Source organism: Salvelinus fontinalis, unplaced genomic scaffold (genome assembly GCF_029448725.1).
Source record: "Salvelinus fontinalis isolate EN_2023a unplaced genomic scaffold, ASM2944872v1 scaffold_0044, whole genome shotgun sequence".
Classification (NCBI taxonomy): Eukaryota; Metazoa; Chordata; class Actinopteri; order Salmoniformes; family Salmonidae; genus Salvelinus; species Salvelinus fontinalis.
The window spans coordinates 126,672-415,029 of NW_026600253.1; the positions used below are offsets into that span (position 1 = coordinate 126,672).

The following is a 288,358-nucleotide window of genomic DNA, read 5'->3' on the forward strand; positions in this document are numbered from 1 at the left end:
TGTCTGACTGGCTGGCTGCTGGAGGAGAGGAGATTGCCTGTCTGTCTGACTGGCTGGCTGCTGGAGGAGAGGAGATGTCCTGTCTGATTGGCTGGCTGCTGGAGGAGAGGAGATTGCCTGTCTGTCTGATTGGCTGGCTGCTGGAGGAGAGGAGATTGCCTGTCTGTCTGACTGTCTGGCTGCTGGAGGAGAGGAGATTGCCTGTCTGTCTGACTGGCTGGCTGCTGGAGGAGATGTCCTGTCTGTCTGACTGGCTGGCTGCTGGAGGAGAGGAGATTGCCTGTCTGTCTGACTGGCTGGCTGCTGGAGGAGAGGAGATTGCCTGTCTGTCTGACTGGCTGACTGACTGGCTGACTGACTGGTTGACTGGCTGGCTGCTGGAGGAGAGGAGATTGCCTGCCTGTCTGACTGTCTGGCTGCTGGAGGAGAGGAGATTGCCTGTCTGTCTGACTGGCTGGCTGCTGGAGGAGATGTCCTGTCTGTCTGACTGGCTGGCTGCTGGAGGAGAGGAGATTGCCTGTCTGTCTGACTGGCTGGCTGCTGGAGGAGAGGAGATTGCCTGTCTGTCTGACTGGCTGACTGACTGGCTGACTGACTGGTTGACTGGCTGGCTGCTGGAGGAGAGGAGATTGCCTGACCCTATTGTTTGCCTCCGTCTCCTCTCTGTTCTTCAGAGACGAAGGTGTTTTAATGAACTGAAAGGACCCACAGAGAGATGAAAGGGGGAGCAGTGAGGTGTGCTACAACGTGGCAGGAAAAGCAGCAGCTCATCAGGAAATAACAAAGGTGCTGCTTGAAGATAAGGACCGCTGCCGGAGATTAATCCAGCTGCTCTGATTGTTTTCTTTAATAACAGGTCTTGCTACGGCAAGCGATAAGTTTGCTGAGTAATTTGGTTTTCTGGGGAGGGAAGGGGTGCTCAAAACACATTCAGGTGTGATCCGATAATTTATTTCCTTTCCCGCAAAAAAAGAAAAGGAAAAACAGAAAAACAGAAACTCTTTGTGTTTTGACTTGCTGCTCTTCTTACGGCCTTTACTTCCCTCCTGGGTTCATGAACTAGCTTTGTTCCAGACAATAAGGAGAGGAGAGTGCAGCGCTTGAGAAAGCAATTTTGTCCTCTCTGCTCACAGGCTCATTGTAGAGGACTCTAGAGACAGGCAGACAGACATGTGCCAGGCAAACAGACAGTCAGGTATCAGGCAGACAGACATGTGCCAGGCAGACAGACAGACAGGCAGGTATCAGGCAGACAGACATGTGCCAGGAAGACAGTCAGACAGGCAGGTATCAGGCAGACAGACATGTGCCAGGCAGACAGACAGACAGACAGGCAGGTATCAGGCAGACAGACATGTGCCAGGCAGATAGGCAGACAGGCAGCAGACAGACAGGCAGCAGACAAACCACTGTGTGACATTTTGATGAGCTTGCAAATTATTGTAAAGAACAATAGATTAAAATCTATTAGTTGACTAATGAAAAGAGGGCATGCAGTCAGACAATGTTAATTTGGTTGAATAAATGAAATATGTAAATAAGGTATAGAAAGGGTGAAATGTTGCTTGCGGTCTATCCCAGAAGCCTTTACAGTTTCTTCCAACATAATCGTTCTGTCTCTCCTCTTGGGGAGCTCACTAGTATACAGGTCAGTTTCTCTAACTACTAAACATATCGGATAACGTGAAGGAAAGCCTTGGTTTACCATTCAGAACAGAAGGAAAGCCTTGGTCGACCATTCAGAACAGAAGGAAAGCCTTGGTCGACCATTCAGAACAGAAGGAAAGCCTTGGTCGACCATTCAGAACAGAAGGAAAGCCTTGGTCGGCCATTCAGAACAGATGGAAAGCCTTGGTCTACCATTCAGAACAGAAGGAAAGCCTTGGTCGACCATTCAGAACAGAAGGAAAGCCTTGGTCGACCATTCAGAACAGAAGGAAAGCCTTGGTCGGTCATTCAGAACAGAAGGAAAGCCTTGGTCGGCCATTCAGAACAGAAGGAAAGCCTTGGTCGGCCATTCAGAACAGAAGGAAAGCCTTGGTCGGCCATTCAGAACAGAAGGAAAGCCTTGGTCGGCCATTCAGAACAGAAGGAAAGCCTTGGTCTACCATTTAGAACAGAAGGAAAGCCTTGGTCGACCATTCAGAACAGAAGGAAAGCCTTGGTCGGCCATTCAGAACAGATGGAAAGCCTTGGTCTACCATTCAGAACAGAAGGAAAGCCTTGGTCGACCATTCAGAACAGAAGGAAAGCCTTGGTCGACCATTCAGAACAGAAGGAAAGCCTTGGTTTACCATTCAGAACAGAAGGAAAGCCTTGGTCGACCATTCAGAACAGAAGGAAAGCCTTGGTTTACCATTCAGAACAGAAGGAAAGCCTTGGTCAACCATTCAGAACAGAAGGAAATTATTCCTGTAAAACAACGACGGTCGCAATAATGTTTATCTCCTCCATATCTAGTGGAGAGTACTATGTTTTTCTCCTCCATATCTAGTGGAGAGTACTATGTTTATCTCCTCCATATCCAGTGGAGAGTACTATGTTTATCTCCTCCATATCTAGTGGAGAGTACTATGTTTATCTCCTCCATATCTAGTGGAGAGTACTGTTTATCTCCTCCATATCTAGTGGAGAGTACTATGTTTATCTCCTCCATATCTAGTGGAGAGTACTATGTTTATCTCCTCCATATCTAGTGGAGAGTACTATGTTTATCTCCTCCATATCTAGTGGAGAGTACTGTTTATCTCCTCCATATCTAGTGGAGAGTACTGTTTATCTCCTCCATATCCAGTGGAGAGTACTGTTTATCTCCTCCATATCTAGTGGAGAGTACTGTTTATCTCCTCCATATCTAGTGGAGAGTACTGTTTATCTCCTCCATATCTAGTGGAGAGTACTATGTTTATCTCCTCCATATCTAGTGGAGAGTACTATGTTTATCTCCTCCCTATCTAGTGGAGAGTACTATGTTTATCTCCTCCATATCTAGTGGAGAGTACTATGTTTATCTCCTCCATATCTAGTGAAGAGTACTATGTTTATCTCCTCCATATCTAGTGGAGAGTACTATGTTTATCTCCTCCATATCTAGTGGAGAGTACTATGTTTATCTCCTCCATATCTAGTGGAGAGTACTATGTTTATCTCCTCCATATCTAGTGGAGAGTACTGTTTATCTCCTCCATATCTAGTGGAGAGTACTATGTTTATCTCCTCCATATTTAGTGGAGAGTACTATGTTTATCTCCTCCATATCTAGTGGAGAGTACTGTTTATCTCCTCCATATCTAGTGGAGAGTACTGTTTATCTCCTCCATATCTAGTGGAGAGTACTATGTTTATCTCCTCCATATCTAGTGGAGAGTACTATGTTTATCTCCTCCATATCTAGTGGAGAGTACTATGTTTATCTCCTCCATATCTAGTGGAGAGTACTGTTTATCTCCTCCATATCTAGTGGAGAGTACTGTTTATCTCCTCCATATCTAGTGGAGAGTACTGTTTATCTCCTCCATATCTAGTGGAGAGTACTGTTTATCTCCTCCATATCTAGTGGAGAGTACTGTTTATCTCCTCCATATCTAGTGGAGAGTACTATGTTTATCTCCTCCATATCTAGTGGAGAGTACTGTTTATCTCCTCCATATCTAGTGGAGAGTACTATGTTTATCTCCTCCATATCTAGTGGAGAGCACTGTTTATCTCCTCCATATCTAGTGGAGAGTACTATGTTTATCTCCTCCATATCTAGTGGAGAGTACTATGTTTATCTCCTCCATATCTAGTGGAGAGTACTATGTTTATCTCCTCCATATCTAGTGGAGAGTACTATGTGTATCTCCTCCATATCTAGTGGAGAGTACTGTTTATCTCCTCCATATCTAGTGGAGAGTACTATGTTTATCTCCTCCATATCTAGTGGAGAGTACTATGTTTATCTCCTCCATATCTAGTGGAGAGTACTGTTTATCTCCTCCATATCTAGTGGAGAGTACTATATTGATCTCCTCCATATCTAGTGGAGAGTACTGTTTATCTCCTCCATATCTAGTGGAGAGTACTATGTTTATCTCCTCCATATCTAGTGGAGAGTACTATGTTTATCTCCTCCATATCTAGTGGAGAGTACTGTTTATCTCCTCCATATCTAGTGGAGAGTACTATGTTTATCTCCTCCATATCTAGTGGAGAGTACTATGTTTATCTCCTCCATATCTAGTGGAGAGTACTGTTTATCTCCTCCATATCTAGTGGAGAGTACTGTTTATCTCCTCCATATCTAGTGGAGAGTACTGTTTATCTCCTCCATATCTAGTGGAGAGTACTATGTTTATCTCCTCCATATCTAGTGGAGAGTACTATGTTTATCTCCTCCATATCTAGTGGAGAGTACTGTTTATCTCCTCCATATCTAGTGGAGAGTACTGTTTATCTCCTCCATATCTAGTGGAGAGTACTATGTTTATCTCCTCCATATCTAGTGGAGAGTACTGTTTATCTCCTCTATATCTAGTGGAGAGTACTGTTTATCTCCTCCATATCTAGTGGAGAGTACTGTTTATCTCCTCCATATCTAGTGGAGAGTACTGTTTATCTCCTCCATATCTAGTGGAGAGTACTGTTTATCTCCTCCATATCTAGTGGAGAGTACTATGTTTATCTCCTCCATATCTAGTGGAGAGTACTGTTTATCTCCTCCATATCTAGTGGAGAGTACTATGTTTATCTCCTCCATATCTAGTGGAGAGTACTGTTTATCTCCTCCATATCTAGTGGAGAGTACTATATTGATCTCCTCCATATCTAGTGGAGAGTACTATGTTTATCTCCTCCATATTTAGTGGAGAGTACTGTTTATCTCCTCCATATCCAGTGGAGAGTACTGTTTATCTCCTCCATATCTAGTGGAGAGTACTATGTTTATCTCCTCCATATCTAGTGGAGAGTACTATGTTTATCTCCTCCATATCTAGTGGAGAGTACTACGTTTATCTCCTCCATATTTAGTGGAGAGTACTATGTTTATCTCCTCCATATCTAGTGGAGAGTACTACGTTTATCTCCTCCATACCTTTGGCAACATAACAAACAGCCTACTGAACAGACACACAAACTCAGTCACACTCCCAAAAGAGGAATCATGAACAGCACCACAGGACAGCACCACAGGACAGCACCACAGAACAGCACCACAGGACAGCACCATAGAACAGCACCACAGAACAGCACCACAGGACAGCACCACAGGACAGCACCACAGAACAGCACCACAGGACAGCACCACAGGACAGCAGAACAGCACCACAGGACAGCACCACAGGACAGCAGAACAGCACCACAGAACAGCACCACAGGACAGCACCACAGGACAGCACCACAGGACAGCACCACAGGACAGCACCACAGGACAGCACCACAGAATAGCACCAGAGAACAGCACCACAGAACAGCATCACAGAACAGCACCACAGGACAGCATCACAGAACAGCAGAACAGCACCACAGGACAGCAGAACAGAACAGCACCACAGGACAGCACCACAGGACAGCAGAACAGAACAGCACCACAGGACAGCACCACAGGACAGCAGAACAGAACAGCACCACAGGACAGCACCACAGAACAACACCACAGGACAACACCACAGGACAGCACCACAGGACAGCACCACAGAACAGCACCACAGGACAGAACCACAGGACAGCACCACAGGACAGCACCACAGAACAGCACCACAGGACAGCACCACAGGACAGCACCACAGGACAGCATCACAGGACAGCATCACAGGACAGCACCACAGGACAGCACCACAAGACAGCATCACAGGACAGCAGAACAGAACAGCACCACAGGACAGCAGAACAGAACAGCACCACAGAACAGCACCACAGAACAGCACCACAGGACAGCACCACAGGACAGCAGAACAGCACCACAGGACAGCATCACAGAACAGCACCACAGGACAGCACCACAAGACAGCATCACAGGACAGCAGAACAGAACAGCACCACAGAACAGCACCACAGGACAGCACCACAGAACAGCACCATAGGACAGCACCACAGGACAGCAGAACAGAACAGCACCACAGAACAGCACCACAGAACAGCACCACAGGACAGCACCACAGGACAGCAGAACAGCACCACAGGACAGCACCACAGGACAGCACCACAGGACAGCAGAACAGGACAGCAGAACAGCACAGCACCACAGGACAGCACCACAGGATAGCACCACAGGACAGCACCAGAGGACAGCACCACAGGACAGCACCACAGGACAGCACCACAGAACAGCACCACAGGACAGCACCACAGGACAGCACCACAGGACAGCATCACAGAACAGCACCACAGAACAGCACCACAGGACAGCAGAACAGCACCACAGGACAGCAGAACAGAACAGCACCACAGGACAGCAGAACAGGACAGCACCACAGAACAGCACCACAGGACAGCACCACAGGACAGCATCACAGGACAGCACCACAGGACAGCACCACAGGACAGCAGAACAGCACCACAGGACAGCACCGCAGAACAGCACCACAGGACAGCACCACAGAACAGCACCACAGGACAGCACCACAGAACAGCACCACAGGACAGCACCACAGAACAGCACCACAGGACAGCACCACAGGACAGCACCACAGGACAGCACCACAGGACAGCACCACAGGACAGCACCAGATAATGTTTAGTGGCTGTGGTCTGGAACTGCTGTAATGTCAACGTGGCACTAAAGTGTCTCCATTATAGCTGCTCGTCAAATAGCTCCCTATTCCCTACATAGTGCACTACTTTAGAGCCGAGCCCTATGGACCCTGGACAAAAGAAGTGCACTTAGAATAGGGTGCCATTTTGGACACACCCTGTGGCTGTGCCCTGTCTGTATTAATGGGGTTTTAGACTGGGTGGAACATCCTGTGGTCTGTCTGTATTAATGGGGTTTTAGACTGGGTAGAACATCCTGTGGCCTGTCTGTATTAATGGGGTTTTAGACTGGGTAGAACATCCTGTGGTCTGTCTGTATTAATGGGGTTATAGACTGGGTAGAACATCCTGTGCCCTGTCTGTATTAATGGGGTTTTAGACTGGGTAGAACATCCTGTGGCCTGTCTGTATTAATGGGGTATTAGACTGGGTAGAACATCCTGTGGCCTGTCTGTATTAATGGGGTATTAGACTGGGTAGAACATCCTGTGGCCTGTCTGTATTAATGGGGTTTTAGACTGGGTAGAACATCCTGTGGCCTGTCTGTATTAATGGGGTTTTAGACTGGGTAGAACATCCTGTGGCCTGTCTGTATTAATGGGGTTATAGACTGGGTAGAACATCCTGTGGCCTGTCTGTATTAATGGGGTTTTAGACTGGGTAGAACATCCTGTGGCCTGTCTGTATTAATGGGGTTTTAGACTGGGTAGAACCTCCTGTGGTCTGTCTGTATTAATGGGGTTATAGACTGGGTAGAACATCCTGTGCCCTGTCTGTATTAATGGGGTTTTAGACTGGGTAGAACATCCTGTGGCATGTCTGTATTAATGGGGGTTTTAGACTGGGTAGAACATCCTGTGGCCTGTCTGTATTAATGGGGTTTTAGACTGGGTAGAACATCTTGTGGCCTGTCTGTATTAATGGGGTTTTAGACTGGGTAGAACATCCTGTGGCCTGTCTGTATTAATGGGGTTTTAGACTGGGTAGAACATCCTGTGGCCTGTCTGTATTAATGGGGTTTTAGACTGGGTAGAACATCCTGTGGTCTGTCTGTATTAATGGGGTTTTAGACTGGGTAGAACATCCTGTGGTCTGTCTGTATTAATGGGGTTTTAGACTGGGTAGAACATCCTGTGGTCTGTCTGTATTATTGGGGTTTTAGACTGGGCATCTGGAATTAACAACATGATGATAAAAATGAAGATATATATATATAACAACAGGAGCAGGAAGTCCACACGAGACGGTCGATGAGCTGCTCGGCTCACAGCAGACAGTGTAGGGACCAATCAGAACAATTCTAATTCACAGCTCTGCAAAAAACCCTAATTGGTTTGAAGTAAATCGATATGAGCTGGCAGCTACCCACAGTCCGCCAGGCTCCTTCTGCTATTAGCTCATTGATTGGTCCGTACTAATTGAAGGTATGGCTATTACAGGGTGAAGTCCATCTCCACAGGAGCAGAGTTCACTTATCTGTGGTTTGAATCCTAAAGTGCTTTAGCAATACCATCAACTTAGTTCTAAAGTGTTTAACTGGTGTTTAATGAATCCTATTGTTTGTCAGTGCAGTAGATGTGAATGTGAGGAGGATGAGAGATGTTCTCTGGACAGTAATTACACTGAACAGCATTACTGCTGCAGGAATGGAGCCTTCAGTTCAGTCAGGTCAACCGTCTCTGCTGGTCTTCGCTCGCCACCTAGTGGTGGAACCACGCATTACACATCTACTGTTTATTACCTTCATGGTGGACTTCAACTCATTACACCTCACCTGACCTCATTACACCTGACATGACCTCATTACACTTGACTGACTAGATAACAGAAACAAGTTCTGATCAATCAAATTTAGTTAAATTACAATTCAGACTCATTCAATTAAAAAAAAAAAAAGTTATTTATTTATTTAGAAAAAATATATGTAGCTATAAATACATTCTCATATTGTAAACAAAGTCTGTAAATAGACAGTATAAAGATAAAAGATTGTAGTGACGGGGGGGATCAATAGGTACATATCAGGATATGACATGTTTGGACAATGGGGATCAATAGGTACATATCAGGATATGATATGTTTGGACAATGGGGATCAATAGGTACATATCAGGATATGATATGTTTGGACAATGGGGATCAATAGGTACATATCAGGATATGATATGTTTGGACAATGGGGATCAATAGGTACATATCAGGATATGACATGTTATGATATGTTTAGGCGATGGGAATCACAATAAAATCACAGTATCGCAATACATACAGAATGGTGAGAATCGCAATACATATGGTATCAACACCTCAGTATGGTGATAACATGGTATGCTGAGGTCCCTGGTAACTCAATACATATGTATCAACACCTCAGTATGGTGATAACATGGTATGCTGAGGTCCCTGGTAACTCAATATATATGGTATCAACACCTCAGTATGGTGCTAACATGGTATGCTGAGGTCCCTGGTAACTCAATACATATGGTATCAACACCTCAGTATGGTGCTAACATGGTATGCTGAGGTCCCTGGTAACTCAATACATATGGTATCAACACCTCAGTATGGTGATAACATGGTATGCTGAGGTCCCTGGTAACTCAATACATATGGTATCAACACCTCAGTATGGTGATAACATGGTATGCTGAGGTCCCTGGTAACTCAATACATATGGTATCAACACCTCAGTATGGTGATAACATGGTATGCTGAGGTCCCTGGTAACTCAATACATATGGTATCAACACCTCAGTATGGTGATAACATGGTATGCTGAGGTCCCTGGTAACTCAATACATATGGTATCAACACCTCAGTATGGTGATAACATGGTATGCTGAGGTCCCTGGTAACTCAATACATATGGTATCAACACCTCAGTATGGTGATAACATGGTATGCTGAGGTCCCTGGTAACTCAATACATATGGTATCAACACCTCAGTATGGTGCTAACATGGTATGCTGAGGTCCCTGGTAACTCAATACATATGGTATCAACACCTCAGTATGGTGATAACATGGTATGCTGAGGTCCCTGGTAACTCAATACATATGGTATCAACACCTCAGTATGGTGATAACATGGTATGCTGAGGTCCCTGGTAACTCAATACATATGGTATCAACACCTCAGTATGGTGATAACATGGTATGCTGAGGTCCCTGGTAACTCAATACATATGGTATCAACACCTCAGTATGGTGATAACATGGTATGCTGAGGTCCCTGGTAACTCAATACATATGGTATCAACACCTCAGTATGGTGATAACATGGTATGCTGAGGTCCCTGGTAACTCAATACATATGGTATCAACACCTCAGTATGGTGATAACATGGTATGCTGAGGTCCCTGGTAATTCAATACATATGGTATCAACCCCTCAGTATGGTGATAACATGGTATGCTGAGGTCCCTGGTAACTCAATACATATGGCATCAACACCTCAGTATGGTGATAACATGGTATGCTGAGGTCCCTGGTAACTCAATACATATGGTATCAACACCTCAGTATGGTGATAACATGGTATGCTGAGGTCCCTGGTAACTCAATACATATGTATCAACACCTCAGTATGGTGCTAACATGGTATGCTGAGGTCCCTGGTAACTCAATACATATGGTATCAACACCTCAGTATGGTGATAACATGGTATGCTGAGGTCCCTGGTAACTCAATACATATGTATCAACACCTCAGTATGGTGATAACATGGTATGCTGAGGTCCCTGGTAACTCAATACATATGTATCAACACCTCAGTATGGTGATAACATGGTATGCTGAGGTCCCTGGTAACTCAATACATATGGTATCAACACCTCAGTATGGTGATAACATGGTATGCTGAGGTCCCTGGTAACTCAATATATATGGTATCAGCACCTCAGTATGGTGATAACATGGTATGCTGAGGTCCCTGGTAACTCAATACATATGGTATAAACACCTCAGTATGGTGATAACATGGTATGCTGAGGTCCCTGGTAACTCAATACATATGGTATCAACACCTCAGTATGGTGATAACATGGTATGCTGAGGTCCCTGGTAACTCAATACATATGGTATCAACACCTCAGTATGGTGATAACATGGTATGCTGAGGTCCCTGGTAACTCAATACATATGGCATCAACACCTCAGTATGGTGATAACATGGTATGCTGAGGTCCCTGGTAACTCAATACATATGGTATCAACACCTCAGTATGGTGATAACATGGTATGCTGAGGTCCCTGGTAACTCAATACATATGGTATCAACACCTCAGTATGGTGATAACATGGTATGCTGAGGTCCCTGGTAACTCAATACATATGGTATCAACACCTCAGTATGGTGATAACATGGTATGCTGAGGTCCCTGGTAACTCAATACATATGGTATCAACACCTCAGTATGGTGATAACATGGTATGCTGAGGTCCCTGGTAACTCAATACATATGGTATCAACACCTCAGTATGGTGATAACATGGTATGCTGAGGTCCCTGGTAACTCAATACATATGGTATCAACACCTCAGTATGGTGATAACATGGTATGCTGAGGTCCCTGGTAACTCAATACATATGGTATCAACACCTCAGTATGGTGATAACATGGTATGCTGAGGTCCCTGGTAACTCAATACATATGGTATCAACACCTCAGTATGGTGCTAACATGGTATGCTGAGGTCCCTGGTAACTCAATACATATGTATCAACACCTCAGTATGGTGATAACATGGTATGCTGAGGTCCCTGGTAACTCAATACATATGGCATCAACACCTCAGTATGGTGATAACATGGTATGCTGAGGTCCCTGGTAACTCAATACATATGGTATCAACACCTCAGTATGGTGATAACATGGTATGCTGAGGTCCCTGGTAACTCAATACATATGGTATCAACACCTCAGTATGGTGATAACATGGTATGCTGAGGTCCCTGGTAACTCAATACATATGGTATCAACACCTCAGTATGGTGATAACATGGTATGCTGAGGTCCCTGGTAACTCAATACATATGGTATCAACACCTCAGTATGGTGATAACATGGTATGCTGAGGTCCCTGGTAACTCAATACATATGGTATCAACACCTCAGTATGGTGCTAACATGGTATGCTGAGGTCCCTGGTAACTCAATACATATGGTATCAACACCTCAGTATGGTGCTAACATGGTATGCTGAGGTCCCTGGTAACTCAATACATATGGTATCAACACCTCAGTATGGTGATAACATGGTATGCTGAGGTCCCTGGTAACTCAATACATATGGTATCAACACCTCAGTATGGTGCTAACATGGTATGCTGAGGTCCCTGGTAACTCAATACATATGGTATCAACACCTCAGTATGGTGATAACATGGTATGCTGAGGTCCCTGGTAACTCAATACATATGGTATCAACACCTCAGTATGGTGATAACATGGTATGCTGAGGTCCCTGGTAACTCAATACATATGGTATCAACACCTCAGTATGGTGCTAACATGGTATGCTGAGGTCCCTGGTAACTCAATACATATGGTATCAACACCTCAGTATGGTGATAACATGGTATGCTGAGGTCCCTGGTAACTCAATACATATGGTATCAACACCTCAGTATGGTGATAACATGGTATGCTGAGGTCCCTGGTAACTCAATACATATGGTATCAACACCTCAGTATGGTGATAACATGGTATGCTGAGGTCCCTGGTAACTCAATACATATGGTATCAACACCTCAGTATGGTGATAACATGGTATGCTGAGGTCCCTGGTAACTCAATACATATGGTATCAACACCTCAGTATGGTGATAACATGGTATGCTGAGGTCCCTGGTAACTCAATACATATGGTATCAACACCTCAGTATGGTGATAACATGGTATGCTGAGGTCCCTGGTAACTCAATACATATGGTATCAACACCTCAGTATGGTGATAACATGGTATGCTGAGGTCCCTGGTAACTCAATACATATGGTATCAACACCTCAGTATGGTGATAACATGGTATGCTGAGGTCCCTGGTAACTCAATACATATGGTATCAACACCTCAGTATGGTGATAACATGGTATGCTGAGGTCCCTGGTAATTCCCAGCTCGACAACATTGCCCAAAAGAGGAATGTTTAAAGGTATCGGTACTATGACTCCAACTTGATGTTCCTCCAGCGGTGGGGGCGTGTCAAAGGTTAGAGGTCAGGGGTCAGAGTACAGAACGATACTTGCAGGCGAACATCACCCAGACGGCACAGGCAGACTCCGGGTACGCAAACACCCGGACGCGCACCGCCAGCTTCACGTGGTCCCCACGGCAACACACTATCTCATCGCAGAACGGAGACCTGCCCAAACAACGACAGTCACACATCACTTCAGTATCCATGACGACACACACTTCTCCTGTCGTTCAGCTCTTCATTGATCTGATCAACTTATAAAAGTGTGAGGTGTTAATAGGCTGGAAATATTCAGTGTTGCGGTGCGTTGCTATAGTTACCTGAGGCAGGTAGCGAAGGCTCGACATGTGTTGCGCTGCGTTGCTATAGTTACCTGAGGCAGGTAGCGAAGGCTCGACATGTGTTGCGCTGCGTTGCTATAGTTACCTGAGGCAGGTAGCGAAGGCTCGACATGTGTTGCGCTGCGTTGCTATAGTTACCTGAGGCAGGTAGCGAAGGCTCGACATGTGTTGCGCTGCGTTGCTATAGTTACCTGAGGCAGGTAGCGAAGGCTCGACATGTGTTGCGCTGCGTTGCTATAGTTACCTGAGGCAGGTAGCGAAGGCTCGACTTGTGTTGCGGTGCGTTGCTATAGTTACCTGAGGCAGGTAGCGAAGGCTCGACATGTGTTGCGCTGCGTTGCTATAGTTACCTGAGGCAGGTAGCGAAGGCTCGACTTGTGTTGCGGTGCGTTGCTATAGTTACCTGAGGCAGGTAGCGAAGGCTCGACGTGTGTTGCGGTGCGTTGCTATAGTTACCTGAGGCAGGTAGGGAAGGCTCGACATGTGTTGCGGTGCGTTGCTATAGTTACCTGAGGCAGGTAGGGAAGGCTCGACATGTGTTGCGGTGCGTTGCTATAGTTACCTGAGGCAGGTAGGGAAGGCTCGACATGTGTTGCGGTGCGTTGCTATAGTTACCTGAGGCAGTTAGCGAAGGCTCGACGTGTGTTGCGGTGCGTTGCTATAGTTACCTGAGGCAGGTAGCGAAGGCTCGACGTGTGTTGCGGTGCGTTGCTATAGTTACCTGAGGCAGGTAGCGAAGGCTCGGCGTGCGTTGCGATGCAGGAAGTGGATAGGGAAACCTTTGAAGGTGTGTCCGTCCGGCACCGCCCTCCGCACAGCGTCCTGGAACTCCTCGTTCCCGCAGGAAGTCCCCGTGCACCGCTCCAGCTCGTACGCCGCCAGGGCGGAGGACAGGACGTAGGACAAGTGGTCATCCCATACTGTGGCCAGACCCAGGTCCTGGAAGGACACACAGAGATCTACTATAATACAGGTCCTGGAAGGACACAGAGAGATCTACTATAATACAGGTCCTGGAGGAGACACAGAGATCTACTATAATACAGGTCCTGGAGGAGACACAGAGATCTACTATAATACAGGTCCTGGAGGAGGGAGACACAGTGATCTACTATAATACAGGTCCTGGAGAGACACAGAGATCTACTATAATACAGGTCCTGGAGGAGACACAGAGATCTACTATAATACAGGTCCTGGAGGAGACACAGAGATCTACTATAATACAGGTCCTGGAGGAGACACAGACATCTACTATAATACAGGTCCTGGAGAGACACAGAGATCTACTATAATACAGGTCCTGGAGAGACACAGAGATCTACTATAATACAGGTCCTGGAGAGACACAGAGATCTACTATAATACAGGTCCTGGAGGAGAAACAGAGATCTACTATAATACAGGTCCTGGAGAGACACAGAGATCTACTATAATACAGGTCCTGGAGAGAGAAACAGAGATCTACTATAATACAGGTCCTGGAGGAGACACAGAGATCTACTATAATACAGGTCCTGGAGGAGGGAGACACAGAGATCTACTATAATACAGGTCCTGGAGGAGACAGAGATCTACTATAATACAGGTCCTGGAGGAGACAGAGATCTACTATAATACAGGTCCTGGAGAGACACAGAGATCTACTATAATACAGGTCCTGGAGGAGACACAGAGATCTACTATAATACAGGTCCTGGAGGAGACACAGAGATCTACTATAATACAGGTCCTGGAGGAGACACAGACATCTACTATAATACAGGTCCTGGAGAGACACAGAGATCTACTATAATACAGGTCCTGGAGAGACACAGAGATCTACTATAATACAGGTCCTGGAGAGACACAGAGATCTACTATAATACAGGTCCTGGAGGAGAAACAGAGATCTACTATAATACAGGTCCTGGAGAGACACAGAGATCTACTATAATACAGGTCCTGGAGAGAGAAACAGAGATCTACTATAATACAGGTCCTGGAGGAGACACAGAGATCTACTATAATACAGGTCCTGGAGGAGGGAGACACAGAGATCTACTATAATACAGGTCCTGGAGGAGACAGAGATCTACTATAATACAGGTCCTGGAGGAGACAGAGATCTACTATAATACAGGTCCTGGAGAGACACAGAGATCTACTATAATACAGGTCCTGGAGGAGACACAGAGATCTACTATAATACAGGTCCTGGAGGAGACACAGAGATCTACTATAATACAGGTCCTGGAGGAGACACAGAGATCTACTATAATACAGGTCCTGGAGGAGACACAGAGATCTACTATAATACAGGTCCTGGAGGAGACACAGAGATCTACTATAATACAGGTCCTGGAGGAGACACAGAGATCTACTATAATACAGGTCCTGGAGGAGACACAGAGATCTACTATAATACAGGTCCTGGAGGAGACACAGAGATCTACTATAATACAGGTCCTGGAGGGAGACACAGAGATCTACTATAATACAGGTCCTGGAGGAGACACAGAGATCTACTATAATACAGGTCCTGGAAGGACACAGAGATCTACTATAATACAGGTCCTGGAGGAGACACAGAGATCTACTATAATACAGGTCCTGGAGGGAGACACAGAGATCTACTATAATACAGGTCCTGGAGAGACACAGAGATCTACTATAATACAGGTCCTGGAGGGAGACACAGAGATCTACTATAATACAGGTCCTGGAGGAGACACAGAGATCTACTATAATACAGGTCCTGGAGGAGACACAGAGATCTACTATAATACAGGTCCTGGAGGGAGACACAGAGATCTACTATAATACAGGTCCTGGAGGAGACACAGAGATCTACTATAATACAGGTCCTGGAGGAGACACAGAGATCTACTATAATACAGGTCCTGGAGGAGGGAGACACAGAGATCTACAGGGACCATGTTAATATCCTGTACTGTAGATATATAACATGACTAGACACACAGGGACCATGTTAATATCCTGTACTGTAGATATATAACATGACTAGACACACAGGGGACCATGTTAATATCCTGTACTGTAGATATACAACATGACTAGACACACAGAGACCATGTTAATATCCTGTACTCACACAGGGACCATGTTAATATCCTGTACTGTAGATATATAACATGACTAGACACACAGAGACCATGTTAATATCCTGTACTGTAGATATATAACATGACTAGACACACAGGGGACCATGTTAATATCCTGTACTGTAGATATACAACATGACTAGACACACAGGGACCATGTTAATATCCTGTAATCACACAGGGACCATGTTAATATCCTGTACTGTAGATATATAACATGACTAGACACACAGAGACCATGTTAATATCCTGTACTCACACAGAGACCATGTTAATATCCTGTACTGTAGATATATAACATGACTAGACACACAGAGACCATGTTAATATCCTGTACTCACACAGGGACCATGTTAATATCCTGTACTCACACAGGGACCATGTTAATATCCTGTACTCACACAGAGACCATGTTAATATCCTGTACTGTAGATATATAACATGACTAGACACACAGGGACCATGTTAATATCCTGTACTCACACAGGGACCATGTTAATATCCTGTACTGTAGATATATAACATGACTAGACACACAGGGACCATGTTAATATCCTGTACTGTAGATATATAACATGACTAGACACACAGAGACCATGTTAATATCCTGTACTCACACAGAGACCATGTTAATATCCTGTACTCACACAGGGACCATGTTAATATCCTGTACTGTAGAGACACAACATGACTAGACACACAGGGACCATGTTAATATCCTGTACTCACACAGGGACCATGTTAATATCCTGTACTCACACAGAGGCCATGTTAATATCCTGTACTGTAGATATACAACATGACTAGACACACAGGGACCATGTTAATATCCTGTACTGTAGATATACAACATGACTAGACACACAGGGACCATGTTAATATCCTGTACTCACACAGGGACCATGTTAATATCCTGTACTGTAGATATACAACATGACTAGACACACAGGGACCATGTTAATATCCTGTACTCACACAGAGACCATGTTAATATCCTGTACTGTAGATACACAACATGACTAGACACACAGGGACCATGTTAATATCCTGTACTCACACAGGGACCATGTTAATATCCTGTACTGTAGATATACAACATGACTAGACACACAGGGACCATGTTAATATCCTGTACTGTAGATATACAACATGACTAGACATACAGGGACCATGTTAATATCCTGTACTCACACAGGGACCATGTTAATATCCTGTACTCACACAGAGGCCATGTTAATATCCTGTACTCACACAGAGGCCATGTTAATATCCTGTACTCACACAGGGACCATGTTAATATCCTGTACTCACACAGGGACCATGTTAATATCCTGTACTCACACAGAGACCATGTTAATATCCTGTACTCACACAGGGACCATGTTAATATCCTGTACTCACACAGAGGCCATGTTAATATCCTGTACTCACACAGAGGCCATGTTAATATCCTGTACTCACACAGGGACCATGTTAATATCCTGTACTCACACAGGGACCATGTTAATATCCTGTACTCACACAGGGACCATGTTAATATCCTGTACTCACACAGAGGCCATGTTAATATCCTGTACTCACACAGGGACCATGTTAATATCCTGTACTCACACAGGGACCATGTTAATATCCTGTACTGTAGAGACACAACATGGCTGACAGGTGTTACAGGTTAAACTGAGCCAACCCGTACGCTGTTTGTACTCTCACCTTCCTGTGTTCCACCACCAGGTACCTCAGCTCCAGTTCCAGCTGGTTGGAGGCAGCGCCGGGATCCAGGGAGGGGCCACAGAGAGGAGGTAGAGGGGGCAGAGAGGTGGTGCTGCCCGGGGAGCAGACTGAGTCAACAGCCTCCTCACTCATAGCCTTCCACTGGGACTGGTTGTGGAAGTCAAACACACAGAGTTCCACGGCGTCCGACGGCTGGCAGTTGGCCAGGAAGGCCCTGTGGTTGAACACACAGCCGATGGTCCTGTATGGATAGGAGGGGCGGGGCTGGGGGGCCAGGGGAGGGGCGTCTGGGTCAATGGCCTGGTGGAGGTACCTAAAAAAAATTAAAAAGTTGAACAGATAGAAATATATTGTGTAGAACAGACATGCCACTGACGTACAGACTAGAGTAAGGGATCATCACAGCTCTATACACAACATTGCTGCACCCTGGTGTTAGGATTGATGTTTATGCACTATAGCCTGCTACCATATTGTATGAATATTGTTTTGTTACATCTGCATTGTCTGTCTGTGTGTGTGTGTGTGTGTATGTGTGAGCAACATAGAGTGACATGCTATAAAAGCTGTGGTCAATCTGGAGAGGGGAGGGGTGCATATCTCCAGGCCAACCAGGGAGGGTAGAACACTGGACAATACCATATAAGGAACTGTTTGAGTGTAGCATCTGGGGAGCGGAACAAGACAGATCTAATCTACCCAAAGACCAGATGCGGACACCTGCGAGCACCAAGGGACTGGGACCAGTCTGAGTGCCAGCGATAGGCTGAGCAAAGTTTAAACCACGCTCAGCCTCTACTGTGATAGGCCAACGGATGGCTGTCATAGTATATTAACTGTTGTTTGTGCACATTCCAGAGTTCCCTGTTCTACCCTGCGCGGTGATACAGCGAACCCGTATATACGAAAATTGCATTTGCCATTCATTACTTGCGTTAATTAAACATAATTAAAGAGAGTTAGCAGACCTTGCTTTTTATTTATCCTGATAGCGGATTCGATTAACGTACCACTTACCCTGGTGAAGGGGACTCAGTTAACCTATCGGAAACTCTCTGCCAGAGAGACAGAGCACAAACTGTTGCAGGTGTTTCTAAGCCCAGTTCACATCTAAAACACCTGATGTGTTGATGCAGTTGAAGAACAAAGTCTGTTTGATCTGAACACGTCTGGGTTTTAGGAACATCTCATGTTGGCTGATGGAGATTCCAAAACGCAACATGTCAAATCTTAGCGGAAAACTCTCGACTCGCTTTAGCCAATCAGAGAATAGTGCGCTGACTTTCTGTGTTCAGCCAAGCAGACAGCGAGCTAGCTGTTATGCTGCAGTAATAACTAGCTGTTTTGTTGCAGTAATAACTAGCTGTTATGTTGCAGTAATAACTAGCTGTTATGTTGCAGTAATAACTAGCTGTTTTGTTGCAGTAATAACTAGCTGTTATGTTGCAGTAATAACTAGCTGTTATGTTGCAGTAATAACTAGCTGTTTTGTTGCAGTAATAACTAGCTGTTATGTTGCAGTAATAACTAGCTGTTTTGTTGCAGTAATAACTAGCTGTTTTGTTGCAGTAATAACTAGCTGTTTTGTTGCAGTAATAACTAGCTGTTTTGTTGCAGTAATAACTAGCTGTTTTGTTGCAGTAATAACTAGCTGTTTTGTTGCAGTAATAACTAGCTGTTTTGTTGCAGTAATAACTAGCTGTTTTGTTGCAGTAATAACTAGCTGTTTTGTTGCAGTAATAGCTAGCTGTTTTGTTGCAGTAATAACTAGCTGTTTTGTTGCAGTAATAGCTAGCTGTTTTGTTGCAGTAATAACTAGCTGTTATGTTGCAGTAATAACTAGCTGTTTTGTTGCAGTAATAACTAGCTGTTTTGTTGCAGTAATAACTAGCTGTTTTGTTGCAGTAATAACTAGCTGTTTTGTTGCAGTAATAACTAGCTGTTTTGTTGCAGTAATAACTAGCTGTTTTGTTGCAGTAATAACTAGCTGTTTTGTTGCAGTAATAACTAGCTGTTTTGTTGCAGTAATAACTAGCTGTTTTGTTGCAGTAATAACTAGCTGTTTTGTTGCAGTAATAGCTAGCTGTTTTGTTGCAGTAATAACTAGCTGTTATGCTGCAGTAATAACTAGCTGTTTTGTTGCAGTAATAACTAGCTGTTATGTTGCAGTAATAACTAGCTGTTTTGTTGCAGTAATAACTAGCTGTTTTGTTGCAGTAATAACTAGCTGTTTTGTTGCAGTAATAACTAGCTGTTTTGTTGCAGTAATAACTAGCTGTTTTGTTGCAGTAATAACTAGCTGTTTTGTTGCAGTAATAACTAGCTGTTTTGTTGCAGTAATAACTAGCTGTTTTGTTGCAGTAATAGCTAGCTGTTTTGTTGCAGTAATAACTAGCTGTTTTGTTGCAGTAATAACTAGCTGTTTTGTTGCAGTAATAACTAGCTGTTTTGTTGCAGTAATAGCTAGCTGTTTTGTTGCAGTAATAACTAGCTGTTGTGCTGCAGTAATAACTAGCTGTTTTGTTGCAGTAATAACTAGCTGTTTTGTTGCAGTAATAACTAGCTGTTTTGTTGCAGTAATAACTAGCTGTTTTGTTGCAGTAATAACTAGCTGTTTTGTTGCAGTAATAACTAGCTGTTTTGTTGCAGTAATAACTAGCTGTTTTGTTGCAGTAATAACTAGCTGTTTTGTTGCAGTAATAACTAGCTGTTTTGTTGCAGTAATAACTAGCTGTTTTGTTGCAGTAATAACTAGCTGTTTTGTTGCAGTAATAACTAGCTGTTTTGTTGCAGTAATAACTAGCTGTTTTGTTGCAGTAATAACTAGCTGTTTTGTTGCAGTAATAACTAGCTGTTTTGTTGCAGTAATAACTAGCTGTTTTGTTGCAGTAATAACTAGCTGTTTTGTTGCAGTAATAGCTAGCTGTTTTGTTGCAGTAATAGCTAGCTGTTTTGTTGCAGTAATAACTAGCTGTTGTGCTGCAGTAATAACTAGCTGTTTTGTTGCAGTAATAACTAGCTGTTTTGTTGCAGTAATAACTAGCTGTTTTGCTGCAGTAATAACTAGCTGTTTTGTTGCAGTAATAACTAGCTGTTATGCTGCAGTAATAACTAGCTGTTATGCTGCAGTAATAACTAGCTGTTTTGTTGCAGTAATAACTAGCTGTTTTGTTGCAGTAATAACTAGCTGTTTTGTTGCAGTAATAACTAGCTGTTTTGTTGCAGTAATAACTAGCTGTTTTGTTGCAGTAATAACTAGCTGTTTTGTTGCAGTAATAACTAGCTGTTTTGTTGCAGTAATAACTAGCTGTTGTGCTGCAGTAATAACTAGCTGTTTTGTTGCAGTAATAACTAGCTGTTTTGTTGCAGTAATAACTAGCTGTTTTGTTGCAGTAATAACTAGCTGTTTTGTTGCAGTAATAACTAGCTGTTTTGTTGCAGTAATAACTAGCTGTTTTGCTGCAGTAATAACTAGCTGTTTTGTTGCAGTAATAACTAGCTGTTTTGTTGCAGTAATAACTAGCTGTTTTGTTGCAGTAATAACTAGCTGTTTTGTTGCAGTAATAACTAGCTGTTTTGTTGCAGTAATAACTAGCTGTTATGCTGCAGTAATAACTAGCTGTTTTGCTGCAGTAATAGCTAGCTGTTTTGTTGCAGTAATAACTAGCTGTTTTGCTGCAGTAATAACTAGCTGTTTTGCTGCAGTAATAACTAGCTGTTTTGTTGCAGTAATAACTAGCTGTTTTGCTGCAGTAATAACTAGCTGTTTTGCTGCAGTAATAACTAGCTGTTTTGTTGCAGTAATAACTAGCTGTTTTGTTGCAGTAATAACTAGCTGTTTTGTTGCAGTAATAACTAGCTGTTTTGTTGCAGTAATAACTAGCTGTTTTGTTGCAGTAATAACTAGCTGTTTTGTTGCAGTAATAACTAGCTGTTTTGTTGCAGTAATAACTAGCTGTTTTGCTGCAGTAATAACTAGCTGTTTTGCTGCAGTAATAACTAGCTGTTTTGCTGCAGTAATAACTAGCTGTTTTGCTGCAGTAATAACTAGCTGTTTTGCTGCAGTAATAACTAGCTGTTTTGCTGCAGTAATAACTAGCTGTTTTGTTGCAGTAATAACTAGCTGTTTTGTTGCAGTAATAACTAGCTGTTTTGTTGCAGTAATAACTAGCTGTTTTGTTGCAGTAATAACTAGCTGTTTTGCTGCAGTAATAACTAGCTGTTTTGTTGCAGTAATAACTAGCTGTTTTGTTGCAGTAATAACTAGCTGTTTTGTTGCAGTAATAACTAGCTGTTTTGCTGCAGTAATAACTAGCTGTTTTGCTGCAGTAATAACTAGCTGTTTTGTTGCAGTAATAGCTAGCTGTTTTGCTGCAGTAATAACTAGCTGTTTTGTTGCAGTAATAACTAGCTGTTTTGTTGCAGTAATAACTAGCTGTTTTGTTGCAGTAATAACTAGCTGTTTTGCTGCAGTAATAACTAGCTGTTTTGTTGCAGTAATAACTAGCTGTTTTGCTGCAGTAATAACTAGCTGTTTTGTTGCAGTAATAGCTAGCTGTTTTGCTGCAGTAATAACTAGCTGTTTTGTTGCCGTAATAACTAGCTGTTTTGTTGCAGTAATAACTAGCTGTTTTGTTGCAGTAATAGCTAGCTGTTTTGTTGCAGTAATAACTAGCTGTTTTGCTGCAGTAATAGCTAGCTGTTATGCTGCAGTAATAACTAGCTGTTTTGTTGCAGTAATAACTAGCTGTTTTGTTGCAGTAATAACTAGCTGTTTTGTTGCAGTAATAACTAGCTGTTTTGTTGCAGTAATAACTAGCTGTTTTGTTGCAGTAATAACTAGCTGTTTTGTTGCAGTAATAACTAGCTGTTTTGTTGCAGTAATAACTAGCTGTTTTGTTGCAGTAATAACTAGCTGTTTTGTTGCAGTAATAACTAGCTGTTTTGTTGCAGTAATAACTAGCTGTTTTGCTGCAGTAATAACTAGCTGTTTTGCTGCAGTAATAACTAGCTGTTTTGCTGCAGTAATAACTAGCTGTTTTGCTGCAGTAATAACTAGCTGTTTTGTTGCAGTAATAACTAGCTGTTTTGTTGCAGTAATAACTAGCTGTTTTGTTGCAGTAATAACTAGCTGTTTTGCTGCAGTAATAACTAGCTGTTTTGTTGCAGTAATAGCTAGCTGTTTTGTTGCAGTAATAACTAGCTGTTTTGTTGCAGTAATAGCTAGCTGTTTTGTTGCAGTAATAGCTAGCTGTTTTGCTGCAGTAATAACTAGCTGTTTTGCTGCAGTAATAACTAGCTGTTTTGTTGCAGTAATAGCTAGCTGTTTTGCTGCAGTAATAACTAGCTGTTTTGCTGCAGTAATAACTAGCTGTTTTGTTGCAGTAATAACTAGCTGTTTTGCTGCAGTAATAACTAGCTGTTTTGTTGCAGTAATAACTAGCTGTTTTGTTGCAGTAATAACTAGCTGTTTTGTTGCAGTAATAACTAGCTGTTTTGTTGCAGTAATAACTAGCTGTTTTGTTGCAGTAATAACTAGCTGTTTTGTTGCAGTAATAACTAGCTGTTTTGCTGCAGTAATAACTAGCTGTTTTGTTGCAGTAATAACTAGCTGTTTTGTTGCAGTAATAACTAGCTGTTTTGCTGCAGTAATAACTAGCTGTTTTGTTGCAGTAATAACTAGCTGTTTTGTTGCAGTAATAACTAGCTGTTTTGTTGCAGTAATAACTAGCTGTTTTGTTGCAGTAATAACTAGCTGTTTTGCTGCAGTAATAACTAGCTGTTATGTTGCAGTAATAGCTAGCTGTTTTGTTGCAGTAATAACTAGCTGTTTTGCTGCAGTAATAACTAGCTGTTATGTTGCAGTAATAACTAGCTGTTTTGTTGCAGTAATAACTAGCTGTTATGTTGCAGTAATAACTAGCTGTTTTGTTGCAGTAATAACTAGCTGTTTTGTTGCAGTAATAACTAGCTGTTTTGCTGCAGTAATAACTAGCTGTTTTGTTGCAGTAATAACTAGCTGTTTTGCTGCAGTAATAACTAGCTGTTTTGTTGCAGTAATAACTAGCTGTTATGCTGCAGTAATAGCTAGCTGTTTTGTTGCAGTAATAACTAGCTGTTTTGTTGCAGTAATAACTAGCTGTTGTGCTGCAGTAATAACTAGCTGTTTTGTTGCAGTAATAACTAGCTGTTTTGTTGCAGTAATAACTAGCTGTTTTGCTGCAGTAATAACTAGCTGTTTTGCTGCAGTAATAACTAGCTGTTATGCTGCAGTAATAACTAGCTGTTTTGCTGCAGTAATAACTAGCTGTTTTGTTGCAGTAATAACTAGCTGTTTTGCTGCAGTAATAACTAGCTGTTTTGTTGCAGTAATAACTAGCTGTTTTGCTGCAGTAATAACTAGCTGTTTTGTTGCAGTAATAACTAGCTGTTATGCTGCAGTAATAACTAGCTGTTTTGTTGCAGTAATAACTAGCTGTTTTGTTGCAGTAATAACTAGCTGTTTTGTTGCAGTAATAACTAGCTGTTTTGTTGCAGTAATAACTAGCTGTTTTGCTGCAGTAATAACTAGCTGTTTTGTTGCCGTAATAACTAGCTGTTTTGTTGCAGTAATAACTAGCTGTTTTGTTGCAGTAATAACTAGCTGTTTTGTTGCAGTAATAACTAGCTGTTTTGCTGCAGTAATAACTAGCTGTTTTGTTGCCGTAATAACTAGCTGTTTTGTTGCAGTAATAACTAGCTGTTTTGCTGCAGTAATAACTAGCTGTTTTGTTGCAGTAATAGCTAGCTGTTTTGTTGCAGTAATAACTAGCTGTTTTGCTGCAGTAATAACTAGCTGTTTTGTTGCAGTAATAGCTAGCTGTTTTGTTGCAGTAATAACTAGCTGTTTTGCTGCAGTAATAGCTAGCTGTTTTGTTGCAGTAATAACTAGCTGTTTTGCTGCAGTAATAACTAGCTGTTTTGTTGCCGTAATAACTAGCTGTTTTGTTGCAGTAATAACTAGCTGTTTTGTTGCAGTAATAACTAGCTGTTTTGTTGCAGTAATAACTAGCTGTTTTGCTGCAGTAATAACTAGCTGTTTTGTTGCAGTAATAACTAGCTGTTTTGTTGCAGTAATAACTAGCTGTTTTGTTGCAGTAATAACTAGCTGTTTTGTTGCAGTAATAACTAGCTGTTTTGCTGCAGTAATAACTAGCTGTTTTTCTGCAGTAATAACTAGCTGTTTTGTTGCAGTAATAACTAGCTGTTTTGTTGCAGTAATAGCTAGTTGTTTTGCTGCAGTAATAACTAGCTGTTTTGTTGCAGTAATAACTAGCTGTTTTGTTGCAGTAATAACTAGCTGTTTTGCTGCAGTAATAACTAGCTGTTTTGTTGCAGTAATAACTAGCTGTTTTGCTGCAGTAATAACTAGCTGTTTTGTTGCAGTAATAACTAGCTGTTGTGCTGCAGTAATAACTAGCTGTTTTGCTGCAGTAATAACTAGCTGTTTTTCTGCAGTAATAACTAGCTGTTTTGCTGCAGTAATAACTAGCTGTTTTGTTGCAGTAATAGCTAGCTGTTTTGTTGCAGTAATAGCTAGCTGTTTTGTTGCAGTAATAACTAGCTGTTTTGTTGCCGTAATAGCTAGCTGTTTTTCTGCAGTAATAACTAGCTGTTGTGCTGCAGTAATAACTAGCTGTTTTGCTGCAGTATTAGCTAGCTGTTATGCTGCAGTAATAACTAGCTGTTTTGCTGCAGTAATAACTAGCTGTTTTTCTGCAGTAATAGCTAGCTGTTTTTCTGCAGTAATAACTAGCTGTTGTGCTGCAGTAATAACTAGCTGTTGTGCTGCAGTAATAACTAGCTGTTTTGTTGCAGTAATAACTAGCTGTTTTGCTGCAGTAATAACTAGCTGTTTTGTTGCAGTAATAACTAGCTGTTTTGTTGCAGTAATAACTAGCTGTTGTGCTGCAGTAATAACTAGCTGTTTTGCTGCAGTATTAGCTAGCTGTTATGCTGCAGTAATAACTAGCTGTTTTGCTGCAGTAATAACTAGCTGTTTTTCTGCAGTAATAACTAGCTGTTTTGCTGCAGTAATAACTAGCTGTTTTTCTGCAGTAATAACTAGCTGTTGTGCTGCAGTAATAACTAGCTGTTATGCTGCAGTAATAACTAGCTGTTTTGTTGCAGTAATAACTAGCTGTTTTGTTGCAGTAATAACTAGCTGTTTTGTTGCAGTAATAACTAGCTGTTATGCTGCAGTAATAACTAGCTGTTTTGTTGCAGTAATAACTAGCTGTTTTGTTGCAGTAATAACTAGCTGTTTTGTTGCAGTAATAACTAGCTGTTTTGTTGCAGTAATAACTAGCTGTTTTGCTGCAGTAATAACTAGCTGTTTTGTTGCCGTAATAGCTAGCTGTTTTTCTGCAGTAATAACTAGCTGTTTTTCTGCAGTAATAACTAGCTGTTTTTCTGCAGTAATAACTAGCTGTTTTGCTGCAGTAATAACTAGCTGTTTTGTTGCCGTAATAGCTAGCTGTTTTTCTGCAGTAATAACTAGCTGTTTTTCTGCAGTAATAACTAGCTGTTTTTCTGCAGTAATAACTAGCTGTTTTGTTGCAGTAATAACTAGCTGTTTTGCTGCAGTAATAACTAGCTGTTTTGCTGCAGTAATAACTAGCTGTTATGCTGCAGTAATAACTAGCTGTTTTGCTGCAGTAATTGCTAGCTGTTTTGCTGCAGTAATAACTAGCTGTTTTGTTGCAGTAATAACTAGCTGTTTTGCTGCAGTAATAACTAGCTGTTTTGTTGCAGTAATAACTAGCTGTTTTGCTGCAGTAATAACTAGCTGTTTTGTTGCAGTAATAACTAGCTGTTTTGTTGCAGTAATAACTAGCTGTTTTGTTGCAGTAATAACTAGCTGTTTTGTTGCAGTAATAACTAGCTGTTTTGTTGCAGTAATAACTAGCTGTTTTGTTGCAGTAATAACTAGCTGTTATGCTGCAGTAATAACTAGCTGTTTTGTTGCAGTAATAGCTAGCTGTTTTGTTGCAGTAATAGCTAGCTGTTTTGTTGCAGTAATAACTAGCTGTTTTGCTGCAGTAATAACTAGCTGTTTTGTTGCAGTAATAACTAGCTGTTTTGTTGCAGTAATAACTAGCTGTTTTGCTGCAGTAATAACTAGCTGTTTTGTTGCAGTAATAACTAGCTGTTTTGTTGCAGTAATAACTAGCTGTTTTGTTGCAGTAATAACTAGCTGTTTTGTTGCAGTAATAACTAGCTGTTTTGCTGCAGTAATAACTAGCTGTTTTGCTGCAGTAATAACTAGCTGTTTTGCTGCAGTAATAACTAGCTGTTTTGTTGCAGTAATAACTAGCTGTTGTGCTGCAGTAATAACTAGCTGTTGTGCTGCAGTAATAACTAGCTGTTTTGTTGCAGTAATAACTAGCTGTTTTGTTGCAGTAATAACTAGCTGTTTTGCTGCAGTAATAACTAGCTGTTTTGCTGCAGTAATAACTAGCTGTTATGCTGCAGTAATAACTAGCTGTTTTGCTGCAGTAATAACTAGCTGTTTTGTTGCAGTAATAACTAGCTGTTTTGCTGCAGTAATAACTAGCTGTTTTGTTGCAGTAATAACTAGCTGTTTTGCTGCAGTAATAACTAGCTGTTTTGTTGCAGTAATAACTAGCTGTTATGCTGCAGTAATAGCTAGCTGTTTTGTTGCAGTAATAACTAGCTGTTTTGTTGCAGTAATAACTAGCTGTTGTGCTGCAGTAATAACTAGCTGTTTTGTTGCAGTAATAACTAGCTGTTTTGTTGCAGTAATAACTAGCTGTTTTGCTGCAGTAATAACTAGCTGTTTTGCTGCAGTAATAACTAGCTGTTATGCTGCAGTAATAACTAGCTGTTTTGCTGCAGTAATAACTAGCTGTTTTGTTGCAGTAATAACTAGCTGTTTTGCTGCAGTAATAACTAGCTGTTTTGTTGCAGTAATAACTAGCTGTTTTGCTGCAGTAATAACTAGCTGTTTTGTTGCAGTAATAACTAGCTGTTATGCTGCAGTAATAACTAGCTGTTTTGTTGCAGTAATAACTAGCTGTTTTGTTGCAGTAATAACTAGCTGTTTTGTTGCAGTAATAACTAGCTGTTTTGTTGCAGTAATAACTAGCTGTTTTGCTGCAGTAATAACTAGCTGTTTTGTTGCCGTAATAACTAGCTGTTTTGTTGCAGTAATAACTAGCTGTTTTGTTGCAGTAATAACTAGCTGTTTTGTTGCAGTAATAACTAGCTGTTTTGCTGCAGTAATAACTAGCTGTTTTGTTGCCGTAATAACTAGCTGTTTTGTTGCAGTAATAACTAGCTGTTTTGCTGCAGTAATAACTAGCTGTTTTGTTGCAGTAATAGCTAGCTGTTTTGTTGCAGTAATAACTAGCTGTTTTGCTGCAGTAATAACTAGCTGTTTTGTTGCAGTAATAGCTAGCTGTTTTGTTGCAGTAATAACTAGCTGTTTTGCTGCAGTAATAGCTAGCTGTTTTGTTGCAGTAATAACTAGCTGTTTTGCTGCAGTAATAACTAGCTGTTTTGTTGCCGTAATAACTAGCTGTTTTGTTGCAGTAATAACTAGCTGTTTTGTTGCAGTAATAACTAGCTGTTTTGTTGCAGTAATAACTAGCTGTTTTGCTGCAGTAATAACTAGCTGTTTTGTTGCAGTAATAACTAGCTGTTTTGTTGCAGTAATAACTAGCTGTTTTGTTGCAGTAATAACTAGCTGTTTTGTTGCAGTAATAACTAGCTGTTTTGCTGCAGTAATAACTAGCTGTTTTTCTGCAGTAATAACTAGCTGTTTTGTTGCAGTAATAACTAGCTGTTTTGTTGCAGTAATAGCTAGTTGTTTTGCTGCAGTAATAACTAGCTGTTTTGTTGCAGTAATAACTAGCTGTTTTGTTGCAGTAATAACTAGCTGTTTTGCTGCAGTAATAACTAGCTGTTTTGTTGCAGTAATAACTAGCTGTTTTGCTGCAGTAATAACTAGCTGTTTTGTTGCAGTAATAACTAGCTGTTGTGCTGCAGTAATAACTAGCTGTTTTGCTGCAGTAATAACTAGCTGTTTTGCTGCAGTAATAACTAGCTGTTTTGCTGCAGTAATAACTAGCTGTTTTGTTGCAGTAATAGCTAGCTGTTTTGTTGCAGTAATAGCTAGCTGTTTTGTTGCAGTAATAACTAGCTGTTTTGTTGCCGTAATAGCTAGCTGTTTTTCTGCAGTAATAACTAGCTGTTGTGCTGCAGTAATAACTAGCTGTTTTGCTGCAGTATTAGCTAGCTGTTATGCTGCAGTAATAACTAGCTGTTTTGCTGCAGTAATAACTAGCTGTTTTTCTGCAGTAATAGCTAGCTGTTTTTCTGCAGTAATAACTAGCTGTTGTGCTGCAGTAATAACTAGCTGTTGTGCTGCAGTAATAACTAGCTGTTGTGCTGCAGTAATAACTAGCTGTTTTGCTGCAGTAATAACTAGCTGTTTTGTTGCAGTAATAACTAGCTGTTTTGTTGCAGTAATAACTAGCTGTTGTGCTGCAGTAATAACTAGCTGTTTTGCTGCAGTATTAGCTAGCTGTTATGCTGCAGTAATAACTAGCTGTTTTGCTGCAGTAATAACTAGCTGTTTTTCTGCAGTAATAACTAGCTGTTTTGCTGCAGTAATAACTAGCTGTTTTTCTGCAGTAATAACTAGCTGTTGTGCTGCAGTAATAACTAGCTGTTATGCTGCAGTAATAACTAGCTGTTTTGTTGCAGTAATAACTAGCTGTTTTGTTGCAGTAATAACTAGCTGTTTTGTTGCAGTAATAACTAGCTGTTATGCTGCAGTAATAACTAGCTGTTTTGTTGCAGTAATAACTAGCTGTTTTGTTGCAGTAATAACTAGCTGTTTTGTTGCAGTAATAACTAGCTGTTTTGTTGCAGTAATAACTAGCTGTTTTGCTGCAGTAATAACTAGCTGTTTTGTTGCCGTAATAGCTAGCTGTTTTTCTGCAGTAATAACTAGCTGTTTTTCTGCAGTAATAACTAGCTGTTTTTCTGCAGTAATAACTAGCTGTTTTGCTGCAGTAATAACTAGCTGTTTTGTTGCCGTAATAGCTAGCTGTTTTTCTGCAGTAATAACTAGCTGTTTTTCTGCAGTAATAACTAGCTGTTTTTCTGCAGTAATAACTAGCTGTTTTTCTGCAGTAATAACTAGCTGTTTTGTTGCAGTAATAACTAGCTGTTTTGCTGCAGTAATAACTAGCTGTTTTGCTGCAGTAATAACTAGCTGTTATGCTGCAGTAATAACTAGCTGTTTTGCTGCAGTAATTGCTAGCTGTTTTGCTGCAGTAATAACTAGCTGTTTTGTTGCAGTAATAACTAGCTGTTTTGCTGCAGTAATAACTAGCTGTTTTGTTGCAGTAATAACTAGCTGTTTTGCTGCAGTAATAACTAGCTGTTTTGTTGCAGTAATAACTAGCTGTTTTGTTGCAGTAATAACTAGCTGTTTTGTTGCAGTAATAACTAGCTGTTTTGTTGCAGTAATAACTAGCTGTTTTGTTGCAGTAATAACTAGCTGTTTTGTTGCAGTAATAACTAGCTGTTATGCTGCAGTAATAACTAGCTGTTTTGTTGCAGTAATAGCTAGCTGTTTTGTTGCAGTAATAGCTAGCTGTTTTGTTGCAGTAATAACTAGCTGTTTTGTTGCAGTAATAACTAGCTGTTTTGTTGCAGTAATAACTAGCTGTTTTGTTGCAGTAATAACTAGCTGTTTTGTTGCAGTAATAACTAGCTGTTTTGTTGCAGTAATAACTAGCTGTTTTGTTGCAGTAATAACTAGCTGTTTTGCTGCAGTAATAACTAGCTGTTTTGCTGCAGTAATAACTAGCTGTTTTGTTGCAGTAATAACTAGCTGTTTTGTTGCAGTAATAACTAGCTGTTTTGCTGCAGTAATAACTAGCTGTTTTGTTGCAGTAATAACTAGCTGTTTTGTTGCAGTAATAACTAGCTGTTTTGCTGCAGTAATAACTAGCTGTTTTGTTGCAGTAATAACTAGCTGTTTTGTTGCAGTAATAACTAGCTGTTTTGCTGCAGTAATAACTAGCTGTTTTGTTGCAGTAATAACTAGCTGTTTTTCTGCAGTAATAACTAGCTGTTTTGTTGCAGTAATAACTAGCTGTTTTGTTGCAGTAATAACTAGCTGTTTTGTTGCAGTAATAACTAGCTGTTTTGCTGCAGTAATAACTAGCTGTTTTGTTGCAGTAATAACTAGCTGTTTTGCTGCAGTAATAACTAGCTGTTTTGTTGCAGTAATAACTAGCTGTTTTGTTGCAGTAATAACTAGCTGTTTTGTTGCAGTAATAACTAGCTGTTTTGTTGCAGTAATAACTAGCTGTTTTGTTGCAGTAATAACTAGCTGTTTTGTTGCAGTAATAACTAGCTGTTTTGTTGCAGTAATAACTAGCTGTTTTGTTGCAGTAATAACTAGCTGTTTTGTTGCAGTAATAACTAGCTGTTTTGTTGCAGTAATAACTAGCTGTTTTGTTGCAGTAATAACTAGCTGTTTTGTTGCAGTAATAACTAGCTGTTTTGCTGCAGTAATAACTAGCTGTTTTGCTGCAGTAATAACTAGCTGTTTTGTTGCAGTAATAACTAGCTGTTTTGTTGCAGTAATAACTAGCTGTTTTGTTGCAGTAATAACTAGCTGTTTTGCTGCAGTAATAACTAGCTGTTTTGTTGCAGTAATAACTAGCTGTTTTGTTGCAGTAATAACTAGCTGTTTTGTTGCAGTAATAACTAGCTGTTTTGCTGCAGTAATAACTAGCTGTTTTGCTGCAGTAATAACTAGCTGTTTTGTTGCAGTAATAACTAGCTGTTTTGTTGCAGTAATAACTAGCTGTTTTGTTGCAGTAATAACTAGCTGTTTTGTTGCCGTAATAACTAGCTGTTTTGTTGCCGTAATAACTAGCTGTTTTGCTGCAGTAATAACTAGCTGTTTTGTTGCAGTAATAACTAGCTGTTTTGTTGCAGTAATAACTAGCTGTTTTGCTGCAGTAATAACTAGCTGTTTTGCTGCAGTAATAACTAGCTGTTTTGCTGCAGTAATAACTAGCTGTTTTGTTGCAGTAATAACTAGCTGTTTTGTTGCAGTAATAACTAGCTGTTTTGTTGCAGTAATAACTAGCTGTTTTGTTGCCGTAATAACTAGCTGTTTTGCTGCAGTAATAACTAGCTGTTTTGTTGCAGTAATAACTAGCTGTTTTGCTGCAGTAATAACTAGCTGTTTTGTTGCAGTAATAACTAGCTGTTTTGCTGCAGTAATAACTAGCTGTTTTGCTGCAGTAATAACTAGCTGTTTTGTTGCCGTAATAACTAGCTGTTTTGCTGCAGTAATAACTAGCTGTTATGCTGCAGTAATAACTAGCTGTTTTGCTGCAGTAATAACTAGCTGTTTTTCTGCAGTAATAACTAGCTGTTTTTCTGCAGTAATAACTAGCTGTTTTGTTGCAGTAATAACTAGCTGTTTTGCTGCAGTAATAACTAGCTGTTTTGTTGCAGTAATAACTAGCTGTTTTGCTGCAGTAATAACTAGCTGTTTTGTTGCAGTAATAACTAGCTGTTTTGTTGCAGTAATAACTAGCTGTTTTGCTGCAGTAATAACTAGCTGTTTTGCTGCAGTAATAACTAGCTGTTTTTCTGCAGTAATAACTAGCTGTTTTGTTGCAGTAATAACTAGCTGTTTTGCTGCAGTAATAACTAGCTGTTATGCTGCAGTAATAACTAGCTGTTTTGCTGCAGTAATAACTAGCTGTTTTGCTGCAGTAATAACTAGCTGTTTTTCTGCAGTAATAACTAGCTGTTTTGTTGCAGTAATAACTAGCTGTTTTGCTGCAGTAATAACTAGCTGTTTTGCTGCAGTAATAACTAGCTGTTTTGTTGCAGTAATAACTAGCTGTTATGCTGCAGTAATAACTAGCTGTTTTGTTGCAGTAATAACTAGCTGTTTTGCTGCAGTAATAACTAGCTGTTTTGTTGCAGTAATAACTAGCTGTTTTGTTGCAGTAATAACTAGCTGTTTTGTTGCAGTAATAACTAGCTGTTTTGCTGCAGTAATAACTAGCTGTTTTGTTGCAGTAATAACTAGCTGTTTTGCTGCAGTAATAACTAGCTGTTTTGTTGCAGTAATAACTAGCTGTTTTGTTGCAGTAATAACTAGCTGTTTTGTTGCAGTAATAACTAGCTGTTTTGTTGCAGTAATAACTAGCTGTTTTGTTGCCGTAATAACTAGCTGTTTTGTTGCAGTAATAACTAGCTGTTTTGTTGCAGTAATAACTAGCTGTTTTGCTGCAGTAATAACTAGCTGTTTTGTTGCAGTAATAACTAGCTGTTTTGTTGCAGTAATAACTAGCTGTTTTGCTGCAGTAATAACTAGCTGTTTTGTTGCAGTAATAACTAGCTGTTTTGTTGCAGTAATAACTAGCTGTTTTGTTGCAGTAATAACTAGCTGTTTTGTTGCAGTAATAACTAGCTGTTTTGTTGCAGTAATAACTAGCTGTTTTGTTGCAGTAATAACTAGCTGTTTTGTTGCAGTAATAACTAGCTGTTTTGTTGCAGTAATAACTAGCTGTTTTGTTGCAGTAATAACTAGCTGTTTTGCTGCAGTAATAACTAGCTGTTTTGTTGCAGTAATAACTAGCTGTTTTGTTGCAGTAATAACTAGCTGTTTTGTTGCAGTAATAACTAGCTGTTTTGTTGCAGTAATAACTAGCTGTTTTGTTGCAGTAATAACTAGCTGTTTTGTTGCAGTAATAACTAGCTGTTTTGTTGCAGTAATAACTAGCTGTTTTGTTGCAGTAATAACTAGCTGTTTTGTTGCAGTAATAACTAGCTGTTTTGCTGCAGTAATAACTAGCTGTTTTGTTGCAGTAATAACTAGCTGTTTTGTTGCAGTAATAACTAGCTGTTTTGTTGCCGTAATAACTAGCTGTTTTGTTGCCGTAATAACTAGCTGTTTTGTTGCAGTAATAACTAGCTGTTTTGTTGCAGTAATAACTAGCTGTTTTGCTGCAGTAATAACTAGCTGTTTTGCTGCAGTAATAACTAGCTGTTTTGTTGCAGTAATAACTAGCTGTTTTGTTGCAGTAATAACTAGCTGTTTTGTTGCAGTAATAACTAGCTGTTTTGTTGCAGTAATAACTAGCTGTTATGCTGCAGTAATAACTAGCTGTTTTGCTGCAGTAATAACTAGCTGTTTTGCTGCAGTAATAACTAGCTGTTTTGTTGCAGTAATAACTAGCTGTTATGCTGCAGTAATAACTAGCTGTTTTGTTGCAGTAATAACTAGCTGTTTTGTTGCAGTAATAACTAGCTGTTTTGTTGCAGTAATAACTAGCTGTTTTGTTGCAGTAATAACTAGCTGTTTTGTTGCCGTAATAACTAGCTGTTTTGTTGCAGTAATAACTAGCTGTTTTGTTGCAGTAATAACTAGCTGTTTTGCTGCAGTAATAACTAGCTGTTTTGCTGCAGTAATAACTAGCTGTTTTGTTGCAGTAATAACTAGCTGTTTTGTTGCAGTAATAACTAGCTGTTTTGTTGCAGTAATAACTAGCTGTTTTGTTGCAGTAATAACTAGCTGTTATGCTGCAGTAATAACTAGCTGTTTTGCTGCAGTAATAACTAGCTGTTTTGCTGCAGTAATAACTAGCTGTTTTGTTGCAGTAATAACTAGCTGTTATGCTGCAGTAATAACTAGCTGTTTTGTTGCAGTAATAACTAGCTGTTGTGCTGCAGTAATAACTAGCTGTTTTGTTGCAGTAATAACTAGCTGTTTTGCTGCAGTAATAACTAGCTGTTTTGCTGCAGTAATAACTAGCTGTTTTGTTGCAGTAATAACTAGCTGTTATGCTGCAGTAATAGCTAGCTGTTTTGCTGCAGTAATAACTAGCTGTTTTGTTGCAGTAATAACTAGCTGTTTTGCTGCAGTAATAACTAGCTGTTTTGCTGCAGTAATAACTAGCTGTTTTGCTGCAGTAATAGCTAGCTGTTTTGCTGCAGTAATAACTAGCTGTTTTGCTGCAGTAATAACTAGCTGTTTTGCTGCAGTAATAGCTAGCTGTTTTGCTGCAGTAATAGCTAGCCTAGCTTGTTGATATTTCTCTGACCAGTTGCAAAGCGTGTAACTTTTCTGGTGAATGTACTTCATGAAACTTGTTTGCTACAACACAGCAGTAAGCGCCTCAGACCGCTGGCCACTCGGACCGCTGGCCACTAGGGAGGCCCTGGGCTGGTCTTTTTGATCTAAATGTCTCGTCTTCAATCAGCTACAACATTGTGAAACAGTCTGGTTGTGTCTCGTCTCACGTGGGCTGTTGTATCTGAACCAGGCTTCAGTCTCACCTGTGTGCGGTCAGGCTCTCCCAGAAGGTGATGGTGCCGTCAGTGCCCCTGGTCATCACCCAGGTGTGTGCCAGGCCCTTGGGCTTAGTGCCAACACACACGTAGGCATCCAGGCCGAAGCCCAGCAACAGACTGCACAGCAGGGTGGCATGGTCCTCACAGTCGCCCTGGAAACACACAACCAATCAGATCAGAGAGATGTCACAATCGCCCTGGAAACACCAAAAACATCATGTCTCAGTTCCTAACTCTAACAGGGCTGGTCATCATGTCTCAGTTCCTAACTCTAACAGGGCTGGTCATCATGTCTCAGTTCCTAACTCTAACAGGGCTGGTCATCATGTCTCAGTTCCTAACTCTAACAGGGCTGGTCATCATGTCTCAGTTCCTAACTCTAACAGGGCTGGTCATCATGTCTCAGTTCCTAACTCTAACCTACAGGGCTGGTCATCATGTCTCAGTTCCTAACTCTAACAGGGCTGGTCATCATGTCTCAGTTCCTGACTCTAACAGGGCTGGTCATCATGTCTCAGTTCCTAACTCTAACAGGGCTGGTCATCATGTCTCAGTTCCTAACTCTAACAGGGCTGGTCATCATGTCTCAGTTCCTAACTCTAACCTACAGGGCTGGTCATCATGTCTCAGTTCCTAACTCTAACAGGGCTGGTCATCATGTCTCAGTTCCTAACTCTAACAGGGCTGGTCATCATGTCTCAGTTCCTAACTCTAACAGGGCTGGTCATCATGTCTCAGTTCCTAACTCTAACAGGGCTGGTCATCATGTCTCAGTTCCTAACTCTAACAGGGCTGGTCATCATGTCTCAGTTCCTAACTCTAACAGGACTGGTCATCATGTCTCAGTTCCTAACTCTAACAGGGCTGGTCATCATGTCTCAGTTCCTAACTCTAACCTACAGGGCTGGTCATCATGTCTCAGTTCCTAACTCTAACAGGGCTGGTCATCATGTCTCAGTTCCTAACTCTAACCTACAGGGCTGGTCATCATGTCTCAGTTCCTAACTCTAACAGGGCTGGTCATCATGTCTCAGTTCCTAACTCTAACAGGGCTGGTCATCATGTCTCAGTTCCTAACTCTAACAGGACTGGTCATCATGTCTCAGTTCCTAACTCTAACAGGGCTGGTCATCATGTCTCAGTTCCTAACTCTAACAGGGCTGGTCATCATGTCTCAGTTCCTAACTCTAACAGGGCTGGTCATCATGTCTCAGTTCCTAACTCTAACAGGGCTGGTCATCATGTCTCAGTTCCTAACTCTAACAGGGCTGGTCATCATGTCTCAGTTCCTAACTCTAACCTACAGGGCTGGTCATCATGTCTCAGTTCCTAACTCTAATAGGGCTGGTCATCATGTCTCAGTTCCTGACTCTAACAGGGCTGGTCATCATGTCTCAGTTCCTAACTCTAACAGGGCTGGTCATCATGTCTCAGTTCCTAACTCTAACAGGGCTGGTCATCATGTCTCAGTTCCTAACTCTAACAGGGCTGGTCATCATGTCTCAGTTCCTAACTCTAACAGGGCTGGTCATCATGTCTCAGTTCCTAACTCTAACAGGGCTGGTCATCATGTCTCAGTTCCTAACTCTAACAGGGCTGGTCATCATGTCTCAGTTCCTAACTCTAACAGGGCTGGTCATCATGTCTCAGTTCCTAACTCTAACCTACAGGGCTGGTCATCATGTCTCAGTTCCTAACTCTAATAGGGCTGGTCATCATGTCTCAGTTCCTGACTCTAACAGGGCTGGTCATCATGTCTCAGTTCCTAACTCTAACAGGGCTGGTCATCATGTCTCAGTTCCTAACTCTAACAGGGCTGGTCATCATGTCTCAGTTCCTAACTCTAACCTACAGGGCTGGTCATCATGTCTCAGTTCCTAACTCTAACAGGGCTGGTCATCATGTCTCAGTTCCTAACTCTAACAGGGCTGGTCATCATGTCTCAGTTCCTAACTCTAACAGGGCTGGTCATCATGTCTCAGTTCCTAACTCTAACAGGGCTGGTCATCATGTCTCAGTTCCTAACTCTAACAGGGCTGGTCATCATGTCTCAGTTCCTAACTCTAACAGGACTGGTCATCATGTCTCAGTTCCTAACTCTAACAGGGCTGGTCATCATGTCTCAGTTCCTAACTCTAACCTACAGGGCTGGTCATCATGTCTCAGTTCCTAACTCTAACAGGGCTGGTCATCATGTCTCAGTTCCTAACTCCAACCTACAGGGCTGGTCATCATGTCTCAGTTCCTAACTCTAACAGGGCTGGTCATCATGTCTCAGTTCCTAACTCTAACAGGGCTGGTCATCATGTCTCAGTTCCTAACTCTAACAGGACTGGTCATCATGTCTCAGTTCCTAACTCTAACAGGGCTGGTCATCATGTCTCAGTTCCTAACTCTAACCTACAGGGCTGGTCATCATGTCTCAGTTCCTAACTCTAACAGGGCTGGTCATCATGTCTCAGTTCCTAACTCTAACCTACAGGGCTGGTCATCATGTCTCAGTTCCTAACTCTAACAGGGCTGGTCATCATGTCTCAGTTCCTAACTCTAACAGGACTGGTAATCATGTCTCAGTTCCTAACTCTAACAGGGCTGGTCATCATGTCTCAGTTCCTAACTCTAACAGGGCTGGTCATCATGTCTCAGTTCCTAACTCTAACAGGGCTGGTCATCATGTCTCAGTTCCTAACTCTAACCTACAGGACTGGTCATCATGTCTCAGTTCCTAACTCTAACAGGGCTGGTCATCATGTCTCAGTTCCTAACTCTAACAGGACTGGTCATCATGTCTCAGTTCCTAACTCTAACAGGGCTGGTCATCATGTCTCAGTTCCTAACTCTAACAGGACTGGTCATCATGTCTCAGTTCCTAACTCTAACAGGGCTGGTCATCATGTCTCAGTTCCTAACTCTAACAGGGCTGGTCATCATGTCTCAGTTCCTAACTCTAACAGGGCTGGTCATCATGTCTCAGTTCTTAACTCTAACAGGACTGGTCATCATGTCTCAGTTCCTAACTCTAACAGGGCTGGTCATCATGTCTCAGTCCCTAACTCTAACAGGGCTGGTCATCATGTCTCAGTTCCTAACTCTAACAGGGCTGGTCATCATGTCTCAGTTCCTAACTCTAACAGGACTGGTCATCATGTCTCAGTTCCTAACTCTAACAGGACTGGTCATCATGTCTCAGTTCCTAACTCTAACAGGGCTGGTCATCATGTCTCAGTTCCTAACTCTAACAGGGCTGGTCATCATGTCTCAGTTCCTAACTCTAACAGGACTGGTCATCATGTCTCAGTTCCTAACTCTAACAGGGCTGGTCATCATGTCTCAGTTCCTAACTCTAACAGGGCTGGTCATCATGTCTCAGTTCCTAACTCTAACAGGACTGGTCATCATGTCTCAGTTCCTAACTCTAACAGGACTGGTCATCATGTCTCAGTTCCTAACTCTAACAGGGCTGGTCATCATGTCTCAGTTCCTAACTCTAACCTACAGGGCTGGTCATCATGTCTCAGTTCCTAACTCTAACAGGGCTGGTCATCATGTCTCAGTTCCTAACTCTAACAGGGCTGGTCATCATGTCTCAGTTCCTAACTCTAACAGGGCTGGTCATCATGTCTCAGTTCCTAACTCTAACAGGGCTGGTCATCATGTCTCAGTTCCTAACTCTAACAGGACTGGTCATCATGTCTCAGTTCCTAACTCTAACAGGACTGGTCATCATGTCTCAGTTCCTAACTCTAACAGGGCTGGTCATCATGTCTCAGTTCCTAACTCTAACCTACAGGACTGGTCATCATGTCTCAGTTCCTAACTCTAACAGGGCTGGTCATCATGTCTCAGTTCCTAACTCTAACAGGACTGGTCATCATGTCTCAGTTCCTAACTCTAACAGGACTGGTCATCATGTCTCAGTTCCTAACTCTAACAGGACTGGTCATCATGTCTCAGTTCCTAACTCTAACAGGACTGGTCATCATGTCTCAGTTCCTAACTCTAACAGGGCTGGTCATCATGTCTCAGTTCCTAACTCTAACAGGACTGGTCATCATGTCTCAGTTCCTAACTCTAACAGGGCTGGTCATCATGTCTCAGTTCCTAACTCTAACAGGGCTGGTCATCATGTCTCAGTTCCTAACTCTAACAGGACTGGTCATCATGTCTCAGTTCCTAACTCTAACAGGACTGGTCATCATGTCTCAGTTCCTAACTCTAACAGGGCTGGTCATCATGTCTCAGTTCCTAACTCTAACAGGGCTGGTCATCATGTCTCAGTTCCTAACTCTAACAGGACTGGTCATCATGTCTCAGTTCCTAACTCTAACAGGGCTGGTCATCATGTCTCAGTTCCTAACTCTAACAGGACTGGTCATCATGTCTCAGTTCCTAACTCTAACAGGGCTGGTCATCATGTCTCAGTTCCTAACTCTAACAGGGCTGGTCATCATGTCTCAGTTCCTAACTCTAACAGGACTGGTCATCATGTCTCAGTTCCTAACTCTAACAGGGCTGGTCATCATGTCTCAGTTCCTAACTCTAACAGGGCTGGTCATCATGTCTCAGTTCCTAACTCTAACAGGGCTGGTCATCATGTCTCAGTTCCTAACTCTAACAGGGCTGGTCATCATGTCTCAGTTCAGTAATGTGGACTGTACTGTAGAGGGAGGACTGATGTAATGTGGACTGTACTGTAGAGGGAGGACTGATGTAATGTGGACTGTACTGTAGAGGGAGGACTGATGTAATGTGGACTGTACTCTACTGTAGAGGGAGGACTGATGTAATGTGGACTCTACTGTAGAGGGAGGACTGATGTAATGTGTACTCTACTGTAGAGGGAGGACTGATGTAATGTGGACTGTACTGTAGAGGGAGGACTGATAAAATGTGGACTGTACTGTAGAGGGAGGACTGATGTAATGTGGACTCTACTGTAGAGGGAGGACTGATGTAATGTGGACTCTACTGTAGAGGGAGGACTGATCCATGTTTCCTGGAAGGGTAAAGAAGGAGGACAGTCGTGCAGAGCTGGAGACAGAGCAAGCAGGGACTGACCAAGCTAAATTAATTTCCCTGGAATGGAACCATCTGTGACAAAGACGACTTTGTGAGAGCTGTGTCTGCCATCGTAGAGGAGAGGAAGGGAGAGAGGAGAGAGGAGAGGAGGAAGAGAGGGGGAGGGGAGGATAGAAGAGGAGAGGATGGGAGAGAGGAGAGAGGAGGAAGAGAGGAGGAAGAGGGGAGGGGAGGAGGGGGAGAGGAGAGGATAGAAGAGAGGGGAGGGGGAGAGGGGAGAAGATGAGAGGAGGAGAGGGGGGAGAGGAGAGGATATAAGAGAGGGGAGGGGGAGAGGAGAGAAGAGAGGGGAGGAGAGGGGGGAGAGGAGAGGATAGAAGAGAGGGGAGGGGGAGAGGGGAGAAGAGAGGGGAGGAGAGGGGGGAGAGGAGAGGATAGAAGAGAGGGGAGGAGAGGGGGGAGAGGAGAGGATAGAAGAGAGGGGAGGGGGAGAGGGGAGAAGAGAGGGGAGGAGAGGGGGGAGAGGAGAGGATAGAAGAGAGGGGAGGGGGAGAGGGGAGGGGGAGAGGAGAGAAGAGAGGGGAGGAGAGGGGGGAGAGGAGAGGATAGAAGAGAGGGGAGGGGGAGAGGGGAGAAGAGAGGGGAGGAGAGGGGGGAGAGGAGAGGATAGAAGAGAGGGGAGGGGGAGAGGGGAGAAGAGAGGGGAGGAGAGGGGGGAGAGGAGAGGATAGAAGAGAGGGGAGGGGGAGAGGGGAGGGGGAGAGGAGAGAAGAGAGGGGAGGAGAGGGGGGAGAGGAGAGGATAGAAGAGGAGACGAGGCATTTGTTCATTCTGCTGCACTGGGGAAATCCCAGAACCGTCCATCAGGATATAAATACATCTTCTCATAATAGACAGTTTAACCGTTTCATAAATCAATTATTTTACAATTCCCCCACTGAGGATTAGAACACAGAGAGAGATGAGTTCTCAGAGGTTAAACACTTAATAGTATTACAGCTGTCTAAATGATTCAGGCTCTGTGTGTGTGTGTGTGTGGTGTGTGGTGTGTGGTGTGTGGTGTGTGTGGTGTGTGGTGTGTGTGTGTGTGTGGTGTGTGGTGTGTGTGGTGTGTGGTGTGTGGTGTGTGGTGTGTGTGTGTGTGTGGTGTGTGTGTGTGGTGTGTGGTGTGTGTGTGTGTGGTTCAGAACAGAGCCAGTCCTCACCTTGTTTCTACAGAGGAAGGCGAGAAGGGAGCACCACTGCTCCTGTTTGCCCCCTCCTCCCACCACGGGGGCTTTCTCCAGGCCCAGCAGGCTAACGAAGCGGGCCGCCTGACGGGGACTCTCCAGGAGACGACCAGCACGCAGGACACGCACGTAGGAACACACCGGCCTGTTGACGCCGTTCTCATCCTGCAAGCAACACAGCAAAGTTCAAATACAGCCCAGCTAACACACAGCAAAGTTCAAATACAGCCCAGCTAACACACAGCAAAGTTCAAATACAGCCCAGCTAACACACAGCAAAGTTCAAATACAGCCCAGCTAACACACAGCAAAGTTCAAATACAGCCCAGCTAACACACAGCAAAGTTCAAATACAGCCCAGCTAACACACAGCAAAGTTCAAATACAGCCCAGCTAACACACAGCAAAGTTCAAATACAGCCCAGCTAACACACAGCAAAGTTCAAATACAGCCCAGCTAACACACAGCAAAGTTCAAATACAGCCCAGCTAACACACAGCAAAGTTCAAATACAGCCCAGCTAACACACAGCAAAGTTCAAATACAGCCCAGCTAACACACAGCAAAGTTCAAATACAGCCCAGCTAACACACAGCAAAGTTCAAATACAGCCCAGCTAACACACAGCAAAGTTCAAATACAGCCCAGCTAACACACAGCAAAGTTCAAATACAGCCCAGCTAACACACAGCAAAGTTCAAATACAGCCCAGCTAACACACAGCAAAGTTCAAATACAGCCCAGCTAACACACAGCAAAGTTCAAATACAGCCCAGCTAACACACAGCAAAGTTCAAATACAGCCCAGCTAACACACAGCAAAGTTCAAATACAGCCCAGCTAACACACAGCAAAGTTCAAATACAGCCCAGCTAACACACAGCAAAGTTCAAATACAGCCCAGCTAACACACAGCAAAGTTCAAATACAGCCCAGCTAACACACAGCAAAGTTCAAATACAGCCCAGCTAACACACAGCAAAGTTCAAATACAGCCCAGCTAACACACAGCAAAGCTACCGCCCAGCACGGCTAACATGGCTAAAACCCGGCACGGCTAACACACTGGCCGGTTGACACCCAGCACAGCTAACACCCGGCACGGCTAACACCCGGCACGGCTAACCCCCAGCACGGCTAACGCACTGGTCGGTTGACACCATTCTCAACACACACACCAATGTTTTTGAATATTATTAAACACTAATACATCAGCATTATATTAAAACACAAGTATTACAACTAAAACATTGTGAGGAACCTGAGCAAAGATCTTGACCAGTTTGGACTGGTTTGTCTGTCTGATCTCTAGAAACTCTCTCCACCACTGTTTAGCGTAAACCAGAAACAGCCTCTCCTTCTCCGCCGTCTTCTGCCGCTCCAGGGATTGCTGCAGATAACAAACACCAGGAACAACCATTATCGACGGCTGCCTCTTAGGGAGGAACAACATCAGATGTCAGTGAATCGTAGCGTGACAACATGACAGAGCATAGCAGCATTACGACCAGTCTCTGACCTGGGTGGTGATGATGTCAGGTGACAGGATCTCTGACAGAGGAGGGTACAGTTCAAGACTCATGTTGAGTACACCAGCCGTCACCTTACACTCACTACCTGTTAGGATACAGAGGAGACATACTGAACACCTGTTAGGACAGACCAGCTGTTACCTTACATTCACTACCTGTTAGGATACAGAGACATACTGAACACCTGTTAGGACAGACCAGCTGTTACCTTACATTCACTACCTGTTAGGACACAGAGACATACTGAACACCTGTTAGGACACAGAGACACACTGAACACCTGTTAGGACACAGAGACATACTGAACACCTGTTAGGACACAGAGACATACTGAACACCTGTTAGGACACAGAGACATACTGAACACCTGTTAGGACAGACCAGCTGTTACCTTACATTCACTACCTGTTAGGACACAGAGACATACTGAACACCTGTTAGGACAGACCAGCTGTTACCTTACATTCACTACCTGTTAGGATACAGAGACATACTGAACACCTGTTAGGACAGACCAGCTGTTACCTTACATTCACTACCTGTTAGGACACAGAGACATACTGAACACCTGTTAGGACAGACCAGCTGTTACCTTACATTCACTACCTGTTAGAATACAGAGGAGACATACTGAACACCTGTTAGGACAGACCAGCTGTTACCTTACATTCACTACCTGTTAGGATACAGAGACATACTGAACACCTGTTAGGACAGACCAGCTGTTACCTTACACTCACTACCTGTTAGGATACAGAGACATACTGAACACCTGTTAGGACAGACCAGCTGTTACCTTACACTCACTACCTGTTAGGATACAGAGACATACTGAACACCTGTTAGGACAGACCAGCTGTTACCTTACATTCACTACCTGTTAGAATACAGAGGAGACATACTGAACACCTGTTAGGACAGACCAGCTGTTACCTTACATTCACTACCTGTTAGGATACAGAGACATACTGAACACCTGTTAGGACAGACCAGCTGTTACCTTACATTCACTACCTGTTAGGATACAGAGACATACTGAACACCTGTTAGGACAGACCAGCTGTTACCTTACATTCACTACCTGTTAGAATACAGAGGAGACATACTGAACACCTGTTAGGACAGACCAGCTGTTACCTTACATTCACTACCTGTTAGGATACAGAGACATACTGAACACCTGTTAGGACAGACCAGCTGTTACCTTACATTCACTACCTGTTAGGATACAGAGACATACTGAACACCTGTTAGGACAGACCAGCTGTTACCTTACATTCACTACCTGTTAGGATACAGGAGACATCACATACTGAACACCTGTTAGGACAGACCAGAAACACCTTACATTCACTACCGACAGTTGGAACAGAACAGAAACCCAGAACAGCAGACAGACCAGTCACTACCTTACATTCACTACCAGTTGGAACAGAACAGAAACCCAGAACAGCAGACAGACCAGTCACTACCTTACATTCACTACCAGTTGGAACAGAACATAAACCCAGAACAGCAGACAGACCAGTCACTACCTTACATTCACTACCAGTTGGAACAGAACAGAAACCCAGAACAGCAGACAGACCAGTCACTACCTTACATTCACTACCAGTTGGAACAGAACAGAAACCCAGAACAGCAGACAGGATGTTTTCCCTCTCTTTAATCTTTAATTTCTATGTATTTAACTGGGTGTGTAAATCAGGCTAATTAATAGAAAATGCAGGTTAATTATCCTTCAGAAAATTAAACCTCAAATAGTTTAACCCCCCAGTGTCCCTACCGACTCCAAGCAGCTCTACAGCAATGCTGGTCTTCCCAGAGGGAGAGGAGAGGACGGTCCTCCAGTCCAGGAAGTAAGAGGAGACCAGGGTGGTTTCGCTGGACGTGTCTCTCTTTATCAACACCAGGTGGACCGGGTCACAGATAGACAACATCGTGGTGGAATCTGCCATCTTACTGCCATCGCCTGTAAGACACAGAGACAAAGGAAGGTCAGGAACAATAAGCCCCTCTTTCTGGTATTCTGGTATTACCCCCACTTTCTCATCAATTTCAATCTTGTCTCATCGCTGTAACTCCCCAACGGGCTCGGGAGACGAAGGTCGAGTCATGCGTCCTCTGAAACATGACCCGCCCGCCTAACCCAGAAGCCGCACCAATGTGTCGGAGTAAACACTGTTCAACTGACGACCGCAGTCAGCCTGCAGGCACCCGGCCCGCCACAAGGAGTCGCTAGAGTGGGATGAGCCAAGTATAGCCCCCCCCCGGCCAAACCCTCCCTAACCCAGACAACACTGGGCCAATTGTATGCCGCCCTATGGGACTCCCGATCACAGCCGGTTGTGATACAGCCCGGGATCGAACTCGGGTCTGTAGTGACACCTCTAGCACTCCTTGTGGCGACTCGTTGTGGCGATGCAGAGCCTTAGACCGCTGCGCCACTCAGGAGGCCCCGATACTTTTGTTGTTGTAGTGACAGGCTTATTGTTCCTGAGTAAACTCAATGCAGGCCTGTAAAACTAGCACTAAAATATACACCCACTATTGTACAATAAGGATCAATGAGAAGATAAATGAAAGGAGGCAATGTTGTTCCTATCCAAAGTAAACACTTGTGGAACAACAGGCAGGTGAAGTAAACAGGACTACTAGTAAACAGGCCAACTAAAGTAAACAGGACTACTAGTAAACAAAACTACTAGTAAACAGGTCAACTATAGTAAACATAACTACTAGTAAACAGGACTACTAGTAAACAGGACTACTAGTAAACAGGACTACTAGTAAACAGGACTACTAGTAAACAGGTCAACTAGTAAACAGGACTACTAGTAAACAGGCCAACTATAGTAAACAGGACTACTAGTAAACAGGCCAGCTATAGTAAACAGGACTACTAGTAAACAGGTCAACTATAGTAAACAGAACTACTAGTAAACAGGTCAACTATAGTAAACAGGACTACTAGTAAACAGGTCAACTAGTAAACAGGTCAACTAATATCAGGAAGTCAGGAAGTAAACCAGTCTGTACCCAGTCCCTCTCTGTGTATCTCCAGCAGGAAGCCAGTTGTGTAATATCAGGCAGTCAGGAAGTAAACCAGTCTGTACCCAGTCCCTCTCTGTGTATCTCCAGCAGGAAGCCAGTTGTGTAATATCAGGCAGTCAGGAAGTAAACCAGTCTGTACCCAGTCCCTCTCTGTGTATCTCCAGCAGGAAGCCAGTTGTGTAATATCAGGCAGTCAGGAAGTAAACCAGTCTGTACCCAGTCCCTCTCTGTGTATCTCCAGCAGGAAGCCAGTTGTGTAATATCAGGCAGTCAGGAAGTAAACCAGTCTGTACCCAGTCCCTCTATGTGTATCTCCAGCAGGAAGCCAGTTGTGTAATATCAGGCAGTCAGGAAGTAAACCAGTCTGTACCCAGTCCCTCTCTGTGTATCTCCAGCAGGAAGCCCTCCTGCAGGTCTGGCTCACAGGCACAGGGGACAGGCTTGGAGTGGAAGCGTTGGTTCCTGAAGTGCAGGTAGAGGGTGAAGGTGGAGCAGACCTGACCAGGTAGAGGCTCTGGCTCCTGGAGGTGCTCTAGAAAGGCCTTACCCCCCAGGACCTGGAGGTACAGGTACCTCCTCGCTGGGTCCATGTTGGCTGGGAGGACAGAAATACAAATCATTTGACACTGAACAGTAGTAAGGGAACTTTAGGTGCTACAAGAGACTGCTCGTTCAATCTGCCCGGTAACAGTTGTTCTTACTTTTCTTGAGCTTTGTCGGGTCCTTGTCAATAAAGTGAGTTGCAGGCTTTGGAGTGCTCTGGAGTCCTAACTCTGTGTCAGGCACTTCCTATCAAAACAGAGTCAACGTTAAGGTACGGAAGCCCAGAGAGGACATATGAACAAATACATAATACAAACCCCTCATTATGTTGAGATCACATGTTATTTATGTCATGAACAATACAAACCCCTCATTATGTTGAGATCACATGTTATTTATGTCATGAACAATACAAACCCCTCATTATGTTGAGATCACATCTTATTTATGTCATGAACACTACATAACAAAAGTTGTTTTGTTGAGATGACGAGAAAAACTATAAATTGGAGTGGATCAGTGTTGATGATAGACTGACAGTCTGGCTGAGGCAGCAGAGCCCACGGTGGATAAGTATCGATGATAGACTGACAGTCTGGCTGAGGCAGCAGAGCCCACAGTGGATCAGTGTTGATGATAGACTGGCAGTCTGGCTGAGGCAGTAGAGCCCACGGTGGATAAGTATCGATGATAGACTGGCAGTCTGGCTGAGGCAGCAGAGCCCACAGTGGATCAGTGTTGATGATAGACTGACAGTCAGAGCCCACAGTGGATCAGAGCCCACGGTGGATCAGTGTTGATGATAGACTGACAGTCTGGCTGAGGCAGCAGAGCCCACGGTGGATCAGTGTTGATGATAGACTGACAGTCAGAGCCCACAGTGGATCAGAGCCCAAGGTGGATCAGAGCCCACGGATGGATCAGAGCCCATGTTTTTGTTGACTGCCACACTAAGGGATGGTACATTTCATGCTGACATCATGCTTTCATTTGTGTTTGGAGATCATCATCAGTTTCTACTTTAGAATGTTAACAAGATAAATGTCCCTTTAGAGCTAACGGGGCATCTATGCCCTTAACTATGCCTGACAGGCAGCCCTGTCTACCAGGCTGTGTGCCACCTCCGAGACCACACCCAATCGCATGCGAGCAACAACGCAGCTAACTTGGCTCGTCTGGTGAGTGAGTAAGCGAGCTAGCAAGGTAGTCTAGTTAGCTAGCTAGCTTGTTATCCGTGCTGGTTGTTAGCTTGCATAACTGATATGTGTGTAATTGTAAGGGACACTGCATGTTTTATGGATAATATTTACATTTACAGAGTGGGTGAGCTTCATTCCTGACAGGCTGATCAGATTCAATAGCAGCCTCAGGATGCTGCCTTGTAGGCTGTTTCATGTGTAAGGCTCCTTGCAGACAGCATACTGACTTATCAGCCTCTGAGGCTGCTGTTGAATCTGATCTAGCTCTGAGGCTGCTGTTGAATCTGATCTAGCTCAGAGGCTGCTATAAAATCTGATCTAGCTCTGAGACTGCTGTTGAATCTGATCTAGCTCTGAGGCTGCTGTTGAATCTGATCTAGCTCTGAAGCTGCTATAGAATCTGATCTAGCTCTGAGACTGCTGTTGAATCTGATCTAGCTCTGAGGCTGCTGTTGAATCTGATCTAGCTCTGAGGCTGCTGTTGAATCTGATCTAGCTCTGAGGCTGCTATTGAATCTGATCTAGCTCTGAGTCTGCTGTTGAATCTGAACTAGCTCTGAGGCGGCTATAGAATCTGATCTAGCTCTGAGGCTGCTATTGAATCTGATCTAGCTCTGAGGCTGCTGTTGAATCTGATCAGCCTGCCAGGAATAGAGCACAACTACTCTGGATTCTATGCATCAACCTATAAAGCACTGTCAGCTAATCCGCCTGCAAGGAGCTTTACCTATGAAACAGCCTATAAGGCAGCATCCTGATTCATCAGCCTCTGAGGCTGAAATTGAATCTGATCAGCCTGTCAGTAATGGAGTTGATCCAGTGTACATTTTAATATTATCAACAAAACAAATATTGTTCATTATAATTATACACATATCAGTTATGCAAGCTAACAACCAGCATAGACAACGTTCTAGTAAGACTACCTAGCTAACTAGCTTACAAGACTAGCCAAGTTAGCTGCGTTGTTCCTTGCATGCGATTGGCTGTGGTCTTGGGGGCGGCACACAGCTTGTCAGGCATTGTTCAGGGCTTAAATTCCCCAGGAGTGCATTGTGAACTGCTTGTCAGGCATTGTTCAGGGCTTAAATGCCCCAGGAGTGCATTGTGACCAGCTTGTCAGGCATTGTTCAGGGCTTAAATGCCCCAGGAGTGCATTGTGATCAATACAGCCACAGGGCTCCTTGATGAGGTGGTTAATCCTGCATGGTGCATCTGAACAAATGAATGATGTGTGGTACTTTCAATTACCTCGTGGTCTCAATTTAAACAACGTTTGTTATGTGGTGATCATCAGATAAGTCTTGATCTTGTGTATTCATGTCCTCTCTGGACTTCCGTAGAAAGTTCCATTCAACCTCTGATAATAAATGTGTCGTCTGAACGGAAGACTTTCCCATTAACTCACCTTGGAGAAACGAAGATCCTTCATGACATCGTCTACGATTCCCCTGCGTTGCAGAGCCCGGAGGAAGTCCTCCTCAGAGAGAGAGCTCTGTCCAGGGTCCAGATCCTCTCTCACGGTCTCCGCCAACACATCTCTGATCTTCCCATGGATGTTCATCTGACAAAACACACGTTACTACTAGTCACAGAATCTTAGAACAGAATGGTTCAAGCCCCCACTCCTGGCTGTTCTCGCTCAATGGCAACAGTGGGATAATTCAACAGTCTCTCTTTAACTAGAAGTGTGTCCCTGTACATAGCTAGCTACAGTTGAAGTTGGGAAGTTTACATACACCTTAGCCAAATACATTTAAACTCAGTTTTTCACAATTCCTGACATTTAATCCTTGGAAAAATTATCTGTTTTAGGTCAGCTAGGATCACCACTTTATTTTAAGAATGTGAAATGTCAGAATAATAGTAGAATGATTTATTTCAGCTTTTATTTCTTTCATCACATTCCCAGTGGGTCAGAAGTTTACATACACTCAATTATTATTTTGTAGCATTGCCTTTAAATTGTTTAACTTGGGTCAAATGTTTCGGGTAGCCTTCCACAAGCTTCCCTCAATAAGTTGGGTGAATTTTGGTCCATTCCTCCTGACAGAGCTGGTGTAACTGAGTCAGGATTGTAGGCCTCCTTGCTCGCAGATGCTTTTTCAGTTCTGCCCACTAATTTTCTATGAGCTTGAGGTCAGGGCTTTGTAATGGCCACTCAAATACCTTGACTTTGTTGTCCTTAAGCCGTTTTGCCACAACATTGATGTCGGTTAGATGTCCTAACCGACTTGCCTAAACTATAGTTTGTTAACAAGAAATTTGTGGAGTGGTTAAAAAACGAGTTATAATGACTCCAACTGTATGTCTATTCATGTTTTAGCTCGTGTTCTCTATCAGTAAGAGAAACGTCGTGGTACCAATTCCAAGTAGCTAGCGCCATTGTATTGAACACATAAGCTATCAGATTGGTCATGAAAATGGATGTGTTTTGTTTAAATGCTTCGGTAACTAGCTACCTTGATCAGATGGTTGTGTATGATCTGCTTTAGTTCAGATGCTTTCTCCGGTGGCAGAGACATCTCCGCAGACTTCCACCCGCGTTTCGCCTGTTTTACTAAATGAACACTACACTGTAAGTGTGGTAAGAAGTGCTATATGTAAATGGGTTATTAGTTGTCTTATCTTATTTGCCTGAATAACACGAAGGATCGGAAAATCCATCTGCAAAAACTTCAATCCCAGACCTCCACAACAATAACTGTCAGTTTAAACTGTGTGGCGGAAAAGGAAGCGGGGATGTGTCCTCCTCAGTGCCTGAAGTGGTTAGTCTAATTAAAGTCTCAACTAAGGACAAAACCATTCCATTAAATAACAATAATCACACCAAGTATTAGATAAATCCATCACTTTGAAGACTGAGTCTTGTTTAACGTGTATTTGCTATATTTTCATTAAATATTTAACATTTCTATAAATCGTCAGCGATAAAATACTCGGTTATAGAAGGACCCACAAGGACCAGTTTGTAGTTTGAGAACTGATTGTAGTTTTCTCAGAGATACTTTTCAGGAGATGTGAAACGCCCATTGTGTACGTTGTCCATGCGTCGTCGACGTGCCGCGCCGTGCAATGCCCGTAAAGGCGAAAACAACCGACTGAAAACGAGAGTTGAGGGGAGTGAATTCAGCGGAGGTGTTTCTGCAACTGATGAAAGTCGGACACTAATATGGTTTTTCGACAGCAAGGCTCAGGTCGACATGGCGCTGTGGCCATTGTTTAGAAGTTAACATAGCTCCAACCCCCATATCACACACTCACAAGCTGAAATAATGTGGGTACATTATACAATCAATCATTGAGAGAGCCTCAAATATCACATTTATTTGGATTTCTTCACTGTACATGAATCGTGGCAAAGTTGGTCCCTTACAAAAATGTACCATGGTAGTACAATGAAATAAAAAATACCATGGTAACGTTACTATTATGGTTTTTGGGGCACTACCATGGTAGGAAAATACCATAGTACTGGTGCAAATACCATTGTATATTCCTGCCATGGTAGTGACCAAAAAAACATGAACGTGCCATGGTAGTTTTTTCATTGTACTACTATGGCAGGAAAATACCATGTATTTTGCTGCCATGGTAGTGACCATAAAACATTTTTACATGTTATTAGCTACCATGGTAAACATGAACCATGGTACTTCAATGAATAAAACACCATGGTTTTGTACTAGCAGCATGTAGTGAAACATGAAAGCATGGGAGTTGTATACAATGTATTATGATGGTCTGTGTCCCACCGTTTTTGGGGGTAAAGTGACCAAAAACGTAGTAATTTATGGTACTCACATAATGCAACATTGACTACTCGCTCTGCAAAGGCAAAGCGTAGGCCTAGTACCCTATTAAACCCCTTTAACTCAGTGAAAACCCACAGCAGACAGGGTCTAGTAGTGTACCCTATTAACTCATAGTGAAAAACCCCAGCAGACAGGGTCTAGTAGTGTACCCTATTAACTCATAGTGAAAAACAACAGCAGACAGGGTCTAGTAGTGTAGTGTACCCTATTAACTCACAGTGAAAAACCCCAGCAGACAGGGTCTAGTAGTGTACCCTATTAACTCATAGTGAAAACCACAGCAGACAGGGTCTAGTGGTGTACCCTATTAACTCATAGTGAAAACCACAGCAGACAGGGTCTAGTAGTGTACCCTATTAAACCCCTTTAACTCAGTGAAAACCCACAGCAGACAGGGTCTAGTAGTGTACCCTATTAACTCATAGTGAAAAACCCACAGCAGACAGGGTCTAGTGTACCCTATTAACTCACAGTGAAAACCACAGCAGACAGGGTCTAGTAGTGTAGTGTACCCTATTAACTCATAGTGAAAACCCACAGCAGACAGGGTCTAGTGGTGTAGTGTACCCTATTAAACCCCTTTAACTCAGTGAAAAACCCCAGCAGACAGGGTCTAGTGGTGTAGTGTAGCCTATTAAACCCCTTTAACTCAGTGAAAAACCCCAGCAGACAGGGTCTAGTGGTGTAGTGTACCCTATTAAACCCCTTTAACTCAGTGAAAAACCCCAGCAGACAGGGTCTAGTGGTGTAGTGTACCCTATTAAACCCCTTTAACTCAGTGAAAAACCCCAGCAGACAGGGTCTAGTGGTGTAGTGTACCCTATTAAACCCCTTTAACTCAGTGAAAACCCCCAGCAGACAGGGTCTAGTAGTGTACCCTATTAACTCATAGTGAAAAACCCCAGCAGACAGGGTCTAGTAGTGTACCCTATTAAACCTTGGGACCTGGATAGGGTATGGTGAGAGGAATGAAGGGAGTCTGAAACCTTGAAGATTTAAAATAGTTTATCAGGTGGTTCTCTCTTCAATGCAGTTTTCAGTTTTCTCTCTCTTATTCAACTGACTTGGATACTCAATTCTAAATAGCCAACATACTCTAAACAATTTGTAAAAAAGTATACATCCTCATCTTATCTCAGAGACATTTTCATCATATACTTCTCAACATATCCCTAAAAACAGCAAGTTATGTGTTTCTGTGTGAACGACCGTTCGTTGGTCCTGTTGCCATGACACCCCCAGGCTAGCTTGACTGGAGCTAACTTTAGCCGACGTTAGTTTAATTAGTTCATCCGTTAGCATAGAAGCTATCAAAACGTCAAAAAATATACCATTACACTCTGCTTCTTGGTGTTTCATACCATATGCTTTATAACTTGCTCACCCTGAAAACGTTTAAAATATATTAGTTTATCTGGTGTTTGTCTCTCCGGTTGTCAGTTGTCTCTGTCATTCAGCTGACGAGGCAGGCTGGTGAGAGAGCCGCTGTAGAGAGAGAGTACCGGAAGAGACCACTAGAGAGACCGGCTCCCTCTGCCGACCGAAACAAGCGCTACACCCCTGGACGATAAATACTGTAAATGATTAAAACATGACAAAGATTAAGATACCATATCTCTCAGATTTCAGGTTGGCAACACAGGGAACCCAAACATGAGCAAAAAAAACGATATCAATACATAAGTATGATCACTTTTTCTTTGACATTACAGACAAACTAGGATCAACAATAGCAGCCTGCCTCTGACCTTATCAGAAACTTGCTCATACTAGTATTTACATTTGACAACTTTTACTTCACTACATTCCTAAAGAAAATTTTCTTTTTTACTCCATACATTTTCCCTTGTTAGGAAAACGGTCCAATCCACACATGTATCGAGAGAACACGTGGTCATCCCTACTGCCTCTGATCTAACAGACTCACTGAACACAAATGCATCTTCTGTAAATTATGTTGGAGTGTGCCCCTGGCTATCCGCAAATGTTAAAAACAAGAACATTTTGCCGTCTGCTTTGCTTAATATAAGGAATTTGAAATTATTTATATTTTTACCTTTAAGTATATTTAAAACCAAATACTTTTAAATGTTTTCTCAAGTAACATTACTGGGTGACTTTACTTTTTACTTGAGTCATTTTCTATTAAGGTATCTTTACTTTAATCAAGTATTGAGGACTTATTTCACAACTGGTCACTGAAATGCCAACCAACCTCTTTGGACCTTGAGGTGTTTATTAATGTAATGCATTATACTGCCATTGTACTTCAGTAATACACAATTAATAAAGATGGTACCATATAATAATTGGTAGTACCATTTCTAATAATTGTGCATTACTATAGGTAGACTGTATAATGCAGTTTAAAACCACGGTACATTTCCATGATCCACATCTATACCATGGTATAAAGGACGCAATACCATGGTCATATTTAGGTACAATGGCAGCACCATGGTAGTACCATCATAGGCTAATACCATGGTAATATTTAGGTACAATGGCAGCACCATGGTAGTACCATCATAGGCTAATACCATGGTAATATTTAGGTACAATGGCAGCACCATGGTAGTACCATCATAGGCTAATACCATGGTAATATTTAGGTACAATGGCAGCACCATGATAGTACCATCATAGGCTAATACCATGGTAATATTTAGGTACAATGGCAGCACCATGGTAGTACCATCATAGGCTAATACCATGGTAATATTTAGGTACAATGGCAGCACCATGGTAGTACCATCATAGGCTAATACCATGGTAATATTTAGGTACAATGCCAGCACGATGGTAGTACCATCATATTTCAAGGCTAAAACCATGGTACTGTTGGAATTGGCTAAACTTTGATCATTGAGGTAGTAAATTAATGATAGGAAATGAAAGAGAATGGGTGTCATGTTAGAAGTTAATGGTTCTCTGAAGAAAGAAAGAGGGCTTCGGAATGTGATTGGGGGGGGGGGGGGGGGTGAGAGGAGAGCAACGAGTGACACAAGGGAGACAGATGGACATCTGTGGATTAGAGGAAGGAGAGGTTGAGGTCTTGGAGGTGAGGACAGATTCTCTTAAGGCAGTAATAAATGTTTGTTATCCTGTTACCCTCTTTATTGGCTTCATGTGGAGCCATAAACTGTAAGGAGGAGGAGTGTCTTCAGTAGGAGGTATATAAACTGTGAAGATATAAATGTTTTGCTGTCTGATTACAGCTGTACAGAACCTTTGGGAATGATTAAACTTAGTTAAAGCTTCTCTAGTGTCCGTGAGTTATTTACTCTGAAATATAAGAACCTAACAGTACATTTCCATGATTCAGACTATACCATGGTATCAGTGAAAGCACCACGGTACATTTCTGTAAGGGGTTCCTGTTTCAGTCATGTCTTTCGGTCACATTCGCATGGGTCATACAAAAAACACCTTAAATGATTGGTTGATGACAGATCCTCCCACAATGCAGGCGATGGCTGCAGGATGAAGTTGCTAAAGAGCAACTGCAGGAACTCTGCAGTCAAAACTCCATGACCTTTAAAATCACATGCTTTTTTTTAGTCAATTTCATACATTTGACATGTAGTCAGCGAGTCACAACAGTGATCTGCTGGAACGCATCCAGTGGGAGTCCATTGGGCGCTAGCTCAAAAAGCACAACATTAGCATTGAATTTCATGAAGAAGTACAACATTACAAATCTTTAATAATTAACTTATTCTCTGTAATATCGTTTAGCTTTAGAAAAGTCACATTATGTTGGATACTATCGATGAAAACAGGCAGGTTTCTCCACTATTACTGCCAGGTAATAGTACTATCCCCCGTAGTACAAAAGTTCAACGATTCTATTGGTCATCTTGTCCTTCTCTACGAGAAATACATTTTCTAAAAACAGACTCTGGTGCAGTTTTGGAAGTGTCAGATCACAAATGAATACAAGCACTGTACATTAGAAAAAACTTTTAAAAAGCAATGAGGCTGATGCAAAAAGAATCAGAATGTTTAGCTTAAAATGTTGATAAACTATTAGGGTATTTCTTCACATTATAAAAACACAGCAATGCCCACGAGGCAGGAGGCTAGATGCCCACGAGGCAGGAGGCTTGATGCCCACGAGGCAGGAGGCTTGATGCCCACGAGGCAGGAGGCTAGATGCCCACGGGGCAGGAGGCTTGATGCCCACGAGGCAGGAGGCTAGATGCCCACAAGGCAGAAGGCTTGATGCCCACAAGGCAGGATTATAAAAGCACAAGGCAATAGGCTATATGCACAAATGTTCCAAAATAGCAATTAGTGGGAATACACTGTTCTCAAAAGTGCATCAGAAATGCAAGCGGTTTCATATGACAAAAATATCCTTCAGAAATGGTCACTAAATTCCAGGCCTGATTGCTGCGTTCACGTGCTTGTCGGAACTCAGGAAACGTTCGACTTGCTAACTGGTTGAACGTCGAACGTGCATATCTACAACCAGTTATCAAGTTGGACATTTTTAGAACGTGGCATCATACCCCGACTTTGAAAAGGGATTGCGTGGCGATTATCTTAGCATCTCTCATTCCCATCTCCTACTTTCTCTAATATCTCTGGTTGTGATTCCCATCTCTAATATCTCTGGTTGTGTGATTCCCATCTCCTCCTTTCTCTAATATCTCTGGTTGTGTGATTCCCATCACCTCCTTTCTCTAATATCTCTGTTTATGGGATTCCCATCTCCTCTTTTTTCTAATATCTCCTCCTTTCACTAATATATCTGGTTGTGGGAATCCTATCTCCTCCTTTCTCTAATATCTCTGGTTGTGGGATTCCTATCTCCTCCTTTCTCTAATATATCTGGTTGTGGGATTCCCATCTCCTCCTTTATCTAATATCTCTGGTTGTGGGATTCCTATCTCCTCCTTTCTCTAATATCTCTGGTTGTCAGAAAGTATTCACACCCGTTGACTTTTTCCACATTTTGTTGTTACAAAATGGGATTAACATTTATTTCATTGTTGTTGTTTATCAAATATCTACACAAAATACTTGTAAAAAAAAAAGAATATTTGTAAAAAAAAAAATATATATATATATATATGTTGATTGACAAAAAAAACTACATTTTAAATTCAGTCTGTAACAAAACAAAACATGGAAAAAGTCAAAGGGTGTATAGACATGTACTGTCTGAAGGCCCTGTATATAAACATGTACTGTCTGAAGGCCCTGTGTATTAACATGTACTGTCTGAAGGCCCTGTGTATTAACATGTACTGTCTGAAGGCCCTGTGTATTAACACGTACTGTCTGAAGGCCCTGTGTATTAACATGTACTGTCTGGAGGCCCTGTGTATTAACATGTACTGTCTGGAGGCCCTGTGTATTAACATGTACTGTCTGAAGGCCCTGTGTATTAACATGTACTGTCTGAAGGCCCTGTGTATTAACATGTACTGTCTGAAGGCCCTGTGTATTAACATGTACTGTCTGAAGGCCCTGTGTATTAACATGTACTGTCTGAAGGCCCTGTGTATAAACACATACTGTCTGAAGGCCCTGTGTATTAACACGTACTGTCTGAAGGCCCTGTGTATTAACATGTACTGTCTGAAGGCCCTGTGTATTAACACGTACTGTCTGAAGGCCCTGTGTATTAACATGTACTGTCTGAAGGCCCTGTGTATTAACATGTACTGTCTGAAGGCCCTGTGTATTAACATGTACTGTCTGGAGGCCCTGTGTATTAACATGTACTGTCTGGAGGCCCTGTGTATTAACATGTACTGTCTGGAGGCCCTGTGTATTAACATGTACTGTCTGAAGGCCCTGTGTATTAACATGTACTGTCTGGAGGCCCTGTGTATTAACATGTACTGTCTGGAGGCCCTGTGTATTAACATGTACTGTCTGAAGGCCCTGTGTATTAACATGTACTGTCTGAAGGCCCTGTGTATTAACATGTACTGTCTGGAGGCCCTGTGTATTAACATGTACTGTCTGAAGGCCCTGTGTATTAACATGTACTGTCTGGAGGCCCTGTGTATTAACATGTACTGTCTGAAGGCCCTGTGTATTAACACGTACTGTCTGAAGGCCCTGTGTATTAACATGTACTGTCTGGAGGCCCTGTGTATAAACACATACTGTCTGGAGGCCCTGTGTATTAACATGTACTGTCTGAAGGCCCTGTGTATTAACATGTACTGTCTGAAGGCCCTGTGTATTAACATGTACTGTCTGAAGGCCCTGTGTATTAACACGTACTGTCTGAAGGCCCTGTGTATTAACACGTACTGTCTGAAGGCCCTGTGTATTAACACGTACTGTCTGAAGGCCCTGTGTATTAACACGTATTAATTATTCCGCTGGATGGTCGGTGGGGATGGAACAGAATTACAAATCATTTGTAGACTGAAATTATGTTTTAGTCAAATATTATTTGTTTGGGCTTCTTGTGGTCAATTTGCAAACCTCGCTTACATTTGTATACAATCACATCTCTCCCCCTCTCCCTCTCCCTCTAAATAAACATGTGATTTCAGTTCCCTCTAAGACCTGTGTAGAAGCATCACTGATTGAAAACAGATCAACTCATAAACATGCACGGTTAGAAAAAATACATTTTATTGAACAAGTTCAGGATGTTTTTCAGAACATCAGTCGTGTTCTAACTGCAGCTCCACAGTGACACAAACCTCCCCTGAATCTCATAATCTCATGGGAAACAACAAACAAATGGAATGTGATGGTCCACGCTGTTCTGAGGCGCCAGTATTTAACTGAGGCGCCAGTATTTACTGAGGCGCCAGTATTTACTGAGGCGCCAGTATGTACTGAGGCGCCAGTATGTACTGAGGCGCCAGTATGTACTGAGGCGCCAGTATGTACTGAGGCGCCAGTATGTACTGAGGCGCCAGTATGTACTGAGGCGCCAGTATGTACTGAGGCGCCAGTATGTACTGAGGCGCCAGTATTTAACTGAGGCGCCAGTATTTAACTGAGGCGCCAGTATTTAACTGAGGCGCCAGTATTTAACTGAGGCGCCAGTATTTAACTGAGGCCCAGTATTTACTGAGGCCCAGTATTCCCTGCCTAAACCCTAACCAATGGTGGAGGATCGTCCAGTGTATCACAATGTTTGAGTCACAAATGGCACCCTTTTCCCTATACAGTGCACTACTATTGACCAGAGCCCTATGGCACCCTATTCCCTATATAGTGCACTACTTTAGACCAGAGCCCTATGGCACCCTATTCCCTATATAGTGCACTACGTTAGACCAGAGCCCTATGGCACCCTATTCCCTATATAGTGCACTACTTTAGACCAGAGCCCTATGGCACCCTATTCCCTATATAGTGCACTACTTTAGACCAGAGCCCTTTGCAAAAGTAGTGCACTATAAAGAGAATAGGGCACCTTTAAGAACGTAACCAACGAGTCATTCTATCACGAGGACTTCGTACCTAGGAGGACTCTAAGAAGACCACCTCATCCTAGGTTAGTACATGCTAACAACACATTTGGTATGCGACTGTGGGCCACACAACCATACATTCTGATTTGAGTTATTCACACGGTTTATTTTTGATCAACAGTATTACAGGACAATGACCATTCAGGGTATATGAAGTCAACTCTGTCCTGCTGTCCTAAGAGCAAACAGCGTGCTCCATTCCCCTAGCACGTTACTATGGAAACCCTGGGATTATCCTAAAAGGCACATTCAAGTATTGTGGTGGTGGGGGGGGGGGTTTAAAAGCAACAAACTAAAAGATATATCCACCATCATATTGTCACCTAGCTTGCTTGCTTTCAACAACATTCATTTCCTTAACCTTGGGACTGGCACGTGCTTTGACCAAACCTGCTGCAACACACAGAGGAGTTTCTCTGTCCCTGCCGCAACAGAGACCAAGGCAACTGTTACACATCACTTCTCCTTACTGTCTGCTGGGCATCAGTCAGCCAGCCAGTCAGCCAGGTCAGTCAGTATCAGATGAATAATACTACAACTAAATAAAACAAACTCAGGTTACCAAAGCTTGTCATATCAGATATAACCTCAGAAGCAGACTTTGCACAAGCTCGCTAAGTGAGAAGTCCACCAGTAGAGATATCCTGACTATGGATCAGCTGCCAGTAGAACGAACCCAGCCAGTGGGTCGGTAGGTAGAGACCAGACTAACGGACCACGTGGAACCGGCTGTATGGATCAGCTGCCAGTAGAACAGAACCCAGCCAGTGGGTCGGTAGGTAGAGACCAGACTAACGGACCACGTGGAACCCGCTGTATGGATCAGCTGCCAGTAGAACAGAACCCAGCCAGTGGGTCGGTAGGTAGAGACCAGACTAACGGACCACGTGGAACCCGCTGTATGGATCCGGTCCACAACATCTCACCTTTTGTTCGGTTTCATATTTTAAAGAAAAGTGAATGAATTCATTCATGTTGAACCATATAGAGAGCACGTGACCCAAATAGTTCAGACCAAACTCTGCCCGGTCCGGGCCCTGCTGACACAACGGAAGAACCGTTCAGACCAAACTCTGCCCGGTCCGGGCCCTGCTGACACAACGGAAGAACCGTTCAGACCAAACTCTGCCCGGTCCGGGCCCTGCTGACACAACGGAAGAACCGTTCAGACCAAACTCTGCCCGGTCCGGGCCCTGCTGAGACCAAACTCTGCCCGGTCCGGGCCCTGCTGACACAACGGAGGAACCGTGTCTGGTCTGGAACACGTCAAAGCACCATCAGCATTATGAGGAACCGAGTCTGTTGTTGGTTAGAGAACAGCTCTACTGTTGACCTCTGACCTATGTGTTCCTGTTGCACCGTGAGCTCTATGAGAGGACCAACAAAAAAAAAGGTGAAACACAGCCTTTGAATTGCTTCATGTGAAATATGTACATCAATCAAATCAAAGAAACAATCTGACCTTTTAAAATGAAATAAAAAAAGAATGAAAGAAAAGGAAAAAGGTCAAGATGATTTTGTTGTTTTGTACTAAGCCTTTTGGACATGATGTCTGTTGCTGCTGCATGGGGGGGGGGGGGGGGGGGGGGGGGGTCAGACAGTATATTCACCAGGTGCTGCTGCATGGGGGGGGGGGGGGGGGGGGGTTCAGACAGTATATTCACCAGGCGCTGCTGCATGGGGGGGGGGGGGGGGGGGTTCAGACAGTATATTCACCAGGAGCTGCTGCATGGGGGGGGGGGGGTCAGACAGTATATTCACCAGGTGCTGCTGCATTGGGGGGGGGGGGGAGGGGGGGGGGGTTCAGACAGTATATTCACCAGGAGCTGCTGCATGGGGGGGGGGGGGGGGGGGTCAGACAGTATATTCACCAGGAGCTGCTGCATGGGGGGGGGGGGGGGGGGGGTCAGACAGAATATTCACCAGGAGCGGCTGCATAGGGGGGGGGGGTCAGACAGAATATTCACCAGGGGCTGCTAACTGGAGCACCAACAGCCTGAGAGAAGATGCTACCATGAAGATCTTTAACAAGAACCAAAATATAAACACGGGACGGTTTGATCTAGTGCTCTGACCTTTTCCACCAGGGTTGAGCTCAACACCATTTCAATACCATTTCAATTCAGAAAGTAGAACAAAATTTAAAAAAAATTAAATCATTGAAATAAAGCTTGAAGAGAATTGGTGTACTTCCTGAATTGACAGGAATCAAAATGGAATTGACCCCAACCTTGGTTTTGACCTGTAGAAATAAATACCCCTGTTATGCACAAACAGACCATGAGAATGTACCTTACAGAGAGAGAGAGGGGTACCGTGTCCCAGGTACTGGTGCAACAAAGAAGAGAGGGAGGGGGTATCACTGGGAGAAGAGCCAAACCACCACTAGCCCCAAGGCCACGGCAGTTCAGACAGAGGGAGGGGGTATCACTGGGAGAAGAGCCAAAACCACCACTAGCCCCAACGCCACGGCAGTTCAGACAGAGGGAGGGGGTATCACTGGGAGAAGAGCCAAACCACCACTAGCCCCAAGGCCACGGCAGCTCCAGCCCCCATGTTGAGCAGGATAGGCCTCCAGTACAGCCAGCGCTCTCTCTGCCTCTCTGTGTCCGTCAGTCTCTGTTTCATCAGGTGAAGCTTCTGGGTCGTGCTGGCGATACGCTCCTCCCTGCGTCTCTTCCTCAGACTGGAATCAGATAATAACATGAGGGTTTCATTACATGGTTAGAGAAGTCCTAATTGAAAGCCATCTAAACATGTGAGTCTGGAAGGGGTCCTAATTGAATGCCATCTAAACATGTCTGGAAGGGTCCTAATTGAAAGCCATCTAAACATGTGAGTCTGGAAGGGGTCCTAATTGAATGCCATCTAAACATGTCTGGAAGGGTCCTAATTGAAAGCCATCTAAACATGTCTGGAAGGGGTCCTAATTGAAAGCCATCTAAACATGTCTGGAAGGGTCCTAATTGAAAGCCATCTAAACATGTCTGGAAGGGTCCTAATTGAAAGCCATCTAAACATGTCTGGAAGGGTCCTAATTGAAAGCCATCTAAACATGTCTGGAAGGGTCCTAATTGAAAGCCATCTAAACATGTCTGGAAGGGTCCTAATTGAAAGCCATCTAAACATGTCTGGAAGGGTCCTAATTGAAAGCCATCTAAACATGTCTGGAAGGATCCTAATTGAAAGCCATCTAAACATGTCTGGAAGGGTCCTAATTGAAAGCCATCTAAACATGTCTGGAAGGGTCCTAATTGAAAGCCATCTAAACATGTCTGGAAGGGTCCTAATTGAAAGCCATCTAAACATGTCTGGAAGGGTCCTAATTGAAAGCCATCTAAACATGTCTGGAAGGGTCCTAATTGAAAGCCATCTAAACATGTCTGGAAGGGTCCTAATTGAAAGCCATCTAAACATGTCTGGAAGGGTCCTAATTGAAAGCCATCTAAACATGTCTGGAAGGGTCCTAATTGAAAGCCATCTAAACATGTCTGGAAGGATCCTAATTGAAAGCCATCTAAACATGTCTGGAAGGGTCCTAATTGAAAGCCATCTAAACATGTCTGGAAGGGGTCCTAATTGAAAGCCATCTAAACAGTCTGCCCGGCACTAAAGGCCCACAGCTTCAGCAGGAGGAGTTAAGCAGACAGTAGAAAGAAGCAGGAGAGGGGAAGACACCTCGAGGTTTACTGACCATGGCACCTCCGCCAGGTCCTTCTCTGAGCTGTCTGGATCTGTCCTGTCTCCTGACGTCCGGTCCTCTCTGGACAACGCCACAGCCTCAGGCTCCACACAGGGCAGTGGCTGGCCGCGGGGCTTTTCTGAGGGACGACTGGGGGACGGGGGGGGGGGGGTGTCTAAAGGCCGTGGCGGGGGTAGAGTGGGGGCGTCTAAAGGCCGTGGCGGGGGTAGAGTGGGGGTGGGGGTGTCTAAAGGCCGTGGTGGGGGTAGAGTGGGGGCGTCTAAAGGCCGTGGCGGGGGTAGAGTGGGGGTGGGGGCGTCTAAAGGCCGTGGCGGGGGTAGAGTGGGGGTGGGGGCGTCTAAAGGCTGTGGCGGGGGTAGAGGGGGGGTGGGGGCGTCTAAAGGCCGTGGCGGGGGTAGAGTGGGGGTGTCTAAAGGCCGTGGTGGGGGTAGAGTGGGGGTGTCTAACGGCCGTGGTGGGGGTAGAGGGGGGGTGTCTAAAGGCTGTGGTGGGGGTAGAGTGGGGGTGTCTAAAGGCCGTGGTGGGGGTAGAGGGGGGGCGTGGGCGTCTAAAGGCCGTGGCGGGGGTAGAGTGGGGGTGTCTAAAGGCCGTGGTGGGGGTAGAGTGGGGGCGGGCGGTGATTCACACACTGTCGCTCTGTCCTCTCTGGACAGCTCGCTCCACTGGCTCTGTAGACAGACCAGTACTTAATGACCAACAGCTTCTAAGACAGGACAGTAGTTAATGACGAACAGCTCAGACAGACAGATAGAGCAGTCTCCCATGATGCTCTTGGATCCCTCTAGCTAGCTAGGTGTGTGGTTAGTGTTAGCTGTGTTACCTGTACAGAGCAGTCCCCCATGATGCTCTTGGCTCCCTCCAGCTAGCTAGGTGTGTGGTTAGTGTTAGCGGTGTTACCTGTGCAGAGCAGTCCCCCATGATGCTCTTGGCTCCCTCCAGCTAGCTAGGTGTGTGGTTAGGGTTAGCGGTGTTACCTGTGCAGAGCAGTCACCCATGATGCTCTTGGCTCCCTCCAGCTAGCTAGGTGTGTGGCTAGTGTTAGCGGTGTTACCTGTACAGAGCAGTCCCCCATGATGCTCTTGGCTCCCTCCAGGACAGCCCTGTAGGAGAAACGTAGCTGGTCAGGAGTCTGGATCAGACCCATCCGGTACTCCCTCATGTCCAGCAGAACCCTCTGGATGTCCACTGACGACGGGTCCTTCCTCTTGTCCATCTGGACGGGAGAGAGAGAGAGAATGACTTGACCTTCAACATCAGGGACAAGTGAAGACTGGCTGTTCTACATAATGCTGAACAGTGAATTTAGACTGGAGACATAGCCCATCTGTAAATAGCCCACCCAACTACCTCATCCCCATATTGTTATTTATTTTTTGCTCCTTTGCACCAGAGTATCTCTACTTGCACATCATCATCTTCTGCACATCTATCACTCCAGTGTTAATTGCTAAATTGTAATTATTTCACCTTTATGGCCTATTTATTGCCTTACCTCCCTACTCTTACTACATTTGCACACACTGTATATAGACTTTTCTATTGTGTTATTTGACTGTACGTTTGTTTATGTGTAACTCCGTGTTGTTGTTTGTGTCGCACTGCTTTGCTTTATCTTGGCCAGGTCGCAGTTGTAAATGAGAACTTGTTCTCAACTGGCCTACCTGGTTAAATAAAGGTGAAATAAAAATAAAATAAAATAAAATACAGTTTGACCAGGAGCTGATGTGAAACACCAAGTAGTGAAGCCTTGTCTGAGACAGAATCTCCTGTGTCTGTAGCGGGAACAAGCTGAATGTCCAAGTACAGCCCCTGAACAGGAGTAGGGCATTCAATTTCAATGTAAAAACAGGAAGTATTGATGTTACCAGGATGAGACACGTGTCAACCAATGAGAAGGTCCCCGAGCGTCCAATCCCAGCGCTGCAGTGGACCACGGAGGGCCCGTGCTCCGTCCCCAATGAGCCAGACTCCCGCACCTTGACCAGGAAGTTGAGGAAAGAGGCCGGGGATTCTGGGACGCCAAAGTCAGGCCAGGTGGTGTAGTGAAAGTGGTATATCTCTCTGGTTCCTCCTGTCTGGACAAAAGGCATGTGATTTTATTACAGTGACTGTGTTAACTTCCTCATGACACAGAGTCCGTGGAGAAGCAGAGCTCACCTCTGTGTTCCTCAGCTCCAACACTCGTACGATGTAGTAGGACTTGTCCTCTTCCTTCACGAGCGTCACAACGAACCCCGTGTCAGTGTAAGACAGCTGGTGTCCCTCAGCTGTAGGCCAGTACTGAGCACACTTCTCCTGTTGGGGGGGGGACAATACATCAGTCAGTCTGTCCCTCAGCTGTAGTACTGAGCACACTTCTCCTGTTGGGGGGGGACAATACATCAGTCAGTCTGTCCCTCAGCTGTAGTACTGAGCACACTTCTCCTGTTGGGGGGGGACAATACATCAGTCAGTCTGTCCCTCAGCTGTAGTACTGAGCACACTTCTCCTGTTGGGGGGGGACAATACATCAGTCAGTCTGTCCCTCAGCTGTAGTACTGAGCACACTTCTCCTGTTGGGGGGGGACAATACATCAGTCAGTCTGTCTCTCAGGGGGACAATACATCAGTCAGTCTGTCTCTCAGGGGGACAATACATCAGTCAGTCTGTCCCTCAGCTGTAGTACTGAGGACACTTCTCCTGTTGGGGGGGGGACAATACATCAGTCAGTCTGTCCCTCAGGGGGACAATACATCAGTCAGTCTGTCTCTCAGGGGGACAATACATCAGTCAGTCTGTCCCTCAGCTGTAGTACTGAGGACACTTCTCCTGTTGGGGGGGGGGGGGGGACAATACATCAGTCAGTCTGTTCCTCAGCTGTAGTACTGAGGACACTTCTCCTGTTGGGGGGGGACAATATATCAGTCAGTCTGTCCCTCAGCTGTAGTACTGAGGACACTTCTCCTGTTGGGGGGGACAATACATCAGTCAGTCTGTCCCCCAGTGGGACAATACATCAGTCAGTCTGTCCCTCAGCTGTAGTACTGAGGACACTTCTCCTGTTGGGGGGGGACAATACATCAGTCAGTCAGTCTGTCTCTCAGGGGGACAATACATTAGTGATTAGCCCAACCTGAACACCTGATGGGATGGCTAACTAGCTACTGCAGCTCCCTGGTCTATCTGTGCATGATGATCACAGTACCCTGGACAGAGATACAATGAACCGCGGTGTGTTGGTCCACACTTGGTGTAGTGGCCTAGAGTGTGGTGGAAACCTAAAGCACAGGCTTGTCTGTCAGAGAGGGATGCCAACCCCTTCTCTAGGATTCTGTTCAGCATTATAACATGTACGCTACTTACAGATCCCTTCTCTGGGATTCTGTTCAGCATTATAACATGTAGGCTACTTACAGATCCCTTCTCTAGGATTCTGTTCAGCATTATAACATGTAGGCTACTTACAGACCCCTTCTCTACGATTCTGTTCAGCATTATAACATGTATGTAGGCTACTTACAGATCCCTTCTCTAGGATTCTGTTCAGCATTATAACATGTAGGCTACTTACAGATCCCTTCTCTAGGATTCTGTTCAGCATTATAACATGTAGGCTTACAGATCCCTTCTCTAGGATTCTGTTCCGCATTATAACATGTATGTAGGCTACTTACAGATCCCTTCTCTAGGATTCTGTTCAGCATTATAACATGTAGGCTACTTACAGATCCCTTCTCTAGGATTCTGTTCAGCATTATAACATGTAGGCTACTTACAGATCCATTCTCTATGATTCTGCTCAGCATTATAACATGTAGGCTACTTACAGATCCATTCTCTAGGATTCTGTTCAGCATTATAACATGTAGGCTACTTACAGATCCCTTCTCTATGATTCTGTTCAGCATTATAACATTTAGGCTACTTACAGATCCCTTCTCTATGATTCTGTTCAGCATTATAACATGTAGGCTACTTACAGATCCCTTCTCTATGATTCTGTTCAGCATTATAACATGTAGGCTTACAGATCCCTTCTCTATGATTCTGTTCAGCATTATAACATGTAGGCTACTTACAGATCCCTTCTCTGGGATTCTGTTCAGCATTATAACATGTAGGCTACTTACAGATCCCTTCTCTAGGATTCTGTTCCGCATTATAACATGTAGGCTACTTACAGATCCCTTCTCTGGGATTCTGTTCTGCATTATAACATGTAGGCTACTTACAGATCCCTTCTCTAGGATTCTGTTCAGCATTATAACATGTAGGCTACTTACAGATCCCTTCTCTAGGATTCTGTTCAGCATTATAACATGTAGGCTACTTACAGATCCCTTCTCTAGGATTCTGTTCAGCATTATAACATGTAGGCTACTTACAGATCCCTTCTCTAGGATTCTGTTCAGCATTATAACATGTAGGCTACTTACAGATCCCTTCTCTAGGATTCTGTTCTGCATTATAACATGTATGTAGGCTACTTACAGATCCCTTTTCTAGGATTCTGTTCCGCATTATAACATGTATGTAGGCTACTTACAGATCCCTTCTCTAGGATTCTGTTCAGCATTATAACATGTAGGCTACTTACAGATCCCTTCTCTAGGATTCTGTTCAGCATTATAACATGTAGGCTACTTACAGATCCCTTCTCTATGATTCTGCTCAGCATTATAACATGTAGGCTACTTACAGATCCATTCTCTAGGATTCTGTTCAGCATTATAACATGTAGGCTACTTACAGATCCCTTCTCTATGATTCTGTTCAGCATTATAACATTTAGGCTACTTACAGATCCCTTCTCTATGATTCTGTTCAGCATTATAACATGTAGGCTACTTACAGATCCCTTCTCTATGATTCTGTTCAGCATTATAACATGTAGGCTTACAGATCCCTTCTCTATGATTCTGTTCAGCATTATAACATGTAGGCTACTTACAGATCCCTTCTCTGGGATTCTGTTCAGCATTATAACATGTAGGCTACTTACAGATCCCTTCTCTAGGATTCTGTTCCGCATTATAACATGTAGGCTACTTACAGATCCCTTCTCTGGGATTCTGTTCTGCATTATAACATGTAGGCTACTTACAGATCCCTTCTCTAGGATTCTGTTCAGCATTATAACATGTAGGCTACTTACAGATCCCTTCTCTAGGATTCTGTTCAGCATTATAACATGTAGGCTACTTACAGATCCCTTCTCTAGGATTCTGTTCAGCATTATAACATGTAGGCTACTTACAGATCCCTTCTCTAGGATTCTGTTCAGCATTATAACATGTAGGCTACTTACAGATCCCTTCTCTAGGATTCTGTTCTGCATTATAACATGTATGTAGGCTACTTACAGATTCCTTCTCTAGGATTCTGTTCAGCATTATAACATTATGTAGGCTACTTACAATTTCCTTCTCTTGGATTCTGTTCCGCATTATAACATGTAGACTTACAGATGCCTTCTCTAGGATTCTGTTCCGCATTATAACATGTAGGCTACTTACAGATCCCTTCTCTAGGATTCTGTTCAGCATTATAACATGTAGGCTACTTACAGATCCCTTCTCTAGGATTCTGTTCTGCATTATAACATGTATGTAGGCTACTTACAGATCCCTTCTCTAGGATTCTGTTCCGCATTATAACATGTATGTAGGCTACTTACAGATCCCTTCTCTAGGATTCTGTTCAGCATTATAACATGTAGGCTACTTACAGATCCCTTCTCTAGGATTCTGTTCAGCATTATAACATGTAGGCTTACAGATGCCTTCTCTAGGATTCTGTTCCGCACTATAACATGTAGGCTACTTACAGATCCCTTCTCTAGGATTCTGTTCCGCATTATAACATGTATGTAGGCTACTTACAGATCCCTTCTCTATGATTCTGTTCAGCATTATAACATGTAGGCTACTTACAGATCCCTTCTCTGGGATTCTGTTCAGCATTATAACATGTAGGCTACTTACAGATCCCTTCTCTAGGATTCTGTTCCGCATTATAACATGTAGGCTACTTACAGATCCCTTCTCTGGGATTCTGTTCTGCATTATAACATGTAGGCTACTTACAGATCCCTTCTCTAGGATTCTGTTCAGCATTATAACATGTAGGCTACTTACAGATCCCTTCTCTAGGATTCTGTTCAGCATTATAACATGTAGGCTACTTACAGATCCCTTCTCTAGGATTCTGTTCAGCATTATAACATGTAGGCTACTTACAGATCCCTTCTCTAGGATTCTGTTCAGCATTATAACATGTAGGCTACTTACAGATCCCTTCTCTAGGATTCTGTTCTGCATTATAACATGTATGTAGGCTACTTACAGATTCCTTCTCTAGGATTCTGTTCAGCATTATAACATTATGTAGGCTACTTACAATTTCCTTCTCTTGGATTCTGTTCCGCATTATAACATGTAGACTTACAGATGCCTTCTCTAGGATTCTGTTCCGCATTATAACATGTAGGCTACTTACAGATCCCTTCTCTAGGATTCTGTTCAGCATTATAACATGTAGGCTACTTACAGATCCCTTCTCTAGGATTCTGTTCTGCATTATAACATGTATGTAGGCTACTTACAGATCCCTTCTCTAGGATTCTGTTCCGCATTATAACATGTATGTAGGCTACTTACAGATCCCTTCTCTAGGATTCTGTTCAGCATTATAACATGTAGGCTACTTACAGATCCCTTCTCTAGGATTCTGTTCAGCATTATAACATGTAGGCTTACAGATGCCTTCTCTAGGATTCTGTTCCGCACTATAACATGTAGGCTACTTACAGATCCCTTCTCTAGGATTCTGTTCCGCATTATAACATGTATGTAGGCTACTTACAGATCCCTTCTCTAGGATTCTGTTCAGCATTATAACATGTAGGCTACTTACAGATCCCTTCTCTAGGATTCTGTTCAGCATTATAACATGTATGTAGGCTACTTACAGATCCCTTCTCTAGGATTCTGTTCCGCATTATAACATGTATGTAGGCTACTTACAGATCCCTTCTCTAGGATTCTGTTCAGCATTATAACATGTAGGCTACTTACAGACCCCTTCTCTAGGATTCTGTTCAGCATTATAACATGTAGGCTTACAGATCCCTTCTCTAGGATTCTGTTCAGCATTATAACATGTATGTAGGCTACTTACAGATCCCTTCTCTATGATTCTGTTCTGCATTATAACATGTAGGCTACTTACAGATCCCTTCTCTAGGATTCTGTTCCGCATTATAACATGTATGTAGGCTACTTACAGATTCCTTCTCTAGGATTCTGTTCAGCATTATAACATGTAGGCTACTTACAGATCCCTTCTCTACGATTCTGTTCAGCATTATAACAGCTTTGGAGTTCTGCTCCCAGACCATCAACCAGAAGTGGCCGCAGGTGTTCTTCAGGGGGCCCTTTGGGAGAAAACACAACACTGCCTCATCACCAACTGAAACACAGACCAACCCTCAAAATGTAGATCCACAAGTCTTAGTACATGTTTAGTGAAAACCTCATTTCAGTGATCAGTACATCATGAATGGAAACGTCTGAGCTACTTGTATGTACTGACCTGAGACAGAATATAGGATCTTTGGGCTTCCTCCACCATGACTAAACTAATTGTATGTACTGACCTGAGACAGAATATAGGATCTTTGAGCTTCCTCAAGCCATGACTAAACTACTTGTATGTACTGACCTGAGACAGAATATAGGATTTTTGGGCTTCGTCCACCATGACTAAACTACTTGTATGTACTCACCTGAGACAGAATATAGGATCTTTGGGCTTCCTCCGCCATGACTAAACTACTTGTATGTACTGACCTGAGACAGAATATAGGATCTTTGGGCTTCCTCCACCATGACTAAACTACTTGTATGTACTGACCTGAGACAGAATATAGGATCTTTGAGCTTCCTCCACCATGACTAAACTACTTGTATGTACTGACCTGAGACAAAATATAGGATTTTTGGGCTTCGTCCACCATGACTAAACTACTTGTATGTACTCACCTGAGACAGAATATAGGATCTTTGGGCTTCCTCCGCCATGACTAAACTACTTGTATGTACTGACCTGAGACAGAATATAGGATCTTTGGGCTTCCTCCACCATGACTAAACTACTTGTATGTACTGACCTGAGACAGAATATAGGATCTTTGAGCTTCCTCCACCATGACTAAACTACTTGTATGTACTGACCTGAGACAAAATATAGGATCTTTGAGCTTCCTCCACCATGACTAAACTACTTGTATGTACTGACCTGAGACAGAATATAGGATCTTTGAGCTTCCTCCACAATGACTAAACTTGCATTGATGTAGTCATTTTCAGATTTTTCAAGTTTAACGCGACTGTGATCATCTGAAACCAGAGACAAAAGATATTTAAAATGTGTAAATTAAAACTATTGTGAATTGTCAAGGTGTAAACATTCATCACATTGATGACTAGTTTAGGGTACTTCATGAATGATAGTTGCACAGACAAAAATACTTACAGGGGCTGACATCTCTATATCGGTTTCGATTCTGATTCTCTGGAAGTTTTGCCATCTTATATGAATAGTCGCTGGCTTGGTTTCGGATTTCCTGAGAAAGAATGAGAACAAATACCAGCCAGTGACTGAATTTGATTGTCATTGAAATCAGGTCAGCTTGCTTCTGGGTAAACCTCTACTATAACTGTCTATAACATATATCCTGTCCCTAGACACTCTACTATAACCCTGTCTATAACATATATCCTGTCCCTAGACCCTCTACTATAACCCTGTCTATAACATATATCCTGTCCCCAGACCCTCTACTATAACCCTGTCTATAACATATATCCTGTCCCCAGACCATCTACTATAACCCTGTCTATAACATATATCCTGTCCCTAGACCCTCTACTATAACCCTGTCTATAACATATATCCTGTCCCTAGCCTAGACCCTCTACTATAACTGTCTACAACCATATATCCTGTCCCTAGCCCAGACCCTCTACTATAACCCTGTCTATAACCATATATCCTGTCCCTAGCCTAGACACTCTACTATAACCCTGTCAATAACATATATCCTGTCCCTAGCCTAGACCATCTACTATAACATATATCCTGTCCCTAGCCCATCTACTATATCTGTCTATAACCCTGTGTCCTATCCCTAGCCTAGAACCTCTATAACCCTGCTACTATAATACTAAAAGTAATATAATTGGCCTCAACAGACCCAACACTGGATTTGACTACATTGTAATGGAATGCAGCCATTCGGATTATAGTCCTCATAATGAAACCAGCTACTGGGACACCGTTGTAATCAACTCACATCCATGACTCTTCACATGTACATATCCATTTCACATGTTTGAAAATTAAATGTTGCCATTATTGATCAGAACATCAGAAATCAGCGATTCAGAAAGATTTCGGGCTACATTCTAACAATTATGTGAATAATTCAACATATTTATATATATCTGGCTCATGTGGTTGTTAATTCTACATCACTATGAACATTTATGGGCATAGTACAATTATATTTCATGCATGTCCTGTGAAATTGTCCAATAAGACTCCATAGAGTTGTTGAGCGGCCATATTGGGAAAAGGCTTCTGTGGGGTTAATGGTGTGAATTCTGTGACGGCCCTGTAAATACAAATCCCTTTAAACACCTGTTCTAGCTGTGTGTGAATTCTGTGACGGCCCTGTAAATACAAATCCCTTTAAACACCTGTTCTAGCTGTGTGTGAATTCTGTGACGGCCCTGTAAATACAAATCCCTTTAAACACCTGTTCTAGCTGTGTGTGAATTCTGTGACGGCCCTGTAAATACAAATCCCTTTAAACACCTGTTCTAGCTGTGTGTGTGAGCAACTTGGTGATTCTATAACCAAAGTCACATTTCAAAAACATAGCTGCCCCATTACAATGGCACCTTTATGGGCGATTTATAAACAATAGTTGTTGTTGGTGCTTTCAAAGTTGGTTACATTATATATGAAATTGGAAAGGTAATTTCATGACCTTTCAGAACCACTTGTCAGATAGGGTTTCCTTTTTTAAAGCCATTTATACAAGTCATTCTGATATGTACACTAGAGGTCTGTTGACCGGAACATTCTGAAAATATGTCTGATGGATAACTGTGAATCTAAGCTTTCCAATTATATATATGATTAAAAGGTTATAAGTGAGCAATACCTTGTTGTCTACTGACATTGTTTGTCATAGTAAAATCCCTATTGAAAAAATTAACGGGATAAAACAAACTGTGATAACAGACAGAAAGCTACCGTTGCTACACTGCTATCACACATGTTTCAACTCTAGGGATATAAACCTTCAACAGAATCGTTGACCCAAGTGAGCCGACTGCCCCCCTGTCTCATGGACTACTAGCGTGCATATAAATGCATGAAAAATAAATCAAACATGACCTATAACACTCTCATAATAACTAGAATTAGAAAACAGGACTGTGTGTTCCTTGTGGCCGAGAAGCTAGTTATATAGGTTGTTAACTTGTTCTAGACATCCACTTCACTGTAATCTGCCCAGTTTCCTAGACATGACATTGGCAACACATGCGCACATATTATTTCAGGAAGTCTTTGCGACTTCTCAGAAACAGGCTAGCCAGCTAATGTTGATGCACGTTTTCCGGAAGTCTGAGTCTTTTCCTGTAAAGCTTAGTTTATCTTTCAGGATGAACACCAATTTGACTAGTATTATCCATTCAATATACCGTTAAAATTACATAGTTTGGGCTAGCTAGTATGATGGATAATGTGCATAATTGCTAGCTGGTAACCGGCAGATAGCTAGCCTATTTAGTTAGCAACATAGCTAACGTTTGCTAGGTTAGCAACTAAAAATAACACATTGAATGCCCAACTTACATTATAAAGGTTTTGCCACTGCCCAGACGAATCTATTTCCTCAAACTGTTGATCCATTTTGGTATTGCTATTTCTGTCTTGCGAAAATAGTCTGAATGTTATCGTTGTCAAAGGTGAGTTAGCTGGCTAGCCCCAACTGACAGCCATCTACGGCGGAGAGTCAGCCAACTGTGTGTGGGGGGGTATCTACGTCATCTACGCCAGGGGTTCCCAAACTCGGTCCTGGGTGCCGGTTTTGGTTGTTGCTCTAACGCGACACAGCTGATTCAAATAATCAAAGCTTGATTATGAGTTGGTTATTTTAATCAGCCATAACGTACACCCAGGACGGAGGTTGGGAAACCCCAGACCCTTTTTTATTTAGTTTTTATTTCACCTTTATTTAACCAGGTAGGCTGGTTGAGAACATGTTCTCATTTACAACTGCGACCTGGCCAAGATAAAGCAAAGCAGTTCGACACAAACAATAACACAGAGTTACACATGGAATAAACAATAAACAAGCCAATAACATAATCAACAAGTCAATGACAAAGTAGAAACAAAAGAAAGTCTATATACAGTGTGTGCAAAAGACACGAGGTGGTAAGGCAAAAAATAGTCCATAGGAGCGAATAATTACAATTTAGCAGATTAACACTGGAGTGATAAATGAGCAGATGATGATGTGCAAGTAAAGATACTGGTGTGCAAAAGAGCAGAAAAGTAAATAAAAACAGTATGGGGATGAGGTAGGTAGATTGAGTGGGCTATTTATAGATGGACTATGTACAGCTGCAGCGATCGGTTAGCTGCTCAGATAGCTGATGTTTAAAGTTGGTGAGGGAAATAAAAGTCTCCAACTTCAGCGATTTTTGCAATTCGTTCCAGTCACTGGCAGCAGAGAACTGGAAGGAAAGGCGGCAAAATGAGGTGTTGGATTTGGGGATGCTCAGTGAGATATACCTGCTGGAACGTGTGCTACGGGTGGGTGTTGTTATCGTGACCAGTGAACTGAGATAAGGCGGAGCTTTACCTAGCATAAACTTATAGATGACCTGGAGCCAGTGGGTCTGGCGACGAATATGTAGCGAGGGCCAGCCGACTAGAGCATACAGGTCGCAGTGGTGGGTGGTATAAGGTGATTTGGTAACAAAACGGATGGCACTGTGATAGACTGCATCCAGTTTGCTGAGTAGAGTATTGGAAGATATTTTGTAGATGACATCGCCAAAGTCGAGGATCGGTAGGATAGTCAGTTTTACTAGGGTAAGTTTGGCGGCGTGAGATAAGGAGGCTTTGTTGCGAAATAGAAACCCGACTCTAGATTTGATTTTGGTTTGGAGATGTTTAATATGAGTCTGGAAGGAGAGTTTACAGTCTAACCAGACACCTTGGTATTTATAGTTGTCCACATATTCTAGGTCGGAACCGTCCAGGGTGGTGATGCTAGTCGGGCGGGCGGGTGCGGGCAGCGAACGGTTGAAAAGCATGCGTTAAAGAGCAGTAGGAGGCCACGGAAGAAGTGATGAGGAGAGTAGCCACTCATCCCTGATGAGGAGAACTATCCGTCAGGCAAAGAGGTAATGTTGGCATCGGTTCTGTGACACCATTGGAAGGGCGACACCTGTGGGAGAAGTGTGGGGGATTATTAAGAGGATGAGTGGGGTCAGAAGGGAGTGGGATTATCCAGTGTTGACGAGTGGGGAGGATGTGGCAGTAACAGGCGAGGAGAAGGCAGAGATGATGGCCAAAGTGTTTGTCTAAGTGTATAGCTCGGCAAATTTGTCAGAGGAGGGGGAGAGAGAGAACAAGAGAGGAGGAGCATCCTGGAGTGCTGGATAGGAGGGAGTAAATGATGCGTTGAATGCGTCATTGAAGGGCGGGACACAGTAGACAGCCAGACAGAGGTGAAAAGGGCAATAGGTAAGGCTGGGTTAACTTCACCTGGGAAAGATGAGGTGTGCTATGTTATGTTGGCCCATCTTAGTGATGAGGCTCTGGATAAGGTATTGGTGTTGAACAACAGAGTGTGGGAGGAGGGGAAACTACCAGGCAGTTGGAAGGAGGCAGTAGTGGTACCAATTTGGAAGCCAGGGAAGGACCCAACGAGGCCAACAAGCTATCGGCCAATAGCCTTAACATCACATGTATGTAAGATTATGGAGCGTATGATAACGGAAAGGCTAACTTACTTCCTGGAGAGCAGGGGGTTAGTATCGCCACATCAGAGTGGATTCAGGAAGGGGAGGGGAACAATGGACCCAGTGCTCTGCTTAGAAGCAGAGGTCAGGAAGGCTCAGGTGAACAAGAAGACTGTTGTAGCTGTATTTTTTTGATGTGGAAGGAGGGGTTTGTTAATCAAGCTTAGGGGTAGGAGGAAGAACATACAACTGGATAAAGGATTTCCTGTTTGGAAGGTCTATCCAGGTGAGGGTGGGGAAGTCCGGTACACCCCAGGGCAGCGTGATTAGTCCTCTGTTGTTCTCAGTCACGATCAATGATGTTTACTCTCAGGTACAGACGGATATTGGGAGATGGTTATTTGCAGATGACGAGGCCTTATGGAAGAGAGGAATACTATGTAGTGGGGTGTTTCGTACGTCCCCAGTGGCTGCACAGGTGGAGATAGGGGGGGAAATGCCATTGCAGATTAGGAGACAGCAGCTGGCAATTCATTATTGGGTCAGATTACAGGGATATGGGGTATCTCATCCTGCGAAAGGGATTTTACAGGCATGCTTGGGAACATGAGCGAAGACAGAACACGAGCTTTGGGTAGGTGGGTAATACCCAGGCAAAGGAGATGGGACTGTATGGAAGGGAGTTTAGTCCAACGGTAGCCATTCCTGTAAATCCACCATGGCTACTCTGTTGGAGAGACTACGGAAAGATAGGGAGGGTGATGATCCATCTGATTGGAGAGACTACAGAAAGATAGGGAGGGTGATGATCCATCTGATTGGAGAGACTACACAAAGATAGGGAGGGTGATGATCCATCTGATTGGAGAGACTACAGAAAGATAGGGAGGGTGATGATCCATCTGATTGGAGAGACTACGGAAAGATAGGGAGGGTGATGATCCATCTGATTGGAGAGACTACACAAAGATAGGGAGGGTGTTGATCCATCTGATTGGAGAGACTACAGAAAGATAGGGAGGGTGATGATCCATCTGATTGGAGAGACTACAGAAAGATAGGGAGGGTGATGATCCATCTGATTGGAGAGACTACAGAAAGATAGGGAGGGTGATGATCCATCTGATTGGAGAGACTACACAAAGATAGGGAGGGTGATGATCCATCTGATTGGAGAGACTACAGAAAGATAGGGAGGGTGATGATCCATCTGATTGGAGAGACTACACAAAGATAGGGAGGGTGATGATCCATCTGATTGGAGAGACTACAGAAAGATAGGGAGGGTGATGATCCATCTGATTGGAGAGACTACAGAAAGATAGGGAGGGTGATGATCCATCTGATTGGAGAGACTACACAAAGATAGGGAGGGTGATGATCCATCTGATTGGAGAGACTACAGAAAGATAGGGAGGGTGATGATCCATCTGATTGGAGAGACTACAGAAAGATCGGGAGGGTGATGATCCATCTGATTGGAGAGACTACACAAAGATAGGGAGGGTGATGATCCATCTGATTGGAGAGACTACAGAAAGATAGGGAGGGTGATGATCCATCTGATTGGAGAGACTACAGAAAGATAGGGAGGGTGATGATCCATCTGATTGGAGAGACTACACAAAGATAGGGAGGGTGTTGATCCATCTGATTGGAGAGACTACAGAAAGATAGGGAGGGTGTTGATCCATCTGATTGGAGAGACTACACAAAGATAGGGAGGGTGTTGATCCATCTGATTGGAGAGACTACAGAAAGATAGGGAGGGTGATGATCCATCTGATTGGAGAGACTACACAAAGATAAGGAGGGTGTTGATCCATCTGATTGGAGAGACTACAGAAAGATAGGGAGGGTGTTGATCCATCTGATTGGAGAGACTACACAAAGATAGGGAGGGTGTTGATCCATCTGATTGGAGAGACTACACAAAGATAGGGAGGGTGTTGATCCATCTGATTGGAGAGACTACAGAAAGATAGGGAGGGTGTCGATCCATCTGATTGGTTTAAGAGAAGTCTGGATACTGTGTATCAGGATGTTGTGGCCATATACACAGATGGTTCAAAAGATCCAAGGACAGGAAGTACTGGGTCAGCGTTTGTAGAGCAGGAATATGGGGTGAAAGTCAGGAAACGTATTACAGATCATCTGGCTGTATATACGGTGGAGATGATGGCCGTACTGTTGGCCTGGCAGTGGGTGGAGGAAGGTATTTGCTCTGATTCATGTGCAGTGTTAAGGAGTCTCCAGTCCTTTATATCATGTATCAAACAAGACCTGATTCATGTGCAGTGTTAAGGAGTCTCCAGTCCTTTATATCACGTAGCAGACAAGACCTGATTCATGTGCAGTGTTAAGGAGTCTGTTAGGTAGTGTATACACTACCTGTACTGACTGTTACTTCTTGATTTTGACCCCTCCTTTGTTCAGGGACACATTATTCCATTTCTGTTAGTCACATGTCTGTGGAACTTGTTCAGTTTATGTCTCAGTTGTTGAATCTTGTTATGTTGATACAAATATTTAAGTTTGCTGAAAAATAAACGTATTTTTTTGCTGAGTTTAGTTGTATTGATGATAAGGTTTTTATGGTTTTAAATTAGTACTAAAGACTGGCACATTTAACCAGTGAAGTTTCTTTAAGATTGTACATTAGTTTAGCGTAGCTACACTCTCTTGATTGAATCTAGTAAATACAAATGTTTTTACTCCCCTTTGTGGTCACTATGTGAAGTGTGAACACTAGCAAGCTACTGGCGCCAAGACTGGGAGCCGCGGCCACATGACAGCAGCATCCGTTCTGAGAAGCGGAGGCTCAGTGGGGGAAATAACGAAGCTATTAAAATAAACATGTTTGTGGCTCGTAGCATTGCAGCAGATCACAAAGATCTAATCCACGATGTTTCCTACGATTTTCACGGCCGGAGAATGGCAACTTGTTCAAGTGACCAAAGTGTCAAGGTAAAAAAACTAGTGAGCTAGCTAGCTAGTAGCAGGCTAGCTTGCTTGCTAACTCTTTACCTTATTGATATTGAACTAAACAGCTAATTCGGGAAACAAATTAACTGCAGCTAGCTAGTTTACTTGATTACTATTACCCATTTTTAGAGAAGTAATTCACTGACAATATTTGCAGTTTTAAAACAGTTAGCTAGCTAACGTTAACTAAGCTAGCCAGCTAGCTAACGTTAACTAAGCTAGCAAGCTAGATTGCAAGCCATGCAGCTAGCTTGCTATACTAGCTAGGATGTAAACAAAATGCCCAGACTGTAACCAGAGCTTGCTTTAGTGAACCATTGTCAATGTTCTGCATCCTTCAGGTTTGGGACAAGAGTGAAAGTGGGGAGTGGCACTGCACTGCCAGCTGGAAGGCAAGTCTGTTTTATTTCTTACATGCCAAGATTTAAAAGTGTGTTTCAAAGTATTTGCTTTGAATTGTAGCTAGCTACTAGGCCTAGCTGTAGCTAGCTCCTCTCCCTTTTTGAAAGGACTTTCTTTGCTTATTCAATTCCGAAATGGGTCTGGAGAATGAAGGTTTGTTATTGACTGGTCTTTGCAGACACACAGCGGGTCAGTATGGAGGGTGACCTGGGCCCACCCTGAGTTTGGACAGGTGCTGGCCTCCTGCTCCTTTGACCGAACAGCCGCTGTGTGGGAAGAGATAGTTGGGGAATCTAACGACAAACAGAGGGGGCAGAGCCACTGGGTAAGACTCCTTTCAGCTACGAGCCTGGTCCCACATCTATTTTTACTGTCTCAACAATTCCACTTGTCTTTGTCCTGCCGATCTTGTACCAGGCTATTATCCAGCCACTGCTGTGAGGTGATTCTTTACCCAAGTTATCGGGTCAAAGAGACATGTGCCTTGGTGTGCAGTATCGGCAACACATTCTCGTTCTGTTTAGATAAAGAGGACGACTCTGGTGGACAGCAGGACGTCGGTGACGGACGTGAAGTTCGCTCCTAAACACATGGGTCTGATGCTGACGACGTGCTCAGCAGACGGGGTGGCGAGGATCTACGAGGCTCCAGACGTGATGAACCTCAGCCAGTGGTCCCTGCAGCACGAGATCTCCTGTAAACTCAGCTGCTCCTGTATCTCCTGGAACCCCTCCAGGTCAGCTTCACTGAGTCCATAGATTTAGGCCCAATTCACTCCAGGTGAAACCAGTCAGTGATTTTAAGATTAATATCACTTTATTTGTCAATCGTACACAATGTCCAATGAACTGAAATGTGACTTCTGCTTTGATGAACCAATGGCAGTGTTGCTGATTGTACACTGCGCACACACTTTAACACCCCTGTGTCACATTCTCTATAGCAGGGGTATTTAACTCTAACCTGACGAGGTCCTGAGCCTGCTGTTTTTCTGTTCTACCCGATAATGAATTGCACGTACCTGGTGTCCCCGGTCTAAATTAGAACAATGACACAATGCAGTGACACTGGCTTCGAGGTCCAGAGTTGAGTTTGAGGGCTTTAGAGTTTCTCAGGATGTCACTTCTTCTGTCTATTTATCCTTCAGCTGTAGATACTAATGGGCTATTGTATTGATGCCTATTAGCATGTTACCTAGTTTAATAACTGTCTATTTATCCTTCAGCTGTAGATACTAATGGGCTATTGTATTGATGCCTATTAACATGTTACCTAGTTTAATAACTGTCTATTTATCCTTCAGCTGTAGATACTAATGGGCTATTGTATTGATGCCTATTAACATGTTACCTAGTTTAATAACTGTCTATTTATCCTTCAGCTGTAGATACTAATGGGCTATTGTATTGATGCCCTATCAACATGTTACCTAGTTTAATAACTGTCTATTTCTCCTTCAGCTGTAGATACTAATGGGCTATTGTATTGATGCCCTATCAACATGTTACCTAGTTTAATAACTGTCTATTTATCCTTCAGCTGTAGATACTAATGGGCTATTGTATTGATGCCCTATCAACATGTTACCTAGTTTAATAACTGTCTATTTCTCCTTCAGCTGTAGATACTAATGGGCTATTGTATTGATGCCCTATCAACATGTTACCTAGTTTAATAACTGTCTATTTATCCTTCAGCTGTAGATACTAATGGGCTATTGTATTGATGCCCTATCAACATGTTACCTAGTTTAATAACTGTCTATTTATCCTTCAGCTGTAGATACTAATGGGCTATTGTATTGATGCCCTATCAACATGTTACCTAGTTTAATAACTGTCTATTTATCCTTCAGCTGTAGATACTAATGGGCTATTGTATTGATGCCTATTAACATGTTACCTAGTTTAATAACTGTCTATTTATCCTTCAGCTGTAGATACTAATGGGCTATTGTATTGATGCCTATTAACATGTTACCTAGTTTAATAACTGTCTATTTATCCTTCAGCTGTAGATACTAATGGGCTATTGTATTGATGCCTATCAACATGTTACCTAGTTTAATAACGGTCTATTTCTCCTTCAGCTGTAGATACTAATGGGCTATTGTATTGATGCCTATTAACATGTTACCTAGTTTAATAACTGTCTATTTATCCTTCAGCTGTAGATACTAATGGGCTATTGTATTGATGCCTATCAACATGTTACCTAGTTTAATAACTGTCCATTTCTCCTTCAGCTGTAGATACTAATGGGCTATTGTATTGATGCCTATCAACATGTTACCTAGTTTAATAACTGTCTATTTATCCTTCAGCTGTAGATACTAATGGGCTATTGTATTGATGCCTATCAACATGTTACCTAGTTTAATAACTGTCTATTTATCCTTCAGCTGTAGATACTAATGGGCTATTGTATTGATGCCTATTAACATGTTACCTAGTTTAATAACTGTCTATTTATCCTTCAGCTGTAGATACTAATGGGCTATTGTATTGATGCCCTATCAACATGTTACCTAGTTTAATAACTGTCTATTTCTCCTTCAGCTGTAGATACTAATGGGCTATTGTATTGATGCCCTATCAACATGTTACCTAGTTTAATAACTGTCTATTTCTCCTTCAGCTGTAGATACTAATGGGCTATTGTATTGATGCCTATTAGCATGTTACCTAGTTTAATAACTGTCTATTTCTCCTTCAGCTGTAGATACTAATGGGCTATTGTATTGATGCCCTATCAACATGTTACCTAGTTTAATAACTGTCTATTTATCCTTCAGCTGTAGATACTAATGGGCTATTGTATTGATGCCTATTAGCATGTTACCTAGTTTAATAACTGTCTATTTCTCCTTCAGCTGTAGATACTAATGAGCTATTGTACTGATGCCTATTAGCATGTTACCTAGTTTAATAACTGTCTATTTATCCTTCAGCTGTAGATACTAATGGGCTATTGTATTGATGCCTATCAACATGTTACCTAGTTTAATAACTGTCTATTTATCCTTCAGCTGTAGATACTAATGGGCTATTGTATTGATGCCTATTAGCATGTTACCTAGTTTAATAACTGTCTATTTATCCTTCAGCTGTAGATACTAATGGGCTATTGTATTGATGCCTATCAACATGTTACCTAGTTTAATAACTGTCTATTTATCCTTCAGCTGTAGATACTAATGGGCTATTGTATTGATGCCTATTAACATGTTACCTAGTTTAATAACTGTCTATTTCTCCTTCAGCTGTAGATACTAAGGGGCTATTGTATTGATGCCCTATTAGCATGTTACCTAGTTTAATAACTGTCTATTTCTCCTTCAGCTGTAGATACTAATGGGCTATTGTATTGATGCCTATTAGCATGTTACCTAGTTTAATAACTGTCTATTTCTCCTTCAGCTGTAGATACTAATGGGCTATTGTATTGATGCCTATCAACATGTTACCTAGTTTAATAACTGTCTATTTATCCTTCAGCTGTAGATACTAATGGGATATTGTATTGATGCCTATTAGCATGTTACCTAGTTTAATAACTGTCTATTTATCCTTCAGCTGTAGATACTAATGGGCTATTGTATTGATGCCTATCAACATGTTACCTAGTTTAATAACTGTCTATTTATCCTTCAGCTGTAGATACTAATGGGCTATTGTATTGATGCCTATTAGCATGTTACCTAGTTTAATAACTGTCTATTTCTCCTTCAGCTGTAGATACTAATGGGCTATTGTATTGATGCCTATCAACATGTTACCTAGTTTAATAACTGTCTATTTATCCTTCAGCTGTAGATACTAATGGGCTATTGTATTGATGCCTATTAGCATGTTACCTAGTTTAATAACTGTCTATTTATCCTTCAGCTGTAGATACTAATGGGCTATTGTATTGATGCCTATTAACATGTTACCTAGTTTAATAACTGTCTATTTATCCTTCAGCTGTAGATACTAATGGGCTATTGTATTGATGCCTATTAGCATGTTACCTAGTTTAATAACTGTCTATTTATCCTTCAGCTGTAGATACTAATGGGCTATTGTATTGATGCCTATTAGCATGTTACCTAGTTTAATAACTGTCTATTTATCCTTCAGCTGTAGATACTAATGGGCTATTGTATTGATGCCTATTAGCATGTTACCTAGTTTAATAACTGTCTATTTATCCTTCAGCTGTAGATACTAATGGGCTATTGTATTGATGCCTATTAGCATGTTACCTAGTTTAATAACTGTCTATTTATCCTTCAGCTGTAGATAATAATGGGCTATTGTATTGATGCCTATTAGCATGTTACCTAGTTTAATAACTGTCTATTTATCCTTCAGCTGTAGATACTAATGGGCTATTGTATTGATGCCTATTAGCATGTTACCTAGTTTAATAACTGTCTATTTCTCCTTCAGCTGTAGATACTAATGGGCTATTGTATTGATGCCTATTAGCATGTTACCTAGTTTAATAACTGTCTATTTATCCTTCAGCTGTAGATAATAATGGGCTATTGTATTGATGCCTATTAGCATGTTACCTAGTTTAATAACTGTCTATTTATCCTTCAGCTGTAGATACTAATGGGCTATTGTATTGATGCCTATTAGCATGTTACCTAGTTTAATAACTGTCTATTTATCCTTCAGCTGTAGATACTAATGGGCTATTGTATTGATGCCCTATTAACATGTTACCTAGTTTAATAACTGTCTATTTATCCTTCAGCTGTAGATACTAATGGGCTATTGTATTGATGCCCTATTAACATGTTACCTAGTTTAATAACGGTCTATTTATCATTGTCTCCTTAGCTCTCGCGCCCACCCTCCCATGTTAGCAGTGGGAAGTGATGACAGCAACGTGATGTACGGTGGGAAGGTTCAGATCTACGAGTACAATGAAAACACTAGGTCAGTCCTATTACATTATTAGTACAATGAAAACACTAGGTCAGTCCTATTACATTATTAGTACAATGAAAACACTAGGTCAGTCCTATTACATTATCAGTACAATGAAAACACTAGGTCAGTCCTATTACAATATTAGTACAATGAAAACACTAGGTCAGTCCTATTACATTATTAGTAATGAAAACACTAGGTCAGTCCTATTACATTATTAGTAATGAAAACACTAGGTCAGTCCTATTACATTATTAGTATAATGAAAACACTAGGTCAGTCCTATTACATTATCAGTATAATGAAAACACTAGGTCAGTCCTATTACATTATCAGTATAATGAAAACACTAGGTCAGTCCTATTACATTATCAGTATAATGAAAAAACTAGGTCAGTCCTATTACATTATTAGTAATGAAAACACTAGGTCAGTCCTATTACAATATTAGTACAATGAAAACACTAGGTCAGTCCTATTACATTATCAGTACAATGAAAACACTAGGTCAGTCCTATTACATTATCAGTACAATGAAAACACTAGGTCGGTCCTATTACATTATTAGTATAATGACAACACTCGGTCAGTCCTATTACATTATTAGTAATGAAAACACTAGGTCAGTCCTATTACATTATTAGTAATGAAAACACTAGGTCAGTCCTATTACATTATCAGTATAATGAAAACACTAGGTCAGTCCTATTACATTATCAGTATAATGAAAACACTAGGTCAGTCCTATTACATTATTAGTAATGAAAACACTAGGTCCTATTACATTATTAGTACAATGAAAACACTAGGTCAGTCCTATTACATTATTAGTAATGAAAACACTAGGTCCTATTACATTATTAGTAATGAAAACACTAGGTCAGTCCTATTACATTATTAGTATAATGACAACACTAGGTCAGTCCTATTACATTATTAGTAATGAAAACACTAGGTCAGTCCTATTACAATATTAGTACAATGAAAACACTAGGTCAGTCCTATTACATTATTAGTATAATGAAAACACTAGGTCAGTCCTATTACATTATTAGTATAATGACAACACTAGGTCAGTCCTATTACATTATCAGTATAATGAAAACACTAGGTCAGTCCTATTACATTATCAGTATAATGAAAACACTAGGTCAGTCCTATTACATTATCAGTATAATGAAAACACTAGGTCAGTCCTATTACATTATCAGTATAATGAAAAAACTAGGTCAGTCCTATTACATTATCAGTATAATGAAAAAACTAGGTCAGTCCTATTACATTATTAGTACAATGAAAACACTAGGTCAGTCCTATTACATTATCAGTATAATGAAAACACTAGGTCAGTCCTATTACATTATTAGTAATGAAAACACTAGGTCAGTCCTATTACATTATTAGTAATGAAAACACTAGGTCAGTCCTATTACATTATCAGTATAATGAAAACACTAGGTCAGTCCTATTACATTATCAGTATAATGAAAACACTAGGTCAGTCCTATTACATTATTAGTACAATGAAAACACTAGGTCAGTCCTATTACATTATTAGTAATGAAAACACTAGGTCAGTCCTATTACATTATCAGTATAATGAAAACACTAGGTCAGTCCTATTACATTATTAGTAATGAAAACACTAGGTCAGTCCTATTACATTATTAGTAATGAAAACACTAGGTCAGTCCTATTACATTATCAGTATAATGAAAACACTAGGTCAGTCCTATTACATTATACAGGTGGACCAGGTGGTTACATGAACCCCCAGTTCCCTTGGGAGAAATACAGCTGATCTGTTTTCTACCGTATGATGTTGTAATCGTTGTCTGTTCTAGTATTAAATCAATTCTAGACTTTTAGTTCACTTTTACCGACATCACATGCACACATTATCATGTTGTTAGAGATTCCTCTACTTTACGAGGGAAATCCTCTCATCTTTTGATCAGGAAATATGCGAAAGCCGAGACATTGATGACCGTGACTGATGCGGTGCATGACATAGCCTTCTCCCCTAACCTGGGGCGGTCCTTCCACGTGCTCGCCATAGCAACCAAAGATGTTCGGATCTTTAAGTTGGTACCTTTGCGGTGAGTGTATAAATGTAAATGTTTATTTTAAAACAACTTTTTACTAAGGTTTTCTGTCTTTATAGGAGTACATATTGAGTTTTCTAATAGATATTAGCTGTATATATATATTTTTAAAACGTGCTGCATTGTCTAAGTAGTAGATCACAGCCGTTCGGAGCTTGTACAGTGTCCATATATTATTCTGACCTGTTCTGCATCTCTCTTGTCCGACAGTAAGGAGAGCAGCTCAACAGGCCCTACTAAAGGGAGTTATTCTAGGGATTATTCTGAGCTGTTCTGCATCTCTCTCTCTTGTCTGACAGTAAGGAGAGCAGCTCAACAGGCCCTACTAAAGGGAGTTATTCTAGGGATTATTCTGAGCTGTTCTGCATCTCTCTTGTCCGACAGTAAGGAGAGCAGCTCAACAGGCCCTACTAAAGGGAGTTATTCTAGGGATTATTCTGAGCTGTTCTGCATCTCTCTCTCTTGTCTGACAGTAAGGAGAGCAGCTCAACAGGCCCTACTAAAGGGAGTTATTCTAGGGATTATTCTGAGCTGTTCTGCATCTCTCTTGTCCGACAGTAAGGAGAGCAGCTCAACAGGCCCTACTAAAGGGAGTTATTCTAGGGATTATTCTGAGCTGTTCTGCATCTCTCTTGTCCGACAGTAAGGAGAGCAGCTCAACAGGTCCTACTAAAGGGAGTTATTCTAGGGATTATTCTAGGGATTATTCTGACCTGTTCTGCATCTCTCTTGTCCGACAGTAAGGAGAGCAGCTCAACAGGCCCTACTAAAGGGAGTTATTCTAGGGATTATTCTGACCTGTTCTGCATCTCTCTTGTCCGACAGTAAGGAGAGCAGCTCAACAGGCCCTACTAAAGGGAGTTATTCTAGGGATTATTCTGAGCTGTTCTGCATCTCTCTTGTCCGACAGTAAGGAGAGCAGCTCAACAGGCCCTACTAAATTTGAGGTTCAGATCGTGGCCCAGTTCGACAACCACAACTCCCAGGTGTGGAGAGTCTCCTGGAACATCACCAGCACCTTGCTGGCCTCGTCGGGAGACGACGGCTGTGTCCGACTCTGGAAAGGTGATGTATCTAGACTGAAAAGGCTGTGTCCCACTCTGGAAAGGTGATCTATCCTAGTATAGACTGAAAAGGCTGTGTCCCACTCTGGAAAGGTGATCTATCTAGTATAGACTGAAAAGGCTGTGTCCCACTCTGGAAAGGTGATCTATCTAGTATAGACTGAAAACAGAATGGATGACGTAGTGCACAAAAAACAGAATGGATGACGTAGTGCACAAAAAAACAGAATGGATGACGTAGTGCACAAAAAACAGAATGGATGACGTAGTGCACAAAAAAACAGAATGGATGACGTAGTGCACAAAAAAACAGAATGGATGACGTAGTGCACAAAAAACAGAATGGATGACGTAGTGCACAAAAAACAGAATGGATGACGTAGTGCACAAAAAAACAGAATGGATGACGTAGTGCACAAAAAAACAGAATGGATGACGTAGTGCACAAAAAACAGAATGGATGACGTAGTGCACCAAAAACAGAATGGATGACGTAGTGCACAAAAAACAGAATGGATGACGTAGTGCACAAAAAAACAGAATGGATGACGTAGTGCACAAAAAAACAGAATGGATGACGTAGTGCACAAAAAACAGAATGGATGACGTAGTGCACAAAAAACAGAATGGATGACGTAGTGCACAAAAAACAGAATGGATGACGTAGTGCACAAAAAAACAGAATGGATGACGTGGTGCACAAAAAAACAGAATGGATGACGTAGTGCACAAAAAACAGAATGGATGACGTAGTGCACAAAAAAACAGAATGGATGACGTAGTGCACAAAAAACAGAATGGATGACGTAGTGCACAAAAAAACAGAATGGATGACGTAGTGCACAAAAAACAGAATGGATGACGTAGTGCACAAAAAAACAGAATGGATGACGTAGTGCACCAAAAACAGAATGGATGACGTAGTGCACCAAAAACAGAATGGATGACGTAGTGCACAAAAAACAGAATGGATGACGTAGTGCACAAAAAAACAGAATGGATGACGTAGTGCACCAAAAACAGAATGGATGACGTAGTGCACAAAAAACAGAATGGATGACGTAGTGCACAAAAAACAGAATGGATGACGTAGTGCACCAAAAACAGAATGGATGACGTAGTGCACCAAAAACAGAATGGATGACGTAGTGCACCAAAAACAGAATGGATGACGTAGTGCACCAAAAACAGAATGGATGACGTAGTGCACAAAAAAACAGAATGGATGACGTAGTGCACCAAAAACAGAATGGATGACGTAGTGCACCAAAAACAGAATGGATGACGTAGTGCACAAAAAAACAGAATGGATGACGTAGTGCACAAAAAAACAGAATGGATGACATGGTGCACAAAAAACAGAATGGATGACATGGTGCACAAAAAACAGGGACCTGTTTCAGCCTTTCAAAACTTCAGGCTAAAATGTTACAAACGTTTGAGAGTCCATCTTTTAAATGACTTAACTAGTTTATTATGTCCTGCAACTTAACCATGACCACTAGAGTTGGCCAGGCAGCAGGGTTGGGACCAGGCTAAAAGTCTATCCAGTCAGTTTACATTTACATTTAAGTCATTTAGCTGACGCTCTTATCCAGAGCGACTTACAAATTGGAAAGTTCATACATATTCATCCATATTCATCCTGGTCCCCCCGTGGGGAATGAACCCACAACCCTGGCGTTGCAAGCGCCATGCTCTACCAACTGAGCCACACGGGACCGTGTGGCCCGTGTGGCTCAGTTTAAAGCCAATGGTTTAGCTGAAACGAACTAGAAGTGTCCATCTACTGGTGAACTGTGTAAAGTTCCCCACACATTGACACTGTGTCGTTGGTTCCCATCTTCTGGTCCCCAGCCAACTATATGGACAACTGGAAATGTACCGGCATCCTGAAGGGAGACGGGAGTCCAGTCAACGGGTCGTCAGGACAACCCGGTGCCATGAATACCATGGTGGGCTGCACTGTCCAGACCTCCCAGAATGCACTGAACGGCTCTGCTGCAGGAAGGTAGGAGGCCGCGCCCGCTGGTCGGCCCGGCCAGAGCTGGCGACTGACTGCTTTACTCTCTCTGGGCCTGACTGACCCTGCAGCACTGACCCTGACCCCCCCCCCCTCCCTGGGTCAACTGATCACAACTGACCCCCCCCTCCCTGGGTCAACTGATCACAACTGACCCCGTGTGTTGCACTCATGCAAAGAGCTTGGCTTGTGGCAAGGCCCCAGCAGGTCAGGCCCAGCAGGTCAGACCCAGCAGGTCAGACCCAGCACGTAGGCCCTGTGGAAGGCGTGTGTGCTCATTATTAACGGATTGTTTGGGAGGGCTACAGTTTAATGTTCGTACAACAGCGGACTGAGGTTTTGATTGTACAATAATTGTTGGTGATTGTTTGTTGACACAATTTTATGTTGATGGAACATGAATGTTATTTTGAAGAATATCATTTCTTTTTTTTTACATTTTAGATTAGTTACACTTACAGATGTCTGTCATCCTCACATAATGCCCCAGAAACCATCAGCTTTTCAATACATGACATACCAGGGCCAAACATACAGCCTTGCTAAATTTAATAATTTACTATTTTGATGTAATCTTATAATAGCATGTATAGAATGTTTGGAGGGCATATTGATAAATAATAAATTTTCATCTTTTCAATACGTTTTTTTATTATTTTTTAACCAAAACGTTGCCAAAGTCTTTGCATGGTGGAGGAATGTCTGGAATATAATCTGGTAATAATCCCTATTAACCTGCTGGTAATCTGCAATTAATCTGAATGAAATAATGACTGAAGGCCGGTCAACATGCTAGTGCTTTAATAACACACACAGTTAATATTGCTGAGTTTATATTCAATACTCTCCTAGTACTGTATATTAACATTCAGTTTCCAGACATTATACTCTCCTAGTACTGTATATTAACATTCAGTTTCCAGACATTATACTCTCCTAGTACTGTATATCAACATTCAGTTTCCAGACATTATACTCTCCTAGTACTGTATATCAACATTCAGTTTCCAGACATTATACTCTCCTAGTACTGTATATGAACATTCAGTTTCCAGACATTATACTCTCCTAGTACTGTATATTAACATTCAGTTTCCAGACATTATACTCTCCTAGTACTGTATATGAACATTCAGTTTCCAGACATTATACTCTCCTAGTACTGTATATTAACATTCAGTTTCCAGACATTATACTCTCCTAGTACTGTATATTAACATTCAGTTTCCAGACATTATACTCTCCTAGTACTGTATATTAACATTCAGTTTCCAGACATTATACTCTCCTAGTACTGTATATTAACATTCAGTTTCCAGACATTATACTCTCCTAGTACTGTATATTAACATTCAGTTTCCAGACATTATACTCTCTCCTAGTACTGTATATTAACATTCAGTTTCCAGACATTATACTCTCCTAGTACTGTATATTAACATTCAGTTTCCAGACATTATACTCTCCTAGTACTGTATATTAACATTCAGTTTCCAGACATACTCTCCTAGTACTGTATATCAACATTCAGTTTCCAGACATTATACTCTCCTAGTACTGTATATCAACATTCAGTTTCCAGACATTATACTCTCCTAGTACTGTATATCAACATTCAGTTTCCAGACATTATACTCTCCTAGTACTGTATATCAACATTCAGTTTCCAGACATTATACTCTCTCCTAGTACTGTATATCAACATTCAGTTTCCAGACATTATACTCTCCTAGTACTGTATATCAACATTCAGTTTCCAGACATTATACTCTCCTAGTACTGTATATCAACATTCAGTTTCCAGACATTATACTCTCTCCTAGTACTGTATATCAACATTCAGTTTCCAGACATTATACTCTCCTAGTACTGTATATTAACATTCAGTTTCCAGACATTATACTCTCCTAGTACTGTATATCAACATTCAGTTTCCAGACATTATACTCTCTCCTAGTACTGTATATTAACATTCAGTTTCCAGACATTATACTCTCCTAGTACTGTATATCAACATTCAGTTTCCAGACATTATACTCTCCTAGTACTGTATATTAACATTCAGTTTCCAGACATTATACTCTCTCCTAGTACTGTATATTAACATTCAGTTTCCAGACATTATACTCTCCTAGTACTGTATATCAACATTCAGTTTCCAGACATTATACTCTCCTAGTACTGTATATCAACATTCAGTTTCCAGACATTATACTCTCTCCTAGTACTGTATATCAACATTCAGTTTCCAGACATTATACTCTCCTAGTACTGTATATCAACATTCAGTTTCCAGACATTATACTCTCTCCTAGTACTGTATATTAACATTCAGTTTCCAGACATTATACTCTCCTAGTACTGTATATTAACATTCAGTTTCCAGACATTATACTCTCCTAGTACTGTATATTAACATTCAGTTTCCAGACATTATACTCTCCTAGTACTGTATATTAACATTCAGTTTCCAGACATTATACTCTCCTAGTACTGTATATTAACATTCAGTTTCCAGACATTATACTCTCCTAGTACTGTATATCAACATTCAGTTTCCAGACATTATACTCTCCTAGTACTGTATATTAACATTCAGTTTCCAGACATTATACTCTCCTAGTACTGTATATCAACATTCAGTTTCCAGACATTATACTCTCCTAGTACTGTATATTAACATTCAGTTTCCAGACATTATACTCTCCTAGTACTGTATATTAACATTCAGTTTCCAGACATTATACTCTCTCTCCTAGTACTGTATATGAACATTCAGTTTCCAGACATTATACTCTCCTAGTACTGTATATGAACATTCAGTTTCCAGACATTATACTCTCCTAGTACTGTATATCAACATTCAGTTTCCAGACATTATACTCTCCTAGTACTGTATATCAACATTCAGTTTCCAGACATTATACTCTCTCTCCTAGTACTGTATATGAACATTCAGTTTCCAGACATTATACTCTCCTAGTACTGTATATGAACATTCAGTTTCCAGACATTATACTCTCTCTCCTAGTACTGTATATTAACATTCAGTTTCCAGACATTATACTCTCCTAGTACTGTATATTAACATTCAGTTTCCAGACATTATACTCTCTCTCCTAGTACTGTATATGAACATTCAGTTTCCAGACATTATACTCTCCTAGTACTGTATATTAACATTCAGTTTCCAGACATTATACTCTCCTAGTACTGTATATTAACATTCAGTTTCCAGACATTATACTCTCCTAGTACTGTATATTAACATTCAGTTTCCAGACATTATACTCTCCTAGTACTGTATATTAACATTCAGTTTCCAGACATTATACTCTCCTAGTACTGTATATTAACATTCAGTTTCCAGACATTATACTCTCCTAGTACTGTATATCAACATTCAGTTTCCAGACATTATACTCTCCTAGTACTGTATATTAACATTCAGTTTCCAGACATTATACTCTCCTAGTACTGTATATCAACATTCAGTTTCCAGACATTATACTCTCCTAGTACTGTATATTAACATTCAGTTTCCAGACATTATACTCTCCTAGTACTGTATATTAACATTCAGTTTCCAGACATTATACTCTCTCTCCTAGTACTGTATATGAACATTCAGTTTCCAGACATTATACTCTCCTAGTACTGTATATGAACATTCAGTTTCCAGACATTATACTCTCCTAGTACTGTATATCAACATTCAGTTTCCAGACATTATACTCTCCTAGTACTGTATATCAACATTCAGTTTCCAGACATTATACTCTCTCTCCTAGTACTGTATATGAACATTCAGTTTCCAGACATTATACTCTCCTAGTACTGTATATGAACATTCAGTTTCCAGACATTATACTCTCTCTCCTAGTACTGTATATTAACATTCAGTTTCCAGACATTATACTCTCCTAGTACTGTATATGAACATTCAGTTTCCAGACATTATACTCTCTCTCCTAGTACTGTATATGAACATTCAGTTTCCAGACATTATACTCTCCTAGTACTGTATATTAACATTCAGTTTCCAGACATTATACTCTCCTAGTACTGTATATTAACATTTAGTTTCCAGACATTATACTCTCCTAGTACTGTATATTAACATTTAGTTTCCAGACATTATACTCTCCTAGTACTGTATATTAACATTCAGTTTCCAGACATTATACTCTCCTAGTACTGTATATTAACATTCAGTTTCCAGACATTATACTCTCCTAGTACTGTATATTAACATTCAGTTTCCAGACATTATACTCTCTCCTAGTACTGTATATTAACATTCAGTTTCCAGACATTATACTCTCTCCTAGTACTGTATATTAACATTCAGTTTCCAGACATTATACTCTCCTAGTACTGTATATTAACATTCAGTTTCCAGACATTATACTCTCCTAGTACTGTATATTAACATTCAGTTTCCAGACATTATACTCTCCTAGTACTGTATATTAACATTCAGTTTCCAGACATTATACTCTCCTAGTACTGTATATTAACATTCAGTTTCCAGACATTATACTCTCCTAGTACTGTATATTAACATTCAGTTTCCAGACATTATACTCTCCTAGTACTGTATATTAACATTCAGTTTCCAGACATTATACTCTCCTAGTACTGTATATTAACATTCAGTTTCCAGACATTATACTCTCCTAGTACTGTATATTAACATTCAGTTTCCAGACATTATACTCTCTCTCCTAGTACTGTATATCAACATTCAGTTTCCAGACATTATACTCTCCTAGTACTGTATATTAACATTCCGTTTCCAGACATTATACTCTCTCTCCTAGTACTGTATATTAACATTCCGTTTCCAGACATTATACTCTCTCCTAGTACTGTATATTAACATTCCGTTTCCAGACATTATACTCTCTCCTAGTACTGTATATTAACATTCAGTTTCCAGACATTATACTCTCTCCTAGTACTGTATATTAACATTCAGTTTCCAGACATTATACTCTCCTAGTACTGTATATTAACATTCAGTTTCCAGACATTATACTCTCTCCTAGTACTGTATATTAACATTCAGTTTCCAGACATTATACTCTCTCCTAGTACTGTATATTAACATTCAGTTTCCAGACATTATACTCTCCTAGTACTGTATATTAACATTCAGTTTCCAGACATTATACTCTCCTAGTACTGTATATCATCATTCAGTTTCCAGACATTATACTCTCTCTCCTAGTACTGTATATCAACATTCAGTTTCCAGACATTATACTCTCTCTCCTAGTACTGTATATTAACATTCAGTTTCCAGACATTATACTCTCTCTCCTAGTACTGTATATTAACATTCAGTTTCCAGACATTATACTCTCCTAGTACTGTATATTAACATTCCGTTTCCAGACATTATACTCTCCTAGTACTGTATATTAACATTCAGTTTCCAGACATTATACTCTCCTAGTACTGTATATTAACATTCAGTTTCCAGACATTATACTCTCCTAGTACTGTATATTAACATTCAGTTTCCAGACATTATACTCTCTCCTAGTACTGTATATTAACATTCAGTTTCCAGACATTATACTCTCTCCTAGTACTGTATATTAACATTCAGTTTCCAGACATTATACTCTCTCCTAGTACTGTATATTAACATTCAGTTTCCAGACATTATACTCTCTCCTAGTACTGTATATTTACATTCAGTTTCCAGACATTATACTCTCTCCTAGTACTGTATATTAACATTCAGTTTCCAGACATTATACTCTCTCCTAGTACTGTATATTAACATTCAGTTTCCAGACATTATACTCTCTCCTAGTACTGTATATTAACATTCAGTTTCCAGACATTATACTCTCTCCTAGTACTGTATATTAACATTCAGTTTCCAGACATTATACTCTCTCCTAGTACTGTATATTAACATTCAGTTTCCAGACATTATACTCTCTCCTAGTACTGTATATTAACATTCAGTTTCCAGACATTATACTCTCCTAGTACTGTATATTAACATTCAGTTTCCAGACATTATACTCTCTCTCCTAGTACTGTATATTAACATTCAGTTTCCAGACATTATACTCTCTCTCCTAGTACTGTATATTAACATTCCGTTTCCAGACATTATACTCTCTCTCCTAGTACTGTATATTAACATTCCGTTTCCAGACATTATACTCTCCTAGTACTGTATATTAACATTCAGTTTCCAGACATTATACTCTCCTAGTACTGTATATTAACATTCAGTTTCCAGACATTATACTCTCCTAGTACTGTATATTAACATTCAGTTTCCAGACATTATACTCTCTCCTAGTACTGTATATTAACATTCAGTTTCCAGACATTATACTCTCTCCTAGTACTGTATATTAACATTCAGTTTCCAGACATTATACTCTCTCCTAGTACTGTATATTAACATTCAGTTTCCAGACATTATACTCTCTCCTAGTACTGTATATTTACATTCAGTTTCCAGACATTATACTCTCTCCTAGTACTGTATATTTACATTCAGTTTCCAGACATTATACTCTCTCCTAGTACTGTATATTAACATTCAGTTTCCAGACATTATACTCTCTCCTAGTACTGTATATTAACATTCAGTTTCCAGACATTATACTCTCTCCTAGTACTGTATATTAACATTCAGTTTCCAGACATTATACTCTCTCCTAGTACTGTATATTAACATTCAGTTTCCAGACATTATACTCTCTCCTAGTACTGTATATTAACATTCAGTTTCCAGACATTATACTCTCTCCTAGTACTGTATATTAACATTCAGTTTCCAGACATTATACTCTCTCCTAGTACTGTATATTAACATTCAGTTTCCAGACATTATACTCTCCTAGTACTGTATATTAACATTCAGTTTCCAGACATTATACTCTCCTAGTACTGTATATTAACATTCAGTTTCCAGACATTATACTCTCCTAGTACTGTATATTAACATTCAGTTTCCAGACATTATACTCTCTCCTAGTACTGTATATTAACATTCAGTTTCCAGACATTATACTCTCTCCTAGTACTGTATATTAACATTCAGTTTCCAGACATTATACTCTCTCCTAGTACTGTATATTAACATTCAGTTTCCAGACATTATACTCTCTCCTAGTACTGTATATTAACATTCAGTTTCCAGACATTATACTCTCTCCTAGTACTGTATATTAACATTCAGTTTCCAGACATTATACTCTCTCCTAGTACTGTATATTAACATTCAGTTTCCAGACATTATACTCTCTCCTAGTACTGTATATTAACATTCAGTTTCCAGACATTATACTCTCCTAGTACTGTATATGAACATTCAGTTTCCAGACATTATACTCTCCTAGTACTGTATATGAACATTCAGTTTCCAGACATTATACTCTCCTAGTACTGTATATTAACATTCAGTTTCCAGACATTATACTCTCCTAGTACTGTATATTAACATTCAGTTTCCAGACATTATACTCTCCTAGTACTGTATATTAACATTCAGTTTCCAGACATTATACTCTCTCCTAGTACTGTATATTAACATTCAGTTTCCAGACATTATACTCTCTCCTAGTACTGTATATTAACATTCAGTTTCCAGACATTATACTCTCTCCTAGTACTGTATATTAACATTCAGTTTCCAGACATTATACTCTCTCCTAGTACTGTATATTAACATTCAGTTTCCAGACATTATACTCTCCTAGTACTGTATATTAACATTCAGTTTCCAGACATTATACTCTCCTAGTACTGTATATTAACATTCAGTTTCCAGACATTATACTCTCCTAGTACTGTATATTAACATTCAGTTTCCAGACATTATACTCTCTCCTAGTACTGTATATTAACATTCAGTTTCCAGACATTATACTCTCTCCTAGTACTGTATATCAACATTCAGTTTCCAGACATTATACTCTCCTAGTACTGTATATTAACATTCAGTTTCCAGACATTATACTCTCCTAGTACTGTATATTAACATTCAGTTTCCAGACATTATACTCTCCTAGTACTGTATATTAACATTCAGTTTCCAGACATTATACTCTCCTAGTACTGTATATTAACATTCAGTTTCCAGACATTATACTCTCTCCTAGTACTGTATATTAACATTCAGTTTCCAGACATTATACTCTCTCCTAGTACTGTATATTAACATTCAGTTTCCAGACATTATACTCTCTCCTAGTACTGTATATTAACATTCAGTTTCCAGACATTATACTCTCTCCTAGTACTGTATATTAACATTCAGTTTCCAGACATTATACTCTCTCCTAGTACTGTATATTAACATTCAGTTTCCAGACATTATACTCTCCTAGTACTGTATATTAACATTCAGTTTCCAGACATTATACTCTCCTAGTACTGTATATTAACATTCAGTTTCCAGACATTATACTCTCCTAGTACTGTATATTAACATTCAGTTTCCAGACATTATACTCTCCTAGTACTGTATATTAACATTCAGTTTCCAGACATTATACTCTCCTAGTACTGTATATTAACATTCAGTTTCCAGACATTATACTCTCTCCTAGTACTGTATATTAACATTCAGTTTCCAGACATTATACTCTCTCCTAGTACTGTATATTAACATTCAGTTTCCAGACATTATACTCTCTCCTAGTACTGTATATTAACATTCAGTTTCCAGACATTATACTCTCTCCTAGTACTGTATATTAACATTCAGTTTCCAGACATTATACTCTCCTAGTACTGTATATTAACATTCAGTTTCCAGACATTATACTCTCCTAGTACTGTATATTAACATTCCGTTTCCAGACATTATACTCTCCTAGTACTGTATATTAACATTCCGTTTCCAGACATTATACTCTCTCCTAGTACTGTATATTAACATTCCGTTTCCAGACATTATACTCTCTCCTAGTACTGTATATTAACATTCCGTTTCCAGACATTATACTCTCTCCTAGTACTGTATATTAACATTCAGTTTCCAGACATTATACTCTCCTAGTACTGTATATTAACATTCAGTTTCCAGACATTATACTCTCCTAGTACTGTATATTAACATTCAGTTTCCAGACATTATACTCTCCTAGTACTGTATATTAACATTCAGTTTCCAGACATTATACTCTCTCTCCTAGTACTGTATATTAACATTCAGTTTCCAGACATTATACTCTCTCTCCTAGTACTGTATATTAACATTCAGTTTCCAGACATTATACTCTCCTAGTACTGTATATTAACATTCAGTTTCCAGACATTATACTCTCCTAGTACTGTATATTAACATTCAGTTTCCAGACATTATACTCTCCTAGTACTGTATATTAACATTCAGTTTCCAGACATTATACTCTCCTAGTACTGTATATTAACATTCAGTTTCCAGACATTATACTCTCCTAGTACTGTATATTAACATTCAGTTTCCAGACATTATACTCTCCTAGTACTGTATATTAACATTCAGTTTCCAGACATTATACTCTCCTAGTACTGTATATCAACATTCAGTTTCCAGACATTATACTCTCCTAGTACTGTATATTAACATTCAGTTTCCAGACATTATACTCTCCTAGTACTGTATATCAACATTCAGTTTCCAGACATTATACTCTCCTAGTACTGTATATTAACATTCAGTTTCCAGACATTATACTCTCCTAGTACTGTATATTAACATTCAGTTTCCAGACATTATACTCTCCTAGTACTGTATATTAACATTCAGTTTCCAGACATTATACTCTCCTAGTACTGTATATTAACATTCAGTTTCCAGACATTATACTCTCTCCTAGTACTGTATATTAACATTCAGTTTCCAGACATTATACTCTCTCCTAGTACTGTATATTAACATTCAGTTTCCAGACATTATACTCTCTCCTAGTACTGTATATTAACATTCAGTTTCCAGACATTATACTCTCCTAGTACTGTATATCAACATTCAGTTTCCAGACATTATACTCTCTCCTAGTACTGTATATTAACATTCAGTTTCCAGACATTATACTCTCCTAGTACTGTATATCAACATTCAGTTTCCAGACATTATACTCTCCTAGTACTGTATATCAACATTCAGTTTCCAGACATTATACTCTCCTAGTACTGTATATTAACATTCAGTTTCCAGACATTATACTCTCCTAGTACTGTATATTAACATTCCGTTTCCAGACATTATACTCTCCTAGTACTGTATATTAACATTCAGTTTCCAGACATTATACTCTCCTAGTACTGTATATTAACATTCCGTTTCCAGACATTATACTCTCCTAGTACTGTATATTAACATTCAGTTTCCAGACATTATACTCTCCTAGTACTGTATATTAACATTCAGTTTCCAGACATTATACTCTCCTAGTACTGTATATTAACATTCAGTTTCCAGACATTATACTCTCCTAGTACTGTATATTGGTTCATAAGAAAAGCCTAATAACCTCTCACCTGAGGTGACTATTCTGCCTTAAAATGCACTCCGTTCTGAAAGGCCTCTGTTAACCTGTTACGTTGTGACGGCATTATATCGTGTTACGTTTCTCTGTTTTTTTAAATGACAACCTTTTTCTGTACTCTTGTCAATCTTTGATAAATGCATCGTATTGTGATTTTGTTCATGACTGTGTGTAATGTACAATTTCATTCAGACAATCTAATTTTAAATGAAATAGTTTTTCGCTTGCGTATTATTGTCCCATTTTCAATAAGGACTCATCCCTGTGTGGTCTATTGGACGTGAAGGACGCTGCTCGTTGCACACAGGGACGGCCAGAGGATCCCCTTTAGCCCTCGCCGGCGGAGCCCGACTGCCCCGAAGACACTCCACCAGCCTGTTAATCTGAAGCCCGTTGACCAGCGAGCCCCCTGGCGACCAGCGAGCCCCCTGGTGACCAGCGAGCCCCCTGGCGACCAGCGAGCCCCCTGGCGACCAGCGAGCCCCTTGGCGAGCCTCCTGGCGACCAGCGAGCCCCCTGGCGAGCACCCTGGCGACCAGCGAGCCCCCTGGCGAGCACCCTGGCGACCAGCGAGCCCCCTGGCGACCAGTGAGCCCCCTGGCGACCAGCGAGCTCTCTGGTGACCATGCATGGACCAGGATGCCACTGCTTCGGCCATACTTACTTCTAATAGGTGTTGCTTTATTTTAGATCAGATTGTATTTGTCACATGTGCTGTAGTAGACCTTACAGTGAAATGCTGATTTAAAAGCCCTTAACCAACAATGCAGTTTTAAGAAAATACCTTTAAAAAAAGTTAGCGGTAAGAAAAACAAAGAGCAGCAGTAAATAACAATACCAGCACAGATCTGTAGAACTTCTAAATGAATACCTCACCACAGTGTCTTCTGTTGTGTTCATGTCTCTGGTCTGCTGAATACCTTACCACAGTGTCTTCTGTTGTGTTCATGTCTCTCTGGTCTGCTGAATACCTTACCACAGTCTTCTGTTGTGTTCATGTCTCTGTGTTCTGCTGAATACCTTACCACAGTCTTCTGTTGTGTTCATGTCTCTGGTCTGCTGAATACCTTACCACAGTCTTCTGTTGTGTTCATGTCTCTGTGTTCTGCTGAATACCTTACCACAGTCTTCTGTTGTGTTCATGTCTCTGTTCTGCTGAATACCTTACCACAGTGTCTTCTGTTATGTTCATGTCTCTGTTCTGCTGAATACCTTACCACAGTCTTCTGATGTATTCATGTCTCTCTGGTCTGCTGAATACCTTACCACAGTCTTCTGTTGTGTTCATGTCTCTGTGTTCTGCTGAATACCTCACCACAGTGTCTTCTGTTGTGTTCATGTCTCTGTTCTGCTGAATACCTCACCACAGTCTTCTGTTGTGTTCATGTCTCTGTGTTCTGCTGAATACCTCACCACAGTGTCTTCTGTTGTGTTCATGTCTCTGTTCTGCTGAATACCTTACCACAGTGTCTTCTGTTATGTTCATGTCTCTGTTCTGCTGAATACCTTACCACAGTCTTCTGATGTATTCATGTCTCTCTGGTCTGCTGAATACCTTACCACAGTCTTCTGTTGTGTTCATGTCTCTGTGTTCTGCTGAATACCTCACCACAGTGTCTTCTGTTGTGTTCATGTCTCTGTTCTGCTGAATACCTCACCACAGTCTTCTGTTGTGTTCATGTCTCTGTTCTGCTGAATACCTCACCACAGTCTTCTGTTGTGTTCATGTCTCTGTGTTCTGCTGAATACAGTTTAGCTTCTGCACCTCCTCTTACCCTTCCCTTTTTCTGTTCTTTACAGCCACCGTAGCCTGTTCACGTTTGTTCCCCTTTTTCCTATTTTAATTCACTTCTCATTTCTCTGTTTTTGTTTATTTCTTTGTATCCCATTGTTGTCCTGTTTCCTGTCTGTTCCCTGTTCCTGTCTGTTGTTTCAGGTATTTCTTCCCCCCTCTGGATGCCCCCAGGGCAGGGTCCAGGTACGGCCACCTGCTGCCCCCCCCCTCTCTGATAGAGCACTCTGATGCCCAGTTCAGCCCCCCCCGGTTCCCCCACAGCCAGCTCCCCCAGTCCCCCCTGTCCATCCATGGCCAGCCCCCCCAATCCCCTCTGTCCCTGCACAGACTGTACTCGCACTCTAGAGCCCTCAACACCCTGCCTGAACACCACTGACCCTCTAGAGCCCTCAACACCCTGCCTGAACACCACTGACCCTCCAGAGCCCTCAACACCCTGCCTGAACACCACTGACCCTCCAGAGCCCTCAACACCCTGCCTGAACACAACACCCTCCAGAGCCCTCAACACCCTGCCTGAACACCACTGACCCTCCAGAGCCCTCAACACCCTGCCTGAACACAACACCCTCCAGAGCCCTCAACACCCTGCCTGAACACCACTGACCCTCCAGAGCCCTCAACACCCTGCCTGAACACGGCTGACTGTGAAGGTACTCTTCTTCTTAGTGACTAATCAAAAGAAGACCATCCCCTCTCCCAGAACAGTTTGGTTGGTGCATAAAACCAGGTGAATCTTGATAAGCAAAAATGTAATGATTTCTTAGACATTTTGTTTACGATAGTCCCTCCATAATATAAACAGCCCTGGTGCTGACTGACAATTCTCCTCCCCGGCAGTCGGCCCGGATGTAGTCACCCAGAGTTGTGAGTGATGATTCCCTAGATATATTTGATCTCTGTTTTTATTTCATTAAAAACCAACATGCTGGTTTACTACGGTGCCTGTGGTTCAAACTCACATCACTGTGTTGTTATAAGACCGCGGCTCTGTGTGTGTTGTTCCTGTGTGTGTAGTTCCCGTGTGTGTGTAGTTCCCGTGTGTGTGTAGTTCCTGTGTGTGTGTGTAGTTCCTGTGTGTGTTTAATTTCAAGCCTAATGTTATTGCATTAATCAAATGGGGGATAGTTGATGCATATGAGATGGATTTGAAAGAATAAATGCTCATTTAAATGTCTCTACTGACTATAGCATCACCACAGTAACATTTAAACCCAACGCTGTTATACAATGTAGCTGTGTATCCGATGCACGTGTGCACTCACTATGTGCCATCCATGAATTACCATGTGAATCAGCCTTTACACTCACTATGTGCCATAAATGACTACCATGGGAATCAGCCTTTACACTCACTATGTGCCATCCATTAATTACCATGTGAATCAGCCTTTACACTCACTATGTGCCATCCATGAACTACCATGTGAATCAGCCTTTACACTCACTATGTGCCATCCATTAATTACCATGTGAATCAGCCTTTACACTCACTATGTGCCATCCATGAATTACCGTGTGAATCAGCCTTTACACTCACTATGTGCCATCCATGAATTACCATGTGAATCAGCCTTTACACTCACTATGTGCCATCCATGAATTACCGTGTGAATCAGCCTTTACACTCACAATGTCACATCCATAAATGACTACCATGTGAATCAGCCTTTACACTCACAATGTCACATCCATAAATGACTACCATGTGAATCAGCCTTTACAATAATAGTGATCCAGAGGCATCACATGGTCTGAGCCTGGATTCTGATTTTGAAACCCCTGAGCACTACATTCTAACACTGTGTTTCTCTCATGATACTATCAGACTGAGGGTCCTGAACACTTTACATTCTAACACTGGGTTTCTCTCATGATACTATCAGACTGGGGGTCCTGAGCACTTTACATTCTAACACTGTGTTTCTCTCATGATACTATCAGACTGGGGGTCCTGAACACTTTACATTCTAACACTGGGTGTCTCTCATGATACTATCAGACTGGGGGTCCTGAACACTTTACATTCTAACACTGTGTTTCTCTCATGATACTATCAGACTGGGGGTCCTGAGCACTTTACATTCTAACACTGTGTTTCTCTCATGATACTGTCTGTCGTTCTCATACTGTACACAAATCACAGCAAGTATCTCTGAAGTCTATAGAAAGATGGGAGTCGGTCAGAATTGGTATGGTGTGTTTACTGTGCAGCTGTCAGCGAGCCAAGTGATGGTTGCAGCTGCTGTGGGGAACAGATGATACTCCTGTAAGTTCCTGACCACTCCTTAGGATTTATGATACGGTATGGATGCTATTGAATCTGCAACAAGTTCTACACATTTTTTATATATATCACATACATTTCATGAGAAAAAGAATATACAATTTAACTATATATCACAATTAGTTGATGAGAAGCACTTCAATCCAATGCATACTTTCAGAATGTAAGGACCATATCTGGTAAGGACATTGATCTGGTTAGTATATATATATTGGTCTCTACAATTGAACTAATTATAGTTAAATGACAGGATAACAATCCAATGGTGATACACCCTTTCACATGGTCAAAGAGGTTAGTCCAATCAAAACGTCCGTCCCGCCCACGGTGATGGTCGCTTAGCGCGGGCTTCCTGTGATTGATCCAACGGAATACTGTGTTCCTCCGAGGCTACTGGTCCGGTTTGTTACCGACTGTATGTTACACTTATAACTGGCTATGAAAACACGGTATTGTTTTTAACTTTTCGTTACTTGTGTTGTGAAATAATTACTTAAACGTGTCGCTACTTTAGAAACAGTAACGTTACGGTGTGGACTACTCGTCTTGCGGCTCCGTCTCGTACATTTCTGCGAGTCGGTTTTAACTCGGGAGAGAGAAGCTTCTTCATTTGTTGTGAAAATTGGAGTGCTGTTTACTTGAGGTATTTTGGTAAAGTACTGGCCTTAAACTATTCAGTAAGTTAAAAAACGGTTTATTTGTGTGTACACCCACTTTGGCTAAAGTGTTTGTAGCTAACTAACTAGCCTTGACAAACTTTCCTCTGTGTCAACACAAGTTTGTTTTGCCAGGCCATAACGACAACTGAGTGGCTACATTGAGGTATCTAACGTTAGCTACTATATCTGTCCATCTAATATTCATCTAGTTGGAACAATGTGGCAGTCTCTTGGTTTTGATTAACTTGTTGCTTGAGTTTGGACCGGAGTCAAATGACTACTTCAGCGTCTTTGGCATTGCCGTCATGTGAACATCACAAGGAGGAATCTACATGGCAGTTTTAGTTCTGACTACAACACACTTGCCACTATGAACTGAGGTGTTGCTCGTCCGACTGACATGTTTATCAGCAATTGTGATGAATGTTTTTTTCCCCTCTCCACTCAGTTGATGGTCTGCAGTAGAACCTGAGGTAGCGGGCCTAACCGTAGCCCCGACATCATGACCGAGAGTTTCAGCAACATCGAGGATGAGGCGTTCCCCAGTTTCCTGTCTAGCTCTGTGGGCAGCAGCCGTGCCACCCTGGGTAACGTCACCCTGGCCTCCACCCTGGGGCTGCCCGTAGCTGCCTCCACCATGGCTAAAATTAGAGCTGGGGCTGACAACAGGTGGGTCAGCAGCACCACTTACCACCTCAACATCAACAACAATGTTAGTGGAACACAAGGCCCTGCAGAACTATATGGGTTCTGGCTCAGTAACTTCTAATACAGTGTTACCATTATGTAGCTCTGATCAGTGTTCATAACAATCTGACTACTAAAAATGACTCTAATTTCTCTCCAGAGTAAATGCTGTCCAGGCGTCATATCTGGAGGACGGTCGGCTCTCTCTGGCTAACTCTCAGTCCTACAACAAGGAACAGGGGAAATTTGCCCTCAGCTTCAAAGATGAGCTGTGAGTATCAAAGAGTTTTAGCAGCAGTGAAAGTCATGTCATGCAGGACTCTATGCTGACTTGTTTTCCAAGGAGCACATGTGCTCCGAAGTTGAAAAATGTAAGGAGCAGATAATGATATTCAGGAGCAAGGTGAATTTTTCCCCCAGGTATTAATGATAAGAATTGTCAGCAATTACAAAATACAGGGTTAAGGAGGACCGGAGAAGTACAGGGTTAAGGAGCCCCCGGAGAAGTACAGGGTTAAGAAGTACAGGGTTAAGGAGAAGTACAGGGTTAAGGAGGACCGGATAAATACAGGGTTAAGGAGCCGTGGGATAAGTACAGGTTTAAGGAGAAGTTAAGGAGCCCCCGGAGAAGTACAGGGTTAAGGAGCCCCTCCCCCATGTTTTCTTCAGTGAATGATGTTGCTAACATGGATCCCCTCTCTGTCTCTCTCTCCACCTCTCAGAGATAATGCAGATGACTTCATAGCAGCCCACCGGTTCTCAGACATGCTGGTGAAGGTGAATCTGGACGAGACCGAGCCCAGGACTAGAGCCTCCTCCCTCGGCCACAACACACAGACTGGACCTCTCCCTGGAAGACACTCTGAACATGGAGACGGTAACACTGTACCATTTACCTTGGTTTGCGTTTCTGTGTGGCTCAGTTGGTAGAGCATGGTGCATGCAATGCCAGGGTCGTGGGTTCGATTCCAGGGGCCACCCATAAGTCAAATGGTATCCACGCGTCACTAAGTGGCTTTGGATAAAAGCATCTGCTAAATGACATTTTTTATTTTTATTATTAGTAGTAGTGGTATTATTAGTAGTGGTAGTATTATTAGTATTAGTGGTATTATTAGTAGTGATATTATTATTATTATTAGCAGTAGTAGTAGTAGTAGTAGTAGTAGTAGTAGTATTATTGGTATTACTAGTATTACTATTATTATTATTATTTTATTTTTTATTGGGTTGAGAGGTAAACCTGATGTACCACGTGGTCTTGATTAACTCTCCGTCCTTCACTAGTTGATAGATCAGTGATGTCCATCAGGCTGGTCTCCGTCCTTCACTAGTTGATAGATCAGTGATGTCCATCAGGCTGGTCTCCGTCCTTCACTAGTTGATAGATCAGTGATGTCCATCAGGCTGGTCTCCGTCCTTCACTAGTTGATAGATCAGTGATGTCCATCAGGCTGGTCTCCGTTCTTCACTAGTTGATAGATCAGTGATGTCCATCAGGCTGGTCTCCGTCCTTCACTAGTTGATAGATCAGTGATGTCCATCAGGCTGGTCTCTGTCCTTCACTAGTTGATAGATCAGTGATGTCCATCAGGCTGGTCTCTGTCCTTCACTAGTTGATAGATCAGTGATGTCCATCAGGCTGGTCTCCGTCCTTCACTAGTTGATAGATCAGTGATGTCCATCAGGCTGGTCTCCGTCCTTCACTAGTTGATAGATCAGTATGTCCATCAGGCTGGTCTCCGTCCTTCACTAGTTGATAGATCAGTGATGTCCATCAGGCTGGTCTCTGTCCTTCACTAGTTGATAGATCAGTGATGTCCATCAGGCTGGCCTCCGTCCTTCACTAGTTGATAGATCAGTGATGTCCATCAGGCTGGTCTCCGTCATTTACTAGTTGATAGATCAGTATGTCCATCAGGCTGGCCTCCGTCCTTCACTAGTTGATAGATCAGTGATGTCCATAAGGCTGGTCTCCGTCATTCACTAGTTGATAGATCAGTATGTCCATCAGGCTGGTCTCTGTCCTTCACTAGTTGATAGATCAGTGATGTCCATCAGGCTGGTCTCCGTCATTCACTAGTTGATAGATCAGTGATGTCCATCAGGCTGGTCTCCGTCCTTCACTAGTTGATAGATCAGTGATGTCCATCAGGCTGGTCTCCGTCCATCAGGCTGGTCTCCGTCCTTCACTAGTTGATAGATCAGTGATGTCCATCAGGCCGGTCTCTGTCCTTCACTAGTTGATAGATCAGTGATGTCCATCAGGCTGGTCTCCGTCCTTCACTAGTTGATAGATCAGTATGTCCATCAGGCTGGTCTCTGTGTTTCACTAGTTGATAGATCACCATCAGGCTGGTCTCCGTCCTTCACTAGTTGATAGATCAGTGATGTCCATCAGGCTGGTCTCCGTCCTTCACTAGTTGATAGATCAGTGATGTCCATCAGGCTGGTCTCCGTCCTTCACTAGTTGATAGATCAGTGATGTCCATCAGGCTGGTCTCCGTCCTTCACTAGTTGATAGATCAGTGATGTCCATCAGGCTGGTCTCTGTCCTTCACTAGTTGATAGATCAGTGATGTCCATCAGGCTGGTCTCCGTCCTTCACTAGTTGATAGATCAGTGATGTCCATCAGGCTGGTCTCCGTCCTTCACTAGTTGATAGATCAGTGATGTCCATCAGGCTGGTCTCCGTCCTTCACTAGTTGATAGATCAGTGATGTCCATCAGGCTGGTCTCCGTCCTTCACTAGTTGATAGATCAGTGATGTCCATCAGGCTGGTCTCCGTCCTTCACTAGTTGATAGATCAGTGATGTCCATCAGGCTGGTCTCTGTTCTTCACTAGTTGATAGATCAGTGATGTCCATCAGGCTGGTCTCTCCTTCACTAGTTGATAGATCAGTGATGTCCATCAGGCTGGTCTCCGTCCTTCACTAGTTGATAGATCAGTGATGTCCATCAGGCTGGTCTCCGTCCTTCACTAGTTGATAGATCTGTGATGTCCATCAGGCTGGTCTCCGTTCTTCACTAGTTGATAGATCAGTGATGTCCATCAGGCTGGTCTCCGTCCTTCACTAGTTGATAGATCAGTGATGTCCATCAGGCTGGTCTCTGTTCTTCACTAGTTGATAGATCAGTGATGTCCATCAGGCTGGTCTCCGTCCTTCACTAGTTGATAGATCAGTGATGTCCATCAGGCTGGTCTCCGTCCTTCACTAGTTGATAGATCAGTGATGTCCATCAGGCTGGTCTCCGTCCTTCACTAGTTGATAGATCAGTGATGTCCATCAGGCTGGTCTCCGTCCTTCACTAGTTGATAGATCAGTGATGTCCATCAGGCTGGTCTCCGTCCTTCACTAGTTGATAGATCAGTGATGTCCATCAGGCTGGTCTCCGTTCTTCACTAGTTGATAGATCTGTGATGTCCATCAGGCTGGTCTCCGTCCTTCACTAGTTGATAGATCACCATCAGGCTGGTCTCTGTCCTTCACTAGTTGATAGATCAGTATGTCCATCCGGCTGGTGTGCTATGTTAGCTAACAAACCAACTAACTGAATTTCTCATCTCCCTATCAGATCTCTCTATGGGGCGGCTGGCCTTCACCAACCTGGTTAATAGGGACTTTATGGATCTAAAGGTATCACACACTCTCAATGTTGTCTCACTCGCTTTTAGAGGGGTCTCCTTGCCCCTGTCCAGGCCTTTAGGGTCCAGTATGGGTGGTAGCCACCTCTCCCTCCCCCTGTCCAGGCCTTTAGGGTCCAGTATGGGTGGTAGCCTCCCCCTGTCCAGTCCTTTAGGGTCCAGTATGGGTGGTAGCCTCCCCCTGTCCAGTCCTTTAGGGTCCAGTATGGGTGGTAGCCTCCCCCTGTCCAGGTCTTTAGGGTCCAGTATGGGTGGTAGCCACCTCTCCCTCCCCCTGTCCAGGCCTTTAGGGTCCAGTATGGGTGGTAGCCACCTCTCCTCCCCCTGTCCAGGCCTTTAGGGTCCAGTATGGGTGGTAGCCACCTCTCCTCCCCCTGTCCAGACCTTTAGGGTCCAGTATGGGTGGTAGCCACCTCTCCCTCCCCCTGTCCAGGCCTTTAGGGTCCAGTATGGGTGGTAGCCTCCTCCTGTCCAGGTCTTTAGGGTCCAGTATGGGTGGTAGCCTCCCCCTATCCAGACCTTTAGGGTCCAGTATGGGTGGTAGCCACCTCTCCCTCCCCCTGTCCAGGCCTTTAGGGTTCAGTATGGGTGGTAGCCTCCCCCTGTCCAGGATTTTAGGGTCCAGTATGGGTGGTAGCCACCTCTCCCTCCCCCTGTCCAGTCCTTTAGGGTCCAATATGGGTGGTAGCCTCCTCCTGTCCAGACCTTTAGGGTCCAGTATGGGTGGTAGCCTCCCCCTGTCCAGGCCTTTAGGGTCCAGTATGGGTGGTAGCCTCCCCCTGTCCAGACCTTTAGGGTCCAGTATGGGTGGTAGCCACCTCTCCTCCCCCTGTCCAGGTCTTTAGGGTCCAGTATGGGTGGTAGCCACCTTTCCCTCCCCCTGTCCAGGCCTTTAGGGTCCAGTATGGGTGGTAGCCTCCTCTCCCTCCCCCTGTCCAGACCTTTAGGGTCCAGTATGGGTGGTAGCCTCCTCTCCTTCCCCCTGTCCAGGCCTTTAGGGTCCAGTATGGGTGGTAGCCTCCTCTCCTTCCCCCTGTCCAGGCCTTTAGGGTCCAGTATGGGTGGTAGCCTCCCCCTGTCCAGGCCTTTAGGGTCCAGTATGGGTGGTAGTCTCCCCCTGTCCAGACCTTTAGGGCCCGGTACATGATACCAGAATGTAGTTGTAATCCTGTCTCTGGGATCCAGGTCCGATCCCTCCCCCTGTCCAGGCCTTTAGGGGCCAGTATGGGTGGTAGCCTCCTCCTGTCCAGGTCTTTAGGGTCCAGTATGGGTGGTAGCCTCCCCCTATCCAGACCTTTAGGGTCCAGTATGGGTGGTAGCCACCTCTCCCTCCCCCTGTCCAGGCCTTTAGGGTTCAGTATGGGTGGTAGCCTCCCCCTGTCCAGGATTTTAGGGTCCAGTATGGGTGGTAGCCACCTCTCCCTCCCCCTGTCCAGTCCTTTAGGGTCCAGTATGGGTGGTAGCCTCCTCCTGTCCAGACCTTTAGGGTCCAGTATGGGTGGTAGCCTCCCCCTGTCCAGGCCTTTAGGGTCCAGTATGGGTGGTAGCCTCCCCCTGTCCAGTCCTTTAGGGTCCAGTATGGGTGGTAGCCTCCCCCTGTCCAGGTCTTTAGGGTCCAGTATGGGTGGTAGCCACCTCTCCTCCCCCTGTCCAGGCCTTTAGGGCCCAGTATGGGTGGTAGCCACCTCTCCCTCCCCCTGTCCAGGCCTTTAGGGTCCAGTATGGGTGGTAGCCACCTCTCCTCCCCCTGTCCAGGCCTTTAGGGTCCAGTATGGGTGGTAGCCACCTCTCCTCCCCCTGTCCAGACCTTTAGGGTCCAGTATGGGTGGTAGCCACCTCTCCCTCCCCCTGTCCAGGCCTTTAGGGTCCAGTATGGGTGGTAGCCTCCTCCTGTCCAGGTCTTTAGGGTCCAGTATGGGTGGTAGCCTCCCCCTATCCAGACCTTTAGGGTCCAGTATGGGTGGTAGCCACCTCTCCCTCCCCCTGTCCAGGCCTTTAGGGTTCAGTATGGGTGGTAGCCTCCCCCTGTCCAGGATTTTAGGGTCCAGTATGGGTGGTAGCCACCTCTCCCTCCCCCTGTCCAGTCCTTTAGGGTCCAATATGGGTGGTAGCCTCCTCCTGTCCAGACCTTTAGGGTCCAGTATGGGTGGTAGCCTCCCCCTGTCCAGGCCTTTAGGGTCCAGTATGGGTGGTAGCCTCCCCCTGTCCAGACCTTTAGGGTCCAGTATGGGTGGTAGCCACCTCTCCTCCCCCTGTCCAGGTCTTTAGGGTCCAGTATGGGTGGTAGCCACCTCTCCCTCCCCCTGTCCAGGCCTTTAGGGTCCAGTATGGGTGGTAGCCTCCTCTCCCTCCCCCTGTCCAGACCTTTAGGGTCCAGTATGGGTGGTAGCCTCCTCTCCTTCCCCCTGTCCAGGCCTTTAGGGTCCAGTATGGGTGGTAGCCTCCTCTCCTTCCCCCTGTCCAGGCCTTTAGGGTCCAGTATGGGTGGTAGCCTCCCCCTGTCCAGGCCTTTAGGGTCCAGTATGGGTGGTAGTCTCCCCCTGTCCAGACCTTTAGGGCCCGGTACATGATACCAGAATGTAGTTGTAATCCTGTCTCTGGGATCCAGGTCCGATCCCTCCCCCTGTCCAGGCCTTTAGGGGCCAGTATGGGTGGTAGCCTCCTCCTGTCCAGGTCTTTAGGGTCCAGTATGGGTGGTAGCCACCTCTCCCTCCCCCTGTCCAGGCCTTTAGGGTTCAGTATGGGTGGTAGCCTCCCCCTGTCCAGGATTTTAGGGTCCAGTATGGGTGGTAGCCACCTCTCCCTCCCCCTGTCCAGTCCTTTAGGGTCCAGTATGGGTGGTAGCCTCCTCCTGTCCAGACCTTTAGGGTCCAGTATGGGTGGTAGCCTCCCCCTGTCCAGGCCTTTAGGGTCCAGTATGGGTGGTAGCCTCCCCCTGTCCAGACCTTTAGGGTCCAGTATGGGTGGTAGCCACCTCTCCTCCCCCTGTCCAGGTCTTTAGGGTCCAGTATGGGTGGTAGCCACCTCTCCCTCCCCCTGTCCAGGCCTTTAGGGTCCAGTATGGGTGGTAGCCTCCTCTCCCTCCCCCTGTCCAGACCTTTAGGGTCCAGTATGGGTGGTAGCCTCCTCTCCTTCCCCCTGTCCAGGCCTTAAGGGTCCAGTATGGGTGGTAGCCTCCCCCTGTCCAGGCCTTTAGGGTCCAGTATGGGTGGTAGTCTCCCCTTGTCCAGACCTTTAGGGCCCGGTACATGATACCAGCATGTAGTTGTAATCCTGTCTCTGGGATCCAGGTCCGATCCCTCCCCCTGTCCAGGCCTTTAGGGGCCAGTATGGGTGGTAGCCACCTCTCCCTCCCCCTGTCCAGACCTTTAGGGCCCGGTACATGATACCAGAATGTAGTTGTAATCCTGTCTCTGGGATCCAGGTCCGATCCCTCCCCCTGTCCAGGCCTTTAGGGGCCAGTATGGGTGGTAGCCACCTCTCCCTCCCCCTGTCCAGACCTTTAGGGCCCGGTACATGATACCAGGATGTAGTTGTAATCCTGTCTCTGGGATCCAGGTCCGATCCCTCCCAGGCACCGTAGACGACCAGAGTCTGGCAAGTGACGGAGCCGACAGCGACCGCTTCAGTGGGAGTGTCTCCAGCTTCCTGGCCAATGAGAAGCTCATGTCTATGGACAGCATGAACAGTGATGTCACAGGTGAGGCCCCACCCCTGTCCTAGCTCAACATGAAGCTTATTCAGGAAGATGCAGCGTTACTGACCATTCACATAGAAATGGATAGTGTAGAACAGACATGGGTTTCTTTGCATTGTCAAAAGGAATAGGAAGTTGTGCCAGCTCTATGCATTTAATTTCTATCTACAACAATGTGAACGTTCACCTTTCTGAACACCTCTCTGATGGGGGTTATAGCTGTGTATTGTGTCTGAACACCTCTCTGGTGGGGGTTATAGCTGTGTATTGTGTCTGGACACCTCTCGGGGGGGGGGGGGGGGGGGGGGGTTATAGCTGTGTATTGTGTCTGAACACCTCTCTGGTGGGGGTTATAGCTGTGTATTGGGTCTGAACACCTCTCTGGTGGGGGTTATAGCTATGTATTGTGTCTGAACACCTCTCTGGTGGGGGTTATAGCTGTGTATTGTCTGAACACCTCTCTGGTGGGGGTTATAGCTGTGTATTGTGTCTGAACACCTCTCTGGTGGGGGTTATAGCTGTGTATTGTGTCTGAACACCTCTCTGGTGGGGGTTATAGCTGTGTATTGGGTCTGGACACCTCTCTGGTGGGGGTTATAGCTGTGTTTTGTGTCTGAACACCTCTCTGGTGGGGGTTATAGCTGTGTATTGTGTCTGAACACCTCTCTGGTGGGGGTTATAGCTGTGTATTGTGTCTGAACACCTCTCTGGTGGGGGTTATAGCTGTGTATTGTCTGAACACCTCTCTGGTGGGGGTTATAGCTGTGTATTGTGTCTGAACACCTCTCTGGTGGGGGTTATAGCTGTGTATTGTGTCTGAACACCTCTCTGGTGGGGGTTATAGCTGTGTATTGGGTCTGAACACCTCTCTGGTGGGGGTTATAGCTGTGTTTTGTGTCTGAACACCTCTCTGGTGGGGGTTATAGCTGTGTATTGGGTCTGAACACCTCTCTGGTGGGGGTTATAGCTGTGTTTTGTGTCTGAACACCTCTCTGGTGGGGGTTATAGCTGTGTATTGGGTCTGAACACCTCTCTGGTGGGGGTTATAGCTGTGTTTTGTGTCTGAACACCTCTCTGGTGGGGGTTATAGCTGTGTATTGGGTCTGAACACCTCTCTGGTGGGGGTTATAGCTGTGTTTTGTGTCTGAACACCTCTCTGGTGGGGGTTATAGCTGTGTTTTGGGTCTGAACACCTCTCTGGTGGGGGTTATAGCTGTGTATTGGGTCTGAACACCTCTCTGGTGGGGGTTATAGCTGTGTTTTGTGTCTGAACACCTCTCTGGTGGGGGTTATAGCTGTGTATTGGGTCTGAACACCTCTCTGGTGGGGGTTATAGCTGTGTATTGGGTCTGAACACCTCTCTGGTGGGGGTTATAGCTGTGTTTTGGGTCTGAACACCTCTCTGGTGGGGGTTATAGCTGTGTATTGGGTCTGAACACCTCTCTGGTGGGGGTTATAGCTGTGTATTGGGTCTGAACACCTCTCTGGTGGGGGTTATAGCTGTGTATTGTGTCTGAACACCTCTCTGGTGGGGGTTATAGCTGTGTATTGTGTCTGAACACCTCTCTGGTGGGGGTTATAGCTGTGTATTGTCTGAACACCTCTCTGGTGGGGGTTATAGCTGTGTATTGTGTCTGAACACCTCTCTGGTGGGGGTTATAGCTGTGTATTGTGTCTGAACACCTCTCTGGTGGGGGTTATAGCTGTGTATTGTGTCAGAACACCTCTCTGGTGGGGGTTATAGATAGCTGTGTATTGGGTCTGAACACCTCTCTGGTGGGGGTTATAGCTGTGTATTGTGTCTGAACACCTCTGGTGGGGGTTATAGCTGTGTATTGTGTCTGAACACCTCTCTGGTGGGGGTTATAGCTGTGTATTGTGTCTGAACACCTCTCTGGTGGGGGTTATAGCTGTGTATTGTGTCTGAACACCTCTCTGGTGGGGGTTATAGCTGTGTATTGTGTCTGAACACCTCTCTGGTGGGGGTTATAGCTGTGTATTGTGTCTGAACACCTCTCTGGTGGGGGTTATAGCTGTATATTGTCTGAACACCTCTCTGGTGGGGGTTATAGCTGTGTATTGTGTCTGAACACCTCTCTGGTGGGGGTTATAGCTGTGTATTGTGTCTGAACACCTCTCTGGTGGGGGTTATAGCTGTGTATTGTGTCTGAACACCTCTCTGGTGGGGGTTATAGCTGTGTATTGTGTCTGAACACCTCTCTGGTGGGGGTTATAGCTGTGTATTGTGTCTGAACACCTCTCTGGTGGGGGTTATAGCTGTGTATTGTGTCTGAACACCTCTCTGGTGGGGGTTATAGCTGTGTATTGTGTCTGAACTCCTCTCTGGTGGGGGTTATAGCTGTGTATTGTGTCTGAACACCTCTCTGGTGGGGGTTATAGCTGTGTATTGTCTGAACACCTCTCTGGTGGGGGTTATAGCTGTGTATTGTGTTTGTTGTTCTATTGATGATTGCTGTTTGTCTGTTTGATCCCCAGATTACGATATCGACGTGAACGACCTGCAGGATGAAGATCTGGACCGGTTCTTAAACAAGCTGGTTAGCCCTGCCATGCAGAGAGGACGGGTGGAGGGACAGGAGATACCTGTGGCTGTAAGGTTTCCTCTCCGTCTGCTTTCTCCCCGTCTCCTCTCTTCCTCCCCTCTCTCCCCCTGCTTTCTCCCCTCTCTCCCCCTGCTTTCTCCCCACTCTCCCCCTGCTTTCTCCCCTCTCTCCCCCTGCTTTCTCCCCTCTCTCCCCCTGCTTTCTCCCCTCTCCCCCTGCTTTCTCCCCTCTCTCCCCCTGCTTTCTCCCCTCTCTCCCCCTGCTTTCTCCCCTCTCTCCCCCTGCTTTCTCCCCTCTCTCCCCCTGCTTTCTCCCCTCTCTCCCCCTGCTTTCTCCCCTCTCTCCCCCTGCTTTCTCCCCTCTCTCCCCCTGCTTTCTCCCCTCTCTCCCCCTGCTTTCTCCCCTCTCTCCCCCTGCTTTCTCCCCTCTCTCCCCCTGCTTTCTCCCCTCTCTCCCCCTGCTTTCTCCCCTCTCTCCCCCTGCTTTCTCCCCTCTCTCCCCCTGCTTTCTCCCCTCTCTCCCCCTGCTTTCTCCCCTCTCTCCCCCTGCTTTCTCCCCTCTCTCCCCCTGCTTTCTCCCCTCTCTCCCCCTGCTTTCTCCCCTCTCTCCCCCTGCTTTCTCCCCTCTCTCCCCCTGCTTTCTCCCCTCTCTTCCCCTGCTTTCTCCCCTCTCTTCCCCTGCTTTCTTCCCGTCTCCTCTCCTCTGCTTTCTCCTCGTCTCGACACATGTTATTTTTATGTTTGTTTCTTCATTCATAATAATATTGTATTGATTTTCAGGACCAGCCAGCCAACCAATACTATTCATTTCAGCCCAGTTCCACAGAACCACAGAAGAACAGATACCAGTTCCTGGATGACTATGATCAGGTGGATACAACTCCTCCATGACACAATTACTTGTATTACGTTCCAGACGGGCTGGCAGACAGGCGGGCAGACACACAGGCGGGCGGGCAGACACACAGGCGGGCGGGCAGACACACAGGCGGGCGGGCGGGCAGACACACAGGCGGGCGGGCGGGCAGACACACAGGCGGGCGGGCAGACACACAGGCGGGCGGGCAGACACACAGGCGGGCGGGCAGAGACACAGGCGGGCAGACAGGCAGTCTATTCAGTGTCATCCATTAGCATCGACTACTCAGCCGGTTAGACTTATTTTCAGCCGGTAACTTTTTCCACTTCATTAACTAAGATACTTTTTTATAAAAGTTTGAATTCGCTAGTCCGTCAATCCCTCTCCCGCTAGAATGAACGCCAAGCATCTTCTAGAGATCTGTTGATAGGACAGGCGCCAAGCATCTTCTAGAGATCTGTTGATAGGACAGGCGCCAAGCATCTTCTAGAGATCTGTTGATAGGAGAGGCACCAAGCATCTTCTAGAGATCTGTTGATAGGACAGGCACCAAGCATCTTCTAGAGATCTGTTGATAGGACAGGCACCAAGCATCTTCTAGAGATCTGTTGATAGGAGAGGCACCAAGCATCTTCTAGAGATCTGTTGATAGGACAGGCGCCAAGCATCTTCTAGAGATCTGTTGATAGGAGAGGCACCAAGCATCTTCTAGAGATCTGTTGATAGGACAGGCACCAAGCATCTTCTAGAGATCTGTTGATAGGACAGGCACCAAGCATCTTCTAGAGATCTGTTGATAGGAGAGGCACCAAGCATCTTCTAGAGATCTGTTGATAGGACAGGCGCCAAGCATCTTCTAGAGATCTGTTGATAGGAGAGGCACCAAGCATCTTCTAGAGATCTGTTGATAGGAGAGGCACCAAGCATCTTCTAGAGATCTGTTGATAGGACAGGCACCAAGCATCTTCTAGAGATCTGTTGATAGGAGAGGCACCAAGCATCTTCTAGAGATCTGTTGATAGGACAGGCGCCAAGCATCTTCTAGAGATCTGTTGATAGGACAGGCACCAAGCATCTTCTAGAGATCTGTTGATAGGACAGGCGCCAAGCATCTTCTAGAGATCTGTTGATAGGAGAGGCGCCAAGCATCTTCTAGAGATCTGTTGATAGGACAGGCGCCAAGCATCTTCTAGAGATCTGTTGATAGGACAGGCACCAAGCATCTTCTAGAGATCTGTTGATAGGACAGGCGCCAAGCATCTTCTAGAGATCTGTTGATAGGACAGGCACCAAGCATCTTCTAGAGATCTGTTGATAGGACAGGCACCAAGCATCTTCTAGAGATCTGTTGATAGGACAGGCGCCAAGCATCTTCTAGAGATCTGTTGATAGGACAGGCGCCAAGCATCTTCTAGAGATCTGTTGATAGGACAGGCACCAAGCATCTTCTAGAGATCTGTTGATAGGACAGGCACCAAGCATCTTCTAGAGATCTGTTGATAGGACAGGCGCCAAGCATCTTCTAGAGATCTGTTGATAGGACAGGCGCCAAGCATCTTCTAGAGATCTGTTGATAGGACAGGCGCCTGTCAGTCACAAAGCGTGCGATGACAGGAAAACGCATTGTGTCCCTCGTCCAATATGTGTGCGCTGTTGTTGGTTGCAGTCTAATTTCTTTCCAGGTCATTTCCACGTCTCTCGTAATGTAAGTGGTAACGATGAGTTGAAACCCTCCACTGAGCCTAATTATAGTTTTTTTTGGCACATTTATTTTATTTAAGTGTTTCTCGCAGACAGACATGCGGAGTAGTGGGGCATAGTAGGCTATTTACTGTGCTGTGATTGACAGCTGAGCAGCCAGTGTTGACTAGGTGGGCTGTGATTGACAGCTGAGCAGCCAGTGGTGACTAGGTGGGCTGTGATTGACAGCTGAGCAGCCAGTGTTGACTAGGTGGGCTGTGATTGACAGCTGAGGAGCCAGTGTTGACTAGGTGGGCTGTGATTGACAAATGAGCAGCCAGTGTTGACTAGGTGGGCTGTGATTGACAGCTGAGCAGCCAGTGGTGACTAGGTGGGCTGTGATTGACAGCTGAGCAGCCAGTGTTGACTAGGTGGGCTGTGATTGACAGCTGAGCAGCCAGTGTTGACTAGGTGGGCTGTGATTGACAGCTGAGGAGCCAGTGTTGACTAGGTGGGCTGTGATTGACAAATGAGCAGCCAGTGTTGACTAGGTGGGCTGTGATTGGCAACTGAGCAGCCAGTGTTGACTAGGTGGGCTGTGGTTGACAGCTGAGCAGCCAGTGTTGACTAGGTGGGCTGTGATTGACAGCTGAGCAGCCAGTGTTGACTAGGTGGGCTGTGATTGACAGCTGAGCAGCCAGTGTTGACTAGGTGGGCTGTGATTGACAAATGAGGAGCCAGTGTTGACTAGGTGGGCTGTGATTGGCAACTGAGCAGCCAGTGTTGACTAGGTGGGCTTTGATTGACAGCTGAGCAGCCAGTGTTGACTAGGTGGGCTTTGATTGACAGCTGAGCAGCCAGTGTTGACTAGGTGGGCTGTGATTGAAAAAAAAAATGTGTTCTTAACTGACCTGCCTAGTTAAATGAAGATATAATAAATAAACATCTGGACAAGTAAAGCAAGGATTGTCTAGGTTTCTTTTCCTGGGATGTCGGGGCTTGTCAGACAAGAAGAAGGTCACGGTTAGCGTCACTTTAGCGTCAGTGTAGCTTACCGCATCTCGCTGACAGAGCTTTTGGGAAGTGTGTTTGTCAGTGCTCTGTGTAAGTTGACTATGCCAACAATTTGGAATTTCCAACACATGAATGTTTATTATAAAAACAAGAAGTGACCGTCACTTTCCTCAACTCTTAGCCAGGAGTACCAGTTTATTACTGGCCACCCATTCCAAAACAAATTGCAGCTCTTTGTTAAGGGTTTCAGTGACTTCATTAGCTGGGGTTGCTGATGCATATATGATTGAATCATCAGCATGCTTTGTTTTAATGCCAGTGGCAGGTCATTGGTAAAAATAGAGAAGAGGAGAGGTCCTAGAGAGCTGCCCTGCGGTACACCACACCGTTTTACATTAGAGAAGCTTCCATTATAGAAAAGCCCCTGAGTTCTATTAGATTGATATATTGTGGATTCAGAGCCGAGGTTGAAAAGCCTTAACAAGGTTATGGTCAATATCAAAGAAGATCGATTAAATGTTAAAGTTTTAATGTTCTTATTCCTGATCATATATCCAAAACAACTAACAATACACTGAATTCATGTTAATTTATTTAAATTTTAAAGTAATGTCTTTCTATACAATTCCACAAATGTTTCCAATCTGGGAGGTAAACTCGATAAAGTATTGAATAATTTGGTGTGTATTTTGGATCGAATCAAGGCAGTAGAATGTACCAGATTCCACAAATTTCGACCACCTCTGGCTCAGGGGGGCCTGGTTGGCTACGTCTCTGGCTCGGTGGGGCCTGGTTGGCTTCGTCTCTGGCTCGGTTGGGCCTGGTTGGCTCCGTCTCTGGCTCGGTTGGGCCTGGTTGGCTCCGTCTCTGGCTCGGTTGGGCCTGGTTGGCTACGTCTCTGGCTCGCGGGGCCTGGTTGGCTACGTCTCTGGCTCGCCGGGGCCTGGTTGGCTACGTCTCTGGCTCGCCGGGGCCTGGTTGGCTACGTCTCTGGCTCGGGCGGGGTCTGGTTGGCTACGTCTCTGGCTCGGGCGGGGTCTGGTTGGCTACATCTCTGGCTCGGCAGGCCCTGGTTGGCTACGTCTTCTATTTGGTTGGCTATTCCTATGTACTAGTGGAAAACACTGGTATATTGAAACCTTATTTATGGAGACTAAGAGCAGCTCTGTCATACACTTGTCAGCCAATGAATCTTGTTCACAACTAGTATTCTTTATTCATCTTCCTGTACCAACTAAACAGTATACGGGTGTTCTATTTCAGCCTGGTTTCACTAAGATTGGATTGTTTGTCCTGTCATGAGGGTTTCCAGATGCCTGACGTGCGGCTGGCTGCTACAGGGATGGACTCGTGTCCTGGTAGTGATGAGGAGGACACTGAGGATGAGCTGGAGGCAGCTAGGGGACACAGTTCTACCAGACACAGACTACTGCTGTCCAGCACCTCCCGACAGCTGGTATGATACGTCGCTCTCTGTCTGTTTCTCTATCTCACTGCTTCTGTCTGACCTGTTCAGTAGAAAACACAAAGCTGAACAACGTTACAAAACAGTCTCAAACCAATCAGTATTTGATAAGTTGATGTTAACGTTTGGTTTTCAAAATGTTTTCTCCCCAAATAGTCCTACTGAACACAGCCCTGTTTTATCCTGTCAGACCAGAGATCATGGGTTATGTCTGTCTGTGTTAGGTGGGAGAGAGCCACCGTCCCAGCTTCAGACCTGGGCTGGAGGGAGGCAGCTCTGACGAGGAAGCTTACTCTGGTCGTAACTCTCCTCTAACTGGGTACGAACACAGATACTCTGCGGAGGGCCAAGTCATCAACACTGTAACAGGTAACAGACACTGAACAAAAATAGGAAATGTGTTGGTCCCATGTTTCATGAGCTGAAATAAAAGATCCCAGAAATGTTTCATACTCACAACAAGCTTATTTCTCTCTAATTCTGTGCACAAATTTGTTTACATCCGTGTTAGTGAGCATTTCTCCTTTTGCCAAGATAATCCATCCACTTGACAGATGTGGCATATCAACAAGCTGATAAAACATCATGATCATTACACAGGTGCACCTTGTGCTGTGGACAATAAAAGGCCACTCTTAAATGTGCAGTTTTCTCACCCAACATGATGTCTCAAATTTTGAGGAAGGTTACAATTGGCATGCTGTCTGCAGAAATCTCCACGAGCTGTTGCCGGATAATTGAATGTTAATTTCTCTATCATAAGCTACCTCTAACGCCATTTTAGAGAATTTGACAGTACGTCCAACTTCATAACCGCAGACCACGTGTATGGCGTTGTGTGGGAGAGTGGTTTGCTGATGTCAACGTTGTGAACAGAGTGCCCCATGGCGGCGGTGGGGTTATGGTCTTGGGCAGGCGTAAGTTACAGACAACAAACACAATTGCGTTTTTTCGATGGCAATTTGAATGCACAGAAATACAGTGATGAGATCCTGAGGCCCATCGTCGTGCCATTCATCCGCCGCCATCGCCTCATGTTTCAGCATGATAATACACAGCCCCATGTCACAAGGATCTGGACACAATTCCTGGAAGCTGAATATGTCCCAGTTCTTCCATGGCCCTGCGTACTCACCAGACATGTCACCCGTTGCGCTTGTTTGGGATGCTCTGTATCGACGTGTACGACAGCGCGTTCCAGTTCCCGCCAAAAAATCCAACCAACTTCACACAGCCATTGAAGATGAATGGGACAATATTCTACAGCCTGATCACTGACCAATCAACAGCCTGACCAATCAACAGCCTGACCAACTCAACAGCCTGATCAACTCTATGTGAAGGAGATGTGTCTCGCTGCATGAGGAAAATGGTGATCACACCAGATACTGACTGGTTTTCTGATCCACGCCCCCTACCTTTATTATTTTAATGTATCTGTGACCAACAGATGCATATCCTAGTGAAATCCATAGATTAGGTCCTCTTGAATTTATTTAAATTGACTGATTTCCTTATATGAACGTGCTAATCTCTGGGTGGACGTTGGGGACCTCTGGGTGGACGTTGGGGACCTCTGGGTGGACGTTGGGGACCTCTGGGTGGACGTTGGGGACCTCTGGGTGGACGTTGGGGACCTCTGGGTGGACGTTGGGGACCTCTGGGTGGACGTTGGGGACCTCTGGGTGGACGTTGGGGACCTCTGGGTGGACGTTGGGGACCTCTGGGTGGACGTTGCGGACCTCTGGGTGGACGTTGCTGACCTCTGGGTGGATGTTGCTAACCGGTCATCTGTTCTTCACCAGGAGGAGGAGGCGACGGGAGCAGTGGGAGTGAGGACGGAGGGAGCGATGGCGTGTCCACTCTACCCCTCTCCTCCTCCTCGGCCCAGACCACCTACGATGTGCTGCGGGGGCTGGGGATCCTGGGGGCCAGCGTGCCGGGAGAGAATGCCCAGGACCTGATGGGGGACCGTGTGGGGCCGGTGGGGACTGGAGAGACCAGCTCTGGGCCCCAGAGTACGTCCCCTGTCAACTGGAGTATGTCCTTAGACAGACAGGAGGCACTGGTGAGTCTTCTGTTGGCCATTTTTCCATTACAACACCGGTGTGGACTGAGACTTTGTACGTGGCAGGAGTTGGACCTAGAGGCCAGGAGTTCCTCCGGGTCAGGTCACGCTGTCAGGAAAAACTCCTGGCCGCCCACTACCCTGTTCTGTGCTATTTACCGGCAGTGATACGGTCACCGGACAGAATACGGTCATCTGTGTCACCGGCAGTGATACTTTTACATACAACATAGACACTTGTATAATCTTGTCCCCTCCATTAATGTGTGTGTGGGGTTTGGTTGTGCAGGATGCCATGGACAGTACAGAGTCTGGGGTGGCAGGGGAGGGTCACGGTGTCTTGGACTCTATATACCTGAGGACTGGTGCTGGACACTGGAGACCCCAGGACATGACCTCTCACCTCCAGACCACACAGAGCAGCTTCCACCTCTCTCAGGTACACTTACACACCAATACATTTAGAACATGCTGCCCCTCGGGTTTAAACATTTGAAGAATCCCAACATCTCCTAGTTAAATTAAGGTAAAGATTTTAAAAATCATACGGTGTTAGTGAGTGCTGCCCTTCTATACCAGGTGCTTCCTTCGCTTAGTGATGATGAGGAGGAGGAGGGGAGGGGGAGGCCTGCTGCCCTGGGGCCAAGAGGAGGTCCATGCGGGGACTCCTCTGCACCTCCTGGTCCTCCTGGCCTGTCAGACATGAGTCAGGGTGAGAAGGATCCTCTCTCCACCTCTCTGGAGGCTAAGTACCTCTCTCAGAGCTTCCACCAGGAGGACTCCTCTGACAGCGACTGGAACCACTGTCCTGATAACCTGGACTTCCAACCGGGTAAGTCCCAAACGGCTCCCCGCGTAGTGGTCCGGTACAAACGGCTCCCCGTGGAGTGGTCCGGTACAAACGGCTCCCCGCGGAGTGTTCCGGTACAAACGGCTCCCCGCGTAGTGGTCCGGTACAAACGGCTCCCCGTGTAGTGTTCCGGTACAAACGGCTCCCCGCGTAGTGGTCCGGTACAAACGGCTCCCCGCGTAGTGGTCCGGTACAAACGGCTCCCCGCGTAGTGGTCCGGTACAAACGGCTCCCCGTGTAGTGGGGGGCGGCGGGTGGCCTGGTTGTTAGAGCGTTGGGCCAATAACCGAAAGGTTGCTGGAAGGTAAAAATCTGTTCTTCTGCCCCTGAACACGGCAGGCCGTCATTGTAAGTAAGAATTTGTTCTTAACTGACTTGCCTAGTTAAATAAGATCCCTGGGCGGACGGGTCAGATCCCTGGGCGGACGGGTCAGATCCCTGGGCGGACGGGTCAGATCCCTGGGCGGACGGGTCAGATCCCTGGGCGGACGGGTCAGATCCCTGGGCGGACGGGTCAGATCCCTGGGTGGACCCGTGCACAACGGTCTTCACCAGCTTAACAAATGAGACAAATATTCTTGACATTCCTCTCGGAACACCTTTATTCTGACCCTTGGGCTGTTGTTGCATCACATGACCTATCACAACAGCTGTTAGTCACTCCACTGTCATTCAGGAAGTTTCTTTCAGGGGTCATGTTTAATATCTAATCAACTAGATCCAGGATCCTTACAGGGGTTATGTTTCATATCTAATCAACTAGATCCAGGATCCTTACAGGGGTCCATGTTTAATATCTAATCAACTAGATCCAGGATCCTTACAGGGGTCATGTTTAATATCTAATCAACTAGATCCAGGACTCTTACAGGGGTCATGTTTCATATCTAATTAACTAGATCCAGGATCCTTACAGGGGTCATATTTAATATCTAATCAACTAGATCCAGGATCCTTACAGGGGTCATGTTTAATATCTAATTAACTAGATCCAGGATCCTTACAGGGGTCATATTTAATATCTAATTAACTAGATCCAGGATCCTTACAGGGGTCATGTTTAATATCTAATCAACTAGATCCAGGATCCTGACAGGGGTCATGTTTAATATCTAATCAACTAGATCCAGGATCCTGACAGGGGTCATGTTTCATATCTAATCAACTAGATCCAGGATCCTTACAGGGGTCATGTTTCATATCTAATCAACTAGATCCAGGATCCTTACAGGGGTCATGTTTCATATCTAAGCAACTAGATCCAGGATCCTTACAGGGTTCATGTTTCATATCTAAGCAACTAGATCCAGGATCCTTACAGGGGTCATGTTTAATATCTAATCAACTAGATCCAGGATCCTTACAGGGTTCATGTTTAATATCTAATCAACTAGATCCAGGATCCTTACAGGGGTCATGTTTAATATCTAATCAACTAGATCCAGGATCCTTACAGGGGTCATGTTTCATATCTAATCAACTAGATCCAGGATCCTTACAGGGGTCATGTTTCATATCTAATCAACTAGATCCAGGATCCTTACAGGGGTCATGTTTCATATCTAATCAACTAGATCCAGGATCCTTACAGGGGTCATGTTTAATATCGGATGTAGCAACTAGATCCAGGACCCTTACAGGGGTCATGTTTAATATCTAATCAACTAGATCCAGGACTCTTACAGGGGTCATGTTTCATATCTAATCAACTAGATCCAGGATCCTTACAGGGGTCATGTTTAATATCTAATTTAACTGACTAATGCTTAATATATGATGTAACAACTTACACTGCTATAAATTCATGGACAGAAAAGTGCGATGACATGAAAACAATTGTCTGATTTTATTGTTAATGACTTAACAGCTGTACCAAGTTGTCCAGCTGTAGTAAATCCTCACTGGTACCCTGGTTTACAGACCAGGGGTCTCCATCAGGTCTGTGTTTCATTGTCCTTTCTGTGTGTGTGTCTGTGAGAGGCTGGATCACAGTGTGGTCTACCAGAACGAGGCCTGTGTGTTTCATTGTCCTCCCTGTGTGTGTGTGTGATCCAGCCTCTCACAGTGTGGTCTACCAGAACGAGGAGGGGAAGTGGGTGACTGATCTGGCTTACTACTCGTCCTTTGAGAAGGAGGTGGATGGACACCAGCTGCCGGAGGTAGCAGACCAGTTCCAGGCTGAGGACTTCGTTCCAGGCAGTAAGTAGAGGAGTTATTGGCAAACTGTTGTTTTTAGCTGGAAATGGAAATAGGGATTTGTGTGTTGTTCCTTTGGTCATGATGACTAGGTGTTGGTGTTCCACACCTTATCGTCGGTACGAAAGATCCATTATTAAAACTGCTTGTTTGGATCCTGAATGCTGATTGAACGAACAGGCGTTCCAAACCGTGCTCTATTGGCCGTCACACACCTCTGCCTGTTAACAGCTCCATCTGAAAATGATCACCGTGCCTCGTCAGGATATCATGTTGCTGTCCCAAATGATCACCGTGCCTCATCAGAATATCATGCTGCTGTCCCAAATGATCACCGTGCCTCGGCAGAATATCATGCTGCTGTCCCAAATGATCACCGTGCCTCGGCAGAATATCATTCTGCTGTCCCAAATGATCACCGTGCCTCGGCAGAATATCATGCTGCTGTCCCAAATGATCACCGTGCCTCGTCAGAATATCATGCTGCTGTCCCAAATGATCACTGTGCCTCGTCAGAATATCATGCTGCTGTCCCAAATGATCACCGTGCCTCGTCAGAATATCATGCTGCTGTCCCAAATGATCACCGTGCCTCGTCAGAATATCATGTTGCTGTCCCAAATGATCACCGTGCCTCGTCAGAATATCATGTTGCTGTCCCAATCAACTCGCACATTATTTCCTCTTGCTTCCAGCCTAGTGTTTAGTTTGGTACAGCCGGGAGGTTAGTATCAGCCTAGTGTTTAGTTTGGTACAGCCGGGGGGTTAGTATCAGCCTAGCGTTTAGTTTGGTACAGCCGGGAGGTTAGTATCAGCCTAGTTTTTGGTACAGCCGGGGGGTTAGTATCAGCCTAGCGTTTAGTTTGGTACAGCCGGGGGGTTAGTATCAGCCTAGCGTTTAGTTTGGTACAGCCGGGGGGTTAGTATCAGCCTAGCATTTAGTTTGGTACAGTCGGGGGGGTTAGTATCAGCCTAGCGTTTCGTTTGGTACAGCCGGGGGGTTAGTATCAGCCTAGTGTTTAGTACAGCCGGGGGGGTTAGTATCAGCCTAGCGTTTAGTTTGGTACAGCCGGGGGGTTAGTATCAGCCTAGCGTTTAGTTTGGTACAGCCGGGGGGGTTAGTATCAGCCTAGCGTTTAGTTTGGTACAGCCGGGGGGTTAATATCAGCCTAGCGTTTGGTACAGCCGGGGGGTTAGTATCAGCCTAGTGTTTAGTTTGGTACAGCCGGGGGGTTAGTATCAGGCTAGCGTTTAGTTTGGTACAGCCGGGGGGTTAGTATCAGCCTAGTGTTTAGTTTGGTACAGCCGGGGGTTAAAATCAGCCTAGCGTTTAGTTTGGTACAGCCGGGAGGTTAGTATCAGCCTAGCGTTTAGTTTGGTACAGCCGGGGGGTTAGTATCAGCCTAGTGTTTAGTTTGGTACAGCCGGGAGGTTAGTATCAGCCTAGCGTTTAGTTTGGTACAGCCGGGAGGTTAGTATCAGCCTAGTGTTTAGTTTGGTACAGCCGGGGGGTTAATATCAGCCTAGCGTTTAGTTTGGTACAGTGGGGGGTTAGTATCAGCCTAGTGTTTAGTTTGGTACAGCCGGGGGGTTAATATCAGCCTAGCGTTTAGTACAGCCGGGGGGTTAGTATCAGCCTAGCGTTTGGTACAGTGGGGGGTTAGTATCAGCCTAGTGTTTAGTTTGGTACAGCCGGGGGGTTAGTATCAGCCTAGCGTTTAGTTTGGTGGTTAGTATCAGCCTAGCGTTTGGTACAGTGGGGGGTTAGTATCAGCCTAGTGTTTAGTTTGGTACAGCCGGGGGGTTAATATCAGCCTAGTCTTTAGTTTGGTACAGCCGGGGGGTTAGTATCAGCCTAGCGTTTAGTTTGGTACAGCCGGGGGGGTTAGTATCAGCCTAGCGTTTAGTTTGGTACAGCCGGGTGGTTAGTATCAGCCTAGCGTTTAGTTTGGTACAGCCGGGGGGTTAGTATCAGCCTAGTGTTTAGTTTGGTACAGCCGGGAGGTTAGTATCAGCCTAGCGTTTAGTTTGGTACAGCCGGGAGGTTAGTATCAGCCTAGTGTTTAGTTTGGTACAGCCGGGGGGTTAATATCAGCCTAGCGTTTAGTTTGGTACAGTGGGGGGTTAGTATCAGCCTAGTGTTTAGTTTGGTACAGCCGGGGGGTTAATATCAGCCTAGCGTTTAGTACAGCCGGGGGGTTAGTATCAGCCTAGCGTTTGGTACAGTGGGGGGTTAGTATCAGCCTAGTGTTTAGTTTGGTACAGCCGGGGGGTTAGTATCAGCCTAGCGTTTAGTTTGGTGGTTAGTATCAGCCTAGCGTTTGGTACAGTGGGGGGTTAGTATCAGCCTAGTGTTTAGTTTGGTACAGCCGGGGGGTTAATATCAGCCTAGTCTTTAGTTTGGTACAGCCGGGGGGTTAGTATCAGCCTAGCGTTTAGTTGGAGGTTAGTATCAGCCTAGTGTTTAGTTTGGTACAGTGGGGGGTTAGTATCAGCCTAGTGTTTAGTTTGGTACAGCCGGGGGGGTTAGTATCAGCCTAGCGTTTAGTTTGGTACAGCCGGGTGGTTAGTATCAGCCTAGCGTTTAGTTTGGTACAGCCGGGGGGTTAGTATCAGCCTAGCGTTTAGTTGGAGGTTAGTATCAGCCTAGCGTTTAGTTTGGTACAGCCGGGAGGTTAGTATCAGCCTAGCGTTTAGTTTGGTACAGCCGGGAGGTTAGTATCAGCCTAGCGTTTAGTTTAGTACAGCCGGGGGGGTTAGTATCAGCCTAGCGTTTAGTTGGGGGTTAGTATCAGCCTAGCGTTTAGTTGGGGGTTAGTATCAGCCTAGCGTTTAGTTGGGGGTTAGTATCAGCCTAGCGTTTAGTTGGGGGTTAGTATCAGCCTAGCGTTTAGTTTGGTACAGCCGGGGGGGTTAGTATCAGCCTAGCGTTTAGTTGGGGGTTAGTATCAGCCTAGCGTTTGGTACAGCCGGGGGGTTAGTATCAGCCTTGTGTTCCAGGTAACACCATAGACAGATCACCAGTTGTCCTGTTTTATTGTGTTCCAGGTAACACCATAGACAGATCAGCAGTTGTCCTGTTTTATTGTGTTCCAGGTAACACCATAGACAGATCACCAGTGTGCTGCAGTTGTCCTGTTTTATTGTGTTCCAGGTAACGCCATAGAGAAGATCATAGAGGACCAGAAGGAGTTTGAGAAGGAGAACCAGTTCATGCAGGAGGAGGTGATGGAGCCTGCCTCCACCAGCCCAGGTCTCCTATCTGACATGTCCTGGAGACTCCCAGCCAGCAGCCACATCCTGATGAGGGCCAGCCAGGTGTCCCAGGAGCTGGACAGAGGGAACCAGAGCTACCTCCGTCTGTCTCTGGGGACCTTCTTCCAGCAGCGCTCTGAGGCCCTGGGCTGTCTAGGGGACGACCGGGAGGACGATACAGTCAAACGGGTATGGGACTTGTTCATTGTCCTATTGACGCCGCTCTGCAGCCACTGCTCTACTCTTTCACTATTCACATAGTCTCTGAGGGTTGGTGTCCTTTTAGTTGAGGAATACGAGGCTTCGGTCCGGGAGACCTGCCCGCGGTGCGTAGGGACAGTAGGATTGGTGTCCTTTTAGTTGAGGAATATGAGGCTTCGGTCCGGGAGACCTGCCCGCGGTGCGTAGGGGCAGTAGGGTTGGTGTCCTTTTAGTTGAGGAATACGAGGCTTCGGTCCGGGAGACCTGCCCGCGGTGCGTAGGGGCAGTAGGGTTGGTGTCCTTTTAGTTGAGGAATACGAGGCTTCGGTCCGGGAGACCTGCCCGCGGTGCGTAGGGGCAGTAGGGTTGGTGTCCTTTTAGTTGAGGAATATGAGGCTTCGGTCCGGGAAACCTGCCCGCGGTGCGTAGGGACAGTAGGGTTGGTGTCCGTTTAGTTGAGTAATACGAGGCTTCGGTCTGGGAGACCTGCCCGCGGTGCGTAGGGACAGTAGGGTTGGTGTCCTTTTAGTTCAGGAATACGAGGCTTCGGTCTGGGAGACCTGCCCGCGGTGCGTAGGGACAGTAGGGTTGGTGTCCTTTTAGTTGAGGAATACGAGGCTTCGGTCCGGGAGACCTGCCCGCGGTGCGTAGGGACAGTAGGGTTGGAGTCCGTTTAGTTGAGGAATACGAGGCTTCGGTCTGGGAGACCTGCCCGCGGTGCGTAGGGACAGTAGGGTTGGTGTCCTTTTAGTTGAGGAATACGAGGCTTCGGTCTGGGAGACCTGCCCGCGGTGCGTAGGGACAGTAGGGTTGGTGTCCTTTTAGTTGAGGAATACGAGGCTTCGGTCCGGGAAACCTGCCCGCGGTGCGTAGGGACAGTAGGGTTGGTGTCCTTTTAGTTGAGGAATACGAGGCTTCGGTCTGGGAGACCTGCCCGCGGTGCGTAGGGACAGTAGGGTTGGTGTCCTTTTAGTTCAGGAATACGAGGCTTCGGTCTGGGAGACCTGCCCGCGGTGCGTAGGGACAGTAGGGTTGGTGTCCTTTTAGTTGAGGAATACGAGGCTTCGGTCCGGGAGACCTGCCCGCGGTGCGTAGGGACAGTAGGGTTGGAGTCCGTTTAGTTGAGGAATACGAGGCTTCGGTCTGGGAGACCTGCCCGCGGTGCGTAGGGACAGTAGGGTTGGTGTCCTTTTAGTTGAGGAATACGAGGCTTCGGTCCGGGAAACCTGCCCGCGGTGCGTAGGGACAGTAGGGTTGGTGTCCTTTTAGTTGAGGAATACGAGGCTTCGGTCTGGGAGACCTGCCCGCGGTGCGTAGGGACAGTAGGGTTGGTGTCCTTTTAGTTGAGGAATACGAGGCTTCGGTCCGGGAAACCTGCCCGCGGTGCGTAGGGACAGTAGGGTTGGTGTCCTTTTAGTTGAGGAATACGAGGCTTCGGTCTGGGAGACCTGCCCGCGGTGCGTAGGGACAGTAGGGTTGGTGTCCTTTTAGTTGAGGAATACGAGGCTTCGGTCCGGGAAAGGGACAGTAGGGAAGCCATGTTTGAGACTACCACTGAGGGTTTAAGCCTGTGATCATCACCCTTCTGACTTGACCAGTTTGTTGTATCTTCTCTCCAGCCGTCGTTTGGTTACGTCATCACCTCTCCAGAGAAGAGGGAACCGTTTCCTCTGATTCAACCATCAGACTTCCTGTCTCAGGACGGCTCGGTCCACAACGACACCCTCAGACACACTGACCACGACCACACCATGAACACAGGTACGTACCGTATGGACGTCCAAGATGCTTATTCCTGATTCCCACTGTGAGTCCGGCCAGGCCAGCCAGTAAGACACTTATTCCTGATTCCCACTGAGGCCAGCCAGTAAGACACTTATTCCTGTTTCCCACTGTGAGGCCAGCCAGTAAGACACTTATTCCTGATTCCCACTGTGAGTCCGGCCAGGCCAGCCAGTAGACACTTATTCCTGATTCCCACTGTGAGTCTGGCCAGGCCAGCCAGTAAGACACTTATTCCTGATTCCCACTGTGAGGCCAGCCAGTAAGACGCTTATTCCTGATTCCCACTGTGAGGCAGGCCAGTAAGACACTTATTCCTGATTCCCACTGTGAGGCCGGCCAGTAATACACTTATTCCTGATTCCCACTGTGAGGCCAGCCAGTAAGACACTTATTCCTGATTCCCACTGTGAGGCCGGCCAGTAAGACACTTATTCCTGATAACCACTGTGAGGCCAGCCAGGCCAGCCAGTAAGACACTTATTCCTGATTCCCACTGTGAGGCCAGCCAGTAAGACACTTATTCCTGATTCCCACTGTGAGGCCAGCCAGTAAGACACTTATTCCTGATTCCCGCTGTGAGGCCGGCCAGCCAGTAAGACGCTTATTCCTGATTCCCACTGTGAGGCAGGCCAGTAAGACACTTATTCCTGATTCCCACTGTGAGGCCGGCCAGTAATACACTTATTCCTGATTCCCACTGTGAGGCCAGCCAGTAAGACACTTATTCCTGATTCCCACTGTGAGGCCGGCCAGTAAGACACTTATTCCTGATAACCACTGTGAGGCCAGCCAGGCCAGCCAGTAAGACACTTATTCCTGATTCCCACTGTGAGGCCAGCCAGTAAGACACTTATTCCTGATTCCCGCTGTGAGGCCGGCCAGCCAGTAAGACACTTATTCCTGATTCCCACTGTGAGGCCAGCCAGTAAGACACTTATTCCTGATTCCCACTGTGAGGCCAGCCAGTAAGACCCTTATTCCTGATTCCCGCTGTGAGGCCGGCCAGGCCAGCCAGTAACACACTTATTCCTGATTCCCACTGTGAGGCCAGCCAGTAAGACACTTATTCCTGATTCCCGCTGTGAGGCCGGCCAGCCAGTAAGACACTTATTCCTGATTCCCACTGTGAGGCCAGCCAGTAAGACACTTATTCCTGATTCCCACTGTGAGACCAGCCAGTAAGACCCTTATTCCTGATTCCCGCTGTGAGGCCGGCCAGGCCAGCCAGTAACACACTTATTCCTGATTCCCACTGTGAGGCCAGCCAGTAAGACACTTATTCCTGATTCCCGCTGTGAGGCCGGCCAGCCAGTAAGACACTTATTCCTTATTCCCACTGTGAGGCCAGTCAGTAAGACACTTATTCCTGATTCCCACTGTGAGGCCAGCCAGTAAGACACTTATTCCTGATTCCAACTGTGAGTCCGGCCAGGCCGTAAGACACTTATTCCTTATTCCCACTGTGAGTCCGGCCAGGCCAGCCAGTAGACACTTATTCCTGATTCCCACTGTGAGGCCAGCCAGTAAGACACTTATTCCTGATTCCCACTGTGAGGCCGGCCCAGCCAGTAAGACACTTATTCCTGATTCCCGCTGTGAGGCCGGCCAGCCAGTAAGACGCTTATTCCTGATTCCCGCTGTGAGGCCGTCCAGCTCAGCCAGTAAGACACTTATTCCTGATTCCCACTGTGAGGCCAGCCAGTAAGACACTTATTCCTGATTCCCACTGTGAGGCCAGCCAGTAAGACACGTATTCCTGATTCCCACTGTGAGGCAGGCCAGTAAGACACGTATTCCTGATTCCCACTGTGAGGCAGGCCAGTAAGACACGTATTCCTGATTCCCACTGTGAGGCCAGCCAGTAAGACACTTATTCCTGATTCCCACTGTGAGGCCAGCCAGTAAGACACTTATTCCTGATTCCCACTGTGAGGCCAGCCAGTAAGACACTTATTTCTGCTGTGAGGCCGGCCAGGCCAGCCAGTAACACACTTATTCCTGATTCCCACTGTGAGGCCAGCCAGTAAGACACTTATTCCTGATTCCCACTGTGAGGCCAGCCAGTAAGACACGTATTCCTGATTCCCACTGTGAGGCCAGCCAGTAAGACACGTATTCCTGATTCCCACTGTGAGGCAGGCCAGTAAGACACGTATTCCTGATTCCCACTGTGAGGCCAGCCAGTAAGACACGTATTCCTGATTCCCACTGTGAGGCCAGCCAGTAAGACACTTATTCCTGATTCCCACTGTGAGGCCAGCCAGTAAGACACTTATTCCTGATTCCCACTGTGAGGCCAGCCAGTAAGACACTTATTTCTGCTGTGAGGCCGGCCAGGCCAGCCAGTAACACACTTATTCCTGATTCCCACTGTGAGGCCAGCCAGTAAGACATTTATTCCTGATTCCCACTGTGAGGCCGACCAGTTCATTTTTACTTGGTTTGGCATCATCTTTATTCCTAATTTTAAACTCAAATCAGTCATAATCAGAGTATCACATATGGTGGTTGATACTTCCAATGTGTTGTTCTTGTAGAGGACTTGGACAAGACTGTGGAGGCGGCTGCAGACAGGGTGTCACCTACAGGAGATGACGAGCCAGAGCCTTGTGAATCAGCCTCCCGCCTCCCCGAAGCCCTGCTCTCCCCCAGCCAGAGCCTTCCCTCAGCCTCCCCCCTCCCTGAAGCCCTGCTCTCCCCCAGCCAGAGCCTTCCCTCAGCCTCCCCCCTCCCTGAGGCCCTGCTCTCCCCCAGCCAGAGCCTTCCCTCAGCCTCCCCCCTCCCTGAGGCCCTGCTCTCCCCCAGCCAGAGCCTTCCCTCAGCCTCCCCCGGCAGCCTGGGCCCCAGCCCCGGCAGCCTGGGCCCCAGCCCCGGCAGCCTGGGCCCCAGCCCCGGCAGCAGCACAGACCAGTCTAACCTCACGCTGTCTATCAGCACCATCGCCTCGGCCATCTCAGATGCCTCCATCTCCTCAGAGCCCTCCCAGCTGGCTGCCATGATCATGGAGCTGTCAAAGAGGAGTAGGATACAGAGGCAACAGCAGAAAGGTCTGCCGGGTCCAGACCCAGGTATCCCATATTCATAAGTACATCTGAAATTCTACTCTTTAATTCTGTGTGTCTGTTGTGTTTGTTGGAAGGTGATGTCAGCACCACTAGAACACAGTTCATGAAAAATGTAAAGGAGATTTGATTCTGATTCCCAGCCTCTGTCCTGGAAGAACAAACACCCAGCCCTAACCAGGTTCAACTGGACCAGCCCAGCCCTAACCAGGTTCAACTGGACCAGAGAATCCTGCTGGAGACTCTACAGAGGAGCCAGTGTGCCGGAGACCTGCTGGAGACTCTACAGAGGAGCCAGTGTGCCGGAGACCTGAGTGCCTTCGACATTGAAAAGTACCTGAAGCAGACAGAGGTATCCACCAGCAGCGACAGCGACCAGTCAGGCTCCTCCCACTACACCTTTGACTTCCTCAGCTGGGCCGACAGCCTCAACTCCTCCCGCAGGAAGTCCCAGGCCGCATCGCTTGTTGTTACTGTGGAGAACGAGAGCTCGGGTTATCAACACCAGGCTACCGAATACCAGGCTAGCACCAAGGGAGCTATCTCCTCTGGCGTAGAGGCTAAGGCAGGTTTGACACAAGGTTACCCTGCTGCTACGACCCATCCAGTCTCTGCTGGGCTACATCCAGGTTCTGGCCAGAGTGGACCAGGACCAGCTAACAAGACGGAGGTGAGGAGGAGTTCCATCCCCCGTCCCAGGGCCAGCTCCATCCCTACAGCGTCTGGTAACCCAGGGAGGAGGTCTGTGGTCTCTGGTCAGTACTCCTCAACCACCTCCTCCACAGCCAAACCAGCTGCCGACAGGAAGTCCGCAGGGAATAACAGTGAGCCCCAGCCAGCTGGTGTACTGAGCAACACAGAGAGTGGTGGGGCTGAACTAGGAGCAGTCCGTCCAACACCTAACAACACCCCAGCACAGAAGGTTGAGGACCGCTCCTCAGCTGCTGCCCCAGGCCCTAAGACCTCCCCTGGTCTGAGGAAGGGTCTGTCGGGGCCTCCGTCCCTCAGAGACATCACATCCCCCTCCCAGAGAGCCAGGAGGAGCACAGCGAAGACCCACGCTACAGGGAGCAGTACAGCCCAGCAGGAGAACCCCAGTGGCCTGGAGAAGAGTGTTGGAGAAGCTCCTCCCAGCGCTGTGGCCAAACGTGTTGGTTTTACTTCCTCCTGTCACAGCCCCCAGCCTGCTGCTGCCCACAGGACAGACGGTCAGTCTCTGGTCCAATCAACCACATTATTCAGCTGTTCTTTAACTCATTTAAGAGAGAAATAAACACGTTTGTAAAGCTTAGCTTAGTTTCCATCCCATTTTGTTCCTGGTCCTTCCGGCTGGGTTCAGGTTTTTCAATGTTGATTATAGTTTATTTGAGGTAATTTCCTGGTCTTGTGTTCTGCAGATAATGATAATGGAGGATTTAGTTCATTGGTTAAGGAGTGTATTAATGTCCTGGTCAGGTGGTGGATAGTAATGTGTTGTATTAATGTCCTGGTAATGTGTTGTATTAATGTCCTGGTGGTGGATAGTAATGTGTTGTATTAATGTCCTGGTCAGGTGGTGGATAGTAATGTGTTGTATTAATGTCCTGGTCAGGTGGTGGATAGTAATGTGTTGTATTAATGTCCTGGTGGTGGATAGTAATGTGTTGTATTAATGTCCTGGTGGTGGATAGTAATGTGTTGTATTAATGTCCTGGTGATGGATAGTAATGTGTTGTATTAATGTCAGGTGATGGATAGTAATGTGTTGTATTAATGTCCTGGTCAGGTGGTGGATAGTAATGTGTTGTATTAATGTCCTGGTGATGGATAGTAATGTGTTGTATTAATGTCCTGGTCAGGTGGTGGATAGTAATGTGTTGTATTAATGTCCTGGTCAGGTGGTGGATAGTAATGTGTTGTATTAATGTCCTGGTGGTGGATAGTAATGTGTTGTATTAATGTCCTGGTCAGGTGGTGGATAGTAATGTGTTGTATTAATGTCCTGGTCAGGTGGTGGATAGTAATGTGTTGTATTAATGTCCTGGTCAGGTGGTGGATAGTAATGTGTTGTATTAATGTCCTGGTGGTGGATAGTAATGTGTTGTATTAATGTCCTGGTGGTGGATAGTAATGTGTTGTATTAATGTCCTGGTCAGGTGGTGGATAGTAATGTGTTGTATTAATGTCCTGGTGGTGGATAGTAATGTGTTGTATTAATGTCCTGGTGGTGGATAGTAATGTGTTGTATTAATGTCCTGGTCAGGTGGTGGATAGTAATGTGTTGTATTAATGTCCTGGTGGTGGATAGTAATGTGTTGTATTAATGTCCTGGTGATGGATAGTAATGTGTTGTATTAATGTCCTGGTGGTGGATAGTAATGTGTTGTATTAATGTCCTGGTGATGGATAGTAATGTGTTGTATTAATGTCCTGGTGGTGGATAGTAATGTGTTGTATTAATGTCCTGGTCAGGTGATGGATAGTAATGTGTTGTATTAATGTCCTGGTGATGGATAGTAATGTGTTGTATTAATGTCCTGGTGGTGGATAGTAATGTGTTGTATTAATGTCCTGGTGGTGGATAGTAATGTATTGTATTAATGTCCTGGTGATGGATAGTAATGTGTTGTATTAATGTCCTGGTCAGGTGATGGATAGTAATGTGTTGTATTAATGTCCTGGTCAGGTGGTGGATAGTAATGTGTTGTATTAATGTCCTGGTGGTGGATAGTAATGTGTTGTATTAATGTCCTGGTGGTGGATAGTAATGTGTTGTATTAATGTCCTGGTCAGGTGATGGATAGTAATGTGTTGTATTAATGTCCTGGTCAGGTGGTGGATAGTAATGTGTTGTATTAATGTCCTGGTCAGGTGGTGGACAGTAATGTGTTGTATTAATGTCCTGGTCAGGTGGTGGATAGTAATGTGTTGTATTAATGTCCTGGTCAGGTGATGGATAGTAATGTGTTGTATTAATGTCCTGGTGGTGGATAGTAATGTGTTGTATTAATGTCCTGGTCAGGTGGTGGATAGTAATGTGTTGTATTAATGTCCTGGTCAGGTGGTGGATAGTAATGTGTTGTATTAATGTCCTGGTCAGGTGATGGATAGTAATGTGTTGTATTAATGTCCTGGTGGTGGATAGTAATGTGTTGTATTAATGTCCTGGTGGTGGATAGTAATGTGTTGTATTAATGTCCTGGTCAGGTGGTGGATAGTAATGTATTGTATTAATGTCCTGGTCAGGTGGTGGATAGTAATGTGTTGTATTAATGTCCTGGTCAGGTGGTGGATAGTAATGTGTTGTATTAATGTCCTGGTCAGGTGGTGGATAGTAATGTGTTGTATTAATGTCCTGGTCAGGTGGTGGATAGTAATGTGTTGTATTAATGTCCTGGTCAGGTGGTGGATAGTAATGTGTTGTATTAATGTCCTGGTGGTGGATAGTAATGTGTTGTATTAATGTCCTGGTCAGGTGGTGGATAGTAATGTGTTGTATTAATGTCCTGGTCAGGTGGTGGATAGTAATGTGTTGTATTAATGTCCTGGTCAGGTGGTGGATAGTAATGTGTTGTATTAATGTCCTGGTCAGGTGGTGGATAGTAATGTGTTGTATTAATGTCCTGGTCAGGTGGTGGATAGTAATGTGTTGTATTAATGTCCTGGTCAGGTGGTGGATAGTAATGTGTTGTATTAATGTCCTGGTCAGGTGGTGGATAGTAATGTGTTGTATTAATGTCCTGGTCAGGTGGATAGTAATGTGTTGTATTAATGTCCTGGTCAGGTGGTGGATAGTAATGTGTTGTATTAATGTCCTGGTCAGGTGGTGGATAGTAATGTGTTGTATTAATGTCCTGGTGGTGGATAGTAATGTGTTGTATTAATGTCCTGGTCAGGTGGTGGATAGTAATGTGTTGTATTAATGTCCTGGTCAGGTGGTGGATAGTAATGTGGTGTATTAATGTCCTGGTGGTGGATAGTAATGTGTTGTATTAATGTCCTGGTGGTGGATAGTAATGTGTTGTATTAATGTTCAGGTGGTGGATAGTAATGTGTTGTATTAATGTCCTGGTCAGGTGGTGGATAGTAATGTGTTGTATTAATGTCCTGGTCAGGTGGTGGATAGTAATGTGTTGTATTAATGTCCTGGTGGTGGATAGTAATGTGTTGTATTAATGTCCTGGTCAGGTGGTGGATAGTAATGTGTTGTATTAATGTCCTGGTCAGGTGATGGATAGTAATGTGTTGTATTAATGTCCTGGTCAGGTGGTGGATAGTAATGTGTTGTATTAATGTCCTGGTCAGGTGGTGGATAGTAATGTGTTGTATTAATGTCCTGGTGGTGGATAGTAATGTGTTGTATTAATGTCCTGGTCAGGTGGTGGATAGTAATGTGTTGTATTAATGTCCTGGTCAGGTGATGGATTGTAATGTGTTGTATTAATGTCCTGGTCAGGTGGTGGATAGTAATGTGGTGTATTAATGTCCTGGTCAGGTGATGGATTGTAATGTATTAATGTCCTGGTCAGGTGGTGGATAGTAATGTGTTGTATTAATGTCCTGGTGGTGGATAGTAATGTGTTGTATTAATGTCCTGGTGGTGGATAGTAATGTGTTGTATTAATGTCCTGGTGGTGGATAGTAATGTGTTGTATTAATGTCCTGGTCAGGTGGTGGATAGTAATGTGTTGTATTAATGTCCTGGTGGTGGATAGTAATGTGTTGTATTAATGTCCTGGTCAGGTGGTGGATAGTAATGTGTTGTATTAATGTCCTGGTCAGGTGGTGGATAGTAATGTGTTGTATTAATGTCCTGGTCAGGTGATGGATAGTAATGTGTTGTATTAATGTCCTGGTGATGGATAGTAATGTGGTGTATTAATGTCCTGGTCAGGTGATGGATAGTAATGTGGTGTATTAATGTCCTGGTCAGGTGGTGGATAGTAATGTGTTGTATTAATGTCAGGTGGTGGATAGTAATGTGTTGTATTAATGTCCTGGTCAGGTTGATGGATAGTAATGTGTTGTATTAATGTCCTGGTCAGGTGGTGGATAGTAATGTGTTGTATTAATGTCCTGGTGATGGATAGTAATGTGTTGTATTAATGTCCTGGTGGTGGATAGTAATGTGTTGTATTAATGTCCTGGTCAGGTGGTGGATAGTAATGTGTTGTATTAATGTCCTGGTGGTGGATAGTAATGTGTTGTATTAATGTCCTGGTCAGGTGGTGGATAGTAATGTGTTGTATTAATGTCCTGGTGGTGGATAGTAATGTGTTGTATTAATGTCCTGGTCAGGTGATGGATAGTAATGTGTTGTATTAATGTCCTGGTCAGGTGGTGGATAGTAATGTGTTGTATTAATGTCCTGGTCAGGTGGTGGATAGTAATGTGTTGTATTAATGTCCTGGTGGTGGATAGTAATGTGTTGTATTAATGTCCTGGTCAGGTGGTGGATAGTAATGTGTTGTATTAATGTCCTGGTGGTGGATAGTAATGTGTTGTATTACTGTCCTGGTCAGGTGGTGGATAGTAATGTGTTGTATTAATGTCCTGGTCAGGTGGTGGATAGTAATGTGTTGTATTAATGTCCTGGTCAGGTGGTGGACAGTAATGTGTTGTATTAATGTCCTGGTCAGGTGGTGGATAGTAATGTGTTGTATTAATGTCCTGGTCAGGTGATGGATAGTAATGTGTTGTATTAATGTCCTGGTCAGGTGGTGGATAGTAATGTGTTGTATTAATGTCCTGGTCAGGTGGTGGATAGTAATGTGTTGTATTAATGTCCTGGTGGTGGATAGTAATGTGTTGTATTAATGTCCTGGTGGTGGATAGTAATGTGTTGTATTAATGTCCTGGTGGTGGATAGTAATGTGTTGTATTAATGTCCTGGTCAGGTGATGGATAGTAATGTGTTGTATTAATGTCCTGGTGGTGGATAGTAATGTGTTGTATTAATGTCCTGGTGGTGGATAGTAATGTGTTGTATTAATGTCCTGGTCAGGTGGTGGATAGTAATGTGTTGTATTAATGTCCTGGTCAGGTGGTGGATAGTAATGTGTTGTATTAATGTCCTGGTGGTGGATAGTAATGTGTTGTATTAATGTCCTGGTGATGGATAGTAATGTGTTGTATTAATGTCCTGGTGGTGGATAGTAATGTGTTGTATTAATGTCCTGGTCAGGTGGTGGATAGTAATGTGTTGTATTAATGTCCTGGTCAGGTGGTGGATAGTAATGTATTGTATTAATGTCCTGGTCAGGTGGTGGATAGTAATGTGTTGTATTAATGTCCTGGTGGTGGATAGTAATGTGTTGTATTAATGTCCTGGTCAGGTGATGGATAGTAATGTGTTGTATTAATGTCCTGGTCAGGTGATGGATAGTAATGTGTTGTATTAATGTCCTGGTGGTGGATAGTAATGTGTTGTATTAATGTCCTGGTGGTGGATAGTAATGTGTTGTATTAATGTCCTGGTCAGGTGGTGGATAGTAATGTATTAATGTCCTGGTCAGGTGGTGGATAGTAATGTGTTGTATTAATGTCCTGGTGGTGGATAGTAATGTGTTGTATTAATGTCCTGGTGGTGGATAGTAATGTGTTGTATTAATGTCCTGGTCAGGTGGTGGATAGTAATGTGTTGTATTAATGTCCTGGTCAGGTGGTGGATAGTAATGTGTTGTATTAATGTCCTGGTCAGGTGGTGGATAGTAATGTGTTGTATTAATGTCCTGGTCAGGTGGTGGATAGTAATGTGTTGTATTAATGTCCTGGTCAGGTGGTGGATAGTAATGTGTTGTATTAATGTCCTGGTGGTGGATAGTAATGTGTTGTATTAATGTCCTGGTGGTGGATAGTAATGTGTTGTATTAATGTCCTGGTGGTGGATTGTAATGTGTTGTATTAATGTCCTGGTCAGGTGGTGGATAGTAATGTGTTGTATTAATGTCCTGGTGGTGGATTGTAATGTGTTGTATTAATGTCCTGGTCAGGTGGTGGATAGTAATGTGTTGTATTAATGTCCTGGTGGTGGATAGTAATGTGTTGTATTAATGTCCTGGTCAGGTGATGGATAGTAATGTGTTGTATTAATGTCCTGGTCAGGTGATGGATAGTAATGTGTTGTATTAATGTCCTGGTCAGGTGGTGGATAGTAATGTGTTGTATTAATGTCCTGGTCAGGTGATGGATAGTAATGTGTTGTATTAATGTCCTGGTCAGGTGGTGGATAGTAATGTGTTGTATTAATGTCCTGGTGATGGATAGTAATGTGTTGTATTAATGTCCTGGTGGTGGATAGTAATGTGTTGTATTAATGTCCTGGTCAGGTGGTGGATAGTAATGTGTTGTATTAATGTCCTGGTGGTGGTGGATAGTAATGTGTTGTATTAATGTCCTGGTCAGGTGATGGATAGTAATGTGTTGTATTAATGTCCTGGTCAGGTGGTGGATAGTAATGTGTTGTATTAATGTCCTGGTCAGGTGGTGGATAGTAATGTGTTGTATTAATGTCCTGGTCAGGTGATGGATAGTAATGTGTTGTATTAATGTCCTGGTGGTGGATAGTAATGTGTTGTATTAATGTCCTGGTCAGGTGGTGGATAGTAATGTGTTGTATTAATGTCCTGGTGGTGGATAGTAATGTGTTGTATTAATGTCCTGGTGGTGGATAGTAATGTGTTGTATTAATGTCCTGGTGGTGGATAGTAATGTGTTGTATTAATGTCCTGGTCAGGTGATGGATAGTAATGTGTTGTATTAATGTCCTGGTGGTGGATAGTAATGTGTTGTATTAATGTCCTGGTCAGGTGGTGGATAGTAATGTGTTGTATTAATGTCCTGGTCAGGTGGTGGATAGTAATGTGTTGTATTAATGTCCTGGTCAGGTGGTGGATAGTAATGTGTTGTATTAATGTCCTGGTGGTGGATAGTAATGTGTTGTATTAATGTCCTGGTGGTGGATTGTAATGTGTTGTATTAATGTCCTGGTCAGGTGGTGGATAGTAATGTGTTGTATTAATGTCCTGGTGGTGGATTGTAATGTGTTGTATTAATGTCCTGGTCAGGTGGTGGATAGTAATGTGTTGTATTAATGTCCTGGTGGTGGATAGTAATGTGTTGTATTAATGTCCTGGTCAGGTGATGGATAGTAATGTGTTGTATTAATGTCCTGGTCAGGTGATGGATAGTAATGTGTTGTATTAATGTCCTGGTCAGGTGGTGGATAGTAATGTGTTGTATTAATGTCCTGGTCAGGTGATGGATAGTAATGTGTTGTATTAATGTCCTGGTCAGGTGGTGGATAGTAATGTGTTGTATTAATGTCCTGGTGATGGATAGTAATGTGTTGTATTAATGTCCTGGTGGTGGATAGTAATGTGTTGTATTAATGTCCTGGTCAGGTGGTGGATAGTAATGTGTTGTATTAATGTCCTGGTGGTGGTGGATAGTAATGTGTTGTATTAATGTCCTGGTCCTGGTGGTGGATAGTAATGTGTTGTATTAATGTCCTGGTGGTGGATAGTAATGTGTTGTATTAATGTCCTGGTCAGGTGGTGGACAGTAATGTGTTGTATTAATGTCCTGGTCAGGTGGTGGATAGTAATGTGTTGTATTAATGTCCTGGTCAGGTGGTGGATAGTAATGTGTTGTATTAATGTCCTGGTCAGGTGATGGATAGTAATGTGTTGTATTAATGTCCTGGTGGTGGATAGTAATGTGTTGTATTAATGTCCTGGTCAGGTGGTGGATAGTAATGTGTTGTATTAATGTCCTGGTGGTGGATAGTAATGTGTTGTATTAATGTCCTGGTGGTGGATAGTAATGTGTTGTATTAATGTCCTGGTGGTGGATAGTAATGTGTTGTATTAATGTCCTGGTCAGGTGATGGATAGTAATGTGTTGTATTAATGTCCTGGTGGTGGATAGTAATGTGTTGTATTAATGTCCTGGTGGTGGATAGTAATGTGTTGTATTAATGTCCTGGTGGTGGATAGTAATGTGTTGTATTAATGTCCTGGTGGTGGATAGTAATGTGTTGTATTAATGTCCTGGTCAGGTGGTGGATAGTAATGTGTTGTATTAATGTCCTGGTCAGGTGGTGGATAGTAATGTGTTGTATTAATGTCCTGGTCAGGTGGTGGATAGTAATGTGTTGTATTAATGTCCTGGTCAGGTGGTGGATAGTAATGTGTTGTATTAATGTCCTGGTCAGGTGGTGGATAGTAATGTGTTGTATTAATGTCCTGGTGGTGGATAGTAATGTGTTGTATTAATGTCCTGGTCAGGTGATGGATAGTAATGTATTGTATTAATGTCCTGGTGGTGGATAGTAATGTATTGTATTAATGTCCTGGTGATGGATAGTAATGTGTTGTATTAATGTCCTGGTGGTGGATAGTAATGTGTTGTATTAATGTCCTGGTGGTGGATAGTAATGTGTTGTATTAATGTCCTGGTCAGGTGGTGGATAGTAATGTGTTGTATTAATGTCCTGGTCAGGTGGTGGATAGTAATGTGTTGTATTAATGTCCTGGTGGTGGATAGTAATGTGTTGTATTAATGTCCTGGTCCTGGTGATGGATAGTAATGTGTTGTATTAATGTCCTGGTCAGGTGGTGGATAGTAATGTGTTGTATTAATGTCCTGGTCAGGTGATGGATAGTAATGTGTTGTATTAATGTCCTGGTCAGGTGGTGGACAGTAATGTGTTGTATTAATGTCCTGGTCAGGTGATGGATAGTAATGTGTTGTATTAATGTCCTGGTCAGGTGGTGGATAGTAATGTGTTGTATTAATGTCCTGGTCAGGTTGATGGATAGTAATGTGTTGTATTAATGTCCTGGTCAGGTGGTGGATAGTAATGTGTTGTATTAATGTCCTGGTCAGGTGGTGGATAGTAATGTGTTGTATTAATGTCAGGTGATGGATAGTAATGTGTTGTATTAATGTCAGGTGATGGATAGTAATGTGTTGTATTAATGTCAGGTGATGGATAGTAATGTGTTGTATTAATGTCCTGGTCCTGGTGATGGATAGTAATGTGTTGTATTAATGTCCTGGTCAGGTGGTGGATAGTAATGTGTTGTATTAATGTCCTGGTCAGGTGGTGGATAGTAATGTGTTGTATTAATGTCCTGGTGGTGGATAGTAATGTGTTGTATTAATGTCCTGGTGGTGGATAGTAATGTGTTGTATTAATGTCCTGGTCAGGTGGTGGACAGTAATGTGTTGTATTAATGTCCTGGTCAGGTGATGGATAGTAATGTGTTGTATTAATGTCCTGGTCAGGTGATGGATAGTAATGTGTTAATGTCCTGGTCAGGTGGTGGACAGTAATGTGTTGTATTAATGTCCTGGTCAGGTGATGGATAGTAATGTGTTGTATTAATGTCCTGGTCAGGTGGTGGACAGTAATGTGTTGTATTAATGTCCTGGTCAGGTGATGGATAGTAATGTGTTGTATTAATGTCCTGGTCAGGTGATGGATAGTAATGTGTTAATGTCCTGGTCAGGTGATGGATAGTAATGTGTTGTATTAATGTCCTGGTCAGGTGGTGGATAGTAATGTGTTGTATTAATGTCCTGGTCAGGTGATGGATAGTAATGTGTTGTATTAATGTCCTGGTGGTGGATAGTAATGTGTTGTATTAATGTCCTGGTCAGGTGATGGATAGTAATGTGTTGTGTTAATGTCCTGGTCAGGTGATGGATAGTAATGTGTTGTATTAATGTCCTGGTCAGGTGGTGGATAGTAATGTGTTGTATTAATGTCCTGGTGGTGGATAGTAATGTGTTGTATTAATGTCCTGGTGGTGGATAGTAATGTGTTGTATTAATGTCCTGGTGGTGGATAGTAATGTGTTGTATTAATGTCCTGGTGGTGGATAGTAATGTGTTGTATTAATGTCCTGGTCAGGTGGTGGATAGTAATGTGTTGTATTAATGTCCTGGTGGTGGATAGTAATGTGTTGTATTAATGTCCTGGTCAGGTGATGGATAGTAATGTGTTGTATTAATGTCCTGGTCAGGTGGTGGATAGTAATGTGTTGTATTAATGTCCTGGTCAGGTGGTGGATAGTAATGTGTTGTATTAATGTCCTGGTCAGGTGGTGGATAGTAATGTGTTGTATTAATGTCCTGGTGGTGGATAGTAATGTGTTGTATTAATGTTCAGGTGGTGGATAGTAATGTGTTGTATTAATGTCCTGGTCAGGTGGTGGATAGTAATGTGTTGTATTAATGTCCTGGTCAGGTGGTGGATAGTAATGTGTTGTATTAATGTCCTGGTGGTGGATAGTAATGTGTTGTATTAATGTCCTGGTCAGGTGGTGGATAGTAATGTGTTGTATTAATGTCCTGGTCAGGTGATGGATAGTAATGTGTTGTATTAATGTCCTGGTGGTGGATAGTAATGTGTTGTATTAATGTCCTGGTGATGGATAGTAATGTGTTGTATTAATGTCCTGGTCAGGTGGTGGATAGTAATGTGTTGTATTAATGTCCTGGTCAGGTGGTGGATAGTAATGTGTTGTATTAATGTCCTGGTGGTGGATAGTAATGTGTTGTATTAATGTCCTGGTCAGGTGGTGGATAGTAATGTGTTGTATTAATGTCCTGGTCAGGTGATGGATTGTAATGTGTTGTATTAATGTCCTGGTCAGGTGGTGGATAGTAATGTGGTGTATTAATGTCCTGGTCAGGTGATGGATTGTAATGTATTAATGTCCTGGTCAGGTGGTGGATAGTAATGTGTTGTATTAATGTCCTGGTGGTGGATAGTAATGTGTTGTATTAATGTCCTGGTCAGGTGGTGGATAGTAATGTGTTGTATTAATGTCCTGGTCAGGTGATGGATAGTAATGTGTTGTATTAATGTCCTGGTCAGGTGGTGGATAGTAATGTGTTGTATTAATGTCCTGGTCAGGTGGTGGATAGTAATGTGTTGTATTAATGTCCTGGTCAGGTGATGGATAGTAATGTGTTGTATTAATGTCCTGGTCAGGTGATGGATAGTAATGTGTTGTATTAATGTCCTGGTCAGGTGGTGGATAGTAATGTATTAATGTCCTGGTCAGGTTGATGGATAGTAATGTGTTGTATTAATGTCCTGGTCAGGTGGTGGATAGTAATGTGTTGTATTAATGTCCTGGTGGTGGATAGTAATGTGTTGTATTAATGTCCTGGTCAGGTGGTGGATAGTAATGTGTTGTATTAATGTCCTGGTCAGGTGATGGATAGTAATGTATTAATGTCCTGGTGGTGGATAGTAATGTGTTGTATTAATGTCCTGGTCAGGTGGTGGATAGTAATGTGTTGTATTAATGTCCTGGTCAGGTGGTGGATAGTAATGTGTTGTATTAATGTCCTGGTCAGGTGGTGGATAGTAATGTGTTGTATTAATGTCCTGGTCAGGTGATGGATAGTAATGTGTTGTATTAATGTCCTGGTCAGGTGGTGGATAGTAATGTGTTGTATTAATGTCCTGGTGATGGATAGTAATGTGGTGTATTAATGTCCTGGTCAGGTGATGGATAGTAATGTGGTGTATTAATGTCCTGGTCAGGTGGTGGATAGTAATGTGTTGTATTAATGTCAGGTGGTGGATAGTAATGTGTTGTATTAATGTCCTGGTCAGGTTGATGGATAGTAATGTGTTGTATTAATGTCCTGGTCAGGTGGTGGATAGTAATGTGTTGTATTAATGTCCTGGTGATGGATAGTAATGTGTTGTATTAATGTCCTGGTGGTGGATAGTAATGTGTTGTATTAATGTCCTGGTCAGGTGGTGGATAGTAATGTGTTGTATTAATGTCCTGGTGGTGGATAGTAATGTGTTGTATTAATGTCCTGGTCAGGTGGTGGATAGTAATGTGTTGTATTAATGTCCTGGTGGTGGATAGTAATGTGTTGTATTAATGTCCTGGTCAGGTGATGGATAGTAATGTGGTGTATTAATGTCCTGGTCAGGTGATGGATAGTAATGTGTTGTATTAATGTCCTGGTGGTGGATAGTAATGTGTTGTATTAATGTCCTGGTCAGGTGGTGGATAGTAATGTGTTGTATTAATGTCCTGGTCAGGTGGTGGATAGTAATGTGTTGTATTAATGTCCTGGTGGTGGATAGTAATGTGTTGTATTAATGTCCTGGTCAGGTGGTGGATAGTAATGTGTTGTATTAATGTCCTGGTGGTGGATAGTAATGTGTTGTATTACTGTCCTGGTCAGGTGGTGGATAGTAATGTGTTGTATTAATGTCCTGGTCAGGTGGTGGATAGTAATGTGTTGTATTAATGTCCTGGTCAGGTGGTGGACAGTAATGTGTTGTATTAATGTCCTGGTCAGGTGGTGGATAGTAATGTGTTGTATTAATGTCCTGGTCAGGTGATGGATAGTAATGTGTTGTATTAATGTCCTGGTCAGGTGGTGGATAGTAATGTGTTGTATTAATGTCCTGGTCAGGTGGTGGATAGTAATGTGTTGTATTAATGTCCTGGTGGTGGATAGTAATGTGTTGTATTAATGTCCTGGTGGTGGATAGTAATGTGTTGTATTAATGTCCTGGTGGTGGATAGTAATGTGTTGTATTAATGTCCTGGTCAGGTGATGGATAGTAATGTGTTGTATTAATGTCCTGGTGGTGGATAGTAATGTGTTGTATTAATGTCCTGGTGGTGGATAGTAATGTGTTGTATTAATGTCCTGGTCAGGTGGTGGATAGTAATGTGTTGTATTAATGTCCTGGTCAGGTGGTGGATAGTAATGTGTTGTATTAATGTCCTGGTCAGGTGGTGGATAGTAATGTATTGTATTAATGTCCTGGTCAGGTGGTGGATAGTAATGTGTTGTATTAATGTCCTGGTGGTGGATAGTAATGTGTTGTATTAATGTCCTGGTGGTGGATAGTAATGTGTTGTATTAATGTCCTGGTCAGGTGGTGGATAGTAATGTGTTGTATTAATGTCCTGGTCAGGTGGTGGATAGTAATGTATTGTATTAATGTCCTGGTCAGGTGGTGGATAGTAATGTGTTGTATTAATGTCCTGGTGGTGGATAGTAATGTGTTGTATTAATGTCCTGGTGGTGGATAGTAATGTGTTGTATTAATGTCCTGGTCAGGTGGTGGATAGTAATGTGTTGTATTAATGTCCTGGTCAGGTGGTGGATAGTAATGTGTTGTATTAATGTCCTGGTCAGGTGGTGGATAGTAATGTGTTGTATTAATGTCCTGGTCAGGTGGTGGATAGTAATGTGTTGTATTAATGTCCTGGTCAGGTGGTGGATAGTAATGTGTTGTATTAATGTCCTGGTGGTGGATAGTAATGTGTTGTATTAATGTCCTGGTGGTGGATAGTAATGTGTTGTATTAATGTCCTGGTGGTGGATTGTAATGTGTTGTATTAATGTCCTGGTCAGGTGGTGGATAGTAATGTGTTGTATTAATGTCCTGGTGGTGGATTGTAATGTGTTGTATTAATGTCCTGGTCAGGTGGTGGATAGTAATGTGTTGTATTAATGTCCTGGTGGTGGATAGTAATGTGTTGTATTAATGTCCTGGTCAGGTGATGGATAGTAATGTGTTGTATTAATGTCCTGGTCAGGTGATGGATAGTAATGTGTTGTATTAATGTCCTGGTCAGGTGGTGGATAGTAATGTGTTGTATTAATGTCCTGGTCAGGTGGTGGATAGTAATGTGTTGTATTAATGTCCTGGTGGTGGTGGATAGTAATGTGTTGTATTAATGTCCTGGTCAGGTGATGGATAGTAATGTGTTGTATTAATGTCCTGGTCAGGTGGTGGATAGTAATGTGTTGTATTAATGTCCTGGTCAGGTGGTGGATAGTAATGTGTTGTATTAATGTCCTGGTCAGGTGATGGATAGTAATGTGTTGTATTAATGTCCTGGTGGTGGATAGTAATGTGTTGTATTAATGTCCTGGTCAGGTGGTGGATAGTAATGTGTTGTATTAATGTCCTGGTGGTGGATAGTAATGTGTTGTATTAATGTCCTGGTCAGGTGGTGGATAGTAATGTGTTGTATTAATGTCCTGGTCAGGTGGTGGATAGTAATGTGTTGTATTAATGTCCTGGTGGTGGATAGTAATGTGTTGTATTAATGTCCTGGTGGTGGATAGTAATGTGTTGTATTAATGTCCTGGTCAGGTGGATAGTAATGTGTTGTATTAATGTCCTGGTCAGGTGGTGGATAGTAATGTGTTGTATTAATGTCCTGGTCAGGTGGTGGATAGTAATGTGTTGTATTAATGTCCTGGTCAGGTGGTGGATAGTAATGTGTTGTATTAATGTCCTGGTCAGGTGGTGGATAGTAATGTGTTGTATTAATGTCCTGGTCAGGTGGTGGATAGTAATGTGTTGTATTAATGTCCTGGTGGTGGATAGTAATGTGTTGTATTAATGTCCTGGTCAGGTGGTGGATAGTAATGTGTTGTATTAATGTCCTGGTCAGGTGATGGATAGTAATGTGTTGTATTAATGTCCTGGTGGTGGATAGTAATGTGTTGTATTAATGTCCTGGTGGTGGATAGTAATGTGTTGTATTAATGTCCTGGTCAGGTGATGGATAGTAATGTGTTGTATTAATGTCCTGGTCAGGTGGTGGATAGTAATGTGTTGTATTAATGTCCTGGTCAGGTGATGGATAGTAATGTGTTGTATTAATGTCCTGGTCAGGTGGTGGATAGTAATGTGGTGTATTAATGTCCTGGTGGTGGATAGTAATGTGTTGTATTAATGTCCTGGTCAGGTGATGGATAGTAATGTGTTGTATTAATGTCCTGGTCAGGTGGTGGATAGTAATGTGTTGTATTAATGTCCTGGTCAGGTGGTGGATAGTAATGTGTTGTATTAATGTCCTGGTCAGGTGGTGGATAGTAATGTGTTGTATTAATGTCCTGGTCAGGTGGTGGATAGTAATGTGTTGTATTAATGTCCTGGTCAGGTGGTGGATAGTAATGTGTTGTATTAATGTCCTGGTCAGGTGATGGATAGTAATGTATTGTATTAATGTCCTGGTGGTGGATAGTAATGTATTGTATTAATGTCCTGGTGATGGATAGTAATGTGTTGTATTAATGTCCTGGTGGTGGATAGTAATGTGTTGTATTAATGTCCTGGTGGTGGATAGTAATGTGTTGTATTAATGTCCTGGTCAGGTGGTGGATAGTAATGTGTTGTATTAATGTCCTGGTCAGGTGGTGGATAGTAATGTGTTGTATTAATGTCCTGGTGGTGGATAGTAATGTGTTGTATTAATGTCCTGGTCCTGGTGATGGATAGTAATGTGTTGTATTAATGTCCTGGTCAGGTGGTGGATAGTAATGTGTTGTATTAATGTCCTGGTCAGGTGATGGATAGTAATGTGTTGTATTAATGTCCTGGTCAGGTGGTGGACAGTAATGTGTTGTATTAATGTCCTGGTCAGGTGATGGATAGTAATGTGTTGTATTAATGTCCTGGTCAGGTGGTGGATAGTAATGTGTTGTATTAATGTCCTGGTCAGGTTGATGGATAGTAATGTGTTGTATTAATGTCCTGGTCAGGTGGTGGATAGTAATGTGTTGTATTAATGTCCTGGTCAGGTGGTGGATAGTAATGTGTTGTATTAATGTCAGGTGATGGATAGTAATGTGTTGTATTAATGTCAGGTGATGGATAGTAATGTGTTGTATTAATGTCAGGTGATGGATAGTAATGTGTTGTATTAATGTCCTGGTCCTGGTGATGGATAGTAATGTGTTGTATTAATGTCCTGGTCAGGTGGTGGATAGTAATGTGTTGTATTAATGTCCTGGTCAGGTGGTGGATAGTAATGTGTTGTATTAATGTCCTGGTGGTGGATAGTAATGTGTTGTATTAATGTCCTGGTGGTGGATAGTAATGTGTTGTATTAATGTCCTGGTCAGGTGGTGGACAGTAATGTGTTGTATTAATGTCCTGGTCAGGTGATGGATAGTAATGTGTTGTATTAATGTCCTGGTCAGGTGATGGATAGTAATGTGTTAATGTCCTGGTCAGGTGGTGGACAGTAATGTGTTGTATTAATGTCCTGGTCAGGTGATGGATAGTAATGTGTTGTATTAATGTCCTGGTCAGGTGGTGGACAGTAATGTGTTGTATTAATGTCCTGGTCAGGTGATGGATAGTAATGTGTTGTATTAATGTCCTGGTCAGGTGATGGATAGTAATGTGTTAATGTCCTGGTCAGGTGATGGATAGTAATGTGTTGTATTAATGTCCTGGTGGTGGATAGTAATGTGTTGTATTAATGTCCTGGTCAGGTGGTGGATAGTAATGTGTTGTATTAATGTCCTGGTCAGGTGATGGATAGTAATGTGTTAATGTCCTGGTCAGGTGATGGATAGTAATGTGTTGTATTAATGTCCTGGTCAGGTGGTGGATAGTAATGTGTTGTATTAATGTCCTGGTGGTGGATAGTAATGTGTTGTATTAATGTCCTGGTCAGGTGGTGGATAGTAATGTGTTGTATTAATGTCAGGTGATGGATAGTAATGTGTTGTATTAATGTCAGGTGATGGATAGTAATGTGTTGTATTAATGTCCTGGTCAGGTGATGGATAGTAATGTGTTGTATTAATGTCCTGGTCAGGTGGTGGATAGTAATGTGTTGTATTAATGTTCTGGTGGTGGATAGTAATGTGTTGTATTAATGTTCTGGTGGTGGATAGTAATGTGTTGTATTAATGTCCTGGTCAGGTGATGGATAGTAATGTATTAATGTCCTGGTCAGGTGGTGGATAGTAATGTGTTGTATTAATGTCCTGGTCAGGTGATGGATAGTAATGTGTTGTATTAATGTCCTGGTCAGGTGGTGGATAGTAATGTGTTGTATTAATGTCCTGGTCAGGTGGTGGATAGTAATGTGTTGTATTAATGTCCTGGTGGTGGATAGTAATGTGTTGTATTAATGTCCTGGTCAGGTGATGGATAGTAATGTGTTGTATTAATGTCCTGGTCAGGTGATGGATAGTAATGTGTTGTATTAATGTCCTGGTCAGGTGATGGATAGTAATGTGTTGTATTAATGTCCTGGTCAGGTGGATAGTAATGTGTTGTATTAATGTCCTGGTCAGGTGGTGGATAGTAATGTGTTGTATTAATGTCCTGGTGGTGGATAGTAATGTGTTGTATTAATGTCCTGGTCAGGTGGTGGACAGTAATGTGTTGTATTAATGTCCTGGTCAGGTGATGGATAGTAATGTGTTGTATTAATGTCCTGGTGGTGGATAGTAATGTGTTGTATTAATGTCCTGGTCAGGTGGTGGATAGTAATGTGTTGTATTAATGTCCTGGTCAGGTGGTGGATAGTAATGTGTTGTATTAATGTCCTGGTCAGGTGATGGATAGTAATGTGTTGTATTAATGTCCTGGTCAGGTGGTGGATAGTAATGTGTTGTATTAATGTCCTGGTCAGGTGGTGGATAGTAATGTGTTGTATTAATGTCCTGGTCAGGTGGTGGATAGTAATGTGTTGTATTAATGTCCTGGTCAGGTGGTGGATAGTAATGTGTTGTATTAATGTCCTGGTCAGGTGGTGGATAGTAATGTGTTGTATTAATGTCCTGGTCAGGTGATGGATAGTAATGTGTTGTATTAATGTCCTGGTAATGTGTTGTATTACTGTCCTGGTCAGGTGATGGATAGTAATGTGTTGTATTAATGTCCTGGTCAGGTGGTGGATAGTAATGTGTTGTATTAATGTCCTGGTCAGGTGGTGGATAGTAATGTGTTGTATTAATGTCCTGGTCAGGTGGTGGACAGTAATGTGTTGTATTAATGTCCTGGTCAGGTGGTGGATAGTAATGTGTTGTATTAATGTCCTGGTCAGGTGGTGGATAGTAATGTGTTGTATTAATGTCCTGGTCAGGTGGTGGATAGTAATGTGTTGTATTAATGTCCTGGTCAGGTGGTGGATAGTAATGTATTGTATTAATGTCCTGGTCAGGTGATGGATAGTAATGTGTTGTATTAATGTCCTGGTGATGGATAGTAATGTGTTGTATTAATGTCCTGGTCAGGTGATGGATAGTAATGTGTTGTATTAATGTCCTGGTCAGGTGGTGGACAGTAATGTGTTGTATTAATGTCCTGGTCAGGTGGTGGACAGTAATGTGTTGTATTAATGTCCTGGTCAGGTGATGGATAGTAATGTGTTGTATTAATGTCCTGGTGGTGGATAGTAATGTGTTGTATTAATGTCCTGGTGGTGGATAGTAATGTGTTGTATTAATGTCCTGGTCAGGTGGTGGATAGTAATGTGTTGTATTAATGTCCTGGTCAGGTGATGGATAGTAATGTGTTGTATTAATGTCCTGGTCAGGTGGTGGATAGTAATGTGTTGTATTAATGTCCTGGTCAGGTGGTGGATAGTAATGTGTTGTATTAATGTCCTGGTGGTGGATAGTAATGTGTTGTATTAATGTCCTGGTCAGGTGGTGGATAGTAATGTGTTGTATTAATGTCCTGGTCAGGTGGTGGATAGTAATGTGTTGTATTAATGTCCTGGTGGTGGATAGTAATGTGTTGTATTAATGTCCTGGTGGTGGATAGTAATGTGTTGTATTAATGTCCTGGTGGTGGATAGTAATGTGTTGTATTAATGTCCTGGTGGTGGATAGTAATGTGTTGTATTAATGTCCTGGTCAGGTGGTGGATAGTAATGTGTTGTATTAATGTCCTGGTGATGGATAGTAATGTGTTGTATTAATGTCCTGGTCAGGTGGTGGATAGTAATGTGTTGTATTAATTTCCTGGTCAGGTGATGGATAGTAATGTGTTGTATTAATGTCCTGGTGATGGATAGTAATGTGTTGTATTAATGTCCTGGTCAGGTGATGGATAGTAATGTGTTGTATTAATGTCCTGGTCAGGTGGTGGATAGTAATGTGTTGTATTAATGTCCTGGTGGTGGATAGTAATGTGTTGTATTAATGTCCTGGTGGTGGATAGTAATGTGTTGTATTAATGTCCTGGTGGTGGATAGTAATGTGTTGTATTAATGTCCTGGTCAGGTGGTGGATAGTAATGTGTTGTATTACTGTCCTGGTCAGGTGGTGGATAGTAATGTGTTGTATTAATGTCCTGGTCAGGTGGTGGACAGTAATGTGTTGTATTAATGTCCTGGTGGTGGATAGTAATGTGTTGTATTAATGTCCTGGTGGTGGATAGTAATGTGTTGTATTAATGTCCTGGTCAGGTGATGGATAGTAATGTGTTGTATTAATGTCCTGGTCAGGTGATGGATAGTAATGTGTTGTATTAATGTCCTGGTGGTGGATAGTAATGTGTTGTATTAATGTCCTGGTCAGGTGATGGATAGTAATGTGTTGTATTAATGTCCTGGTGGTGGATAGTAATGTGTTGTATTAATGTCCTGGTCAGGTGGTGGATAGTAATGTGTTGTATTAATGTCCTGGTCAGGTGGTGGATAGTAATGTGTTGTATTAATGTCCTGGTGGTGGATAGTAATGTGTTGTATTACTGTCCTGGTCAGGTGGTGGATAGTAATGTGTTGTATTAATGTCCTGGTCAGGTGGTGGATAGTAATGTGGTGTATTAATGTCCTGGTCAGGTGGTGGATAGTAATGTGTTGTATTAATGTCCTGGTGGTGGATAGTAATGTGTTGTATTAATGTCCTGGTGGTGGTGGATAGTAATGTGGTGTATTAATGTCCTGGTCAGGTGGTGGATAGTAATGTGTTGTATTAATGTCCTGGTGGTGGTGGATAGTAATGTGGTGTATTAATGTCCTGGTCAGGTGGTGGATAGTAATGTGTTGTATTAATGTCCTGGTGGTGGATAGTAATGTGTTGTATTAATGTCCTGGTCAGGTGGTGGATAGTAATGTGTTGTATTAATGTCCTGGTCAGGTGATGGATAGTAATGTGTTGTATTAATGTCCTGGTCAGGTGGTGGATAGTAATGTGTTGTATTAATGTCCTGGTCAGGTGGTGGATAGTAATGTGTTGTATTAATGTCCTGGTCAGGTGATGGATAGTAATGTGTTGTATTAATGTCCTGGTGATGGATAGTAATGTGTTGTATTAATGTCCTGGTGATGGATAGTAATGTGTTGTATTAATGTCCTGGTCAGGTGATGGATAGTAATGTGTTGTATTAATGTCCTGGTGGTGGATAGTAATGTGTTGTATTAATGTCCTGGTGGTGGATAGTAATGTGTTGTATTAATGTCCTGGTCAGGTGGTGGATAGTAATGTGGTGTATTAATGTCCTGGTGGTGGATAGTAATGTGTTGTATTAATGTCCTGGTCAGGTGATGGATAGTAATGTGTTGTATTAATGTCCTGGTCAGGTGGTGGATAGTAATGTGTTGTATTAATGTCCTGGTCAGGTGGTGGATAGTAATGTGTTGTATTAATGTCCTGGTCAGGTGATGGATTGTAATGTATTGTTCTCTACAGATGTGTTTCCAGTTACTCCTATGCATCATGCCGGAGGCCCAGAGCAGAGCCAGTGTACCTTCAGACCCTCCACCTCTCCTCTCACCCACTCCTCCCCCTCACAGACCTCCTTCCCCAGCCAAGAAGGGTACACTGCTGCTTCAAATCAACCAATCCATCAATCAATGATTAAATCAATCAGTTGTGTCAGGTTGTTGCCCTCTACTGTGTACCTCCTAGTTGCAGTTTATCCTAAATCTTGTATTTCTCTCTGGTCTCTGGTGCCTCTCCAGGACTGTCTCTCCCCCCTCCTCCAGGGTAGGGGACAGGAGACCTCCCAGTGATCTCACTCCTCCCCAGTCTGAGTGGAGCTGTTCCAGTCCCAGCCTCAGCAGACTGACGTACATCTCTCTGAATGACAGCACTGACATCCCAACACCTGACAGACACAAGGTATAGTAGGCATGACAGCACGGCATCCCAACACCTGACAGACACAAGGTATAGTAGGCATGACAGCACGGCATCCCAACACCTGACAGACACAAGGTATAGTAGGCATGACAGCATCCCAACACCTGACAGACACAAGGTATAGTTGGCATGACAGCACGGCATCCCAACACTTGACAGACACAAGGTATAGTAGGCATGACAGCACGGCATCCCAACACCTGACAGACACAAGGTATAGTAGGCATGACAGCACGGCATCCCAACACCTGACAGACACAAGGTATAGTAGGCATGACAGCACGGCATCCCAACACCTGACAGACACAAGGTATAGTTGGCATGACAGCACGGCATCCCAACACCTGACAGACACAAGGTATAGTAGGCATGACAGCATCCCAACACCTGACAGACACAAGGTATAGTAGGCATGACAGCATCCCAACACCTGACAGACACAAGGTATAGTAGGCATGACAGCATCCCAACACCTGACAGACACAAGGTATAGTTGGCATGACAGCACGGCATCCCAACACCTGACAGACACAAGGTATAGTAGGCATGACAGCATCCCAACACCTGACAGACACAAGGTATAGTTGGCATGACAGCACGGCATCCCAACACCTGACAGACACAAGGTATAGTAGGCATGACAGCACGGCATCCCAACACCTGACAGACACAAGGTATAGTTGGCATGACAGCACGACATCCCAACACCTGACAGAGACAAGGTATAGTTGGCATGACAGCATCCCAACACCTGACAGACACAAGGTATAGTAGGCATGACAGCATCCCAACACCTGACAGACACAAGGTATAGTAGGCATGACAGCACGGCATCCCAACACCTGACAGACACAAGGTATAGTAGGCATGACAGCATCCCAACACCTGACAGAGACAAGGTATAGTTGGCATGACAGCACGGCATCCCAACACCTGACAGACACAAGGTATAGTAGGCAGAGACTGGACCTCGTATGGGCTTCTCTTTCAAAAACTCCTTTCCATGTCTCAGTGGGATTCCATCGGGCAATTTACAAATGACCAAGAGATCAATCACACGTTGCCTGACCGAGGCCCGGCCTCTGGTCGTTCTCGCCTCTCTTCTTTGCGGAAGTGATCAGGACGGCTCCTGAAGCTCGCCTCGGTGTGACTTGAATTCCCGTCTTCCTGCTTAACAGTTCACAGGCAAACCTTGAGGTCAATGGAGTCGATAGTGTACAATACTTACCGAATGGAAAATGTGTTTTCTACTTCTGGTTCCGGTGGTAGATAATGTGACACGGCGAGCCATCGCGACTTGGTTAACCCGTGCCGTGAGGCTTAAGCTAACATGGTTAGCTCGTTGGAAAGCTTAATCTGACAACACGCAGTTCCCTTTGGCTAGCTTTCCATACCTGGAGAGGTAGAATCTAGCTGCCGTCTCAGCCCGCCGTGTGGGCTAGCTGCCGTCTCAGCCCGCCGTGTGGGCTAGCTGCCCTCTCAGCCCGCCGTGTGGGCTAGCTGCCCTCTCAGCCCGCCGTGTGGGCTAGCTGCCCTCTCAGCCCGCCGTGTGGGCTAGCTTCCCTCTCAGCCCGCCGTACGGGCTAGCTGCCCTCTCAGCCCGCCGTACGGGCTAGCTGCCCTCTCAGCCCGCCGTGTGGGCTAGCTGCCCTCTCAGCCCGCCGTCTCAGCCCGCCGTGTGGGCTAGCTGCCCTCTCAGCCCGCCGTGCGGGCTAGCTGCCCTCTCAGCCCGCCGTGCGGGCTAGCTGCCCTCTCAGCCCGCCGTGCGGGCTAGCTGCCCTCTCAGTTGGGAGACATCCCATGGTGGTTTTATGAAGGGAGCGCGTTGCTTACGCCCGGCCTCCAAGTCCTTAGTCCCACCTTGGGACCTTTTTGTTGTTTGTTATTGTGCTTGAAGCTATTTCCCAGAAGCCTTTAGAGCCGCTGGAAAGCGTAGAGATGACATCACTCTCCTTTTTAAGACGGTGTTACTGCTTTAATCTCTAGAGTGAGTGAGTGTGCTGCACGCCCGGTCAGTTCACCGTTCGTTCTTACAACTTTCCCCGCCGTTATCCAAGGTGAGCTTGTCACCTAACCCTGCCAAAGGGAGGTCCCTCTCGGTAACGGCTATCCACTGGCTTGATAGTGCAGGCTATTTATATTGTGTTATAATGGAAAGGGTTTACAGCCCCCCAGAGGGCTTGATGGCTCATTCCACCAGAGGTGTGGTTACCTCCTAGGGCACTGTCAAAGGCATCTGTTTACAAGATACGGTCCCCCGTGTCGGACTACCCTGGCTTCGGAGTGCTCGTCTATGATACGGAGGCTTGCCCTTTCCCACGGTGAGATATCGAAAACAAGTATTTGAAAGTGAACTGTTACTTGCGTAAGCCCGGTTCGCTGATAATGAGTGAGATCTCACCACATTTCCCTGCTTGCAGGAGGGAAAGGAGTAGAGGTTTGAGAATAATCAGAGGACAGGTCCTCCGACAGATGTTGTGTGATTTGGTGTCTTCGTCATTTGTGATCGCCCCCAAGCGAATCCCACTGAGATAGTGCCTTCAGTATTACAGCCTGAATTTAAAATGGATTACATGTGATTTGTCTCTGGCCTACACACAATACCCCATGTCAGGATTTTTATTTTTATTTTACAAATTAATAAACGATGAAAAGCTGAAATGTCTTCAGTCGATAAGTGTTCAACCATTTTGTTATGGCAAGTCTTGGTAAGTTCATGATTATTAATGTCCTTTTACGTCACAGAATAAGTTGCATGGACTCTCTGTGGACAATAATAGTGTTTAAAATCATTTTTGAAAGACTACCTCATCTCTGTACCCCACACATACAATTATCTGTAAGGTCCCTCAGTCAAGCAGTGCATTTCAAACACAGATTCAACCACAAAGACCAGGGAGGTTTTTCAATGCCTCACAGAGAAGGTGACCTGTTGGTAGATGGGTAAAAAAAAGCAGACATTGAATATCCCTTTGAGCATGGTGAAGATATGAATTACACTTTGGATGGTGTATCAATACACCCAGTCACTACAACGATACAGGCGTCCTTCCTAACTCAGTTGCCGGAGAGGAAGGAAACCGCTCAGTGATTTCACCATGAGGACAATGGTGACTTCAAAACAGTTAGTTTAATTGCTGTGATTGGAGAAAACTGAGGATGGCTCAACATTGTAGTTACTCCATAATACTAACCTAATTCACAGAGTGAAAAGAAGGAAGCCTGTATAGAATACAAATATTCCAAAACATGCATCCTGTTTGCAACAAGGCACAATACAAAGTGTTATGTTTGGTTCAAATCCAATACAACACTGAGTACCACTCTTCATATTTTCAAGCATCGTGGTGACTGCATCATGTTATGGGTATGCTTGTCATTGTTAAGGACCGAGGAGTTTTTTAGGATTAAAAAAAAAACAGAATGGAGCTCATCACAGGCAAAATCCTAGAGGAAAACCTGGTTCAGTCTGCTATCCACCAGACACTGGGAGATTAATTCACCTTTAACCAGGACAATAACCTAAAACACAAGGCCAAATCTACACTGGAGTTGCTTACCAGGAAGACAGTGAATGTTCCTGAGTGGCCATGTTTACAGTTTTGACCTAATTCTGCTTAAAAATCTATGGCAAGACCTGAAAATGGTTGTCTAGCAATGATCAGCAACCCATTTGACAGAACATGAAGAAGAATGGGCCAATGTTTTACAATCCAGGTGTTGGAACGCTCTTAGAATTTACCCAGAAAGACTCACAGCAGTAATCACTGTCGACATGTGTTTACTCAGGGGGTTGAATACATATCTAGGCAACATATATTAGTGTTTTCATTTTTCAGAAACGTTTTACAAATGTTCACAATTTTCTTCCACTTCGACATTTACAAAGTATTTTGTGGAAAAAGTCAAAGGGGGTGTGAATATTTCCTGAAGGCGCTGTATCTCTCATTATCAGAGAACCGAGTTAAAGTCACCTTGAGTTTTGGGTTGTCTTGATTTGTTGTTGCACAATGTTATGTTGAATGATGGTCATCTGCCTGGGAAAAACTCAGCGATGTCATGTAGTGGAGTTACTACATGAAGGAATAACCAATTGACTGCATGCTATCTCTCTCCCTTCCCCAGAGTAATGGCACCATGTCTCTGAGCACCACTATAGTCAGAGCCAGTCCCACCCCTCCAGTAGACGGGGCTGATACCCAGAGTCCTTCAGGTCAGGATCTACCTCTTCACCGCTCGACAGACATCCTCTGTCCTCCTAGACAGTCCAAGAGCCCAGAGTCTCCTCACCACTCTGACGGTCCTCCGAGAGGCTCGGTAGACCTGCGGAGTGGTTCAGGTCTGGGCTTTACACGCAGCCAGAGTGAGTGTAACTATCACCGTGGGAACAATACAGACTACGACCTGCAGAAACGCCACTCCGTACCCAACTCACACCGCCTCACCAAGGTGGATTCTGGGTACTCCAGCCACCTGAACATCCAGCAGCCCAGCGGTACGGGGGGCCAGGGGAACCAGCAGTGGTCCGGGGTCTCAGCCCAGGGGAGTGAGGTCTATCCTGGGGCCAGGACGGGCTTCGGCCTGCCTTCCTCCGAGGACCTGTGCTACGTGCCCATCTCCAGCTTCAAGCCCCAGGGCTCCATGGTGGACCTGCCTCCAGGGGTCCCCAGCCTCCTGACGGGGCGCTCCCTCTTCAGCTCCCAGCTGGCACAGCAGAACCTGGGCTCGGATGGAGCTCTACACCCTGGTCACCCTCTGCCTGCTCCCTACCGCCACATGGCGGCAGCAGGGAACGGCCTGTACGGTCACGCTATGTCCTCGCGGTTAGGACCCAACGTTGACCCCTCAGTCAGACACCTCCACAGCTCTGGGGGTCTGGGTGTCTCTGGGCCTGGTGGACCAGGAGGTCCTGGGGGTCTGTACCACTGCTCTAACCCCCACCTCAAACCCTTGGACCCAGGACTGATGGAGGGGAACCCCTACAGCCAGAACTGTGTAGCCTCGTGGTCTAACGGCAGCCTTCCTGAACTCACAGGTTAGTCTTCAATCAGTTCTGGAATGTTCTCTTGAATCACTCGAGATAAGAGGTTGTGTTGCAGTTGGAAGAGTTTGAAACGGTTCATCTCAATCTTGAGTGATTTTAAATGCATGTAATTTTGTCAGCTTTAAGATAACCCTTGGACCCCTCTACCTCTCCACTCCTCCAGCCCAGGTCGTGATCCCTGAGGAGCTGAGGTTCCCCCATGCCTGCTGTGTGGGCATCTCCTCTCAGACCTCACTGGGCATCTTCAACCCCTCCGAGCGCTGGCAGCAGGTCTCCATCACCGTCACCAGCCTGGCCATCGACGGAGAGAAGGTGAGTCATTTAGTTTCTATTGAATTTGTAAAGAGGACAATGATTTACAGAGAATTGTATGGTTTGAAATAGTGTCAACAAACGTATGGCTGCTTAAAGCATGTAAATGTAAAACAAAAAGCTAAGAGAATAGTTTAATTAAATTGAGAGCCAATAGTAAGTGTCGGAAATGTAACCACTCAGAAGAACAAGGAACTGCTGTCAAACCATAATGTCCACTTCCTGTCCCTCCCAGGTTGATTCATTCCCGTACCAGTGGCTGATAGTGAAGAACAGGGAACTGCTATCGAACCATAATGTCCACTTCCTGTCCCTCCCAGGTTGATTCATTCCCGTACCAGTGGCTGATAGTGAAGAACAAGACCATCATTGGCCCTAAGAGCACGGAGGAGCAGAAGGTGTTGTTCATCCCACCTCAGGCCGGGGTGTACCAGGCTGTCCTCAGTGTCTCCTCCTGGCCCGCCTCCGCTGAGGCCCAGGCTGTCGCCCGCGCAGAGGTGTTCGCCAAGAGGGTGGTCCTCGTCGCCATGGCAGAGAACCCTGCTCTGGAGGTAAGTGTTAACTCGAAATGACACAACGACAAGGTTCCAGTTTAACAAAGTTTACTATACTATATGAACACACTACAAGTAGCCATTACACTCAAGGCCAGGTCCATCAACGACCAGACTTCCTGCGCATGCGCACTCTTGACTGAGTGATAGCCCCGTAATAACAGAAATATAGGGATACTTAAAACATGAACTTAACAGTAAGGGGGGTTGTGGCTGATCAGTTGTTGGCTTGATACCCAAGTGAGGAGTGGGTGTAACCAATGTCGGTCGTTAGTTAGCTTTGAGTCCATGTCAGGACAGGAAGGACACCTACTACGTGGGCATGCTTCCTGTTTGGTTTGTTTTACTTCTTATATTTCAGTGTTTTGAAACAACAGTTGTGTAAAACCTCAAGGTCTCTGTTCTAGTTGGTTGATATCAATTATGTTGTTTCTCCACTGTAACACATTATATTCTGGACGGTTTCTCCACTGTAACACATTATATTCTGGATGGTTTCTCCACTGTAACACATTATATTCTGGACGGTTTCTCCACTGTAACACATTATATTCTGGACGGTTTCTCCACTGTAACACATTATATTCTGGACGGTTTCTCCACTGTAACACATTATATTCTGGGCGGTTTCTCCACTGTAACACATTATAATCTGGATGGTTTCTCCACTGTAACACATTATATTCTGGACGGTTTCTCCACTGTAACACATTATATTCTGGATGGTTTCTCCACTGTAACACATTATATTCTGGATGGTTTCTCCACTGTAACACATTATATTCTGGATGGTTTCTCCACTGTAACACATTATATTCTGGACGGTTTCTCCACTGTAACACATTATATTCTGGATGGTTTCTCCACTGTAACACATTATATTATGGATGGTTTCTCCACTGTAACACATTATATTCTGGGTGGTTTCTCCACTGTAACACATTATATTCTGGATGGTTTCTCCACTGTAACACATTATATTCTGGGTGGTTTCTCCACTGTAACACATTATATTCTGGATGGTTTCTCCACTGTAACACATTATATTCTGGGTGGTTTCTCCACTGTAACACATTATATTCTGGATGGTTTCTCCACTGTAACACATTATATTCTGGATGGTTTCTCCACTGTAACACATTATATTCTGGATGGTTTCTCCACTGTAACACATTATATTCTGGGTGGTTTCTCCACTGTAACACATTATATTCTGGATGGTTTCTCCACTGTAACACATTATATTCTGGATGGTTTCTTCTCTCCAGGTGGATGTGGGGAAGTGTGGCAGTCTGGACTTCGGAGACCTGGCAGGTGGCAGTGCCAAAGCTCTCCCTCTGAAGCTGCTGAACAGGACTCATGCTACCGTACCTATTAGACTGGTTATCAGTGCTGTAAGACAATACACTACATTACCATGCAATACAGTACAATGCTATGTACTACATTACCATGCAATACAGTACAATGCTATGCAGTACATTGCCATGCAATACAATACAGTACAATGCTATGCAGTACATTACCATGCAATAGAATACAGTATAGTATAATGCTATGCAGTACAATGCAGTTCATTACAGTACAATTCTATGGAGTACAGTGCAATGCTTTGCAGTACATTACGATGCAGTACAATACAATAAATTGCAATACAGTAAATTGCAATGCAGTACATTACAATGCAGTACATTACAATGCAGTACAATACAGTACAATGCTATGCAGTACATTACAATGCAATACAGTACAGTACAATGCTATGCTATGCAGTACATTACAATACAGTACAATGCTATACAGTGCAGTGCAGTACGATGGTATGCAGTACATGATGCAGTGCAGCAACGGACAATAACTAATGTTGTATAGGTCATTACTCTTCTGTCCGAGTTGTGCAGAACTTTGTCATGCAGGCCTCAATTTCAACAGCCATGGCCCTCGATGTCCCCTTGTGTGGCCATCTGTAATTTTCCCTAAAAAAAGTTACATTCCTTGCAGCCAAAATGTCCGTTGTGCCCTTTGGCTGAGTATAATACTGACTAATAATTATAATTCCCAGCTGCCAATCGCCGTGTTCCGAAGCACCTCACTCACGTGGCTCTGTCAGTTATCGCAGTTCTTATTCATCAATGTTCGTCATGTGATCAGGCCCTGCACTGCGGCCTCCCTGGTGGCGCAGTGGTCTAAGGCACTACATCGTAATGCTAGCTGTGCCACTAGAGATCCTGGTTCGAGTCCAGGCTCTGTCGCAGCCGGCCGCGACCGGGAGACCCATGGGGCGGCGCACAATTGGCCCAGCGTCGTCCAGCTTAGGGAGGATTTGGCCGGTAGGGATATCCTTATCTCAACGCGCACTAGCGACTCCTGTGGCGGGGGCAGTGCACGCTGACCAGGTCGCTAGGTGTACAGTGTTTCCTCCAACACATTGGTGCGGCTGGTTTCCGGGTTAATCCGGCGTTGTGTCAAGAAGCAGTGCGGTTTGGCTGGATCGTGTTTCAGAGGCTTTCAACCTTCGCCTCTCCGTACGGGAGTTGCAGCGATGAGACAAGACAGTAACTACCAATTGGGGAGAAAAAGGGGGTAAAATAATTACCAAAAAATAATAAAAAATGTTGATCAACTATTAGTCGATGTCTTCACATTATAAACGCAGCAATGCACACAAGGCAGGAGGCTATATGCAATTAGCGGGAAAACACTCTTCTCCAAAGCGCACTGATAATGCGAGCGGTTTCATATGACAGAAATGAAAATCTCCTTTAAGAAATTCAGAAACATCAGCTAGCATGGGTTGTTAATGACTAGGATTGTGTCTTTGGCTGCTGGACAATGAATGAAAGTTGAGAACATGAGAGAAATACTGGTTTCAATGACATCTGAGGAAGTGTTTCTGAAAGAATCCTCTCTACATTCCTATGGTAGAACATGGTGAGACATGCCTCATCAAATGACCAAAAAACTCCAGGTTTTAAACGATTACGTTCATGGTTAAATAGTTTAAAAATGTTGACTGCCTCTGCTCAGATTGCAAGGTGGGTGATGAAGTGTACAACAGACACCGGCCTTTCTCTCCTGTCGGAAGGACGACGACAGACACCGGCCTTTCTCTCCTGTCGGAAGGACGACGACAGACACCGGCCTTTCTCTCCTGTCGGAAGGACGACGACAGACACCGGCCTTTCTCTCCTGTCGGAAGGACGACGACAGACACCGGCCTTTCTCTCCTGTCGGAAGGACGACGACAGACACCGGCCTTTCTCTCCTGTCGGAAGGACGACGACAGACACCGGCCTTTCTCTCCTGTCGGAAGGACGACAGGCACCGGCCTTTCTCTCCTGTCGGAAGGACGACGACAGACACCGGCCTTTCTCTCCTGTCGGAAGGACGACGACAGACACCGGCCTTTCTCTCCTGTCGGAAGGACGACGACAGACACCGGCCTTTCTCTCCTGTCGGAAGGACGACGACAGACACCGGCCTTTCTCTCCTGTCGGAAGGACGACAGACACCGGCCTTTCTCTCCTGTCGGAAGGACGACGACAGACACCGGCCTTTCTCTCCTGTCGGAAGGACGACGACAGACACCGGCCTTTCTCTCCTGTCGGAAGGACGACGACAGACACCGGCCTTTCTCTCCTGTCGGAAGGACGACGACAGACACCGGCCTTTCTCTCCTGTCGGAAGGACGACGACAGACACCGGCCTTTCTCTCCTGTCGGAAGGACGACGACAGACACCGGCCTTTCTCTCCTGTCGGAAGGACGACGACAGACACCGGCCTTTCTCTCCTGTCGGAAGGACGACGACAGACACCGGCCTTTCTCTCCTGTCGGAAGGACGACGACAGACACCGGCCTTTCTCTCCTGTCGGAAGGACGACGACAGACACCGGCCTTTCTCTCCTGTCGGAAGGACGACAGGCACCGGCCTTTCTCTCCTGTCGGAAGGACGACAGGCACCGGCCTTTCTCTCCTGTCGGAAGGACGACAGACACCGGCCTTTCTCTCCTGTCGGAAGGACGACGACAGACACCGGCCTTTCTCTCCTGTCGGAAGGACGACGACAGACACCGGCCTTTCTCTCCTGTCGGAAGGACGACAGACACCGGCCTTTCTCTCCTGTCGGAAGGACGACAGGCACCGGCCTTTCTCTCCTGTCGGAAGGACGACGACAGACACCGGCCTTTCTCTCCTGTCGGAAGGACGACGACAGACACCGGCCTTTCTCTCCTGTCGGAAGGACGACAGACACCGGCCTTTCTCTCCTGTCGGAAGGACGACAGACACCGGCCTTTCTCTCCTGTCGGAAGGACGACAGACACCGGCCTTTCTCTCCTGTCGGAAGGACGACGACAGACACCGGCCTTTCTCTCCTGTCGGAAGGACGACGACAGACACCGGCCTTTCTCTCCTGTCGGAAGGACGACGACAGACACCGGCCTTTCTCTCCTGTCGGAAGGACGACGACAGACACCGGCCTTTCTCTCCTGTCGGAAGGACGACGACAGACACCGGCCTTTCTCTCCTGTCGGAAGGACGACGACAGACACCGGCCTTTCTCTCCTGTCGGAAGGACGACGACAGACACCGGCCTTTCTCTCCTGTCGGAAGGACGACGACAGACACCGGCCTTTCTCTCCTGTCGGAAGGACGACGACAGACACCGGCCTTTCTCTCCTGTCGGAAGGACGACGACAGGCACCGGCCTTTCTCTCCTGTCGGAAGGACGACAGGCACCGGCCTTTCTCTCCTGTCGGAAGGACGACAGGCACCGGCCTTTCTCTCCTGTCGGAAGGACGACAGGCACCGGCCTTTCTCTCCTGTCGGAAGGACGACAGGCACCGGCCTTTCTCTCCTGTCGGAAGGACGACGACAGACACCGGCCTTTCTTTCCTGTCGGAAGGACGACGACAGACACCGGCCTTTCTTTCCTGTCGGAAGGACGACGACAGACACCGGCCTTTCTTTCCTGTCGGAAGGACGACGACAGACACCGGCCTTTCTCTCCTGTCGGAAGGACGACGACAGACACCGGCCTTTCTCTCCTGTCGGAAGGACGACGACAGACACCGGCCTTTCTCTCCTGTCGGAAGGACGACGACAGACACCGGCCTTTCTCTCCTGTCGGAAGGACGACAGGCACCGGCCTTTCTCTCCTGTCGGAAGGACGACAGACACCGGCCTTTCTCTCCTGTCGGAAGGACGACAGACACCGGCCTTTCTCTCCTGTCGGAAGGACGACAGACACCGGCCTTTCTCTCCCGTCGGAAGGACGACGACAGACACCGGCCTTTTTCTCCCGTCGGAAGGACGACAGACACCGGCCTTTCTCTCCTGTCGGAAGGACGACGACAGACACCGGCCTTTCTCTCCTGTCGGAAGGACGACGACAGACACCGGCCTTTCTCTCCTGTCGGAAGGACGACGACAGACACCGGCCTTTCTCTCCTGTCGGAAGGACGACGACAGGCACCGGCCTTTTTCTCCCGTCGGAAGGACGACAGACACCGGCCTTTCTCTCCTGAGGCTATCACCTGAGGCTCAATATGCTAGGCTGTCACCTACACTTTGATAATTCATTATTTATACCAATTTACATACACCTATGTTGTAACAGAGGAGCTAGCATTTTCTTCGGGTTTTCAAATCAATTTAATTGGCTATTTTGGTAAATGGCATTGGTGCCCCGGGCAGATGGCGTCGGTGCCCCGGGCAGATGGCGTCGGTGCCCCGGGCAGATGGCGTCGGTGCCCCGGGCAGATGGCGTCGGTGCCCCGGGCAGATTGGGCACCTCTTAAAGGCCAAATGGCCTTGCCCCTAAAATCCTGAAGTTCCAGGCCTGATGTCATCTTTCTGTTACTCAAAAACACTTTGATTTTGTTAAAATATTTGGCTATACAAGCACACTTTGATAGATATTGTCTTTGTGACGTCGTATTTCTAGAACGCCACGGCCTGGCGCTGCTTCACTTTCTCCAAGAGTCCTGTTGCCATGACAGCTGAGGGCCTGCTGCAGGCGGGGACTCTGACCTCACTGGCCGCTCCGTCCGTCATGAGCCACGTGATGCACGCCAGCTACGGAGAGGTGAGTAACCCCGGAGTGACCTCGTCTCAGTGACTTCAATAGTTGAGTCGTTTTTGAGGGATGTTGTGTTGTGTTTCAGAATGCAGAGAGCTTCATGGTTTGGGTCCACTTCCACGCTCCACAGAAGTACCAGTCCTGTTCAGGTAAGGCCCCTGTCCTCGCTCCATGAATATTAATACACACAGATGCCATTCAGCCACCAGTCACGTCTGTTTTTCACGTCTAATGTCACGCAGGTGATCTAGGTCCAGCGGATGAGTACAGTGATGTCATACAGGGGGTCTAGGTCCAGCGGATGAGTACAGTGATGTCATACAGGTGATCTAGGTCCAGCGGATGAGTACAGTGATGTCATACAGGTGATCTAGGTCCAGCGGATGAGTACAGTGATGTCATACAGGTGATCTAGGTCCAGCGGATGAGTACAGTGATGTCATACAGGTGATCTAGGTCCAGCGGATGAGTACAGTGATGTCATACAGGTGATCTAGGTCCAGCGGATGAGTACAGTGATGTCATGCAGGTGATCTAGGTCCAGCGATGTCATACAGGTTATCTAGGTCCAGCGGATGAGTACAGTGATGTCACACAGGTGATCTAGGTCCAGCGGATGAGTACAGTGATGTCATACAGGTGATCTAGGTCCAGCGGATGAGTACAGTGATGTCATGCAGGTGATCTAGGTCCAGCGATGTCATACAGGTTATCTAGGTCCAGCGGATGAGTACAGTGATGTCATGCAGGTGATCTAGGTCCAGCGATGTCATACAGGTTATCTAGGTCCAGCGGATGAGTACAGTGATGTCATACAGGTGATCTAGGGCCAGCGGATGAGTACAGTGATGTCATACAGGTGATCTAGGTCCAGCGGATGAGTACAGTGATGTCATGCAGGTGATCTAGGTCCAGCGATGTCATACAGGTGATCTAGGTCCAGCGGATGAGTACAGTGATGTCATGCAGGTGATCTAGGTCCAGCGGATGAGTACAGTGATGTCACGCAGGTGATATAGGTCCAGCGGATGAGTACAGTGATGTCACGCAGGTGATCTAGGTCCAGCGGATGAGTACAGTGATGTCACACAGGTGATCTAGGTCCAGCGGATGAGTACAGTGATGTCATACAGGTGATCTAGGTCCAGCGGACGAGTACAGTGATGTCATACAGGTGATCTAGGTCCAGCGGACGAGTACAGTGATGTCATACAGGTGATCTAGGTCCAGCGGATGAGTACAGTGATGTCACGCAGGTGATCTAGGTCCAGCGGATGAGTACAGTGATGTTTGTCATATGTGATGTCATACAGGGGATCTAGGTCCAGCGGATGAGTACAGTGATGTCACGCAGGTGATCTAGGTCCAGCGGATGTTTGTCATGTGTAATGTCCTACAGGTGATCTCGGTCCAGCGGATGAGTACAGTGCGCGGGTGGACATCGAGGTGGACTGTCCAGGCCCCAGTCATGTGATCAGGAGCGTCCCTCTCAGAGCCAGGTCTGGAACAGCCAGAGTCCACGCCCCTAAAGACCTACAGGTAGGAACTGACCTGTAGCCCTGCTGACAGTACACGCCCCTAAAGACCTACAGGTAGGAGCTGACCCGTAGCACTGCTGACAGGGTCCACGCCCCTAAAGACCTACAGGTAGGAACTGACCCGTAGCACTGCAGCCAGAGTCCACGCCCCTAAAGACCTACAGGTAGGAACTGACCCGTAGCACTGCTGACAGTCCACTCCCCTAAAGACCTACAGGTAGGAACTGACCCGTAGCACTGCAGCCAGAGTCCACTCCCCTAAAGACCTACAGGTAGGAACTGACCCGTAGCACTGCTGACAGTCCACTCCCCTAAAGACCTACAGGTAGGAGCTGACCCGTAGCACTGCTGACAGGGTCCACGCCCCTAAAGACCTACAGGTAGGAACTGACCTGTAGCACTGCTGACAGGGTCCACTCCCCTAAAGACCTACAGGTAGGAACTGACCCGTAGCACTGCTGACAGTCCACTCCCCTAAAGACCTACAGGTAGGAACTGACCCGTAGTACTGCTGACAGTCCACTCCCCTAAAGACCTACAGGTAGGAGCTGACCCGTAGCACTGCTGACAGGGTCCACGCCCCTAAAGACCTACAGGTAGGAGCTGACCCGTAGCACTGCTGACAGTCCACTCCCCTAAAGACCTACAGGTAGGAGCTGACCCGTAGCACTGCTGACAGGGTCCACGCCCCTAAAGACCTACAGGTAGGAACTGACCTGTAGCACTGCTGACAGTCCACGCCCCTAAAGACCTACAGGTAGGAACTGACCCGTAGCACTGCTGACAGGGTCCACGCCCCTAAAGACCTACAGGTAGGAACTGACCTGTAGCACTGCTGACAGGGTCCACTCCCCTAAAGACCTACAGGTAGGAGCTGACCCGTAGCACTGCTGACAGGGTCCACGCCCCTAAAGACCTACAGGTAGGAGCTGACCCGTAGCACTGCTGACAGGGTCCACTCCCCTAAAGACCTACAGGTAGGAACTGACCCGTAGCACTGCTGACAGGGTCCACGCCCCTAAAGACCTACAGGTAGGAACTGACCCGTAGCACTGCTGACCTGAGCCTGGTCTTTATATTCAGGGGTTAACTGGGAAAGCCAGTGTGTCCTATTACCATTCTAACACATTCCATATTAAAGTTGGGGTTGACCTTTTGTGATATGTTGACATATCTGCAATTCTTTCCTCCTATATAATTGTTTGGGGGGAGGGCAGACTGTTAACCTCTCGGCAGCGTTGGGTCAGTCCAGCAAGCAGACTCTGCCTCTGAAGAACGCAGGCAACATTGATGTTCAGCTGAAACTCAAGGTATTCTGTCCCTTTTTTACTTCCCTGTTTGATCTGTGGTCTGAATAAGCCTGGGGGATGTGTTGTGGTTTGGATAAGCCTGGGGGATGTGTTGTGGTTTGGATAAGCCTGGGGGATGTGTTGTGGTTTGGATAAGCCTGGGGGAAGTGTTGTGGTTTGGATAAGCCTGGGGGATGTGTTGTGGTTTGGATAAGCCTGGGGGATGTGTTGGCGTTGTGGTTTGGATAAGCCTGGGGGATGTGTTGGCGTTGTGGTTTGGATAAGCCTGGGGGATATGTTGGCGTTGTGGTTTGGATAAGACTGGGGGATGTGTTGTGGTTTGGGTAAGCCTGGGGGTTGTGGTTTGGGTAAGCCTGCGGGATGTGGTTTGGGTAAGCCTGGGGGATGTGGTTTGGTTTGGATAAGCCTGGGGGATGTGATGTGGTTTGGATAAGCCTGGGGGATGTGTTGTGGTTTGGATAAGCCTGGGGGATGTGTTGTGGTTTGGATAAGCCTGGGGGATGTGTTGTGGTTTGGATAAGCCTGGGGGATGTGTTGTGGTTTGGATAAGCCTGGGGATGTGTTGTGGTTTGGATAAGCCTGGCGGATGTGTTGTGGTTTGGATAAGCCTGGCGGATGTGTTGTGGTTTGGATAAGCCTGGCGGATGTGTTGGCGTTGTGGTTTGGATAAGCCTGGGGGATGTGTTGGCGTTGTGGTTTGGATAAGCCTGGGGGATGTGTTGGCGTTGTGGTTTAGATAAGCCTGGGGGATGTGGTTTGGATAAGCCTGGGGGATGTGTTGGCATTGTGGTCTGGATAAGCCTGGGGGATGTGTTGGCGTTGTGGGACCATCTGGTGGTGGTGGTGCTGACTGATATGTTGATATGACCTCCTGTGTGGTGCTGACTGATATGTTGATATGATCTCCTGTGTGGTGCTGTATGTTGATATGACCTCCTGGGTGGTGCTGTATGTTGATATGACCTCCTGGGTGGTGCTGTATGTTGATATGACCTCCTGTGTGGTGCTGACTGTATGTTGATATGACCTCCTGTGTGGTGCTGACTGTATGTTGATATGACCTCCTGTGTGGTGCTGACTGTATGTTGATATGACCTCCTGTGTGGTGCTGACTGTATGTTGATATGACCTCCTGTGTGGTGCTGACTGTATGTTGATATGACCTCCTGTGTGGTGCTGACTGATATGTTGATATGACCTCCTGTGTGGTGCTGACTGATATGTTGATATGACCTCCTGTGTGGTGCTGACTGATATGTTGATATGACCTCCTGTGTGGTGCTGACTGTATGTTGATATGACCTCCTGTGTGGTGCTGACTGATATGTTGATATGAACTCCTGTGTGGTGCTGACTGATATGTTGATATGACCTCCTGTGTGGTGCTGACTGTATATTGATATGACCTCCTGTGTGGTGCTGACTGATATGTTGATATGACCTGCTGTGTGGTGCTGACTGTATGTTGATATGACCTCCTGGGTGGTGCTGACTGATATGTTGATATGACCTGCTGTGTGGTGCTGACTGATATGTTGATATGACCTCCTGTGTGGTGCTGACTGATATGTTGATATGATCTCCTGTGTGGTGCTGTATGTTGATATGACCTCCTGGGTGGTGCTGTATGTTGATATGACCTCCTGGGTGGTGCTGTATGTTGATATGACCTCCTGGGTGGTGCTGACTGTATGTTGATATGACCTCCTGTGTGGTGCTGACTGTATGTTGATATGACCTCCTGTGTGGTGCTGACTGATATGTTGATATGACCTGCTGTGTGGTGCTGACTGATATGTTGATATGACCTCCTGTGTGGTGCTGACTGATATGTTGATATGACCTCCTGTGTGGTGCTGACTGATATGTTGATATGACCTCCTGTGTGGTGCTGACTGTATATTGATATGACCTCCTGTGTGGTGCTGACTGATATGTTGATATGACCTCCTGGGTGGTGCTGACTGATATGTTGATATGACCTCCTGGGTGGTGCTGACTGATATGTTGATATGACCTGCTGTGTGGTGCTGACTGATATGTTGATATGACCTCCTGTGTGGTGCTGACTGATATGTTGATATGACCTCCTGTGTGGTGCTGACTGATATGTTGATATGACCTCCTGTGTGGTGCTGACTGATATGTTGATATGACCTCCTGTGTGGTGCTGACTGATATGTTGATATGACCTCCTGGGTGGTGCTGACTGATATGTTGATATGACCTCCTGTGTGGTGCTGACTGATATGTTGATATGACCTCCTGGGTGGTGCTTGTCTTCAGAACAGCGGTGGTGATGACTGTTTCTCTGTGAGTCCTGTTGACCTGTGTCTGCGTGCCGGGGAGGAGCAAGGCATTGTGGTCTCGTTCACCTCTCAGGGCGGCAGGAAGAGCCGAGAGAGGTACTTTTTATTATTTATTTATTTTCTGGACGTCTAGCCTTGTAGAAAGCCTTCTACATTACTCAGCGTTCTGGACGTCTAGCCTTGTAGAAAGCCTTCTACATTACTCAGTGTTCTGAACGTCTAGCCTTGTAGAAAGCCTTCTACATTACTCAGTGTTCTGAACGTCTAGCCTTGTAGAAAGCCTTCTACATTACTCAGTGTTCTGAACGTCTAGCCTTGTAGAAAGCCTTCTACATTACTCAGTGTTCTGGACGTCTAGCCTTGTAGAAAGCCTTCTACATTACTCAGTGTTCTGAACGTCTAGCCTTGTAGAAAGCCTTCTACATTACTCAGTGTTCTGGACGTCTAGCCTTGTAGAAAGCCTTCTACATTACTCAGTGTTCTGAACGTCTAGCCTTGTAGAAAGCCTTCTACATTACTCAGTGTTCTGAACGTCTAGCCTTGTAGAAAGCCTTCTACATTACTCAGTGTTCTGGACGTCTAGCCTTGTAGAAAGCCTTCTACATTACTCAGTGTTCTGAACGTCTAGCCTTGTAGAAAGCCTTCTACATTACTCAGTGTTCTGGACGTCTAGCCTTGTAGAAAGCCTTCTACATTACTCAGTGTTCTGAACGTCTAGCCTTGTAGAAAGCCTTCTACATTACTCAGTGTTCTGAACGTCTAGCCTTGTAGAAAGCCTTCTACATTACTCAGTGTTCTGAACGTCTAGCCTTGTAGAAAGCCTTCTACATTACTCAGTGTTCTGAACGTCTAGCCTTGTAGAAAGCCTTCTACATTACTCAGTGTTCTGAACGTCTAGCCTTGTAGAAAGCCTTCTACATTACTCAGTGTTCTGAACGTCTAGCCTTGTAGAAAGCCTTCTACATTACTCAGTGTTCTGGACGTCTAGCCTTGTAGAAAGCCTTCTACATTACTCAGTGTTCTGGACGTCTAGCCTTGTAGAAAGCCTTCTACATTACTCAGTGTTCTGAACGTCTAGCCTTGTAGAAAGCCTTCTACATTACTCAGTGTTCTGGACGTCTAGCCTTGTAGAAAGCCTTCTACATTACTCAGTGTTCTGAACGTCTAGCCTTGTAGAAAGCCTTCTACATTACTCAGTGTTCTGAACATCTAGCCTTGTAGAAAGCCTTCTACATTACTCAGTGTTCTGAACGTCTAGCCTTGTAGAAAGCCTTCTACATTACTCAGTGTTCTGAACGTCTAGCCTTGTAGAAAGCCTTCTACATTACTCAGTGTTCTGGACGTCTAGCCTTGTAGAAAGCCTTCTACATTACTCAGCGTTCTGGACGTCTAGCCTTGTAGAAAGCCTTCTACATTACTCAGCGTTCTGGACGTCTAGCCTTGTAGAAAGCCTTCTACATTACTCAGTGTTCTGGACGTCTAGCCTTGTAGAAAGCCTTCTACATTACTCAGCGTTCTGAACGTCTAGCCTTGTAGAAAGCCTTCTACATTACTCAGCGTTCTGAACGTCTAGCCTTGTAGAAAGCCTTCTACATTACTCAGCGTTCTGAACGTCTAGCCTTGTAGAAAGCCTTCTACATTACTCAGCGTTCTGAACGTCTAGCCTTGTAGAAAGCCTTCTACATTACTCAGCGTTCTGAACGTCTAGCCTTGTAGAAAGCCTTCTACATTACTCAGCGTTCTGAACGTCTAGCCTTGTAGAAAGCCTTCTACATTACTCAGCGTTCTGGACGTCTAGCCTTGTAGAAAGCCTTCTACATTACTCAGTGTTCTGAACGTCTAGCCTTGTAGAAAGCCTTCTACATTACTCAGTGTTCTGAACGTCTAGCCTTGTAGAAAGCCTTCTACATTACTCAGTGTTCTGAACGTCTAGCCTTGTAGAAAGCCTTCTACATTACTCAGTGTTCTGGACGTCTAGCCTTGTAGAAAGCCTTCTACATTACTCAGTGTTCTGAACGTCTAGCCTTGTAGAAAGCCTTCTACATTACTCAGTGTTCTGAACGTCTAGCCTTGTAGAAAGCCTTCTACATTACTCGGTGTTCTGAACGTCTAGCCTTGTAGAAAGCCTTCTACATTACTCGGTGTTCTGGACATCTAGCCTTGTAGAAAGCCTTCTACATTACTCAGTTGTACTTCAGAGTGTAATCTGTCTGTTGCTCTAGGATCATTTTACCGGCAGCTCAGACCTTTCCCTGGGTTGTTGTTCTGTGTCCTTGTGTTTTCATGATACTTCCTGTTCCTGAGGTTTCTCTGTGCTTGTCCCTCCAGTGTTCTGACCATCCTGGTGCTGCCGTCTGGTCCTCAGTATGAGGTGGTGCTGAAGGGACAGGTGGTACCAGAGGAGAGGGGTAACCCTGCTGCACCAGGTCCTGCCTCTGCCCTGGGCATGCTGCCCCCCAGTGAGGTGCCCCCCATCCTCTCCAACAAGCAGTTTGTGGCCTGGGGAGGGGTCACGCTGGGCAGAGCTGTGTAAGGAACATTTACTAGACTCCTACATGTTAGTCATAATGATTCATCCATACATAGTTGCTCCCGAGTGGCGCAGCGGTCTGAGGCGCAGCATCTCACTGCAAGAGGCGTCACTACAGTCCCTGGTTCGACTCCAGGCTGTATCATATCCGTCCGTGATTGGGAGTCCCATAGGGCGGCGCACAATTGGCCCAGCGTCGTCCGGGTTTGGCCGTCATTGTAAATAAGAATTTGTTCTTAACCTCTCTAGGGTATGTGGGACGGTAGTGTCCCACCTCGTCAACAGCCAGTGAAACTGCAGGGTGCCAAATTCAAAACAACAGAAATCACATAATTAAAATTCCTTTAACATACAAGTATTTTACACCATTTTAAAGATACACTTCTCGTTAATCCAGCCACAGTGTCCGATTTCAAAAAGGCTTTACGACGAAAGCACACCAAACGATTATGTTCGGTCAGAGCCAAGTCACAGAAAAACACAGCCATTTTTCCAGCCTAAGAGAGGAGTCACAAAAAGCATAAATAGAGATAAAATTAATCACTAACCTTTGATGATCTTCATCAGATGACACTCATAGGACTTCATGTTACACAATACATGTATGTTTTGTTCGGTAAAGTTCATATTTATATCCAAAAATCTGAGTTTACATTGGCGCGTTATGTTCAGTACTTTCAGAACATCCGGTGATTTTGCAGAGAGCCACATCGATTTACAGAAATACTCATCAACGTTGATCAAAGATACAACTGTTATGCATGGAATTTTAGATCCACTTCTCCTTAATGCAACCGCTATGTCAGATTTAGAAAAAGCACACCATGCAATAATCTGAGTACCACGCTCAGAGCCCAAATAAGCCAAAAAGATATCCGCCATGTTGTGGAGTCAACAGAAGTCAGAAATAGCATTATAAATATTCACTCACCTTTGATGATCTTCATCAGAATGCACTCCCAGGAATCCCAGTTCCACAATAAATGTTTGTTTTGTTCGATAATGTCCATCATTTATGTCCAAATTCCTCCTTGTTGTTCACGCGTTCAGTACACAATCTAAACTCACGGGCAGGTCCAGGCAAAAGTTCAGACGAGAAGTCATATTACAGTCCGTAGAAACATGTCAAATGAAGTATAGAATCAATCTTTAGGATGTTTTTAACAAATCTTCAATAATGTTCCAACCGGAGAATTCCTTTGTCTTCAGAAATGCGATGGAACTCAAGCTAACTCTCACATGAACACGCATGAACTCAATCCCCTCTCATTCGCCCCCACTTCATGGTAGAAGCATCATACAAGTTTCTAAGGACTGTTGACATCTAGTGGAAGCTTTAGGAAGTGCAATATGACCCCATTTCCACTATCTTGGATAAGCAAAGACTTGAAAAACTAAAAACCTCAGATTTCCCACTTCCTGGTTGGATTTTTTCTCAGGTTTTTGCCTGCCATATGAGTTCTGTTATACTCACAGACATCATTCAAACAGTTTTAGAAACTCCAGAGTTTTCTATCCATAATAATATGCATGTATTAGCATCTGGGCCTGAGTAGCAGGCAGTTTACTCTGGGCACGCTTTTCATCCGGACGTGAAAATACCTCCCCCTACCCCAAAGAAGTTAACTCTCTTGCCTAGTTAAATATATTTTTTAAATCATGTGTTATGAACATGGTTAGAAAGCTGTTGAAGAGGTTGATTGTTGTTGGAGATGTAGGTGTGGAGGAGGTGTTGTGGTGGAGGTGTGTTGTTGGAGCTCTGAATGTGGTCCTCTACCTGTACAGACAACAGAAGCTGGTTCTTCGTAATAACTCCCCCGACACAACACACCACCTGCGTCTGCTGATCCGAGGACAAGATCACAGCTGTTTCCAGGTAAGAACCAAGATCCTTAACTTGTCCAGCTTCTCTGTAGAGATCAATCACAACAGCTCTGTGTCAGACTGCTTGCCTGGAGAATTGGCTGTGGACTCCTGTGGTGTTTGAAGCCATTAGAAGTGAACAGTCATGTCTCTGGACAAGGACTGTTCAACATCAGAGGTTTATTACTGCAGTCACGTCTCATTAACTCCTGGCTCCCCCTGTCTCACTGTGATCTCTCGCTCCCCTTTGCTCTCTCCTGTCAATGTAATATCTCTCTCTCCTGTCTATTAACTTTTCTGCGCTACGGATACCGAATGCGGGTTCACTTTCCTAAACAACCGCTGAATTGCAGGGCGCCAAATTCTATAATATTTCTAAAAATATTTATAATCATGCAATCACAAGTGAAATATTCCAAAACACAGCTTAGCTTGTTGTTAATCCACCTATCGTGTCAGATTTTGAAAATATATTGTACAGCGAAAGAAATCCAAGCTTTTGTGAGTGTAGCTTTCAATGCTATAACAGCTTAGCCTTATATTAGCTTGGTTAGCTTGGTCACGAAAGTAAGAAAAGCAATACAATTAATCGCTTACCTTTGATAATCTTCGGGTGTTTCCACTCCGAGACTCCCAGTTACACAACAAATGTTATTTTTGTTCGATAAATATTACTTTTATCACAAAAAATGCCGTTTGGGTTGCGCATTATTTTGAGAATACAAAAGCCGTGTTCCGTTCGACAAATCCCCACAAGTATCCGAAATGGTCGTAGAAACATTTCAAATGTTTTTTATAATTAAACCTCAGGTTGTCTTCAACAAACAATCGATAATATTTCAACCGGCGCATAACCTATTCATTAAGAGAGAAAAGGAAAATGGTGAGCTCCTCCCGCGCGCGCAGGAAATATTCAGAGGACACCTGATCTCTTTTGAAACATCTCGCTCATTTTTCAAAATAAAAGCCTGAAACTATGTCTAAAGCCTGGTCACAGCCTGAGGAAGCCATTGGAAAAATAATCTGGTTGATACCCCTTTAAATGGAGGTTAGACGGGCCAGGAAACAAATATATAAAAAAAAAAATATCACTTCCGGTTTACATTTTCTCAGGTTTTCGCTTGCAGAATAAGTATTCTTTTTCTCACAGACAATATTTTGACAGTTTTGGAAACTTTGGAGTGTTTTCTATCCTAATCTGTAAATTATATGCATATTCTACGATCTGGGCCAGAGAAAATGTCCGTTTACATTGGGTACATTATTTAAAAAATATATATATAATAATTCTGACACCTAGCGCTAAGAGGTTAATGTAATATCTCCATCTGTCTATCTTAATGTAATATGTCTCTCCCAGCTCCAGAGTAGCTTTGGACAGGAGGAGAGGTTGACCCGCCACAGAGAGCTGTCCATCCGGCCCAGGGAGGATGTTGTTGTCCACCTGCTGTTTGCCCCAACCCGGGTGGCCTGCACCCTGTCCAAGCTGGAGATCAAACAGTCTGGAGTACGGCCCTCGCAGCCTGGCATCAAGTTCACGGTGAGGCCCTCTCTACCCTAACCATCCTGGTTCACGGTGAGGCCCTCTACCCTAACCATCCTGGTTCACTGTGAGGCCCTCTACCCTAACCATCCTGGTTCACTGAGGCCCTCTCTACCCTAACCATCCTGGTTCACGGTGAGGCCCTCTCTACCCTAACCATCCTGGTTCACGGTGAGGCCCTCTCTACCCTAACCATCCTGGTTCACTGTGAGGCCCTCTCTACCCTAACCATCCTGGTTCACTGTGAGGCCCTCTCTACCCTAACCATCCTGGTTCACTGTGAGGCCCTCTCTACCCTAACCATCCTGGTTCACTGTGAGGCCCTCTCTACCCTAACCATCCTGGTTCACTGTGAGGCCCTCTCTACCCTAACCATCCTGGTTCACTGTGAGGCCCTCTCTACCCTAACCATCCTGGTTCACTGTGAGGCCCTCTCTACCCTAACCATCCTGGTTCACTGTGAGGCCCTCTCTACCCTAACCATCCTGGTTCACTGTGAGGCCCTCTCTACCCTAACCATCCTGGTTCACTGTGAGGCCCTCTCTACCCTAACCATCCTGGTTCACTGTGAGGCCCTCTCTACCCTAACCATCCTGGTTCACTGTGAGGCCCTCTCTACCCTAACCATCCTGGTTCACTGTGAATCCCTCTCTACCCTAACCATCCTGGTTCACTGTGAGGCCCTCTCTACCCTAACCATCCTGGTTCACTGTGAGGCCCTCTCTACCCTAACCATCCTGGTTCACTGTGAGGCCCCCTCTACCCTAACCATCCTGGTTTACTGAGGCCCTCTCTACCCTAACCATCCTGGTTCACGGTGAGGCTCTCTCTACCCTAACCATCCTGGTTCACTGTGAGGCCCTCTCTACCCTAACCATCCTGGTTCACTGTGAGGCCCTCTCTACCCTAACCATCCTGGTTCACTGTGAGGCCCTCTCTACCCTAACCATCCTGGTTCACTGTGAGGCCCTCTCTACCCTAACCATCCTGGTTCACTGTGAGGCCCTCTCTACCCTAACCATCCTGGTTCACTGTGAGGCCCTCTCTACCCTAACCATCCTGGTTCACTGTGAGGCCCTCTCTACCCTAACCATCCTGGTTCACTGTGAGGCCCTCTCTACCCTAACCATCCTGGTTCACTGTGAGGCCCTCTCTACCCTAACCATCCTGGTTCACTGTGAGGCCCCCTCTACCCTAACCATCCTGGTTCACTGTGAGGCCCCCTCTACCCTAACCATCCTGGTTCACTGTGAGGCCCCCTCTACCCTAACCATCCTGGTTCACTGTGAGGCCCCCTCTACCCTAACCATCCTGGTTCACTGTGAGGCCCCCTCTACCCTAACCATCCTGGTTCACTGTGAGGCCCCCTCTACCCTAACCATCCTGGTTCACTGTGAGGCCCCCTCTACCCTAACCATCCTGGTTTACTGAGGCCCTCTCTACCCTAACCATCCTGGTTCACTGTGAGGCCCTCTCTACCCTAACCATCCTGGTTCACTGTGAGGCCCTCTCTACCCTAACCATCCTGGTTCACTGTGAGGCCCTCTCTACCCTAACCATCCTGGTTCACTGTGAGGCCCTCTCTACCCTAACCGTCCTGGTTCACTGTGAGGCCCTCTCTACCCTAACCGTCCTGGTTCACTGTGAGGCCCTCTCTACCCTAACCGTCCTGGTTCACTGTGAGGCCCCCTCTACCCTAACCGTCCTGGTTCACTGTGAGGCCCTCTCTACCCTTACCGTCCTGGTTCACTGTGAGGCCCTCTCTACCCTAACCGTCCTGGTTCACTGTGAGGCCCTCTCTACCCTAACCGTCCTGGTTCACTGTGAATCCCTCTCTACCCTAACCATCCTGGTTCACTGTGAATCCCTCTCTACCCTAACCATCCTGGTTCACTGTGAGGCCCTCTCTACCCTAACCATCCTGGTTCACTGTGAGGCCCTCTCTACCCTAACCATCCTGGTTCACTGTGAGGCCCCCTCTACCCTAACCATCCTGGTTTACTGAGGCCCTCTCTACCCTAACCATCCTGGTTCACGGTGAGGCTCTCTCTACCCTAACCATCCTGGTTCACTGTGAGGCCCTCTCTACCCTAACCATCCTGGTTCACTGTGAGGCCCTCTCTACCCTAACCATCCTGGTTCACTGTGAGGCCCTCTCTACCCTAACCATCCTGGTTCACTGTGAGGCCCTCTCTACCCTAACCATCCTGGTTCACTGTGAGGCCCTCTCTACCCTAACCATCCTGGTTCACTGTGAGGCCCTCTCTACCCTAACCATCCTGGTTCACTGTGAGGCCCTCTCTACCCTAACCATCCTGGTTCACTGTGAGGCCCTCTCTACCCTAACCATCCTGGTTCACTGTGAGGCCCTCTCTACCCTAACCATCCTGGTTCACTGTGAGGCCCCCTCTACCCTAACCATCCTGGTTCACTGTGAGGCCCCCTCTACCCTAACCATCCTGGTTCACTGTGAGGCCCCCTCTACCCTAACCATCCTGGTTCACTGTGAGGCCCCCTCTACCCTAACCATCCTGGTTCACTGTGAGGCCCCCTCTACCCTAACCATCCTGGTTCACTGTGAGGCCCCCTCTACCCTAACCATCCTGGTTCACTGTGAGGCCCCCTCTACCCTAACCATCCTGGTTTACTGAGGCCCTCTCTACCCTAACCATCCTGGTTCACTGTGAGGCCCTCTCTACCCTAACCATCCTGGTTCACTGTGAGGCCCTCTCTACCCTAACCATCCTGGTTCACTGTGAGGCCCTCTCTACCCTAACCATCCTGGTTCACTGTGAGGCCCTCTCTACCCTAACCGTCCTGGTTCACTGTGAGGCCCTCTCTACCCTAACCGTCCTGGTTCACTGTGAGGCCCTCTCTACCCTAACCGTCCTGGTTCACTGTGAGGCCCCCTCTACCCTAACCGTCCTGGTTCACTGTGAGGCCCTCTCTACCCTTACCGTCCTGGTTCACTGTGAGGCCCTCTCTACCCTAACCGTCCTGGTTCACTGTGAGGCCCTCTCTACCCTAACCGTCCTGGTTCACTGTGAGGCCCCCTCTACCCTAACCGTCCTGGTTCACTGTGAGGCCCTCTCTACCCTAACCGTCCTGGTTCACTGTGAGGCCCTCTCTACCCTAACCGTCCTGGTTCACTGTGAGGCCCCCTCTACCCTAACCGTCCTGGTTCACTGTGAGGCCCCCTCTACCCTAACCGTCCTGGTTCACTGTGAGGCCCCCTCTACCCTAACCGTCCTGGTTCACTGTGAGGCCCCCTCTACCCTAACCATCCTGGTTCACTGTGAGGCCCCCTCTACCCTAACCATCCTGGTTCACTGTGAGGCCCCCTCTACCCTAACCATCCTGGTTTACTGAGGCCCTCTCTACCCTAACCATCCTGGTTCACTGTGAGGCCCTCTCTACCCTAACCATCCTGGTTCACTGTGAGGCCCTCTCTACCCTAACCATCCTGGTTCACTGTGAGGCCCTCTCTACCCTAACCACCCTGGTTCACTGTGAGGCCCTCTCTACCCTAACCACCCTGGTTCACTGTGAGGCCCTCTCTACCCTAACCACCCTGGTTCACTGTGAGGCCCTCTCTACCCTAACCATCCTGGTTCACTGTGAGGCCCTCTCTACCCTAACCATCCTGGTTCACTGTGAGGCCCTCTCTACCCTAACCACCCTGGTTCACTGTGAGGCCCTCTCTACCCTAACCACCCTGGTTCACTGTGAGGCCCTCTCTACCCTAACCACCCTGGTTCACTGTGAGGCCCTCTCTACCCTAACCACCCTGGTTTACTGTGAGGCCCTCTACCCTAACCATCCTGGTTCACTGTGAGGCCCCCTCTACCCTAACCATCCTGGTTTACTGAGGCCCTCTCTACCCTAACCATCCTGGTTCACTGTGAGGCCCTCTCTACCCTAACCATCCTGGTTCACTGTGAGGCCCCTCTACCCTAACCGTCCTGGTTCACTGTGAGGCCCTCTCTACCCTAACCGTCCTGGTTCACTGTGAGGCCCTCTCTACCCTAACCGTCCTGGTTCACTGTGAGGCCCTCTCTACCCTAACCGTCCTGGTTCACTGTGAGGCCCTCTCTACCCTAACCGTCCTGGTTCACTGTGAGGCCCTCTCTACCCTAACCATCCTGGTTCACTGTGAGGCCCTCTCTACCCTAACCATCCTGGTTCACTGTGAGGCCCTCTCTACCCTAACCATCCTGGTTCACTGTGAGGCCCTCTCTACCCTAACCATCCTGGTTCACTGTGAGGCCCTCTCTACCCTAACCATCCTGGTTCACTGAGGCCCCCTCTACCCTAACCATCCTGGTTCACTGTGAGGCCCCCTCTACCCTAACCATCCTGGTTCACTGTGAGGCCCCCTCTACCCTAACCATCCTGGTTCACTGTGAGGCCCTCTACCCTAACCATCCTGGTTCACTGTGAGGCCCCCTCTACCCTAACCATCCTGGTTTACTGAGGCCCTCTCTACCCTAACCATCCTGGTTCACTGTGAGGCCCTCTCTACCCTAACCATCCTGGTTCACTGTGAGGCCCTCTCTACCCTAACCATCCTGGTTCACTGTGAGGCCCTCTCTACCCTAACCATCCTGGTTCACTGTGAGGCCCTCTCTACCCTAACCACCCTGGTTCACTGTGAGGCCCTCTCTACCCTAACCACCCTGGTTCACTGTGAGGCCCTCTCTACCCTAACCACCCTGGTTCACTGTGAGGCCCTCTCTACCCTAACCATCCTGGTTCACTGTGAGGCCCTCTCTACCCTAACCATCCTGGTTCACTGTGAGGCCCTCTCTACCCTAACCACCCTGGTTCACTGTGAGGCCCTCTCTACCCTAACCACCCTGGTTCACTGTGAGGCCCTCTCTACCCTAACCACCCTGGTTCACTGTGAGGCCCTCTCTACCCTAACCACCCTGGTTTACTGTGAGGCCCTCTACCCTAACCATCCTGGTTCACTGTGAGGCCCCCTCTACCCTAACCATCCTGGTTTACTGAGGCCCTCTCTACCCTAACCATCCTGGTTCACTGTGAGGCCCTCTCTACCCTAACCATCCTGGTTCACTGTGAGGCCCCTCTACCCTAACCGTCCTGGTTCACTGTGAGGCCCTCTCTACCCTAACCGTCCTGGTTCACTGTGAGGCCCTCTCTACCCTAACCGTCCTGGTTCACTGTGAGGCCCTCTCTACCCTAACCGTCCTGGTTCACTGTGAGGCCCTCTCTACCCTAACCGTCCTGGTTCACTGTGAGGCCCTCTCTACCCTAACCATCCTGGTTCACTGTGAGGCCCTCTCTACCCTAACCATCCTGGTTCACTGTGAGGCCCTCTCTACCCTAACCATCCTGGTTCACTGTGAGGCCCTCTCTACCCTAACCATCCTGGTTCACTGTGAGGCCCTCTCTACCCTAACCATCCTGGTTCACTGTGAGGCCCTCTCTACCCTAACCATCCTGGTTCACTGAGGCCCCCTCTACCCTAACCATCCTGGTTCACTGTGAGGCCCCCTCTACCCTAACCATCCTGGTTCACTGTGAGGCCCCCTCTACCCTAACCATCCTGGTTCACTGTGAGGCCCTCTACCCTAACCATCCTGGTTCACTGTGAGGCCCCCTCTACCCTAACCATCCTGGTTTACTGAGGCCCTCTCTACCCTAACCATCCTGGTTCACTGTGAGGCCCTCTCTACCCTAACCATCCTGGTTCACTGTGAGGCCCTCTCTACCCTAACCATCCTGGTTCACTGTGAGGCCCTCTCTACCCTAACCATCCTGGTTCACTGTGAGGCCCTCTCTACCCTAACCATCCTGGTTCACTGTGAGGCCCTCTCTACCCTAACCACCCTGGTTCACTGTGAGGCCCTCTCTACCCTAACCACCCTGGTTCACTGTGAGGCCCTCTCTACCCTAACCACCCTGGTTCACTGTGAGGCCCTCTCTACCCTAACCACCCTGGTTTACTGTGAGGCCCTCTACCCTAACCATCCTGGTTCACTGTGAGGCCCCCTCTACCCTAACCATCCTGGTTTACTGAGGCCCTCTCTACCCTAACCATCCTGGTTTACTGAGGCCCTCTCTACCCTAACCATCCTGGTTCACTGTGAGGCCCTCTCTACCCTAACCATCCTGGTTCACTGTGAGGCCCTCTCTACCCTAACCATCCTGGTTCACTGTGAGGCCCTCTCTACCCTAACCATCCTGGTTCACTGTGAGGCCCTCTCTACCCTAACCATCCTGGTTCACTGTGAGGCCCTCTCTACCCTAACCATCCTGGTTCACTGTGAGGCCCTCTCTACCCTAACCATCCTGGTTCACTGTGAGGCCCTCTCTACCCTAACCATCCTGGTTCACTGTGAGGCCCCTCTACCCTAACCGTCCTGGTTCACTGTGAGGCCCTCTCTACCCTAACCGTCCTGGTTCACTGTGAGGCCCTCTCTACCCTAACCGTCCTGGTTCACTGTGAGGCCCTCTCTACCCTAACCGTCCTGGTTCACTGTGAGGCCCTCTCTACCCTAACCGTCCTGGTTCACTGTGAGGCCCTCTCTACCCTAACCATCCTGGTTCACTGTGAGGCCCTCTCTACCCTAACCATCCTGGTTCACTGTGAGGCCCTCTCTACCCTAACCATCCTGGTTCACTGTGAGGCCCTCTCTACCCTAACCATCCTGGTTCACTGTGAGGCCCTCTCTACCCTAACCATCCTGGTTCACTGTGAGGCCCTCTCTACCCTAACCATCCTGGTTCACTGAGGCCCCCTCTACCCTAACCATCCTGGTTCACTGTGAGGCCCCCTCTACCCTAACCATCCTGGTTCACTGTGAGGCCCCCTCTACCCTAACCATCCTGGTTCACTGTGAGGCCCTCTACCCTAACCATCCTGGTTCACTGTGAGGCCCCCTCTACCCTAACCATCCTGGTTTACTGAGGCCCTCTCTACCCTAACCATCCTGGTTCACTGTGAGGCCCTCTCTACCCTAACCATCCTGGTTCACTGTGAGGCCCTCTCTACCCTAACCATCCTGGTTCACTGTGAGGCCCTCTCTACCCTAACCATCCTGGTTCACTGTGAGGCCCTCTCTACCCTAACCATCCTGGTTCACTGTGAGGCCCTCTCTACCCTAACCACCCTGGTTCACTGTGAGGCCCTCTCTACCCTAACCACCCTGGTTCACTGTGAGGCCCTCTCTACCCTAACCACCCTGGTTCACTGTGAGGCCCTCTCTACCCTAACCACCCTGGTTTACTGTGAGGCCCTCTACCCTAACCATCCTGGTTCACTGTGAGGCCCCCTCTACCCTAACCATCCTGGTTTACTGAGGCCCTCTCTACCCTAACCATCCTGGTTTACTGAGGCCCTCTCTACCCTAACCATCCTGGTTCACTGTGAGGCCCTCTCTACCCTAACCATCCTGGTTCACTGTGAGGCCCTCTCTACCCTAACCATCCTGGTTCACTGTGAGGCCCTCTCTACCCTAACCATCCTGGTTCACTGTGAGGCCCTCTCTACCCTAACCATCCTGGTTCACTGTGAGGCCCTCTCTACCCTAACCATCCTGGTTCACTGTGAGGCCCTCTCTACCCTAACCATCCTGGTTCACTGTGAGGCCCTCTCTACCCTAACCATCCTGGTTCACTGTGAGGTCCTCTACCCTAACCATCCTGGTCCACTGTGAGGCCCTCTCTAACCTAACCATCCTGGTTTACTGAGGCCCTCTCTACCCTAACCATCCTGGTTTACTGAGGCCCTCTCTACCCTAACCATCCTGGTTCACTGTGAGGCTCTCTCTACCCTAACCATCCTGGTTTACTGTGAGGCCCTCTCTACCCTAACCATCCTGGTTCACTGTGAGGTCCTCTCTACCCTAACCATCCTGGTTCACTGTGAGGCCCTCTCTACCCTAACCACCCTGGTTCACTGTGAGGCCCTCTCTACCCTAACCATCCTGGTTCACTGTGAGGCCCTCTCTACCCTAACCATCCTGGTTCACTGTGAGGCCCTCTCTACCCTAACCATCCTGGTTCACTGTGAGGTCCTCTACCCTAACCATCCTGGTCCACTGTGAGGCCCTCTCTAACCTAACCATCCTGGTTTACTGAGGCCCTCTCTACCCTAACCATCCTGGTTTACTGAGGCCCTCTCTACCCTAACCATCCTGGTTTACTGTGAGGCCCTCTCTACCCTAACCATCCTGGTTCACTGTGAGGTCCTCTCTACCCTAACCATCCTGGTTCACTGTGAGGCCCTCTCTACCCTAACCATCCTGGTTCACTGTGAGGCCCTCTCTACCCTAACCATCCTGGTTCTCTGTGAGGTCCTCTCTACCCTAACCATCCTGGTTCACGGTGAGGCCCTCTCTACCCTAACCATCCTGGTTCACGGTGAGGCCCCCTCTACCCTAACCATCCTGGTTCACGGTGAGGCCCCCTCTACCCTAACCATCCTGGTTCACTGTGAGGCCCTCTCTACCCTAACCATCCTGGTTTACTGTGAGGCCCTCTCTACCCTAACCATCCTGGCACACTGTGAGGCCCTCTCTACCCTAACCATCCTGGCTCACTGTGAGGCCCTCTCTACCCTAACCATCCTGGCTCACTGTGAGGCCCTCTCTACCCTAACCATCCTGGCTCACTGTGAGGCCCTCTCTACCCTAACCATCCTGGTTCACTGTGAGGCCCTCTCTACCCTAACCATCCTGGTTCACTGTGAGGCCCTCTCTACCCTAACCATCCTGGTTCACTGTGAGGCCCTCTCTACCCTAACCATCCTGGTTCACTGTGAGGCCCTCTCTACCCTAACCATCCTGGTTTACTGTGAGACCCTCTCTACCCTAACCATCCTGGTTCACTGTGAGGGCCTCTACCCTAACCATCCTGGTTCACTGTGAGGCCCTCTCTACCCTAACTATCCTGGTTCACTGTGAGGCCCCCTCTACCCTAACCATCCTGGTTCACTGTGAGGCCCTCTCTACCCTAACCATCCTGGTTCACTGTGAGGCCCTCTCTACCCTAACCATCCTGGTTCACTGTGAGGCCCTCTCTACCCTAACCATCCTGGTTTACTGTGAGGCCCCCTCTACCCTAACCATCCTGGTTCACTGTGAGGCCCCCTCTACCCTAACCATCCTGGTTCACTGTGAGGCCCCCTCTACCCTAACCATCCTGGTTCACTGAGGCCCTCTCTACCCTAACCATCCTGGTTCACTGAGGCCCTCTCTACCCTAACCATCCTGGCTCACTGTGAGGCCCTCTCTACCCTAACCATCCTGGCTCACTGTGAGGCCCTCTCTACCCTAACCATCCTGGTTCACTGTGAGGCCCTCTCTACCCTAACCATCCTGGTTCACTGTGAGGCCCTCTCTACCCTAACCATCCTGGTTCACTGTGAGGCCCTCTCTACCCTAACCATCCTGGTTCACTGTGAGGCCCTCTCTACCCTAACCATCCTGGTTCACTGTGAGGCCCTCTCTACCCTAACCATCCTGGTTTACTGTGAGGCCCTCTCTACCCTAACCATCCTGGTTCACTGTGAGGCCCTCTCTACCCTAAACATCCTGGTTATTGTGGTTATTCAATAACGTGGTTATTGAAGTGTGTAGTGCAAGGCCAACAACAGAATCGTGAACATCTATGGCTCCCCAGGATCTAGTGACTTATTGAAGTGACCAGACTGGTTTTCAGTGGTGGTTACTGATCTTAAAGGGACATGACACTTTTTAAAGTTTGTCAGATGTTTTCAGACGACCTCACAATGAATCTGATGTATGGGTTATGAGTCTGATGTATGGGTTATGAGTCTGATGTATGGGTTATGAGTCTGTGACGATGTATGGGTTATGAGTCTGATGTATGGGTTAAGAGTCTGGTGACGTATGGGTTAAGAGTCTGGCGACGTATGGGTTAAGAGTCTGGCGACGACGTATGGGTTAAGAGTCTGGCGACGACGTATGGGTTATGAGTCTGGCGACGACGTATGGGTTATGAGTCTGGCGACGACGTATGGGTTATGAGTCTGGCGACGACGTATGGGTTATGAGTCTGGCGACAACGTATGGGTTATGAGTCTGGCGACAACGTATGGGTTATGAGTCTGGCGACAACGTATGGGTTATGAGTCTGGCGACAACGTATGGGTTATGAGTCTGGCGACAACGTATGGGTTATGAGTCTGGCGACAACGTATGGGTTATGAGTCTGGCGTATGGGTTATGAGTCTGACGTATGGGTTATGAGTCTGGCGACGACGTATGGGTTATGAGTCTGTGACGACGTATGGGTTATGAGTCTGTGGCGACGTATGGGTTATGAGTCTGTGGCGACGTATGGGTTATGAGTCTGTGACGACGTATGGGTTATGAGTCTGTGGCGATGTATGGGTTATGAGTCTGTGGCGACGTATGGGTTATGAGTCTGTGGCGACGTATGGGTTATGCGTCTGTGGCGACGTATGGGTTATGGGTCTGTGGCGACGTATGGGTTATGAGTCTGTGGCGACGTATGGGTTATGAGTCTGTGGCGACGTATGGGTTATGAGTCTGTGGCGACGTATGGGTTATGAGTCTGTGGCGACGTATGGGTTATGAGTCTGTGGCGATGTATGGGTTATGAGTCTGTGGCGATGTATGGGTTATGAGTCTGTGGCGACGTATGTGTTATGCGTCTGTGGCGACGTATGGGTTATGAGTCTGTGGCGACGTATGGGTTATGAGTCTGGCGACAACGTATGGGTTATGAGTCTGGCGTATGGGTTATGAGTCTGATGATGACGTATGGGTTATGAGTCTGATGATGTATGGGTTATGAGTCTGGCGACGACGTATGGGTTATGAGTCTGGCGACGACGTATGGGTTATGAGTCTGTGGCGATGTATGGGTTATGAGTCTGTGGCGATGTATGGGTTATGAGTCTGTGGCGACGTATGGGTTATGCGTCTGTGGCGATGTATGGGTTATGAGTCTGTGGCGACGTATGGGTTATGCGTCTGTGGCGACGTATGGGTTATGAGTCTGTGGCGACGTATGGGTTATGAGTCTGTGGCGACGTATGGGTTATGAGTCTGTGGCGATGTATGGGTTATGAGTCTGTGGCGACGTATGGGTTATGAGTCTGTGGCGATGTATGGGTTATGAGTCTGGCGACGTATGGGTTATGAGTCTGTGGCGACGTATGGGTTATGCGTCTGTGGCGACGTATGGGTTATGAGTCTGTGGCGACGTATGGGTTATGAGTCTGGCGACAACGTATGGGTTATGAGTCTGGCGACAACGTATGGGTTATGTAGCTCTGGCTTTATGCCTCACATCTTAATAGAGTGAAATATACAATCTGCCCTCTGTCTCTCTCGCCCCCCAGATCCCCCTATCAGGCTATGGAGGGACCAGCAACATTATTCTGGAAGACCACAGGAAGCGGTCAGACGGCTACGTGGCTATGCTAATGGGTGTGGCAGCAGGCCAGGTCTCCAAGCTGTGTGTCTGTGTGAGAAACACAGGGTCCAGGGCTGCCTTCATTAAGGCTGTTCCCTACTCTGACCTACACACACGCTCTGTCATGGACTCCTCTGTCATCAGCCTCTCTCCGTCGCAGTTCGTCCTGATGGAGAGGACCCAGGAGGTAGGTCACGTGACTTGTTTCTGCATGTGGTCAAAAAGGAGGTTCTGGTTTGAACTGGACTTCCTGACTGGAGAGATGTTTATATCATTAACGTTCTCTGGAAGGTTTAGTTATACATTTTTGATGACCTTTGATACTTCCCTTGGCATCTTTCTGCTTGACAACATTACGTTTTCCATTTGAATATATGTTGAACCAGGTATTTGTGGCCTGGTAACCTTCCCTAGGCTGGACTGGTAACCTTCCCTAGGCTGGTCTGGAGTCTGACACCTACCTGCCTGGTAACCTTCCCTAGGCTTGCCTGGTAACCTTCCCTAGGCTGGACTGGTAACCTTCCCTAGGCTGGTCTGGAGTCTGACACCTACCTGCCTGGTAACCTTCCCTAGGCTGGACTGGTAACCTTCCCTAGGCTGGACTGGTAACCTTCCCTAGGCTGGACTGGTAACCTTCCCTAGGCTGGACTGGTAACCTTCCCTAGGCTGGACTGGTAACCTTCCCTAGGCTGGACTGGTAACCTTCCCTAGGCTGTACTGGTAACCTTCCCTAGGCTGGCCGGGTAACCTTCCCTAGGCTGGACTGGTAACCTTCCCTAGGCTGGACTGGTAACCTTCCCTAGGCTGTACTGGTAACCTTCCCTAGGCTGGCCTGGTAACCTTCCCTAGGCTGGTCTGGAGTCTGACACCTACCTGCCTGGTAACCTTCCCTAGGCTGGACTGGTAACCTTCCCTAGGCTGGACTGGTAACCTTCCCTAGGCTGGACTGGTAACCTTCCCTAGGCTGGCCTGGTAACCTTCCCTAGGCTGGCCTGGTAACCTTCCCTAGGCTGGCCTGGTAACCTTCCCTAGGCTGGCCTGGTAACCTTCCCTAGGCTGGCCTGGAGTCTGACACCTACCCGCCTGTTAACCTGTGGGATTCTCTACCTGGTTCTCTTTCTCCAGGTGATCACGGTTCTGATGAAGGTGACCCAGAGAGAGCAGACTCTGTGTCAGTCTGCTAATGCCGTCCTGGCCACAGTCTGTCTCTTCTGTGGAGACGAGGTCTCACGACAACAGTTCAGGAGGTGAGGACATGTCCCTCTTTTTCTTACATGGGCTAATCTGTCATTAACCTTTTTAAACAGCCATCTTGTGAAGCAATATATCAAATGTATTTATATAGCCCTTCTTACATCAGCTAATATCTCGAAGTGCTGTACAGAAACCCAGCCTAAAACCCCAAACAGCAAGCAATGCAGGTGTAGAAGCACGGTGGCTAGGAAAAACTCCCTAGAAAGGCCAGAACCTTGGAAAAAACCTAGAGGAACCAGGCTATGAGGGGTGGCCAGTCCTCTTCTGGCTGTGCCGGGTGGAGATTATAACAGAACATGGCCGAGATGTTCAAATGTTCATAAATGACCAGCATGGTCAAATAATAATAATCACAGTGGTTGTCGAGGGTGCAACAGGTCAGCACCTCAGGAGTAAATGTCAGTTGGCTTTTCATAGCCGATCATTCAGAGTATCTCTACCGCTCCTGCTGTCTCTAGAGAGTTGAAAACAGCAGGTCTGGGACAGGTAGCACGTCCGGTGAACAGGTCAGGGTTCCATAGCCGCAGGCAGAACAGTTGAAACTGGAGCAGCAGCTCGGCCAGGTGGACTGGGGAACAACAGTAGCATTAAAGAGGCTTTGAAGAAGTTGTTCCAGGCTGTCAGACAGAACCGTGTGATCCACTACTGTCTGTTTCTGTTCTCCAGGCCCTCTAGTTTGATTTACAACACTTTCAGGAGACCCATTTCACCACTCGCTCCATCTCTATCTCCTGTCCCCCTAGGTTGCTGCTGTCGAAGCCTGAGGCAGGCAGGAAGATTCTGTCAGAGAACAGTCTGCTGAAAGGACTCAACTTCAACGAGAGGTTCCCGGGGGAGGAGCAGGTCTTGGAGGGTAAGGGTCGTGGGTATTTCTAGAACAGGGGTGGGATAATGTCAATGTTTCCTTGATTAGATAGGAGCTGGGAGCTTGCGGTGTCTGGTACTTGCGAGATTTGTTAGTGACATTTTGCGGTCAGAATTGTTTGGCGAGCTACTCGTAGATCAAACTGTTGGAGACCCCTGTTCTATACACTAGGGTATCAGTGAGGATTTCCTACTCTGGACAACTTGTTACAGCTGTTAAGTCATTCAAAAAATGTTAGTTGTGGAAGTTTCCACCAGGGGGTCTCCTGAAGTCAATATTAATTGAATAATTCTTTATTACCAGCAAGCTGGAAAAGTTCCAACAAACTCAATGCACCAAGTAGTGCAGGTCGGTCAGGAGCTCTGCCGGGTCAGTCCCGTTAGTTCTCTTCTACTGTTTACACAGACAAGTTATATTTGCATGATTTACATCATTATTCGTAATAAATTCATCATTAACTTTTGGTTCTCGTGACTGACCAATACCTCACGAGGCTTCTTCTCTCCAAGCTGAGGCCTTGAAACTGAGATACCCCTTTCAGTTCTCAAAACAATGTTCTGGGCGTACTGCCAAATTGCTTGTACCAGGCACCATCAATGTATCACTGATGAACCAAGTCGAGGTGGTTATTAGAAAAGCGCAAACATAAAATTACATTAAGATCTATACATACATACATACAGTTGAAGTCAGAAGTTTACAGACACTTAGGTTGGAGTCATTAAAACTCATTTTTCAACCACTCCACAAATTTCTTCTTAACGAACTGTAGTTTTTGCAAGTTGGTTAGGACATCTACTTCGTGAATGGGACAAGTAATTTGTCCAACAATTGTTTACATATTATTTCACTTATAATTCATTATCACAATTCCAGTGGGTCAGAAGTTTAGATGCACTAAGTTGACTGTGCCTTTAAACAGCTCGGAAAATTCCAGAAAATGATGGCATGTCTTTAGAAGCTTCTGATAGGCTTATTGACATACTTTGAGTCAATTGGAGGTGTACCTGTGGATGTATTTCAAGGCCTACCTTCCAACTCAGTGCTTCTTTGCTTGACATCATGGGAAAATCAAAAGAAATCAGCCAAGACCTCAGAAAAACAATTGTAGACCTCCACAAGTCTGGTTCATCCTTGGGAGCAATTTCCAAATGCCTGAAGGTACCGCATTCATCTGTACAAACAATAGTACGCACGTATAAACACCATGGGACCACGCAGCTGTCATACCGCTCAGGAAGGAGACGCGTTATTTCTACTAGAGATGAACGTACTTTGGTGTGAAAAGTGCAAATCAATCCCAGAACAACAGCAAAGGACCTTGTGAAGATGCTGGAGGAAACCGGTACAAAAGTATCTATATCCACAGTATAACAAGTCCTATATCGACGTAACCTGAAAGGCCGCTCAGCAAGGAAATAGCCACTGCTCCAAAACCGCCATAAAAAAGCCAGACTACGTTTTGCAACTGCACATGAGGACAAAGATCGTACTTTTTGTAGAAATGCCCTCTGGCAGGAGGAAACAAAAATAGAACTGTTTAGCCATAATGACTATCGTTTAGAGGAAAAAGGGGGAGCTTGCAAGCCGAAGAACACCATCCCAACCGTGAAGCACGGGGGTGGCAGCATCATCGTGTGGGGATGCTTTGCTGCAGGAGGGACTGGTGCACTTCACAAAATAGATGGCATCATTAGGGAGGAAAATTATGTGGATATATTGAAGCAACATCTCAAGACATCAGTCAGGAAGTTAAAGCTTGGTCGCAAATGGGTCTTCCAAATGGACAATGACCCCAAGCATACTTCCAAAGTTGTGGCAAAATGGCCTAAGGACAACAATGTCAAGGTATTGGAGTGGCCACCACAAAGCCCTGACCTCAATCCTATTTGTGGGCAGAACTGAAAAAGCGTGTGCGAGCAAGGAAGCCTACAAACCTGACTCCGTTACACCAGCTCTGTCAGGAAGAATGGGCCAAAATTCACCCAACTTATTGTGGGAAGCTTGTGGAAGGCTAACCGAAACGTTTGACCCAAGTTAAACAATTTAAAGGCAACGCGACCAAATACTAAATGAGTGTATGTAAACTTCTGACCCACTGGGAATGTGATGAAAGAAATAAAAGCTGAAATAAATCATTCTCTCTACTATTATTCTGACTTAAAGTGGTGATCCTAACTGACCTAAGACCGGGAATTTTTACTTGGATTAAATGTCAGGAATTGTGAAAAACTGAGTTTAAATGTATTTGGCTAATGTGTATGTAAACTTCAACTATATTTGTGTGTATGTATAGATGATATATATGTATGTGTGTATATAGATAGATAGTGTAATGTGTGTGTGTGTATATAGATGATATATATGTATGTGTGTATATAGATAGATAGTGTAATGTGTGTGTGTGTGTGTGTGTATATACATGATATATATGTGTAATGTATGTGTTGGCTTGACCCACTGTTTAGCTCATGATTTCCCCTGCTGTTGTCTCCAGCCTACGACCTGCCCCAGAGCCCCAACCAGGCCCAGTTGTTCTGTGTTTATCTCATGATTTCCCCTGCTGTTGTCTCCAGCCTACGACCTGCCCCAGAGCCCCAACCAGGCCCAGTTGTTCTGTGTTTAGCTCATGATTTCCCCTGCTGTTGTCTCCAGCCTACGACCTGCCCCAGAGCCCCAACCAGGCCCAGTTGTTCTGTGTTTAGCTCATGATTTCCCCTGCTGTTGTCTCCAGCCTACGACCTGCCCCAGAGCCCCAACCAGGCCCAGTTGTTCTGTGTTTAGCTCATGATTTCCCCTGCTGTTGTCTCCAGCCTACGACCTGCCCCAGAGCCCCAACCAGGCCCAGTTGTTCTATGGGAATCTGAGTAAGGTGGTGTTGTCAGTGCTGGGCAGCACAGAGACCTTGGACTCTGGAAGGACTGACCTCCATGTCCAGCCCCCCCTAGCTGTCACCAGGAGAGGCTCGGAGGCTGACAGGTACTGGGACTGACGGGGGGGGCGGGGGGGATATCATACCTTAAAGAACATAATCATATGAGTGGTTTCATGTAACACCTCATTTGGTTCCTGGAGTGTTTCTCTCTGCTTAGAACACACGGGCCGTGTTTACACAGGCAGCCCAAATCTGATCTTTTGACAATAATTGGGCACCCTGAGTAAATGCAGTCATGGAGGCTGTTTCCCCAGACACGGATAAAGCCTAGTGAGTCCGAGACTAGAACATTTGCTGAAAGGAGAATCTACATTTGAAAAAGCTTTTTAGTCCAGGACTACACTTCATCTGTGTCTGAGGAACCGGCCCATCATGTCTGTAACAAATCTGATCCTGGTCCTCCAAACACATTCTGTTACTTAAGGTATACTAACGGTATGATAAAGGGATACTTTGGGATTTTGTCAATGAGGCTCTTTATTTACTTCCCCAGAGTCAGAACTTATGGATACCATTTTTGTTTCTGCGATCGGTTTGAAGGAATTTGCTAACTAGCGCTAGCGCAAGACTGGAAGTCTATGGGTATCTGGTAACATGCTAGCAAATACCCATAGACTTCCTGTCGTTGCGCTAGCGCTAGTTAGCATTGGCTCCATACTGGACACGGATACATAAACATGTTAACCACGAGTTCATCTGACTGGGGAAGTAGATACTGGGCCTTCAGAAAGAATTCACACCCCTTTTCAACACATGTTGTCCTCTTAAAAACTATCTGGTGGAAAGCAGACTGAACCAGGTTTTCCTCTAGGATTTTGCCTGTGATTAGCTCCATTATCCTAAAAAAAACTCCCCAGTCCTTAACAATGACAAGCAGACCCATAACATGATGCAGCCACCACGATGCTTGAAAATATGAAGTGGGACTCAGTGTTGTGTTGAATTTGCCCCAAACATCACTTTGTATTCAGGACAAAAAGTTAATTGCTTTGCCACATTTTTTTTTGCAATTTGACTTTAGCGCCTCGTTGCAAACAGGATACATGTTTTGCAGCTACCTTTTAACACGGTCTATTAGGTTTGTATTGTGGAGTAACTAGTAACTTAGTGGAGTATTGTGGAGTCACTACAATGTTGTTGATCCATCCTCAGTTTTCTCCTATCACAGCCATTCAACTCTACCTGTTTTAAAGTCAACATTGGCCTCATGGAAAAATCCCTGAGCGGTTTCCTTCCTCTCCGGCAACTGAGTTAGGAAGGACGCCTGTATCTTTGTAGTGACTGGGTGTATTGATACACCATCCAAAGTGTAATTAATAACATCACCATGCTCAAAGGGATATTCAATGTCTGCTTTCTAAAAAAAATTATCCAAAAGTGCCCTTTGCGAGACATTGGAAAACATCCCTTTGTGGTTGAATCTGTTTTTCACTGCTCGACTGAGGGACCTTACATTTATTTGTATGTGTGGTTTGCAGAGAATAGGTAGTCATTCAACAGTCATGTTACAGCATTGTTCCACACAGTGAGTCCATACAACTTAGTATGTGATTTGTTAAGCACATTTTGACTCCTGAACTTATTTAGGCTCCTTACCATAACAAAGGGGTTGAATACTTATTGACTCAAGACATTTCAGCTTTTTATTTGAATGTCTTTGACATTATGGGGTGTTGTGTGAAGGCCAGTGACAAAAATCTAAATTTTGTACATTTTAAAATCAGGCTGTAAGGCACTGTAAATGGCCTCATTGACAAAATCCAGAAGTATCCCTTTAATGGTTATATAACATTGTAGTAATGTTATACTGACAGTATGGTGTTAATGGTTATATAACGTTGTAGTAATGTTATATACTAACAGCATGGTGTTTATGGTTATATAACGTTGTAGTAGGGGTGTTAATGGTTATATAACGTTGTAGTAGGGGTGTTAATGGTTATATAACGTTGTAGTAGGGGTGTTTATGGTTATATAACGTTGTAGTAGTGGTGTTAATGGTTATATAACGTTGTAGTAGGGGTGTTAATGGTTATATAACGTTGTAGTAGGGGTGTTATACTAACAGTATGGTGTTAATGGTTATATAACGTTGTAGTAGGGGTGTTAATGGTTATATAACGTTGTAGTAGTGGTGTTAATGGTTATATAACGTTGTAGTAGGGGTGTTAATGGTTATATAACGTTGTAGTAGTGGTGTTATACTAACAGTATGGTGTTAATGGTTATATAACGTTGTAGTAGGGGTGTTAATGGTTATATAACGTTGTAGTAGGGGTGTTAATGGTTATATAACGTTGTAGTAGTGGTGTTAATGGTTATATAACGTTGTAGTAGGGGTGTTAATGGTTATATAACGTTGTAGTAGGGGTGTTATACTAACAGTATGGTGTTAATGGTTATATAACGTTGTAGTAGGGGTGTTAATGGTTATATAACGTTGTAGTAGTGGTGTTAATGGTTATATAACGTTGTAGTAGGGGTGTTAATGGTTATATAACGTTGTAGTAGGGGTGTTATACTAACAGTGTGGTGTTAATGGTTATATAACGTTGTAGTAGTGGTGTTAATGGTTATATAACGTTGTAGTAGGGGTGTTAATGGTTATATAACGTTGTAGTAGTGGTGTTAATGGTTATATAACGTTGTAGTAGGGGTGTTATACTAACAGTGTGGTGTTAATGGTTATATAACGTTGTAGTAGTGGTGTTAATGGTTATATAACGTTGTAGTAGGGGTGTTAATGGTTATATAACGTTGTAGTAGTGGTGTTAATGGTTATATAACGTTGTAGTAGTGGTGTTAATGGTTATATAACGTTGTAGTAGGGGTGTTAATGGTTATATAACGTTGTAGTAGGGGTGTTAATGGTTATATAACGTTGTAGTAGGGGTGTTAATGGTTATATAACGTTGTAGTAGGGGTGTTAATGGTTATATAACGTTGTAGTATTATCATGTTGCAGTGGTTTTGAGAACTCAGACCGTCACATCAGCAACGTGTCTCTGGATGTACTGCCTGTGAAGGGTCCTCAAGGCCCAGCGTTACCCAGGACAGAGGCCTCTGGGACGGGGACAGAACCAGGGGACCACAGGGACTCCTGGAGCCTCAGGCCTGAACAGCTGGTCCTCACCTCTCCCACTATCAGTCAGTATTATCATCTCACTGTTTGACTAACTCTGTGCTCTTTGCAGCCTGAGGTCTCTCAGGACAGAAAACATTGCCTCTCCAGATTTTCTGTTCATAAAACGTTTTTTTGTATTTTTTAATAGAATATAATTCATCCCTTTCCTTTGGTTTATAATGTGTGTTGTCCAGACGGAGCCTCCAACACCAGACATGTCCTGATCCAGAACCACTCATCATCCAGAGAACTGAGCTTTGAGTTGTCCTGGCCAGCCCACTGTCTCACTGTTACCCCTCAACATGGAGTCATAGAACCACAGTATGTACCAGCCCACTGTCTCTCTGTTACCCCTCAACATGGAGTCATAGAACCACAGTATGTACCAGCCCACTGTCTCTCTGTTACCCCTCAACATGGAGTCATAGAACCACAGTATGTACCAGCCCACTGTCTCTGTTACCCCTCAACATGGAGTCATAGAACCACAGTATGTACCAGCCCACTGTCTCTCTGTTACCCCTCAACATGGAGTCATAGAACCACAGTATGTACCAGCCCACTGTCTCTCTGTTACCCCTCAACATGGAGTCATAGAACCACAGTATGTACCAGCCCACTGTCTCTCTGTTACCCCTCAACATGGAGTCATAGAACCACAGTATGTACCAGCCCACTGTCTCTCTGTTACCCCTCAACATGGAGTCATAGAACCACAGTATGTACCAGCCCACTGTCTCTCTGTTACCCCTCAACATGGAGTCATAGAACCACAGTATGTACCAGCCCACTGTCTCTCTGTTACCCCTCAACATGGAGTCATAGAACCACAGTATGTACCAGCCCACTGTCTCTCTGTTACCCCTCAACATGGAGTCATAGAACCACAGTATGTACCAGCCCACTGTCTCTCTGTTACCCCTCAACATGGAGTCATAGAACCACAGTATGTACCAGCCCACTGTCTCTCTGTTACCCCTCAACATGGAGTCATAGAACCACAGTATGTACCAGCCCACTGTCTCTCTGTTACCCCTCAACATGGAGTCATAGAACCACAGTATGTACCAGCCCACTGTCTCACTGTTACCCCTCAACATGGAGTCATAGAACCACAGTATGTACCAGCCCACTGTCTCTCTGTTACCCCTCAACATGGAGTCATAGAACCACAGTATGTACCAGCCCACTGTCTCTCTGTTACCCCTCAACATGGAGTCATAGAACCACAGTATGTACCAGCCCACTGTCTCTCTGTTACCCCTCAACATGGAGTCATAGAACCACAGTATGTACCAGCCCACTGTCTCACTGTTACCCCTCTAGATAGAACCGCAGTAGGAAGCCCCGGACGGTAACCGGTTCACCTCAACGTAGCCTTCTAGATAGAACCGCAGTAGGAAGCCTCGGACGGTAACCGGTACACCTCAGCGTGGCCTTCTAGATAGAACCGCAGTAGGAAGCCTCGTTAGTTAGGTGACTATATTACTAGGGGCGTTTTACCAGGTAACTATATTACTAGGGGGGTTTTACCAGGTAACTATATTACTAGGGGGGTTTTACCAGGTAACTATATTACTAGGGGGGTTTTACCAGGTAACTATATTACTAGGGGGGTTTTACCGGGTGACTATATTGCTAGGGGGGGTTTTCCGGGTGACTATATTACTAGGGGCGTTTTACCAGGTGACTATATTACTAGGGGCGTTTCACCATAGTTTTTTTTTCTTCCCCAGGTGCCACCTCCAGATCCTCATCAGTCCTAATCCGTCCCTAGCAACCAGGACATCCATGTTTCCATGGAGTGGCCAAATCTATGTCCAGTGTGACAATCAACAGAAGGTAGTGATGATGTAGTGGGCCCCTCAATGTCTTGATGTGGTGGGCCCCCTCAATGTCTTGATGTGGTGGGCCCCCCCTCATTGTCTTGATGTGGTGGGACCCCCCCCTCAATGTCTTGATGTGGTGGGACCCCCCCCTCAATGTCTTGATGTGGTGGGACCCCCCCCTCAATGTCTTGATGTGGTGGGCGCCCCCCCCTCAATGTCTTGATGTGGTGGGCGCCCCCTCATTGTCTTGATGTGGTGGGCCCCCCCTCAATGTCTTGATGTGGTGGGCCCCCCCTCAATGTCTTGATGTGGTGGGCCCCCCCCCTCAATGTCTTGATGTGGTGGGCCCCCCCCCCCTCAATGTCTTGATGTGGTGGGCCCCCCCCCCCCCTCAATGTCTTGATGTGGTGGGCCCCCCCCCCCTCAATGTCTTGATGTGGTGGGCCCCCCCTCAATGTCTTGATGTGGTGGGCCCCCCCTCAATGTCTTGATGTGGTGGGCCCCCCCTCAATGTCTTGATGTGGTGGGCCCCCCCCCTCAATGTCTTGATGTGGTGGGCCCCCCCCCCCTCAATGTCTTGATGTGGTGGGCCCCCCCCCCTCAATGTCTTGATGTGGTGGGACCCCCCCCTCAATGTCTTGATGTGGTGGGACCCCCCCCTCAATGTCTTGATGTGGTGGGCCCTCCCTCAATGTCTTGATGTGGTGGGCCCCCCCTCAATGTCTTGATGTGGTGGGCCCCCCCTCAATGTCTTGATGTGGTGGGCCCCCCCTCAATGTCTTGATGTGGTGGGCCCCCCCCCTCAATGTCTTGATGTGGTGGGCCCCCCCCCCTCAATGTCTTGATGTGGTGGGCCCCCCCCCCTCAATGTCTTGATGTGGTGGGCCCCCCCCCTCAATGTCTTGATGTGGTGGGCCCCCCCCCTCAATGTCTTGATGTGGTGGGCCCCCCCTCAGTGATGTTATTTTCTCTCCTCCTGCTGTCCAGTTCATCAAAGTCCAGATCCGTCAGGACCTGGCTCTGGATGTATCAACCGCCCCAGCTGACCGGAGCCTAGCTCCCCTTCCTCCTCAGACTGCTAGCCCCATGCCCACCACCACGCTGCCCCCTGCAGGCCAACCCCCCCAGACCAGGACAGCTCCAGCCACGGTAGAGATCAGTAACCGCACCATCGTGTTTCCTGCCACGCCCTCAGGAGAAACCTCAGGTAGGAGACAATCTCTGACTCCCAGCGTTACTCAGCGTTGGGACGTATCTATAATCTCTGACTCCCAGCGTTACTCAGCGTTGGAACATATCTATAATCCCAGCATTGGGACATATCTATAATCTCAGCATTGGGACATACAGTGGGGCAAAAAAGTATTTAGTCAGCCACCAATTGTGCAAGTTCTCCCACTTAAAAATATGAGAGAGGCCTGTAATTTTCATCATAGGTACACTTCAACTATGACAGACAAAATGAGGAAAAAAATTCCAGAAAATTACATTGTAGGATTTTTTATGAATTTATTTGCAAATTATGGTGGAAAATAAGTATTTGGTCACCTACAAACAAGCAAGATTTCTGGCTCTCACAGACCTGTAACTTCTTCTTTAAGAGGCTCCTCTGTCCTCCACTCGTTACCTGTATTAATGGCACCTGTTTGAACTTGTTATCAGTATAAAAGACACCTGTCCACAACCTCAAACAGTCAAACTCCAAACTCCACTATGGCCAAGACCAAAGAGCTGTCAAAGGACACCAGAAACAAAATTGTAGACCTGCACCAGGCTGGGAAGACTGAATCTGCAATAGGTAAGCAGCTTGGTTTGAAGAAATCAACTGTGGGAGCAATTATTAGAAAATGGAAGACATACAAGACCACTGATAATCTCCCTCGATCTGGGGCTCCACGCAAGATCTCACCCCGTGGGTTCAAAATGATCACAAGAACGGTGAGCAAAAATCCCAGAACCACACGGGGGGACCTAGTGAATGACCTGCAGAGAGCTGGGACCAAAGTAACAAAGCCTACCATCAGTAACACACTACGCCGCCAGGGACTCAAATCCTGCAGTGCCAGACGTGTCCCCCTGCTTAAGCCAGTACATGTCCAGGCCCGTCTGAAGTTTGCTAGAGAGAATTTGGATGATCCAGAAGAAGATTGGGAGAATGTCATATGGTCAGATGAAACCAAAATAGAACTTTTTGGTAAAAACTCAACTCGTCGTGTTTGGAGGACAAAGAATGCTGAGTTGCATCCAAAGAACACCATACCTACTGTGAAGCATGGGGGTGGAAACATCATGCTTTGGGGCTGTTTTTCTGCAAAGGGACCAGGACGACTGATCCGTGTAAAGGAAAGAATGAATGGGGCCATGTATCGTGAGATTTTGAGTGAAAACCTCCTTCCATCAGCAAGGGCATTGAAGATGAAACGTGGCTGGGTCTTTCAGCATGACAATGATCCCAAACACACCGCCCGGGCAACGAAGGAGTGGCTTCGTAAGAAGCATTTCAAGGTCCTGGAGTGGCCTAGCCAGTCTCCAGATCTCAACCCCATAGAAAATCTTTGGAGGGAGTTGAAAGTCTGTGTTGCCCAGCAACAGCCCCAAAACATCACTGCTCTAGAGAAGATCTGCATGGAGGAATGGGCCAAAATACCAGCAACAGTGTGTGAAAACCTTGTGAAGACTTACAGAAAATGTTTGACCTCTGTCATTGCCAACAAAGGGTATATAACAAAGTATTGAGATAAACTTTTGTTATTGACCAAATACTTATTTTCCACCATAATTTGCAAATAAATTCATTAAAAATCCTACAATGTGATTTTCTGGAATTTATTTTCTCATTTTGTCTGTCATAGTTGAAGTGTACCTATGATGAAAATTACAGGCCTCTCATCTTTTTAAGTGGGAGAACTTGCACAATTGGTGGCTGACTAAATACTTTTTTGCCCCACTGTATCTATAATCTCAGCATTGGGACATATCTATAATCTCAGCATTGGGACATATCTATAATCTCAGCATTGGGACATATCTATAATCTCAGCATTGGGACATATCTATAATCTCAGCATTGGGACATATCTATAATCTCAGCGTTGGGACATATCTATAATCTCAGCGTTGGGACATATCTATAATCTCAGCATTGGGACATATCTATAATCTCAGCATTGGGACATATCTATAATCTCAGCATTGGGACATATCTATAATCTCAGCATTGGGACATATCTATAATCTCAGCATTGGGACATATCTATAATCTCAGCGTTGGGACATATCTATAATCTCAGCGTTGGGACATATCTATAATCTCAGCATTGGGACATATCTTTAATCTCAGCATTGGGACATATCTTTAATCTCAGCATTGGGACATATCTATAATCTCAGCATTGGGACATATCTATAATCTCAGCATTGGGACATATCTATAATCCAACCGTTGGGACATATCCATAATCCAACCGTTGGGACATATCCATAATCCCAGCGTTGGGACATATCTATAATCCCAGCGTTGGGACATATCTATAATCCCAGCGTTGGGACATATATATAATCTCTGACTCCCAGCGTTACTCAGCATTGGGACATATCTATAATCTCAGCATTGGGACATATCTATAATCTCAGCATTGGGACATATCTATAATCCCAGCATTGGGACATATCTATAATCTCAGCATTGGGACATATCTATAATCTCAGCATTGGGACATATCTATAATCCCAGCATTGGGACATATCTATAATCCCAGCGTTGGGACATATCTATAATCTCAGCATTGGGACATATCTATAATCCAACCGTTGGGACATATCCATAATCCCAGCGTTGGGACATATCTATAATCCCAGCGTTGGGACATATCTATAATCCCAGCGTTGGGACATATATATAATCTCTGACTCCCAGCGTTACTCAGCATTGGGACATATCTATAATCCCAGCATTGGGACATACAGTGGGGAGAACAAGTATTTGATACACTGCCGATTTTGCAGGTTTTCCTACTTATAAAGCATGTAGAGGTCTGTAATTTGTATCATAGGTACACTTCAACTGTGAGAGACGGAATCTAAAACAAAAATTCAGAAAATCACATTGTATGATTTTTAAGTAATTAATTTGCATTTTATTGCATGACATAAGTATTTGATCACCTCCCAACCAGTAAGAATTCCGGCTCTCACAGACCTGTTCGTTTTTCTTTAAGAAGCCCTCCTGTTCTCCACTCATTACCTGTATTAACTGCACCTGTTTGAACTCGTTACCTGTATAAAAGACACCTGTCCACACACTCAATCAAACAGACTCCAACCTCTCCACAATGGCCAAGACAAGAGAGCTGTGTAAGGACATCAGGGATAAAATTGTAGACCTGCACAAGGCTGGGATGGGCTACAGGACAATAGGCAATCAGCTTGGTGAGAAGGCAACAACTGTTGGCGCAATTATTAGAAAATGGAAGAAGTTCAAGATGACGGTCAATCACCCTCGGTCTGGGGCTCCATGCAAGATCTCACCTCGTGGGACATCAATGATCATGAGGAAGGTGAGGGATCAGCCCAGAACTACACGGCAGGACCTGGTCAATGACCTGAAGAGAGCTGGGACCACAGTCTCAAAGAAAACCATTAGTAACACACTACGCCGTCATGGATTAAAATCCTGCAGCGCACGCAATGTCCCCCTGATCAAGCCAGCGCATGTCCAGGCCCGTCTGAAGTTTGCCAATGACCATCTGGATGATCCAGAGGAGGAATGGGAGAAGGTCACGTGGTCTGATGAGACAAAAGTAGAGCTTTTTGGTCTAAACTCCACTCGCCGTGTTTGGAGGAAGAAGAAGGATGAGTACAACCCCAAGAACACCATCCCAACCGTGAAGCATGGCGGTGGAAACATCATTCTTTGGGGATGCTTTTCTGCAAAGGGGACAGGACGACTGCACCGTATTGAGGGGAGGATGGATGGGGCCATGTATCGCGAGATCTTGGCCAACAACCTCCTTCCCTCAGTAAGAGCATTGAAGATGGGTCGTGGCTGGGTCTTCCAGCATGACAACGACCCGAAACACACAGCCAGGGCAACTAAGGAGTGGCTCCGTAAGAAGCATCTCAAGGTCCTGGAGTGGCCTAGCCAGTCTCCAGACCTGAACCCAATAGAAAATCTTTGGAGGGAGCTGAAAGTCCGTATTGCCCAGCGACAGCCCCGAAACCTGAAGGACCTGGAGAAAGTCTGTATGGAGGAGTGGGCCAAAATCCCTGCTGCAGTGTGTGCAAACCTGGTCAAGAACTACAGGAAACGTATGATCTCTGTAATTGCAAACAAAGGTTTCTGTACCAAATATTAAGTTCTGCTTTTCTGATGTATCAAATACTTATGTCATGCAATAAAATGCAAATTAATTACTTAAAAATCATACAATGTGATTTTCTGGATTTTTGTTTTAGATTCCGTCTCTCACAGTTGAAGTGTACCTATGGTAAAAATTACAGACCTCGACATGCTTTGTAAGTAGGAAAACCTGCAAAATCGGCAGTGTATCAAATACTTGTTCTCCCCACTGTATATATAATCTCAGCATTGGGACATATCTATAATCCCAGCGTTGGGACATATCTATAATCCCAGCGTTGGGACATATCTATAATCTCAGCGTTGGGACAAATCTATAATCTGACTCCCAGCGTTACTCAGCGTTGGGACATATCTATAATCCCAGCATTGGGACATATCTATAATCTCTGACACTCAGCATTGGGACATATCTAAAATCTGACTCCCAGCGTTACTCAGCGTTGGGACATATCTATAATCTCAGCATTGGGACATATCTATAATCTCTGACACTCAGCATTGGGACATATCTAAAATCTGACTCCCAGCGTTACTCAGCGTTGGGACATATCTATAATCTGACTCCCAGCGTTACTCAGCGTTGGGACATATCTATAATCTGACTCCCAGCGTTACTCAGCGTTGGGACATATCTATAATCTGACTCCCAGCGTTACTCAGCGTTGGGACATATCTATAATCTGACTCCCAGCGTTACTCAGCGTTGGGACATATCTATAATCTGACTCCCAGCGTTACTCAGCGTTGGGACATATCTATAATCTCTGGAGTTTGCCAGTCAATAGCCCCATTTCCCCTCTAGATAATACAACATGCTGTGTATGTTCTTGAAGAATGATCCTGTTTCCAGTGTTTTGGTCTAAAGGCCGTGTCTTCCTTCGTCAGAGTCCTCTGTGGAGGTGGAGAATGGAGGAGAACAGGTGAGGTGGTACCTGTCTTCCTTCGCCCCTCCCTATGTGAAGGGGGTGGACAGCAGTGGGGATGTTTACCGAGCCACCTACACAGCCTTCAGATGTCCCAGAGTCTCTGGGACCCTGGCAGCAAACCACAAGATGCAGGTGAATGAATCTCTACCCCTACCTCTGGCTTTATTAGGGGTACTGACCACCCAGCTTTACCCAGTCACACCCCTGGTCCCCAGAACATACCTTTATTAGGGGGGTTACTGACCACCCAGCTTTACCCAGTCACACCCCTGGTCCCCAGAACATACCTTTATTAGGGGGGTTACTGACCACCCAGCTTTACCCAGTCACACCCCTGGTCCCCAGAACATACCTTTATTAGGGTTACTGACCACCCAGCTTTACCCAGTCACACCCCTGGTCCCCAGAACGTACCTTTATTAGGGTTACTGACCACCCAGCTTTACCCAGTCACACCCCTGGTCCCCAGAACATACCTTTATTAGGGTTACTGACCACCCAGCTTTACCCAGTCACACCCCTGGTCCCCAGAACATACCTTTATTAGGGTTACTGACCACCCAGCTTTACCCAGTCACACCCCTGGTCCCCAGAACATACCTTTATTAGGGTTACTGACCACCCAGCTTTACCCAGTCACACCCCTGGTCCCCAGAACATACCTTTATTAGGGTTACTGACCACCCAGCTTTACCCAGTCACACCCCTGGTCCCCAGAACATACCTTTATTAGGGGGGTTACTGACCACCCAGCTTTACCCAGTCACACCCCTGGTCCCCAGAACATACCTTTATTAGGGTTACTGACCACCCAGCTTTACCCAGTCACACCCCTGGTCCCCAGAACATACCTTTATTAGGGTTACTGACCACCCAGCTTTACCCAGTCACACCCCTGGTCCCCAGAACATACCTTTATTAGGGGGGTTACTGACTACCCAGCTTTACCCAGTCACACCCCTGGTCCCCAGAACATACCTTTATTAGGGGGGGTTACTGACCACCCAGCTTTACCCAGTCACACCCCTGGTCCCCAGAACATACCTTTATTAGGGTTACTGACCACCCAGCTTTACCCAGTCACACCCCTGGTCCCCAGAACATACCTTTATTAGGGGGGTTACTGACCACCCAGCTTTACCCAGTCACACCCCTGGTCCCCAGAACGTACCTTTATTAGGGGGGTTACTGACCACCCAGCTTTACCCAGTCACACCCCTGGTCCCCAGAACATACCTTTATTAGGGGGGTTACTGACCACCCAGCTTTACCCAGTCACACCCCTGGTCCCCAGAACATACCTTTATTAGGGGGGTTACTGACCACCCAGCTTTACCCAGTCACACCCCTGGTCCCCAGAACATACCTTTATTAGGGGGGTTACTGACCACCCAGCTTTACCCAGTCACACCCCTGGTCCCCAGAACATACCTTTATTAGGGGGGTTACTGACCACCCAGCTTTACCCAGTCACACCCTGGTCCCCAGAACATACCTTTATTAGGGGGGTTACTGACCACCCAGCTTTACCCAGTCACACCCCTGGTCCCCAGAACATACCTTTATTAGGGGGGTTACTGACCACCCAGCTTTACCCAGTCACACCCCTGGTCCCCAGAACATACCTTTATTAGGGGGGGTACTGACCACCCAGCTTTACCCAGTCACACTAGGGGTTACTGACTGTTGATGTCTCCTCCTCTCCTCCTGTTGATGTCCTCCTCTCCTCCTGTTGATGTCTCCTCTTGTTGATGTCCTCCTCTCCTCCTGTTGATGTCCTCCTCCTCTCCTCCTGTTGATGTCTCCTCTTGTTGATGTCCTCCTCTCCTCCTGTTGATGTCCTCCTCTCCTCCTGTTGATGTCCTCCTCCTGTTGATGTCTCCTCTCCTCCTGTTGATGTCTCCTCCTCTCCTCCTGTTGATGTCCTCCTCTCCTCCTGTTGATGTCCTCCTCTCCTCCTGTTGATGTCCTCCTCTCCTCCTGTTGATGTCCTCCTCCTGTTGATGTCCTCCTCTCCTCCTGTTGATGTCCTCCTCTCCTCCTGTTGATGTCCTCCTCCTGTTGATGTCTCCTCTCCTCCTGTTGATGTCTCCTCCTCTCCTCCTGTTGATGTCCTCCTCTCCTCCTGTTGATGTCCTCCTCTCCTCCTGTTGATGTCCTCCTCCTGTTGATGTCTCCTCTCCTCCTGTTGATGTCCTCCTCCTGTTGATGTCCTCCTCTCCTCCTGTTGATGTCTCCTCCTCTCCTCCTGTTGATGTCCTCCTCTCCTCCAGGTGCCCATCACCTTCCTGCCGAGGGACCGAGGGGACTATGCTCAGTTCTGGGACCTGGAGTGTCATCCAGTGGCTGAGCCTCAGCACAAGACCAGGATACGCTTCCAGCTCTGTGGCACTGTGAGTCCACTGGTCTAGGACATGGTATACTACCATAGCACAAGACCAGGATACGCTTCCAGCTCTGTGGCACTGTGAGTCCACTGGTCTAGGACATAGTATACTACCATAGCACAAGACCAGGATACGGTTCCAGCTCTGTGGCACTGTGAGTCCACTGGTCTAGGACATGGTATACTACCATAGCACAAGACCAGGATACGCTTCCAGCTCTGTGGCACTGTGAGTCCACTGGTCTAGGACATAGTATACTACCATAGCACAAGACCAGGATACGGTTCCAGCTCTGTGGCACTGTGAGTCCACTGGTCTAGGACATAGTATACTACCATAGCACAAGACCAGGATACGCTTCCAGCTCTGTGGCACTGTGAGTCCACTGGTCTAGGACATGGTATACTACCATAGCACAAGACCAGGATACGCTTCCAGCTCTGTGGCACTGTGAGTCCACTGGTCTAGGACATAGTATACTACCATAGCACAAGACCAGGATACGGTTCCAGCTCTGTGGCACTGTGAGTCCACTGGTCTAGGACATGGTATACTACCATAGCACAAGACCAGGATACGCTTCCAGCTCTGTGGCACTGTGAGTCCACTGGTCTAGGACATAGTATACTACCATAGCACAAGACCAGGATACGCTTCCAGCTCTGTGGCACTGTGAGTCCACTGGTCTAGGACATGGTATACTACCATAGCACAAGACCAGGATACGCTTCCAGCTCTGTGGCACTGTGAGTCCACTGGTCTAGGACATAGTATACTACCATAGCACAAGACCAGGATACGGTTCCAGCTCTGTGGCACTGTGAGTCCACTGGTCTAGGACATGGTATACTACCATAGCACAAGACCAGGATACGCTTCCAGCTCTGTGGCACTGTGAGTCCACTGGTCTAGGACATAGTATACTACCATAGCACAAGACCAGGATACGCTTCCAGCTCTGTGGCACTGTGAGTCCACTGGTCTAGGACATAGTATACTACCATAGCACAAGACCAGGATACGCTTCCAGCTCTGTGGCACTGTGAGTCCACTGGTCTAGGACATAGTATACTACCATAGCACAAGACCAGGATACGCTTCCAGCTCTGTGGCACTGTGAGTCCACTGGTCTAGGACATAGTATACTACCATAGCACAAGACCAGGATACGCTTCCAGCTCTGTGGCACTGTGAGTCCACTGGTCTAGGACATAGTATACTACCATAGCACAAGACCAGGATACGCTTCCAGCTCTGTGGCACTGTGAGTCCACTGGTCTAGGACATAGTATACTACCATAGCACAAGACCAGGATACGCTTCCAGCTCTGTGGCACTGTGAGTCCACTGGTCTAGGACATAGTATACTACCATAGCACAAGACCAGGATACGCTTCCAGCTCTGTGGCACTGTGAGTCCACTGGTCTAGGACATGGTATACTACCATAGCACAAGACCAGGATACGCTTCCAGCTCTGTGGCACTGTGAGTCCACTGGTCTAGGACATGGTATACTACCATAGCACAAGACCAGGATACGCTTCCAGCTCTGTGGCACTGTGAGTCCACTGGTCTAGGACATAGTATACTACCATAGCACAAGACCAGGATACGCTTCCAGCTCTGTGGCACTGTGAGTCCACTGGTCTAGGACATAGTATACTACCATAGCACAAGACCAGGATACGCTTCCAGCTCTGTGGCACTGTGAGTCCACTGGTCTAGGACATAGTATACTACCATAGCACAAGACCAGGATACGCTTCCAGCTCTGTGGCACTGTGAGTCCACTGGTCTAGGACATAGTATACTACCATAGCACAAGACCAGGATACGCTTCCAGCTCTGTGGCACTGTGAGTCCACTGGTCTAGGACATAGTATACTACCATAGCACAAGACCAGGATACGCTTCCAGCTCTGTGGCACTGTGAGTCCACTGGTCTAGGACATAGTATACTACCATAGCACAAGACCAGGATACGCTTCCAGCTCTGTGGCACTGTGAGTCCACTGGTCTAGGACATGGTATACTACCATAGCACAAGACCAGGATACGCTTCCAGCTCTGTGGCACTGTGAGTCCACTGGTCTAGGACATGGTATACTACCATAGCACAAGACCAGGATACGCTTCCAGCTCTGTGGCACTGTGAGTCCACTGGTCTAGGACATAGTATACTACCATAGCACAAGACCAGGATACGCTTCCAGCTCTGTGGCACTGTGAGTCGACTGGTCTAGGACATGGTATACTACCATAGCACAAGACCAGGATACGCTTCCAGCTCTGTGGCACTGTGAGTCCACTGGTCTAGGACATAGTATACTACCATAGCACAAGACCAGGATACGCTTCCAGCTCTGTGGCACTGTGAGTCCACTGGTCTAGGGTTAGGGTAGTAGACTATAGGACAGTCGACTGGTCTAGGACATAGTATACTACCATAGCACCAGACCAGGATACGCTTCCAGCTCTGTGGCACTGTGAGTCCACTGGTCTAGGGTTAGGGTAGTAGACTATAGGACAGTCGACTGGTCTAGGACATAGTATACTACCATAGCACAAGACCAGGATACGCTTCCAGCTCTGTGGCACTGTGAGTCGACTAGTCTAGGACATGGTATACTACCATAGCACAAGACCAGGATACGCTTCCAGCTCTGTGGCACTGTGAGTCGACTGGTCTAGTAGACATTATACTGGTATAGGGTTAGGGTTATACTACCATAGACTGGTATAGGGTTAGGGTTATACTACCAGGAGACTGGTCTAGGACATGGTATACTACCATAGCACAAGACCAGGATACGCTTCCAGCTCTGTGGCACTGTGAGTCGACTGGTCTAGGACACCATATACTACTGGTCTAGGGTTAGGGTTATACTACCAGGACATAGTATACTACCATAGACTGGTATAGGGTTAGGGTTATACTACCAGGAGACTGGTCTAGGACATGGTATACTACCATAGCACAAGACCAGGATACGCTTCCAGCTCTGTGGCACTGTGAGTCGACTGGTCTAGGACACCATATACTACTGGTATAGGGTTAGGGTTAGGGTAGTAGACTATAGGACACCATATACTACTGGTATAGGGTTAGGGTAGTAGACTATAGGACACCATATACTACTGGTATAGGGTTAGGGTAGTAGACTATAGGACACCATATACTACTGGTATAGGGTTAGGGTAGTAGACTATAGGACACCATATACTACTGGTATAGGGTTAGGGTAGTAGACTATAGGACACCATATACTACTGGTATAGGGTTAGGGTAGTAGACTATAGGACACCATATACTACTGGTATAGGGTTAGGGTTATACTACCAGGAGCATTATACTGGTAGGAGACTGTTATAGGACATCATTATACTGGTAGGAGACTGTTATAGGACATCATTATACTGGTAGTAGACTATAGGACACCATATACTACTGGTCTAGGGTTAGGGTTATACTGGTAGTAGACTATAGGACACCATTATACTGGTAGTAGACTGTTATAGGACACCATTATACTGGTAGGAGACTGTTATAGGACACCATTATACTGGTAGGAGACTATAGGACACCATTATACTGGTAGGAGACTGTTATAGGACATCATTATACTGGTAGTAGACAGTTATAGGACATCATTATACTGGTAGGAGACTATAGGACATCATTATACTGGTAGTAGACTGTTATAGGACATCATTATACTGGTAGGAGAATGTTATAGGACACCATTATACTGGTAGGAGACTGTTATAGGACACCATTATACTGGTAGTAGACTGTTATAGGACATCATTATACTGGTAGGAGACTGTTATAGGACATCATTATACTGGTAGGAGACTGTTATAGGACATCATTATACTGGTAGGAGACTGTTATAGGACATCATTATACTGGTAGGATACTGTTATAGGACACCATTATACTGGTAGGAGACTATAGGACACCATTATACTGGTAGGAGACTGTTATAGGACATCATTATACTGGTAGGAGACTGTTATAGGACATCATTATACTGGTAGGAGACTGTTATAGGACACCATTATACTGGTAGGAGACTGTTATAGGACATCATTATACTGGTAGGAGACTATAGGACATCATTATACTGGTAGTAGACTGTTATAGGACATCATTATACTGGTAGGAGACTGTTATAGGACATCATTATACTGGTAGTAGACTGTTATAGGACACCATTATACTGGTAGTAGACTGTTATAGGACACCATTATACTGGTAGGAGACTGTTATAGGACATCATTATACTGGTAGGAGACTGTTATAGGACACCATTATACTGGTAGTAGACTGTTATAGGACACCATTATACTGGTAGGAGACTGTTATAGGACATCATTATACTGGTAGGAGACTGTTATAGGACACCATTATACTGGTAGGGGACTGTTATAGGACATCATTATACTGGTAGGAGACTGTTATAGGACATCATTATACTGGTAGGAGACTATATGACATCTTTATACTGGTAGGAGACTGTTATAGGACATCATTATACTGGTAGTAGACAGTTATAGGACATCATTATACTGGTAGGAGACTATAGGACATCATTATACTGGTAGTAGACTGTTATAGGACATCATTATACTGGTAGGAGACTGTTATAGGACACCATTATACTGGTAGGAGACTGTTATAGGACACCATTATACTGGTAGGAGACTATAGGACACCATTATACTGGTAGGAGACTGTTATAGGACATCATTATACTGGTAGGAGACTGTTATAGGACACCATTATACTGGTAGTAGACTGTTATAGGACACCATTATACTGGTAGGAGACTGTTATAGGACATCATTATACTGGTAGTAGACTGTTATAGGACATCATTATACTGGTAGGAGACTGTTATAGGACATCATTATACTGGTAGGAGACTATAGGACATCATTATACTGGTAGGAGACTGTTATAGGACACCATTATACTGGTAGTAGACTGTTATAGGACATCATTATACTGGTAGTAGACTGTTATAGGACATCATTATACTGCCAGTAGACTGTTATAGGACACCATTATACTGGTAGGAGACTGTTATAGGACACCATTATACTGGTAGGAGACTGTTATAGGACACCATTATACTGGTAGGAGACTGTTATAGGACATCATTATACTGGTAGGAGACTATAGGACATCATTATACTGGTAGGAGACTGTTATAGGACATCATTATACTGGTAGGAGACTGTTATAGGACATCATTATACTGGTAGGGGACTGTTATAGGACATCATTATACTGGTAGGAGACTGTTATAGGACATCATTATACTGGTAGGAGACTGTTATAGGACATCATTATACTGGTAGGAGACTGTTATAGGACATCATTATACTGGTAGTAGACTGTTATAGGACATCATTATACTGGTAGGATACTGTTATAGGACATCATTATACTGGTAGGAGACTGTTATAGGACATCATTATACTGGTAGGAGACTGTTATAGGACATCATTATACTGGTAGGAGACTGTTATAGGACACCATTATACTGGTAGGAGACTGTTATAGGACACCATTATACTGGTAGGAGACTGTTATAGGACACCATTATACTGGTAGGAGACTGTTATAGGACATCATTATACTGGTAGGAGACTGTTATAGGACATCATTATACTGGTAGTAGACTGTTATAGGACATCATTATACTGGTAGGAGACTGTTATAGGACATCATTATACTGGTAGGAGACTGTTATAGGACATCATTATACTGGTAGGAGACTGTTATAGGACATCATTATACTGGTAGGAGACTGTTATAGGACATCATTATACTGGTAGGAGACTATAGGACACCATTATACTGGTAGGAGACTATAGGACACCATTATACTGGTAGTAGACTGTTATAGGACATCATTATACTGGTAGGAGACTATAGGACATCATTATACTGGTAGTAGACTGTTATAGGACATCATTATACTGGTAGTAGACTGTTATAGGACATCATTATACTGGTAGTAGACTGTTATAGGACATCATTATACTGGTAGGAGACTATAGGACACCATTATACTGGTAGGAGACTGTTATAGGACATCATTATACTGGTAGGAGACTATAGGACACCATTATACTGGTAGTAGACTGTTATAGGACATCATTATACTGGTAGTAGACTGTTATAGGACATCATTATACTGGTAGGAGACTATAGGACACCATTATACTGGTAGGAGACTGTTATAGGACACCATTATACTGGTAGGAGACTATAGGACATCATTATACTGGTAGTAGACTGTTATAGGACATCATTATACTGGTAGGAGACTATAGGACACCATTATACTGGTAGGAGACTATAGGACACCATTATACTGGTAGTAGACTGTTATAGGACATCATTATACTGGTAGTAGACTGTTATAGGACATCATTATACTGGTAGGAGACTATAGGACACCATTATACTGGTAGGAGACTGTTATAGGACATCATTATACTGGTAGTAGACTGTTATAGGACATCATTATACTGGTAGTAGACTGTTATAGGACACCATTATACTGGTAGGAGACTGTTATAGGACATCATTATACTGGTAGGAGACTATAGGACACCATTATACTGGTAGTAGACTGTTATAGGACATCATTATACTGGTAGGAGACTGTTATAGGACATCATTATACTGGTAGGAGACTGTTATAGGACATCATTATACTGGTAGGAGACTGTTATAGGACACCATTATACTGGTAGTAGACTATAGGACACCATTATACTGGTAGTAGACTGTTATAGGACACCATTATACTGGTAGTAGACTGTTATAGGACACCATTATACTGGTAGGAGACTGTTATAGGACATCATTATACTGGTAGGAGACTGTTATAGGACATCATTATACTGGTAGGAGACTGTTATAGGACATCATTATATTGGTAGGAGACTGTTATAGGACATCATTATACTGGTAGGAGACTGTTATAGGACATCATTATACTGGTAGGAGACTGTTATAGGACATCATTATACTGGTAGGATACTGTTATAGGACATCATTATACTGGTAGGAGACTGTTATAGGACATCATTATACCGGTAGGAGACTGTTATAGGACATCATTATACTGGTAGGAGACTGTTATAGGACATCATTATACTGGTAGGAGACTATAGGACATCATTATACTGGTAGGAGACTGTTATAGGACACCATTATACTGGTAGTAGACTGTTATAGGACATCATTATACTGGTAGGAGACTATAGGACATCATTATACTGGTAGGAGACTGTTATAGGACACCATTATACTGGTAGTAGACTGTTATAGGACATCATTATACTGGTAGGAGACTATAGGACACCATTATACTGGTAGTAGACTGTTATAGGACATCATTATACTGGTAGGAGACTGTTATAGGACATCATTATACCAGTAGGAGACTGTTATAGGACATCATTATACTGGTAGGAGACTGTTATAGGACATCATTATACTGGTAGGAGACTATAGGACATCATTATACTGGTAGGAGACTGTTATAGGACACCATTATACTGGTAGTAGACTGTTATAGGACATCATTATACTGGTAGGAGACTATAGGACATCATTATACTGGTAGGAGACTGTTATAGGACACCATTATACTGGTAGTAGACTGTTATAGGACATCATTATACTGGTAGGAGACTATAGGACACCATTATACTGGTAGTAGACTGTTATAGGACATCATTATACTGGTAGGAGACTGTTATAGGACATCATTATACTGGTAGGAGACTGTTATAGGACATCATTATACTGGTAGGAGACTGTTATAGGACACCATTATACTGGTAGGAGACTGTTATAGGACATCATTATACTGGTAGGAGACTGTTATAGGACACCATTATACTGGTAGTAGACTGTTATAGGACACCATTATACTGGGTAGGAGACTGTTATAGGACACCATTATACTGGTAGTAGACTGTTATAGGACATCATTATACTGGTAGTAGACTGTTATAGGACACCATTATACTGGTAGGAGACTGTTATAGGACACCATTATACTGGTAGGAGACTGTTATAGGACATCATTATACTGGTAGGAGACTGTTATAGGACACCATTATACTGGTAGGAGACTGTTATAGGACATCATTATACTGGTAGGATACTGTTATAGGACATCATTATACTGGTAGGAGACTGTTATAGGACATCATTATACTGGTAGTAGACTGTTATAGGACATCATTATACTGGTAGGAGACTGTTATAGGACACCATTATACTGGTAGGAGACTGTTATAGGACATCATTATACTGGTAGGATACTGTTATAGGACATCATTATACTGGTAGGAGACTGTTATAGGACATCATTATACTGGTAGTAGACTGTTATAGGACATCATTATACTGGTAGGAGACTGTTATAGGACACCATTATACTGGTAGGAGACTGTTATAGGACACCATTATACTGGTAGGAGACTGTTATAGGACATCATTATACTGGTAGGAGACTTTAGGACATCATTATACTGGTAGTAGACTGTTATAGGACATCATTATACTGGTAGGAGACTGTTATAGGACATCATTATACTGGTAGGAGACTGTTATAGGACATCATTATTCTGGTAGGAGACTGTTATAGGACACCATTATACTGGTAGTAGACTGTTGTAGGACACCATTATACTGGTACGAGACTGTTATAGGACATCATTATACTGGTAGGAGACTATAGGACACCATTATACTGGTAGTAGACAGTTATAGGACTATAGGACACCATTATACTGGTAGTAGACTGTTATAGGACATCATTATACTGGTAGTAGACTGTTATAGGACATCATTATACTGGTAGGAGACTGTTATAGGACATCATTATACTGGTAGGAGACTGTAGGACACCATTATACTGGTAGGAGACTGTTATAGGACATCATTATACTGGTAGTAGACTGTTATAGGACATCATTATACTGGTAGGAGACTGTTATAGGACATCATTATACTGGTAGGAGACTATAGGACACCATTATACTGGTAGGAGACTGTTATAGGACACCATTATACTGGTAGGAGACTATAGGACATCATTATACTGGTAGGAGACTGTTATAGGACATCATTATACTGGTAGTAGACTGTTATAGGACATCATTATACTGGTAGTAGACTGTTATAGGACATCATTATACTGGTAGGAGACTGTTATAGGACATCATTATACTGGTAGGAGACTATAGGACACCATTATACTGGTAGGAGACTGTTATAGGACACCATTATACTGGTAGGAGACTGTTATAGGACATCATTATACTGGTAGTAGACTGTTATAGGACATCATTATACTGGTAGGAGACTGTTATAGGACACCATTATACTTGTAGGAGACTATAGGACACCATTATACTGGTAGGAGACTGTTATAGGACATCATTATACTGGTAGGAGACTGTTATAGGACATCATTATACTGGTAGCAGACTATAGGACACCATTATACTGGTAGGAGACTGTTATAGGACATCATTATACTGGTAGGAGACTATAGGACATCATTATACTGGTAGGAGACTGTTATAGGACATCATTATACTGGTAGGAGACTGTTATAGGACACCATTATACTGGTAGGAGACTGTTATAGGACATCATTATACTGGTAGGAGACTATAGGACACCATTATACTGGTAGTAGACTGTTATAGGACATCATTATACTGGTAGTAGACTGTTATAGGACATCATTATACTGGTAGTAGACTATAGGACACCATTATACTGGTAGGAGACTGTTATAGGACACCATTATACTGGTAGGAGACTGTTATAGGACATCATTATACTGGTAGGAGACTGTTATAGGACATCATTATACTGGTAGGAGACTGTTATAGGACATCATTATACTGGTAGGAGACTATAGGACATCATTATACTGGTAGGAGACTGTTATAGGACATCATTATACTGGTAGGAGACTATAGGACATCATTATACTGGTAGGAGACTGTTATACTGGTACATTATACTGGTAGGAGACTGTTATAGGACACCATTATACTGGTAGGAGACTGTTATAGGACACCATTATACTGGTAGGAGACTGTTATAGGACATCATTATACTCGTAGGAGACTGTTATAGGACACCATTATACTGGTAGGGGACTGTTATAGAACACCATTATACTGGGTAGGAGACTGTTATAGGACATCATTATACTGGTAGGATACTGTTATAGGACATCATTATACTGGTAGGAGACTGTTATAGGACATCATTATACTGGTAGTAGACTGTTATAGGACATCATTATACTGGTAGGAGACTGTTATAGGACACCATTATACTGGTAGGAGACTGTTATAGGACATCATTATACTGGTAGGATACTGTTATAGGACATCATTATACTGGTAGGAGACTGTTATAGGACATCATTATACTGGTAGTAGACTGTTATAGGACATCATTATACTGGTAGGAGACTGTTATAGGACACCATTATACTGGTAGGAGACTGTTATAGGACATCATTATACTGGTAGGAGACTTTAGGACATCATTATACTGGTAGTAGACTGTTATAGGACATCATTATACTGGTAGGAGACTGTTATAGGACATCATTATACTGGTAGGAGACTGTTATAGGACATCATTATTCTGGTAGGAGACTGTTATAGGACACCATTATACTGGTAGTAGACTGTTGTAGGACACCATTATACTGGTACGAGACTGTTATAGGACATCATTATACTGGTAGGAGACTATAGGACACCATTATACTGGTAGTAGACAGTTATAGGACTATAGGACACCATTATACTGGTAGTAGACTGTTATAGGACATCATTATACTGGTAGTAGACTGTTATAGGACATCATTATACTGGTAGGAGACTGTTATAGGACATCATTATACTGGTAGGAGACTGTAGGACACCATTATACTGGTAGGAGACTGTTATAGGACATCATTATACTGGTAGTAGACTGTTATAGGACATCATTATACTGGTAGGAGACTGTTATAGGACATCATTATACTGGTAGGAGACTATAGGACACCATTATACTGGTAGGAGACTGTTATAGGACACCATTATACTGGTAGGAGACTATAGGACATCATTATACTGGTAGGAGACTGTTATAGGACATCATTATACTGGTAGTAGACTGTTATAGGACATCATTATACTGGTAGTAGACTGTTATAGGACATCATTATACTGGTAGGAGACTGTTATAGGACATCATTATACTGGTAGGAGACTATAGGACACCATTATACTGGTAGGAGACTGTTATAGGACACCATTATACTGGTAGGAGACTGTTATAGGACATCATTATACTGGTAGTAGACTGTTATAGGACATCATTATACTGGTAGGAGACTGTTATAGGACACCATTATACTTGTAGGAGACTATAGGACACCATTATACTGGTAGTAGACAGTTATAGGACTATAGGACACCATTATACTGGTAGTAGACTGTTATAGGACATCATTATACTGGTAGTAGACTGTTATAGGACATCATTATACTGGTAGGAGACTGTTATAGGACATCATTATACTGGTAGGAGACTATAGGACACCATTATACTGGTAGGAGACTGTTATAGGACACCATTATACTGGTAGGAGACTATAGGACATCATTATACTGGTAGGAGACTGTTATAGGACATCATTATACTGGTAGTAGACTGTTATAGGACATCATTATACTGGTAGTAGACTGTTATAGGACATCATTATACTGGTAGGAGACTGTTATAGGACATCATTATACTGGTAGGAGACTGTTATAGGACATCATTATACTGGTAGGAGACTATAGGACACCATTATACTGGTAGGAGACTGTTATAGGACACCATTATACTGGTAGGAGACTGTTATAGGACATCATTATACTGGTAGTAGACTGTTATAGGACATCATTATACTGGTAGGAGACTGTTATAGGACACCATTATACTTGTAGGAGACTATAGGACACCATTATACTGGTAGGAGACTGTTATAGGACATCATTATACTGGTAGGAGACTGTTATAGGACATCATTATACTGGTAGGAGACTATAGGACACCATTATACTGGTAGGAGACTGTTATAGGACATCATTATACTGGTAGGAGACTATAGGACATCATTATACTGGTAGGAGACTGTTATAGGACATCATTATACTGGTAGGAGACTGTTATAGGACACCATTATACTGGTAGGAGACTGTTATAGGACACCATTATACTGGTAGGAGACTGTTATAGGACATCATTATACTGGTAGGAGACTATAGGACACCATTATACTGGTAGTAGACTGTTATAGGACATCATTATACTGGTAGTAGACTGTTATAGGACATCATTATACTGGTAGTAGACTATAGGACACCATTATACTGGTAGGAGACTGTTATAGGACACCATTATACTGGTAGGAGACTGTTATAGGACATCATTATACTGGTAGGAGACTGTTATAGGACATCATTATACTGGTAGGAGACTATAGGACATCATTATACTGGTAGGAGACTATAGGACATCATTATACTGGTAGGAGACTGTTATAGGACATCATTATACTGGTAGGAGACTATAGGACATCATTATACTGGTAGGAGACTGTTATACTGGTACATTATACTGGTAGGAGACTGTTATAGGACACCATTATACTGGTAGGAGACTGTTATAGGACACCATTATACTGGTAGGAGACTGTTATAGGACATCATTATACTCGTAGGAGACTGTTATAGGACACCATTATACTGGTAGGGGACTGTTATAGAACACCATTATACTGGGTAGGAGACTGTTATAGGACACCATTATACTGGTAGGAGACTGTTATAGGACATCATTATACTGGTAGTAGACTGTTATAGGACATCATTATACTGGTAGGAGACTGTTATAGGACACCATTATACTGGTAGGAGACTGTTATAGGACACCATTATACTGGTAGGAGACTGTTATAGGACACCATTATACTGGTAGGAGACTATAGGACACCATTATACTGCCAGTAGACTGTTATAGGACATCATTATACTGGTAGTAGACTATAGGACACCATTGTACTGCAGGGTGACTTCCTGCTTTAGAAGTCTTCCCATTGTGATCAAGCCTCAACTAGCAGAAGGTTGAAGGGGAAGTTTAAAGTTGTTTTTATTAGGCACCAAACAGCAGAAAACTCAGTCCAACAGGAAGGGACTGGATTTGTCTTTGGAGAAGACATTTTCTGTAGATAAACTTAACTTTTGGATATGGTGTCCCCTAATGAATACGACCCTTTTGCTTTAACGGTGGCGTGGAGGGTGGCGATGATGATGAGGGTGGAGGGTGGCGATGATGAGGGTGGAGGGTGGCGGTGGCTATGATGATGATGGTTGAGGGTGGCAGTGATGATGATGATGATGGTGTGTTTCAGGGTGTGAAGGTTGGTCCAGCGGTGGCTCCTCAGGAAGCAGACTGTTCTCTGGTGAAGACTGAAGCCTTTAAGACCAGGAGAAGACCTGACCCGGTTGCTGATGGGGGCATGACTGGGTAAGGACTGGCAGTCAGGTCTCACTAGTGATTACTAGAAGAACAAGGCCAATGCTCCACAGTCCAGAGCACAGTGGAGGATGAATCCCGAAACAGGGAGCACTAGTTAGCCAGCTAGTTAACCAGACTGGCTAACATTCAGATATAGCTCTTGATTTGATCTGAAGGATAACTGGTCTCGAAGCTCAGAGTCCCATGGGGGAGGAAGTTTCGGGTAGATGTTCAGGAAGTTCAGAGCCCCATGGAGGAGGAAGGTCCAGGTAGATGTTCAGGAAGCTCAGAGCCCCATGGAGGAGGAAGGTCCAGGAAGCTGAGCCCCATGGAGGAGGAAGGTCCAGGTAGATATTCAGGAAGCTCAGAGCCCCATGGAAGAGGAAGGTCCAGGTAGATGTTCAGGAAGCTCAGAGCCCCATGGAGGAGGAAGGTCCAGGTAGATGTTCAGGAAGCTCAGAGCCCCATGGAGGAGGAAGGTCCAGGAAGCTCAGAGCCCCATGGAGGAGGAAGGTTCAGGAAGCTGAGCCCCATGGGGGAGGAAGTTTCGGGTAGATGTTCAGGAAGCTCAGAGCCCCATGGAGGCGGAAGGTCCAGGTAGATGTTCAGGAAGCTCAGAGCCCCATGGAGGAGGAAGGTCCAGGTAGATGTTCAGGAAGATCAGAGCCCCATGGAGGAGGAAGGTCCAGGTAGATGTTCAGGAAGCTCAGAGCCCCATGGAGGAAGGTCCAGGTAGATGTTCAGGAAGCTCAGAGCCCCATGGAGGAGGAAGGTCCAGGTAGATGTTCAGGAAGATCAGAGCCCCATGGAGGAGGAAGGTCCAGGTAGATGTTCAGGAAGCTCAGAGCCCCATGGAGGAAGGTCCAGGTAGATGTTCAGGAAGCTCAGAGCCCCATGGAGGAGGAAGGTCCAGGTAGATGTTGAGGAAGCTCAGCCCCATGGAGGAAGAAGGTCCAGGTAGATGTTCAGGAAGCTCAGAGCCCCATGGAGGAGGAAGGTTCAGGTAGATGTTCAGGAAGCTCAGAGCCCCATGGAGGAGGAAGGTCCAGGTAGATGTTCAGGAAGCTCAGAGCCCCATGGAGGAGGAAGGTCCAGGTAGATGTTCAGGAAGCTCAGAGCCCCATGGAGGAGGAAGGTCCAGGTAGATGTTCAGGAAGCTCAGAGCCCCATGGAGGAGGAAGGTCCAGGTAGATGTTCAGGAAGCTCAGAGCCCCATGGAGGAGGAAGGTCCAGGTAGATGTTCAGGAAGCTCAGAGCCCCATGGAGGAAGGTTCAGGTAGATGTTCAGGAAGCTCAGAGCCCCATGGAGGAGGAAGGTTCAGGTAGATGTTCAGGAAGCTCAGAGCCCCATGGAGGAGGAAGGTTCAGGTCGATGTTAAATGTGTGGATAATGTTGTGTGTTCCAGTCAGGAGGAGGCTCTGTGTAGGGGGGTGTACGCCCCCCAGGACCACTACTCGTTCCCCCCTACCAGGGTGGGGGAGACCAGCACACTGAAGGTCAACATGAGAAACAACTCCTTGGAAACTCATGGGGTGAGCAACACACACACACAGAATAATTGCATGAACTGTGATTGATGTGATAACTACCCAGAATGCTTTGCATTGCATGGATTTGATGTTGAGCTTGTCTGATGTTGCAGCTGATGTTCCTAACCCCTAAAGAGCCCTTCCACATCAAGCATTCCAAATATTCCCTCAGGTGAGTCAACGCTGCTTCGTGACTCTTCTGTAATCAGTGTCCTGGTTAGCCTGGCCTCAGAGCTATACTATGACCATAGAAGTCGTGACAGTTCATCTTCTGTAATCAGTGTCCTGGTTAGCCTGGTCACAGAGCTATACTATGACCATAGAAGTTGTGACAGTTCATCTTCTGTAATCAGTGTCCTGGTTAGCCTGGTCACAGAGCTATACTATGACCATAGAAGTTGTGACAGTTCATCTTCTGTAGTCAGTGTCCTGGTTAGCCTGGCCACAGAGCTATACTATGACCGTAGAAGTTGACCAAGACGGCCCAACCAGATCGGGGTCCAGGCTAGGATGTACTGAAAGGCTGTGATTGATGCTGTATGTGTAACCTGAGTGCCCTGGGCCTGAGAGCGGCTGGACAGCAGGCCACTGTGTTGGTCAGGCTCTGGGCCTGAGAGCGGCTGGACAGCAGGCCACTGTGTTGGTCAGGCTCTGGGCCTGAGAGCGGCTGGACAGCAGGCCACTGTGTTGGTCAGGCTCTGGGCCTGAGAGCGGCTGGACAGCAGGCCACTGTGTTGGTCAGGCTCTGGGCCTGAGAGCGGCTGGACAGCAGGTCACTGTGTTGGTCAGGCTCTGGGCCTGAGAGCGGCTGGACAGCAGGCCACTGTGTTGGTCAGGCTCTGGGCCTGAGAGCGGCTGGACAGCAGGCCACTGTGTTGGTCAGGCTCTGGGCCTGAGAGCAGGCCACTGTGTTGGTCAGGCTCTGGGCCTGAGAGCGGCTGGACAGCAGGCCACTGTGTTGGTCAGGCTCTGGGCCTGAGAGCGGCTGGACAGCAGGCCACTGTGTTGGTCAGGCTCTGGGCCTGAGAGCGGCTGGACAGCTGGCCACTGTGTTGGTCAGGCTCTGGGCCTGAGAGCAGGCCACTGTGTTGGTCAGGCTCTGGGCCTGAGAGCAGGCCACTGTGTTGGTCAGGCTCTGGGCCAGAGAGCGGCTGGACAGCAGGCCACTGTGTTGGTCAGGCTCTGGGCCTGAGAGCAGCTGGACAGCGGGCCACTGTGTTGGTCAGGCTCTGGGCCTGAGAGCGTCTGGACAGCAGGCCACTGTGTTGGTCAGGCTCTGGGCCTGAGAGCGTCTGGACAGCAGGCCACTGTGTTGGTCAGGCTCTGGGCCTGAGAGCGGCTGGACAGCAGGCCACTGTGTTGGTCAGGCTCTGGGCCTGAGAGCGACTGGACAGCAGGCCACTGTGTTGGTCAGGCTCTGGGCCTGAGAGCGTCTGGACAGCAGGCCACTGTGTTGGTCAGGCTCTGGGCCTGAGAGCGTCTGGACAGCAGGCCACTGTGTTGGTCAGGCTCTGGGCCTGAGAGCGTCTGGACAGCAGGTCACTGTGTTGGTCAGGCTCTGGGCCTGAGAGCGTCTGGACAGCAGGCCACTGTGTTGGTCAGGCTCTGGGCCTGAGAGCGACTGGACAGCAGGCCACTGTGTTATATACATGAGTAGGTGTGGTGGTGTGAGTTGTTGCTGTGTGGCGAATGGCACCTTGCTGCATATCCTGACTCCTCCCATGATGCATAGCATTGTCATTCACACGTCATCGCCATGTGGAATTAACTTTAGTTAATACATTTTTATCACAGTATTTTCTTCTCAGTGTGAGATTGGTACTTCCTGTATCTGTTAGTCTGTTGTATTCTAACAGGTGTGTCTTCATGATCAATGTGATATTGGTACTTCCTGTATCTGTCAGACTGTTGTATTCTAACAGGTGTGTCTTCATGATCAGTGTGAGATTGGTACTTCCTGTATCTGTTAGTCTGTTGTATTCTAACAGGTGTGTCTTCATGATCAATGTGAGATTGGTACTTCCTGTATCTGTTAGACTGTTGTATTCTAACAGGTGTGTCTTCATGATCAGTGTGAGATTGGTACTTCCTGTATCTGTTAGTCTGTTGTATTCTAACAGGTGTGTCTTCATGATCAATGTGAGATTGGTACTTCCTGTATCTGTTAGTCTGTTGTATTCTAACAGGTGTGTCTTCATGATCAGTGTGAGATTGGTACTTCCTGTATCTGTTAGACTGTTGTATTCTAACAGGTGTGTCTTCATGATCAATGTGAGATTGGTACTTCCTGTATCTGTTAGACTGTTGTATTCTAACAGGTGTGTCTTCATGATCAATGTGAGATTGGTACTTCCTGTATCTGTTAGACTGTTGTATTCTAACAGGTGTGTCTTCATGATCAATGTGATATTGGTACTTCCTGTATCTGTCAGACTGTTGTATTCTAACAGGTGTGTCTTCATGATCAATGTGAGATTGGTACTTCCTGTATCGGTTAGTCTGTTGTATTCTAACAGGTGTGTCTTCATGATCAATGTGATATTGGTACTTCCTGTATCTGTCAGACTGTTTTCTAACAGGTGTGTCTTCATGATCAACACAGTGCAATGTTGTGTCTGTCTCTCAGGCCAGGTTGTGTCTGTCTCTCAGGCCAGGTTGTGTCTGTCTCTCAGGCCAGGTTGTGTCTGTCTCTCAGGCCAGGTTGTGTCTGTCTCTCAGGCCAGGTTGTGTGTTCTGTCTCTCAGGCCAGGTTGTGTGTTCTGTCTCTCAGGCCAGGTTGTGTCTGTCTCTCAGGCCAGGTTGTGTCTGTCTCTCAGGCCAGGTTGTGTCTGTCTCTCAGGCCAGGTTGTGTCTGTCTCTCTCTCAGGCCAGGTTGTGTCTGTCTCTCTCTCTGGCCAGGTTGTGTCTGTCTCTCTCTCTGGCCAGGTTGTGTCTGTCTGTCTCTCTGGCCAGGTTGTGTCTGTCTGTGTCTCACATACTTGGTCCATGTTTTGATTTTTTTCCCATTTCTCCCTGCCCTCCAGATCCCAACGCTACATCCACCTGCCAGTCCAGTTCAAGCCGGTTGTAACTGGAAACCACTCCAGCCTGCTGTTGGTTCAGACGGATACCAGTGGAAACATCGCTATCCAGCTGACTGGTGAGGCCCTGACTGGCCTGAGGACTGCTGGTCTGGGTCAGTGAGGACTGCTGGTCTGGGTCAGTGAGGCCCTGACTGGCCTGAGGACTGCTGGTCTGGGTCACTACTTCAGACCAGAGCTGTATAGGGAATAGTGTGCCCGCATGAGACCACTACAGCTCTATATCCTATCCTTTGGGGGTCTGCATAGAGCTAGCAGACTACAGCTCTATATCCTATCCTCTGGGGGTCTGCATAGAGCTAGCAGACTACAGCTCTATATCCTATCCTCTGGGGGTCTGCATAGAGCTAGCAGACTACAGCTCTATATCCTATCCTCTGGGGGTCTACATGGAGCTAGCAGACTACAGCTCTATATCCTATCCTCTGGGGGTCTACATGGAGCTAGCAGACTACAGCTCTATATCCTATCCTCTGGGGGTCTGCATGGAGCTAGCAGACTACAGCTCTATATCCTATCCTCTGGGGGTCTACATAGAGCTAGCAGACTACAGCTCTATATCCTATCCTCTGGGGGTCTACATAGAGCTAGCAGACTACAGCTCTATATCCTATCCTCTGGGGGTCTGCATAGAGCTAGGAGACTACAGCTCTATATCCTATCCTCTGGGGGTCTGCATAGAGCTAGCAGACTACAGCTCTATATCCTATCCTCTGGGGGTCTGCATAGAGCTAGCAGACTACAGCTCTATATCCTATCCTCTGGGGGTCTGCATAGAGCTAGCAGACTACAGCTCTATATCCTATCCTCTGGGGGTCTACATGGAGCTAGCAGACTACAGCTTTATATCCTATCCTCTGGGGGTCTGCATAGAGCTAGCAGACTACAGCTCTATATCCTATCCTCTGGGGGTCTGCATAGAGCTAGCAGACTACAGCTCTATATCCTATCCTCTGGGGGTCTACATAGAGCTAGCAGACTACAGCTCTATATCCTATCCTCTGGGGGTCTGCATAGAGCTAGCAGACTACAGCTCTATATCCTATCCTCTGGGGGTCTGCATAGAGCTAGCAGACTACAGCTCTATATCCTATCCTCTGGGGGTCTACATAGAGCTAGCAGACTACAGCTCTATATCCTATCCTCTGGGGGTCTGCATAGAGCTAGCAGACTACAGCTCTATATCCTATCCTCTGGGGGTCTGCATAGAGCTAGCAGACTACAGCTCTATATCCTATCCTCTGGGGGTCTACATGGAGCTAGCAGACTACAGCTCTATATCCTATCCTCTGGGGGTCTACATGGAGCTAGCAGACTAGAAACATTTTACTGAATGGGATGTCTAGTACAACTTGAAGAGTTGGCATGGCTGAAAACCCCATAGGGTTTCTATGGGGTTTTGGTCAGGTGACCTACTGATGAACTTTTCAGCGTAACCTCAGTGCTTGGCCAGGAGGAGGTTTTCCATCAACTCATTGTTCCCTACTTTGGTTTTCTATTAGAAATGGCACACGCTTTTAAAAAAGCACATGGTTGATATTTATGTTATTGTGATTTTAAATTAACTAGATAAAATAAAGATTTGTCAAACATTTTGCTCGCTTTTTATTTTTTGCAACGCAGATGTTAAATTACTAGACAAAGATGCCTATTTATATTTAAAATGCATTCTGAGACTTTGTGTTTTAGCTAAAACGTCAATCAAAATGCAGCGAATCCTACATGTACGTCAGTTAGCAGACTCTCTGTTCCAGAGCCACTTACAGGACCAATTCGGGGCAAGTGCTTCTGAGGGTGTTTGGTCCCTTTCAGACTATTTCTGTGAACTTATTGTGGTTTGTGAACCTTCCAAAGGAACTCAGACCCCTCGAGGCCCACCGTGAACCCAACTGAGACCATCTCAAGAGGGGGTCTGAGTTTGGTGTGCTTGAATTCCGTGGTCAGGTTCACTTTTTAGGACAATGTGAACACAAAGCTCCTCAGGTTTCCCCACCGCACACTACTGCAGCACACGAGACGACGGCCGCAAGCCCCTCGCTCCAGACGACGGCCGCAAGCCCCTCGCTCCTGACGACGGCCGCAAGCCCCTCGCTCCAGACGACGGCCGCAAGCCCCTCGCTCCAGGCGACGGCCGCAAGCCCATCGCTCCAGACGACGGCCGCGACCTCTCGCTCCGGACGACGGCCGCAATAGAGAGAAGATGATGTACAGATGAAAATGTGGGGAGTTTTTGGTTCAGATTATGTTTGCAATTTGTGATCTAAAGGCAAAGAGAGCTTCGTAAGCTGTTTATTCAATTGTGGGGTTTGAATATTGTGAGAAGACGACATATTTGGTGAGAATCACACCATGGAGGTACGGCATCAGATCTTAAAGGGCCAGTAGCCCACATTTGGGTGGACCATTTTCAATTACAGCATTATATAATCTGCAGTTATTCTTCTGCTATTTATTCTGTTAATATTATTTACATGTTAGTGTCTTCTGAATACAGTGATTGCTTTTAGTTCAAAGAGGAGACAATCTATTAGCTTCCAAAATGTAAATAGGTATTATAAACTCAGCAAAAAAAGAAACGTCCTCTTACTGTCAACTGCGTTTATTTTCAGCAAACTTAACGTGTAAATATTTGTATGAACATAAGATTCAACAACTGAGACATAAACTGAACAAGTTCCACAGACATGTGACTAACAGAAATTGAATAATGTGTCCCTGAACAAAGGGGGGGGGGGGTCAAAATCAAAAGTAACAGTCAGTATCTGGTGTGGCCACCAGCGGCATTAAGTACTGCAGTGCATCTCCTCCTCGTGGACTGCACCAGATTTGCCAGTTCTTGCTGTGAGATGTTACCCCACTCTTCCACCAAGGCACCTGCAAGTTCCCGGACATTTCTGGGGGGAATGGCCCTTGCCCTCACCCTCCGATCCAACAAGTCCCAGACGTGCTCAATGGGATTGAGATCCAGGCTCTTCGCTGGTCATGGCAGAACACTGACATTCCTGTCTTGCAGGAAATCACGTACAGAACGAGCATTGTCATGCTGGAGGGTCATGTCAGGATGAGCCTGCAGGAAGGGTACCACAGGAGGGAGGAGAATGTCTTCCCTGTAACGCCCAGCGTTGAGATTGCCTGCAATGACAACAAGCTCAGTCCGATGATGTTGTGACACACCGCCCCAGAACATGACGGACCCTCCACCTCCAAATCGATCCCGCTCCAGAGTACAGGCCTCGGTGTAACACTCATTCTTTCGACGATAAATGTGAATCCGACCATCACCCCTGGTGAGACGAATTATCTTTGAAAGACAGGGTCCTGAAAAAGGGACCTTTTCGAAAAGGTACCGTTTCTTTTTTTTGCTGAGTTTATCTAGCTGTCTGAGGGACTTCCTGTCCTGCACATGGGGAAAACCCCCACAGTGCATTGATTGAATGTTGGGAAGAGATCTTGGTTCCTTTCTAAACATTGCAATGTGAATGCAAAGAGGACTCGGACCACAAAATGGGGGAAGTGAACTGGCAGGAGTTGAGTCCTCATTCAAGGACATTATGAATACAGAGAACAGGTCTTTTGCTTACATTGTTTTAAATCCCAGAGTAGACTTTTTAAAGAGGACTGAGATCGTTTCCTTTAAAGAGGACTATGTGAAAACAGCCACATACAGCCCTGAGTGACGTGAGTGTATCACAACCGGCCGTGATTGGGAGTCCCATAAGGCGGCACTCAATTGGCCCAGCGTCGTCCAGGTTTAGGCCGTCATTGGGAGTCCTATTGGCCCAGCGTCGTCCAGGTGTAGGCCGTCATTGGGAGTCCTATTGGCCAAGCGTCGTCCAGGTTTAGGCCGTCATTGGGAGTCCTATTGGCCCAGCGTCGTCCAGGTTTAGGCCGTCATTGGGAGTCCTATTGGCCCAGTGTCGTCCAGGTTTAGGCCGTCATTGGGAGTCCTATTGGCCCAGTGTCGTCCAGGTTTAGGCCGTCATTGGGAGTCCTATTGGCCCGGCGTCGTCCAGGTTTAGGCCGTCATTGGGAGTCCTATTGGCCCGGCGTCGTCCAGGTTTAGGCCGTCATTGGGAGTCCTATTGGCCCGGCGTCGTCCAGGTTTAGGCCGTCATTGGGAGTCCTATTGGCCCGGCGTCGTCCAGGTTTAGGCCGTCATTGGGAGTCCTATTGGCCCAGCGTCGTCCAGGTTTAGGCCGTCATTGGGAGTCCTATTGGCCCAGCGTCGTCCAGGTTTAGGCCGTCATTGGGAGTCCTATTGGCCAAGCGTCGTCCAGGTTTAGGCCGTCATTGGGAGTCCTATTGGCCCAGAGTCGTCCAGGTTTAGGCCGTCATTGGGAGTCCTATTGGCCCAGCGTCGTCCAGGTTTAGGCCGTCATTGGGAGTCCTATTGGCCCAGCGTCGTCCAGGTTTAGGCCGTCATTGGGAGTCCTATTGGCCCAGCGTCGTCCAGGTTTAGGCCGTCATTGGGAGTCCTATTGGCCCAGCGTCGTCCAGGTTTAGGCCGTCATTGGGAGTCCTATTGGCCCAGCGTCGTCCAGGTTTAGGCCGTCATTGGGAGTCCTATTGGCCCAGAGTCGTCCAGGTTTAGGCCGTCATTGGGAGTCCTATTGGCCCAGAGTCGTCCAGGTTTAGGCCGTCATTGGGAGTCCTATTGGCCCAGAGTCGTCCAGGTTTAGGCCGTCATTGGGAGTCCTATTGGCCCGGCGTCGTCCAGGTTTAGGCCGTCATTGGGAGTTCTATTGGCCCGGCGTCGTCCAGGTTTAGGCCGTCATTGGGAGTCCTATTGGCCCGGCGTCGTCCAGGTTTAGGCCGTCATTGGGAGTCCTATTGGCCCGGCGTCGTCCAGGTTTAGGCCGTCATTGGGAGTCCTATTGGCCCGGCGTCGTCCAGGTTTAGGCCGTCATTGGGAGTCCTATTGGCCCGGCGTCGTCCAGGTTTAGGCCGTCATTGGGAGTCCTATTGGCCCGGCGTCGTCCAGGTTTAGGCCGTGATTGGGAGTCCTATTGGCCCAGCGTCGTCCAGGTTTAGGCCGTGATTGGGAGTCCTATTGGCCCAGCGTCGTCCAGGTTTAGGCCGTCATTGGGAGTCCTATTGGCCCAGCGTCGTCCAGGTTTAGGCCGTCATTGGGAGTCCTATTGGCCCAGCGTCGTCCAGGTTTAGGCCGTCATTGGGAGTCCTATTGGCCCAGCGTCGTCCAGGTTTAGGCCGTCATTGGGAGTCCTATTGGCCCAGCGTCGTCCAGGTTTAGGCCGTCATTGGGAGTCCTATTGGCCCAGCGTCGTCCAGGTTTAGGCCGTCATTGGGAGTCCTATTGGCCCAGCGTCGTCCAGGTTTAGGCCGTCATTGGGAGTCCTATTGGCCCAGCGTCGTCCAGGTTTAGGCCGTCATTGGGAGTCCTATTGGCCCAGCGTCGTCCAGGTTTAGGCCGTCATTGGGAGTCCTATTGGCCCAGCGTCGTCCAGGTTTAGGCCGTCATTGGGAGTCCTATTGGCCCAGCGTCGTCCAGGTTTAGGCCGTCATTGGGAGTCCTATTGGCCCAGCGTCGTCCAGGTTTAGGCCGTCATTGGGAGTCCTATTGGCCCAGCGTCGTCCAGGTTTAGGCCGTCATTGGGAGTCCTATTGGCCCAGCGTCGTCCAGGTTTAGGCCGTCATTGGGAGTCCTATTGGCCCAGCGTCGTCCAGGTTTAGGCCGTCATTGGGAGTCCTATTGGCCCAGCGTCGTCCAGGTTTAGGCCGTCATTGGGAGTCCTATTGGCCCAGCGTCGTCCAGGTTTAGGCCGTCATTGGGAGTCCTATTGGCCCAGCGTCGTCCAGGTTTAGGCCGTCATTGGGAGTCCTATTGGCCCAGCGTCGTCCAGGTTTAGGCCGTCATTGGGAGTCCTATTGGCCCAGCGTCGTCCAGGTTTAGGCCGTCATTGGGAGTCCTATTGGCCCAGCGTCGTCCAGGTTTAGGCCGTCATTGTAAATAAGAATTTGTTATTAATTGACTTGCCTAGTTAAATAAAGGTTAAATAAAATATGTAAATAACTTGGCTGGCTGGTGCTAGCATATGCGCAGATCATATACACAGCTGGAATCCCGATTTTGTGTTTTTAAATGTCCTTATAATTCGACAGGTTGCTCAGAAAACCAGGTGTTTTAATCAGTGTATTTTAAACTTACTTGGATTTAGCCGTCAGGCTGATTTTTAAAAATGAGCATGACTATTGCATCATCTGCCTCCTGCCATAATCAGTTTAGGATCTAATTATTAGGGATGCACGATATATCGGTCAACATATCGGACGATATTAGGATCTAATTATTAGGGATGCATGATATATCGGTCAACATATCGGACGATATTAGGATCTAATTATTAGGGATGCATGATATATCGGTCAACATATCGGACGATATTAGGATCTAATTATTAGGGATGCATGATATATCGGTCAACATATCGGACGATATTAGGATCTAATTATTAGGGATGCATGGTATATCGGTCAACATATCGGACGATATTAGGATCTAATTATTAGGGATGCATGATATATCGGTCAACATATCGGACGATATTAGGATCTAATTATTAGGGATGCATGATATATCGGTCAACATATCGGACGATATTAGGATCTAATTATTAGGGATGCATGATATATCGGTCAACATATCGGACGATATTAGGATCTAATTATTAGGGATGCATGATATATCGGTCAACATATCGGACGATATTAGGATCTAATTATTAGGGATGCATGATATATCGGTCAACATATCGGACGATATTAGGATCTAATTATTAGGGATGCATGATATATCGGTCAACATATCGGACGATATTAGGATCTAATTATTAGGGATGCATGATATATCGGTCAACATATCGGACGATATTAGGATCTAATTATTAGGGATGCACGATATATCGGTCAACATATCGGACGATATTAGGATCTAATTATTAGGGATGCACGATATATCGGTCAACATATCGGACGATATTAGGATCTAATTATTAGGGATGCACGATATATCGGTCAACATATCGGACGATATTAGGATCTAATTATTAGGGATGCACGATATATCGGTCAACATATCGGACGATATTAGGATCTAATTATTAGGGATGCATGATATATCGGTCAACATATCGGACGATATTAGGATCTAATTATTAGGGATGCATGATATATCGGTCAACATATCGGACGATATTAGGATCTAATTATTAGGGATGCATGATATATCGGTCAACATATCGGACGATATTAGGATCTAATTATTAGGGATGCATGATATATCGGTCAACATATCGGACGATATTAGGATCTAATTATTAGGGATGCATGATATATCGGTCAACATATCGGACGATATTAGGATCTAATTATTAGGGATGCATGATATATCGGTCAACATATCGGACGATATTAGGATCTAATTATTAGGGATGCATGATATATCGGTCAACATATCGGACGATATTAGGATCTAATTATTAGGGATGCATGATATATCGGTCAACATATCGGACGATATTAGGATCTAATTATTAGGGATGCACGATATATCGGTCAACATATCGGACGATATTAGGATCTAATTATTAGGGATGCATGATATATCGGTCAACATATCGGACGATATTAGGATCTAATTATTAGGGATGCACGATATATCGGTCAACATATCGGACGATATTAGGATCTAATTATTAGGGATGCATGATATATCGGTCAACATATCGGACGATATTAGGATCTAATTATTAGGGATGCACGATATATCGGTCAACATATCGGACGATATTAGGATCTAATTATTAGGGATGCATGATATATCGGTCAACATATCGGACGATATTAGGATCTAATTATTAGGGATGCATGATATATCGGTCAACATATCGGACGATATTAGGATCTAATTATTAGGGATGCATGATATATCGGTCAACATATCGGACGATATTAGGATCTAATTATTAGGGATGCATGATATATCGGTCAACATATCGGACGATATTAGGATCTAATTATTAGGGATGCATGATATATCGGTCAACATATCGGACGATATTAGGATCTAATTATTAGGGATGCATGATATATCGGTCAACATATCGGACGATATTAGGATCTAATTATTAGGGATGCATGATATATCGGTCAACATATCGGACGATATTAGGATCTAATTATTAGGGATGCATGATATATCGGTCAACATATCGGACGATATTCGCTAAAAATGGCAACATCGGTCTAGTAAGTAAGTGAAAGAAATAGGTTTTGATTATTTTTTACTTGTAATGGGGAACATATGTAAATGCAAACAAAACAACTTTTCGGTGTGTGTGTGTAACCTTAGTTACTCAGAACAAATTGTTATTTACAATGACGGCCTACCCCGTCCTAAACCTGGACGACGCTGGGCCAATTGTGCACCGCTATGGGACTCCCAATCACGGCCGGATGTGATACAGCCTGGATTCGAACCAGGGACTGCAGTGACGCCTCTTGCACTGAGATGCAGTGCCTTACACCGCTGCGTCCGTGTGAACTATTTAACTGTACTAGAATGCTTAAGGCCACAAACATTTTAAATATCGGTTTTCACTATCATTTTTTTTTTTTTTTTTTGCAAGGATAATATCGGTATCGGCCTACAATGTCATATTGTTCCATCACTAATTATTACTGTGCTTGTAAACGTACTCAATGCAGCTACCGCTACTTCTCAGCAGGGGGCGCTGTAGCTCCAGTTTCTCATCTTGGTTAGTGTTCCTCTGATGGTGAAGAGCAGCGTACCAGTCGCCGTGCACGAGCGTACTTATTTGGCTACATTTACAGGTAAGACTGTTGGCTGTAAATGACGTTGCTTTGGGCATAGGTAGCTACCGTTTTTACTGTAAGGGTTTAATAGGGTCCCCTTTTTAATGATGTACTGTAGCCAGCCAGCAAGCTAGATGGGGGTGGTCTCACCACTGTTGGAAAGTTGGAAGGTGCGTCTCCAAGGCAGCGGATACTAGGGCACTAGATCTGATCAGGGCACTAGATCTGATCAGGGCACTAGATCTGATCAGGGCACTAGATCTGATCAGGGCACTAGATCTGATCAGGGCACTAGATCTGATCAGGGCACTAGATCTGATCAGGGCACTAGATCTGATCAGGGCACTAGATCTGATCAGGGCACTAGATCTGATCAGGGCACTAGATCTGATCAGGGCACTAGATCTGATGAGGGCGATAGATCTGATGAGGGCGATAGATCTGATGAGGGCGATAGATCTGATGAGGGCGATAGATCTGATGAGGGCACTAGATCTGATGAGGGCACTAGATCTGATGAGGGCACTAGATCTGATGAGGGCACTAGATCTGATGAGGGCACTAGATCTGATGAGGGCACTAGATCTGATGAGGGCACTAGATCTGATGAGGGCACTAGATCTGATGAGGGCACTAGATCTGATGAGGGCACTAGATCTGATGAGGGCACTAGATCTGATGAGGGCACTAGATCTGATGAGGGCACTAGATCTGATGAGGGCACTAGATCTGATGAGGGCACTAGATCTGATGAGGGCACTAGATCTGATGAGGGCACTAGATCTGATGAGGGCACTAGATCTGATGAGGGCACTAGATCTGATGAGGGCACTAGATCTGATGAGGGCACTAGATCTGATGAGGGCACTAGATCTGATGAGGGCACTAGATCTGATGAGGGCACTAGATCTGATGAGGGCACTAGATCTGATGAGGGCACTAGATCTGATGAGGGCACTAGATCTGATGAGGGCACTAGATCTGATGAGGGCACTAGATCTGATGAGGGCACTAGATCTGATGAGGGCACTAGATCTGATGAGGGCACTAGATCTGATGAGGGCACTAGATCTGATGAGGGCACTAGATCTGATGAGGGCACTAGATCTGATGAGGGCACTAGATCTGATGAGGGCACTAGATCTGATGAGGGCACTAGATCTGATGAGGGCACTAGATCTGATGAGGGCACTAGATCTGATGAGGGCACTAGATCTGATCAGGGCACTAGATCTGATCAGGGCACTAGAGGCTGTCGAGGCTACAGGGTCGAGTAGGAGACTCCTTTTCTTTACCTCGCAAACGGTTGGCCAGATTTAATCGACGTTTGTCAATATGTTTATAATAATGTATCCTGCTTCTAGCCCGTTATGGTTGATACACCGGAAAGCCTTTGTGGAATTGTGTTGAACTACTGTAGCAGGCCATTGGCCACAGCTACAACCAGCATGGGTGATAATATACTGGGCCAGCGAGCTCAGCAATCTAGTGCAAATAGCAACGCTCCATTGAATACATAACTTCTCTGTTATCCAGCCAGCTGTCGAGCTCAGAATTCACATGTCTGTAGGTTCAGGTTGAAAATATAGATTACATTTCTATGAAACTAAATGTTTTATTATTATTGATTGACCTTGTGAGTTGAGTAGTCCTGTCATGTGACGTGTTACCACTGGATGTTGCTTGACGTGTCTGATTCAACCATGAACTTGTCACACTGTGGGCCTCACCTCCCTTCACACACGAGGCCTCACCTCCCTTCACACACGAGGCCTCACCTCCCTTCACACACGAGGCCTCACCTCCCTTCACACACGAGGCCCACAGCTATTAAATAGGGTCATGTTGTGCATTACTCATTTCTGTGTTGTGGGAATGTTCCATACGATATGGACCCACCACAGTCAGGAGCCCTGTCCATTGGTACATCATTCAGATTGGTTACATTTGGTTCAATAGACTGACTCAAACAATCATCCTGTCAGTCTTCTCTCTGACTCTAGCTGTGAATAGTAGTTACTCACCAGTCTGCTCCTGTTATCTAGTCAGCCAGGCTGGACGGCTGATGGTATTTAATGCAACAGCCAGACATACTGCCACGCCAGGCAGCACTGTGAGCAGCGCTGAGCCCTCTACGGGGAGAGGACGGGCTGTGTCCCAAATGGCACCCTATTCCCTTTATAGTGCGCTACTTTAGACCAGAGCCCTATTCCCTATATAGTGCAATACTTTAGACCAGGGCCCTATTCCCTACATAGTACACTACTTTAGACCAGGGCCCTATTCCCTATATAGTGCACTACTTTAGACCAGGACCCTATTCTCTATATAGTGCACTACTTTAGACCAGGACCCAATGGCCCCCTATTCCCAATATAGTGCACTACTTTTGACCTGGGCCCATGTGGTATCCGACAGGGACTCTGTCCAACACTGTTCAGGCAGAGCTCCTAGCCTGTGGATGTTGTGACCATCTCCGACTGCTGCTCCCTGACCCTTCTCTGTAGCTAGCTGGGGGCCACGACCAGCCCCGCTCTGTAGCTAGCTGGGGGCCACGACCAGCCCCGCTCTGTAGCTAGCTAGGGGCCACGACCAGCCCCGCTCTGTAGCTAGCTGGGGCCACGACCAGCCCCGCTCTGTAGCTAGCTGGGGCCACGACCAGCCCCGCTCTGTAGCTAGCTAGGGGCCACGACCAGCCCCGCTCTGTAGCTAGCCGGGGCCCACGACCAGCCCCGCTCTGTAGCTAGCCGGGGCCCACGACCAACCCCGCTCTGTAGCTAGCTAGGGGCCACGACCAACCCCGCTCTGTAGCTAGCCGGGGCCACGACCAGCCCCGCTCTGTAGCTAGCTGGGGCCACGACCAGCCCCGCTCTGTAGCTAGCTGGGGCCCACGACCAGCCCCGCTCTGTAGCTAGCCGGGGCCCACGACCAGCCCCGCTCTGTAGCTAGCTAGGGGCCACGACCAACCCCGCTCTGTAGCTAGCTGGGGCCCACGACCAGCCCCGCTCTGTAGCTAGCCGGGGCCCACGACCAGCCCCGCTCTGCAGCTAGCTGGGGCCCACGACCAGCCCTTCTCTGTAGCTAGCCGAGGCCACGACCAACCCCGCTCTGTAGCTAGCCGGGGCCCACGACCAGCCCCGCTCTGTAGCTAGCTGAGGCCCACGACCAGCCCCGCTCTGTAGCTAGCTGGGGGCCACGACCAGCCCCTCTCTGTAGCTAGCTGGGGGCCACGACCAGCCCCGCTCTGTAGCTAGCTGAGGCCCACGACCAGCCCCGCTCTGTAGCTAGCCGGGGTCACGACCAGCCCCGCTCTGTAACTAGCTGGGCCACGACCAGCCCCGCTCTGTAGCTAGCTGGGGCCACGACCAGCCCCGCTCTGTAGCTAGCTGAGGCCCACGACCAGCCCCGCTCTGTAGCTAGCCGGGGTCACGACCAGCCCCGCTCTGTAACTAGCTGGGCCACGACCAGCCCCGCTCTGCAGCTAGCTGGGGCCCACGACCAGCCCTTCTCTGTAGCTAGCCGAGGCCACGACCAACCCCGCTCTGTAGCTAGCTGGGGCCCACGACCAGCCCCGCTCTGTAGCTAGCTGGGGGCCACGACCAGCCCTTCTCTGTAGCTAGCTGGGGGCCACGACCAGCCCCGCTCTGTAGCTAGCTGAGGCCCACGACCAGCCCCGCTCTGTAGCTAGCTGGGGCCCACGACCAGCCCCGCTCTGTAGCTAGCTGGGGGCCACGACCAGCCCTTCTCTGTAGCTAGCTGGGGGCCACGACCAGCCCCGCTCTGTAGCTAGCTGAGGCCCACGACCAGCCCCGCTCTGTAGCTAGCCGGGGTCACGACCAGCCCCGCTCTGTAACTAGCTGGGCCACGACCAGCCCCGCTCTGTAGCTAGCTGAGGCCACGACCAGCCCCGCTCTGTAGCTAGCTGGGGGCCACGACCAGCCCCGCTCTGTAGCTAGCTGAGGCCCACGACCTAACCCTAACCCTGTGCTGGTTATGTGGAGTCAGAGCAGGACACTGTTCCACTCGGCAGCTGCAGTGAGTCCGGTCTCAGGCTGGTGCAGTGTCCCCTACTCTCAGGAGCTGCGCTACAGACAGACAGACAGACAGACAGACAGACAGGTACTCAGACATACAGGCAACGACGGTTTCTCTGCCTCGCTGCTCATTGATGCTCATTGATTGGTTGGAAGGTGAGCTCAGACAGCCAGTCTCACACTCCACCGTCGCCATGGGAGACGCTAGGCAGAAAAGAGCAAACAGCCGTGGGAGGAGAGGAGGGGCCTGTGAAACTCTCCGGTGGAAGGGGAGTCTCCCTCCTCACATTGAAAGGTGTGCAGCCTGTCTGAGTACCATTCAGTCTGTCTACAGTCACATCCTGTCTGTCTACAGTCACATCCTGCCTGTCTACAGTCACATCCTGCCTGTCTGAGTACCATTCAGTGTGTCTGTCTACAGTCACATCCTGTCTGTCTACAGTCACATCCTGTCTGTCTACAGTCACATCCTGCCTGTCTACAGTCACATCCTGCCTGTCTGAGTACCATCCTGCCTGTCTACAGTCACATCCTGTCTGTCTACAGTCACATCCTGTCTGTCTACAGTCACATCCTGTCTGTCTACAGTCACATCCTGTCTGTCTACAGTCACATCCTGTCTGTCTACAGTCACATCCTGTCTGTCTGAGTACCATTCAGTGTGTCTGTCTACAGTCACATCCTGCCTGTCTGAGTACCATTCAGTGTGTCTGTCTACAGTCACATCCTGCCTGTCTACAGTCACATCCTGCCTGTCTACAGTCACATCCTGCCTGTCTACAGTCACATCCTGCCTGTCTACAGTCACATCCTGCCTGTCCACAGTCACATCCTGCCTGTCTACAGTCACATCCTGCCTGTCTACAGTCACATCCTGCCTGTCTGAGTACCATTCAGTCTGTCTACAGTCACATCCTGTCTGTCTACAGTCACATCCTGTCTGTCTACAGTCACATACTGTCTGTCTACAGTCACATCCTGATTGTCTACAGTCACATCCTGACTGTCTACAGTCACATCCTGACTGTCTACAGTCACATCCTGACTGTCTACAGTCACATCCTGACTGTCTACAGTCACATCCTGCCTGTGAGTACCATTCAGTGGGTCGGTCACATTAGGAGACCACGTCTTGAGGTCTGTGAAAAATACAAGACGTTTTAGATATTTGGGTGTAGTTTTCCCTTTAAGGCAAGTGCTCACCAACATGAGACAGTTGTTTGGTTAGAGACGTTTCTCTAGTGCTCATGGGATTGCAGATTTGGTCAAAACAAATGGCCGCTGGATTGAAGTAAATAGTCCTGATCTCATTCTGGCTGCTAGACACAGAGGCTACTTGTTAGTTAACCTTCTTCCCTAAGTCTCAATGATGCCGGTAGCATCCTGGCTAATGGCTACGTAAAGTCTAGACGGACGTGCTCATTACAACGTACAGACGGGGACATTCCTGTGCCGTGTCAGAGATCTGCAGGAAATATGAATCACTGATGCATTTAGTTCATATCTTTATGATTCACTTGGACAAATTTAATGACTTTTCTATTCAGTTCAATACATTGAGTTGATTCCTCAGTTCGATACATTGAGTTGATTCCTCAGTTCGATACATTGAGTTGATTCCTCAGTTCTATACATTGAGGCGCTTCCTCAGTTCGATACATTGAGGCGCTTCCCCCTCTCTGCCCAGCCCAGCTCTTTCCCCTCTCTGCCCAGCCCAGCTCTTTCCCCTCTCTGCTCAGCCCAGCTCTTCCCCCTCTCTGCCCAGCCCAGCTCTTTCCCCTCTCTGCCCAGCCCAGCTCTTTCCCCTCTCTGCTCAGCCCAGCTCTTCCCCCTCTCTGCCCAGCCCAGCTCTTTCCCCTCTCTGCCCAGCCCAGCTCTTTCCCCTCTCTGCCCAGCCCAGCTCTTTCCCCTCTCTGCCCAGCCCAGCTCTTTCCCCTCTCTGCCCAGCCCAGCTCTTTCCCCTCTCTGCCCAGCCCAGCTCTTTCCCCTCTCTGCCCAGCCCAGCGCTTTCCCCTCTCTGCCCAGCCCAGCGCTTTCCCCTCTCTGCCCAGCCCAGCGCTTTCCCCTCTCTGCCCAGCCCAGCGCTTTCCCCTCTCTGCCCAGCCCAGCGCTTTCCCCTCTCTGCCCAGCGCTTTCCCCTCTCTGCCCAGCCCAGCGCTTTCCCCTCTCTGCCCAGCGCTTTCCCCTCACTGCCCAGCCCAGCGCTTTCCCCTCTCTGCCCAGCGCTTCCCCCTCTCTGCCCAGAATCGGATATAGGAATATTTGTGGACAGAACTGAAAAAGCGTTTGCGAGCAAGGAGGCCTACAATCCTGACTCAGTTACACGAGCTCTGTCAGGAGGAATGGGCCAAAATTCACCCAACTTATTGTGGGAAGCTTGTGGAAGGCTACCCGAAACGTTTGACCCAAGTTAAACAATTTAAAGGCAATGCTACCAAATACTAATTGAGTATGTAAACATCTGACACACTGGGAATGTGATGAAAGAAATAAAAGCTGAAATAAATAATTCTCTCTACTATTATTCTGACATTTCACATTCTTAAAATACAGTGGTGATCCTAACTGACCTAAGACAGGGATTTTTCCTAGGATTAAATGTCAGGAATTGTGAAAAGTCGAGTTGGCTAAGGTGTATGTAATCTTCTGACTTCAACTGTATATACAGAACCAGTCAAAAGTTTGGACACACCAACTCATTCAAGGGTTTTTCTTTAGTTTTACTATTTTAGTTTAAGCAATGAATTTGTATCCCATCTCGGCTGCATATTTTCCGCCATTTTCTTCAACTCTGATGCCACGCCCGTTTCCTGAAGAATTGCATTATGGGTCATAAAATTACAGAAATAGTCTCCACTGCGTGTATACTTAGTATTTTGGCAAATATAGTACAACATCCGAGATCTTTTGGCATACTTACTAAATCCATACGATGACCAATAAGCATACTAGATACTCAAGTCACCTCACAAATAGTGCGGTTAGTGGGAGTATTCAAACACAGCTTTTGTTTGCTGTTGATAGGATTGAGTGGAGAGCTCTCATAGGCCCGTTCTGTCTGTCTGTCAGTTAGTTAGCTGTAGAGGATGTGCTGTCTGTCTGTCAGCTGTAGAGGATGTGCTGTCTGTCTGTTAGCTGTAGAGGATGTGCTGTCTGTCTGTCTGTTAGCTGTAGAGGATGTGCTGTCTGTCTGTCAGTTGTAGAGGATGTGCTGTCTGTCTGTCAGCTGTAGAGGATGTGCTGTCTGTCTGTTAGCTGTAGAGGATGTGCTGTCTGTCTGTCTGTTAGCTGTAGAGGATGTGCTGTCTGTCTGTCAGTTGTAGAGGATGTGCTGTCTGTCTGTCAGCTGTAGAGGATGTGCTGTCTGTCTGTCAGCTGTAGAGGATGTGCTGTCTGTCTGTTAGCTGTAGAGGATGTGCTGTCTGTCTGTCTGTTAGCTGTAGAGGATGTGCTGTCTGTCTGTCAGTTGTAGAGGATGTGCTGTCTGTCTGTCAGCTGTAGAGGATGTGCTGTCTGTCTGTCAGCTGTAGAGGATGTGCTGTCTGTCTGTCAGCTGTAGAGGATGTGCTGTCTGTCTGTCAGCTGTAGAGGATGTGCTGTCTGTCTGTCAGTTGTAGAGGATGTGCTGTCTGTCTGTCAGCTGTAGAGGATGTGCTGTCTGTCTGTCAGCTGTAGAGGATGTGCTGTCTGTCTGTCAGCTGTAGAGGATGTGCTGTCTGTCTGTCAGCTGTAGAGGATGTGCTGTCTGTCTGTCAGCTGTAGAGGATGTGCTGTCTGTCTGTCTGTTAGCTGTAGAGGATGTGCTGTCTGTCTGTCTGTTAGCTGTAGAGGATGTGCTGTCTGTCTGTCTGTTAGCTGTAGAGGATGTGCTGTCTGTCTGTCTGTTAGCTGTAGAGGATGTGCTGTCTGTCTGTCAGTTAGCTGTAGAGGATATGCTGTCTGTCTGTCTGTTAGCTGTAGAGGATGTGCTGTCTGTCAGCTGTAGAGGATGTGCTGTCTGTCTGTCTGTCTGTTAGCTGTAGAGGATGTGCTGTCTGTCTGTCTGTCTGTTAGCTGTAGAGGATGTGCTGTCTGTCTGTCTGTCTGTTAGCTGTAGAGGATGTGCTGTCTGTCTGTCTGTCTGTCTGTTAGCTGTAGAGGATGTGCTGTCTGTCTGTCTGTCTGTTAGCTGTAGAGGATGTGCTGTCTGTCTGTCTGTCAGCTGTAGAGGATGTGCTGTCTGTCTGTCTGTCTGGTTGGTGGAGTGGACAGGGTCAGCTGTGGTCATTCAGACTCACAGGACTCAGGGGACAGAGCAGGAACAGTCAGTCAGTCAATAAACAGACACACACACAGAGAGAGAAAGGTTCACAGGTTAGCAGTTTGTTGATGGTGCAGGGGTTAGCAGGTTAGCAGTTTGTTGACGGTGCAGGGGTTCACAGGTTAGCAGTTTGTTGATGGTGCAGGGGTTAGCAGGTTAGCAGTTTGTTGACGGTGCAGGGGTTAGCAGGTTAGCAGTTTGTTGACGGTGCAGGGGTTCACAGGTTAGCAGCTTGTTGACGGTGCAGGGGTTCACAGGTTAGCAGTTTGTTGACGGTGCAGGGGTTCACAGGTTAGCAGTTTGTTGACGGTGCAGGGGTTAGCAGGTTAGCAGCTTGTTGACGGTGCAGGGGTTCACAGGTTAGCAGTTTGTTGACGGTGTAGGGGTTCACAGGTTAGCAGTTTGTTGACGGTGCAGGGGTTCACAGGTTAGCAGTTTGTTGACGGTGCAGGGGTTCACAGGTTAGCAGTTTGTTGACGGTGCAGGGGTTCACAGGTTAGCAGTTTGTTGACGGTGCAGGGGTTCACAGGTTAGCAGTTTGTTGACGGTGCAGGGGTTCACAGGTTAGCAGTTTGTTGACGGTGCAGGGGTTCACAGGTTAGCAGTTTGTTGATGGTGCAGGGGTTCACAGGTTAGCAGTTTGTTGACGGTGCATGGGGTTAGCAGGTTAGCAGTTTGTTGATGGTGCAGGGGTTCACAGGTTAGCAGTTTGTTGACGGTGCAGGGGTTAGCAGGTTAGCAGTTTGTTGATGGTGCAGGGGTTCACAGGTTAGCAGTTTGTTGAAGCTGCAGGGGTTCACGTCAGGTAAGACACGTTGTCACCACACACAACCTCACTGAGTGGAGCGCTGCACTGTGGAATCATATCAGTGGTCTGTTCTGAGGACAGACCTGCTGCTTCGTACAGACAGACTGGGATCTGCCCTCGCCTCTCCACAGCTAGTCTGGACCGTGTCTGTATGGATATTAGCTATCTCTCCTCTCCCTCTCTTTCTCCTCCTCTCTCCCTCTCTCTCTCACTCTCTCTCTCCCTCCTCTATCTCTCCTCTCCCTCTCTCTCTCTCCTCTCCCTCTCTTTCTCCTCCTCTCTCCCTCTCTCTCTCACTCTCTCTCTCCCTCCTCTATCTCTCCTCTCCCTCTCTCTCTCTCCTCTCCCTCCCCACTTTCCTGTGTTTGTCCCTGTTTCACCTACCACTGTCAGCCCTGCTCTCTCCTCCTCTATCTCTCCTCCTCTCTCCCACCTCTCCTTCCCTCTACTTCTCTCTCCCTCCTCTCCCTCTCTCTCTCTCCCTGCCCTCCCCACTGTGTGCCATCACAGAGAGATGAGGTGAAATACCACAGTGTGCCATCACAGCAGCAAGATTTGTGACCTGTTGCCACAAGAAAAGGTCAACCAGTGAAGAACAAACACCATTGTAAATACAACCCATATTTATGTTTATTTATTTCCCCTTTTGTAATTTAACTATTTGTACATTGTTACAACACTGTATATAGACATAATATAACATTTGAAATGTCTTCATTCTTTTGGAACTTCTGTGAGTGTAATGTTTACTGTTCATTTTTATTGTTTATTTCACTTTTGTATATTATCTATTTCATTTGCTTTGGAAACATTAACATATGTTTCCCCTGCCAATAAAGGCCTTAAGTCTACAGGATCCCCCCCCACCCCCCCAGGACATAGACATATCTGATATTGGCAGAAAGCTTAAATTCTTGTTAATCTAACTGCACTGTCCAATTTACAGTAGCTATTACAGTGAAATAATACCATGCTATTGTTTGAGGAGAGTGCACAGCTATGAACTTGAAAATGTATTAATAAACCAATTAGGCACATTTGGGCAGTCTTGATACAACATTTTGAACAGTCTAAAACTTTGCACATTCACTGCTGCCGTCTAGTGGCCAAAATCTAAATTGTGCCTGAGCTGGAATAATACATGATGGCTTTTCTCTTTCATTTAACCTGTTTGGTATAGGGGGCAGCATTTTCACATTCGGATGAAAAGCGTGCCCAGAGTAAACTGCCTGCTACTCAGGCCCAGAAGCTAATATATGCATATTAGTAGTAGATTTGGATAGAAAACACTATGAAGTTTCTAAAACTGTTTGAATGATGTCAACCCCATGTCGTTGGGCGGGATTGTTTATGCACTTGTTGATTAGTGCGCGATGGATTTTTGTACTCTTACCTTGTTATTTTTATGCCGTTGGTTTTGCTATTAAACTGCTCCGGCTATTATCAAGTTCTGCTCTCTTTCTTGCGTCTGACTTCCCTGCCACCGGTTACGCACCTCTTACAGAACCACTGCCACACTGCTGCATGAACTTATACACTACCACACTGCTGCATGAACTTAAACACTGCCACACTGCTGCATGAACTTAAACACTGCCACACTGCTGCATTAACTTAAACACTGCCACACTGCTGCATGAACTTAAACACTGCCACACTGCTGCATGAACTTAAACACTACCACACTGCTGCATGAACTTAAACACTACCACACTGCTGCATGAACTTAAACACTGCCACACTGCTGCATTAACTTAAACACTACCACACTGCTGCATGAACTTAAACACTACCACACTGCTGCATGAACTTAAACACTACCACACTGCTGCATGAACTTAAACACTGCCACACTGCTGCATGAACTTAAACACTGCCACACTGCTGCATGAACTTAAACACTGCCACACTGCTGCATGAACTTAAACACTGCCACACTGCTGCATGAACTTATACACTACCACACTGCTGCATTAACTTAAACACTGCCACACTGCTGCATTAACTTATACACTGCCACACTGCTGCATGAACTTAAACACTGCTGCATTAACTTAAACACTGCTGCATGAACTTAAACACTGCTGCATTAACTTAAACACTACCACACTGCTGCATGAACTTAAACACTACCACACTGCTGCATGAACTTAAACACTGCCACACTGCTGCATGAACTTAAACACTGCCACACTGCTGCATGAACTTAAACACTGCCACACTGCTGCATGAACTTAAACACTACCACACTGCTGCATGAACTTATACACTGCCACACTGCTGCATTAACTTAAACACTGCCACACTGCTGCATTAACTTAAACACTGCCACACTGCTGCATGAACTTAAACACTACCACACTGCTGCATTAACTTATACACTGCCACACTGCTGCATGAACTTAAACACTACCACACTGCTGCATGAACTTATACACTACCACACTGCTGCATGAACTTATACACTGCCACACTGCTGCATTAACTTAAACACTGCCACACTGCTGCATGAACTTAAACACTACCACACTGCTGCATTAACTTAAACACTACCACACTGCTGCATGAACTTAAACACTGCCACACTGCTGCATGAACTTAAACACTGCCACACTGCTGCATGAACTTAAACACTACCACACTGCTGCATTAACTTAAACACTACCACACTGCTGCATTAACTTATATCTGACAGAGACAGAGGTCCTGAGCTACTGAGTTCTAATGCAAAAAAAATAATGAATTTGAGTAGGGGGTTGGTGGGGTGGTGGTAGGGTGGTGTAGCTGGGTGGTGGTAGGGTGGTGTAGCTGGGTGGTGGTAGGGTGGTGTAGCTGGGTGGTAGGGTGGTGTTGCTGGGTGGTGGTAGGGGGGTGTAGCTGGGTGGTGGTAGGGTGGGGGTAGGGTGGTGTAGCTGGGTGGTAGGGTGGTTTAACTGGGTGGTGTAGCTGGGGGGGGGGGTAGGTGGGTGTAGCTGGGTGGTGGTATGGTGGTGTAGCTGGGTGGTGGTAGGGTGGTGTAGCTGGGTGGGGGTAGGGTGGTGTAGCTGGGGGGGGGGGGGGTAGGGTGGTGTAACTGGGTGGTAGGGTGGTGTAGCTGGGTGGTGGTAGGGGGGTGTAGCTGGGTGGTGGTAGGGTGGGGGTAGGGTGGTGTAGCTGGGTGGTAGGGTGGTGTAACTGGGTGGTGTAGCTGGGGGGGGGGTAGGTGGGTGTAGCTGGGTGGTGGTATGGTGGTGTAGCTGGGTGGTGGTAGGGTGGTGTAGCTGGGTGGGGGTAGGGTGGTGTAGCTGGGGGGGGGGGGGTAGGGTGGTGTAGCTGGGTGGTAGGGTGGTGTAGCTGGGTGGTGGTAGGGGGGTGTAGCTGGGTGGTGGTAGGGTGGGGGTAGGGTGGTGTAGCTGGGTGGTAGGGTGGTGTAACTGGGTGGTGTAGCTGGGGGGGGTAGGTGGGTGTAGCTGGGTGGTGGTATGGTGGTGGTAGGGTGGTGTAGCTGGGGGGTGGTAGGGTGGTGTAGCTGGGGGGTGGTGTAGCTGGGTGGTGGTAGGGTGGTGGTAGTAGGGTGGTGTAGCTGGGTGGTGGTAGGGTGGTGTAGCTGGGGGGTGGTAGGGTGGTGGTGGGGTGGTGGTGGTGGTGGTGGTAGGGTGGTGTAGCTGGGGGGTGGTAGGGTGGTGTAGCTGGGGGGTGGTAGGGGGGTGTAGCTGGGGGGTGGTAGGGTGGTGGTGGGGTGGTGGTGGTAGGGTGGTGTAGCTGGGGGGTGGTAGGGTGGTGTAGCTGGGGGGTGGTAGGGGGGTAGGGTGGTGGTTTGATGTGAAAAAAGTTACCAGCGCTTTTAGCACTTTCATTCCTGTTTCTCCTCTCCTCTCCTCTCCTCTCCTCTCCTCTCCCCTCTCCTCCTCCTCTCCCCTCCCCTCCCCTCTCCTCTCCCCCCTCTCTCCTCCTCTCCTCCATACCCTTCATCTCATCAGAAATGATCACTGCTGTTTGGCGTTTGCTGTTCACTTTTTCAGTGTTCTTTCTCTCTCTCTCCCCAACATCCTCTCTCCCTCTCTTCTCCTTTTCTCTCCCCTATCTCTCTCTCTCTCTTTCCCCAACATCCTCTCTCCCTCTCTTCTCCTTTTCTCTCCCCTATCTCTCTCTCTCTCTCCCCAACATCCTCTCTCCCTCTCTTCTCCTTTTCTCTCCCCTATCTCTATCTCTCTCTCTCTCTCTCTCCAACATCCTCTCTCCCCTGCTGTTCTGAATGGAACTGCATTGTGGGCACTCATCTCCATTGGAAGTCCTCCAGCACTGGGCACTTAAAATATGTATCTGTCTAGAGTGAATGTTAATGAAAGGGTCTGCTGCCGGGGCAGCTGCCATTATCACAGACCCATACGATGATTATAATTATCTGTTGATGGAACACATCTCTGTTAGACTGGCTGGGGACACAGAGGGGGAGGGAGAGGGAGTAATGGACACATCTCTGTTAGACTGGCTGGGGACACAGAGAGGGAGGGAGAGGGAGTAATGGACACATCTCTGTTAGACTGGCTGGAGACACAGAGAGGGAGTAATGGACACATCTCTGTTAGACTGGCTGGAGACACAGAGAGGGAGGGAGAGGGAGTAATGGACACATCTCTGTTAGACTGGCTGGAGACACAGAGAGGGAGGAAGAGGGAGTAATGGACACATCTCTGTTAGACTGGCTGGAGACACAGAGAGGGAGGAAGAGGGAGTAATGGACACATCTCTGTTAGACTGGCTGGAGACACAGAGAGGGAGGAAGAGGGAGTAATGGACACATCTCTGTTAGACTGGCTGGAGACACAGAGAGGGAGGGAGAGGGAGTAATGGACACATCTCTGTTAGACTGGCTGGGGACACAGAGAGGGAGGGAGAGGGAGTAATGGACACATCTCTGTTAGACTGGCTGGGGACACAGAGAGGGAGGGAGAGGGAGTAATGGACACATCTCTGTTAGACTGGCTGGGGACACAGAGAGGGAGGGAGAGGGAGTAATGGACACATCTCTGTTAGACTGGCTGGAGACACAGAGAGGGAGGAAGAGGGAGTAATGGACACATCTCTGTTAGACTGGCTGGAGACACAGAGAGGGAGGGAGAGGGAGTAATGGACACATCTCTGTTAGACTGGCTGGAGACACAGAGAGGGAGGGAGAGGGAGTAATGGACACATCTCTGTTAGACTGGCTGGGGACACAGAGAGGGAGGGAGAGGGAGTAATGGACACATCTCTGTTAGACTGGCTGGGGACACAGAGAGGGAGGGAGAGGGAGTAATGGACACATCTCTGTTAGACTGGCTGGAGACACAGAGAGGGAGGAAGAGGGAGTAATGGACACATCTCTGTTAGACTGGCTGGAGACACAGAGAGGGAGGGAGAGGGAGTAATGGACACATCTCTGTTAGACTGGCTGGGGACACAGAGAGGGAGGGAGAGGGAGTAATGGACACATCTCTGTTAGACTGGCTGGAGACACAGAGAGGGAGGAAGAGGGAGTAATGGACACATCTCTGTTAGACTGGCTGGAGACACAGAGAGGGAGGAAGAGGGAGTAATGGACACATCTCTGTTAGACTGGCTGGAGACACAGAGAGGGAGGAAGAGGGAGTAATGGACACATCTCTGTTAGACTGGCTGGAGACACAGAGAGGGAGGGAGAGGGAGTAATGGACACATCTCTGTTAGACTGGCTGGAGACACAGAGAGGGAGTAATGGACACATCTCTGTTAGACTGGCTGGAGACACAGAGAGGGAGGGAGAGGGAGTAATGGACACATCTCTGTTAGACTGGCTGGAGACACAGAGAGGGAGGGAGAGGGAGTAATGGACACATCTCTGTTAGACTGGCTGGAGACACAGAGAGGGAGGGAGAGGGAGTAATGGACACATCTCTGTTAGCCTGGCTGGGGACACAGAGAGGGAGGGAGAGGGAGTAATGGACACATCTCTGTTAGACTGGCTGGAGACACAGAGAGGGAGGGAGAGGGAGTAATGGACACATCTCTGTTAGACTGGCTGGAGACACAGAGGGAGGGAGAGGGAGTAATGGACACATCTCTGTTAGACTGGCTGGAGACACAGAGAGGGAGTAATGGACACATCTTTGTTAGACTGGCTGGAGACACAGAGAGGGAGGGAGAGGGAGTAATGGACACATCTCTGTTAGACTGGCTGGAGACACAGAGAGGGAGGGAGAGGGAGTAATGGACACATCTCTGTTAGACTGGCTGGAGACACAGAGAGGGAGGAAGAGGGAGTAATGGACACATCTCTGTTAGACTGGCTGGGGACACAGAGAGGGAGGAAGAGGGAGTAATGGACACATCTCTGTTAGACTGGCTGGAGACACAGAGAGGGAGTAATGGACACATCTCTGTTAGACTGGCTGGAGACACAGAGAGGGAGGGAGAGGGAGTAATGGACACATCTCTGTTAGACTGGCTGGAGACACAGAGAGGGAGTAATGGACACATCTCTGTTAGACTGGCTGGAGACACAGAGAGGGAGTAATGGACACATCTCTGTTAGACTGGCTGGAGACACAGAGAGGGAGGGAGAGGGAGTAATGGACACATCTCTGTTAGACTGGCTGGGGACACAGAGAGGGAGGGAGAGGGAGTAATGGACACATCTCTGTTAGACTGGCTGGAGACACAGAGAGGGAGGGAGAGGGAGTAATGGACACATCTCTGTTAGACTGGCTGGAGACACAGAGAGGGAGTAATGGACACATCTCTGTTAGACTGGCTGGAGACACAGAGAGGGAGGGAGAGGGAGTAATGGACACATCTCTGTTAGACTGGCTGGAGACACAGAGAGGGAGGAAGAGGGAGTAATGGACACATCTCTGTTAGACTGGCTGGAGACACAGAGAGGGAGGAAGAGGGAGTAATGGACACATCTCTGTTAGACTGGCTGGGGACACAGAGAGGGAGGAAGAGGGAGTAATGGACACATCTCTGTTAGACTGGCTGGAGACACAGAGAGGGAGTAATGGACACATCTCTGTTAGACTGGCTGGAGACACAGAGAGGGAGGGAGAGGGAGTAATGGACACATCTCTGTTAGACTGGCTGGAGACACAGAGAGGGAGTAATGGACACATCTCTGTTAGACTGGCTGGAGACACAGAGAGGGAGTAATGGACACATCTCTGTTAGACTGGCTGGAGACACAGAGAGGGAGTAATGGACACATCTCTGTTAGACTGGCTGGAGACACAGAGAGGGAGGGAGAGGGAGTAATGGACACATCTCTGTTAGACTGGCTGGGGACACAGAGAGGGAGGGAGAGGGAGTAATGGACACATCTCTGTTAGACTGGCTGGAGACACAGAGAGGGAGGGAGAGGGAGTAATGGACACATCTCTGTTAGACTGGCTGGAGACACAGAGAGGGAGTAATGGACACATCTCTGTTAGACTGGCTGGAGACACAGAGAGGGAGGGAGAGGGAGTAATGGACACATCTCTGTTAGACTGGCTGGAGACACAGAGAGGGAGTAATGGACACATCTCTGTTAGACTGGCTGGAGACACAGAGAGGGAGTAATGGACACATCTCTGTTAGACTGGCTGGAGACACAGAGAGGGAGTAATGGACACATCTCTGTTAGACTGGCTGGAGACACAGAGAGGGAGGGAGAGGGAGTAATGGACACATCTCTGTTAGACTGGCTGGGGACACAGAGAGGGAGGGAGAGGGAGTAATGGACACATCTCTGTTAGACTGGCTGGAGACACAGAGAGGGAGGGAGAGGGAGTAATGGACACATCTCTGTTAGACTGGCTGGAGACACAGAGAGGGATTAATGGACACATCTCTGTTAGACTGGCTGGAGACACAGAGAGGGAGGGAGAGGGAGTAATGGACACATCTCTGTTAGACTGGCTGGAGACACAGAGAGGGAGGAAGAGGGAGTAATGGACACATCTCTGTTAGACTGGCTGGAGACACAGAGAGGGAGTAATGGACACATCTCTGTTAGACTGGCTGGAGACACAGAGAGGGAGGAAGAGGGAGTAATGGACACATCTCTGTTAGACTGGCTGGAGACACAGAGGGGGAGTAATGGACACATCTCTGTTAGACTGGCTGGAGACACAGAGGGAGGGAGAGGGAGTAATGGACACATCTCTGTTAGACTGGCTGGAGACACAGAGAGGGAGTAATGGACACATCTCTGTTAGACTGGCTGGAGACACAGAGAGGGAGGGAGAGGGAGTAATGGACACATCTCTGTTAGACTGGCTGGAGACACAGAGAGGGAGGGAGAGGGAGTAATGGACACATCTCTGTTAGACTGGCTGGAGACACAGAGAGGGAGGAAGAGGGAGTAATGGACACATCTCTGTTAGACTGGCTGGGGACACAGAGAGGGAGGAAGAGGGAGTAATGGACACATCTCTGTTAGACTGGCTGGAGACACAGAGAGGGAGTAATGGACCCATCTCTGTTAGACTGGCTGGAGACACAGAGAGGGAGGGAGAGGGAGTAATGGACACATCTCTGTTAGACTGGCTGGAGACACAGAGAGGGAGTAATGGACACATCTCTGTTAGACTGGCTGGAGACACAGAGAGGGAGTAATGGACACATCTCTGTTAGACTGGCTGGAGACACAGAGAGGGAGTAATGGACACATCTCTGTTAGACTGGCTGGAGACACAGAGAGGGAGGGAGAGGGAGTAATGGACACATCTCTGTTAGACTGGCTGGGGACACAGAGAGGGAGGGAGAGGGAGTAATGGACACATCTCTGTTAGACTGGCTGGAGACACAGAGAGGGAGGGAGAGGGAGTAATGGACACATCTCTGTTAGACTGGCTGGAGACACAGAGAGGGAGTAATGGACACATCTCTGTTAGACTGGCTGGAGACACAGAGAGGGAGGGAGAGGGAGTAATGGACACATCTCTGTTAGACTGGCTGGAGACACAGAGAGGGAGGAAGAGGGAGTAATGGACACATCTCTGTTAGACTGGCTGGAGACACAGAGAGGGAGTAATGGACACATCTCTGTTAGACTGGCTGGAGACACAGAGGGAGGAAGAGGGAGTAATGGACACATCTCTGTTAGACTGGCTGGAGACACAGAGAGGGAGGAAGAGGGAGTAATGGACACATCTCTGTTAGACTGGCTGGGGACACAGAGAGGGAGGAAGAGGGAGTAATGGACACATCTCTGTTAGACTGGCTGGAGACACAGAGAGGGAGTAATGGACACATCTCTGTTAGACTGGCTGGAGACACAGAGAGGGAGGAAGAGGGAGTAATGGACACATCTCTGTTAGACTGGCTGGAGACACAGAGGGGGAGTAATGGACACATCTCTGTTAGACTGGCTGGAGACACAGAGAGGGAGGGAGAGGGAGTAATGGACACAACTCTGTTAGACTGGCTGGAGACACAGAGAGGGAGGAAGAGGGAGTAATGGACACATCTCTGTTAGACTGGCTGGGGACACAGAGAGGGAGACACAGAGAGGGAGACACAGAGAGGGACAGGGAGAGGGAGTAATGGACACATCTCTGTTAGACTGGCTGGAGACACAGAGAGGGAGGGAGAGGGAGTAATGGACACATCTCTGTTAGACTGGCTGGGGACACAGAGAGGGAGGGAGAGGGAGTAATGGACACATCTCTGTTAGACTGGCTGGAGACACAGAGAGGGAGTAATGGACACATCTCTGTTAGACTGGCTGGAGACACAGAGAGGGAGGGAGAGGGAGTAATGGACACATCTCTGTTAGACTGGCTGGAGACACAGAGAGGGAGTAATGGACACATCTCTGTTAGACTGGCTGGAGACACAGAGAGGGAGTAATGGACACATCTCTGTTAGACTGGCTGGAGACACAGAGAGGGAGTAATGGACACATCTCTGTTAGACTGGCTGGAGACACAGAGAGGGAGGGAGAGGGAGTAATGGACACATCTCTGTTAGACTGGCTGGGGACACAGAGAGGGAGGGAGAGGGAGTAATGGACACATCTCTGTTAGACTGGCTGGAGACACAGAGAGGGAGGGAGAGGGAGTAATGGACACATCTCTGTTAGACTGGCTGGAGACACAGAGAGGGAGTAATGGACACATCTCTGTTAGACTGGCTGGAGACACAGAGAGGGAGGGAGAGGGAGTAATGGACACATCTCTGTTAGACTGGCTGGAGACACAGAGAGGGAGGAAGAGGGAGTAATGGACACATCTCTGTTAGACTGGCTGGAGACACAGAGAGGGAGGAAGAGGGAGTAATGGACACATCTCTGTTAGACTGGCTGGGGACACAGAGAGGGAGGAAGAGGGAGTAATGGACACATCTCTGTTAGACTGGCTGGAGACACAGAGAGGGAGTAATGGACACATCTCTGTTAGACTGGCTGGAGACACAGAGAGGGAGGGAGAGGGAGTAATGGACACATCTCTGTTAGACTGGCTGGAGACACAGAGAGGGAGTAATGGACACATCTCTGTTAGACTGGCTGGAGACACAGAGAGGGAGTAATGGACACATCTCTGTTAGACTGGCTGGAGACACAGAGAGGGAGTAATGGACACATCTCTGTTAGACTGGCTGGAGACACAGAGAGGGAGGGAGAGGGAGTAATGGACACATCTCTGTTAGACTGGCTGGGGACACAGAGAGGGAGGGAGAGGGAGTAATGGACACATCTCTGTTAGACTGGCTGGAGACACAGAGAGGGAGGGAGAGGGAGTAATGGACACATCTCTGTTAGACTGGCTGGGGACACAGAGAGGGAGGAAGAGGGAGTAATGGACACATCTCTGTTAGACTGGCTGGAGACACAGAGAGGGAGTAATGGACACATCTCTGTTAGACTGGCTGGAGACACAGAGAGGGAGGGAGAGGGAGTAATGGACACATCTCTGTTAGACTGGCTGGAGACACAGAGAGGGAGTAATGGACACATCTCTGTTAGACTGGCTGGAGACACAGAGAGGGAGTAATGGACACATCTCTGTTAGACTGGCTGGAGACACAGAGAGGGAGTAATGGACACATCTCTGTTAGACTGGCTGGAGACACAGAGAGGGAGGGAGAGGGAGTAATGGACACATCTCTGTTAGACTGGCTGGGGACACAGAGAGGGAGGGAGAGGGAGTAATGGACACATCTCTGTTAGACTGGCTGGAGACACAGAGAGGGAGGGAGAGGGAGTAATGGACACATCTCTGTTAGACTGGCTGGAGACACAGAGAGGGATTAATGGACACATCTCTGTTAGACTGGCTGGAGACACAGAGAGGGAGGGAGAGGGAGTAATGGACACATCTCTGTTAGACTGGCTGGAGACACAGAGAGGGAGGAAGAGGGAGTAATGGACACATCTCTGTTAGACTGGCTGGAGACACAGAGAGGGAGTAATGGACACATCTCTGTTAGACTGGCTGGAGACACAGAGAGGGAGGAAGAGGGAGTAATGGACACATCTCTGTTAGACTGGCTGGAGACACAGAGAGGGAGGAAGAGGGAGTAATGGACACATCTCTGTTAGACTGGCTGGGGACACAGAGAGGGAGGAAGAGGGAGTAATGGACACATCTCTGTTAGACTGGCTGGAGACACAGAGAGGGAGTAATGGACACATCTCTGTTAGACTGGCTGGAGACACAGAGAGGGAGGAAGAGGGAGTAATGGACACATCTCTGTTAGACTGGCTGGAGACACAGAGGGGGAGTAATGGACACATCTCTGTTAGACTGGCTGGAGACACAGAGGGAGGGAGAGGGAGTAATGGACACATCTCTGTTAGACTGGCTGGAGACACAGAGAGGGAGTAATGGACACATCTCTGTTAGACTGGCTGGAGACACAGAGAGGGAGGGAGAGGGAGTAATGGACACATCTCTGTTAGACTGGCTGGAGACACAGAGAGGGAGGGAGAGGGAGTAATGGACACATCTCTGTTAGACTGGCTGGAGACACAGAGAGGGAGGAAGAGGGAGTAATGGACACATCTCTGTTAGACTGGCTGGGGACACAGAGAGGGAGGAAGAGGGAGTAATGGACACATCTCTGTTAGACTGGCTGGAGACACAGAGAGGGAGTAATGGACACATCTCTGTTAGACTGGCTGGAGACACAGAGAGGGAGGGAGAGGGAGTAATGGACACATCTCTGTTAGACTGGCTGGAGACACAGAGAGGGAGTAATGGACACATCTCTGTTAGACTGGCTGGAGACACAGAGAGGGAGTAATGGACACATCTCTGTTAGACTGGCTGGAGACACAGAGAGGGAGTAATGGACACATCTCTGTTAGACTGGCTGGAGACACAGAGAGGGAGGGTGAGGGAGTAATGGACACATCTCTGTTAGACTGGCTGGGGACACAGAGAGGGAGGGAGAGGGAGTAATGGACACATCTCTGTTAGACTGGCTGGAGACACAGAGAGGGAGGGAGAGGGAGTAATGGACACATCTCTGTTAGACTGGCTGGAGACACAGAGAGGGAGTAATGGACACATCTCTGTTAGACTGGCTGGAGACACAGAGAGGGAGGGAGAGGGAGTAATGGACACATCTCTGTTAGACTGGCTGGAGACACAGAGAGGGAGGAAGAGGGAGTAATGGACACATCTCTGTTAGACTGGCTGGAGACACAGAGAGGGAGTAATGGACACATCTCTGTTAGACTGGCTGGAGACACAGAGAGGGAGGAAGAGGGAGTAATGGACACATCTCTGTTAGACTGGCTGGAGACACAGAGAGGGAGGAAGAGGGAGTAATGGACACATCTCTGTTAGACTGGCTGGGGACACAGAGAGGGAGGAAGAGGGAGTAATGGACACATCTCTGTTAGACTGGCTGGAGACACAGAGAGGGAGTAATGGACACATCTCTGTTAGACTGGCTGGAGACACAGAGAGGGAGGAAGAGGGAGTAATGGACACATCTCTGTTAGACTGGCTGGAGACACAGAGGGGGAGTAATGGACACATCTCTGTTAGACTGGCTGGAGACACAGAGAGGGAGGAAGAGGGAGTAATGGACACATCTCTGTTAGACTGGCTGGGGACACAGAGAGGGAGACACAGAGAGGGACAGGGAGAGGGAGTAATGGACACATCTCTGTTAGACTGGCTGGAGACACAGAGAGGGAGGGAGAGGGAGTAATGGACACATCTCTGTTAGACTGGCTGGAGACAGAGAGGGAGGGAGAGGGAGTAATGGACACATCTCTGTTAGACTGGCTGGAGACACAGAGAGGGAGTAATGGACACATCTCTGTTAGACTGGCTGGAGACACAGAGAGGGAGGGAGAGGGAGTAATGGACACATCTCTGTTAGACTGGCTGGAGACACAGAGAGGGAGGAAGAGGGAGTAATGGACACATCTCTGTTAGACTGGCTGGAGACACAGAGAGGGAGGAAGAGGGAGTAATGGACACATCTCTGTTAGACTGGCTGGAGACACAGAGAGGGAGTAATGGACACATCTCTGTTAGACTGGCTGGAGACACAGAGAGGGAGGGAGAGGGAGTAATGGACACATCTCTGTTAGACTGGCTGGAGACACAGAGAGGGAGTAATGGATACATCTCTGTTAGACTGGCTGGGGACACAGAGAGGGAGGGAGAGGGAGTAATGGACACATCTCTGTTAGACTGGCTGGAGACACAGAGAGGGAGGGAGAGGGAGTAATGGACACATCTATGTTAGACTGGCTGGAGACACAGAGAGGGAGGGAGAGGGAGTAATGGACACATCTCTGTTAGACTGGCTGGAGACACAGAGAGGGAGTAATGGACACATCTCTGTTAGACTGGCTGGAGACACAGAGAGGGAGGGAGAGGGAGTAATGGACACATCTCTGTTAGACTGGCTGGGGACACAGAGAGGGAGGGAGAGGGAGTAATGGACACATCTCTGTTAGACTGGCTGGAGACACAGAGAGGGAGGGAGAGGGAGTAATGGACACATCTCTGTTAGACTGGCTGGAGACACAGATAGGGAGTAATGGACACATCTCTGTTAGACTGGCTGGAGACACAGAGAGGGAGGGAGAGGGAGTAATGGACACATCTCTGTTAGACTGGCTGGAGACACAGAGAGGGAGGAAGAGGGAGTAATGGACACATCTCTGTTAGACTGGCTGGAGACACAGAGAGGGAGTAATGGACACATCTCTGTTAGACTGGCTGGAGACACAGAGAGGGAGGAAGAGGGAGTAATGGACACATCTCTGTTAGACTGGCTGGAGACACAGAGAGGGAGGAAGAGGGAGTAATGGACACATCTCTGTTAGACTGGCTGGGGACACAGAGAGGGAGGAAGAGGGAGTAATGGACACATCTCTGTTAGACTGGCTGGAGACACAGAGAGGGAGTAATGGACACATCTCTGTTAGACTGGCTGGAGACACAGAGAGGGAGGAAGAGGGAGTAATGGACACATCTCTGTTAGACTGGCTGGAGACACAGAGGGGGAGTAATGGACACATCTCTGTTAGACTGGCTGGAGACACAGAGAGGGAGGGAGAGGGAGTAATGGACACAACTCTGTTAGACTGGCTGGAGACACAGAGAGGGAGGAAGAGGGAGTAATGGACACATCTCTGTTAGACTGGCTGGGGACACAGAGAGGGAGACACAGAGAGGGAGACACAGAGAGGGACAGGGAGAGGGAGTAATGGACACATCTCTGTTAGACTGGCTGGAGACACAGAGAGGGAGGGAGAGGGAGTAATGGACACATCTCTGTTAGACTGGCTGGAGACACAGAGAGGGAGGGAGAGGGAGTAATGGACACATCTCTGTTAGACTGGCTGGAGACACAGAGAGGGAGTAATGGACACATCTCTGTTAGACTGGCTGGAGACACAGAGAGGGAGGGAGAGGGAGTAATGGACACATCTCTGTTAGACTGGCTGGAGACACAGAGAGGGAGGAAGAGGGAGTAATGGACACATCTCTGTTAGACTGGCTGGAGACACAGAGAGGGAGGAAGAGGGAGTAATGGACACATCTCTGTTAGACTGGCTGGAGACACAGAGAGGGAGTAATGGACACATCTCTGTTAGACTGGCTGGAGACACAGAGAGGGAGGGAGAGGGAGTAATGGACACATCTCTGTTAGACTGGCTGGAGACACAGAGAGGGAGTAATGGACACATCTCTGTTAGACTGGCTGGAGACACAGAGAGGGAGGGAGAGGGAGTAATGGACACATCTCTGTTAGACTGGCTGGAGACACAGAGAGGGAGGGAGAGGGAGTAATGGACACATCTCTGTTAGACTGGCTGGAGACACAGAGAGGGAGGGAGAGGGAGTAATGGACACATCTCTGTTAGACTGGCTGGAGACACAGAGAGGGAGGAAGAGGGAGTAATGGACACATCTCTGTTAGACTGGCTAGGGACACAGAGAGGGAGTAATGGACACATCTCTGTTAGACTGGCTGGAGACACAGAGAGGGAGGGAGAGGGAGTAATGGACACATCTCTGTTAGACTGGCTGGAGACACAGAGAGGGAGGAAGAGGGAGTAATGGACACATCTCTGTTAGACTGGCTGGAGACACAGAGAGGGAGTAATGGACACATCTCTGTTAGACTGGCTGGAGACACAGAGAGGGAGGGAGAGGGAGTAATGGACACATCTCTGTTAGACTGGCTGGAGACACAGAGAGGGAGGGAGAGGGAGTAATGGACACATCTCTGTTAGACTGGCTGGAGACACAGAGAGGGAGTAATGGACACATCTCTGTTAGACTGGCTGGAGACACAGAGAGGGAGGGAGAGGGAGTAATGGACACATCTCTGTTAGACTGGCTGGAGACACAGAGAGGGAGGGAGAGGGAGTAATGGACACATCTCTGTTAGACTGGCTGGAGACACAGAGAGGGAGGGAGAGGGAGTAATGGACACATCTCTGTTAGACTGGCTGGAGACACAGAGAGGGAGGGAGAGGGAGTAATGGACACATCTCTGTTAGACTGGCTGGAGACACAGAGAGGGAGGGAGAGGGAGTAATGGACACATCTCTGTTAGACTGGCTGGAGACACAGAGAGGGAGGAATGGACACATCTCTGTTAGACTGGCTGGAGACACAGAGAGGGAGTAATGGACACATCTCTGTTAGACTGGCTGGAGACACAGAGAGGGAGGAATGGACACATCTCTGTTAGACTGGCTGGAGACACAGAGAGGGAGGGAGAGGGAGTAATGGACACATCTCTGTTAGACTGGCTAGGGACACAGAGAGGGAGTAATGGACACATCTCTGTTAGACTGGCTGGAGACACAGAGAGGGAGGGAGAGGGAGTAATGGACACATCTCTGTTAGACTGGCTGGAGACACAGAGAGGGAGGAAGAGGGAGTAATGGACACATCTCTGTTAGACTGGCTGGAGACACAGAGAGGGAGTAATGGACACATCTCTGTTAGACTGGCTGGAGACACAGAGAGGGAGGGAGAGGGAGTAATGGACACATCTCTGTTAGACTGGCTGGAGACACAGAGAGGGAGGGAGAGGGAGTAATGGACACATCTCTGTTAGACTGGCTGGAGACACAGAGAGGGAGTAATGGACACATCTCTGTTAGACTGGCTGGAGACACAGAGAGGGAGGGAGAGGGAGTAATGGACACATCTCTGTTAGACTGGCTGGAGACACAGAGAGGGAGGGAGAGGGAGTAATGGACACATCTCTGTTAGACTGGCTGGAGACACAGAGAGGGAGGGAGAGGGAGTAATGGACACATCTCTGTTAGACTGGCTGGAGACACAGAGAGGGAGGGAGAGGGAGTAATGGACACATCTCTGTTAGACTGGCTGGAGACACAGAGAGGGAGGGAGAGGGAGTAATGGACACATCTCTGTTAGACTGGCTGGAGACACAGAGAGGGAGGAATGGACACATCTCTGTTAGACTGGCTGGAGACACAGAGAGGGAGTAATGGACACATCTCTGTTAGACTGGCTGGAGACACAGAGAGGGAGGAATGGACACATCTCTGTTAGACTGGCTGGAGACACAGAGAGGGAGGGAGAGGGAGTAATGGACACATCTCTGTTAGACTGGCTGGGGACACAGAGAGGGAGGGAGAGGGAGTAATGGACACATCTCTGTTAGACTGGCTGGAGACACAGAGAGGGAGGGAGAGGGAGTAATGGACACCTCTCTGTTAGACTGGCTGTGGACACAGAGAGGGACAGGGAGAGACAGAGAGGATGGGATAAGGACAGGAAGTGCCAGGGACAGAGGATGGGATAAGGATAGGAAGTGCCAGAGAGAGGGAGGATGGGATAAGGACAGGAAGTGCCAGAGAGAGGGAGGATGGATAAGGACAGGAAGTGCCAGAGAGAGGGAGGATGGGATAAGGACAGGAAGTGCCAGAGAGAGGGAGGATGGATAAGGACAGGAAGTGCCAGAGAGAGGGAGGATGGGATAAGGACAGGAAGTGCCAGAGAGAGGGAGGATATTTGAAGTATTTTATTTGTTATATAATTTATACTTGTATGTTGAATGCTATTGTGTCGGCTAAATTTAAAGAAGTACACTTCTAATAAAATACAAATATATTGAAGAAAAACACTGCATAGAAGGAAATCAGTCAACTGAAATAAATTCATTAGGACCTTTTCTATAGATTTCACATGACCGGGCACGGGCACAGCCATGGGGTACAGGGGCACAGCCATGGGGCACAGGGGCACAGCCATGGGGCACAGGGGCACAGCCATGGGACACAGGGGCACAGCCATGGGGCACAGGGGCACGGCCATGGGGCACAGGGGCACGGCCATGGGGCACAGGGGCACGGCCATGGGACACAGGGGCACGGCCATGGGACACAGGGGCACAGCCATGGGACACAGGGGCACAGCCATGGGGCACAGCCATGGGGCACAGGGACACTGCCATAGGGAACAGGGGCACAGCCATGGGGCACAGGGGCACAGCCATGGGGCACAGGGGCACAGCCATGGGGCACAGGGGCACAGCCATGGGACACAGGGGCACAGCCATGGGGCACAGGGGCACAGCCATGGGGCACAGCCATGGGACACAGGGACACTGCCATGGGACACAGGGACACTGCCATAGGGAACAGCCATGGGGCACAGGGACACTGCCATGGGGCACAGCCATGGGGCACGGGGACACTGCCATGGGGCACAGCCATAGGGAACAGGGACACAGCCATGGGGCACAGGGGCACAGCCATGGGGCACAGGGGCACGGCCATGGGACACAGGGGCACAGCCATGGGACACAGGGGCACAGCCATGGGGCACAGGGGCACAGCCATGGGGCACAGCCATGGGACACAGGGACACTGCCATGGGACACAGGGACACTGCCATAGGGAACAGCCATGGGGCACAGGGACACTGCCATGGGGCACAGCCATGGGGCACGGGGACACTGCCATGGGGCACAGCCATAGGGAACAGGGACACAGCCATGGGGCACAGGGGCACAGCCATGGGGCACAGGGGCACGGCCATGGGACACAGGGGCACAGCCATGGGACACAGGGGCACAGCCATGGGGCACAGGGACACTGCCATAGGGAACAGGGGCACAGCCATGGGGCACAGGGGCACAGCCATGGGGCACAGGGGCACAGCCATGGGGCACAGGGGCACAGCCATGGGACACAGGGGCACAGCCATGGGGCACATGGGGCACATGGGCACAGCCATGGGGCACAGGGGCACAGCCATGGGGCACAGCCATGGGACACAGGGACACTGCCATGGGACACAGGGACACTGCCATAGGGAACAGGGACACTGCCATGGGGCACAGCCATGGGGCACGGGGACACTGCCATGGGGCACAGCCATAGGGAACAGGGGCACAACCATGGGGCACAGGGGCACAGGGACACTGCCATAGGGAACAGGGGCACAGCCATGGGGCATAGGGGCACAGCCATGGGGCACAGGGGCACAGCCATGGGGCACAGTCATGGGGCACAGGGGCACAGGGGCACAACCATGGGGCACAGGGACACTGCCATGGGGCACAGGGGCACAGCCATGGGGCATAGGGGCACAGCCATAGGGAACAGGGGCACAGCCATGGGGCATAGGGGCACAGCCATGGGTGGGCCTGGGAGGGCATAGGCCCACTCACTGTGGAGCCAGGCCCAGCCAATCAGAATGAGTTACAGACAGAAATACTCCACAGCGCCCCCACCTGGACGTCCTGCAGGTGAAGAAGATGTGGAGGGTCCCTGGGTCGCTCCTCTTTTCAGTTCGCTGCAGCTAGCGACCGGAACGATCTGCAACAAACACTCAAACTGGACAGTTTTATCTCCATCTCTTCATTCAAAGACTCAATCATGGACACTTACTGACAGTTGTGGCTGCTTTGCGTGATGTATTGTTGTCTCTACCTTCTTGTCCTTTGTGCTGTTGTCTGTGTCCAACAATGTTTGTACCATGTTGTGTTGTTACCACGCTGTATTGTCATGTGTTGCTGCCTTGCTATGTTGTTGTCTTAGGTCTCTCTTTATGTAGTGTTGTCTTAGGTCTCTCTTTATGTAGTGTTGTCTTAGGTCTCTCTTTATGTAGTGTTGTCTTAGGTCTCTCTTTATGTCGTGTTGTCTTAGGTCTCTCTTTATGTAGTGTTGTCTTAGGTCTCTCTTTATGTCGTGTTGTCTTAGGTCTCTCTTTATGTCGTGTTGTCTTAGGTCTCTCTTTATGTAGTGTTGTCTTAGGTCTCTCTTTATGTCGTGTTGTCTTAGGTCTCTCTTTATGTCGTGTTGTCTTAGGTCTCTCTTTATGTCGTGTTGTCTTAGGTCTCTCTTTATGTAGTGTTGTCTTAGGTCTCTCTTTATGTCGTGTTGTCTTAGGTCTCTCTTTATGTAGTGTTGTCTTAGGTCTCTCTTTATGTCGTGTTGTCTTAGGTCTCTCTTTATGTCGTGTTGTCTTAGGTCTCTCTTTATGTCGTGTTGTCTTAGGTCTCTCTTTATGTCGTGTTGTCTTAGGTCTCTCTTTATGTCGTGTTGTCTTAGGTCTCTCTTTATGTCGTGTTGTGGTCTCTCTCTTGTCATGATGTGTGTTTTGTCCCCGCATTTTTTTTTTTAAATCCCCGCTGGAGACCTTCTGCCCCTTGGTAAAGAATGTAATAAACCATATATTTTATTTGAATGAGCTATTCACATTGGCAATGTTTTGAAATGTGGGCTTTTATTTTGAAAATGTTCTTCATTACCATATGAAAGTGACATCTTTATTTGTGCTGCTGGCTGAACACTAGTCAGAGACGGACACAGAGAGAGACGCAGAGAGAGAGGCAGAGAGAGAGAGGCAGAGAGAGAGAGGCAGAGAGAGAGAGGCAGAGAGAGACAGAGAGAGAGAGAGAGAGAGAGAGGCAGAGAGAGAGAGGCAGAGAGAGGCAGAGAGACAGAGAGAGAGAGAGAGGCAGAGAGAGAGAGGCAGAGGAAAGGTTTTAATTCTAATCGAGTTCTCCATCTTCCCGGCTGTGTCAGTGTGCCTGAGCCAGACAGCTGGGTCATGAATACTGTCTAGACGCTGCTGTGTGGAGCGCCTGATCGGAGCGGCTCTGTCTCTCTCTCTCTCTCTCTGCAAGCCCAGGACAAACAATAACTATCAGGAAGTCAGGTCACTGTGGGCCCCCGGACGGCCCCTGTTCCCCGGAACACTTACCCTGTGTCCCCCACTGTCCCCAGCCGGCCCCCACTGTCCCCAGCCGGCCCCCACTGTCCCCAGCCGGCCCCCACTGTCCCCAGCCGGCCCTGGACGGCCGCTTTTCCCTGGTGGCTATCAGTGCTACAGACAGACAGGCAGACAGACAGGCAGGCAAGACAGGACCTATGATCCAGACCAGTCTATCTCAGACCCAACACCAGGGAGGCTGCTTTTCCAAAGATCTCACTTCATTAGCTTCCGCTGAAGGGTGAGGGGGGACAGGAAGGAGGTCTTAATCGATAGCCGACATCACCGATTGATTTCAGTCTGGGATTGATTTGACCCTGGCTCTGGTCTGATCTGATGTTATACTACCAGCTGGCTTCTTATTAAATACATTTTCTTGGAAGTGAAGCTCTCTGTGGACCAAACCCTTGTCTTCCACAGGGGACGGTGACGGGCTCTCTGTGGACCAAACCCTTGTCTTCCACAGGGGACGGTGACGGGCTCTCTGTGGACCAAACCCTTGTCTTCCACAGGGGAGGGTGACCCTGGCACCACAGAGAAAGTTAGAGGAGGTGCAGGAGTGGAGTTGGTTGGTTGGAGAATATGCAGTGAGGAGGGGCGTTACCCTGGCCTTGGTGTTGGCTGCTCTCTCTGTTGGAGCGTCGGGGGTACGGGGGGGGGGGGGGTGCCTCTCTCTCTGCTCTCTGTTGGAGCGTCGGGGGGGGGGGGGCTCTCTGTTGGAGCGTCGGGGGGGGGCTCTCTCTCTGCTCTCTGTTGGAGCGTCGGGGGGGGGGGGCTCTCTGTTGGAGCGTCGGGGGTACGGGGGGGGGGCTCTCTCTCTGTTGGAGCGTCGGGGGGGGGGGGGGGGGGCTCTCTCTCTGCTCTCTGTTGGAGCGTCGGGGGGGGGGGCTCTCTCTCTGCTCTCTGTTGGAGCGTCGGGGGGGGGGGGGGGGCTCTCTCTCTCTGTTGGAGCGTCGGGGGTACGGGGGGGGGGGGCTCTCTCTCTGCTCTCTGTTGGAGCGTCGGGGGGGGGGGGGGGGCCTCTCTCTCTGCTCTCTGTTGGAGCGTCGGGGGGGGGGGCTCTCTCTCTGCTCTCTGTTGGAGCGTCGGGGGGGGGGGGGGCTCTCTGTTGGAGCATCGGGGGTACGGGGGGGGGGCTCTCTCTCTCTCTGTTGGAGCGTCGGGGGGGGGGGGGGGGAGGCTCTCTCTCTGCTCTCTGTTGGAGCGTCGGGGGTACGGGGGGGGCTCTCTCTCTGCTCTCTGTTGGAGCGTCGGGGGGGGGGGGCTCTCTCTCTGTTGGAGCGTCGGGGGGGGGGGGGGGCTCTCTCTGCTCTCTGTTGGAGCGTCGGGGGGTACGGGGGGGGTGGGGGGGGGGGCTCTCTCTCTGTTGGAGCGTCGGGGGGGGGGGGGGGGGGGCTCTCTCTCTGTTGGAGCGTCGGGGGTACGGGGGGGGGGGCTCTCTCTCTGTTGGGGGGGGGGGGGGGCTCTCTCTCTGTTGGAGCGTCGGGGGGGGGGGGGGGGGCTCTCTCTGCTCTCTGTTGGAGCGTCGGGGGTACGGGGGGGGGGGCTCTCTGTTGGAGCGTCGGGGGGGGGGGGGGCTCTCTCTGCTCTCTGTTGGAGTGTCGGGGGTACGGGGGGGGGGGGGGCTCTCTCTGTTGGAGCGTCGGGGGGGGCTCTCTCTCTGTTGGAGCGTCGGGGGTACGGGGGGGGGGGGCTCTCTCTGTTGGAGCGTCGGGGGTACGGGGGGGGGGGGGGGCTCTCTCTCTGTTGGAGCGTCGGGGGTACGGGGGGGGGGGGCTCTCTCTCTGTTGGAGCGTCGGGGGTACGGGGGGGGGCTCTCTCTCTGCTCTCTGTTGGAGCGTCGGGGGGGGGGGGGGGGCTCTCTCTGCTCTCTGTTGGAGCGTCGGGGGGGGGGGGGCTCTCTCTCTGCTCTCTGTTGGAGCGTCGGGGGGGGGGGGGGGGGCCTCTCTCTCTGCTCTCTGTTGGAGCGTCGGGGGTACGGGGGGGGGGGGGGGGCTCTCTCTCTCTCTGTTGGAGCGTCGGGGGGTACGGGGGGGCTCTCTCTCTGTTGGAGCGTCGGGGGGTACGGGGGGGGCTCTCTCTCTCTCTGTTGGAGTGTCGGGGGGTACGGGGGGGGCTCTCTCTCTGTTGGAGCGTCGGGGGTACGGGGGGGGGGGCTCTCTCTGTTGGAGCGTCGGGGGTACGGGGGGGGGGCTCTCTCTCTGTTGGGGGGGGGGGGGGGCTCTCTCTCTGTTGGAGCGTCGGGGGGGGGGGGGGGCTCTCTCTGCTCTCTGTTGGAGCGTCGGGGGGTACGGGGGGGGGGCTCTCTCTCTGTTGGAGCGTCGGGGGGGGGGGCTCTCTCTGCTCTCTGTTGGAGTGTCGGGGGTACGGGGGGGGGGGGGGGCTCTCTCTCTCTGTTGGAGCGTCGGGGGGGGGCTCTCTCTCTGTTGGAGCGTCGGGGGGTACGGGGGGGGGGGGGCTCTCTCTGTTGGAGCGTCGGGGGGGGGGGGCTCTCTCTCTGTTGGAGCGTCGGGGGTACGGGGGGGGGGGGCTCTCTCTCTGTTGGAGCGTCGGGGGTACGGGGGGGGCTCTCTCTCTGCTCTCTGTTGGAGCGTCGGGGGGGGGGGGGGGCTCTCTCTGCTCTCTGTTGGAGCGTCGGGGGGGGGGGGGGCTCTCTCTCTGCTCTCTGTTGGAGCGTCGGGGGGGGGGGGGGGGGGCCTCTCTCTCTGCTCTCTGTTGGAGCGTCGGGGGTACGGGGGGGGGGGGCTCTCTCTCTCTCTGTTGGAGCGTCGGGGGTACGGGGGGGCTCTCTCTCTGTTGGAGCGTCGGGGGTACGGGGGGGGGGCTCTCTCTCTCTCTGTTGGAGTGTCGGGGGTACGGGGGGGGCTCTCTCTCTGTTGGAGCGTCGGGGGTACGGGGGGGGGGGCTCTCTCTGTTGGAGCGTCGGGGGTACGGGGGGGGCTCTCTCTCTGTTGGAGCGTCGGGGGTACGGGGGGGGGGGGCTCTCTCTCTGTTGGAGCGTCGGGGGTACCGGGGGGGCTCTCTCTCTCTCTGTTGGAGTGTCGGGGGTACGGGGGGGGGGGCTCTCTCTCTGTTGGAGCGTCGGGGGTACGGGGGGGGGGCTCTCTCTCTGCTCTCTGTTGGAGCGTCGGGGGTACGGGGGGGGGGGCTCTCTCTCTGCTCTCTGTTGGAGCGTCGGGGGTACGGGGGGGGGCTCTCTCTCTGTTGGAGAGTCGGGGGTACGGGGGGGGGGGGGGGGGCTCTCTCTCTCTCTCTCTGTTGGAGCGTCGGGGGTACGGGGGGGGGGCTCTCTCTGTTGGAGCGTCGGGGGTACGGGGGGGGGGGGGCTCTCTCTCTCTGTTGGAGCGTCGGGGGTACGGGGGGGGGCTCTCTCTCTGTTGGAGAGTCGGGGGTACGGGGGGGGGGGGGGGGGGGCTCTCTCTCTCTCTCTGTTGGAGCGTCGGGGGTACGGGGGGGGGCTCTCTGTTGGAGAGTCGGGGGGGGGGTACGGGGGGGGGGGGGGGGGGGGGGGCTCTATCTCTCTCTCTCTGTTGGAGCGTCGGGGGTACGGGGGGGGGGCTCTCTGTTGGAGCGTCGGGGGTACGGGGGGGGTGCTCTGGGGACACTTTGAGCCTGTTCTCAGAAGGAGGCTGAGCTCTGGGACACTTTGAGCCTGTTCTCAGAAGGAGGCTGGGCTGTGGGACACTTTGAGCCTGTTCTCAGAATGAGGCTGAGCTCTGGGACACTTTGAGCCTGTTCTCAGAAGGAGGCTGAGCTGTGGGACACTTTGAGCCTGTTCTCAGAATGAGGCTGAGCTCTGGGACACTTTGAGCCTGTTCTCAGAAGGAGGCTGAGCTCTAGGAACACTTTGAGCCTGTTCTCAGAAGGAGGCTGAGCTGCAGAACACTTTGATTCTGTTCTCAGAAGGAGGCTGAGCTGCAGAACACTTTGAGCCTGTTCTCAGAAGGAGGCTGAGCTCTGGGAACACTTTGAGCCTGTTCTCAGAAGGAGGCGGAGCTGTGGGGACACTTTGAGCCTGTTCTCAGAAGGAGGCTGAGCTGTGGGACTGTTCTCCTCTCGTCTCTGAGTCTGTGTGGATATTAGTTCTCGTCTCTGAGTCTGTGTGGATATTAGTTCTCTCCCTCTCCTGTCTTCTTCTCTGGCTGCACCACCTCTCCAGAGTAGAGCTTTATGCTAATGAGAGAGAGAGAGAGAGAGAGAGAGGGAGAGAGAGAGAGACTAATGGAATGTAAATACAGTATAAGTGAAGTTTTCTCATAATGTGTTTGGGTCTAATTGTGTTGCTGTCCTGGGGCTCTGTGGGGTGTGTTTGTGAACAGAGCCCCAGGACCAGCTTGCTTAGGGGACTCTTCTCCAGGTTCATCTCTCTGTAGATGATGGCTTTGTTATGGAAGGTTTGGGAATCGTTTCCTTTTAGTTGGTTGTAGAATTTAACGTGTCATTTCTGGATATTTATAATTAGCGGGTATCGTCCTANAAGGTTTGGGAATCGTTTCCTTTTAGTTGGTTGTAGAATTTAACGTGTCATTTCTGGATATTTATAATTAGCGGGTATCGTCCTATTTCTGCTCTGCATGCATTATTTGGTGTTTGTCCCATTTTGTGAATTCTTGGTTGGTGAGCGGACCCCAGACCTCACAACCGTAAAGGGCAATGGGTTCTATAACTGATTATATTTAGCCAGGTCCTAATTGGTATGTCTAATTGTATGTTCCATTTGACGGCATAGAACCTTCTGGCCTCTCTCTCTCTCTGTATCTCTCTCTCTCTCTATGTTACTCTGTCTCTCTCTCTCTCTGTCTCTCTCTCTCTCTGTCTCTCTCTCTCTCTCTCTCTCTCTGTCTCTCTCTCTCTCTCTCTCTCTCTCTGTCTCTCTCTCTCTCTCTCTCTCTGTCTCTCTCTGCCTCTCTCTCTCTGTCTCTCTCTGCCTCTCTCTCTCTCTCTCTCTCTCTCTGCCCCTCTCTCTCTCTCTCTCTCTCTCTCTCTCTCTCTCTCTCTCTCTCTCTCTCTGCCTCTCTCTCTCTCTCTCTCTCTCTCTGTATCTCTCTCTCGTGATGTTATGACTGTCTGTCTACTATGTAAATTATGTAAATACACAGCCCTATAAATAGGACTCTGCTCCCTAGCCCGCTGCTTTTTAGAGAGGAGCTGTGATAACATTCCTCCCTCTCCTCCCCCTACTCATTCTCCTTCCCCTCCTCTCTCTCTCTCCCTCCCCTCCTCTTCTCTCCTCCCCTCCTCTTCTCTCCTCCCACCAACCCTCTCCTCCCACCAACCCTCTCCTCCCCACCTCTCATCCCCTCCTCTCCATGCTCTGGTCTGCTCAGCTCTGGTCTGGTCTGCTCAACTCTGCTCTGGTCTGGTCTGCTCAACTCTGCTCTGGTCTGCTCAGCTCTGGTCTACTCAGCTCTGGTCTACTCAGCTCTGGTCTGGTCAGCTCTGGTCTGGTCTGCTCAACTCTGCTCTGGTCTGCTCAGCTCTGGTCTGCTCAGCTCTGGTCTGCTCAGCTCTGGTCTGCTCAGCTCTGGTCTGCTCAGCTCTGGTCTGCTCAGCTCTGCTCAGCTCTGGTCTATAGTCGATGTGGTATCTAGTCAATGTGGTCTATAGTAGATGTGGTATCTAGTCAATGTGGTCTATAGTAGATGTGGTCAGGGTTATAGTAGATGTGGTCTATAGTAGATGTGGTCTATAGTAGATGTGGTCAGGGTTATAGTAGATGTGGTCTATAGTAGAATGTGTTAGGGTTATAGTAGATGTGGTCTATAGTAGATGTGGTCAGGGTTATAGTAGATGTGTTCAGGGTTATAGTAGATGTGGTCAGGGTTATAGTAGATGTGGTCTATAGTAGATGTGGTCAGGGTTATAGTAGATGTGGTCAGGGTTATAGTAGATGTGGTCTATAGTAGATGTGGTCAGGGTTATAGTAGATGTGGTCAGGGTTATAGTAGATGTGGTCTATAGTAGATGTGGTCAGGGTTATAGTAGATGTGGTCAGGGTTATAGTAGATGTGGTGTATAGTAAATCTGGTCTATAGTAGATGTGGTCAGGGTTATAGTAGATATGGTCAGGGTTATAGTAGATGCGGTCAGGGTTATAGTAGATGTGGTCAGGGTTATAGTAGATGTGGTCAGGGTTATAGTAGATGTGGTGTATAGTAAATCTGGTCTATAGTAGATGTGGTCAGGGTTATAGTAGATGTAGTTAGGGTTATAGTAGCTGTGGTCAGGGTTATAGTAGATGTGGTGTATAGTAGATGTGGTCAGGGTTATAGTAGATGTGGTGTATAGTAGATGTGGTCTATAGTAGATGTGGTCAGGGTTATAGTAGATATGGTCTATAGTAAATCTGGTCTATAGTAGATGTGGTCAGGGTTATAGTAGATGTGGTCTATAGTAAATCTGGTCTATAGTAGATGTGGTCAGGGTTATAGTAGATGTAGTTAGGGTTATAGTCGATGTGGTCAGGGTTATAGTAGATGTGGTCAGGGTTATAGTCGATGTGGTCAGGGTTATAGTAGATGTGGTCTATAGTAGATGTGGTCAGGGTTATAGTAGATATGGTCTATAGTAGATGTGGTCAGGGTTATAGTAGATGTGGTCTATAGTAGATGTGGTCAGGGTTATAGTAGATGTGGTCAGGGTTATAGTAGATGTGGTCTATAGTAGATGTGGTCAGGGTTATAGTAGATATGGTCTATAGTAGATGTGGTCAGGGTTATAGTAGATGTGGTCTATAGTAGATGTGGTCAGGGTTATAGTAGATGTGGTCAGGGCTATAGTAGATGTGGTCAGGGTTATAGTAGATGTGGTCTATAGTAGATGTGGTCAGGGTTATAGTAGATGTGGTCTATAGTAGATGTGGTCAGGGCTATAGTAGATGTGGTCAGGGTTATAGTAGATGTGGTCTATAGTAGATGTGGTCAGGGTTATAGTAGATGTGGTCTATAGTAGATGTGGTCAGGGTTATAGTAGATGTGGTCTATAGTAGATGTGGTCAGGGTTATAGTAGATGTGGTCTATAGTAGATGTGGTCAGGGTTATAGTAGATGTGGTCTATAGTAGATGTGGTCAGGGCTATAGTAGATGTGGTCTATAGTAGATATGGTCAGGGTTAATGTAGATGTGGTCTATAGTAGATGCGGTCAGGGTTATAGTAGATGTGGTCAGGGTTATAGTAGATGTGGTCTATAGTAGATGTGGTCTATAGTAGATGTGGTCTATAGTAGATGTGGTCAGGGTTAAAGTAGATATGGTCAGGGTTATAGTAGATGTGGTCAGGGTTATAGTAGGTGTGGTCAGGGTTATAGTAGGTGTGGTCAGGGTTATAGTAGGTGTGGTCTATAGTAGATGTGGTCAGGGTTATAGTAGATGTGGTCTATAGTAGATGTGGTCAGGGTTATAGTAGATGTGGTCTATAGTAGATGTGGTCAGGGTTATAGTAGATGTGGTCTATAGTAGATGTGGTCAGGGTTATAGTAGATCTGGTCTATAGTAGATGTGGTCAGGGTTATAGTAGATGTGGTCAGGGTTATAGTAGATGTGGTCAGGGTTATAGTAGGTGTGGTCAGGGTTATAGTAGGTGTGGTCTATAGTAGATGTGGTCAGGGTTATAGTAGATGTGGTCAGGGTTATAGTAGATGTGGTCAGGGTTATAGTAGGTGTGGTCTATAGTAGATGTGGTCAGGGTTATAGTAGATGTGGTCAGGGTTATAGTAGGTGTGGTCTATAGTAGATGTGGTCAGGGTTATAGTAGATGTGGTCAGGGTTATAGTAGATGTGGTCTATAGTAGATGTGGTCAGGGTTATAGTAGATATCCCCCTTTACAACTGACTAGGTATCCCCCCTTTACAACTGACTAGGTATCCCCCCCTTTACAACTGACTAGGTATCCCCCCCTTTACAACTGACTAGGTATCCCCCTTTACAACTGACTAGGTATCCCCCTTTACAACTGACTAGGTATCCCCCTTACAACTGACTACGGTATCCCCCTTTACAACTGACTAGGTATCCCCCTTTTACAACTGACTAGGTATCCCCCTTTACAACTGACTAGGTATCCCCCTTTACAACTGACTAGGTATCCCCCTTTACAACTGACTAGGTATCCCCCCTTTACAACTGACTAGGTATCCCCCCCTTTACAACTGACTAGGTATCCCCCTTTACAACTGACTAGGTATCCCCCTTTACAACTGACTAGGTATCCCCCTTTACAACTGACTAGGTTCCCCCTCCTGAGGTATCCCCCTTTACAACTGACTAGGTATCCCCCTTAACAACTGACTAGTATCCCCCTTTACAACTGACTAGGTATCCCCCTTTACAACTGACTAGGTATCCCCCTTTGACAACTGACTAGGTATCCCCCTTTACAACTGACTAGGTATCCCCCCTTACAACTGACTAGGTATCCCCCCCCTTTACAACTGACTAGGTATCCCCCTTTACAACTGACTAGGTATCCCCCCCTTTACAACTGACTAGGTATCCCCCTTTACAACTGACTAGGTATCCCCCTTTACAACTGACTAGGTATCCCCCTTTCCAACTGACTAGGTATCCCCCCCTTTCACAACTGACTAGGTATCCCCCTTTACAACTGACTAGGTATCCCCCTTTACAACTGACTAGGTATCCCCCTTTACAACTGACTAGGTATCCCCCTTTCCAACTGACTAGGTATCCCCCTTTACAACTGACTAGGTATCCCCCTTTACAACTGACTAGGTATCCCCCTTTACAACTGACTAGGTATCCCCCTTTACAACTGACTAGGTATCCCCCTTTACAACTGACTAGGTATCCCCCTTTACAACTGACTAGGTATCCCCCTTTACAACTGACTAGGTATCCCCCTTTACAACTGACTAGGTATCCCCCTTTACAACTGACTAGGTATCCCCCTTTACAACTGACTAGGTATCCCCCCTTTACAACTGACTAGGTATCCCCCTTTACAACTGACTAGGTATCCCCCTTTACAACTGACTAGGTATCCCCTTTACAACTGACTAGGTATCCCCCTTTACAACTGACTAGGTATCCCCCTTTACAACTGACTAGGTATCCCCCTTTACAACTGACTAGGTATCCCCTTTACAACTGACTAGGTATCCCCCTTTACAACTGACTAGGTATCCCCCTTTACAACTGACTAGGTATCCCCCTTTACAACTGACTAGGTATCCCCCTTTCCAACTGACTAGGTATCCCCCTTTACAACTGACTAGGTATCCCCCTTTCCAACTGACTAGGTATCCCCCTTTCCAACTGACTAGGTATCCCCCTTTCCAACTGACTAGGTATCCCCCTTTCCAACTGACTAGGTATCCCCCTTTCCAACTGACTAGGTATCCCCCTTTACAACTGACTAGGTATCCCCCCCTTTACAACTGACTAGGTATCCCCCTTTCCAACTGACTAGGTATCCCCCTTTACAACTGACTAGGTATCCCCCTTTACAACTGACTAGGTATCCCCCTTTACAACTGACTAGGTATCCCCCTTTACAACTGACTAGGTATCCTCTTTTCCAACTGACTAGGTATCCCCCTTTACAACTGACTAGGTATCCCCCTTTACAACTGACTAGGTATCCCCTTTACAACTGACTAGGTATCCCCCTTTACAACTGACTAGGTATCCCCCCCTTTACAACTGACTAGGTATCCCCCTTTACAACTGACTAGGTATCCCCCCTTTACAACTGACTAGGTATCCCCCTTTACAACTGACTAGGTATCCCCCTTTACAACTGACTAGGTCTCCCCCTGTACAACCGACTAGGTATCCCCCTTTCCCTTTACAACTGACTAGGTATCCCCCTTTACAACTGACTAGGTATCCCCCTTTACAACTGACTAGGTATCCCCCCCCTTTACAACTGACTAGTATCCCCCCCTTTACAACTGACTAGGTATCCCCCTCTTTACAACTGACTAGGTATCCCCCTTTACAACTGACTAGGTATCCCCCCCTTTACAACTGACTAGGTATCCCCCCCTTTACAACTGACTAGGTATCCCCCTTTACAACTGACTAGGTATCCCCCCTTTACAACTGACTAGGTATCCCCCTTTACAACTGACTAGGTATCCCCCTTTACAACTGACTAGGTATCCCCCTTTACAACTGACTAGGTATCCCCCTTTACAACTGACTAGGTATCCCCCTTTACAACTGACTAGGTATCCCCCTTTACAACTGACTAGGTATCCCCCTTTACAACTGACTAGGTATCCCCCTTTCCAACTGACTAGGTATCCCCCTTTCCAACTGACTAGGTATCCCCCTTTACAACTGACTAGGTATCCCCCCCTTTACAACTGACTAGGTATCCCCCTTTCCAACTGACTAGGTATCCCCCTTTACAACTGACTAGGTATCCCCCTTTACAACTGACTAGGTATCCCCCTTTCCAACTGACTAGGTATCCCCCTTTACAACTGACTAGGTATCCTCTTTTCCAACTGACTAGGTATCCCCCTTTACAACTGACTAGGTATCCCCCTTTACAACTGACTAGGTATCCCCCTTTACAACTGACTAGGTATCCCCCTTTACAACTGACTAGGTATCCCTCTTTGCCCAGTGTGATGTGTAACAGACAGCCAGACAGAGTGCACAACACGCCTACACGGGCCCCCTAGCGAGGGGCCTCAATCCAATTTCACCCGATGTAAACTCCTCCCACTGGGGTAACCCGGGCCAGATAAACGAACCCCCTTATTGTCACTACCTCACCAGTCTGCTCCGAGTCGCCCCTAGCTTCCTCTCCTCCTCCCCTCCCCTCCCCTCCTCTCCTCCTCCCCTCCTCTCCTCTCCTCCTCCCCTCCTCTCCTCTCCTCCTCCCCTCCCCTCCTCTCCTCCTCCCCTCCTCTCCTCCTCCCCTCCTCTCCTCCTCCCCTCCTCTCCTCCTCCCCTACCCTCCTCTCCTCCTCCCCTACCCTCCTCTCCTCCTCCCCTCCTCCCCTCCCCTCCTCTCCTCCTCCCCTCCTCTCCTCCTCCCCTACCCTCCTCTCCTCCTCCCCTACCCTCCTCTCCTCCTCCCCTCCTCCCCTACCCTCCTCTCCTCCTCCCCTACCCTCCTCCCCTCCTCTCCTCCTCCCCTCCCCTCCTCTCCTCCTCCCCTCCCCTCCCCTCCTCTCCTCCTCCCCTACCCTCCTCTCCTCCTCCCCTCCCCTCCTCTCCTCCTCCCCTACCCTCCTCTCCTCCTCCCCTCCCCTCCTCTCCTCCTCCCCTCCCCTCCTCTCCTCCTCCCCAGACAGACAGACAGACAGACAGACAGACAGACATGTTGTTTGAATGGAATGTAGACAGCTCTACTGATTTCATTACAGAAGACTAGACAGACCGTTACAGTGTGACATACAGACAGACAGACAGTTACAGTGTGACAGACAGACAGACAGACAGACAGACAGACAGACAGACAGACAGACAGACAGACAGACAGTTACATTGTGTTGTGTGACAGACAGACAGACAGACAGACAGACAGACAGACAGACAGACAGACAGTTACATTGTGTTGTGTGACAGACAGACAGACAGACAGACAGACAGACAGACAGACAGACAGACAGACAGACAGACAGACAGACAGACAGTTACAGTGTGTTGTGTGACAGACAGACAGTTATAGTGTGTTGTGTGACAGACAGACAGACAGACAGACAGACAGACAGACAGTTACAGTGTGTTGTGTGACAGACAGACAGTTATAGTGTGTTGTGTGACAGACAGACAGACAGACAGACAGACAGACAGACAGACAGACAGACAGACAGACAGACAGACAGACAGACAGACAGACATACAGTTACAGTGTGTTGTGTGACAGACAGACAGACAGACAGACAGACAGACAGACAGACAGACAGACAGACAGACAGACAGACAGACAGTTACATTGTGTTGTGTGACAGACAGACAGACAGACAGACAGACAGACAGTTACAGTGTGTTGTGTGACAGACAGACAGACAGACAGACAGACAGACAGACAGACAGACAGACAGACAGTTACAGTGTGTTGTGTGACAGACAGACAGTTACAGTGTGTTGTGTAACAGACAGTTAGTTACAGTGTGTTGTGTAACAGACAGTTAGTTACAGTGTGTTGTGTAACAGACAGACAGACAGTTACAGTGTGTTGTGTGACAGACAGACAGTTATAGTGTGTTGTGTAACAGACAGATAGTTACAGTGTGTTGTGTGACAGACAGACAGACAGACAGACAGACAGACAGACAGACAGACAGTTACAGTGTGTTGTGTGACAGACAGACAGACAGACGGGTAGTGTTACAGTGTGATGTGTCATTTCCCCTGGGACCAGGGCCAGACAGCGACACAACGTGAACAGGAAGGCAGCAGGATATATTAGATGGTGATTTGGCAGTTAGGCTGGGATGAACTGACGCCATCATGTATCCAAAAGACCACTGTCACTGTCTGCTACGGTCTGTCTGGTCTGCTGCTCCATGTCATCTTGCCAGGACACAATGAAGTCTAACATAGCTAGTTGAGAATAAATAGACCATAGATCATGTTTGTTGTTGTTGTGCATCCTTCATTAGAAGGAAGTCTCCTGTTTGTTGACGTGTCTTCTGTTGTCAGACAGCCATCACCTGTAGATCACGTCCTCTGGTGTCTTCTGTTGTCAGACAGCCATCACCTGTAGACCAGGTCCTCTGGTGTCTTCTGTTGTCAGACAGGCATCACCTGTAGACCAGGTCCTCTGGTGTCTTCTGTTGTCAGGCAGCCATCACCTGTAGACCAGGTCCTCTGGTGTCTTCTGTTGTCAGACAGGCATCACCTGTAGACCAGGTCCTCTGGTGTCTTCTGTTGTCAGACAGGCATCACCTGTAGACCACGTCCTCTGGTGTCCTCTGGTGTCAGGCAGCCATCACCTGTAGACCAGGTCCTCTGGTGTCTTCTGTTGTCAGACAGCCATCACCTGTAGACCACGTCCTCTGGTGTCAGACAGCCATCACCTGTAGACCAGGTCCTCTGGTGTCTTCTGTTGTCAGACAGGCATCACCTGTAGACCAGGTCCTCTGGTGTCTTCTGTTGTCAGACAGGCATCACCTGTAGACCACGTCCTCTGGTGTCCTCTGGTGTCAGGCAGCCATCACCTGTAGACCAGGTCCTCTGGTGTCTTCTGTTGTCAGACAGGCATCACCTGTAGATCACGTCCTCTGGTGTCTTCTGTTGTCAGACAGCCATCACCTGTAGACCAGGTCCTCTGGTGTCTTCTGTTGTCAGACAGGCATCACCTGTAGACCAGGTCCTCTGGTGTCTTCTGTTGTCAGACAGGCATCACCTGTAGACCACGTCCTCTGGTGTCCTCTGGTGTCAGGCAGCCATCACCTGTAGACCAGGTCCTCTGGTGTCTTCTGTTGTCAGACAGCCATCACCTGTAGACCAGGTCCTCTGGTGTCTTCTGTTGTCAGACAGCCATCACCTGTAGACCACGTCGTCTGGCGGGCAGACTGGTGTCAGTGTTGCAGTTTGTTCAGGTGTCGAGGTGACTCACTAGTTGACCCTCACTCCCATACCAATATTAGTTAGGATCCCTCACTCCCATACCAATATTAGTTAGGATCCCTCACTCCCCTGTCCAATATTAGTTAGGATCCCTCACTCCCATACCAATATTAGTTAGGATCCCTCACTCCCCTGTCCAATATTAGTTAGGATCCCTCACTCCCCTGTCCAATATTAGTTAGGATCCCTCCCCTGTCGAATATTAGTTAGGATCCCCACTCCCCTGTCCAATATTAGTTAGGATCCCTCACTCCCCTGTCCAATATTAGTTAGGATCCCTCACTCCCATACCAATATTAGATAGGATCCCTCACTCCCATACCAATATTAGATAGGATCCCTCACTCCTATACCAATATTAGATAGGATCCCTCACTCCCATACCAATATTAGTTAGGATCCCTCACTCCCCTGTCCAATATTAGTTAGGATCCCTCACTCCCATACCAATATTAGATAGGATCCCTCATTCCCATACCAATATTAGTTAGGATCCCTCACTCCCATACCAATATTAGTTAGGATCCCTCACTCCCATACCAATATTAGTTAGGATCCCTCACTCCCCTGTCGAATATTAGTTAAGATCCCTCACTCCCATACCAATATTAGTTAGGATCCCTCACTCCCCTGTCCAATATTAGTTAGGATCCCTCACTCCCATACCAATATTAGATAGGATCCCTCACTCCCATACTAATATTAGTTAGGATCCCTCACTCCCATACCAATATTAGTTAGCATCCCTCACTCCCCTGTCGAATATTAGTTAGGATCCCTCACTCCCCTGTCCAATATTAGTTAGGATCCCTCACTCCCCTGTCCAATATTAGTTAGGATCCCTCACTCCCCTGTCCAATATTAGTTAGGATCCCTCACTCCCCTGTCCAATATTAGTTAGGATCCCTCACTCCCCTGTCCAATATTAGTTAGGATCCCTCACTCCCATACCAATATTAGTTAGGATCCCTCACTCCCCTGTCCAATATTAGTTAGGATCCCTCACTCCCATACCAATATTAGTTAGGATCCCTCACTCCCATACCAATATTAGTTAGGATCCCTCACTCCCATACCAATATTAGTTAGGATCCCTCACTCCCCTGTCCAATATTAGTTAGGATCCCTCACTCCCATACCAATATTAGTTAGGATCCCTCACTCCCATACCAATATTAGCTGTTAGTAGTGGACCATAATAAGTCTGTGTCTGTTAGCTGTCCGAGGTGATAACGCTGTCCGAGGCGATAACGCTGTCCGAGGTGATAACGCTGTCCGAGGCGATAACGCTGTCCGAGGCGATAACGCTGTCCGAGGCGATAACGCTGTCCGAGGCGATAACGCTGTCCGAGGTGATAACGCTGTCCGAGGTGATAACGCTGTCCGAGGTGATAACGCTGTCCGAGGTGATAACGCTGTCCGAGGTGATAACGCTGTCTGAGGTGATAACGCTGTCTGAGGTGGTAACGCTGTCTGAGGTGGTAACGCTGTCTGAGGTGGTAACGCTGTCTGAGGTGGTAACGCTGTCTGAGGTGATAACGCTGTCTGAGGTGGTAACGCTGTCTGAGGTGGTAACGCTGTCTGAGGTGGTAACGCTGTCTGAGGTGGTAACGCTGTCTGAGGTGGTAACGCTGTCTGAGGTGGTAACGCTGTCTGAGGTGGTAACGCTGTCTGAGGTGGTAACGCTGTCTGAGGTGGTAACGCTGTCTGAGGTGGTAACGCTGTCTGAGGTGGTAACGCTGTCTGAGGTGGTAACGCTGTCTGAGGTGGTAACGCTGTCTGAGGTGGTAACGCTGTCTGAGGTGGTAACGCTGTCTGAGGTGGTAACGCTGTCTGAGGTGGTAACGCTGTCTGAGGTGGTAACGCTGTCTGAGGTGGTAACGCTGTCTGAGGTGATAACGCTGTCTGAGGTGATAACGCTGTCTGAGGTGACAACGCCTTTTGAGGCGACAGCGCCGTCTGAGGCGACAGCGCCGTCTGAGGCGACAGCGCCGTCTGAGGCGACAGCGCCGTCTGAGGCGACAGCGCCGTCTGAGGCGACAACGCCGTCTGAGGCGACAACGCCGTCTGAGGCGACAACGCCGTCGGAGGCGACAACGCCGTCGGAGGCGACAACGCCGTCTGAGGCGATAACGCCGTCGGAGGCGATAACGGTGTCTATTCTGCCACTGTGTCTCTGTTTAGGGCCAGTCTCAGGGGTCAGGTGTTCTCCCACTGTGTACTCTCTGTTTAGGGCCAAATAGCATTCTAGTTTGCTCAGTTTTTTGTTAATTCTTTCCAATGTGTCAAGTAATTATCTTTCTGTTTTCTCATGGTTGGGTCTAATTGTGTTGCTGTCCTGGGGCTCTGTGGGGTGTGTTTGTGTTTGTGAACAGAGCTTCAGGACCAGCTTGCTTAGGGGACTCTTCTCCAGGTTCATCTCTCTGTAGGCGATGTCTTTGTTATGGAAGGTTTGGGAATCACTTCCTTTTAGGTGGTTGTAGAATTTAACTGCTCTTTTCTGGATTTTTATAATTAGCGGGTATCGTCCTAATGCTGCTCTGCATGCATTATTTGGTGTTTTATGTTGTACACAGAGGATATTTTAGCAGAATTCTGCCTGCAGAGTCTCAATTTGGTGTTTGTCCCTGAATTCTTGGTTGGTGGCCTGGTCAAAAGTAGTGCGTTTCCTCTCTCTTCCTTACAGGACGTTACAACCTGAACTCTGGGTAGCTCCTTCTTCTTTAAATGTTACCTTTATTTAACGAGGCAGGTCAGTTAAGAACAAATTATTATTTTCAATTACAGCCTACCGGGGAACAGTGGGTTAACTGCCTTGTTCAGGGGAAGAACGACAGATTTTTACCTTGTCAGCTCGGGGATTCTTACTGGACATTACAGATATGAGACCCTCTCACTGGGCCCTGTACGTGACAGATAGGAGATATGAGACCCTCTCACTGGGCCCTGTACGTGACAGATATGAGATCCTCTCACTGGGCCCTGTACGTGACAGGTAGGAGATCCTCTCACAGGGCCCTGTACGTGACAGATATGAGACCCTCTCACTGGGCCCTGTACGTGACAGGTAGGAGATCCTCTCACAGGGCCCTGTACGTGACAGATATGAGACCCTCTCACTGGGCCCTGTACGTGACAGGTAGGAGATATGAGATCCTCTCCCTGGGCCCTGTACGTGACAGGTAGGAGATATGAGATCCTCTCAGTGGGCCCTGTACGTGACAGGTAGGAGATATGAGATCCTCTCACAGGGCCCTGTACGTGACAGATAGGAGATCCTCTCACTGGGCCCTGTACGTGACAGATAGGAGATATGAGATCCTCTCACTGGGCCCTGTACGTGACAGATAGGAGATCCTCTCACTGGGCCCTGTACGTGACAGATAGGAGATATGAGATCCTCTCACTGGGCCCTGTACGTGACAGATAGGAGATCCTCTCACTGGGCCCTGTACGTGACAGATAGGAGATATGAGATCCTCTCACAGGGCCCTGTACGTGACAGATAGGAGATCCTCTCACTGGGCCCTGTACGTGACAGATAGGAGATATGAGATCCTCTCACTGGGCCCTGTACGTGACAGATATGAGATCCTCTCACTGGGCCCTGTACGTGACAGATATGAGATCCTCTCACTGGGCCCTGTACGTGACAGATAGGAGATCCTCTCACTGGGCCCTGTACGTGACAGATATGAGATCCTCTCACTGGGCCCTGTACGTGACAGATAGGAGATCCTCTCACTGGGCCCTGTACGTGACAGATAGGAGATATGAGATCCTCTCACTGGGCCCTGTACGTGACAGATATGAGACCCTCTCACTGGGCCCTGTACGTGACAGGTAGGAGATCCTCTCACTGGGCCCTGTACGTGACAGATATGAGATCCTCTCACTGGGCCCTGTACGTGACAGATATGAGATCCTCTCACTGGGCCCTGTACGTGACAGATATGAGATCCTCTCACTGGGCCCAGAACGTGACAGATATGAGATCCTCTCACTGGGCCCTGTACGTGACAGATATGAGATCCTCTCACTGGGCCCTGTACGTGACAGATATGAGATCCTCTCACTGGGCCCTGTACGGGACAGATAGGAGATCCTCTCACTGGGCCCTGTACGTGACAGATATGAGATCCTCTCACTGGGCCCTGTACGTGACAGGTAGGAGATCCTCTCACTGGGCCCTGTACGTGACAGATATGAGACCCTCTCACTGGGCCCTGTACGTGACAGGTAGGATATATGAGATCCTCTCACTGGGCCCTGTACGTGACAGATAGGAGATCCTCTCACTGGGCCCTGTACGTGACATATATGAGATCCTCTCACTGGGCCCTGTACGTGACAGATATGAGATCCTCTCACTGGGCCCTGTACGTGACAGATATGAGATCCTCTCACTGGGCCCTGTACGTGACAGATATGAGATCCTCTCACTGGGCCCTGTACGTGACAGATAACACACACTGGGTTGTGTTAGTACAGTTGTAATGCCCTGGGTGCATCCCAACGGCACCCTATTCCCTATAGCGTAGGGTACTACTCGGTACTAGTTAACGGCACCCTATTCCCTATAGCGTAGGGTACTACTCGGTACTAGTTAACGGCACCCTATTCCCTATAGCGTAGGGTACTACTCGGTACTAGTTTGCCATTTTGGCTGATCTGGGATATTTGTGGTGTCTGGAGTTGTCATCTGTATTCATCAGTGATTCAGAGGGTGTCTGACTGTCAACCACCTCTCCCCCAGACTGCAGCCTCCTCCCCTGCTGTCTGGCTGGTCTAGACTACCTCCCCCTCCCCCCCACCAGCTGACTGCTGACCCCAGGGCCCTGGGGTAGAGGGAGAGAGACAGAGGAAGAGGGGCTGACTGGTCTATTGTCTGGAGGGAGAGATAGAGGAAGAGGGGCTGACTGGTCTATTGTCTGGAGGGAGGGAGAGCAGTGTGTCTGCACAAAAATGCACTGACAACTTTATATCTCTCTGGATAAAAGCGTCTGCTAAATGACTCAAATTGAAATGTCTGGTCTGGTGAAGGTCCCTTCCCCCCTTCCAGCAGACTGCTGACCTGAGGGCCCCGGGAGAAGGAGAGAGGCTGGCTGGTCTACTGTCTGGAGGGAGAGAGAGAAGGAGAGAGGCTGGCTGGTCTACTGTCTGGAGGGAGAGAGAGAAGGAGAGAGGCTGGTCTACTGTCTGGAGGGAGAGAGAGAAGGAGAAAGGCTGGCTGGTCTACTGTCTGGAGGGAGAGAGAGAAGGAGAGAGGCTGGTCTACTGTCTGGAGGGAGAGAGAGGAGGAGAGAGGCTGGTCTACTGTCTGGAAGGAGAGAGAGGAGGAGAGAGGCTGGTCTACTGTCTGGAGGGAGAGAGAGAAGGAGAGAGGCTGGTCTACTGTCTGGAGGGAGAGAGAGAAGGAGAGAGACTGACTGGTCTACTGTCTGGAGGGAGAGAGAGAAGGAGAGAGACTGGTCTACTGTCTGGAGGGAGAGAGAGAAGGAGAGAGGCTGGTCTACTGTCTGGAGGGAGAGAGAGAAGGAGAGAGGCTGGTCTACTGTCTGGAGGGAGAGAGGAGGAGAGAGGCTGGTCTACTGTCTGGAGGGAGAGAGAGAAGGAGAGAGGCTGGCTGGTCTACTGTCTGGAGGGAGAGAGAGGAGAGAGGCTGGCTGGTCTACTGTCTGGAGGGAGAGAGAGAAGGAGAGAGACTGGCTGGTCTACTGTCTGGAGGGAGAGAGAGGAGGAGAGAGGCTGGTCTACTGTCTGGAGGGAGAGAGAGGAGGAGAGAGGCTGGTCTACTGTCTGGAGGGAGAGAGAGAAGGAGAGAGGCTGGCTGGTCTACTGTCTGGAGGGAGAGAGAGGAGGAGAGAGGCTGGTCTACTGTCTGGAGGGAGAGAGAGAAGGAGAGAGACTGGCTGGTCTACTGTCTGGAGGGAGAGAGAGGAGGAGAGAGGCTGTCTGGTCTACTGTCTGGAGGGAGAGAGAGGAGGAGAGAGCCTGGTCTACTGTCTGGAGGGAGAGAGAGAAGGAGAGAGGCTGGTCTACTGTCTGGAGAGAGAGAGAAGGAGAGAGGCTGGTCTACTGTCTGGAGGGAGAGAGAGAAGGAGAGAGGCTGGTCTACTGTCTGGAGGGAGAGAGAGGAGGAGAGAGGCTGGTCTACTGTCTGGAGGGAGAGAGAGGAGGAGAGAGACTGGCTGGTCTACTGTCTGGAGGGAGAGAGAGGAGGAGAGAGACTGGCTGGTCTACTGTCTGGAGGGAGAGAGAGGAGGAGAGAGGCTGGTCTACTGTCTGGAGGGAGAGAGAGAAGGAGAGAGACTGGCTGGTCTACTGTCTGGAGGGAGAGAGAGAAGGAGAGAGGCTGGTCTACTGTCTGGAGGGAGAGAGAGGAGGAGAGAGGCTGGTTGGTCTACTGTCTGGAGGGAGAGAGAGGAGGAGAGAGGCTGGTCTACTGTCTGGAGGGAGAGAGAGGAGGAGAGAGGCTGGTCTACTGTCTGGAGGGAGAGAGAGGAGGAGAGAGGCTGGCTGGTCTACTGTCTGGAGGGAGAGAGAGAAGGAGAGAGGCTGGTCTACTGTCTGGAGGGAGAGAGAGAAGGAGAGAGACTGGCTGGTCTACTGTCTGGAGGGATAGAGAGAAGGAGAGAGACTGGCTGGTCTACTGTCTGGAGGGAGAGAGAGGAGTAGAGAGGCTGGTCTACTGTCTGGAGGGAGAGAGAGAAGGAGAGAGGCTGGTCTACTGTCTGGAGGGAGAGAGAGGAGGAGAGAGGCTGGTCTACTGTCTGGAGGGAGAGAGAGAAGGAGAGAGGCTGGCTGGTCTACTGTCTGGAGGGAGAGAGAGAAGGAGAGAGACTGGCTGGTCTACTGTCTGGAGGGATAGAGAGGAGGAGAGAGGCTGGTCTACTGTCTGGAGGGAGAGAGAGGAGGAGAGAGGCTGGTCTACTGTCTGGAGGGAGAGAGAGGAGGAGAGAGGCTGGTCTACTGTCTGGAGGGAGAGAGAGGAGGAGAGAGGCTGGCTGGTCTACTGTCTGGAGGGAGAGAGAGGAGGAGAGAGGCTGGTCTACTGTCTGGAGGGAGAGAGAGGAGGAGAGAGGCTGGTCTACTGTCTGGAGGGAGAGAGAGGAGGAGAGAGGCTGGTCTACTGTCTGGAGGGAGAGAGAGAAGGAGAGAGACTGGCTGGAGGGAGAGAGAGGAGTAGAGAGGCTGGTCTACTGTCTGGAGGGAGAGAGAGGAGGAGAGAGGCTGGTCTACTGTCTGGAGGGAGAGAGAGAAGGAGAGAGGCTGGCTGGTCTACTGTCTGGAGGGAGAGAGAGAAGGAGAGAGGCTGGTCTACTGTCTGGAGGGAGAGAGAGAAGGAGAGAGGCTGGTCTACTGTCTGGAGGGAGAGAGAGAAGGAGAGAGGCTGGTCTACTGTCTGGAGGGAGAGAGAGAAGGAGAGAGAAGAGAGAGAAGACACAGCTGCACTTCCTAACCTCCTGCCAAATGTACAACCATATTAGAGACACATATTTCCCTCAGATTACACAGATCCACAAAGAATTAGAAAACAAACCCACTTTTGATAAACTCCCATATCTACTGGGTGAAATACCACAATGTGACATCTATAATAATTTTTAGACAAGATAATATAGTTAGACAAGACAATATAGTTAGACAAGACAATATAGTTAGACAAGATAAAATGAGTCAGTCTTAGTTCATGAAGAGAAGAGGGTCAGTCTTAGTTCATGAAGAGAAGAGGGTCAGTCTTAGTTCATGAAGAGAAGAGGGTCAGTCTTAGTTCATGAAGAGGAGAGGGTCAGTCTTAGTTCATGAAGAGAAGAGGGTCAGTCTTAGTTCATGAAGAGAGGAGGGTCAGTCTTAGTTCATGAAGAGGAGAGGGTCAGTCTTAGTTCATGAAGAGGAGAGGGTCAGTCTTAGTTCATGAAGAGAAGAGGGTCAGTCTTAGTTCATGAAGAGGAGAGGGTCAGTCTTAGTTCATGAAGAGAAGAGGGTCAGTCTTAGTTCATGAAGAGGAGAGGGTCAGTCTTAGTTCATGAAGAGAAGAGGGTCAGTCTTAGTTCATGAAGAGGAGAGGGTCAGTCTTAGTTCATGTGAAGAGGAGAGGGTCAGTCTTAGTTCATGAAGAGAGGAGGGTCAGTCTTAGTTCATGAAGAGAAGAGGGTCAGTCTTCGTTCATGAAGAGGAGAGGGTCAGTCTTAGTTCATGAAGAGAAGAGGGTCAGTCTTAGTTCATGAAGAGGAGAGGGTCAGTCTTAGTTCATGAAGAGAAGAGGGTCAGTCTTAGTTCATGAAGAGAAGAGGGTCAGTCTTAGTTCATGAAGAGAAGAGGGTCAGTCTTAGTTCATGAAGAGAAGAGGGTCAGTCTTAGTTCATGAAGAGAAGAGGGTCAGTCTTAGTTCATGAAGAGGAGAGGGTCAGTCTTAGTTCATGAAGAGAAGAGGGTCAGTCTTAGTTCATGAAGAGGAGAGGGTCAGTCTTAGTTCATGAAGAGAAGAGGGTCAGTCTTAGTTCATGTGAAGAGAAGAGGGTCAGTCTTAGTTCATGAAGAGAAGAGGGTCAGTCTTAGTTCATGAAGAGCAGAGGGTCAGTCTTAGTTCATGAAGAGAAGAGGGTCAGTCTTAGTTCATGAAGAGGAGAGGGTCAGTCTTAGTTCATGAAGAGAAGAGGGTCAGTCTTAGTTCATGAAGAGGAGAGGGTCAGTCTTAGTTCATATGAAGAGAAGAGGGTCAGTCTTAGTTCATGAAGAGAAGAGGGTCAGTCTTAGTTCATGAAGAGAAGAGGGTCAGTCTTAGTTCATGAAGAGAAGAGGGTCAGTCTTAGTTCATGAAGAGAAGAGGGTCAGTCTTAGTTCATGAAGAGAGGAGGGTCAGTCTTAGTTCATGAAGAGAGGAGGGTCAGTCTTAGTTCATGAAGAGAAGAGGGTCAGTCTTAGTTCATGAAGAGAGGAG

General features: G+C 46.3%; 4 protein-coding genes and 1 pseudogene across 5 annotated transcripts; 3 read left to right on the forward strand and 2 right to left on the reverse strand.

Annotated features, from left to right (window-relative positions):
• Positions 1–8,613: 8,613 nt before the first annotated feature.
• LOC129842495 (centrosomal protein of 76 kDa-like) lies at positions 8,614–50,631 on the reverse strand. The gene is made up of 12 exons (XM_055911066.1): positions 50,559–50,631; positions 49,505–49,660; positions 47,056–47,143; positions 46,725–46,949; positions 45,087–45,272; positions 43,288–43,385; positions 43,030–43,158; positions 41,744–41,932; positions 35,505–35,671; positions 18,093–18,426; positions 14,000–14,217; positions 8,614–13,102 (listed from the first exon to the last, which is right to left on the reverse strand). The coding sequence occupies exons 1-12, from the start codon at positions 50,619–50,621 to the stop codon at positions 12,964–12,966; spliced, it is 1,992 nt and encodes a 663-aa protein (XP_055767041.1). The 5' UTR covers positions 50,622–50,631; the 3' UTR covers positions 8,614–12,963.
• A 6,470-nt stretch (positions 50,632–57,101) lies between these two features.
• Positions 57,102–58,250, forward strand: LOC129842501 (keratin-associated protein 4-7-like). Its single transcript, XM_055911071.1, has one exon. The coding sequence runs from the start codon at positions 57,102–57,104 to the stop codon at positions 58,248–58,250; it is 1,149 nt and encodes a 382-aa protein (XP_055767046.1).
• Positions 58,251–61,547: 3,297 nt separating this feature from the next.
• Positions 61,548–74,157, reverse strand: LOC129842505 (tyrosine-protein phosphatase non-receptor type 2-like). 2 transcript variants are annotated; one of them, XM_055911075.1, is made up of 10 exons: positions 73,984–74,157; positions 71,590–71,680; positions 71,353–71,453; positions 70,391–70,489; positions 65,232–65,369; positions 64,940–65,149; positions 64,126–64,287; positions 63,684–63,742; positions 63,066–63,470; positions 61,548–62,057 (listed from the first exon to the last, which is right to left on the reverse strand). In XM_055911075.1, exons 1-10 carry the CDS (start codon positions 74,038–74,040, stop codon positions 61,868–61,870), a joined length of 1,512 nt encoding a protein of 503 aa, XP_055767050.1. In that variant the 5' UTR covers positions 74,041–74,157; the 3' UTR covers positions 61,548–61,867. The 2 variants fall into 2 exon arrangements, with proteins under 2 accessions (XP_055767050.1, XP_055767051.1); XM_055911076.1 differs by lacking the exon at positions 63,684–63,742 and having other exon boundaries at positions 61,548–62,094; positions 63,069–63,085; positions 64,049–64,287.
• A 4,669-nt stretch (positions 74,158–78,826) lies between these two features.
• On the forward strand, positions 78,827–102,883 carry LOC129842498 (nucleoporin SEH1-like; annotated as a pseudogene).
• A 1,955-nt stretch (positions 102,884–104,838) lies between these two features.
• Positions 104,839–227,367, forward strand: cep192 (centrosomal protein 192). The gene is made up of 46 exons (XM_055911065.1): positions 104,839–104,886; positions 105,317–105,537; positions 105,716–105,826; positions 106,278–106,432; positions 109,133–109,194; positions 112,761–112,902; positions 115,396–115,511; positions 116,243–116,332; positions 120,319–120,471; positions 120,705–120,849; positions 122,286–122,548; positions 122,838–122,987; positions 123,128–123,380; positions 125,454–125,597; positions 128,749–129,038; positions 130,670–130,811; positions 133,373–133,903; positions 134,041–135,105; positions 155,336–155,462; positions 155,608–155,767; positions 159,914–160,823; positions 160,996–161,144; positions 161,465–161,695; positions 162,967–163,092; positions 167,645–167,785; positions 167,865–167,928; positions 169,179–169,318; positions 170,535–170,627; positions 172,914–173,032; positions 175,265–175,465; positions 177,252–177,342; positions 178,690–178,869; positions 190,232–190,492; positions 191,431–191,552; positions 192,303–192,412; positions 195,238–195,403; positions 198,325–198,506; positions 198,678–198,804; positions 200,220–200,325; positions 201,300–201,519; positions 206,560–206,732; positions 208,874–208,993; positions 222,509–222,624; positions 224,022–224,148; positions 224,259–224,317; positions 227,169–227,367. Exons 2-46 carry the CDS (start codon positions 105,371–105,373, stop codon positions 227,326–227,328), a joined length of 8,760 nt encoding a protein of 2,919 aa, XP_055767040.1. The 5' UTR covers positions 104,839–104,886; positions 105,317–105,370; the 3' UTR covers positions 227,329–227,367.
• Positions 227,368–288,358: the final 60,991 nt, after the last annotated feature.

Bases quoted from the DNA above. Each gene is read 5' to 3' on its own strand.
- LOC129842495 (XM_055911066.1), bottom strand. From the start codon at position 50,621: ATGTCTCTGCCACCGGAGAAAGCATCTGAACTAAAGCAGATCATACAC. The intron at 49,661-50,558 runs GTAGCTAGTTAC...GTGTTTTGTCAG, and splicing joins TACACAACCATCTGATCAAG to ATGAACATCCATGGGAAGAT. The intron at 14,218-18,092 runs GTGAGAGTACAA...GTGTCCTTCCAG, and splicing joins TGGTGGTGGAACACAGGAAG to GACCTGGGTCTGGCCACAGT.
- LOC129842501 (XM_055911071.1), top strand. From the start codon at position 57,102: ATGTACTGTCTGAAGGCCCTGTGTATTAACATGTACTGTCTGAAGGCC.
- LOC129842505 (XM_055911075.1), bottom strand. From the start codon at position 74,040: ATGGATCAACAGTTTGAGGAAATAGATTCGTCTGGGCAGTGGCAAAAC. The intron at 64,288-64,939 runs GTAACATCAATA...TCTCCCGTCCAG, and splicing joins TTGACACGTGTCTCATCCTG to ATGGACAAGAGGAAGGACCC. The intron at 63,471-63,683 runs CCCCACTCTACC...CACCCCCACTCT, and splicing joins GTGTGTGAATCACCGCCCGC to ACCCCCGCCACGGCCTTTAG.
- cep192 (XM_055911065.1), top strand. From the start codon at position 105,371: ATGACCGAGAGTTTCAGCAACATCGAGGATGAGGCGTTCCCCAGTTTC. The intron at 135,106-155,335 runs GTCAGTCTCTGG...TGTTCTCTACAG, and splicing joins TGCTGCCCACAGGACAGACG to ATGTGTTTCCAGTTACTCCT. The intron at 201,520-206,559 runs GTAGGAGACAAT...TTCCTTCGTCAG, and splicing joins GCCCTCAGGAGAAACCTCAG to AGTCCTCTGTGGAGGTGGAG.